This window comes from Anastrepha ludens, chromosome 4, assembly GCF_028408465.1.
Source record: "Anastrepha ludens isolate Willacy chromosome 4, idAnaLude1.1, whole genome shotgun sequence".
NCBI lineage: Eukaryota > Metazoa > Arthropoda > Insecta > Diptera > Tephritidae > Anastrepha > Anastrepha ludens.
Window position 1 is genome coordinate 47,956,482 of NC_071500.1, and position 279,439 is coordinate 48,235,920.

Here is a 279,439-nt window from a genome sequence, read left to right on the forward strand (position 1 = left end):
TTTGCACCAACAAACCAGCGCCAAAAAGTAGGCAGTGTTATTTCTCACTAGAAATTAGCAACCACAAGGAAAAACTCAAGAAAAATAGCCTAAGGTGTATATAAGATGTATGTAAGGTATACTAGCTCTCTCTCTCCTTTTCCTCTACGTTATATCTTTTTTCTCTCTCGCGGAACGAAAATGCCCAAAACGTTGCACAGCCTTGAAATTTTACTCTCCATTCTCGTTTGTCCATCGACGCCTTACAGGTTTTACTTCAAAAATATAAAAAATAACTTAAAAATCTTCCAAAAAAACATAAAAAGTGTGAATCTCGCTGAACTTTATTATAAAATCAGTCATATTAGACGTAGTTTGTCTGCATTGTCAGCATTCGCAAAATAGGGATATCTGGCATTATTGCGATTGTTAGTCACTTAAACACCGGGAGTTCCATATTTAATATTTTTTTCAGTAGAACAGTGCAAGGAAATAACCAAACGTAAATTAAAAAGAAATTTCAGTCATTTTTTATTGAATAAAAGTCCAAATTATAAACTTGGGTAGACAGCGAGAACAAAGCGCAATTCAAGTCAAAAATTTAATTATTACACATCATGGAAACCGCAAAACTGTTCAGGAAATCGCAGAAATAGTGGATAGACCCCATCTGACTGTATACGACGTAATAAAAAGTTTGAAAGAAACAAAATCCGTGGAAAATAAGAGGAAATCGGCACAACCAAACCCGTTTTCGGATGCAGATGAACTGTGGATAGTGCAACGAATTAAGAAAAATCCAAATTTGAGCGCTCTTAAGTTCCCAACAGAAGTCGCCTAACATCTTAATATTAACTGCAACCCCGAAAGTTTACCTATAGTGTTGCGAAAGAATAATTATAATGGAAGAGTTGCACGAAAAACCTTTCATCAACGAGATTAACCGACATAAGAGAATAAAATTCGCAAAGCGTCAAGGGGATATAGATTTCGAGTTCTGGAAGCACGTTTTATTTGCAGATGAAAGCAAGATTAAGGTATTTAAGTCAGATGAACAATCATATATGTGGAGAAGGCCTAATGAAGAGCTGCTGAAAAAAATCTTACGTCCGATAGTTGGACATGGGGGTAGGTCGGTAATGGTAAGGGATTGTATGTCCACTGCTGGTACTAGAAATTTTTGCCTCATTAACGATATTATAGACCACCAACAATATCTAACAATTATGAAAGAAAATTTGGTCCAAAGTGCTGAAAAGATAAGAATTCTTGACGATTTCCAATACTATCAAGATAACGATCCCAAGCATAAGGCGCTCGATGTCCACCTATGGCTTCTGTACAAATGACCTAAAGTACTTGAAACACCTCCATAATCTCCAGACATCAATTGAACATCTGTGGGCTAATTTGGAAAACGAACTAAAAAATCTTGTTATTAGAAAAAAGAAAGGCCTAGAAGATGTTATAAAAAAAGATTAGGAGAAAATATATCTTTAAACATGCAAGAAGCTGGTCGAATCCATTCCAAGATGACTGAATGTTGTGAGAAAAAATAAAGCTTGTCGACTAAATATTAATTATATTGTTTTTTCTCAAATATTATTTGCCTAATTCTAAGCGGCCGCCATAGCCGAATGAGTTGGTGCGTGACTACCACTCAGAATTCGCAGAGAGAACGCAGGTTCGAATCTCGGTAAAACACCAAAATTAAGAAACAGCATTTTTCTAATAGCGGTCGCCCTTTGGCAATCAATGGCAAACCTCCGAGTGTATTTCTGCCATGAAAAAAACTCCTCATAAAAAATATCTGCCGTTCGGAGTCGGCTTGAAGCTGTAGGTCCCTCCATTTGTGGAACAACATCAAGACGCACGCCACAAATAGGAGGAAGAGCTCGGCCAAACACCCAAAAATTATTTAAGTGTCAATTATACGAGTATATATCCAATAAAAGTATAATGATGCCGTATGCGTTGAATTTGAGATATGTTATATACGGGTATTCACAAGTTTTTTTTTTATTTTCGACTCTGTTTTGTTGCAAAAATACATAGATTTCGAGTTTCTAATAGGACTATGAATAAGTTCGTTTTTTTTCGAAATTTGAAACTTTATTGACGTAAAATGGTTACAAATTTAATATTCAAAATATTGTCCATCGCTTACTACTACTTTTTCCCATCTTTCTGGCAATTCACGGATTCCCTTTGTGAAAAATTCGGTCGGTTTTGCCGCAATCCACGAATCGATCCATTTTTTGACTTCATCGTAATTACGGAAGTGCTGGTCAGCCAGGCCATGTTGCATCGATCGGAAGAGATAGTAACCGGATGGCGCAAGGTCTGGACTATACGGCGGGTGGGGTAGGACATCCCATTTGAGCGTTTCTAAGTATGTTTTGACCACTTGTGCAACATGTGGCCGAGCATTGTCATGTTGCAAAATAACTTTGTCGTGTCTATCGGCGTATTGCGGCCGTTTTTCTCGCAGTGCTCGGCTCAAACGCATCAATTGTCGTCGGTAGACATCCCCCGTAATCGTTTCATTCGGTTTCAGTAGCTCATAATACACAACACCCAGCTGGTCCCACCAGATACACAGCATAACCTTCAGGCCATGAATATTCTGCGCCGACGTCGATGTTGAAGCATGGCCAGGGTATCCATACGTTGCCCGACGTTTTGGATTGTCGTAATGGACCCACTTTTCATCGCCAGTCACAATTCGATGCAAAAAACCCTTTCTTTTGTGCCGTTGAAGCAGTTGTTCGCATGCCATAAAACGGCGTTCAACGTCTCTTGGCTTCAATTCATACGGCACCCAATGGCCTACCTTTCGGATCATTCCCATGGCTTTTAAACGTTTGGAAATGGTTGATTGATCAACTCCCAAAGTTTTTGCAACCTCTTCTTGCGTTTGAGCCGGATCTTGATCGAGCAATTCCTCCAATTCGGTATCCATGAACTTTGGCGGCGCACCCTCGCGTTCTTCGTCTTCCAAGCCAAAATCACCACTTTTAAAGCGTGCAAACCACTTCTGGCACGTTCGCTCAGATAGAGCATGCTCACCATAAACTTCCACCAAGATACGATGACTTTCGGCTGCTTTTTTCTTCATATTAAAATAATGAAGAAGAATTCCCCGCAAAAACACATTATTTGGCACGAAATTCGACATTTTCAAGTGTGGTAAAAATATTGTTGTTTACGCTTCAAATAAAAAACTTATACTGACGTTTGTGCCTTACGACAGTAGCTCTCCAATGAATGTTTGGAAATGTGGATCGATGGAATAATAATCAAGTTACGCCATCTGTTGTAAAACCGCACGAACTTATAAATAGACCTATTATTTTTTTTTCTTTTGACACTAAAAGTTATATAAAAATTAAATAATTAAAAGTGTATGGTAAACAGTAGATTGCTGTGTAACTACTATCAGAAAATTTTTCAAGCTCGACAACACGATTCTTTATTAACCCTGTTTTAAGCCCATTTTTCCCCCTTTGCTTTGGCTTTAAGGTTTTCCAAATTTTAGTAAACTAGGTAGCGCAAAATTAATCACCCAATTTTTTTTAATAACGTTTTGACTAAATAAAAACATTTGAGTGATAGCTGCAGCAGTTTCGTTCACAACTGTTAAATATGATTAAATTGTCTAATAGTGTGATTAATTTTGCGCCACCTAGTGTTATGTTTTTATGGTATCATAAAGGATTACGACGCAAGATATGAAACCTCTCACCTCTCGTAGTCAATATCCCCTTTTCGCCTTCAAGTGGTGATACTGTTAACCGAATGCGCAGATCGAGTAACCAGTTTCCCCGAAAACTGGAAACCTCGATGGCAGCACTAGGATCTAAAGAACGGTGGTGAGCCCCCCGAAAGGAACTGGTCATTAGGTTGACGCTCTAATTTCAGTTTAAAAAATAATTGTCATGAACCCTAAACAGCCTCGGATAGGAAACAACAATCAACGATATCGACCCTCGCAACGTTTAAAAGATCAATCAATGACAGAATACGGGCAGCCAACAAAGCATATAATGCTAATCTAAAATTGCTCAGATCTAAAATATTATCACGTGAGAAAAAATTAAGAATGTATAAAGCACTGAAAGCTAACGAGACAAAAGCAGCTAATGCGCTTTGAAAGAAGAGTGGTCCGAAAAATCTATGGTCCGCTTGGACTGGTAGATGGCACTTATCGCATTAGGCACAATGCCGAACTGGAAGGCATAGTTAAGAAAGAAACCATAATAAGATTTATTCAGTCTCAACGACTTAGATGGCTGGGGCATGTGGCTAGAATGCCACAATTGGAGAAAGAAAAAGGGGACGCTCGAAGAAAAGGTTGCTAGAAGATGTGGAAGCTGATCTTAGGAAAATGCGGGTGCAATGTTGGAAGGAAGTGGCTGTAAATCAAGATCGATAGCAAGAAGCTGTAAAGGAAGTAATGGTTCAGCAAGGACGCTAAGAGGAAGAAGTGTTAAGTTTACTCTAGAAGTGTCTTGGCAAGGCACCACGTCCATTTGTTTGGCTGTAATAAAAAGTTATATATAAAAAGTTTGATAAATGACGATATACACTTTGCACGAAATAATATTTTTTTAAATGAATTTCTAATTTAGCGATTGCCGAATACTTTTTCATTTACGGATTCATAATTTTTGTTAAAATTAATAAACAAATTTTATTTTTCGAAACATTTTGCTGAATTGTGAAAAAAAGTTAACAGTTCTTTTAAAAATAACTTTGCTCAACTATTTACAAAAAAGGTATTTTTTACCACGCCTTGTACGAAAATTTACATATGTATGTGTGACTACCGTTATCATACGGTTCATTAAAGAAAAACAAGAAGAAACCTGCGGGTGAGCCTGTAAACATGCGAAGTTGCTTTCAGGCAACGTTAGCGTCGAATGGGTTAAACTGTATGTATGTCATTAGAAAGAAAATTTAGCAAGAAGAAAATTTAAGTGGGGATTTTCGCTTAAAAGAGTTTTTTGGTCACTGCGGATTTAAGTGGCAATTTTAATCAACTTTTAATTAGACATAATTTTTAATCTTTTTAATCAGCCAGAACTTTGAATTCACTGTCTAAATAAAAAAATAATAAAAAGTAAAATCCAATCGCTTCTTATGAAAAATCATATGTACTTATTTTTTGTGTATATGAGTTTGCTAGCATCTCTTTGATTATCCATTTCTCGGCAACTCAGCAATTAGGCTAAGTGGTAGAAAAATATGTGCATGTACGCAATCCGTTGCTTATTAAGAAATAACTCGAAATTTCAAATTCGCTCTCCAACATGTGTACTTTCCCAGAAGGCATTTTAATTAAATTTACAATGGCAAATAATAAATCACAACCAAAATCACTTACCTCGAAGTGTCCGGTCAGTATGAGGCCTGCTTGTGCTAAATATAAAGTTGATGCAGAATCGAAGACCAACTCCTGTGGTTCTCGTACCACCGATGTTGTTTTATTCAATTCGCAATCGTAGTAGAAGAGCACCTTGTCGCCGAGTACCTGAAAAGAAAGTGTTGTCCACTCCTTACCCCTATATGGCAATTGGTAGCTGACTAATTTCCGGCTGATGGAGTTTTGATCCGATTGGGTGTAGAGCAGTGAAACATTCCAGACATTTTTAATCACTGGCGATAGATGTAAGCCCAATTGTACGACAGTGTCCAGAGGATTGACTACACTAAAGAGGTAGCCACCTTTGGGACTATTTGGAAGAAATTTGACAAGTATCGCAAATTCGTAGAGTTTTTCCGGCAGTAAGACTCGATATGATGATTTAACATCTGATGTGGAGAAAAATTTATACGAGGGAAAGCCATCATCGGCCTCCTCATATTCGATACCTTGCGATTGTACGCTGATCATGTCCGTCAGTGAGAACTCGCCGAAGGCATCTGCGGAGAGAGATGTGAGCAGTTACAAACAACAATAGTTACTGATTCATAAAAAGGATATTGTAGTAAAACATTTTAAAATTGTTAAAAAATAATCACTGTGTCAAAAAACTTCAAAAACATTCCACTTGAGGAAGGCAAAAAGTACAAAGTTAACATTTTATTGCAAACAAATTGAATGAAGTGCCTCGTACTATGTTGCAGTTACTAAAAAATTTGCCAGAATAAAACCTTTGCAAGTGTAACAAATTTGCGCAAAAAGTTAGCATTTTCATTGAACGAACAATCGATTGATCAATTTTGAAATAACAATTATTTGTACAGCATGTGTTTTAAGCCATTTATATTATTTTTTTATTTTTTATTAATTAAGTGCTTTTGTTGCTTCGTGCAAAATGTGCATTGATTGCAATATACTTTGTGCAAACAAAATGAAGCGCCTAAAATTATGCAGCACGTTATATTTGTGGCAATTATACCATTGTCGATTTCCACAGCGGTGGCGAACTATATTAGCCCATGAAAGAAATATGCGAAATTTTTAACTGATTTTGTACACATTTGAATCATTAAAAGTATTAAGTTGCGTGATTTTCTTGATAAATGATATGAAAAACAAGCAAAAAAAAAAACACAACAATATAAGTAATATTATAATTTTTCAGATGCGGGTCTTCAGAGAGTGTATCATTACAAATCCAAGTGTTATAAAAACTTTACAAGACTACTCTATGCTAAAACGACAAAATAGCTGAACTTTTTTGCGACAATAATACGACTCTAGGAATAATAAAACAAGACGAAATCTCCTACTTCTGTAGTTTCATACTGCTTTAGGGCTCTTGTGAATCGAATAACCAGTTGTCTCGTACATAAACGGATTCACTTGCCAGTACTTTCGTCTATTTCACCCAAACGTTCATAATCGACCAATTGTTTGCATTTGGATATCTAAATATATTCGGCTTTTCAATTAAGTATTTTACTTTGAATATTCTTTGTATTTTATTTTTATGGGCTCATTCTGAGCTATAATTTGCTTGATAAAAGCGGTTTTTTGAAATTGAAGAGTTGTATCTTCACAGTTATCTGTTGAAGAATATTATAAGCAACCGTTCTAAGTACATACGTTCTGGTGGCAGAATTTGGTTGTAAAATATGTCTCTTAACATGCCCCATCACATAAATTGGACGGACTTCAAGCCAAAAATGACCAACAAAGCAGTAAGCTAACATACCTGGTTAGTTGGCTCAGTCGAATTCCCTTTACGATTTGTAATATCTGCTTGATTTAAAAAGAAGTTTAACATCTTTCAATATTTGAATACTGAAGTTTCTTCGATTGCATGCTTAATTGGAGATGAAAAATGTATGAGTACTCGGCTATCAACATATTCGATTGGTCGATTAGTAGCAAGAGCTCTATAAACTCAATGTTGCTTTGCTTATGGAGTTTAATCTTTTGTACATTCGTATATTGATTTAATGTGTGATATGCTGATATTTAATAAGAATTAAAATTAAAAAAAATTCTTCAATGAACTCTAAACTTTCGATGTCGTAGTAAAAAATTGGGTAGTAGCAATATTTCAAAATTAACCCTTCCCTTCTAAGCCCACTTTGACATGTAAAAAATCTTTTTTTGATATTGGAGTGTCAGGTGAATTCGTCAATATCATGGTGAAAAGAACTTACAAATGGTGGCCAAGATCAGACCCACGACAGTCGATTCTACGTAACCGGAACGACCCGGATTTATATCCGGCTAAGGACTATCACTTAAGCAGCATTCGCCGTATATGTATGGGGAATGTTTATGCTGCTACAATAAGAACATCAGACCGTTAACCGGTTCTCAATGAATTTGAAAGAATCAGCTGATTGGCTAATGCCATCGGGGCCATGGCAGCGATTTGCTTGCAAAAAAAGTAAGATTGTGCTATGTCAAAAAAATAACACAGCGATTACTTCGTTGCCGTGCGTTACGTGCGAAATCAAAAATAATTCGACTTCCGAGTACCCGGTGACGTGATACCTAATTTTTGTTGGTTTGAAAGTCGAAAAGTTTGTTGAAAACTGTGTTGATACCATTTTTATTTGAAACCATTTTCCAATCACAATAAACTGAAATAAAATAATAATTTAACATAAAACACCAAAGTTATAGGAGAACAACGCAAAAACAGCGTTGACAAAAGTCAGCATACAGTGCAAAAATATCTTACTTTAGCGTAATTATTTACTAGTGTGAGATTTCCTTCATCATGCTTTTATTATTTATTTGGTACGTCGATAGCATCAATAACTTTTTGAAACCAGCTTAACATCTTTTTCTCAGCTCTGCAGACGTTACACTGTTCGAAGCTTTTATTATGCGCCCTTTGAGTAGAGCAGGACTAGAAGCCTGATTTTCTCTAATTTTGCATTCCAAAACTCTCCATAAATATTCATATTTTTAAATCTTGCGCTTTGGGGTGATGTGTTTAAGTGGCTTAGTGTACAAAGAAGATCCAGTCCTCAACAATGTGAACCGTGTGCTTTGGACTATTATCCGGTTGAAGGATCCAGGCTGCTCCAAACCGCAAATTATCCACCGAAGGTTTGAAAAGCAACAGCTCCCCAAACCAAGATGGTGCCGCGAGCATGGTTGATAGTTGATACTAATTTTTTCGGATTGAGTGCAGTATTTGTTTTCCTCCAAATGTTTGCCCATCCATCGATGCCAATTAAACTTTTTGCCAAAATTCCATCCCATTATCTTTATGTGCTTGCGAACTCCAAGCATAATTGGCAGTTTTTTGCAGAAATTATACTTTTTTTGCGTTTTTGATGTTTTTTGAGTTCTTTGAATTGCTTTCACATTTGCTTGCTACATTTTTGGCTAATTTCGAAGCAATAACTTTTGGATTTTGAACTCAAAACGTTTGTGTGAATCAAACGGATTTCTCGGCGAGATAGTTTTCTCGTTGGGATACTGCACGGCTTATCTTCGCTAATTGACCGACATCTTAAAACTGTTTTTGAAATATCACCATACGACATTTTTTCGTATGCTGTATAACCAAATTACAACTGATATTTCTTTTCGCGGTGCCATTTTTGATGCTTACGTGATCAAATCAATATTAGTAAAGCAGCAAACATAGTAAAAGGAAAGAAAAATAAAAACCTACGGAATTTACCTGATCACAACACGGCATGCCAGTGTACATTCTTGGAACTTTATTCGGTATGTAAACTTTTGACCACGCTGGTTTTGGCTTCTTGCCTCATACCTTTTTGATTCTATGTTAAACAATAGGTTTTTTCAGTTTATTGTGATAAGAAAGAGGTTTCAAATAAAACTGTATCAAAAAAGTGTTTAATAAACTCCTTGGACTTTCAAACCAACGAAAATACGAGTTTATGTAGACTTTTGACTGTATACAAAAATCGTGTATTGTGCACTTTGATGTGCTAGGAAAAATATAACAATTGTTGCGCAAAAAAAAGTAAAAAAAAGTGCTTTAAAACAAGTATAGTATAAATAAATAAAAATATTTACAATTATTTGTATGTATAAATTTTACAACGAAAATAATTATTTTAATTATTGTTTTAATAAATACTAGAAATAATTATAAATTTAAGTTCAAACTAAAAATCGTTGAATAATTGTCATTTCTGTACAAAAAAAACCAAATACCCTATAAGATAATAAATAATGACTATGAAAACAAAGTGTATCATAAAATGATATACAGTTAGTAACATAAATAAGTATACAGAAGCCTGATTTATGGAATTGTTGGACGCTAATGCTTTCCTTAATATGCAATCAAAATATTTTACACATGGTAATTGTATACTGGGATAAGCTTTCATATGCGCCTTAATTTAGCTGTAAATTTTAGGTACCGTTATCCACGCTTTGCTTTGTCTTTGATGCCAGCCAAATTAATGTCACAAAAGTAAGTATACAGCAAACGATTGTTCAGTTAGCATAACATTTATTTTTACGCATTGATTAAAAAAGTGAAAACTATTAAAAGGAAATAATTAAAGTGAGTATAAAAATGTATGGAGAAAAGTTAACGCGGAATTGGATCCAAGCAATATGACCGGCACTGTGAAGCATGTAGGGGCTCTGTGAGGGTTCAGGATGTATGGCTGCAAACAGGGTTGGAAACTTGGTATTTATCGAAAATATTATGGACCGATATGGGTATTTAAATATTTTGAAAAATAATTTAAAAGGTAGCACTACGAAATTAGGCCTTGGAGGAACGTTTATCTTCCAACAGGATAATGACCCGAAGCACACATCCAACATTGTACGAGAGTTTCTGTTATACAATGTGCGGAAACAGCTGAAAACACCGCCACAGTCCCCGGACAGCAACCCAATCGAACATTTATGGGAACATTTAAAGCGGCAAAAACGTAAACATCCGATTAGAAATAAGGAACTACTGAAAAACGTCCTTCAGGAGGAATGGAATAAAATACCACCAGCTGTAACTGAAAACTTGGTGAAATCAATGCCATCACGACTTAAAGCGATTGTAAAGTCTAATAGTTAAGCTACCAAATACTAGGATTTGATTTTAATTATGTTTTTGATTTCACAAATTAATAATATGATGAACTGTATACTTACTTTTGAGACATGCATTTTTATAAAGTTTAATATAAAAAGCTATAATTTTGTTCCTTTTTAAAATTTTGTCATTATTTGGATTAAATATGATTTTTGTATTTCATTCATGTAAATAAAACACAATTTTGTTATAACGTAGGTTGTTTGAAGGAATCGATGGGGGGAAAATTGAAAACGTGTCCGGTATATGCTTACTTCTGTTACTAACTGTATACCACATTCAATTTTTATTCTTAATTTTTTATTTTACCATGATTAGTATCCCACGTCATATTTAAAAAATGTCCAAAACCGTTCGCTCAACTTACCCTTAATAGATTGACCCTGCAGCCCATCAAAACATAAAACTGCCGGTAATAGTCCAACGCAAAGAAATATCACAAGAGAGGGTAACATTTTGCGTCCGCTACTGTTGCTCGCTTGCCGATAGTGTTCGTTACTGTTTTTATTGTTCTTGTAAATGTTGCAGCTGCAAAAAGGGTGAATTGAAAATAAAATTTTGTTATTGTCATAAATTGTACCAGCACAAAAATTTATATAAAAGTGGCAATAAAAAGGGCATTTCATACAACTACGCATACACATACATATGTATGTATGTGCGTTATTCATATTGCTTGCATGATATGTGTAAAAAAAGCCCTCTGTGGTAGCACTAAATCTTCCGCTTATACTTGCATATGAACATAGCTACATATAAAAAGCTCTCAAACATGCATGGATTGATTGCCACAAACGAAAATGCTGAAGAAAAAAATAAAATGCAAGCTTGTGTGTTGCATATATAACCCAGTAGAGAAGATATGAACGAAAGAAAGAGACTTCTGGTTCGGAAAAGCAACGAACCCAGGAGCTTCTGAGTGTAGGCACTACGTCTGTAAAAACTGTTGCTTATTATTATTCAGTTACTGAAGCCAAGTCACCATGGCGGTTACACGTGATAAGACTATAAAAGATTTGAGGTTATAGTTTTCTCTCGCGAAGGTGACACGAATTGGCCAACAAATTCACACAGCTTAACTCCACAAAGCTTATTCATGGGGTTTTTTAAGACACAATCGGCCGATGATCTAAACATCAACATAAGTCAGGACATTGCTTAGATACAACCGGATTTATGCAGCAGGTTAATTTAATCGTGAAGCCATGTTCTGGATAGTAGTAGGCTAAACTCTTACTACGGTTAAACTTCTATTCACATGCCCCATGTAACCCACTCACCTAACACTCCTCTCCCTCTGAGCCCAGGCTGTTGAAGCACCACGTTTTCTGGGCCTAGTTAGACGATGACGATCGGTGACTAGACCACACTGGCAGTGTTTAGTAAACTGCTAATACAACAAAAACAACAAGCGCCAAGCCACCACGGAGGATATATGTCATATTTTAAAAATTACATAAATATTACGTTTCAACATCGAACCATCCTAATTGGGAGCCCCATATACGAGGTATGTTCAAAAAATAGGATAGGTAGGTAGGTAAAGGGGTTGCCAATTGACACTATTGAGCTAGGGCTGCTGTAGGCCCATTGACATACCACCAGTGCTGTCCCCTCTCCTCACTCAACACTGTCCTCATTGAAGCAACCTGTGACTTTATATAACAATTCTTGTTAGTTTTAAATCTGCTACTTTCCGCCAAATTATTTCAACCACTTTTTCCTGTAATATTGAACCTTCTTCTATTCAGAGCCAGGCCCAGGTGCATACCTGCATAAAAAGTGTTCTATAGTAACTTCTTCTCCAATGTCGTTACAGCTTCTGCAGTAGTCGTTATAGGTTGCTCGCAGTCTGCTGGTATACCTGCCTGTAAGACAGTGCCCTTTTAGAACCCCAAAAAGATTCCCCACGTCCTTCCAGTCGGTTTGTACGGCCCATGTTCCATTTTGGCGACGCCATCTTTCTTATTGCACATATCAGGGGCTGAGTCCATAGCACGTTGGCAGATTTTGTGGTGAGTTTGTTTATTAGTAGCATATACAGAAGTTGCTAGAGGTATAGGTATGTTCGGTTTATCTTTATCGAAAAGTAAGGTCAATTTATTTTTCTCGTAAAACATTTATTTATTCATCTATACCTATTTTGTCCCCTTCAAAGTAATCCCCCTCGACTTTTGCCAACGCCTTTTCTATTTCTCGGATCACCTCTGGCCAGAAGGCGCTTTGGTTAAACCTGAACTCTTCCCACTTTTTCGCCACAATTGTAGCAAATTTCCATCGCTTCATAGGTATTTTCTGTTACGGAAAAAAATAAAAAAATTACAAGAGACCAAATTCGATGAGTACGCTGGTTGAGGCAAGATTATGGTATTATTTGTGACCAAAAAAAATTCTGATTTTTCGATCGATAGAACACTAGCCAGTCTAATGTTTAGCTCTATCAAAAGCAAACGGCAAAAGCACGGAATTTTTTTCACATGGGAAAATATTATTTTTTATGCCTTCTTTGGTAAGTAAATTGATGGATTATTAAAACTTGTTTTTACTTTAATTTAGTATAATTATTTTGTGGTGTTTGAATGAAACATTTTTACAATCACTTTCCTTTGCAAATCCCTAGTATACAAAACCCGTTCAATTTTAGCTTAATTGCAAGCGGACAATAATCTTACTCATATTTTTTATTGTGTCTTAGAGGAAATATTTTTGCATGCACTGTTTGCGCAAGTAATGAGATACCAGTCATAATAATAAGCAACAAAACCAACAACATTTGTATTAGGCAGCAAGAGAATGAAACTGTTGCAAAATTATAAACGTGATTTGGGGACTATTTTAAAATATTCTTTATTTGCTATCCCGAGTTATGTGTGGTATTTCCATTCCTTCAAAAACTGCCAAGATCCTGTTCGACATTGAATTAAATAACTTTTGCTAAGTAGTTGCGTGCTAAAGGAGTTCCATTATTGTTTTTTTCTCCACCAAGATCTACCTCAAGAAGATGAAGTCATGAATGCATTTAGGCTAAATAAAATGGATCGCTGGAAAGAAAAACGTCATGCCAGCCTATTATTGCGACAAGCTCAGTACACCTCGGAGAGCACTGACTACATCGTCGACGGTAACATTCAATAGGATTTCTGCCACTCTCTTTCCATCTGAGGAGGAATGGAGTAATGAATTCTCACTAAACAACCTCGACGCTTCAGTCTATACAGATGGCTCTAAAATGGATGGTGGTGATAGAGCAGGTATATATTCTCACAGACTTACTAGTTGAAAAATATATACTTCTTTCTAATGCCTTCAGTATCTTTCAGGCCGAAGTACTGGTAATTGCGGAAACCTGTAGGTTACTAATTGCAGAGTTTTCCTTTAAGGGCAATATCGCTATTCTTTCGGATAGCCACGCTGCAATCCCGGTACTGGGTTCGGCTACAACAACCTCTAAAAAGGTGTAACAAAGTAGGAATAGACTTACCACCTTGACTGAAAACCATAAAGTTACCTTAACCAGGGTCCCGGGACAGCGGAATATTGAAGGTAATAAAAAAGCAGATTAACTGGCAAGAGGTGGATCTGCCATGAATAGCGTTCTTGCAGTACCAGTATTCACACCATTAGGTGCAGTCAAGAGTACAATTTCCCTAAAATACCTCCGAACCGCAGATTGTAGATGGAAAGATCAGACGAAATGCAAAATTAGCAAAACGTTATGGTCCACATACAACCTCAAGCCATCGTCGACATTGATAAACATGAAACGACGGTACGGCGGAGACTCACGGTAGCCATAACTGGCTTTTGATCTGTTGGGGAACAAGCAGCCAAAATGGGTATCCCCCACATCACACACTGTCAAAGTTGTACATCCAGAGAAAAAAGAAACAATCTTCCATTCCCTCTTTGAATGCCCTGCCCTATGGAAAGACAGAATGTTAACAACTGTCTGGCTTAGTCGTTATTAACCTAATAAGGTTTTTAAACCCCACAGACTGGATATAACGCCCCGATGTAAATAACAGTTAAACAAGTTGGTAGCGAGGATGTGGCAACAAAATGCTGCAGAAGCGCTAGTAGGATTCTGTATAAATCACCACTTTGAGCAACCAACAGTTCGAACTAATGCAGCCTACACATTGGCCATGATATTGAGATCTAGAGAATGACGGCCAAACCGCATTATCTTGGTGAAATACAAGATTTTCGCCAGAATGCACATAGAAAAATGGCATCAATATATACGAAAGTAACCTTACGTGCTCTTCGGAATTCATACATGTTGATGGGAAGTGGATATAGATCTTTCCAAGTATACTCTTAGCTCCTTACATCGTCAGCGATCCACCAGTAGAGTTTATTTTTGAAAAATATATTAGCTCTGAAACAAATACAACACGAAAAACTGCAGGATCCCTTAAATTTTGAGCAGAATTCTGGCTAAATCTCTCTCGAAAATGAGCGTTCAACACAAGTTGCAGGTTTGAAGCTATTCATGATGGAGATAATAATAAGGTGGTGACAAACGTGGTATCGCTACTTTGCTCTGAACAAGTTTGACAGAATCGTTGTGGGTGTGACGTAGCACTTGTGAAATTTATTCCTGTGTAAGTTCTTCTTGTTCTTACATTTTCGTTCGCATTTTCACAACTCTCTCATGCAACTACACCAATATGACGACAAGCTCTCTCTGATGGGCGCAATCTTATTTCTATCATTCTTGGATGCTAGGTAAGGTTTGCTAGCGAAAACCGGCGTGGTTCTCTTTCTAAGAAGAGCTTGCTGATGCGATAAGATTTCACATTCATCATTTCTGTAGTAAGCACTCAGTCCACGCTTTAAGCTTACCATTTCATAAGTCATTTTAGAGATCCAGCGACCTGCCGGCAAAAAGAGAGATAAACCAAATGCAAATTCATGCGCACTTACAGACGGGAATGAGGTTGGTTAAACTTAGTTAATGGGTTGACTCGATTAACCTTTAGAAGTTCTTTGTAAACCCCAGAACAGCTTACATACAAGGCAATCACAAATACATTTATATATCAGAAGCCAAATTTTCTAATTTTAAGAGAGCAATACATTTTTAGACTTAGTTTTCCAACATTTTTATTTTTACGCATTCATATTTCAGGCATAAGAAGGACGATATGTAAAGGGAAATTGTAAGAATACTTTCTTAGCATTTAAGAAACTTGTCTTGCCATTGAGAATAGATTCTGTGGAACTAAGAACAATTTTTGTCCATGAAACTGTTAAACAGTCTTAATCATTGCATTTGATAAATCTAGTAAAGAAGCAATAAAAAAAAATAAAAATTATTTCAATAAACCAAAACGAAAAACAATTTTTAGCTCTTGTTAAAATACTTTCTGGGCAAACTGTATATGCAAATGACAAATATCGAACTTTGAGTGGTTATAAATTCATGAGAAGCGCTCCAGTAAAATTCCCTGCAAGGATATACCACACATAGTTATATATATATACTCATATATATGCAGCTGAATTAGTGCTGGTGTAAACTTGTAGCAGAAGCGCAATTAATTGCCCATAACGCTCGTAGCATACAAAGTATAAAACCACAATTGAGTATAGCAGGCACACGCTAGAATATGCAGCACCCCATCACCGGCTGTAACAATAATAGCAACAACAACAACAAGTACTCCCGCTTGTGAAACCCCAAAATGCATAGGCGCATATTCTATGTGTGTTTACTCACACATGCATACATACGAGTATAGAGTGTAAATTTCCGACTCAGTCAATTGCCCACACAAACACCCAGCCCATTCGTCCTTTTGTCGCTTGCTGCCGCGTCAAGTAACTAAACCCATTTAGTCGTTTCGGATTTGGAGAATACATTCTGTCTATCGCTCACTACCAAATGTACCAGAATGTGGTATGCTAGTCAATGGTAGTTGACTATCCGTTTGTGGTGTTACAAATTGACTTCAGCGTTTTGGTACCCCAAAAATATGTAGTATACGAGTATGGGTGTGTATTGAAGTGTATTTCGTGTTTGTTATTGTTGGTTGGTTGGTTGGCTGGCAGTTGGTGGTCGATGGTCGGTCAGTTGGTTGTTATTTGAAACTACCCGCATTGTACATAGCTCAAGTCGCAGACAATTTATGCCAGACAAGTGCAAGTGTGTGTACTTGTGTTACAACAAAAACTATCAGTAATTACAAGAGAAACACTCATTCACATTGATTTGTTGCATTCGAAACCACAACTATGACCAACACCAAATGGGTTTTCCGACATCTACTTGAATTTCATCTGAAGCTCTCAAGGGGGGTGAAGAGCAGTCATAAGTTAAGAATATCAATTCACTTTGCAAAAATTCAATATAAATACACTTATGTGCTTAGAAGGACAAAAATTGATATATGATGCCCAATGTAAGTATTGAAAAAGTACAAATATGCAACTGCAATTAGACGCACGCTCGTCGGAGGACTTCTCTCTGGCTTTGTACTTAACTGAACTGCTTTGCATACTTTTTTCAATGAGTAAATTTTCTTTCATTTGCTTGTGCACAACATACACATAATATTTAAGGTTAAATCAACCGAAGTCAACACGCTGTGTATACTCTACACAAATGTGTCACAATAAACAACTAAATAATAAAAAAAATTATTATTAGATTTGAATTTATTTTATTATTATTATCTACTAAGAATGCATTGTCGACCGGGTACGTTGCGATTTAACTATGCGAACATCCTACTGTATTTGGAAATAACTACGGCACAAACGAACTGTGAAGCAGACTTTGAGGCTTCATATTAAACTTCACTACACTCGACGGAGCAGCGGTGTCACGAAGCTTTGGAGTGAAAAGTTGATAGCCTATATCTTCCGAGATTTTATTATCAGTAATTCAACTACTCTTTCAGTTACTTATTTAAAGCCTTAAAGCTTTATTATGGTTTTTGCCTTTATTTTTTGATGACGAATGCTATTTTCAAATTTCGAAATTTTAAAAACTATAGGGAAGATGGGATGGTGGTTGTTAAATTGCATCAAACTACAGTTCACAATTTTGTATTTATACTCGCGCCACAAACACCCTTTATGACGCCATTGAATGCTAACAAATTAAAAAAAAGTTCAAGGTTCTAGTAGCTAAACATTTCGCAAATTAAGAATCTGTGAGGTAGTAATTATGAGTAGTAAAGACCTCTCTCGACGAACAAAACTAACACTCCACAAGCCTCTCATCATGCCCGTCCTAATGTATGGCGCAGAAACGTTTGAGATAAAGAGCGGAAGATTTTTGGATCTTTGCACGTTGGCAGGCGATGGAATGATGAGCTGTATGAGCTTTACGACAATGGTTGAATTCTCATCAGACAGAGCTTTGCCGGGCTTTGCAAGTATATCGATGGTTTTACTATACCTATATCGATGCCAAAGAAAACTAATAATTTGACTCTGCAAATGAAATCACTCTAATAGAAGTAATACAACTGGACGGTCAAGCTAGATATATGTATAAGGGTCATGAAAACTGTATCGAATGCGAATTGCTCTTTGTAACGCATGGCGCAGAGAGTAGAAAGTATAAAGGCAAAGTTCATAAAAGGCGAGAACGAAAATGTATAGACGAAGACTACAAGATACTGACCAAAGAGCCACTTTCGAGATTGAGAACGCCATTTGAATAGAAAGAACTGATTTTCTCAGATAAGTGGCAAGGTATTAACTGAATGGTGTATAGTGATTTTTCTATTTTAACTATAGTGATAACACAGGCCAACAACCAAAAAACTTTTTCGATAATTTTAACTAAGGTTTTAAGTTTTTTTATGCTGAAAACGAATATGACCTTGAAAATGCTCCAGCACGTCAAGATTTTTGGCAATTTGAGGTTAAAAAGTCAAAAAATACAGATTTTGGCCATTTTTTTAATTTTTTTTTGGGCAAGGTGAAGTTTCTTTTTAATTTTCCACAACGGCATCGCAAAGTACTAGTCCTCAGCTTTAAAATCCATTTTTTTAAATATTTTTACGATTAATATAAAAAAAGTTATTCTATTTTGAATTGGAGACTTTTAGATATGCAAATTCAACCTTTCTAACTCTCTAACCCTGTAAGGGCGAATTCAAAATAGTATAACTTTTTTTATATTAATCGCAAAAATATTTAAAAAAAATGGATTTTAAAGCTGAAGACTAGTACTTTGCGATGCCGTTGTGGAAAATTAAAAAGAAACTTTACCTTGCCCAAAAAAAAAATTTTAAAAATGGCCAAAATCTGCATTTTTTGACTTTTTAACCTCAAATTGCCAAAAATCCTGACGTGCTGGAGCATTTTCAAGGTCATATTCGTTGTCAGCATAAAAAACCATCAAGAAACACCCATAGCCGTTTTAAAAGCTGTAAAAAAGCGAGATTTTGTTGGCCTGTGTAATTAAAAGACAGTCCCAGAGGCAATTTAGAAGAAAAACCAGTATAGTTTCTAATATGCACACTTTTTTATGTCAAATTATGTCTCGGGTGATGATGCGTCTCCTTACCTTTCATCTGAGATATCTTCATTTCCAAATTTTGGCAATTTGCACATCTACTCTGTTGACACTTCCAAGGCGATGCTTTCTCTCCCAGCCTCGTCACATACAGATGCTGAAGGTATTTAAGTTATTTTTCTCAATAATCGTCTAGCGTTGGCAATTCCTCTTGAGATTATACATTTTTATTCTTTTTGTATTAAATTTTTAACAAATGTTTATCTACGAGCACTTTCTCCAATGAATGGAAATTTACTAATATATTATCACACTTTTTTAAAAGCGGGAGAAAAAACGATTTTTGTTATTATGGCCGATACCTAATCAGAATATTCTGGCCAAACTCCGTCAGTAACGACGCACTATGGAGGTTGACGAACGAGAAACCCATTCTTTGGCAAATTAAATGCAGAAAGTGGCGATGGATAGGTCACACACTGAGAAAACCACCAGATAGCATCACGAGGATGGCACTTGACTGGAACCCGCAAGGGAGCAGTCCACCAAAAAACACTTGGAGAAGGTTGATGCTGCGCGAAATAGCAGATGCCGACATCTCATGGGACGGTACAAAAACAACAGCACAGAACCATGTAAAATGGAAAAGTCTTGACGAGGTCCTATGCTCCCGAGAGGAGTGAACAAAGAATAAAAAAATCTAAGCTATCAAACATCGCTAAACTATTTGAATGAATTGTAAAGTACAAAATTTATTTTGCGGCTAAATGTTTAATTAACCCAAAGGAACATGGTTTTGTAACTGGCCGCTCTACAGCTACTAATCTTGTATTTTTAGTGAATTCCGTACAGCATCGTTTTCCAAAGGACTTCACGTTGATTGCATTTACACTGACTTCTCTAAGGCATTTGCAAACTGTCACGCGGGATTCTAGTTAAGACGCTAGATTCTAGCAAAAAGTTGGCTTGCTTGGGCTTTCACTCCAACTTTCTGCAATAGCTTAGATCAAGTTTGACGGACAGACGATGCGTAGTAAAATCGATGGTGTTTTATAGAAGTACTTTGTTGCTATTTCAGGTGTCCCCCATCTAAGGACCCGTTCTTTTTGTCGTTTTTATCAATAAAAAAGCAAATGTTTCATCTTTTCCAATTTTTTTACTCTTCGCGGATGATTTACAAATTTTCCCTTAAGTTAAGGACTCAGTGCTCAGAAGCTTCAACCCGACTTGGGCAATCTTCTTCAATGCTGTTAGGGGTCGCGCCTGTCTTTGAATATTAAAAAAAATTCCGAGGCGTCAGTTCATTTCTAACACATACCAACCAATAATGTACGACAAAGCGTAACAGAGTTTGAGGATCTTGGAGTTATAGTCGATGCGAATTTTTGCTGTAGTGGTCACATTAATTTTATTTTTTCAAAATCGTTCTCGATTCTAGGCTTCATTTGAAGCAATGCATCTGAATTTACTGATTTGTATACATGAAACTGCTATTTACGGCTCTTATTCGTTCTTATTTAGAGACGCTGTTATCATCTAGAGACCTTACCTCCAACTTTCAATAAATTTAGTTGAGCGCGTTAAAAAAATATTTCTCGTGAAAGTATTACATTCCCTACGATTTGAGGCTCCTCTCCCATCCTATAATTCTTGGCTTAAGCTTATAAATGTAAAATCTCTAGAAAAGAGAAGGGCAGTTCTTTCACTTTATTTTCAGTGTTGTTAATGGCATAGTCGACTGTAAAGATCTTCTAGAGCAGATAAGCTTTAATGCCCCACAAAGAATTATTCGCAATTTTTACCCTTTTTATGGGGACAACTTCAAAACTTAATTTAGGAGTAATGCAACTGTTTCTCGCGCACTTCGGGACTATAATTCGTTAACTAAATCCAGGCTCCATGATTCGCTTTCTATAGATATAATTTTGTAAAAAAATTAATACTAAGTTTGTACTGATTGCTAATATTTTAGTTGCCCAATTTGGCTTGTTTTTCTCTATATTTTTGCCCAGTCTGTAACTAACTAACTTGTACTGAAGATTATTAAAATACTTAAATATATAAATCGGTAGGATATATGGAGGGGTGTAAAAAGTATTGTTTATTTGTTGTATGCGCCAGTGAGGCATATTCAAGTTAATGTTAAAACTGCAAATTGTTTTCTTCTTTCAGTGCATTTTGCATTCTACAATCTTGCATAGAATATCAATAAAGGCAATTTCATTATCAATATGTGTATGTACATTTATATTACAGATATATGTATAGCTATTGTGGTCACTTAAATCTGAGTGAAACAACCGTTAACACAATGTTGTCTCTTTGTATATATTTAATCCATTGAAGCCACAAACTATGTTGAATTGTGGGAAAGGTAATATTAACAAAAGGATTCAAAGAGCGAAAAGTTAAGCCATCCAGACGATGAACTGTAACTTGCTGGTGTAAAGAAGCAATTTGTATGACTGTATACATATATGCGTTTGTGTATATGTGCAAAAGCTAATATTAATCGCATTACAACACGAATGGGAGCATCAGCATCATAATGGTTTGAAATTATGATACTGTACAAGGTGGCGCGAAATCGGTCACTCTTATCATTTGTGGACAACATCAAAATGCACGCCACAAATAGGAGGAGGAGCTCGGGCGAATACCTAAAAAAGATGCACTCGCCAAATATATTTCTATAGTAGCCGGAAGATTTATAATTTTTGCAAATGACGTGTCAATCACATTTGACACTGGTGAAGTAGACAGCTGCAGTATACAAAACAGACAAGCAGTGAAGCGCATAAATGTCAACATAAAGATTTTCGTCACTCAAATGCATTTTTGTTTCTTTATTTCAAAAAAACGTATTCTAGAAAATAAATTCTATGATTTATTTCGACCCACCTTGTATAATCTTAGACGAAGGTTAAAGATTTAACAATTTCCGGTAAATGCATTTGGTATTGCATACCGAATGTAATAAAGTATTATAATAAAATAAGTGTCGATAATATTATATTATGGTTATACTTGAGCTGGATTGTGACTTAAAATTACTCTGGTATGCCTTCCCGGTCATTGAAATATAGAGGGCAATGAGATAGCAGATAAGCTAGAGGCGGTTGGAGTTGCTACCCCATTCAACACAATAAAAACATCCATTACTTCACACCACTATGATTTAGACGAAAGAAGGTGGCAGCAATTAACTACATGCACTACAACAAGAAAAGCATGGCCGTCGTACAAAATCCAAAGGATGAATTATCTATTAGGATGCTTTCGCCCAAGCATCTCACGTAACACTGCAACCCTTATAGGTCACTGAACGGTAGGAAATCGTGCAGCCAGGCTTAACCTTTCTCTCAATCCCATCTGCAGAAGCTGTCAGGAATGTTTAGGTCTAGCTTGAGCAAGACTTCGTACTTTCGGTAAGTCTTTCCTATAGCAAATTGATGAATTCTCAGACATAAGGATACAAAGTTAACTTTTGTTTGTTATATTGGATTTTCTGAAATGGAAAATAAAATAACAGCAAAAAGTCATCACACGTGATCAGTGGTAGTAAAACGGCGCTAGTTGCTAATTAAGACTATTTCAGTAGAACAACTTCAACAACAACCACAACAACAACAATAGAGTAGGATGAACATAGGAGCAATTATTGCCAGGGAGCGATTTGGACCTATTGTTCAAGTAATGAAAATTAGCTAAAAATCAATCTTGAACTGTAAGGTTGACCAATAAAAATAATTCGGATTAAGATTTTTCTGCTTATTTATTGTGAATGGAAGGAGATCATCCACTATGAGTTACGCGCATTGCGCGATACTTAATTCCGATCTCTCCAGTCAACAACTGACCATAATTGGCAAATGTGAAGAAGGTGGAAGCAATTAACTACATACACTACAAAAAAAAACATAGCCATCAGCACAACACCAGATCACACATATTTCTAACGAAATGCCAAAGCACTGAGATCGTGGATAGGAGGTTGTATCACATACTCTGTATAATCGAGGCCTGACACCAAGCGTTAAACCTCTTTCAGAGCATTTGATAGCTTGTGTCATTGGTAAAATACTGTCTTCAAGAGAACAATATGGACGAGCACTTCAGTAATGGCGGAATAGTGAAATTCCCTTCGAAATAGACATGAATTATCAAACTAAACAGCGCCGTAGTTTATCTTGGTTATATTGGCCTGACAATGTTAATCATCATCGAAATAAATTGAAAAAATGGTCAACATTTCTTCCTTGACATCAAATTAATTTAATTAATCTAACTTTCAATAAATTGCAATACAATAAATTTTATTTAAATTCATTACAGCTGACACTTCTTTAATACATCGAAAAACGTTTTGCATCACACTTCGGACCACACGCACGACAAGTGTGTAGCCAATCAGTGCGGCCACCTCTGATGGACTGGCATGCGAAATTTCCATTTTGATGCTAATGACAATGACGTTGATGTGATGTGCGGTTTAGGGCATCAATACATGCACTTCCGCGCACCACACGCTTCACAGAACTCCATATACTAACACATACATATGGAAGGCCTCACATGATATTTTTATCCAAACGAGCTGATCCAAATTCTCGGCAACCACTTTGATGCGCTTGTCACCTACTGCTTTTGTTGTTGTACTTATTTTGCTATTTAAGTATGTATCTAGGTATGTACATATGTATCCTTATGTCACATGTATTGAAGTTTATTTACTGCCACCATTTATGCCAAGCGATGTAATTGTTCAAAAGTGGTTTGCGCAACTACAATTAAACCAACATACTCGTTCATATCTGCATACGTGTGTATGTACGCATGTTCATATGTTACCACATATGTATGTATATGCACGCATGATATTAGCTCCTAGTGTTTTTGTTTAGCTGGTATGGCCATTGTTGTTGGATATAATCCCAGATGAGCTGCCACATTTCTACTCTTCGCATGAGTTTCTGTGTGTTATGATTTGGCTTATGGCTTCAAACTTTCATACGTATGTAAGTATGTGTATAACTGCGTCTACTTCACATAGATGCTAATCCTTTCCTTTGTGCATTTCCCCGCGTTTGTTGGCGATTTGATTCTAAATTTTTACTGGGTTTGTGCTCAGCCTAGTCATTGCGGGGCGGCAAATTAGCAAATATAGATTTGGTAGTGTAAATGTTTGGAATTGTGTACTAAAATATCTTAATGAGATCTGCCTAATTGAAAATGTCAGTAGCGAATATTGATTGTTCCAAGCAACAATAAAATTTAATGCTAGGAGTGCCGAAATTTTGCTAAAATTTCAATACCAAAATACACACACATTGTCTGTGAATAATTGACAAACCAGCTTAAATTGACTTGGCATTTTCTACTTATTAACCTTCCTTCACCCGGATCTAAGGCAATAGCGCTTACAGCCACACAAAGTAGGCGGAACCGAAGATTGTAGTCTACAATCATTATTTTATAAAACTGCGTTTAATTTGGGAACAAATCCAATTACCAATTATAAGAATAAAAATTATGTGGAAATATACACGATTACCTATATACCAAAGCACATTACTATTGAGGTCATTTCTGATTAATTCAGTTATTCGACATGATGTCCAAAACGTAACCGTTTACGAAATATTCGATATTAAAGATTATTTAAAAAATATATTCTTGCTCGTACGAGTACATCTACTTTTTGCTAAATTTTAGTTCTAGGTTCCGATTTGTTCTGTTATTAATTAATAAAAATCATAAATAAGATTTAAACCAAATCTGACAGTTAAATATGGCTGCGTCATAAAGTTTAAATTTTTAAGTTTTAAATTTATTTTTCTCTAAAGGTTAGAGATTTCTAAATCGGTACGATCTGCACATATAGCGATGATAACTACATGTCTCTTCATTTCTAGATAGATATTGCAATCACTCGCTTTCTACACGTAAGTGTTTGGCACAAAATTAATCATCCTATCGGAAGACTTAACATTTTTGGGAATGGTGTCGTACGTCAATCATATTTGACTCTTATGAAGTAGACAGCTGCAGTATACAAACAGACAAGCAATGGAGCTCGTAAAGGTCAAAATCAAAATTTATATCACTCAAAGCAGTTTAAAATCTCCTACTAGTTTCGATTTAGAATTTTCTATTACATTACAGGGTCCAGGGCGTCAGCTGTCTGTTATTTGAATAAATCACAGTCCAGAGTAATGTTTACAAGTGCGTGGACGCATTTTGTCGCGAGCAAACGCGAAAAAAGAAAATCTGTAATGGATTTACAGCGGAATAGTATGTTTGCAATATATTTGGCTGGAAAATCACAACCAGCGATTGTTCGTGAGCTCGAGCACCCAAAAGTAAATAAAGTTTTTGTTTATCGCATCATTATGTGTGGCAATGATACTGGTATCTAGCATCACGAAACGTCATGGAGGTAGTCATCAAAAGACTGCAGCGTCACGTGAAATGGTTCAAAAAGTGAAGAAGGGACTTGAGCGAAATCCCTGACGAAAATGCCAATCAAATGACGAAAGCACTGAAAATAGCTGATCATAGGATCCACTGCGTACTGAAAAATGATCTAAAAGTCAAGTCATATAAGATCCAAAAGGCGCATGATCTCACACCCAAGCAGGAACAAGTCAGACTTGAGAGAGTGAATTTTCGAACACTGTGTTTTCTGACGTCAAGGTAAATGCGAAATATTATCGGGAAAGTATTCTGCAGGTTGCTTTGAAGCCGTGGGCAGACAAAAATTCCAGTGGTAGACCAAGGTCGTTTCAACAGGACTTGGCACCGTCTTACAAAGCTTGAGTGAACGAAGAATGGCGAAAAAACAACATTCCGAACTTCGAAGCGCCCACACACCGGCTCTCTAATTCACCAGACGCGAATCCGATGGTTTATTCTCAAGGCAAAAGGTAGACATATCTAGCAAAAATAAACTCAGTCTTAATTTTGTATTATTTTTACACATTTTTTACTTTGAATTGAATAAAACTAATTTTCCAAATTAAATTTATGGCATTTTTAATTGGGTACACTGCAGATGCCGGACCCTGTATATCCAAAATTATTGTGGTTGATCCCAATGATTATTACACCTCCGCTTTAACTAAACTAGCCGCAAGAGTCAATGCCGTCTACTTGCAAACGCGATGACCTACAAAATAACTGAGTAAATGTTTCAAAATGTATTGGTCCTAGTACAAAGGAGTTAGATGTGCAATAATCTGTTCCTTATATCTTAGTTTTAGGAATCATATAGAAAAGCCTGCAGTTAAACCAAGTACAAATTATGTTAGAAAATAATCTAATATCAAAAATTTAATGTCAAGTTGGCATAAATAATTTGATCTTAACATAGAAGGGCAGACATAACACAAAAGTTCGCGAACGGACTGGCAACAAAAATCGAGCGGTTGAGATAATAAATCAAAATATGAAACAAACTTTCGAAATATTGGGAAACTATTTTACTAATGACACTCTAAGGAAAACAGCAGTTGAAGAGTGGCACAAACGCTTCAGAGGAGATCGTGAGTTCAATGAGGATGACGAACGTAGTGGCAGGTCGTCGACATGAAAAAATGATAAAAACATCCTTAAAGTGAAAGAAAACTTGATCAATAACCGCAACATTAGGTTAATAAGGACTATTATTTTGTCATTATGAGACGTTTACGTGAAGCAATTTGACAAAAAAAGAAAATATTTATGGGAAAATCATTGTCCATAAATTTTTGAACAAGATCGAAAGAAATACTATCCAACAGCCATCGAATTCACTTGATATTGCCCCCAGAGTTTCTTTTTTCTGTTTGATTTAGTCAAAAGGCTATTACTTAGAACGCGTTTTAACAACCGAAAGGACAGGATCCAGAGGTTGCGCTAGCTAGATCATCTCGCCCAAATGAATGCAAACGCTTCGGTTCTGAAAGTATTCGATTCGATACCAGCTGATGGTAGCAGATGATGAGGAAGGCGTTAGAAAGAATAGGTGGAGAGGGACTTATCATTACTTGATGTGTCCAACTGGCGACGGTTAGCACGAGAGTCGTTTCTCTCTCGTTTGCTTTGTTAAACTCGGTCAAAATCGCTTAGGCAATAAAGCAAATAATTTACTAAAATATGAGTAACAATCGGATGGACGATGTTACTATAAAATTTTATTTTGCCTTAAGAGCACAGAGGAAAATAACTGACATGAATAAATATTGCAGAAGATCTCAAGATTTTGCACTAAGAAGAATCTCAACCTAAGACAGAATCTCAAATAATTTAAACTTTTTGCAACTTACCCCACTAACTTTAGCACCTTTAAAGATAGTACGATACGTAAAATTTATTTAGGTAAAGCCGACAACCATCGTGCTCGCTGATTATTAGTCGAAACGGAGCATATAAGTATGCATGTATTACTTTTTGTGTCACAGCTTTCTTTTCTCAAACTGTAATACTCTGACCACGTGATATTTTCTAACCTCTATGTACAAAAAGTCGGGTGAGAGTTGTTTAGTTGATTTTTGATTACCTGTGCACACGAGTTTGCCCAAATATTTAGTTGCAGTTAATAGTTATAAAAAATAGTTTGTTATATTCAATTTACAATTTTTCGGAATGTTGTATTTTTCATGTTCTGCTCTCATAAGAAGTACGAAGCATTTTCACAGGTAGTATGACAATATTTTCGTAATGTCAACATAGGTGACATTTTTTTCGAGAAAAGAAATTACTGTTACTTATTTGCTGGCGAGTTTGGTTGAGCGTGGCATACAGTCCGAAATCTCGAGCAACGGAAGCATCCTAATTGTCAATATATTTCTAAATTCCATTTTTGTTACAAAAAAGTTGATCAGAAAACATCTTTCGTACAAAGACAGAATAAACCTTTGGTGTCTTATATTTATTTGTAATACATCATATTGAAAAATTAAATGTACGACAGTAGTTTTATCATCTTGGAAGGCTTACGTGGCTATTTCTACCAAGCACTGAAGTCATCTTGGTACATTTACTGAATAAATAATCGATGAGTGGAGTACTTCATCATCCTTGTCTCGGAAATTGCGTAAGCGAGAAGTGACCCTGGCGATGGATGCAGGCAATTGCGAGCATTAACATTAAAGCGGCTTATTCTAAATTAACGCTTATCTACTTATTTTGATAATTTTGGGAATTACTGCTTTGTAAAACTTTTTTTCAATAAAAACTACGGTGATTTCATTTTACAAATATTTAAATTTAAAGAGATTTAAAATAGCAAAATTAAAAAAACAAATCCAGCTCCCTTTACACAAGCACACCCGTAGTGTTTGACTAAAAAGCAAATTTGTGTAGAATGTAATAAATCCTATTTTAATTGGACTGATTGACATCATCAGATTATGTCATGGAAACAAATATTTTGACAAGTGCCAGTTAAAACAATGAAAATATTTACCACATTACTCATTTTGAATTGGAAGTTCAATACGAGTATTTGTTGGCAGGAAATTATAAATGCATGACAAATGACTTTAAATATTTATTAGCTCGAATTTTAATTAACCAAAATAATATTGTCACCTATAACACAAAACAGTGTGTAGGGTTTTCGCATAGGTACGGCGGATCGCTGTTAACACGTTGTGGCGGCCATGTTGGTTTGGCGGAATACATATGTAAGAATAAAAAATCAATATGATAGAATTGTATACGGCAGCCCTAAAGTGCAACCAGTTTGGCGGCAAGCAGATAAAATAAAAACTGAAAGCCATTAAAAATAAAGGCATTAAATAAGAAAATACACAAAAGGGCATTCACCGTAGTAATACTGTAATTGTGCATGATAGAGTAGAAGTAGGCCCACTGCATATTTGAAACAACAAAATATTATTTCTATTAGCTTAAAACTATAGTATTTTAGCAGCCGGCCGATGCTACGGCTACTGACTTGCCAGTCAATTTCGATTATTTCTGTGGTTTTATCGCTATGTTTGACATTATCGACAATTTCTTTAAATCGACGAAACCAAAAATGCACGTAATTAATATAGCTGTCACACTTTCAGCAGCCTGGCTTGCATTTTCGTCTTAATCAAAGAAAAATTGTAAAATATACCGAATTTTCTCAATATTGGCTTCCATTGTTAACACCCCGTAACTCATAACTGAATGGAACGACAAAAAGCAGCAAAATAATTTTTTAGTGCAAAATTTCACCTTGACAACGAGCATAAACTTTAAATTGTTTGATCAATACTTTACGAGATATCGATCACTAGAGCCATCTACCCAGAAACTAATGGGTTTCTTTTTCTCCAAACTAATATTTTCTCGTATACACCTCTAAACTTTCACAAGGAAAAAACTGTTTTTCTTTTGAAATAATAGATCCAAAACAATATCAAATGCGTGACAAAGATTTCAAGAGAAGCTTTGCCTAAAATCCTTTCAAAGATGCATCCGACAGTCCGTTTGTTGAAATACTTCTTATGCTACATTAATACGATCAAAGCGTTTTCAGTCTAACACTTCCTCTAACAACCTGCTGTCGTCGAAGGACAAGGTAGAAGGCAGGGAGTGAAAATGTTTCTAGCGAGCAGACGTTTTACGAACATTTTTTTCTATTTTTCATATTGTAGCAGAATACTTACTTTTAACTTTCATTCAATTTTTAATACTTTCAGGTCCATAATATAACATAAAATATCCGAAACTTTAAGTACAGTAACTGCTTGAACTCCATTGGACTCACTTCAACACCATTATTAATGCAAAAAGTTACATTTTGGCGTAAAATTTAAAGCTAAATATCAAGCATGCATGTGTATTATATGTATATATTTATATATATACACATGGGTATGTAAATTAGTCGATTGGCATTTCCCATTCCACAACTCGTTTGAAGGGATGATTGAATCCGCTCCTGTGTCTTTGCTTCATTATCATCTTGTAATAACCATTACACTTAGCCGCACTTAGAGCAGTAAAGCTATATAGTCCAGTCATTTAAGCTTAAATTAGGTAAGAATTCGGAATTCGGGATATCCAGCTGTAAGTCTGTAATGTCATGAAAAACGCGATAAAACGCGCACAAATGTAAATACTTACATATCAACTCTGTCGTCAGCCACTTGCGGATATCAACTTTTCCACTTAACAGAAAAAGTTATAAAGGTACAAATAAAGACTTTCGTCACTCAAAATATATATGTATATATTTTTTTTGCATTTAGTAAACAAGTTATTCAAATCAAAATTGATTGATTATTTTAACTTAAACTTTATTCAATTATAATTTAATTAATTTATTAAATTGGAATCATAAAGTCACTTTAATAGAAATTAATTTCAGTATTTTTAGAATTAAATTCACATTTATTATCAAACAATATAATAAACTTTCAATCAGAAACAATTAGCCAATTTAAAACAAAGAAATACTTTCGCTATGGCGATGATGAATTCAAAACGTCTAAGTTAGGTTCAAGCGTTTGACTACTAAGGGACACACTCAGTCGCATAGGTCATTGGGATGAGTTGGATTGGTCAATAATGTTTACTTTGCATGCAATATTTACTAGCTACTCAAAAAATTATTTATTTATACAAACAAAGCCATCTATTTTAGAAATATTTTCATTCAAATTATTTTACCACAATTTCTTGCTTCAATAAATTGTATGCTCTTTTAACATACATACGTACACAATTGAAGTTAAACATAATATTTTAATAATGTACAAACACAATTACGCGCATGCATCCAGCAGTTTTTCTTCATCTAACAGTTTGAACATTGAATATTTCTTTGATCTTCGACACGCGCAAATATGTTTGCAAATGTTTAAGTGATAGCAGAAGCTACAGCTAAATATCATTTCATTCGATTCATTTGGTTTATAAAACATACATACATAATATGTATTAGATATGTACATATATGAGGTGGCTAAACAATGTGGAAAACTTTATTGTAATATAATAACTTTAAGTAGTAATAATACATGAACAATTTTACATTGATAGGATTTTAAAAAGTAAGAATTTTTTCGTAATGTTATATAGCAGGAAACAAGAACTACTTTATGTTTTTGGAAGATCTGTTTTTTTTTATTCAAAATAAACCTAATTCAGCCACTTTAATTAGAACCTTTTGTATAGTTTTTACTTTACTGAAGATATGAAGGTCACAAGGTACCAAATCGAGCGCAGAAGGAAAGTGGTTATTAATTTAATTACCATATAATCCGGCGTTTAGTCAAAAAGTCCGCGTATATTCGAATTTCGATTTTTTGCGGCGATATGTTGGTACTCATGTCTCTCACTCATGCCGACGAGTTCGCCCATTTTGAATGTTCAGTTAATTGTTGACAGCTGTTTTGCTTGCACGTGCTTCGGCTTGTCTTCTTTGTGGAAGAATAACAATTGGCTCTTGCATCACGATAACGCCCCTGCTCACACATCGTTGCTTGTGCGCGACTTTTTGGCCAAAAACAACACACTAATGATGCCACAGCCACCGTATTCCTCAGATCCGGCCCCCTGTGACTTTTTCTTGTTACTCAGTTTCGATTCAGAGGCCCATGAAAGGACGACGCTACGCTACGACTGATGAGATAAAGACGCCATCGAAGGAAGAGCTGAACAAGATAAAAAATAATTTTTTGAAATGCTTCGAAGATTGGAAAAAACGTTGGCACAAGTGCATAATATCTTACTTTGAAGGATTACTTTGAAGCAAAGAAATAGCGAATAAAAGAAGCCTAATATTCCAGTTTTGGTTCGCCGTTAACCAATTTGCGCGAAAAAATGGCGGACAATATTTTCAATAGCCAATTTGTGTTTTGTTCGGTCACAGGGTTACATATTGAATTTTTAGAAATACTCAATTTCAAAAAGATTACTTTTTAATCGTGCATACCACTCATGAACTCCGGTAAAAAAAATCATGATATCATCATATCCATTCGGAGGTTGGAACCCCGGATATGAAGCACCAAATGACAAAACATAGTTTTCTCTTCCAGCGGTCATCCCTTGACAAATAATTGCAACCCTTCCGAGTGTATATTCAAGCCACTCCATTTGTAGGGAAACATCAAGACGCACGTCACAAGTAGGAGAAAGAGCTCGGTCAAACACCCAACAAAGAGTGCAAGCGCCAATTATTTTTATTATTATCGTCATCTCTGTAAACTTACATTGTCAACTGATATGTTTCGATAAAAAATTGTATCAAGCTTTGCATTGGATGAACCGATAATATAAACGAAGAACCACACGTCAAATCCCTTTTGTGTCAGCTGTTTTGTTATTTAGAATTTTATTCATTAAAACTGATTTTACGGATATATGAAAAAACACGAACTAGTAATGATTTTAAATTCATAAGATCCGTACTAGTTCGAAATAAGTGAATTTTGTTGCAAAATGCATAAAAGCAATTTTATCTACATGCGTGAATACTTACTTATTTGTATAGAGATATTGTGAGTGGCTTCTAAATTTGAAGGGCAAGTGCGATCATAAATTGCCACTGTCAGCATATAAATTAAAACTCATTAAACTGAGCAATTAACACTTCCGATAGTGTAAAGAAAAACAGAAAAACTAAGAAGACAACCCCGAGAAAATTATTACTCCAACTGTTACTGTCGTAAAGTTGATATTTCGAAATGATAAAAATAGTCGCTGACTTTAAATGGTCAGATACCAAAGAAAATGAAAAATAAGAAAATCGCTACCAGTCATTACCAACTGATGTGGTGACACTTATGTAGTGAATACAACACCACACCAATAATAATGCAAGACAAAACAACTACAAAAAAGTTGGCGTAGAAAATTTGAAGAAGTTGCAAGTACTGCAAGTCGTACATTAGCATATGACCGCGAACCACTATTGATGTCACATTTGAAAGCTATGTGGCTTCCACGTACATACACATATCCATCTGCATGTAAGTAAGTGTATGCACTCGTGGTCGCCTGTCTTTCATGGCATCTGCTCATAGTTTGTCAGTTTCAATTTTTCCGCAGTCTAGTTAGCGGCACACAGTGTGACGTCCCCACATAAACGGCGGTCAAAAATAGTCAACATGCTCCGATTTTAGTAAAACTTCGCATAAGATCTACTTTGACTTATAAAAGAAGGAAAATGTTATATAGTAAAAAAATGAATTAATTAAGCAGTTGACAACCTCCATGGTAACCATAAAATGCCGCATATCTCGTAACCTATTGCCTTACAATTAATTCTTCATGAATAGTACGACACAATTAAATTTTGCGCATATCTATGTATGCAATCACCATAAAAAAACTTAAATATTCTAGAAATTTCAAAAAATCGATTTTTGGTTTTTTCGATATTTCGAATGTATAGACTCTTAAGAATATACTGTGAAATTTTCACGCGGAAATTTCCAATATTATAGCTTTTACAGCCCATTAACTAGGTAGAGATCTGCCCGCGCGCTCCTGTTCCTCATACTTTAAACTCATTAACTGGAAACGACTTTTTCGGAGTGGTGTAGTCAGAAAAAAAAAACTATTCAACCGAATCGTCTGAAATTTTAAAATGTTGTTCAAAACATCAATGGCTATCGCCCGTACTAAAATCATATTAGTATTTCAATTATTTCGTATTTTTTTTGACTAAAAAACTGAAAAAAATACCCGATTTTTAGAGTGTCAGATTCAAAACCGCGTCATTTTGTATTTTTTTTTTTCTTTATCCTAGTACGGAACATAGCTACAGTCATACTGATTAATAATTTTTTTGGTTTTTGTGTGTCAGATAAATAGAAGAGCCAAAGTGGACAACACCGTCCAGATCCAATTTTTCGGGAGGGTCAAACGAAAAATGTGTACCAAGATCGGGCTAGATAGGAATAGGGCGAACTTGTCTAGCGATGCTCATCCGTTGCCTAACAAAATTTTGCATTGCTGGAAAGAGTCCGAGATGGAATTTCTGACGGGCAGATTAAGAAGTTGGAATACCCAACAAAAACAATTTATTAGTCACAGGGATTATCCAAAATTAATATATGGATTAACATACATTCACTCAAACCTTGATTGATACAGCTACAATTTTTTGTGACGTTGCGGCAGAAAGGTTTTTCGAGCACTACAATAAAATAAGAGGACAGTGCTTTGTGTCTTATGTTGAGAAAGTAAATAAAGCAAAATAAATAAGATGTTTCTCCATTTTCACAAAATATTGTGAAATTTAGAACCCTTTACAAAAGAAAACGTATCTGTATCAAACAAGGTGTGAGTGACTGTAGGCTTTTCAAGAATGGGAAAAATATTGTATCTTTTTTTGTGGGCGACTTATTGTTCATAAGTTGTCAAAAAATTTGTCAAATGTACCGAATTTGGGTTCAAATACAACAATTAAGTTGAAAATACTAAATTACTATTACTATTTAATTTTTGTATGGTTTTGCTTATAACAATTATTTATCAAACTACCAGCTTTTGGATTTAGGATATTCATCTTTCTAAAAGTGAAAAAAATCATAGCAAATCGGGGAAACATAGTAACTCGGTAAGTGGGTTATATACGACTAGATGCCAATCACAACCATTGCCAATATATATAATATAAACATATATATATATATATACATATACATGTATGTATATATATGCATGGGACAAATTTTCGGGAATGGCTAAGTTAAAAATAAAAATAAATAATTATCGACCTTTTTTAAATTTTTTACTATCTTTTCAGAAAAGCCCTTTTTCCCCCCCTTACTTCCAAATTGCATCAATGGATTAAATAGCATCCGAAATCATTTGCCAAACTTTACAGAGCCTTTTATTAGTGAATCATAATATCGTGGCATTTGCTCATCGATTCGTCAACTAAAATGACACAAAATGTGCAGTGTGTGATAGACAGAAACAAAATAAAATGCAAAAGTGTTACTTGAAACTGTATATTTGGTGATGCATAATGAACTAATTAAACATATTTAATAAAATTTTGAGATTTTCCTAATATCCTTTTCCTTTCAATCCACATAAAAAACTTTTCCACGGCACCACTCTTGTGTTTACTAATTATGACCGCATTCGCCACACTGTGTTGCGCTTTGTCGACTTGACACACTCCGGATCGTTATTTGCATTGAATATGCGCACATACAACCATATATACCATTGTATTTGTTGTTTAAGAAGTTTATGTCACTTTCTGACTTTTCCATTTCAATGTGAATTACAAGTTAAACACTAATTAATTCGTATTAATATAGTTTCTAATCGTTTTGTTTTTGTGTCAGTATGTTGATAAAATATGCGTTTATACCTACAGTCAATGTCAAAAGAAAGTGTACAAACTTGGAATGTATTAATATTAGCTTTATTCAAAGTGGGTGATACAAAGAAACATATTACATTTTTTTAATTCATATTTAATACTATTCGAGTTTATACAAAAACATAAACAAAATTATTACAACGAAAAAAGTTATGAACGAAAAATCTTATATACTTCATAGTTTAGGCGTCAAATGAAAGCGTACAGAAGAGCAGGATGCATATTCAGTATTTTGTATGCTTTCCATTTCCCTTTATCACTGCTTGCAAACGTCGTGGCATAGAATTAACAAGGTTTGCAGTCACTTCTGGTGCAATTTTCTGCCATTCTTCAGAAATCGCGGCTTTGAGCATATCCTTATTAGTAATGGTTTTTTTCGGATTTGTCTGTCTAGATGCTCCCACAGATGCTCAATGGGGTTGAGATCCGGTGACTGGGGAGGGTGATCTAATTGCTTGAGTACGTGATATAGCATCCATTCTTTGACAACTTTCGCAGTGTGCTTAGGGTCGTTGTCTTGTTGAAATATCCAAGACCGACCCAAGCTCAATTTTTCGACACTAGGGCGCAGGTTATTCTTCAATATGTTGAGATAGTCTATTTTATTCATAGTGCTTTCTATGAATGTCAAATTACCTACCCCGCCAGCGGCCATACACCCCCACACCATCACCGAGCCACCCCCATGCTTCACAGTGGATACTACATTACCTTCTGCAAGTGCCGTATTTCTGGTTCGCCAAATTTTTGTTGCTTTTTTCTTGCCGAACACCTCAAATTTGCTTTCGTCGCTAAATAGTACGTTATTCCAAAATGAAACGCCGTTATACTGGTACTTTTTAGCAAAGTTTAATCGCTTTATTTGATTGGTTTTCGAGATAAGAGGTTTTTTCCGCGGAACTCGACCATAGTGACCGTTCGCATACAATGCTCGACGAATTGTGCTAGCACTAACCGGCTTTCCAGACGTTTGTGAAATATTTTTGGAGAATTTTATAGCACTTTCTGACGGATTTATTTTCACACTTCTCACAACCGACCTTATTTCAGCAACATTTAGTCGCCTTGGTCTGCCGGATTTTGGACGATTTTCCAGCTTACCATACTTTTGTTTCTTGTCAATAATTTTTTTTACAGTATTATAGCTTCTGTTAATAATACCACCGATTTCGCGCAAGGTTTTGCCTTCCTTGTGATATTTTATCACAATCTCCCGAATATCCAAAGACGTTTGTTTTTTCATTGCGATTTTTTTTTTCAAAGCAACTACCGATTGCGACTAAGCAAAGACTTTAAATGAATCGTATACGATGACTCTCACAATAGACGGAACTATGTAACGGTTCCTTTCCAAGTCCGTTATCTGGCAAACACGTGGTCGATGATTTGTACACTTTCTTTTGGCACCTAATATATGAAGTATTTTCGATTTTTAGTTCACAACTTTTTTTGTTGTAAGAATTTTGTTTTTGTTTTTCCATAAATTCTTATGGTATGAAATATCATTTCAAAAAAATATAAAATGTTTTTTAAAATTACCCAGCATACGTATAAAGAAAGCCCTTATTATTACAGTTCATGTTTGTACACTTTCTTTTGACATTGACTGTATGTATGTAAGTATGTACAAGTGTGCGTCCACAGATGCTGCCGCTTTTAGTGCTTCTTCGCGCGGTTTTCGTGTTTGGTAACTTTAATTGTAACTGACGCGCATAACTAAATATTTAATGAACTTTTCGATATAATGTTATTTACGAAACAAATTCTGTTGTGAAATCCCTAAACGGCGTGTGTGTGTGCGTGTACGTATGACTTTCATTAATTGCCATTATAATAAACTTGTCACCTAATTATAAATTTGTGAAAATTTCAAAAACAAACGTTTGGAGTATTAAGAGATTTAAGAATTACATGGTAAATGTCTTGTGGTGGCATTTTAATGCGTTTTATATCTCCGTTATGAGTGTATTCTTGGCCAAATTAGATGCAACTTATTATATCGTTTAGTGATGAAGCCCGCTGCATTAGAAAACTCCGATGGATGTCTAATGTCCAGGATAGAGTTAGAAGAGCGACAAGAGCACTCTACCCTTCCAAAAGATTAATCGGATTAAATCGGGGTATTTCCCTTTTTATTGTACACTGGCGGCCTCGGTAGCCTAGCGTAAGTGCACTAGCCTGCCATTCCAGAGATTGTGGGTTCGAATCCAACGTAAAGCACGGTCCTCACACTTCTCCAAATTTACCTACTTTCCCTGTTTCCAAAAAAACAAAAAAACAAAAAAAGACATCATTCCCCCGCACAATAGTCAGCGCATTATTTGCACTGCGGCTGCTAAAACAAACAAAGAAAAACACACGGTTACACATTGCTTCAGTGGCGCCAGCAAGAGTAAGCGTGCAACCAAGGTAATAGCGCAGACACACAAAATTTAGCGAAGTCCTCAATCATCTGTGCGATGCTTCTGGCAGAAAAATGTGAAACACAGATGGCGCTCCAAGCAGTAAGAAGGCGTTGTTCCTAAGCAACGATAGGTGAGCACTCCCACTACTTAGGACTGGTAGCGGCCGGCTAATCATCTACCCTGTCAAAAATAAAATAGAAACTTAACGAAACCAACTCAATACAAGTCTTGTCGAGGCCCTGTGCTCCCGAGTGGAGTGAACAAGGAAAAAAACACAAAAAAATTGTACACTTGCTTTAGACTGCGATAGTACTAATAGCAAATTCTAACCTACGGTATACTAGTATGACGTCCGGCTTTAGATAAGAAATATATTCAAAAAGACTATGGAACATGCTGAAAGAATGGTCAGTCTTGGCATCTGCGAGGCCCTTAGGACTACCGGGGCACTAAATATTTTGCACAACCTATTGCCTTTAGGGCAATTTGGCAAATATAATTGCTTCCAAGTGAGCTCTCTGATTAAAGGAAATCAATATATCAATCCTAAAGAAGGAACTCGTCAATTGTAGAGAAATCCTCCTCAGTTAGTACTAACCTTAAAAAGACAGCTGTTAAAATATCATATTCTATTCATTACTTCGAGAGTTGTTGTGCTAAGAGGGACGCTACTTTTGTTACAACAAAAACAACAGATCAAAAAGAATTTCGTGTTTCAAGCAATGGTTTGATAAGTGTTATGGGGGCTCCGCTCTATCAGAAACAATAATAAAATGATGGTTTTCGTAGAGACATCGATGATGCACAACGTAGTGGACGTCCAAATGAGGTGGTAACACCAGAAACTCACAAAATCGTTTTGAATGATCGAAAAGTGAAGTTGCGTGAGTTAACTGGCATCATAAAGATATCAAAAGAACGTGGCATGAGCATTTAACTATGAAAAAGCTCTGTTAAAAGTGGAGGCCGCGTTTGCTCACTGTCGACCAAAAACAAGAACGTGTTAATGATTCTGAGCAGTATGTGGCCATGTTTAAACATAAAAAAACAGAATTTTTGCATTGATATCTGACAGTGGATGAAACCTCTCGATATCTCTCTCCTTCAATTGATGTGGCACTCAGTTACCTGCTGTCTGGACCATTCCCATCGCGCGCAAACGTTTACCGACGGTTGATCTGTCAACATTCAACTCTTTGGACATATTACCAATAGTTCGACATGCGTCTCCATCCAATAATTGATGTAGTTGAGTATCTTCGAATTTCGAATCAGTGCCTCTTCGCGATTCTTTATAAGGTAATAATGCAGCATGACTTCCCGCAAATGCTGGAACGAACGTATACATTTTTGACGTCAGATAAAAAAGGATTTGTATGCTTCAAACGAATGTCAGCTACTGCGATCGAGACCTCACATATACACAACAACAACACAAATCACCAGTATACCAAGTAGGTATTACCAACAAAAAAATAGTATCAGCAGCGACACTTATTTTACGAAGGTGGAAACGTATTCCCAATATATTCTCCATTTCCCTTAAAATAGAGCTTACATCATTTCTAAAAAGGTTCCTGGGCGGCAGGGTCGCTTTTTCTTTTCATACGAATTTAAACGAATTATCATATGTATGTACAAATGTAATAGCAACGACGATTTATCACTTGAAATTTTCGAAGAACGGTAAATATATGTAAACTTTTGTCATACCGTTCTTTGTTGTTTTGTTCATAAGCAAGCAAGTTGTTATAAAGCAAGTGAAATAGTTTGGTTTTTGTAAATTTATGAATAAATATGAATTCCGAAAACAACTACATCAACATTTTTTCAATTATTGTACCCCTCCTGGGAAATAATGCAATATGCTGCTGTATGTAGATTTTAGTGCTTCACTGTATCTAGCTATTTCGTAATCTTAACATTAACAAGAAGTCGAAAAAGGTCATGAGACTAACGCACTTTCACATAGAGTGAAATAATAGAAGGTGATGGAAAATTTTGTTTTTAAATAGCTTTTTAACTAAATATAAAACATGATTTTGAGTGTTGGAAATATGAATTTTGAACTTTACGCGCTTCATCGCTGGCCTATTGGCTTAGTGCTGCTGTCTAATTTCGTAGTGCCAATATGATTGGCGTACTGCGGCATTTGCAACAATTATAAAACTTATATATGTATAGTTTGCATATTTTGTACATATAATAAATTTAGATGTATGGCTTTGCGTTCCAAAATTCAAATTTAAGTAAATATGCGTTTGATTTTCCCTAGCAGGCTTCCAATAATTCGAGTGCAATTGTATTTTAATTTAGAGGTACATAAATACATATATATAATATTTGAGAAGCTCATTCATTCATAATAACTTTGTGAACAGGAAGAAATTTGCAAACCAATATTCCGTTCTAAAACCATTTATTTGCATAACCAAATGGCAACACTCAAACAAGCAAAAATGTGCATTTGAATGCAGCTAGTGAATAATTGATTAACGTTAAGTCAGCATTGAACTGATTTGCATTACAACAAACCATAGCACAGCGTTGTTTTTCTTATTGTTAATATTGCAGCAACAATAATTTTCAATATCGACAGAGAAATAATATTATTGGTATTGTTGTTGTTGCTGTCACATCATACGAACGATAGCAGACAACAAATTGCACTTGCATTCATTTGACCGATGCACAGACGCCACAGGCAGGTAAAAATTCAAAGAATGAATAAAAATATCAGTAGTGAAATTCACTCAAACTCACATACGAAATAATAATGAAGCGCTGCTGAGTGACCACAGAAAACTTTATATGCAACAGGTAGCTTCGGTTGAGGTACCCAAACTGCAAGCAAACTAACGGAGTTCAACAATAAAATGCATTACTTATGTCTGGTAAAAAGCTTATAGGCATTGATTATGTTTGCTTACAATTGGAATAAAAAGTTTAGAAATTAATTCAAACATGGAAAATGACATAGTCATAAATTTAGCTCAAAAATGTGACGGGCACCTTACGAGTTTTTTTTTAACTCAATGGAAAAATACGTTTTTCAACACCTGATCAAAATTATTTAAGGTTTTTTTTTTAATTAGCTTAATAACTCATTTCGTTTAAGTCCATTTAAGGTTTCGAATTTGACTTCAATGGGTTATAAATGCCAGATGCGTGAATATGTTTTAACTCGTCAATAATATGGTTTCGACGTAATGTTTATCTATTGCCGAATATGCCTAAATGCCATTCGATAGTGCGCGGGTTCGAAACACTAGACATGAAAAACCAAATGAAAGAATACGTGTTTTTAATAGCGGCAGGCAGTGGCACCACCACAAATAGGAGGACTAACTCGAGCAAACAACCAATAAAGAGTGTAAGCTGCAATTATATTTAAGTATACCTTCTGCTCAAATAGGAACGAGACGTTAACAATAAAACGGTCCGCGGATGACATATGGCAAAAATAAATTTTTTGTTGGATGGAAGGACTGTTATAAGCTTACATGGCAAATTTCAGCGTGATATGTCACATAGTTTGTTTTTTGTGCTACTGTAAACAAGTCAATCTCGAGTGTGTTCTTCGAATTCTCTTTTATGACTTCAATTGTCTCAAAATGTTTTCCACGGAGCGGCAACTTGAGCTTGGGAAACAGGAAAAAGTCACATAGAGCCATATCAGGCGAATACGGTGCTTGCGGAACAATATTAACATTATTTTTGTTCAAATAATCGCGAACAAGACGTGATGTGTGAGCTGGTGCATTATCGTGATGCAAGAACCATGACTTGTTGTCCCACAATTCCTTCCTTTTAAGTCGAATGTTCTCGCGCAAACGCTTTAAAACTTCTAAATAATATTCAGCGTTAACCGATTTTGCGACTTGTGCGATTTTCAAGCACAATTTCCTTTACTTTTCCGATGTTTTCGTCGTTGCTGGACGACGTTCATAAGGCAAGTTTTCAACCGATGTACGGCCCTCTTTGAACGATTTGTATCACTGGAAAACACATGCACGCGATAGAGCAGAGTCCCCATAGGTTGTCTGCAACATTTTTAAGGCGTCTGAAGCCGAAATAAAATAATAACAAAATGGAATAACAAAATTTCAAACAAATTCTTTGTTCAACTTGAATTTCCATCGTTAAATTCGAAGAACACACTCGAGCTTGACTTGTTTACAGTAGCACAGAAAACAAACTATGTGACATATCACGCTGAAATTTGCCATGTAAGCTTATAACAGTCCTTCCATCCAACAAAAAATTTATTTTTGCCATATGTTATCCGCGGACCGTTTTATTGTTAACGTCTCGTTCCTATTTGTCATGTAAGCTGAATTTTGCCATGTAAGCTTATAACAGTCCTACCAAAAAACTAAAAAATTATTTTTGCCATTTGTCATCCGCGGACCGTTTTATTGATAACGTCTCGTTCATATTTGAGCAGAAGGTATAATCATATCAGCAGACAAGCGCTGGACTGGAACCCGCAAGAGCAGCACAGAAGAGGCAGACCTAGGAGCTCTTGGCGACGCTGCATTGAAGAGGAATACAAAGCCGTAGACAAAACAATGACCGGGCAACAAGTGAAAAATATATCCGGGAATCGGCCAAAACGGAAAAATTTTACTTTGGCTCTATGCTCTGCAACGAAGACGAAGGAATAATGATGATGATTTACTGAAAAATTATTACTAAATTAAGAATCTTAATAAAAGCCGATTTAGGCAAAGAAAAGGTCAGATGATATGAATTTGATAATACATTAAATTTCCTCGGGTTACCTCGCTATTTGCAGAGAAATTCAAAAGGCACTAATAGACTTACAATGTGGAAAATTGTATTATTATCATATCTATGCTAGAAATCAGCATCGCCAAAGAGAATATGGGTAATATCAACATAACTAAGAGGGTCCATAGGGATATTCCACAGGGAGGAGGATTATCTCCACTTCTGTGGTTACGTGGGATTAGCAAAATCTTAATAAAACTTAATGGAGGTGGGTTAGAAATGGAGGCGTATGCTGATGATGATCTCAAGAGCAATAGAATTGGTGTTCTCGCTGAACAACTTGGAGACTACAGTCTATACAGATGGCTCCGAAATGGATAGTATACATATATTCCCATAGACAGGTATACATCTATTCCCATAGACTTGAAATTGAAAAACCTGTACGTCTTTCTAATGCTTGCATTGCCGTTCAGGCGGAAGTGCTGGCAATTGGGGAAGATTTTAAGTTACTAATCGTACATTTTTCTTGAAAGAACAATATCGCTTTTCTTTAGGATAGCCAAGCTGCAATCCAAGTGCTGGATTCGACTACAACCACCTCTAAACTAGTGAAACGAAGAAGCAACAACCTTACCACCTTGAATAAAAACCATAATGTTACCTTAAGGGCACCCGGTTGTCTAGAAATTAAAAAAAAAATCAATTTTTAGTTTTTTCGATATTTCGAAAGTTTAGACTCCTAAGAATGTACTGTGAAATTCTCATACGGAAATTTCCCATTAACTAGGTAGAGACCCGCCTGCGCACTCCTGTTCCTCAAACTTTAAACTCATTTATCTGGAAGCGGCTTTTTCGGCCTGGTGTTGTCAAAAAAAAAAACTATTCAACCGAATCGTCTGAAATTTTGAAATGTTGTTCAAAACATCAATGACTATTGCCCTTACTAGAATCATATTATTATTTCAATTATTTCGTATTTTTTTATTAAAAAACTGGAAAAAATACCCGATATTTAGAGTGTCTAATTCAAACCCGCGCCATTTTGTAAAATGTTTGATAGTTTTTTTTTGTTATTCTAGTACGGGACATACATAGCTACAGTCATACTGATTAATAATTTTTTTGGTTTTTGTGTTTCAGATAAATAGAAGAGCCAAAATGGATAACACCGATCCAATTTTTCGGGAGGGCCAACTTCAGCGTTATTTTTAAATTTATTAAAATTAAAAAAAATGTTTTTAATTTTTGTATGTAAAAGAAGTTAAACAAAAGGCCTAAAAAATTTAAGTATAGTTTTTCATTTGTTATTGTAAAAAAATCCTGAAAATACCCTAAATTTTCTAGCTCTAGACCACCGGGAAACCTTAATTTGGGTCCCAGGGACATCGGAACGTTGAAGGTAACGAAGAAACAGATGAACTGGCAAAAGGGGATCTGCCATGAACAAAGCTCTTGCTGAATCGGTATTCACACCACCCAACCAAACCTGTGACCATAAGAGCAGCAACATTAGTACAAAGTGACACCAAACTAATCATCAATTTTATTTTTTGAATAACTTTTTTACCAAATAAAAAGAAATGATTTTGAGTAATATTTAGAAATCTTCAGTTTGACTTTTGCGCGCTTCATTTTTAACTGTCTAATTCATAAGTATCAAAATGCTACGACGTAATCTGGTAATTTGGTGCCTCCCAATATAAATAGAAACTGAAAAGATGGAAATTCAGAGATATTATGGCCTTAATTTTTAGTAAGTATTTGGCCTACTCGTCTTGTGGAGTATGAGTTGGAGGCATAATTTGTGTGCATCTGCCCCACCTCTGCTACGATATATGTATAGCTTTTATGAAAGATTGGTTGAATAATCATTATTTGTATGAACAGATAACGTTTCAGAAACAAATCTTCCCGTAACTAAATAAAACTTTATGAATATTTCGCTGACTTCAACTTATCTCGTGCGAACGCGCCTATTTCATCGCCATCCGAATTCTGCAAGGTAAACTTTATTTCATGAAAGTTTTAGAAGAGTTTACTATTTTATAGATATATTCTAGTATTAGGGATATGTTATTTTGAAACGACAAAATTAAAGATCGAATAATCGATGACTTTATAGTGATTTTGTTTTATCAACTTTTAAGTTGAGGTTCGATGCAGAAATCGAAGAAGATAAATGGAGAATTGTAGTTCGATATTTCTTAAATAATTTAATATTCATTTAAATAGTAGTGTTCACATTTAGCCCCATATATGCTAGCCCTATATAGTAGTTATTTGCATCAGTTTTTAATATTATAGATGTAGTTTTTTTATTCAAAGTTCTGAAGTTTGATTTTAATAAATTATTGATGGTTTAAAAGAATACTTCTTTCCTTATAAGATTTTAAGGCAATAATGGCGTATTTTGTTATAAAAGAGGCAAAAAAGACAATGAGGACATTTTCATTATCATAAAAATTTCTTGCATACATTTATATACTGCCTTGAATAACTAACTCACTAACAATATCTTTGTTTCTTATTTAAATGTAATAGTTTTTGTATGAAAATATAACACTAGTTTACGAATTTTCACTTTCGAAAATGGTCCTCGACCAAAACGCGTTTTTTAGACTAATTTGAGGTCGCTGAAACCAAAAATTATTATTTTTTTTTTTTTTTTTTTCAAAGAACGGTTTCCGATATATTCCCAAAAAACCTGTTTTTTGGGCAATAGTGCAGTTATTACCTGCAATCTCGAAAACAGTGCGCGCCATTTCTTTGAAGTGCATAAATTTCGAAAGGCACACATATAATCTACATGACAATATATAATTCGTGTCAATGGAAGTCGTAGTTTTCGCAAAACAGCTGTTGAAAGTAAAAAAAAGGCATTTTTGACTTTTTTATATTACTAAATCATCAAGGTTATTGACTTTTTTCTGGAACAAAAACTTTACAAATTTTCATAAAATTTTCAAACTTTTTAATCCGAATTTTCAGAAAAATTTCGGGTATGCAGTTTTATAGCTAATTGAACTTTATTATAATAAACTGCAAGTTTAAGTGGCTAATCGCGTTGGTTTTTGACAATTTTCTTTTTTTGTTTGCTAAGTTGGTGTTGGATGTTTAATTCCATACAAAAAAACAGTGTCGGACATTTGTTATATGGTGCGAACAAATCTACTCGTCTTCGGCGGCCCATATAGTTTTGGGTGATCCTTTTCGCTCAGATACCTCTTATACAAAATGAGTCAATGTAAAAACTGTTAGCATATTGGAAAATCTGAGTTGGTAAAAAGAATTTCTAGTCCATAACTATTGATATTTCTACAATTTCCAAAGAGTTTCGAAGCAACAACCTTCAAACAGCTGAAGGATATCTTTTCTTTGAGATAATAATTTTAAAATATATAATACATAAATATTTCTGCATTCTTTTACATGCATACATATGTATCCACAAACATACAAAGAAGACGCCAAGCCAAACAACTGCCAAATGACAGGCAAACTCAGTCAGACAATATGTTGTCAGTCGTAACCAATATTCAACGCACACATACCTACGTTTACTCGTACTTCTATCTTTCGCTTGTACAAACACACCCATTACATAGCGACAACAACAATAACTCCACTAGTCTTTTTGTTGATGATCTTTGATGTTTTGTCACTTCATTGCTCAACACGATTTGTTGTTATTGCTATTGTTGTCGCCGTTGTCACATTGACTTCATTATTCAATTGTGTCAATTATTAATGGTTTTGACTTCTCGGTTTACGCATATTTCTTGTGCTTCACATTTGCTTTGACTGTTCGGACTTCATTAAACAATTCATTTTTATTGCTTTTTTGTGGCTGCCTTTTTCTTGCCACATTTATTGGTATTTCCATTAACCAAACGCTTGTCAAATAATGGAAATTTATGGTAAGTGTTATTGCAGTAAATTTAAATTTAAATTTATTTCTGCACTTTATTTGACATATTGCCAATGCCGCATTTAAAGCCAGTTTGGGATGTTTGGTAAGATCAATAGACGAAGATGGATAGCACATACATATAATATAAGTACTTACATATAAATGAGTACTTATAGGGTTAGGGGATGTCAGAGGCCCGAAAAAATGATGATATTCAATAATAATTTGTTGCTAGTTAATAGCTTTATTTTACAAAAATAAAAACATAGCATTAATACATCATGCTGCGACTTGACTTTAGCAAAATTAAAAAAAAAAATTAATAATTGTAAAAGTTATCGCTGTTTGTGTGTAGCCCTTTTCTCCAGAAGTCCCCTGCGGTGATCATCATAAGTCCTTAGAGATTTATCTAAAATCAATCGGACAGAAACTAGTTTTATTAATAGATAATCTTGCGCCGGATCGAAGCTTTTTTTTAAATTAACGGCCTCAGGAAATATTATTCAGATTTTCGAAAAAAAAACCGAAAATTTATTGTATAAAACAAATCGAGGTTTTTAAAAAAAAAACCTTCGATCAAGCACGAGTTTTTTATGTTTTCGAAAGCAGTATAAATTGTATTGAAATATACCAAGCGGTTTTTAAGTTACAGTGATTACCAGTTCAAAAAACCTTGTTTTGAGAAAAACGCATTTGAAGTTTTCCTATCGATTTATCTAGAGTTATACCAATTAGTTAATTACTTACACTGTGTCATTATTCCTGGGCCATATAATAGTTCTTCACCTGTCGTAACAGCTTCCAAAATATCGATTTGCTGTACGTAGCATTCTACCTTCTCGAGTGTTATCGCTAACTCGCTTGTCTACCACTTTCATACGTCGGTTGCTTGCAGCTGCTGCTAGCTACTTGCACTCGAATGCTTCGAAAAGTCTTTGTCGGATTCACTTCAAACTTTCACACAATAACTTTAATATATTATACTTTAAGAAAATGCAAAAAATCCATTTTTTTAATTCTGGCTACCCTTAACCCCTTATAAAAAAATTAATTGGTAGTTTTTTATACGTTTTTGAAATCCTGAAGCTAAGACGGGCTAAGGATTAATAGTTATAAGCTAGAAGAGAAGAGGGGTATTGTCAATAAGCAGGGGAATTGGAGGTTTCTCCTCCCACTGGAGAAAAATAAGCTTCCATTCGAAGTGAGTTTGTATTAAATGTATGGTTATCTTGAGCATCTAGTGGAATCAGAAGAGTTTCATCTATGAACTCTGAACTCTTTAAACCATCTAAAACCATCACTGGCGATCGTTTCCTACTGCAGCTAGTACGTTCGAATCGAGCTCTAAAAAAAGTATTGGAATGGGACGGTAGACATAACAAACTTATTTTGCTACATTAAACGACAGGCCACTCGTTGCTAAATTGATCCAGATATACAAAAGCATTTAGAGGGACTGAATTGGGAAATCTTGCCCCACCCACCGTATTACCCAGACATTGCACCTTCAAACTACCATTTGTTCTGATCAATGGAGGCAGCTCTTATTGGAGAGCGGTTCACTTCTTACGAGCGCATCGCAAACTGGCTCAATGAATAGATCAAGTCGAAAGGACTCGAATTTTTCGTCAGAGGAAAAATGGAGTAAAGTTGTAGCTTCCCATGGCACATACTTCACAAAATAGCATATATTATTTAATTGTTTGAATGATTCGAAACTTTGGCTTAGAAAGGACGGAAACTTACTCCCATACCATAGTATACATCGCGTACGATTGTGATCTTAGCACTCCTGCAAGTGGACAAGCTCTTGTGACTATTTTATCTGTTAGTTTATTCAGTCAATTTCCATATAATGATTTATTTATTTAATGGTCACCTGGCTATTCGATTATTGGGTTCTTAGATTATAAGGACACTATTTCTTTGAGATATTTTTTTCTGTTTTATTTCGCAAATAATAAGCACGATCGCAATATGCAGATAAGGTGCAAAAATATCTTTCAGTAACATTTGGATTTAAATAAATAATTCAAATAATTTGTATTCAAATAGATACTTCCACAAGGCTTCCTTGCTATCGTCAATCGTGTAGTGCAACTATAATACTGCTTTAACGAACACACCGAGAGTTTTGATAAATTTAATTCCGAATGAACTTTCACTACACTCCAAAGCTGCATGTCAAATAATAAAAAATGCGAAATAAGTAAATAAATAGATTTCAACAGCAATTGCTGCAGGAACACTTAACCACTGCAATGGCTGTTGTCACGGCAATTGTAGTAGTCAATGTAGTCAATTTTAGCTGCCATTCGATAAGAATGCACTGATAACACCAACGCCAATGAAGTCTACAGCAGTAACAGATTCACCTACACGAACTGGCACATACCTATGTATGTATAGGAGAGAACGAAAAATGAAAACATAAAAACGAAAGGAAATACCAAATGCAGTACAAATAGAAGAGCACAATGATTGCTGCAGCATTGTGAAAGGAGCAAAGTGAGGACAACATTTTGAAGAGTCCATAAGAATGTGCAGCAGTGCGGCAAAATTTAAGACGGCAATCTGATGCTGAGCACAGCTGAGATGCTGGGGCGTTCACCGGACCAACTGTAAGTGCTACTGCCACAGTCGACTGCCGCAATACCAGTTCCACTTCACTGCTTACTCACTCATCTTAGTCCAACGTGATTGTGGGTGATTTTGCCGTTTTTTTTTTTAACTTCCTTGCCACTTGCACTCTGAAGCAGTGGCTTTGGTATAAATGCATGGCATAGCAAACCAATTGACTAACTTATTGCTTGCTAGACAAGCATACAGACAGTAAAATCAGCAGACAGAGCTTCGGAGGAGAAAGAAAAACTTTCGGGCAGTTCAATGCTCAGGGCATGATTCAAAAATCGAAAGCACTCAAGCCGTTGATGTTAAGAAAGAAAAAAAAATGATACACCCACACAAGCACACAGATGCTGCAATTTCTTTTTCTGCTGACAGATCTGTTGCTACCGTTGGTTAAATAAAGCTTTTAGCTGATACAGATGTTGACTATGTGAATGATGATATCAATTTCTGTAAATATTTCATGCTTGTTGCATCTGCCACATGACCGGTCAGGCGAGAAGGAGGCGTTGGCAAAAAAATGTATAGCCGCTTTTACGCATACATACATATGGGACATAATAATTGTTATACCCGCGCGCATTTGTGCAAAAGGGTATTCTAATTTTGTTCAAATAACGGTTGTATGTAGCCGCATAGGGGAATCGATATAAATAGATATTAGCATAGGTATAAGTACTATGTACAATATTATAAATGTTCAGAATGGCGAGAAAAGTCGTGAAATATCAAAATGAAGAAAAAGTTTTTTCTAATAACGGACGCCCCTCGGTAAGCAATGTCAAGCCTCCTAGAGCATTTCTGTCCCAAAAGAAATCCTCATAAAAAATATTTGCCGTTCGAAACAGGTTTAAAACTGTAGCTCCCTCCATTTTTAGAACAACATCAAGACGCACGCCACAAATAGGAGAAGGAGCTCGGTATAACACCCAGAAAGGGTGTGAGCGACAATTATATATAAATATAATATTTAAATTTAACTAAAATGGTGCCGCAGTAGCCGAGAGCGTTGGTGGGTGACTACCATTCGGTAGTGCCTCAGCTCGAAACAACGGGCAAGAAACACCAAATGGTGAAAAGAAAAATTCTAACAGTGGTCTTCCCTCGGCAGGCAATGGCAAGCCTCCGAGTGTACTTCTGCTATGAAAAACCTTCTCATAAAAGTAATCTGCTCTTCGGAGGCAAGATAGAACCGTAGGTGCCTTCATTTATGAAAAAGCATCAAGGTCCATACCCAAAATGGGATGACCAACTCCGTCAAAAAGCCAACAATATTCCCTTTATCAATTTGTCAGGTTCTGTCCGGACTGAATTCAGCACTTCCTTACTTATTTTACGTATTCATTTTCGACTTTAACTTGAACAATATTTTCTGGCTCAATCATACATATTCGTACACTAACTGAGCTCCCTTCATTGCCTGTCATTCCAATACCACGCTTTGCCTCTCTACTCTGCATTCCCCATATCAAGTTCAATTTTGCATTGTCGTTGCATTGGCATTTTTTTTTTCACAGGCTAGTCATGACCTTCTCCGGCTGATTGCTGCTTTTAGTGGAAGTTAGTCTACTAGGTATCCTATGAGACTACGCAGCAGAGTGAATTGGTGCAGCATCAAATCAAACTGAATGGTGAAAAGGTAAAGTTTGCAGCAAGTGTATTGCACATGAGAAATCTAATTTGATGCTAAATTGCAGATGCCACTAAGAGATTTGTTATAGTGGGTATTTGGGAAACTCCTAATAGACAACTCGATTTTTGTTGCAAATATTTTCAGTAATTTCCTAACAAAAGCGTACAGCATCCGCTACTTATAAGGCAAACATGAAATTGTTCGTTTTTGGTCTTCCGCATTTGATTTCCTCAGTTCGTTTCTCTATTAGAAGTCTGTGCTTTAATTTATTTTGATCAACCTCCACAGATGCAGTTGAGTGCATGCAAGTATGTAATGCCTGTATGATATGTGGTATATTGCTTAATCAAAGAAAATTTGTGAAATTTTTTAAGAACTTAAACCTAAATAATAATAGTCCCAGGTTAATTTTTATCATTTTCAGGTTTTTTTTCTTTTTTTTTTGTGTAAAAATATAACAACCATTGTTGGCTTAATTAAATATATTTTAATTTCCTTTCTTCATGTGAATGAATTTAATTCTCACAGGCAAATTAAACTATGGTTTGGAGAACTATGGATTAGAATTGGATGATCTAATAAACGCTCAAATTCATTTGCACTTAATTCCGTTTTATTTAAGTCATATCTAAAAATTTCAAACCGACGGATATTTCGGTTGGAAACATTAAATTTGATTCCCTTAAGTCGATACGAACAGTGAATTCTCCCCCAATGTTCAATAAGAGTGAGATAGCCAAGAAAATTGTTCTGTCACATAAAGTTGATAATTTAATCACTCGACAACGTGAATTTTAAGATGGTATTGGCGACACAACTGTGGATTTGTAACATGCAACTTTTCATTTTTAGAAATTTTAAAGATTTTCAAGTGCGTTTATCGGACGCTTACTCAGTGCCTAAGCAAAGGCAAATAGACATGGCACTTTCTTCGGGTCCATTTCTTTCTGTGCATACGACCAAAGTGGAATTTTAAGCTTAACATCAAGAAATGATGATCGATATATTAAAAACAATATTCGGTTAGATATTAATATTCAGAGTTTTCCAAACTGTAAAAGAAATGAACTCCAGACATACATAAACTTCAGTAAATATTTTCCAACCCGAAAACATAGTTTCTGACCTAATAAAAGTATGTAACTTACAGCGTATCAAGTTTTTGTCAACAAGAATCGACCGGTCGGTACAGCCTCCACTTTGATCGGTCACGAAAAATAAAAAAACGATATTCTACGCAACGGTGAACGCCGTAGGCGAATGCATTGGTACGTGACTACAAAACAGTATTAACCGGATTCCAAGCTCTGGGTATGAAACATCAAATTATAAAAAAGTTTTTCTAATAGCGGTCGCCTCTCGGTCGGCAATAGCAAACCTCCGAGTGCATTTCATTGCAAGAAAATACTTGTTCTTAAAACTATCTGCCGTTCATGGGCGGCATAAAACTGTAGGTGGCTCCATTTGAGGATAAATATCGAGATGCGCACCACAAATGGTATAAGCGCCAATTATATTATATCTTTACAAATATATAAGGAAATGGAAAATGGCAATTCTAAGGCTTTTTCTCAATTTTTCTAAATATCGAAACAAATTGATGCTAAATACATCATAATCATAAATTTCTTTTGTCCCGAATGAAGCTCAGGGCCTCCTTGGGGTATAAGGGAATTTTGGGGTAAACGTAAATTTAAGCCCACGAGGAATACAGTCTGCAAGTGGTACCCACACAAATGTGGAAAGCCCACCTGCTACCGATTTAGAGGTGCAGAATTTGTATTTATATGGAAAAGGTTCTACAAGTGATGCTAAATACACCTTAGTATAATTTGGGCCATACTCTAAGTTGATTATTTTAGCATTTGATGCAACTACGAGGTGCGTTTTTCTTGCATCGCGAATTTTGAATTTTCGCAGGATACGTATATTCGAATTTCGATTTTTTTGTGGCGATATGTTGGTACACATGTCTCTCTTTTATGCCAACAAGGTCGGCCATTTTCAATGTTCAGTTAATTGTTGACAGTTGCTTTGCTTGCACGTGTTACGGCTCGTCCTCGATTTTTACCTATTCAAAAAAATGGATCAAAGAACTGGTATCAAATTTTGTGTGAAAAACGAAATTAAGTTCACAGATGCATACCGAATGTTGTTTGTGTCATACGGAGAAGCTACTTTAGATGAAAGCAACGTTTATCGGTGGTACAAAATGTTCTCAGAAGGTCGAGAAGATATGAACGACCAAAAGCGTGCCTGTGCCTGATGCCCGAGTACTTCAACAACAGACGAAAAAATTGATGATGTGAAGAAAATGGCATTGGGAAATCGTCCAATCACCGTTAGAGAAGCTGCTGAGGACCTAAACATATCGATTGGCTCGTGCTATTCGATTTTTTTCAATGATTTGGACATAAGACGGGTCGCCGCAAAATTCGTACCAAAACTGCTCAATTTCGATCAAAAGCAGCATCGCATGAACATTGCTAATGAGATGTTGGACTCTGTTCACGACGACCCAAATTTGCTCCACTGGTGACGAATCGTGGGTTTATGGTTATGACGTGGGTCAATGGAAGCTGCCACGCGAACCAAGACTGAAAAAAGTGCGCCAAGTTCGGTCGAATGTAAAAGTTTTGCTTACCGTTTTCTTCGATTACAGGGGCGTTGTGCATCATGAGTTCTTGCCACTGGGTAAAACGGTCAATAAGGAATATTACCGCAAGTTATGCGCCACTTGCGTAATCTGCCAGAAACCCCGGATTTGTGGAAGAACAAAAATTGGCTCTTGCATCACGATAACGCCCCTGCTCACACATCGTTGCTTGTGACTTTTTGGCTAAAAACCACACACTAATGATGCCACAGCCACCGTATTCCCTAGATCTGGCCCTGTGACTTGTTCTTGTTCCCGAAACTGAAAAGGCCCATGAAAGGACGACGCTACGCTACGATTGACGAGAAAAAAAATGATTTTTTGAAGTGCTTCAAAGATTGGAAAAAACATTCGCACAAGTACATAATATATCGTCCCCTTAGTATAACAATAGCCTATGTGCTCATAGGCTCTTATTTTTTTATTGAATTTTTGGATTCTCCATCGTCGATTTTATATGTGGTCAAAATTTTGTCAAATTTTAGTTCCACAAAGTGGGTCAAAACGTCAGTCAAAAAATAATAAATATTTACAGACATAACGAGATTTGAGTGAGAGCTACTTTCGACAAAAAGTTTGAAATTATTTTCTCAAAACATCAAAAAATTTATAGGCTATTTTAATACTAAGGGGACGATATCATGGGGATTACTTTGAAGGGGACAAAATAAATATTAATGAATAAATAAATAATAAATAATTTTTCTCAAATCATATCATTATAGGTTCAATAACCACATTACATAGAAGCAAAACTCCTTTTCAATTGACTAAAACATTCCCTACATTTCCCGCACATATTTATAACTAAGAATATATATGTAAATATGTATGCATACATTCTCACATGTGAAGGCGAGTGTGTTTTCTATGTCAGAATTGTTTGACAAATTTGAAATCATTTGAATGCACTAACCCAGCCAAACCAAGCCAAGTGGATTACGAAAATATTTACCATGCAAATATAAATTTAGCTTAACATAAAAGCGCAAGAGGCATAAGTTAGAATACAGAGATAAACAAAATGTCCAAAATAATAAGTTGACAAAATAATAAAAGTAATCAAAAATATTTACGCAATGTCAATATGCAATAAACAAACATACGTAAATAAATAAAGGGTGATCCAGAGAGAAAATGTTTTTTTTTCCAAAAAGCATCAAAAACAAAATAACTAAATTTATTAGGGGATAAGTAATACAGCTTTGTTATAAACTATCAAATACCAGGTAAACATTGCCCGAAACATATTGGTCTTACTCAGAACGAGACAACTGTGCTATTTGTCGAAGCACAGCACATAAAATGGTTAGGTCACGTTACCAGTTTGACTGCTGAGTGTACCGCGAAGAAATGCGTGACAAGGAAGCTAATGGGCGGGAACGGCAAACAAGATCAACAGATCAAGGAACTGATGGATAGACGCAGTGGAAAACTATCTCAAAGATTTTGGAATTGGTAACTACGAAGCAAAAGCTCAAGATCGACCGCATTGGAGGAACATTGTGAAAGTAGATTAAACGTACCCCACGTTGTAACGCTTTAGAATTCGTTAAAGCTTTCAATTGTTGGAAAAAAATGTTTACGCGGCTTACATAGACTTATTACACCCTATAAGATTACATGTCTCTAATATAAAATAATATGAAAGCCATGTTCATCTTCAAGCGTACACATTATTTTATCTAAGATGATAATCTATATAATAACCTTTTCTGCAACGATAAAGTATCACGTAAAATAAAGTAAAAATAAGTCAGTTTTTAAAACTCTTTTCTTTGTTTATTTCATTTCGAAAACTACCGAACTTCGGTTTGGGTCTTGTTCGACCACAAAAGCTCAGCAAAAAAAGATCGAATTTCGGTCGAAAAATTCTTAATTTTATTCCTTCAGAAAAAATTCAAAACAGCCTTTGACATAATTTACTTGATAGCATTCGGAAGTGCACAGGTTCGAAAGCTCTCTAGCAGGCAATGGCCAACCTCTGATTGAATCTCTTCCATGAAAAAGCTCTTCATAAAAAACCATCTGCCGCTCGGAGGTGGCATAAAAGTGTAAGTCCCACCATTTGTGGAAAAAATCAAGAGGAGTAACACTATTAAGAGGAGGAGCTTGGCCAAACACCCAGAAAGACTAGTAAGCCCCAATTAATATATATATATTATATAATGATTTACTATATACATAAAAATATGGAAACAAAATTTCATTAAATAACGAATTGGACACTTATGCATATCTGCTGCCAAGAGATTGTAACATTTTTGAATACTGGAGGTAATAAATATAAAATTAAAAGAAAAAGCATAGATCAGCTAGGCACTAGAGATTTCCGTAGCTTTATATAAAATAAAGAATTTTCAGAATCGGTTTAGTAGTTCCAGAGATTACCCGGACAAGCAAAACTTCATCTTTGTAGATAGCAAACATATTTGACCCGTTCAGCGCACAAATCGCTGAACTCCACTTTTTGAAAAATCTTAAATTTAAGTATCAAAGCTCTTAGTATAACCATAGCTTTCTGAATTATAAAGATTAACTCCACAAAGCGACAAAATTTGTGTGGGCATTGAATAATAACTACTTATAATATAATATATTTCGTTCCAACAAAGCAAAAACTCGAAAAACATGCTAGAGTTTTGCATATATTTTTTTTTTTTTTTTGAGTCGATTTGACTCAAATATTAATGAACGGCGGACTTTTGGGCCAGCTGGAGACTACCGGTCTGAAAAAGTTTGGTTCTGAACACTGCTTGCCTTTTAGCAACGTCTTATCAAAATTAAAGTACAAGAAAGTATATTAGTCAATCAGAGTCTAATTCCATTAAAAAATGTTTGGATGATTGGTGCAATATAATCGAAAGATTATTACATGAAAATAGGTAAAAGAAATCTGATGACTGACAATTGTTTTTTTACAAAACCTTTAGAAATCTCAAACTCAATAATTAAAACAAATCGAACAGCCTCTGATGAAAAAGACATTACTTATAAAGGGTGATCAGATTGGAGGTAATTTCCGGTTTTTTGACAAATGACGCCAATGTAACAGTGAATGACGACTGCGCCATGATACATGACTTTTTTATGCCGGAAATTGAAGCCGGTTTGGAGGCGGTATTTTTATGCACGCATTCGAAAGGGCCGAAATTATCTTCCGCCGTGGCTGCAAAAGTAATAAAAAATCAAAAAAGTGAATAGTTGTGATAGGAAATGGAAAATACTGAATAAAGTAAGCAAATTTATTTTTCATTTTGATTTAAAATTGTAACTCTCTGTCATATGGGTCCATTTGACTCCGTTACATTCCGGAAACAAATTAACCCTCCATTGGATACCTTTTTTTCGTCCTATTAGAGAATGTTTTTTAAAAGGATATATCGATTGAAAATTATACTTTAGGAAGCTACCTGAAAGCTCAAGTCGTCAGCTGTAATAGAAATAAGGTAAATTCACGTCGAAAAAGTCTGGATAGTCCAGGGTGCCTAACAGAGGGTTAAATAATATATTATATTATGAGTTTTTTCACTTTATTTCAAACTGTGTTTTATTGTGTTTTTCAACTATGCAACTTTTTCTAGGTAACTGTAGTCTAAAAAAAATCAACCATTTTGAAGTTAAGCTCAGAAAAGAACGAACGCGAACAAAATTGTACCGGAACTCAGAAACGGCCAAACGGGGTTATAACAAGAATTTTGGCATCTTGTTGAAACCAAAGATCATTTATAGTTAATAGTCTTTGCTTTGTAATCTAAATGGTGTCCCGATAATATTTTCGAATGATGGTAATACTACAAAATGTGCAAAAAACTGCCAGTTTCTCCAAATTCGTTAACTTCTCGGCAATAACTCGTAGGTTTTCTGATTCTCAAATGCAGCCTTTTTTAACTTAACCTTTGAGCCAATTATTTCCTGCCAATGTCGACATTCACTGTGAATTACTGAAAGGTTGAGCCTGAGAAGCGGTAACAAAGTAGAAAATTTGAAATATTTTTGTAAAATATTCATTGGGCTGGTGCCTAAATATATTGAGTTGTTGAGATTGCAGACGTGTAGATGTTTTCGGATTTAACTGCATCCTATGAGCCAGCGTAGTAGTAGTGCATTGGTTTGCACCGTACAAGGACCGGGATTGGGTCTGTAGACTACTGGCCAAAAATTACAAAGCTGGGTTTTCTCGACAGCCGGTTTTATGTTACTGGAACGACCCGACCGGAAGTCCTACCACGAGCTGTCACTTCAGTAGCACACCCCAAAAATGTATGGGATATGTTTCGTGATGTTACAACAACAAAATTCCTTTTGTTAGGTGTTTAGCCAAGCTTATCCTCATACGTATGATGTGCGTTTTGACTTTGTTTTCAGTTTTAGGTCGACTCCGAACGGGAGATATTTTTTGTGAGAAGCTTTTTCAATACAGAGGTTTGCTATTGTCTGACCGCTGTTTGGAAAAATCTTTTTCTTCATTTTGGTATTTCATGCACGAAGATTCGAAACTTAGTACACCGCATGATACGGCGGCTACCTAAACTGACGTACAAGAAATACAGGAGGTAAAAAAATTTTAAGTTTAAGCGATTCTCTTCCTTCAACGAAAATAGGCGTCTGACTCAGGGTTAAGATAATGCAGAAGATGAATTTGACAATATCAGTTGTTAAGCTGGCGTCATTTTAAAAGTCCGTTTATATTTTTTGTGTTAAGAAAAAACAATTTTCCTTCTATTTCCTATTCTATTATATTGCAATTTGCAATGTTCACATTAATATGACCGAATTTTTGATTATAAAGGGTTTTTCAATAAGGGCGGGTAGATGTTGAAATGGCACAAAAATGGCGTTTGCTCTGTGGCACGTAGCGCCGTCCTGCTGGAACCACATGTCGTCTAGGTCCATATGGTTCAATATGGGCCATAAGAAATTGGAAGGGCCACCACGTCTACCGAAAAATGGGCGCAATGCACAACTGAATAATAAACAAAAGATTTGACAGATGTCACCAAAACAAAATGGCTGCCACAGGGCGCCAAAATCGACCCGCGCCAATTGAAAAACCCTTTAGTTTTGTCTAAAAAACGTGTATTGTGTTTTTTGACACTTTCTCACCTCTCTCCCTCGTAGTACCATCGAAATTACGTGACGGTCATCTATTGCCAAAGTTCCACTTCAATATGCCTAATCTTGTTTTTTTTTTTTTTTTTCAATACTAACCCAGTCAAAATTTTGAACAGAAAAACTGTGAAAGTTAAAAAACAAATGATTCAAAAATATACATTTGTATTTGGACCACCCATTACATAGCCAAACAAAACAACTCATGCACATACAAAAAAAACAGCAAACAGTAAAAATGCAAATCATTTTCACTATATTTGGTGCGCAAAGCAAAAGGAATGTAAAATAATCAAAATAAAAACGATTACAAGGCGGCAAAGTGGAAAAGAAAATCGCAAGGCAAGTTTACAACAACGAATAATGTTCCAATATGGAAAACAAAACGGAAGAAAAAAACACTGTCTAGAAATTGCAAAAATAAAATAAATTACCCACAGCAAAAACCAAATTTACTTTAGGCAAATAAAATTTTATAACAAATCGGCTCTACATAATATAGCTTAGGGGCAATGCACTCTGACATGGGATGCTGTCGATTGGCTTGTGATTGTTGTTAGTGTCGCCAGGCGTGCGAATGTGATGCAAATGTGTGCCACTGTGTCGTGCGACGTTGCCAAGCTGGAGTAGCTAAATTTATTTTACGCATTCAAGGGATTAGGAACGCCGTGGAGAAGTATGTATTTATGTGTATGTGAGCGGGCGTGCGCTGCAAAGTAGCAGGCCGAAAACGAAATTGAGTTGTATAACAACAACAATGTACACATTTATAACAATTTGTTTTGAAAACTCAATGCCAAATGTCTTGTAGTTGTAAGTATGTGGGAATTTATATATATATATATACTTATAACAAAATATATATGTATATGTACATATGTATGCATACTCTCAACTAACTACCGCTAAGCTAAGTACTTGACATTTAACCCCACCCCCGCTGTAACTCCACCGTTTGCATTATCGTTCGTTCATTTGCATTTTGCCACTTTTTTACGCCACTTTATTCCAACAATTTACGTGATACACTCACACATATACATATATACGTAAGTATATGCACGATGTAGCATGAAAATGGTTGCACGCATTTGAGAAATATTTGGGAAAATAAATAGGCGGTTACGAGTGCCTGAAAGCATTCACCATATCAGCGAACTGGTGGGATTGTGGAATTAGGCAAATCCACCAGACTATTTGTTTGAAGTTTTTTAGTTTTACATTTATACATTTATACATACATATGCATGCGTAGCTAAATCACAGAGAATAATACGAATGGCACCAAATTGAATTGAATGGATTTTAATGTTAAATCAACAAGTCCTGCAAACGACAAATTTGAATATATATCCCGTTTTCCTAATGGCGGCCTGCAAATTCTTATTGCATGTAAATATCTCTTATTAAAGGAAAATGAATTTCAATTGCAATACTAAGAAGTAGAAGATTTGTCCGGACTTGTATGGAGTATTCAAATAGCTGTTGTAAGTGTCGAATGGTTGTATGTCGGAAACTTAAATATAATATAAACAAGGTGCCGCAAAATTAGTCATCCTATCGGAAGATTTGTAATTTTGCTAATTTTTTGCGGTACGTCAATCATATTTGAAACTTGTGACCAATCATTTGAAGTAGTCAGCTGCAGTATACAGACAGACGAACAATGGTGCACGTAAAGATCAAAATAAAGATTTTCATCACTCAAGGTCAAATACTCATTTTTTATAGATATTTTTTAGGAAGTTTTTTTATAAGGCAATAAAATGCGATCGTTTTGATTTTACAGTATGTTATTATTGACATCAAATATTATACAAACAAAAACAATTTTTTTTTTTTTACATATTTTTTTGTAGTAGGTTGGCACCAAGGTAAGCGTCTTAAAAAAATGATAGGCCGCTTGTCAACAGGATTTTGGCTCTTTAGGACATCTGGAACGAAAAAGTTAAACTGATTATTACTCTTTAGGCAGATGCTTCTGGAAGATACTACAATGGGAAATTTTTTTGAAAAATAACAAATTGGCGGACTTTTGAAAAACAGGTACTTACTTTTATTTTACAAAAAAATTATGCAAAAGCAATATCTTTAATAAGGACGTCAAGTTGTAAAACTGATTAGCTTTTATTGAACAAAATTTAATGAATTTTTACACAACATTAACAGCCTCCACGATTTGAATCCGGAAACGATTGCTGGCCCCAATCAAATGCTCCTTATTCATATTGACCATAACGGTATTAATTGGAACCTTTAAAGAGAAAATGGCATTATGAGTAAGCATCCTCATTGATTTCACTCTCAACTGAGGGCCATACTTAGTAATTCAAGGAATTAAGGTCTGGGGAGTAAAGCTGCTCTCAACTAAGTGCCATACTTAGTAATTCAAGGAATTAAGGTCTGGGGAGTAAAGCTGCAATTAGTGGTGCCGTACCATAGCAATAACCGTAACCGTAGCAAGCAACTTGGGCATCACTGTAAACAATTATAGGTGCCGTACCATAACGCCGTAACCACAACCGTAGCCGTATGTACCTGTTGAGTTTTGGTTTTACCACGTAACCGTAAGCAGCTGTGAAATACTTGAAATGTGTTTTGTTATTTACGATAAAAATTTGAGTATTAGAAATGAACAATGAATAATTAATTGACTTGGTGGAAAATTGTTCATGTTTTAATGCAAATGTTGTCTCTAATTCTACTTCAATATCTGTTTATGGCTACGGCATGACTAATTGCCAGTTGCTGTAATGTTGCGGTTATGGTTACGCCTATGGCATTATGGCTACAGTGCCACTAATTACAGCTTTAGGTGGTCATAAACTTGGTCATGAAAATTTTTAGACATTCAATCTTGTGTTACCATCGCTTTATGTGAAGGATTCGAGTCTTGCTGAAAGAGTTAGCCGCGTAGACTATGAATCCAGGTTTTCATTACTGTTTCTTTAACCTCTTTTCTATATGCAGCAGAATTTACTTGAAATTCTTGGTTAAAAAAGTGTAGTGGCGTGACATGTCCTTTGTTGATCACAACATCAAAAGCCATAACAGGGCTGGAAACTTCGTGTGTATGACAACAGGAACCTCTGTAGGATTCGAACGCACATATAATGATAAGAAATTAGCACTTATCCACAAACTCGAATATATTTTAGATGGACAAGTACACGAGCATGACGGCTTGACGTAGCCAACTCGTGTTTGAAGACAGGAGTTTGCCGGCGATGCGCCAATACGCTAATATGTATAACACATGCGACGCACCAAACGTCACAGCAAGGCATGGAGCACACATTTTTCGTCTTTCCCCTTCAAATGAAACAATTCTTTTTGCAGCCTCACAGTGCTTGGCCAAATCATAGGTCCCTCACTCAGTACATCTCTCTATTCACCGATGATTTTCAAGTCCATATCTAGATATCTAGGTGTCACATAAATATTCAAAAAGACTGACGGTATGCATCCGTTAACCAATTTTCCGCTTATTCAACCGAGTCTTTAATTGAATACACATACATATATTGAATACATACACAAGACTTCATCAAACAAACAGTTGACTCATCTGCGAATGGGCATCCACACTTCACGATCATGATTTTGAATTAGTAAAGGGCTTTGTTTATTTAAGAACCAGCATCAACACCAATAATAATGTTAGCCTTGAAATCCAACGGAGAATCTACCTTGCCAACAAGAGTAGTACCTACCTTGGACTAAGTAGTAGTAAAGATTGGAGTTTTCAGTGACAGTCAGGCTGCTCTGAAGGCCCTGGAGATCGCGAAGCAAACCTCAAAGATTGTTCAAGAATGTAAGAAGAAGCTTAATTCTGTCGCAAGACAAAACAGGCTTGTACTTATATGGGTTCCAGGACACTCCGGAGTTCAAGGAAATAAAACTGCCGATGAATTGGTCAAGGGCCAGAGCCAATAATGGGAATCAGTTCCGCAGGTATCATGAATTGGATTAGTGATTATGTAGGCAATCTATATTAAGAGCGATGGTCCGGTCTAGAACGCTGCAGAACTGCAAAGTGTTTTGTGACAAGTCCGAACAGAAAACTGTCAAACTTTCTACTAAAACTTGGAAGGAAAGACGTTCGGTTGATGGTCGGTATCATAACAGGACACAACCCATGGGGTCAGCATATGACCACCATTGGAATCATTGAGGACCCAATCTGCCTGTCGTGCTTGGAGGAGGCGGATAGCACTGAGAACTTTCTCAGTGAGTGTTCTGCCTTTGCTAGAGCACGTCTACGAATTTTGGGTTCCGATGTCGTGAGAATGAGTAATATTCGTTCCCTTAAACTGGAGGATATTTACAGATTTGCTAAAGAATCTGGAAAATTCTCACAGGACTAACTATCTCTATCTCTATCTCTTTCTTTGATACTTTTCTCCTTCCCATCTTGACTATCTCCCCCTTTCGACAGCTTTAAATACAATGGGCTTTTTAGCCTGAGTCTTTAAGGAGGCACCAAATCTCGTGGTACTCCTTGGCTCGACCTTTTCAAATTTCAATTTCAGTAGTAAAGATCTCTCTCTCTCTCTCAGTTTCACTTTATTAGACGCTCATCATTACCTTCCTACCGTAAGTTTGGACGATGACAATATCCTATGAAGCGCCCCTTAGAGTGTTTGAAAGACAAATTCTGCGAAAGATTTGTGGACCTTTGCACGCTGGCGATGGCGAGTATCTCAGGCGATGGAAGAATGAAATGTATAAGCCTTACGGTAGTATAGACTCGTTCAAATGGATACAAGCGCTCCGGCTCGTAGGCACCACCCCGAGGTAACAGAAGAAGATGAAGGCCTCCTTAGCGTTGGAAACATCAGGTGGAGAAGGACTTGGCTTCACTTGGTGTGTCCCACTGGCTCCGGCCAGCACAAGAGAGAAACGGCTGGCGCGCTTTATTAAACTCGGCCAAAATCGCTTAAGCAGTTATGGCGCCAATCAAGAAGAAGAAAAATATGCTTCAAATATAACCTACTAATTTTGTTAGACAGTTTGAATGAAAATATTTTTTCTAGGGAATCACTTGAAAATGCGTAATCGAGTGATTCAACTGGCTTACCAAAGAAAACGTATCAATAGCATTAACTCAATAGTAATTACACAGAAAGCGAAATATAAATAGGCGCAATATGTGTGGCCAGTAAAATATATATTTTATTCCAACTCTTATCGTCATGAATACGTAATATTTATATAAAATGCAAAACAAATTGAATTGCTGACACAGATTTGCAAAGAATTGAGGTTAAAGCAAAATGATTCATTTACAAAATGTTAAAGTACTGAGGCTGAATGCAGCTAATTAGCATTTCAATCAGAAGCAAATTGACAAAATAAAAATCAGCAGTTAACTTCTAAGTGAATAACAAAAAGTTTTCCAACTACATTTGTGTATGGAAACATGTACACCTAGATTATGCACGTACAATAGACAAGGTGGCGCAAATTTATCATCAAATTATATTTTTGAATAAATTTGAACTAATTAAAAACAAAATTATTTTGAGTGATGGAAAATTTTATTTTAACTTTTAAGCGTTGCTTATATGTTTGTTTGATGCAGCTGTCTAATTCACCAGAGTCATTTATGAATGATGTACAACGACATTTGAAAAAAATACAAATCTTTCGATGGGATGATTAATTTTGCGCCACCTGGTATATTGGCATACGTCATTTAAAAATATCTATATAAGTAATAGAAACTATATATAAACCGCAGCTTAATCATTTTTTATTTTACATAAGTTTCACAAAATAAAGTACCTTTAATATTTCTTCAGGAATTGTTATTATATTTGCATGATTTTTAATTGCATCGCACCAACACTGAAAATAAATCACTATTCATTTGTAGGTATGCAGCTCCAACGCATTTAACGGAACTCTCGACGAAAATAAGAAATTAATGTCTGCATTATTAAATCATTCCACTTTTATGATTTTCAAATATGAAATATAATACTTCAACGCGATTGCACAGTAAAAGAATTGCACCACTAACAACAACAATAAAATGAGATAATTACGCATTAATTTCAAGAATTTTATTGCTGGCGCTCGGCCCTTGAAAACGCAAAGGTTTCAACAATTTTTTGTTGCTGTAGTTGTAATACTTATAGTATGCACTTCAAATTTTATGTACTACACCGCAACTACATATATAAGTTGCAACAAGTGCGCCTACACTAAGCGAAATACCTATGTGGGAATATATATAAACAATTTTTTTTTGTAATAAAATAATCAGAGGTTCAATCTTTCTTCCTTTCTGCATAAGGGTAGAAAGCAAACGTCAAAACGTGCAAAAATTTATTAATTTTCAAAGGCGTAAAAGGAAATAGATATATGGGGCAAAAATAATATTAAAGGATAAATTATTAGGTTTAGCCGGTCTGCTTTGATATTTTAAATTAGAATCTTCACTCAAAATTTACTGTATTCTTCTCTTCGTAACATTGAGAGAAGGTTCGAAACTAATTTGGTTAACGCTGATGTTTTTATTGATAGCCAACCATTTTATCTTTCTCTTATGCTGCTGATGAAGTTCATCAGATTTCTGATATCAAGGCCTGCTACATCAGCAGGCGTAGGAAGGAAGTGAGAACCAATATCTTAAATCTTAAGCCCGCGAGCATTCTTAGATTATCCTTGAAAAGGGTATTGAGTTTTTAAACCTCTTTCGCCTTTTCGTAATCCCATAGTTTGGTGCTAGCTAACCTCTTTTAGCCTTAACTCTTACTCCTTAGTCATATATGTCAGCGCCTATGACTTCTCGTGCCTTCGAGCCATCTATATATGTACATATGTACCAGTGCAGAGCACATTCGTGTACTTCAGTTAACATTTTTGTCCAGTTCCTTTTAAATATTTGATATTTGAAATTTATTAATACAGTTTATTTTTCCAAATTTAATTAAGCCTAGTTCTATGAAGATAATGTTTTCTGATTTTTATTAACTTTTATAAAAGCAACATTTCACTGCAATGCCAATACAAAAAAATTTAAGAAAACTTCTACTTACTACCATTTCACCTTAAGTAACGCTGTCATCGCAGCTTACTTTTACGTGACTCTACTCTATTTTATTACTTACTCAAAGCTTACATTTTACAAGAACCAATTAACCCAAGAAGAGAAGGATGCCTATTGATCATTTTAATCGTTCTGTCCATCAGAGAGAGTGGAGGAACTGAGGATAGTAGTTAATTTATTTGCGCCTAATGGCTCGTGAGATTTGATAGCGCAACCCAATGTCACCACAGCAAATTATTTTTTATTAAATTTAATGAACCTTGTGACTCAGGGACTGTTATGATTATTTATTTTATAAGAAGAACTTACTTACTTACAGAAGACATCTGTTGAAGTTTAAAAACGAGGTCGAAGACTACTTATATTTAGTCAAACGATCCTGAAAAAAAACCCAATTTAACAACCTTTTGCCTATGCCTCGCTTCCACCTAACAGTATACTTTCTGGCCCGGCCATTTGATTTACTTTAAAAAAAGAAACACCGCAATTTGTATTTCCTATTGAACTTAAGTTGAATTATATTTAAGAAAAAAATTAATTATTTGTGCCGAACCAGACCTGACAGAAAGATAAAAAACCTTCGATGGACCAATCAACGACTGCCAACGCATCAAATACGCATAAAACGTAGACAGCGATAGCGAGTGCATTATCATCATACATGTATGCACATCTGTATGTATGTCTGTTGAAAAACGCTGGGCAGTCGATGCCGCTGAGTTGTATCAGTGAGTAAATAATAATTACTTTACTTACGCAATGATTTATTAGACATACGGCAGCGCTAATCGGGATTGCCGAGCAGGTTAATTCTGATTAGAATTGTAGTGTGACAGATTATTGTTACGCGAATTAGAGAATAGCTGACTTGCTTATTGGATAGTTTTTCAGTAAAAGATGGACCGGGTATTAGTAGCCCTGCTACTAAGCAACAATTATTTATTTAAAAAAAACCCCGAAAACAATTAATATACAATAATTTCGAACTAGTGAGTGCAAACTAGCATTTCATCCAGTATTTCTTGTTCTCCTCCTTAAAAGTGTCATTATGTGTCATTCACATTAGCTATTAACTGTCATTTTCTGGCAATGTTGCCTTCAAAAATTCCCCAATCCGCTTAAATTATGAGAGCTATGTATAGTTGTCAATCCACATTAGCTCCTTAATTTCGATTAACGCCACCGTCAGTCTTCGCTATAGCAGACCTCAATGACAAAAAGTGAATGTGCTCGCCGATTAAGTCAAATGTTTATAACTCTGAAACAACAACATACATTCTATAAAAAAAATACGGGAATTGTTCCATAAAACGCAAAATAGTTGTTTAATCATCAAAATTTATTTTGTCGTCTTCAAAATAGACCCCATTCGAAGCAATACACATATGCCAACATTAGTACAGTCATCAAAGAACCTTTTAAACGCTTTGAAGAGATCTTCTTCAGCTCCTTCAGCGAATTCTCCTTAATGGCCTCCATCGACTCTGCTATTTTCGTTTTTATACAAGAAACGCTAGAAACTCAGACGTCACGCCTGCGTCATTTTATCAGAATACACGAATCAAGTTTATCAATGCTTTTTAAATCAATCAGATCAATGAATAACCCAAGGCGATTTCATTAAAGGTGGTGGCACTAGGCCAACATGTAAAGGAGAATACAAATAAGTGATTTATTAAATTTAATTTGATTATTTAAAATAAATTGCTCGCTTTCTCATTCATTTATTTATTTAAAGAAAGGCTTTTGAATATAAATTTATTACACTTACTTTATATTACTTACATTACATTGAATTCGCTACAAAACTGCATAATCGAAAAATTCTTCACAACCTACAAAATCCCTTCACATATTTATGTATACATATATGATAAATATGTAAAATACGTAAATATTTATGCATTATCTGAAAATATTTTATTGTTATAAAAGGGAAAAAAACTCAAAAATATGCACACATATCCATGCTGTAGATATAAGGGTGGGCTGCTCCATTTAGCCGCTCTTGTGACATCGTAATTCTTAAATATGTTTTGAGCCCGCAAAGTAATAAAAGGAATTATTCATTCTCGCAAGTTATTGTGAGAAGAGTTGGTTAATAAATTAGTTTTATTCGGTAGTGTAGCTTTTCTGCATAGTTCAATGACTTGAAAACTGTTTTCGGTTATTCCTCGGACTTCATATACAAAAGATTTAATTTCATTTGAACTTCGTCAAAATCTCCTTCTTCAAATTCATAATTAGCACAAAGAAAAATATTCAAATAATTGTTTGTTATTTTAATCCCTCAAACGCATGGTTAAATCAATTTAACTAAATTAAAGTTCGCTAAGGAGCATATTTAAAGGCTTGGGATCATATATTCTGACGAGTTTTAATCCAACATACTTCCGGTGCTAAGTCTATGTCTTAAGTTTGCCTGAAGAAGAATGCAAATCTTAATAAAGAGACTCTTAGAGCCACTTGAAATTATGAAGGGGGTACACATAGTAAGGCGTTTTTCAATAGGTGCGCTTCAACTTTTTTCCGATAGGGAGGGCGAACGACGCAATATTTTTTATTTTTCGCTTGTCATTTGTAAACTTCATTAGTATACATTTCATCATGGAACGCTACACACTTGAGCAACGATTGCAAATCGTGCAAATTTTTTATGAAAATAATCGCTCTGTTGCTGCTACTTTAAGAGCATTACGGCCATTTTACGGTCCATTTAACAAGTCGTCCCGTTTTGGGGTTATGTGATGTCATTGGTCTACAGTAACAAGCCGGCGACGATTTATGAACTCAGAGCCAATATTGAACGCGAAATTGCTGGAATTTTGGCCGATTTATGCAAAAGAGTGATCGAAAATTGGGTTCAACGATTGGACTTCGTAAAACGTGCACGCGGTGATCATGCAAAAGAAATCGAATTTCATACTTAAATATATATGTTCAAACTCGATAATAAAAAAAAAATTAGTTAAAAAAGTCAAACCATTTGTGTTTTATTCAAGAAAAAAAGTTTAAGCGCTCTTACTGAAAAACGCTTATAATGGTTTAGGGTTGTATGCCTGCAGCCGGTTTAGGAAAAGTAATTTGGGGAATATATGAAAGTGAGTCAGTATACAATTGCAACTTTTAGATTTATATTATCAAAAACTATATTATCACTCCAGCAGCCAAACTATCACACAAAATACTGGAATCTTAACCGCAGCACTGCCCACTTGGTTGTGCGGATGCATACTCTACCAACTTTCCAAGCTCCAGCTAATGGGCTCAATCAATACTAGCCCGAAATAAACGGATCTTTGAAGACTAAGGATTAAGGACTAAGGCCAAGGACTAGCGGCCGCCAACTAATTAGCCGAAGCCTGCATTCGCATTAGAGCTGATTTTTTTTTTTTGTTCGATGAATCATATAGCAGATTTCCAGCCAAGTACCCCACATACCACGATCGGCACACACGCAGAAAAGCTAGGGTTGACATTTACATCATACATCAAGAGGCTCTCGCTGACTGTAGATATGTATATGCTTGCTGGAGGCCTCCGATGATGGTATCAAAACGGTGCTTTAGTGCTACTTGGGGAGCGCCAGAGTACTACTTCAACCATTTCACCTACCTGCCTACAGCATTGCAATATTTGACCAACCAATTCACTCGAACATCTCTCATTGACCAATTTCTATCTGCTTCCGAGTTTGAAATCTTTCAAATCATTCAAAAAAAAGAAGATTTAAAGCTGTGAAAGGTAAGGCGAAGAAATTCTGAAGCACCTAATTAAAGAAATCTGCAAGCACTCCATAGAACAAGGGAAAATTCGCATGGTAGAAGTAGAGGAAAATATGTTGGAAGATAAATGTTCACATACATTATCAAATTATAGTATTTTAAGGTGTCAATTTTGTTATGTAATAGCTTCATCTCGTAAACGCATACAACTGCAGAACAATGCGTCGGCCGACACAACTGGATTTTCATTGCCTTTTTTATTATTGTACCCTCGATGAAACTACATATCAATTCAAAATGTTACCTCTAGAGATGGAGAAGCATTCATGTTAGCTTGTTGCAAAGCAAACAGATAACGGTATTCATGATTAAAATTAAAAAAATGTATAATTTTTATTCATTGGGTTAACGAAGAAATATTAAAAAAATATATCAAATGCTTTACATTAAAAATCTTCAAACTTTTTTATGATTTTAATTTGTCGACGGCTTGAGATGCATATACCGATCAGAAATAATTTGCTCAGTAGGATGCTGGGATGCATAAATATGGTTTAGCTGCCTGTTTGTCAGGTATCATAAACGAAGCCTTCCAAAACGAGAGAGAATCGCATTTCTCTGACTAATTTAGATTTTCCAAATGCTGTTTCGCTAATATAACAACATCCTATTTAACTTTTGTAATAATCTTGTTTCAAAGACAAGAAGAATATATTGCCTGCGAAGTTTCGGTTCGGGTGGCGTCGGAGAGGTATACTAAGAAAACATTGATAGTCGCTACCAACCATCGATGTTTGCGGAAAATGTAAAAAGATCAACGCATCGATACTTCGGTAGTGCCATCCATGTGTTTTCTACCTCTTGTTACCTCAAATCGTAAAAGTCAGCAAGCTATCTTTTGACGGCTTTGCTATTTTGTTGGAAAAAACGCCAATTTAGTGAGATGTTATACAAATTGAACGGAGGTCAGACTACTACAAGTCGATTGACAAATATGAAGATATATTTTAAATTAACTTATTTTGCCCTTAAATTCGTTGTTTCTTCTCACTTATTCGCATTGCAAATCGGCGGCTCAAGCATTCTCGCAAACAACATTAATCAATTCTCAGTTGACTTTAGTGCCAAGGTACAAAAGTAAAATTATTTGTAACCACACGTATCGCCAGGTCCGTGGCGACGCCTCGAACCAACATTAGCTGCCCGTTGAAAACAAATTGCAGCACGTTATGAAAAATACACTTTTATGTATTTACAAAGACAGCCAATAGTTCAGACGTTCAGTAAGCAAGACTGGCTTTCATTGCCTGCCAGCCACATTAATCATTGCGCTTAAGCTGCTGCATATGCAACGCATATGGGTGCTGGGCGCGCAAATTCAATATTTTCAAAACCTCAAAATGTGCTAAGAAATGACAGCAAAACAAAGCAGGCAACATTCAAGCAAATACGAAAAACTTCAACGGCATTCAACCATTCAGGCTGTTACATAGTTTTGCTAGTTTTGCATCGAGTTTTGTTTTTTGTTTTGTTCATCCGCAGTTTGTCCGTGTGACTGCACAAGTGTGTATATTTATTGCAAGCATGCACGACTGACAGCCGGGCAGGTTCGAGCGTCGCATGGTCGCCTGAGCTTACGGGCCGGCTGATTGGCGTTCATTTGCTGTAATTAGTCGAGCGAACGCGCGCAAATGTGCACTTTACATGCTTGCGGTGCCCACAACAGTGTGCGACACATTTGTGGCACGCATGCGAACGTGCAGCAAAGTGCGTATCTACAAACTCATTCATATCTGTAGGCAGTCACCAGCAAATGCATGCCAGATACGTGTCTTTGCCAACGCCATCGCCGTCGTCGCCGTCACTGCTGACGAATTTTGCGCATGCGTGCACAAATTTTGAATATTACGCCGCGAAATGTTCGTCTTGTTGTTTGTCTGTCCGCTTGCACATTAATTGAAATTGTATGCAAAGCTATGTATTTTTCCATATGAATTTAATTGCACGAATTCGCGAATTCCTTTCTTTACTCAGTAGTATTTGCGATTAATTCGTCTAAAATTTAATGCTTATCGATAGATACTACACACACACACCCTAATGAAATATTATTCCTTGTGTCATGCGTCACTTATTGGATAAAATATTTATACTAGTTTTTGGTATGATGCAACTTTTCGAGTTTTCTAACGTTTGCATAGGTATGTATGTATAATCAGGTCAAACGAGTGTCTAAATTTTTGTTTTTTAAGGAAATTTATGACACAGCTGTAATAAATTTTGTAGCTTTAATCCTAAGCCGTACATAAGTATGTGCGTATGTGTAATACATAAATGCTTAAAATATTAAAATGCCTTAAATTACTGAAACAGCAAAGGCACAAAATTTCGAGATTTTCCCGATGCATTTATGAGCGTCCACAATTTGAGTAAGCCGACAAGATAGGCTTGTTCAATTGGGCAATTTAACTCTCGTCTCGCACCAGTGGATTGGCCGCCAAGATCATGTGATATCACACCTTTGGAGTTTTATTTGTGGGGGTATGTAAAGTCTAAATGCCTTGTGGATAAACCAGCTTCGATTGAGGCATTGGAAGCCAACATTACTAAAGTTATTCATGAGATACCGACCGAAGTCCTCCAGCAAGTCATCAAAACTTGTGCTTACGGATGGCTGAATTACGGCGCAATTGCGACCAAAATTTTAAAAGGATTATCTTCAAAAAGTAAATGTCATGAATGCTTCCACAAAAAAATAATAAAGATTAAATCGTCCTCAAATAAGTGCTCGCCGCTCACCATTGAGTCTATGTATTTTTGTAATGTAATGTCGAAAAAAAAATTTAGCCCGAGCTTTCGTGATTTAAAGAACACTATATAAAAATAATGTTTTTACCTAGTAATATGATTTCAGTTTTCCAGCCTCTAGATCAAGGAGTGATTCCAAGTTTTTAAATTTATTATTGAAACCTTTGAGTTAAGCATATCTTAGTAAGCTTAGAGACTAGCTCGACTAAAAACTATAAAGGTCTGGGAGGCAATATATCGTATCTCGTAAAAAAGGTCTAGGCGAAGATTCAAGCGGAGAAAAGTTCCTAAAATGCAGGGTTTACCTAGATATGTCAACTGGATTCGAGCCCGAAGATGGCTTGCCATTAGCAACGCGTTATTTGATTTATCAAAAACCCTTGGGGAATCTAATTCAAATTCTGATATTATAACAATGTATAACAATAGAAAATAATACATGGAACGAAAAATAGAAATCTGAAACTATCAATATAGGGCACCATCGATTTTGTGGGTAAGTTTTTGATTAACCATCGATTAACTATCGGACAGTAGATCTAGTAGATCGATAAATCATCGATAGTGCAAATAAGAATATATTTGTGGAAAGCAGTTTAGAGCACCACCCACCTATTTTTATTTAAAAATACGCCATCCGCATGTTTAGGTTTTAATCTGGATCTACTGTCCATTATTATAAGGCCAGCCTTACTGAACATTCACTCGGATTCCACTGGTGTGGACAATTTTTGTCTTGAGATTTTACAAAAAACGTCCAAACCTGAATACGAGATTTTTAATAGTAGATGAATATGAATTACATAATATCAAGCGTTCTAGCTTTTGAGAATCCCTTCTTCTTCTGAAATTCGCTGTGCTTCACTTCAATGCATTCATCGGAATCCTTTTCAAGAAATTTTTCCGTTTATGCTTATCTTTCGCTACTTTTTTGTTATTTATCCATTTTAAAAATAAGCCGAAATTATTGCTTAAAACCGATTTGCCGCGAACGATTGAAGCACAAATGGCACAGTTGCAATAGTTGTTATTAAATTTTCTAAGAGATGCCAATAAGCAAAATTATATGTATGTACCTGTAAAGAAATGTTTGAATTTCGTCAAAAAATAGGCTGAAAATAGAAATTGCCAAAATTTCACTGCAGTTTTTTTGGGTTCAGTTGGAGTGAATAACTGCAGATTTGATGGCTGAACGAAAACTGAGGAGCGTAAATTAGATACTAATGAATACTATAGATAGTCCTAAAAACTATCGATGGATGCGCGAAAGTCGAAAACCAGTATTATCGATAGTTTCAGACCTTTACCGAAAACGTAGATTTCGGGTTGGATTTTGTTACTGATAAAAACATGGGAACTATTGACAATAATATTGTAGTACTGGCGCTGAGAGTATTACCGAAGAGTCTATTGGAATTTTCTCAAACGAAACGGCTTTGAATGCAGTTTCAAGCTTAAATCAATTTTGCAGCAGCGACTTTACAGCTTTGTTAAATTTAAAAAAAATATGGAACACCAAAGCCAATCTGATATATTTAGTTTTTCATAATTTATTGACTGAAATGAAACATTTTTGTTTCTATTACTATTATTACTTTAAAATAAATATGCACCTTTGAAAAAGTACATACACGTTTTTGTTTGAATTATATACCTGTAATATTAATATATTTTAATCAAATAAGAAATATAATATTATACACAACTAATTAAAAAAATAAAAATTTCTAAAATAAGTTATAAAGTTGACTAACGGTGAGTGTCCGCCCAAGGGAGGCTTCACTGTATGTAAAATGTGGGTCGAAATAAGAAAAATGTGTTAATTAGTAACGAATTAGATAGCTTTGAAAGCGGAAGCTTCTTTCATTTACCAACCGCTTAATGTGCGATGCCAATAAATGACCACAAATAAAAACATTTAGAAGCAGCCGATTGCATTTTAATTAATTCAATGCTATGAAGTAAAGCGTACCCAATTTGATAATGTGGAAGGCAAATTTTAAATTGAGATATATGAGTACATAGATCAGAGGTCGGCAACCTGCGGCTTGGATGTAAAGCTGCTGCTCCTTAGTTCCGTACGCAAATATTATTTATTTCATCAATTAAAAAAAAACACATTTCAAAATCATTCTGATTCGATTAACAAGAATTACGCACCGATGCTATCTCTCAGCCTCTTGTCGTCGCTGACTGTAAAGAACTTAAACTCAAAATAAAGTGCGATGGCTTTACAAAGGTTTGAAATAAAAACATTCTTAAGTGAAAGAGGCATTAGTCACCCTGAATTGGAGAATAAGAAATAATTGAAAAAATTTTACTTTATCACAGTGATTATATGAGCAGAATCTAAAACTGCTAGGAAACGGACACCCAGCTCATGTTTTGGTAGAAGAAATGGTAGCTCTGAAGAAAAATTAATTTTTATTTGCAGACGATATTCAGAGCTTACTTAATTTTGCGATAAAACCAGTGCAACTGTTGACACGAATTACTTTAGCATTTGGAGTGCTGACTACCTTCGGATCAACATATTCGTGCGAGCAGCGTTCTCTTGCATGAATATAATGAAAAGTAAAGTAAGAAGCTAACTAACAAACTTTAGAGTCGTGTTTGAAACTTAAGTCATGAGCAAAATTTATCCAAACCTTTTAAAGCCATGCAAAGCCAACGCTCCAACTGATATTGTTTGCTCAATTATTTGTTACTGAAGTAAAAGTTAGTGTTGTTAGTAAAGTAAAAGTATTAGTTTGAAGGTACGGCATATGCAGATGACATAACCATAGTAGTGAAAGGCAAATACCTAAACACCGTGAGTGACACAATGAATAATACACTCGCAACTGTGCACGAATGGGCAACACAGACAGGTCTGGGGATAAATGCTGATAATATTGATAAGATACTTTTTACTAGAAAGCACAAGTTCCCCTATTGGCACTCCCAGAAGCTAAACGTCGTTGAACTGACTCCTAAAAACCTAAACTATGATGGAAGTACAATATATTAGAGAGGCCAGTAACACACTATATGCATGTGAAAAGAGTTACATGGGGTCTATCTCCTGCTATTATGTAAGTACTGGTGCTGCTCAGCTATACATAGTATGTTCTGGTGTAGTGGACTGTGCTAAAACTAACATATAAAAAAACCTTCCGAAAGTATGCAACGTCATGTTGCACTTTGCACCAAAGATGCATTGAGAACTACTCCCTCGACAGCGCTTGAAAGAATACTCAACCTGTCACCGATTGACCGGCGGAATGTCTGGCAGCTCAATCTACCGTAAGACTAAGCGCAACAGGCGAATTCATACGTGAAACATTCGGACATAGCTCAATAGGCATAAATTACAGAGTCAAGACAGACATATGCTCCAAAATGTAATTGGGTGAAGAAACTCCGAACAGCACTCGAATAAGAAGGAAGGAAAAGAGAAATTAAGTTTACCGATGGCTCGAAAATGTTGGTCGAAGTAGGAGCGGGGATCTATTGCGCAAAGCTAGGCATCAGAAGTCTTCGATGTAGGTAAGGCTGCGGAAATAAAATTCGCAAAGACATCAAGCAACTCCGAAATAAGTATATATGTTGACAGCCAAGCGGCGATAAAAGCTTTACGCATATATGAAATTTAATCTAAAAACGTTCTAAAAAGCAGGCAAGCTATAGAGAGATTAGCCGCAGGCAGACGGTTGCATATCTATTGGGTACCCGGACATTAGGGCATTGCAGGAAACGGAATTGCACAGGGTTGCCCATAATCGACGGACCCATCTGGCAAAGACGTTGCCTGCGGACAAGCCTCGTCGATTGTAATGGGCCCAAAGATTAAAACAAAAACACATGGGTCCGTCGAATATGGGCAACCCAGTAGATGAGATTGCCAAAAGCGTTGTTTACACACAATTCGAACAAGAAAACGACATACTGAAACCTTTAAATACGGACATGAAAATACCGATGGATAGGAGGTGAAATAATCCAGTCACTTGCAAAACCGCGAAAATCATGGATATACAGAGTGCAGATAAATACGTCCGATTCGTACTAGCTCTGTCTAGAAAAGAAAGCAGAACTATCGTAGATATGCTGACAGGTCACAATTTGCTAGCGGCACACGCATACAAGATGGGATTTACAAACAATGATAATTGCAGATTTTGGAATAAACTAGAAGAGAGGGAAACTGTAGAACAACTTCTATGTTCTTGCTCTGCATTAGCTAGAACCCGAATTAAATGTTTAAGAACTCTACAATATGAGAAGCTGGGATGTATCTCGGGATTAGAGCTTTAGAGTCTACGCAGACGCAGACGTATTACAAGTAAAGTAAAAGTAATTGTTTCATTCTTTTTTAATTTTTTAATACTAACTGTTAAAATGTTTTATGGTCGGTCTTTAGCTCCTGAACGATGCTACTAACATACCTATACCTTCGATTATTTCTGTGATTTTATCAATATTTTCGATATTATCTTTAACATTAAAAGTTTCTGAACAGAATCGGGGACCCCAAAATTGCATATAATTAGCTGTTCCATTATCCGCACCACTCACAATTTCAGCGAGTTGGCTTGCATTTTCGTCTTTATCAAAGAAAAACTGTAAAATGTACCGAATTTTCTCTTTGTTGACTTCCATTGTTAACAACCAGTGACTCACAACTGAATCGAACAAGAAAAAAAAAGTAGCAAAAGAATTTTTTTAATGTGAAATGTTATCTTGACAACGAGCATACACTTTAAATTGTTTGCTCGATATCTTACGAAATATCGATCACCACAGACATCTACCAGGAAAATAATGGATTTTTTGCAGACCTTTGAAATTTTGTAAATTATAAATTTTACTCTTCCGACTCAAAGGTCTGCCGACACGCGACATAGACAAATGTTTATTGTACCAATATATGATGTACTCTACCTACTCTCTACCTAAGGGACTTAAAAATTTGTCCGGTTTTGGGAGGTGTCCGGTTATGAGAAAAGTGTAAAAGAAAAGTTAATAATTTTTTATGGGAGGGCTGTTCGCGCAAGAGAAATAAATTTCAAAAAATTCTTAAGGAGTTGTGGTATGTACAGAAAATAATGTCCGCTTAAGAGAGGTGTCCATTAGGAGAGAGTACCCTATACACAAGCCGAAGTAGCTCAAATTCAAGCAACATACCGTAGGATTTATATACATACGTGAAGTGAAAGCCAAAAAAGCAACATTGCAAAACTTCTTCTATTTTGAGATGTGCATTTTTCCACAAGATATTCTTGTCTTTTCATTTTCAAGCATTTCACTTCAAACGTATTTATGCGGCAAAAAAGAAACATATCAACGACGAAATGCCACACAATAGTGGGCAGGAATCAAAATATGTCACAGTGATTTTGTGATTATACCGACCATGACATGCAGCTAAGTAGTAGCAAAAAATATTATTGTATGCATAACTTTTATGCATCCTATCTATGTATACGCGAAGGAACACACAAGGCAATTTATACATACCTACTGTACTGTACATACATGTTGATATTGCCACAGCACTGGTACAGACGTGTATTCTTAGCAAAACTTGACTTAAGCGAATAAAAAGCAACTCATTGAAAACTAGGACTAAAAGTAAGACAGTCCTCTATATATGTAAGTAGATGCATAGATGTACTTACATACACATCTGTGATGATATACTCGTACCATAGTAAAAAAGCTTAAGTCGACTTAAATTAAAAGTGAAATTATTTTCTTAACTTCTCTAACCGTTTGCATGTATATATATATGCATTTCTTATTTATTAGCGTTATTTCTTCTACAGATTTATACGGAAAATGTATGTTAAGATTGCATACTGGAACAAGCAAGCAAAAAAAAAATAAACAGAGGCGACTGACTATATATCCAAACTTTCGTTTCGACTTAAGCTGCTATGCCAAACAACCACATATACCTACTATATACCCGCACTTATGTATAAGTACAAATAAAAACCATAAATGGCTAGCGCCGGCGTATCGGTGCACCGCTAAGCTGTTGGGACGTTGCAGCAGTCGTATGCGACTGAAATAATAAAAACAAAACAAAAGCAATGTTTTTGTGACAAAAAATTGACTGCAGTGCTTCATGCCGCAAAACGGCGCTTGTAGCATACAGAAAAGGTAAGAGGAAATAGATTTTATTGAATTTTAATAGAAACAAGTAAGGAAGCGCTAGGTTCAGTCGGAACAGAAACTTATTATTAGTTACCTTAATATATTTGTATGGATGAATGCTCAGATGTACTACGTATGGAAGCAGGTATACCACAAAGAAGCGGTCTGGGCCACTTCTATACAAATGATATACTCTGTTCAAGTGATAATAGCTTGATTGCAACCTTTGCTGATGACAAAATTTTAATGACATATAACAAACACAAACAAGATGTCACAAGAAAACTACAACAGCTACTTAAATCAACGATGACTTCGTTCAATACATGGATAAAACTATACAGATAAAACTTCTTCTTCTTCTTAATTGGCGCTATAACCGCTTACGCGATTTTGGCCGAGTTTAACAAAGCGCGCCAGTCGTTTCTTTCTCGTGCTAACCGGCGCCAGTTGGACACCCCAAGTGAAACCAAGTCCTTCTCCACCTGATCTTTCCAACGCAGAGGAGGCCTTCCTCTTCCTCTGCTACCACCAGCTGGTACCGCATCGAATACTTTCAAGGCCGGAGCGTTTGTATCCATTCGGACGACATGACCCAGCCAAATATTGACTATAAATAATAAAGACATTAAATATGATACAAAACTCACCTGGAACGAGCATATGTATACTTCAAAAGAGAAATGAACTCAAAAACCGCTTCAGACAACTCTACTGGCCACTACGAAACGACTCGCGTCTTTCACTTTGTTATACAATAAATTGATAATCTACTATACAAAACTGGTAAACCTCCAATATAGCATCGAACTATAGGGAACAGCAAGCAAATCAAACCTTAAAAATAATGCAACGGCTACAATCAAAAATCTTAAGGACAATCACAAACGCAGTCTGGTACATAACCAATGACGGCATACATAGAGACCTCAAGAATGTCTCAAATTACTTTTTAAGAAGAACGGTCGCCAAACCAGTCGTGCATTGGCAGAAAAAACTAACTGCGGTCATAAAACGTTTCTCAATCACATTCATTCAGTGGGACTTATCGAAAAACTGGGAGCTTGGGTGGCACACGAGCTGATCGAAAAAAACAAAGAAAGTCGCCTTCAAATTGCTACTCAGCATCTCCCGGGCCATCGAGCAACTCGCGGTCATAAACAGCGCTTTTTGTACCGAATCGTCAATGGAAATGAGAAATGGTGCCTATACGTCAATACGAAGCAAAGAAAGTAGTGGGTGGCTCCAGGAGATGCGCGACTCCCTGGAAAACGCTCGAAAAAAATGCCACGGTCAACAAGAAGCCCAGCTAAACAGTATGAATGAGGCTATTCTACTGAAAAGGCCTGATAGATATGGTCAAACCATACCCCTTCACGGCAACGAGAGGCCCTATGTTGTAAAACTCATCAAAGCCTCAATTTAAGAGCTCAAATGGGAGGCCCTTCAGCATCCGCTGCATCCTCCGGACCTTGCCACGACTGACTACCATATTTTCTGCTCCCTGACAAACCATATGAACGGCTTTACCTTCGATAACAATGAGGTCTTTAACACTGACACAACAACTTTCTTTCGGACCAGGCGATTATTGGCGGAACGCCATCAACAATTTGGTAGAGAGGTGGGAAGAGGTCGTTAAAAGCAACGATTTTAGCTCTTGTGACACGTTGCATTGTTTTGATAAAGAAGCATTTTTTTCTTTTGGAAACTGGGTTTGTTTAACGTGATTTTTTTCTTTCAGCTGGCCTTATTGATACCCCAAAAATTGATTCCGACACCTTCTTGGCCGACTTCTGGACACGAACTCGTATCAGAACCAAAGAACCAGGGTCACACCGCTCTTTAGCCTCTTGTTTTAATTCACGATCATGGTGATAGACCCAAGTCTCCTCCATAGTCTTCATCACAAAATCCACTTTATCCTTTCGAAAATGCTTTAAATGTTGTAGAGAAAGTTGCACTCGAATGTGATTTCGTTCACAGCACACAGCTTCCTGAAACTCGATTCTTTAGTCAAGATATTGCTTACACTGCCCAATGAGATTCCTAGAGCTTCTACTAAATCTAGTCAATTCAGTCACTCGACAATTTTCCAATATGATGTCCCACATGTTTTCTAAGATTTCTGGTGCTGTTGCTGTTTTTGGACGACCTTGACGGGGATCGCATTCAAAGCTTGTACGACCACTCTTAAATTCAGAAACCCATCTTTCTACTATACTAATTGAAGGCGAAAATACTGATGGCCTTATACACTTTCAACATTCGTACATAAATTTCCTTAGCTTTTGAGCCTTCCACAAATAAAAATTCAATCACTGCACGTTACTTGATTTTTTCTATTTTAGAAAATACTATGACTCGGCGGTACTAAGTGAAATGAAATTTTACATACGTTCATATTGAGAATGTACTAACATAACAAAAAAAATTAGGTTCCCTTATCGAACAGCAAAGCTTAGTGAAAAAAAAACCTCAACAATGAATCAACACAGCAACTACTGCTTTTGTGTAAGGCTCATACGTTCAAAGCCATGTCGACGTAAAGGGTACACAAAACCATGCATATAGGTATGTGTGTTAGCTGTACTACGGATTCATGCAATGTTGCAACAGAGTACATTCTAGGAAGAAGTTCCCATATTCTACTGGGTATTAAGTGTATTATGTGTATGTCTGGCGTAATATGCGTGAGTTATCTTTGCCGCATTTTAGCGGTTGCACGAAACATGTTGCATGAATCATTCGGCACAGCAGCAAAAGCAACTGACAGTTTTTCACCAAAATAGCTGCTCTAATATTTTCAGCTTTATTAACGCTATCACTTGCCACTGTCAAAAATTCAGTTCAGCTTATTTTCGCTTATAATTATATGGTATGTATGTATGTGTGTGGCACAATATTCCAACCTCCCTTGTCGCCATAATTTACCTATATTAACACATGTACATGAACATGTGCGTGTGTTTAAGTTGGTGGTTTTGCCACTTCTATATTCGGGTGATGGCATCGCCGTTGCCACTCATTGTTTGTGCCACTTTACTAGCAGCATGAAAAATATAGAATTAAAAGTAAAATACATAAAGAAACTGTAATGCACATTATTTTTAAATGTAGTTGTTGCTGTTGTTGCTTTTGTACTAAATAATTTTCGCCCCTTATATGAATAGTGCACGACTTCCATCTACGTTGTCGCCTATCAGAGCCTTCATCATCGCTGTAATCACCGTACGCGCATCATCAACATCAACAACAACAGCAACTGCGTGAATAACATACAGCCAATATTGTAAAAACTCGTTCGTATACTCATAACTGCAAGTATCATTTCTTCAAGTGTTTCTCTGAGTCTAGTGAAGCAGACACTGCTCGTCTTCATCAACTACATACACATTTTCGCTCGAGCATACCACGTCCTGCATTACATGTACAGTAGCGAACAAAGAAATACCACACCTTAAAAATTCATAACTATTCGGGTTTATTTAAGAACAGTCGATTGTTTAACAAAATTTGTGATTGAAGTGGTTTTACGAGTATACAAATATTACCAACATAAAAATATATTTCGGAGGAGGATACATTTTTTGACATTTATTAGAAACCAAATTAGGTGATATGTGATATTTTTATTTCCCTCGAGGTTTTTACAAAAAAATGTTTTTAAAACTAAACGCGTAACCATAAAAATAGATTGAATTTTTTTCTTTTTTGGACTAAAGGTGGGGCAAAACATTTTGAATTCAAATTTTGTAGTTCACTCTTGCTTTTTATAACGGGTTTTATTCGTTCGGGCATGGAATTAATTATATATAAATAATTGGCACGTACACCCTTGAGCCGAGCTCCTCCTCCTACAATATTTGTGGTGTACGTCTTGATGTTGATCCACAAATGGAGGGACTTTCAGTTTCGAATGGTAGTCACACACCAACCCATCAGGCTACGGTGGCCGCTACAGCGATCGTAGAATTTATACCTAGATACCAATATAACATACGTCTTCAATTGGTTGGCCAAGCTCTGATAAAGTCTGTAGTATCTTCCTAGTTATCCGCAATTTTCATTATTCTTCTAAATTGACTGTCAAGCTGAGAAATTCGGTACTGAAGCAGGTCTGGAGTTAACCGAAATAATTTTTCCAAATGGAAAGGATTGTCCATATCGCGGAGCAAACGTCGATCTATTGTTTGAGGGATCACTTCCTCCTCTCCACGCAACAAATCGTAAGTCAAATATTCGAAAGACTTATTTTGGATTTCTTTCATAACTTTTCGATAATGTAATTTCACCTTTTCAATGAAAATTACCAACTCTTATTTTCTCGGCTGAGCTAATTGCATGAAAATTGTTGGCGTCTAGGTTGCGATAATCGATTCGTTAACCCAAACAGCTGATATTGTCTTATCGATTTTTGTTATGTAGCTGGTTCTTGTGCTTGATTAGCGCGATAACCGCTTAAGAGATTTTGACCGAGTTCAACAAAAGGTGCCAGTCCTTTCTTCCTTGTGCTAATATATACAATTGGCGGGTACACCCTTTCTGGCAGTTTGGTCGAGCTCCTGCTCCTATTTGTGGTGTTCCGCAAATGGAGGGACCTACAGTTTCAAGCCGAATCCGAACGGCAGATATTTTTATGAGGAGCTATTTCATGGCAGAAATACAACCGGAGGTTTGCCATTGCCTGCCTAGGGGCGACCGCTATTAGAAACCACTTTCTCTCTCCCCCTTCTGCCTGACGTTCCGTTAGTCCATGTTTTGTGCAATTTATCACTTTTGCCGCATTTTAGCTATAGTTTTTTCGTTTGGCTTCTAGGAGACGTCACCGTAAAGTTTGTCTGTTCGTTGGAATTGCATTTATTTGTTGAAATTCACTCTTATGCCTTCAGATGCTTTGAACTGGTCATTCTTAAGGCTGGTATTTTTCGTCCAGAACGAGCTTTGGGTTTTCATGATCCGGTATTCGCATATTTTGAAGAAAATTGTCGATAGTACATAGTTTCTGTTAAACTTATTTCTCACGAATTTTGTGTATATTTAAATTTAGGGATTGCAAAGCCTTATCAACTTCAGTTAATTTTGTATTTTTGAGGTTTCTAATTTTATCTACAGTGTGTATATGAAAATAACAAGAAGCGTTTAATTGTAGCTGCCTTTCAGCCTTTGCCGACCTACAGTTTTATGCTGCCTTTGAAGGACAGTTGGTTTTTTATAAGGAGCCTTTTCATACCAAAATTACACTCGAAAAGAGAACTAGGAAAACTTTTTCTATCATTTAGTGTTTCGTGCCCGGGGTTTCGAACTTGTGAACTTTTGAATGATAGTCACACACCAAGCCAGTCGGTTAATATAATTTGATTTGCTAATATTGCATGAACTTAAAGTCACTCCAACTAAGTGTCCTCTTTTTTTGTCCGTTACTGTACATATGTATGTATATACACATAAACTGTATTCACCCTCAACAGTCTTCTTTCTGTCTGTCGCTTAAGTCTTTCAGTCTACAGCACTGCACTTGACAAGCGACGTTGCGTTCCACTGGCCCACACATATACACACCCACAATTGTGCACTTACATACTTGCACACATATACATATACTTTTTCTGTGCTGCAACGCAATCATGTGCAACATGTTGCCGTTTAAATGAGTTCAACGAAATGCGCTTTTTTAAAGCATTTAATGCTTTTTTTGTTTTATTTCATTTCATTTTGCTTTTGCTTCGCTAATGTTGCACTGCCGAATGCTGCTGGCACGTTTGCTGTCTGCTACTTACTGTGCGAATGTTCTTTGCTGGGTTCCTGTGTTCTTTTGGTTTTGTTTTTGTTTTTTAGGTGACATCACAATGCGAAGGTGTGTCATGTTTGTTGAAGGCAACACTTTGTGCGTATTCTCATAACTTGTGCTTTTCGGTTTAATAATTTTGCATGCCATTTGACTGTTACGTGTTTTCACCTCATCTTATTTCGGTGGTTGCCGGTGAATTTGGCATAGCCGCCAATTTATGTCCTTTTATTTACTGTATTCTGTATTTAAGGTTCATTGAACGGTTTTTGAGCTTTTCAGTATTAATCAAGGTTATGGAGGGGATCATCGGTCATCGTTATTTGTGGCCATAACGAAGTTTTATTCAAAATTACAAAAAAGCAGGTTCGGTTCAGTGATGGTACGCAACGTATAATATTTTTAAAATTGTATCCATTTTCTTTTTAAACTTAACCGAATGATGAATTGAAATGGTGATTTCATTTGGCATTGAAGAGTCGGGTTCTGGAATATTTTACAATAGGACCCACAAAAACCAATTGCGAGTGCTATAAAACTCCACTCTTTACAATTATTTTTGTTATTTTTTATTAAACAAAATATTGGTTTTCAAATTCGTAAAGCACGAATTAAAAAAAATTTAGCACTGGCTAATCGAGTTAAATCAAGTAGAAAGTCTTGCAATAACATTGGACATTTCATCATTTCATACAAAGTAGCTACAATAATTATTGTAAGAAGACTCTGACTTAACACAGATAAAAGATGTTTTGCCTCAAATGCTGACTTATTTGAAAAACAAATTTTTGTAAACTGGCAAAATCACGGCAAACAAAATTTAATAATTTTTTCTGTGGCATCAGCTTCATCAGTTTTTTTTTATTATTTTTTATTTGCAGCTAACCAGTAGTAGAGAAAATACTCCTTTTCCATCACTTGCTTTGCTCCCACGGCTTGTAATTCGCTCTCTCATTCGTAATTCAAATCCCAATCACCCTTCGAATTACATAGAATGGGGGGAAAAACAGAAGGAAAAGAAACTAAAAGAAGTTCACCAAGTGGGTGAAGAAGGTGCCGAGATGATTGAATTTCATCGTCCAGAAAGCTTCTGCAGAAAGGACTTGAAGCAATCCCAAGTCTCTCCGCATAGACACCTAACAGGCAATGCCCGGTAAGGATACCTACCAAATTAGAGAGCTGCGGCTTTGCTAGCCTTAGAAGTTACCTCGAGCGCCTCCGATCTGCCCATGACCAGAAGTATCTCGCGACTTGAACGTTTGCGTACTAGTAAAGCGATCGCTGAGTTGAGACAAGGCCAGTCTTTTCAGGAGCAGACCACAGCTTCTCAAGAGGATCCCAATCCTCTCGTATTGCGATGAAGCCAGTCATCAGCCCTGAAGTTTCCATCTATGCCCCTGCGACCGAGAACCCAGATGAGTCTAATCTCGAAATATTCAGATGCAGTCGAGCGAGAAGTTAAGTATTCCCCGGCTAATTTCGATGTGCCCCAGGCCCCAATTGCCGCTTGGCTGTCGGAGTAGATATTTACAGCATTTATAGAAGTAAGCAACCGTTCCACTGCTTTCAGCGGCTATCTCCGCTTACATAATGCGCCATAGAAAATTTGAGAGCGAATTACCTCATTCGTAAGTAATTAAATTCCTTTGCGAATTACGAACAAATTGGGGTCTTCCTTAATTTGGGCCAACATCTCAAAAACCCCATGAATAGTGTTTTTGAATAAAAAATAACTTTTTACTGGAGCTTTTTTTATTCATATAGCTTTGCTCCAGAAATTTCTATCGTGGTTCCAATATATTGCTTTTTTGTCTTGTATATATATATAAAATTGGCATGTTCACCCTTTTTGGGTGTTCGGTCGAGCTCCTCCTCCTATTTGTGGTGTGCGTCTTGATGTTGTTCCACAAATGGAATTTCATATATAGTATTTCCTTTTTTTCTAGCTCGAAAAGTCTTTCCGAATGAGATCCAGATTTTCGAGATCGTGGTTTCCTCATCATTCTTCTGACAATAACAGGAGCAGGACAGCTTTGTTGACCTGAAGTAAAAGCCCAAAGTAAACTACGACGTGTTTACTAAGTAAGTTTTTCTCTGGCTTCTTAAATCAGTTCGGCTTCACATTCATAGCCTCCATCATCGGATATTGGAAAACCAATTTTAACAATGCGTTCCTCCATATCCGATAATGGTTTTGGATCTCGTGGTCCATTTACTATCTTTTTATTACAGGAAGTTAAAAAAAAATCCAAGTAAATAAATTTTTTTTTCATAGCCTAAATCGCACCATTATTTGAGTTTATTAGGTTAAGATACTTCTTAAGCTGAACTGAAGCAGAAACAGTAGAAATTCCCTTCAGCAGGACTAAGACGGAGTCTCACTATACGATCATTGTAAGTAGAAGATGAAAGGTCCTACCAACCTGTGCAATGCCCAGGGAGGCACAGCTTGATAATAATGCATAAAACATACCACACAACAACTTATGCCCTAGTTATGGAGAAGAAAACTCATATTCACTGGTTTACAATTGTTCGACATTGTCAAAAGCAAGATTACTGGTTTTCTGGTTTAAAGAAATTCTAAGCTTAGTTAAACACAACTAAGTAGCTCAAAGAAATATCGGCGCGCTTTGCTAAACTCTAACTGAAATCGCTTAAGCCTTTATCGTCCCAACCAAGAAGACGGAGAAGTCTGGTAAATCCAGCCACTCAAGCAATTGCAACAAAAACAACAATATCATGTATATATGTACATACATATGTACGCATAATTCTTACTTAAAATTTGCGAAATCCACGCTTCTTTGAAATAAGTTTTGAATTCATTATTACTTTTTTTTTCTACTTCAAAGAATTTTTATGAAAAAACACATACATAAATATTGTGAAAAGAAATTTTTACGGTCAATATAATTTTAAAATAAAAACAGAATCGCATTTGACATGAAAAGGTGAAAAATATTATCATTTCACCACTTCGTAAAACGAGAATTGACTTCCAGGTGCGTAAGGGCTCTTTGATATAACAAATGGTAAGCGTACTCTAATCAATCCATAAGAAGTTTGTTTACCATATAAGCCTTTCCTTTTCAAAACCGCTTATAAGATTTCATCGACAGTACCATATGAACTGAGTCCCGTCATCAATTACCTGCTTGGTCCTTATCAGTGTGGCATTAGACCTGGTAAATATGCCGCAGAACGGACTAAACCCTACAAGCTATGAAAATGTTTCTCATTAAAATTACACTGCCCTGAATCGGTTTTGCGAATAAGATGGGACCTAGTGATCCCGAAGGGAATTTTCGCGCTAAGCACGAATCCGAGTTCAAAAATTTTCCATCACGTCAGGTTTTCGAGAAAAAGGGGGTTGAAACCCCTAAAAATAGCGTATTTGGCCATTTTTCAAAAATTGTGGAGCAGAACCCTAACGTGCTACGATCTTCGTTATTGTCAGTAATTGAAGGTTGAACTTTGCTCTTTGAAATAAGCCCAACCCCAAATTGTTCGCATGCACCCTTAGAGTAGGGGGTGTACTTATGTCTACGGGGGTAGAGAAAAAAATGAACATAGGAACTTATCTACACCCAAGATAAGATATAATGAAAAGTGCAGTGTTCCTAAGGTATTTAGTGTCGCTGATTACACATCTGAAGTCAAACATTCCATTTAAAAAGAAATAAAAAAAATCGAATTCAAACCCCCCTACCCCCGTAGACATAAGTACACCCCCTACTCTAAGGGTGCATGCGAACATACGCTATTTTTAGGGGGTTCAACCCCCTTTTTCTCGAAAACCTGACGAGATGGAAAATTTTTGAACTCGGATTCGTGCTCAGCGCGAAAATTCCCTTCGGGAACACTAGGTCACATCTTATTCGCATCAGAAAAATTGAAATTTGCAGGGCAGTGTTATTGGAAAGCAACGCAGATATGTAGGGTAAATAATGTCTATAAGCACAACAAAAAGCGGAGGGATAATCGATCTGAATCAGTCAATATTGTGCGATATTACTTTTTCATTAATTTGTATGCCAACTGCTTAACATTAATCCAAAAGCTTATTTCCATGCCCATCCATTATAAAATTACATTGAAAATAGGCAAGCGAATCTGTACAGGGTGGTTCATATCTTTCTCTTTAAAAATTCAAAAACAATTAACTGAAAATACTTTTTTTGGTGCATTATTGATTTATTCGTAAGAGCAAGCTTTGGCATTATTTATAGGACACGTTTTCGTTTACGTGGCTCCATAAGCGGGCTTTGCACCAGGTAATCCTGTTAACATAGTTTTCCAAGGCCTTGAAGGGTTGAAACGTTAATGAATCCACTCGAAAAATTCCTAATGACATCAAAGCGCAACTCCGGGATGCCCAATTGACATCGCCGTGATGTCTCACAAAACGACTACCGATTTTGATGCGTAAAAGACTAATTGTGACATAAACTCTGTGGTAGGCGTTGAAAGCGAAAATCGTACAAATGCACGTCTTAAATTTCCGGCCACAAACGACCATTTATCATAACTATGTAACCTGCCATTTGAAAATAAAGAAGGCCGATATGAAAATGAGTTTCTTAAGGAAAAAAGGTCAAATTGATAAAGAGGATATTTAAAGATGTTAACTTCTTTTAAATAAACGCAATATTTTGGCTATAAAACACTGACTTTGGAAACAAGTCTGCAATATTTCCTCGCCTTGTTTAAGCTTAAATCGGTTCATTTCCTTCCGCGGAGTCATGCTACTGACTTCATGTCAAGATTCACAGCGGCCATTGTTCCACTGCAACTGTTAAAGTAGCATTTCTTCTTCTTCTTAATTGGCGCGATAACCGCTTACGCGATTCTGGTCGAGTTTAATAAAGCGCGCCAGTCGTTGAAGTCAAGTCCTTCTCCAACTGATCTCTCCAATGTAGAGGAGATCTTTCTTTTCCTCTCCTACCACTAGCTGGTACCGCATCGCATACTTTCAGAGCCGGAGCGTTTGTATCCATTCGGACAACATGACTCAGCCAGCGTAACCGCTGGATCTTTATTCGCTGCGCTATGACTATGTCATCGTAAAGCTCATACAGCTAATCGTTCCATCGCCTGCGATATTCGCCGTTGTCAACGTGCAAAGGTCCAAAAATCTTACGCAGAATCTTTCTCACAAGCACTCCAAGTGTCGCTTCATCGGATGTTGTCATCGTCCACGCTTCTGCTCCATACGTTAGGACGAATATGATGAGAGTTTTGTAGAGTGTTAGTTTTGTTCAGTTGCCTACTTCGTCCAAAGTAGCACTTGTTGGCAAGAGAGATTCTACATTAGAGTTCAAGGCTGATATTGTTATCGGTGTTTATGCTGGTTCCTAAATAAACAGTGACATGGGTGCCGATACGCAAGTGCGCCGACTGTTTGTTTGAAGACAGGAGGCACTTAGTTTTGTCCTCGTTCACCACCAAACCCATTCGCTTTGCCTCTTTATCCAGTTTGGAAAAGGCAGAACTAACAGCGCGGTTGTTAAGGCCGATAATGTCAATATCATCGGCATACGCCAATAATTGTACGCTCTTATAAAATATTGTGCCTGAGCGATTAAGTTCTGCGGCTCGTACGATGTTCTCCAACTTTAGGTTAGCGAGTCACCATGTATGAAACCTCGTTTGGTATCAAACGGCTCGGAGAGGTCCTTCCCAATTCTGACGGCGCTGCTGGTGCTAAGCAACGTCATTTTGCAAAGCCGTATTAATTTTGTGGGGATACCAAATTCAGACATCGCGGCATACAGATAATTCCTTTTCGTGCTGTCGAAAGCAGCTTTGATAGTCGACGAAAAGAATGTGAGTGTCGATTCTCCTCTCATGGGTATTTTCCAAGATTTGGCGTATTGTAAATATTGGGTCGATGGTAGACTTTCTAGGTCTAAGGCCACACTGATAAGGTCCAATCAGTTGGTTATGGTGGTCTTCAGCCGTTCACACAATACGCTAAAACCTTATGGGCAACATTTAGAAGACTAATCCCGCGGTAATTGGCCCAGATTGCAGAATCACCCTTCTTATGAATTGGGCAGAGCACACTTAAATTCCAATCGGCAGGCATGCTTTCATCCGACCATATTTTGCATAGAAGCTGATGCATGCACCTTACCAGCTCCTCGCCGTCATGTTTGAATAGTTTAGCCGCCAGCCCGTTGGCGCCCGCGGCTTTGTTGTTCTTTAGCCACGTTATCGCTATTCTCACCTTGTCATGGTCGGGAGCGGAACGACAATTCCGTCGTCAGCCATTGAGGTATCGGGATCTTCACATTCTCTATAACATGCGCATCTATCACTATTTAGCAGGCTCGAGAAGTGTTCCCTACATAAAATAACTTTTAATTTAATCAAAAAACCCCTATATGGACCACCCTGTGCGTACACCAACACACGCATGTACACATACAGTGGCGGATTTACACTAAGTGCCAACGGTGCCTGCGCACAGGGCGGCAGATTCTAGAAGGGCGGCAAAACTTGGAGAAGAAAATTGAAAAAAGAAAATATGTATACTCGAGGAGCGGCGGGTATTAGGGGCCACCTTAGGGAAAACGCTTATGGACAAAATAAGAAGCTCATCTCGAATTAATTTCTAACAAAGTTAATTTCTGAACGTTAATTATACGTTCCTAAAAAAAAGTGTTTTGGCCCACATTACCCGACAGTGTCGGAAATTGTGGGAAACCAAACCTTTTATTGAAAAACGTCATGGTTTTAATGTATAAAATAACATTTTTATTTAAATTACGTAAAATCTCTCGAATGCATTACTGTGTGATTCGAGTGACAAAAAGTGAGTGAGAATTAGTTTGTTCGCAATTCAATCTTCAGAAACCTTCGTGCACGCAGAAATAATCGTTATCTATGGTTATATAATACGTGGCCCACAATACCCGCCAGAGCGATTTTATTCATTGACTTCTCTAGGGCATAAAAATTGATTTTATTCGCAATAACAAAAATATTTCGAAGTTGGAGAGAGTCCGGTTAGCGCAAATGTGGCGCAGGAAAAAATTGATCACTCATTCGATTTTGTATATTAAATTGTTAAAAACCGACAGTCCTTCTAAAACAAGGTTAGAAAGCAGGTGCATACAGTAAAAGCATTCAAATGCTTTTTTATTAGCATATGTTCTTAATAATACATAGATAACCGTATTGATGTAACAAAATATTTTGTCTACTATCTTTGACTACTATGGCAAAATCATTCAAACTCCGATCTTATTCAAGGAAGATGTAAGTGAGAATGCTATAACGCGACAAGAAGCTAGAGTACTGATTATTCAACTAAAGACTTGAGATAACATTCATGCACATTCTTTGGCATTTTTTACTATCACGATTCCTCGCGGTTAGTAAAAGATTACAGAAAGTTGAAATCAACATTACTGATGTAGTTAATGACTATCGTGAACTAATAAAAGTAGTAGCAGATACACGAATGCAATTTGAAGTTTATGGAAAAGAAGCGTTGAACATGTCAGAGAGTCAAGAATATCAGACGACTGTTTCGAGAAAAAGAAGAAGAAAGTTACAAGCTGACGAATCAAGAGATGGGGAAGTTCAGTTGACAGGAAGCGATAATTTTCGAGAAATACCTTCAATATCATACTAGACAACGTTGATTCAGAATTGAGAAAGAGAACCCAAGCATATGAAAGATTATACGAGAAATTTTCAGTGATTACTGATTTTTGAGGTTTGAATTTCAAAGAGCTTCGTGAAAGATCGGAATATTTGAGATAAGCTTATACTTCAGACCTTGAGATTTCATTCACTGACGAAATGATTCACTTTCACGCGTACTGTTCTGAACGAAAAATAGAACGTAACTCGCCATCCGACCTTCTGAACCTTCTGCGGACGAACGAGTTAAACACTGAGTTTCCAAATGTGGAGATAGCATATCGAATAGTAGTCTGGTAACTTACACGTTTTTTAAGGGCATGTTTGGGACATTATTTGGAAGGGAAAATAAAATTCAATCGGTTTGATTTTCTGATATGTTATTAAAGGTATCAGAAGGTGTACAAAAAACTTTTTTTTTTTAATGTTTTGATACTATTTTTGTACACTGCAGCAAGCGGCAAAAAAAAGAGCTATAGTGGCTGGCCGGCGTGATTTCGTCACTTGTGGTCATCTGAAACAGAAAAACCAAATTGCTTATTAATCAGTATGTTTGTCGTTCTGGCCGGTAGTAAGATCAAATGATTTTGACAAAAAATAACATATTAACAATAACATACTAACAATTCTTACTTCGTAAGAAAATGGCTTTTTTTTTGAAGTGGAAATCGGACTAAAAAATGGAAAGTTAGGGACGAAATAAATTAAATTAAATCTAAATTTCAGCTCAATCCGTTAGATAGAAAATTTGTTTTCACGACGGCCATCCGGAAAAACGTTGTTTTGAGAAAAACGCGTTTAAAGTTTTAGCGGCTTAGCGCGCGCAAGTACGAGCCGCTCTCATGTAGGTGCTATAATTTCGTCAATATTTCGAATTTCGGTCTAAAATTTGTACAGTATATTACCAATATATCGCACTTTCAAAATATGTAAAAAACCGAAATTCGAAATTTTCAAAATAAGTTACCAGACTCCTACCTTAACACATTAGCGTCAACAAACTGCAGCGCAGAACGTTCATTTTCTGTTTATTGTGTAACGACTATTTTCTGTACTATAATACAAACACGCACACACAAATTTAAAAAATTAAGGCGGCATTCTTCATGGTGCACAGGGCGGCATTTTGTGTAAATCCGGCACTGCACACATAAATGCAGGTCTTGAAACGTAGTACGTTTTCGTTGGAGAAAAAAGTAATGCTTGCACAGTACTTAGTCTGGTGTAAGTGTAAGTACATAAATAAAATATTTCCCTTTCCACAAATTTGTAGAAGCATCCAAACAGATTTGCACGTACATACTCACATACACACATAGCACTCGCATTAATGAATAATGACAATTTCTGAGTGAATTCAAAATTGCTGGCTAAGCGCCAAGTTTACAGATTTGCAATTCATATTTGTCATAGTGAGCGCGTTGATGGCAATGCCTCCGGCCGGTGGTTGGCGTCTGCTGATGGTTGCCAAAAGTGGTTGCGGTAGTACATCAACGCAGCCAAAAAGTGCTAAGAGGTGAAAAAAGTTATTTAGAAAATATCTAATATATAATAGTTCGTTGAGGTGGCAGCGACTATACTGATTTGGCAGCGGACCATTGCGTAGGAGCAGAAGGAAAACAACTGCTAAATTAGAGTAAAAGTTCAACCGCCGCCGGAAAGAACAAAAAAAAAACATTTCAAATATGCGAATAAACTCTTACGATTTCTTGCGATGCCACATACAATCAGAAGATACTTAAATTATGGTATACGTAAACAAGAATTCGAAACATTCTATAAGTGAGAACTAAGTATTTATAACATTGCTGTGAAGCAGAGTATTACACACACTTATAAATCAATGTAGGCTTACGGAAAAATGCAAAGAAGGTGTTTCCATTATTAATGTTTTTTCTTTAAAAAATTGTATGTGCATAATTGCGCACCATTGAAAGTTTTTGGGAGGGATAAGAGATAATATACAACAAGTTGGTTAAATTATATCAATGAATAGAAGTCCATCTAATTTAATTTCCGGAGATTGTTTCCGCATCATCATCCAATCAGAAATAGTTGATATCAGGAAAATATATTTTTTATTAGATCATAAGCCTTCTGGAGTGCAATGGGATATAGTGGTACCCCTGGCTATACAGTTATAGTTATGCGAATATGCTCCATCCCGACTCTTGCGTCCACCTGATCCTTACCCCCTTCGCATCGTGAGCAATCTTTGTGTGAGATGCGGTAGCCAACCCGTGGAGACATAGGACACGAGAGAAAAAAGTGAAGCTTTTCGGTTTAAGAATTCATTAAGCTGGGCCTGTCTAAGAGCAAGCTGCTCACTATAAAAATATGTATAAGAAGTTTAAATCCCAAAGAGTGACGCTGTGGGTTGAACTTGGGACCCGCCACGTAAAACAATGAAAAATAAAACAAAGCCTCAGTTGAGACCCTGTTTCAAGAGCTGCTCCTGCTAAATAGATATGGCTGAGAAATACTCCCGATCTCACCAATCGTTGACGACGGTACTGTCGTACCGCGTCCCGACCATGACGAAGTGCGAATAGCAATAGTACATCCTTCTATTAAAATATAGCTGCATGAATGCTTGCCTATCGATCGGAATTTAAGTGTGCTCCTTGCCCAAACCATAAAAAAGTGATCCAGCAATCTTGTGAAACTAGCATTCTAACCATTCCTCATAAGGAATCGGTAGTACAAGCGCAGAAAGCTGAAGCCATCAACCAACTAATTGCACCTATTCAGTGAAACTTTAGACATGGAAAATTAACAATCAGCAGGGCCTAGAAAAACACTAGCGAAATAAACATCGACACTCACCATCTCTTTGTCGATTTTCGCCCTCCGTTGGACACCTTTTTTAATACCTTCGGCTGGGCACCCGGGTCTGGTATTTTCCGTTCCTCTTCGGTGATCCTTTTTAAAAGGAGGCGTCCTCGCTAGCTATAACAGAAATATGTTAAATGCTAGTCCAAAGACATTAAAGCCACTCTGCCCACGAAAGAAAAAAATCATCATTACTTTAAATGTTTGATTTGTGCATTGGACCTTTTTTGGCTCTCCGTGAAGTTGGGGCTATTCCACCGCAAAGACGCTTATTTGAATATAATAAATTAACATCTTATTTTGCTTTCCAATAAGTTTGGGTTTTTTCAGAGGCATTTAGTACTGACACACGATGAGCTTATTTTCTTTCATATTTCCTTTCTATTCCAAAATGAAATTTTCACATCACAGAATGGGAATATTTTTAGTTGAGCTTTAGTAGCACGAAAAACCATATTCATTTTCCTTTTTTTTTACTTGTACGACTGTATTGAAGAAGAAATCTATTGTTTGGCTTTTCAAAGCGTCACCAATTTGCTGAAGATATTTTCTCAATGTTTTGCGCGTAGTGGAAAATATTTCGCCTCAGTAGGCTTATGCTCGTGTGTACAAACGTCTGGAGTCGATCTGTGCTATTTTTAAAAATAGGGCAATCGTTGCATAAACAAAAACTGCTGCCGCATAAAGTTTAATGCACAAGTGCACTTTTTTGGGTGCATACATACACAGCTACGCAAGTACGTGTACGCATTTGCATGTGGGTGCTTGCACTACTGCAACAACAAACGTGAAATTGTCTAATATTTTCGAATACATTGATATCCGATATATTTGAAAATAGTGTCATTTCGATTGTGGTGAACCACTTATTTGGGGACTTGGGCAGTCAAGAGAAACGACAGTCCTCTCCTTTGGGTTATCCTAATGCGAGCAGAACAGTCTAAAGTTTTTCTCTGTAATCACCAACTTGATTTGCTTTGAATATTTAAAAAAATCTAGGCACTTGGGGCCATGATTTATGATGTACCAAAAACTAATTAGAGCCGCAGGAACGAAATTCATAGGCGGTTTAAGCACTCGACATATTCTGCCATAGCAGATTCTGCATGCAGATGAGTGATTCCATGTTAAAATATCCAAGCATTCTGTGCATGGTCTTGAATATTTCTGAAAAAATTGGTTAATTTGTAGGCTCAAGTATAAGCCAGAAGTATGAATTAGAAAAAAAGTTATTTTCAGATTTATTTCAAGATTTTTATAAACCTTTTTGTTTTTTTGGGATAAATGTACTATCAATAGAAATTTTGCTGGGAAACTGCTTTTTGGTCTTTAAGGAAAACACCCCTTCTCAGATTTTTCTTATTTTGTTTTTTCATTAAAAACTGAGACTATGCCCAATTTTCTCTGAAAGTTTCATAGCAGAATTCCTTTAGCTTTATGTTATGTTCAAATATGCACATTGAACCAACCAAACCTAGTGAAATTTTCCCCAAAAATATTAAACTTTAAAGTGCCAGCGTATTACAATCCTATTTCCCATCCCAAAAAATTGTTTGGAAAAAACACCTAAAACAGGTTTATGAGTAACTAATAACTGTTTTACCCAAGAATGGAAGCGTCCAATTTCCCACAAAACGTTTCGCTGAGTCCGAAAATCTGTACTTTTTTCTGTCGTTATGTTTCTCGCGAGCTCAACGAAAAAAACAAAGAAGATCACAATATGTGGTTGGTGGACTAGGAGGGCATGGTTGCCAAGGAAATGCTCGAAAAGAATGCCATGGTGATCAAGGAGCTCTTCATTGTCCATTCAAGTGAAAATACCTGATCGACATGGTCTAACCATACTCCTTCACGAAATGACAGGTCCCATGTTGCACAAGTAATCAAAGTCGCACTTCAAGAGTTGGAATGGGAGTTCCCTCAGCATCCGTCGTATTCTCGGACCATACACCGACCTATTACCTTCTTTTCCCTAACTTTTCCTGTCAAACCTTCGATAACAAAGAGGTTCTTAAAACCTGGATCCACAACTTCTTAGACACCAGACCAGGTGATTTTTAGGGGAACGGCATCAACAAATTGGTCGAGAGGTGGGAAGAGGTTTTAAACAGCAATGGGGAATATATAAATAATTAACTTATTGAAATAATTATTGTTTTTTGTTTAAATAAAAGTATTCGGTAAAAACGCTACGAACTGGCGGCGACGATGAATTATTAAGAGAGGCGTGAACAAATATGGTGACTGAACGCACTGATTAGCATTTTACGCCGTTGGTGTTGATATTTGGTTGATAATCTGTGTGTTAGGTCAAAATTTTCCTTATTTGCAATGCTAGAACTGAGTATGGCGTAGTGGAAACACTCTGTGAAATTTGTTAAATAAATACAGATTTTGAAATGATTGTATTATATATCCCTACAGTTCGTAAAAACTGGTAGTGCTTACGTAGTTTGCGGAATAATATGTTAAAGTATGGAAGGTAACTAATTATATGTCAATGTCATATAAAAAACGTCAAATGCTCTTATCTCTCATGCACTAATGTACCAAACAATACGCCCGGCATTCTGTATCGATGCCAAAGTACGTATTCATCACACAGCTTGGCAAAATGACTAATGAAAGCCACTGCTTCAGTATTCTTCCCCTCACCTTAGTCATGCAGCAAATTCCAATGAATCCTTAAATGTTCTCCAACTAGACAACAACACTCTTTGGCAGCACTTGAATGCCAATAATGGCTGCCGCGTTTCGGCACTACATCCATTGTGAGTGAAACAAAAAAAATGTTCCAGCCAAAACGCATCTAATTTTGGCTGTCACTTCAACCATGGAAAAGAAGATAAAAGCGCAGCAACGATAGGAAAGTTCCGAAATCAATGTAAACAACAAAAAGCCGCTAACCACTTTAAATGTTAATTTCGCTTTACGCTAAGCTAAAGTAGAAGCGTATGCAGGTTTATTTGGAATGTACGAGTATGTGTGCGTGTGCGTGCGTATGTATGCACATACTTATGTCGTGCGTACGATAGTGATCTGCCACTGCAATTATACATTACTTAGTTCCATTCAAGGCATCGTTTGTTGAATTTTCCGCCGACAAAAGAGACACAATCATTTGAATGCTAATCGCTGCCGGTTTTACATCGAAAATAAAGAAATTCTGTTACAGCGAGATTATATAGATACGAGTAGAAGAAGTTAAGAAGACTTTAAAGTATATACAGCGATTACAAAGAACAGCCAAATGTCTGCACTGGAAAGATGAGATTCGAACGAAATTACAAATCTCTTAAAGGTGATATACATATTTTTACAATTAAATACTTCATTTCTAACAACCAAAAAAACAAAAAAAAAAGCAGACAGCGGAAAATAGTAGTGTTTTATCGCCAGACTTATGATGCAATGACTACATAGTAAAAAGAAAATTTGCCCTAGTTTCTATGATGAAAAAAATAAATTTCGTAAAAGTAAACTAGGACTAAACTCGCCTTGAAATGGTGCAGTTAGATTAGATGCCCAGGTAGATTTTAGTATAATTTTATTCGAGCTGTCTGTTAATTTTTGCGATTAAGACAATCTCATAGACAATGAGAGTTAAAGCTTGTAACGTCACATGGATGGATGAAAATTTAGTCCGATCTCAATAATATGTATTTATGTCGGATCTAGAGGAGATGGAGAGCAAGTTAAGTTAAAGTCAAGTATTATTAAGTCATATAACGGGAAAATGGATGCGACACCGCTCGCTTTCTAAAATTTCGGTTTATCAATATTACTAAATTTGAGTAACTTTGCTTAAGAGGGCCAGCTCCTGCAGAAAACGAGTCTTGCAATCATTTTTTGGGAAAAACTAAACTAAGGTAATAAATACTTAAAATAAATTACATATTAATATTGATGCTTGTAAAGTAAGTCTCTTAAAGTAAGTATCCGATTACAACGATTTCTTTGTCAAGAAAATTCAGAATTAGAATTCTTGAATTGTCGAGCAAACCAAACGATAGAGTTTACCCAAACTGACACTGTGTCATACTTGCTTAGCTTTTGAATATACCGAATTTTAATTTAAAAAATTCTTAAAAATTTTGCCTTCAACTAATACGTCAATAATTCTTTACTAATTATAACACAACGGGAATGTATTATGGTAAAATACTTTTTACATATTTTTAACGCCGACCATATATCTTTTTATCTCACATTAAAACTTCAGTAGAAATGTTTGTCCTGGCTTAAATTTGCCAAAGCAGTGATGCCGACCACGTCATGGTACGCTAAAAGGCACAATAAAACGAAAATGGTTCGCCACATGCTTTTAAGGCAATTTTCTGACATCCACAACTCCTAAATATTTTAAGGTCTGTTCTGAAAAGTAGTTGTTGCATTTATTTACTACCACAGAGGTAGAATGTGAATACTGAAAAAAATTTACAATTGATTAATAATTTTGAGATTTATGAGATGAATTTTCAAAGAGATTTTTCAAAGTGATATATCTGTGGAGCTCGTTTTTGTAATTGAATATTTTAAGGTTAAAATATACTTAAAGAATATACTTTTTTGGTTCCAAATTTTTGTGAACAAATTTGATTTAATTTTCATAAATAAATTGGACTATGCTCAGTAATACTTGAAGCTTTCAAAACGAGGTTCCCACAATTCTTCGAGGTATTTTATGTACGTCAAGCCAGTAAAATATAAAGTGTATCTGATAGAGCGCTGAGACCTCCATTGGATTGTTTTTGAGAGTGAATCTGTAGAAGATTTTTGGAACCTTGCAGTTGGCAGGCGATGGGATAATGAGCTGTATGAGCTTTACGGCGACATAGATACAGAGGCGGCATGCTGCGAATAAAGATCCGGAGACTCTATTGGCTAGGTCATGTCATTCGAATGGATACAAACGTTCCGGCTGTGAGATATTCGCTGCGTTACCAGCTGGAAGGAAAAAACTGTCTCTTTTGTGTTGGAAAGTTTCGGTGGAGAAGAACTTGTCTTCAATTGGTATGTTAAACTCGGCTAAAACTGCTTAAGCGGTTATCGCGCCAATCAAGAAGAATAATAGAAGTTATGGTTGGGTTTGCATACTAGTTATAACATATTTATGCCTGGGTTTGCCATTGTATTGCCGTCTTAGTGCTTGAACCCCTTAAATTAAAATACCTACAATTAAAATAAATTCAATCGACATCATAGGCAGAGAGAGTTCAAGCATGTAACATCAGATGGACAGACGGAAATTTAGTCCTAACCTATGAAGAGAGTTCGACTATCACATCATGAGTTGGGGAACCGTATTTGTATGTAAGTATGCACGAGTCATTAATTCATTATTCATTCATTGCTTAAAATGCAACAAATATTTCAGCTGGAATTATTGTAGATACAAATGCATATATATGATATATGTGCATATCTATCACTGGAGTGAAATTTAATATTTTTTTCTACTATTAATTTGAACTTCTGAATAAGCTTTCAAAATTGTAAAAATTTGCTTTAGTGTTTACTAAGCCTTCACTCAAAGGAACTAACAATGAAATCGTACTATGCAGTTATGATTGTAATAAACCAACAATCCAAAGGTTATTTGATTTTTGAAAGGCAAAATAGCCTAACACAAACTTAAGCCAATATTAACACATTTTTAATGAAAGATACCCATTTTACTCAGGTATACAGTGTGCAGGTATACAGTGAGCTAAAAAAGTATGCATTTAAGTATAATGATATTTTCCACTTTTTCATATTTCCAGCCACACATTTTTTCATGGCATTGCAGCCACTACCAACAATGAAGAAATTAATTACTGATTTCTAATCAGTTTGGTTTAATAGTTTACGATGGGTCATAACTTCGTGAACACTTTTATAACTTGCACGATACTGTGTTGTTGGGCGCATTATGACAGCAACATAAGCTTTCAGCCTAGCATAGGTTTCATGTTGGGTAACTCAACTTTCAAAACATGTTTTGTTTTAATATGAAAACTATTTGAATGAAACAACATTAAAAACAACACCACAATATATGCAAGAAAGCATTTAATTCATATATAGAAGAGGTATCGCATTCAGTAATAGGCTCTTGAGACCAAAAATCAATGTGAGGAATCGCATATTTTTTATACATATGTACATGCATACATACATAAATACATATGAGTATATAGCCCGGTCGGTTAATGCTGGTCAGGAAAACTAAATCAGTAAGCCATATGGTGCGCCTAGACACAACGGGCTTGCACTTGACACAACTGGCAGAAACTTGAACGATGACGACAACTGATGAAAGAGCACTGGGAGCGTTCGAGACAAAAATTCTCCGAAAAATCTTTAGTGCCCTTCGCATAGCTGCGAATGAGTTCCGTATCCGATGGAACAGCGAACTATAAGAACTATACCGAGATGTGGATGTAGTGAAGGAGCTTTTTCTTGGCACAAATACAGTCGGAGGTTTGCCATAGTCTGAAAACACTTTTTCTTCATTTCTTCAAATGGTAGTCACGCACCAACCCATTCGGCTACGGCGGCCGCAAAATAGTATATCAATCAAGTTGTCATCAGACGACTATGAAGGTCAATTCATTTTGCGGATAAATAGCCCCAAATATAAAACTTAATTGGATGCTTAACAGTTCGATTGCAGTTGAAGTTGTCGATTATCCTCAGTACACCATGACCGACGTATGCAATTATTCGCCCAAAAGCAAGATTCGTCTGTGAATCTTACGTTTGCCCAATTATGTTCTGAATTTGCCTTTGTCCATGCAAGTCTTTTTTCAATTTACTCCGAGATTTGCGGTATTCAGCACGTATACGTCCTCGCATCATGCCTTTGCATACATTAACACTATTTTTCCTTAAAGCTGCTTCAACTTCACGCGACGATAAATTCGGAATTGTCTCGAAAAAATTAATGTTCTCTTGATCTTGGTTTGGAGGGAATTTTTGACCTCGTTCAGGTAAGTCGTCAACGGTCTTAACTTCGGTTTACCGTTGCACTCATTTATTTATGAACGTTTTCGACGTCTAAATTTTTCACAAAACTAACAAATGGCACAATTGCCCCATCATTCCCTATTCAGAAACGAAGGTTCGTTTCGTGTCAGAGTCCTATCGTTCGCCTATTTGTATACCGCAATTCGAAAATAAAAATCAGACTGAAATAGTTGAGGCTATAACGTAAGAAAATGGCATTCCCTCTGATGAATAATAGACAAAACAACGAAGAGTAATGTCAAATTCAAACAACAGTAATTTTACTATAGCCAACAATGCCATGACCTACACCAAGAGCCACAAACATCTACACTATCAACAATAACATCCATAGGCCTAAAAACGCGAATAATGGAAACAAGAAAACGCCTTTGTAAAGAAACGTTTATATTTATAAAGAAATAAGTATATAAATTACGCAGACCAACACTGCCAAATATCCAAAACTTAGCTTAAAAAAGAAAAAGTCTTCGAAAATAATACTGTTTTTGTTATAGTAACTACGTAAATATATGACAAATGCTGAATCGAACTCCCATCCTGCTATAACGTAAGCGTTGGCGAACAAAGAAGGGAATGTCAGTGGTTAACTAAATCGTCTGGAGACGATTCGTTCGTCTGACCATTCATTCGCAATGGAGAATGAGGCTGTTTAAAATTTTCCAGTCACGGTTCCATTAGACAGACTCTATGTTGCTGATAAATCTTCAAAAACAAAACATTTTATCGCTCTACACGATAATCGGCTCTTTCGATTGAAAAAAAATACACTGACAAGTCAACTCGACATGGCTTATAAACAAATAAAGAATTAATATGATCACTGTAAAAACCTATAAAGAAAAGATTTTTGGGGGATGTTGAAGTGCTAAATAGAGTCACAAGTGTACCAATTTATCATTAAAGGAGCAGAAAATAATTATTTTAAAAATCGCTAAAGGCTATTACTAATTTTTGTCAAAAAAGGATCCAATTAAATTTAATATAAAAAGTAACTAATTATTTAACAAGTACCTGTTATGAAAATCTTAAATTTTTTTCTGAAGTATGGAAACTTATATGTTTTAAACTGTCTAAATATAATTTATAAGATTTATATAAACCTCAATTAAAAATTGAACCTTCACTAACACAAATTTTATCAATTGCTTTTTAGTTAAAACTTTTGGGTCTTAGTGTACTTAATTGCCACAATAATTAAAGAGGTGTAAATTCAATGATTTTGGTTACTCACCAAATAGCTGAGCTGGCGAAAATTACTCTATCCATATTGAAGTTGAAGTTGCTGTTTTTATTTGGACTACTCTCGTTGTTTTTTCTTGTATTTACTTTATAGTTTTGTTTGCTGTTAAGTGGCTCCACAGAGGCTGTTAGTCAGGCAGCGTTTTAGCTGGCAATCTGGCTAATTGGCATCAAAGCGATATCAATTGCACAATTGTAAATTGCTGCTGGTATATATTGTTGTTGTTTTATTATCCAAGTTGTTGTTTTAACAGTACTCAGTATATGCTAATGTAAATTGTTTGCAACCAAGTGTTGCTGGTTGGCTGTTTGTTTTAATTCACTTAGTAATTTATTTCCACTGATCGCTTTTCTACTTTTTTGTTGGTTTTGTATGAATTTGGTTGCAATTTAAAACTTTGAAATTTCCAGAATTTATAAATTAAAGCTCGGGCACAAACACGACAACTGAAATTAATTATTTTATTGTAGATAAATTTAATCCTTTTTTATTTCGCCGTTTTGCATCTAAATTGATTAATCACTCACAATAAGCATCAGTTGTGGATTATGCGATAGTGCGATAATTTTAAATTGAATTTTCACAACTTTATTTTTACTTAAGCTTTGATTAGGATAAATTTTATGGTTTCTGTTTCTGCATTAAATTAACTATTGTGAAATTTCATAGACCTTTGGAAAAGCGCAATTGCTGACGGTTGTAATTATCGAAGTGGAATATGGAGTGCAACTATAATAGATATTGAACTTTGTTTGGGGTTTCAGAAAAGGGGAAATACTTATACAAGTAGTTTATAAGTGTATGTGTAAGTGCGTGCGGCTACTTTTCTCAACTGAACTTCATTTTATTTAGTTATGTATATAAGTAGAAATTTGAAATTAAAAATGTCAAAGAAAAAATAATGAAAAAATTCCGTAATCAAAGAATGCGAAAACAAGACCTTAAAAGTTGTATGCCGAAATCTTAAAATATCAAAAAACTGCGTAACCATAGAGAACTAATGTTAGTCGATTCGACCATCACAGTTTATATTTCGCAGCATAGTTTTTCTCTCACTTTGCCGATCACTTTCAAATTTCGTGTCATCTCAGTTGCCGATGTTATCTTGTTGTACGAGTATATGTTGTAAGATATGCTGAATCCATGGGATTAGGTCTAATTGTGGGATGTGACGCAAATTCACAGAACACACTCTGGGGTAGCACAAAATGTAACTTCAGGGGGCATGAACTCATGGACTTCATTCTGTCATCTCGCTTGGTCATACAGAACGTTGGCACCAGTCCGACTTTTGTGACTAGTAGAAGGCAGGAAGTGATTGGTATGTTATTATCTAACTATAAAATATGAGATCATATCACTGGTTTGAAAGTACTCGATAAAGATTCCCTATCGGACCATAGTTATATAGAGTTCAGGAAGTAAGCACTGGCCACAGTCAGATATACCACCAGTTGTCAGAGCGGTGCACACTGTTCTCGATGACAGAGATCAATGGTTAAGTTCAGAGAACCTATTAACGGGATAACAGCACACTTTCTACGCCGATGGATCCAAAACCAGTGATGGAAGCGGATCTGGATGGTACTTAGACGAAGACACTAAGTACTCCTATGCCACAGGACAGATGGCCACGGTATTTCTTACGGAAGTGTATGCCATCTTGAATGTGGCGTACTGGCTAATTGAGAAAAAGTGGCGGGGCAACAGTATTGGAATTTGTAGTGGCAGTCAAGCTGCACTGAAAGCCATTGCTAACTCACGCTGCTCTTCGAAATTAGTCGGTGAATGTAAGACAAAACTGAACAGTGTTGCAAAACACAACAAAATTAATCTTATTTGGGTGCCTGGACATTGTGCTATTGTAGGGAACGAGTTAGCTAATAAATTGGCAAATGAAGACTCTGCAAGTATGCCACTAGGCCCTGAGCACTTTCTAGGTGTCAATTCCGCATCGATTCCATTATGGATTGAGGACTTCATGAGGTCTACCCACAGAGGTCGTTAGTCTGGTTGAACTCGTGCAGAGTTGACAAGTGCTTTGTGAAAAAACCAAACAGGAAAACAGCGATCTTTCTCCGACAACTCAGCAGGAAGGACCTGAGAGTACTGGTGGGTGTAATCACAGGGAACAACATCTGTGGTCAGCATATGGCTATCATGGGGGTCGTGGACAGCCTGATATGCCTATCCTGTCTTGAAGATGACGACACTGCAAAGCATTTTCTCTGTAGCTGTCCTGCATTTTCCAGAATCAGACTTAGGATATTGGCTTGCGATATACTGTGTATGGACTAAATTCATACTCTTCCTCTTCTGGATCTCTTAAAGTTCATCAATGAATCCAAGAGATTTGTGGAAGAGCGACGTCAAACTAATTTATCCGTTTTTACCATCCACCTTTTATCTTTCCTATCTCTATTCCTTCTACTGATATCTATCCGGGTGTAGTACAATGGTCTACTGACTGAGTGCTTGGACTTGTCCAGCCCCCCACAAATCGAATCTAATCTAATCTAATCTAACGAGTATATGTGAAAATATCATTGCATTACCTCGTATTAGTCGATTCAATCTGCTTTTTAGCAACTTTTTCTCTCGGCTTAAGGCCAGTGCTAACTTCACAGCCTTGATTACCGTGAAAAGTTGCTAGCAACATTGGTTGTCATATGAGAAGCTGCTCAAATTTATGAACACCACCCCAGAGCTATTGGCAAATTTTGATAAGAAAAGTGTTTTTAAACAAATTAAAACACTTTTTTATTGACAACAAAAGTATAAAGAAGATTTACTTACACTCTTTGCGAGGACGTTTGGCTTAAAAATACCATGTCTTTGGACTCTTCGAACTCACGCACTTCACTCGCAAACGAACTGTCAGTTCTCGCTGAATTTTAATAAAAATATATTAAAAGAAGAACCGAAAAATTCTATGGTAAGTATAGTAAATAACAAATTAGCATTGGCACTCCTGGGTTAAACTTCTTTTAATCCTAAAAGAGAGTCACTTACATTCATTGCTCTTCCAAAAAAAGGACCAGCTGCACATAACATACTGGATGTACTGAAATATCAACTTGTTTCTTTTTTCGACGTCTTAAACTTTTTCCGGCTTTCTACTATTTTTCGTCTAAAAATGTTTTCGGCATAGGAGGCTTTTAAAATTTCGAAGAGCTTTGCGAAACATTAAAACTATGACAAAGTCCATCCAAGATTGAGGTTTTGTTGATCCTTTTTTTTTTTGGAGTCGTTAAATCCAAATCTTTAGTTCTTTTCTGCAGGCCAAACATAAAATAAGATGAATTATGTGAGCATCTTATCCGAGGGAAAATGTACCTGCAAATGGGCAGAATTGTGATTTATTCACCACAACAATCTACCGAATTACACATCTCATATTATGCGAGACTATTTAACCGGCCACCGTAGCTGAATGGGTTGGTGCGTGACTACCATTCGGAATTCAGGACGTAGGTTCAAATGTCGGTGAAAGACCAAAAATGAAATACAATTTTTTTCTAATAGCGGCCGCCCTTCGGCAGGCAATAGTAAACCTCCAAGTGTATTTCGGCCATAAAAAGCTCTTCATAAAAACTATTTGCCGTTCGGAGTCGGAACAACATCAAGACGCGCGCCAAAAATAGGAGCAGGAGATCGGCCAAACCCGGAGCAGAAGTGTCCGCGCCTATTATTTTTCCAGTTCCTGTCACCAGTTTCTTATTTCACTAGTTCACCATTTTGAGACGATTGAGGCGATATTCTCTTTATTATAATAATTCGCAGTCGGCAAAATCGGCTTCAGAAAAATATTTGGAAGATTAAAAGAAGTATTGGATTACTTTGAAAATAAGGCAATGGTACTAAAGGATTACCCATAGTGCGACGCAGAAAAAAAATTGTTTTTCAAAAGCATTTCATGCAAAACTTTTAATTTTTCAACGTAAAAATTATTTTTTATGCGAAGCAATAAATATCAGGAATAGATCACCCAAAACAGATAAGAACAAAAAAATGTGCTAATATAACATTTGGACCAGTATTTAATCTACAAATATAAATCCTTTACAAAATGACTGCTTTTAAATATCAGAAAACAAACAGAAGCAATCACTTTTGATGCAAATGTGAGACTTTGTTAATACGTGAAATATATTTTCATTTAATTCCTAAAATTATGTTTAGAAAATTATTTGAAAACTTTGGCATTTATTGGTTTAGCTTTTTCTGAGAACTACTTTTTTATAGCTTTAAGCGAAAGGCGTTAAAACTTTCAAATATATGTGTCACTTCAAGAACATTTTTCATATTGATGTAGCAACTATACAACTAGAGTGGTGCTGATTTCATGTACAACTTTTTATTAATACATTCAATACACAACTCTCTTCTACTCATTGGGATTATTCCACTGTTCAAAACAGATAAATATTATACTTTCAGTTATTTCAGAACTCGTGCCGCTTTCTCTCATATACCTATAAAAATATGTGTAGATACAAACGTAAATTAAAAAGCAATATGAATATTGAAAATTTAGACTGCATGAACTTTTGGATACCACAAAAAATAAAAAATAAAACCTCTATCAAATACCAGTCGATTCAAGTCTGACTTGAACTAATACAATATTTGCAAAATTACATATTTCGCAGTTTACTCGCATGTAAAGCTATATTCAACTTCCCAACTTGTCACATAATTTTTGGTACTACGCTTAAATCGCTTTAAATTTAAAGTAGAGCCTTAAATCAGCTTCCAATAAATAAGAACTGATTTTAGCATTAAATTGTCATCGCAAACCGCAAATTTAATATCCGCCTAGTTGCCGCTTATCACAACCATACCATATGCCGAAAATTTCCAGCTCAACCCTTTTTTTAAATAATTGCTATGCGCCGCGAAACAGCCAAAATGGATTATACGTCACGACAAAGACTCAAATATCTAGCGGTAAATACACGAAACGCGCCGCTGGTATAACAAATAGCACAAACATGTCCGCCTAATTCAAAGCATACCCTTACTATCACTGATAGAGTTACCCATAAGCCCCACATGTCCTGCCCACTATTACACAGATGCTGCTTTACATACCGACTGTTTTAGCCTATAAAGTTGTCTCACTTTTCTTTTGATTTATATAGCATTAGGCCTATAGCTCATTAATCATTTTTTTGCAATGCTTATGTGTTCGTATAACCGCAAATAAGAATAGTAAATGTGCACACGCGTACATATTTATATAAGAGTACGAGAAGAACCTCTCGCGCATATCCACTACTAGTACGAGGGTTGTGTTCTATATTTTGTACCCTCGCAAAATTACAGGATATGAGCTGTAATTCGTTATTTTTATCCAAAAATTCCATATTTTTTAGCATACAGTTACATAAATTTTCCAAGTACAAGCTTATTTGTTCTTTTTTCAGGCGGTTGAAAAACACATCTCGTCTAAATGATGGAAGTAACTCGTGAAAATTTTCGTGCCATGATTTATAACAAATTTCGACGTGAATTATCGAGACAGAAGTGCATTGAGCAACTTACTTTGTCATCATTTGGTCACTGTGAACCACTGGCACAACGAGTGGCAACGTGACGTTTGATCCTTCCAGGATGAATTTCGCGAAGACCGTCCAAGAACAGTTCGTCCCCTTAGTATAACAATAGCCTATGTGCTCATAGGCTATTATTTTTTTATTGAATTTTTGGATTCTCCATCGTCGATTTTATATGTGGTCAAAATTTTGTCAAATTCTAGTTCCACAAAGTGGGTCAAAACGTCAGTCAAAAAATAATAAATATTTACAGACATAACGAGATTTGAGTGAGAACTACTTTCGACAAAAAGTTTGAAATTCATTTTCTCAAAACATCAAAAAATTTATAGGCTATTTTAATACTAAGGGGACGAGTTGTTGTGCTAGAAACAATCGATGATGTGCATCAACTGAGAGCGCACGATCGACAAGTGACATATCGCGAGATAAAGACATCCTTAGGTATTAGTGGGACGAGCACACATTCTATATTGCATACTTTTGGTCGTCAAAAAGATTTGTTTTCGTTGGATATTGCAAAATTTGACAATTTGCCAAAAAAGGGTCCGACTGTATGTGGACTGGTAGAAAAATGTTGAAGAAATTCAGCCGCCTACGACATCACATGACGTGATGAATCTTGTGTTTAAGTCGGAAAACAGCTATCGACAGTATGGATGTTCCAAGACAAACTTCATCTAACAAAAGTTCTTCGCGGTATAAGCGCTTCAAAGCAAATAGACGCCTATTTTCGCGGAAAATCTGGTCATGTCGCAACTGTATCACTAAAGAAATTTTGAACATTCAATTCTGCGTGGTACACAATCATTTGTTTGCCAGAAACTTGCGGTAATTCTCCTAAAAGTGAGCTTTTGGGCATTCAAAAGATTGACCAGATAACAGATTTGGCACCTAATGGTTTCTGTTTGTACAGGACATTAAAAGTTAAATGTGAAGTAAACGTTTTTTAATGCCTGAAGAAGCTATTGCACCCTTGGTTTGGAGGTATCCACTTCTCAGTGGCAAAAGTGCTTTGAAAATTTGTTTTAAGTGAATGCAGAAATACATTGACTTCCAAGGAGAATATTTTGAAAAACCATAATATCATTTCCATTTTCATTTTCTGTATGAGGCGCAAAATATAAAAGGCAATCCTCGTAGGTAGCTCACAGCGTGTAGTTTCACTTGCCCGCACACACTCACACACCGTTTAGCCCAACACATTCTACCAACCTCATATACATGAACGTTGCATATGTTTTGGCGTTTAGGCGTTTGCCTCGGCAATATTTTTCAAAGCCACTTTACACTTAAATACTTGTAGAAATGATTTAGGCTAAAATGTTGAGTGGTATGTGTACCAACAAATTACTTTTCTAGTATTGTCGTAAACTCCAGTGGATATACAAATCCATGTACAGCAAAGCTTCTTCTATCATACCTTTGGTTGCAATTCACTTTTAGAAGTTATCTGCTTTTTAACAGCTTTCAATGAATTTCAACTTATTCACTTATATTTTCAATTTCTTTCCAGCCAAATGGTTATCCGACACAATAGCACTTGCTCGTAGTTCTTGTTGCTTGTTGTTGTTGCTTGTTGCTTGTGTGGCTGAAAATAAATTAGAAACGATTTTCGATTGAATATTTTATTGGTAAATATTGATTTCATTGATTTGATATACAATTTTGAAGCAACATAACATAAATATGTGCATACTGCTTTCATGTGTGTTAAAATTGAAAATAAATAAATAAATTTAAAATGATAAATTTTGCAATATATCCTAAAAGAAAATATATTTGCTTTAATAGTGAGTGGTGATATAAATCTAGTCGTCCATGGACTTGAATGTAGTGTGCAGCAAGCCTAAAGAAATGTGATTTTAATTGGTGACAAACAAATTTGTTTTCTCACATTAAAATAAGTCATAAATTTAAGGATATTTTTATCTGAAATAAGAAGTAATTTTCAGTTACTTTAACTGTATCTACAAATTTGAGTTACATCTATGGAAAATTCATTTATTTTTTAATTTTCTATTATTTTTATTTATGTCAAACATGCATCCATGGGCTATTTTTACAATGGGTGATCTTAAGAATAGATTCCAAATTCTATTTAAATCCTAGATTACAAAATTAGCAACACAATTACAATTACATTAGGAATAAAAAAGCAGTAGTAGTACCTAAAAATTTGAAGTGGTAAAATGTATTAAAGAAAAGATGAAAAAAGTACTCAAAGTGCATACAAAGTGGAGTACATTCGCAATATTCGGCAAAGCAATTCATTTCTGAAGCGCAAGTTCTCTTTGTTACATTTAATTTATTGCTTTAATTATTCCATAAACGAACAGAGAGCTCAAAGTATTGACGTGCAGTCACCAAACAACCGTATTTCAATGGGACTACGCTTAGCGAACTGCAAGATTTTGAAAGCATAAGTCGATCTTTCAAATATCTGGTTTCTCGAGTAATAATGATCTTCTGAAGCAACACTTAATATAAGCCTTAGGTAAATCTTCAAAAGATTTCGATGCAGTTTATTTCGCAAAAACAGAAATGTGGCCATAACGTTTTTTCCTTTTATTTTTTTTAGTTGGTTCAACTAGCACGTATAGCGCTGAGACAATATTAAGTAAGTCCATTGTAGTGCACTTAGGTTCCCTTTTTAATTTTCTTTAAATCTTCCCGACCTCCGAAGAAATCTGATCTTGGAGGTGCCAAGGAGCCAAGATGGTGGCTTCTTAACACATCAGTGCCAAAGACCTCAAGCCTGATTCGAGCGAAGGCCAGACAGAAGGATAGAAAGTGGTCCGCCGCACATAGGAGTATTTTCATTATCTACGCGGCCAAAAGTCAATATAACAAACTTAAAGAAATGATACGACATTCGACTATCTGAGGCAGGGGACATTCCAACGAACAATAGGCCGCCGTCCCCACCCCTATCCCGTTACGCGTTACCTGGCAACCTTAGTCGGTACTTGATCATCGAACAGGCAGCTTGTGTCAGTTATCGGCGATTTTTAGAAAACGTTACCATTGTGAGCTAAACTGCAGTTTCCTGTGTTAACCTGGTTAAAAAAAGCAATGGATTCAAATACTTCAGGTATGTAGCAATCCAAATGTAATTTAAATAATAGAATTTGATTCTGTTTAATATATTTTTAGTTATCGAGAAATAATGTCTAAAATTAGTTGATTTTTTTAAAGAATTTTCTCTTCAAAGATGTATTTGTTTAAGTATCGGGGTAGATCCGGCTTTTTTCGACATTCATGTTAAAAATATGCATTCTTAAGTATCAAATGATAATTGAATTAGCCGCGGAATAGCGCGGATACACTAATGCCGAGAACATTTATCTTGTAAAGTCAAAATTATTGAAATATTAATTTATGTTTAAAATTTATTTTAGGTTCAGCGGGTACCTCTGGAGTGAGAATAGTGACTCGTAAATCACTCTTCGATAAGATGAAGAATGAAAATTTACGTAATTTTGAAGAAAAGTTGGGTTTTTTAAGAGACCACCTTTTCACTCAAGACGACCTTTCTGAAAGTCAGTTAAATAAACTGAAACACAATTTTGCGCATCTTAAATCAGAACTGAAGCAAAGGTGGATTAAAGCGCACAAAAAAGAAGAGGTTTTCTTAAAAAACAACCATCTTTGGCTGGAAGGTACTTTCGAAATTCCAGTCACAACTACAAATCGTCAAGGTCGCCCTCGCAAATCATTTGGTGAATCTAGCGAAAGGAGCAAAAGGAGGAAAACCGAAGATATTCGCTCCATTGTAGAAGATGGTGTTTTAATTCACGCAGCACAAGTTGAATTAAGAAAATCTGGAAAACGTGATGCTTCCCGCGTACTCCAAGATATAACAAGCTCCCCGACTCGTGCAACGAAGTACAAAAAAGCTTTCGATACCTCTAAGTGTGGAGTATCATCGCGTCTAACCCCTATGGAAGCTTTAAAAATGTTTATAGATGCAGATTTAACACGAGGACGATATGAAATCATAAGAAAGACAAACAAGAAGTTTTTTCCCTGTTATAGCTTAATTCAAGAAGCCAAAAAGAAATGTTATCCTCCTCCAGAAACGACCACGGTAACGAGTACCTGCGCGGAAACCCAACTGCAACCATTAATTGATATTACTGTCAAGCGTTTATCAGAATTCTTAGAAGAAGTCTTATTGAGAATAAACAAATAAGAGCGGAACACTTTGAAATTGTTATGTAAATGGGGCTGCGACGGATCCCAACAAGCCCAATACAAACAAAAACTAGACGATGAGATTGACTCTGATGCAAATATTTTTCAAAGCTGCTTTGTACCTGTGCGATTAATTTGCGGCACGGACAAACAAAAGGTGTTATGGGAAAATCCAACACCTTCATCTGCCCGATTTTGTCGTCCAATAAGATTTCGCTTCGTAAAAGAGACAACTGATATTACAAACGAAGAGATCAATTATGTTAAAAATTCCATTGGTAATTTGGTTGCGACTGAGGTGGATATTGACGGAGAAAAGTTTTTAGTGTATTCCCAATTTGTAATGACAATGGTCGATGGAAAGGTATGCAACGCAGCTACTGGCACAACATCCACAAGTCGTTGCTACATTTGTGGGAAAGTTTCCAAAGAATTCAACAATTTACAAGATAAAAGGAGAATTTCAAAGGATGCTACTGAATTCGGTCTTTCCATTTTACATGCGAGAATACGATTTTTTGAAAGCATTCTACATCTATCGTATAAATTGCCCGCGAAGAAGTACCGGCAGAGAAAATCAGCGGAAGAAAAAGAAATGGAGTTGAATAAGAAAGTCGAAATACAGACCAGGTTTCGCAATGAAACTGGCTTATTGGTTGACATGCCGAAAGCAAACTTCGGAAACACAAATGACGGCAACACCAGCAGGAGATTTTTTGAAGATCCAAAACTATCCTCAGATATTACAGGAATAGATTACGAGTTAATATATAGATTAAAAGTGATTTTGGAAACGATTTCGAGCGGATACGATATAAATTTAGAAAAATATGAAAAATATGCAGAAGAAACTGCTTGCTTATACGTGCAACTTTACCCGTGGCACCCAATGACACCCACACTTCACAAAGTACTTGTGCACGGATCAGATATGATAAAAAATGCATTGTTACCCATAGGGCAACTATCTGAAGAAGCAGCAGAAGCGCGCAATAAGCATTTTAGGTCATACAGACAGGATTACTCAAGAAAATTTTCTAGAGAGTCCTGTAACAGAGACATTTTCAATAGGCTTCTTTTAAGCTCAGATCCCTATTTTAGTGCCTCAAGGGTAATACAGAAAAATAAGAAGTCTTCTTTTCTTCCTGAAACATTGGATATGCTTGTATCTGCATCACCAAACCCAGCAGACACACTTCAATCCGAAAGTCACGATGAGATTAATTTATGTATTGATTGATTGAATAATTAGTAAAATTGTAAACATGTTTTTTTTTTTTTCCTTTTTTTTTATGGAAGTTGAAAGAAAATACATTATTTATACCGTTCACATTACGCTTGTATTATTCCCATCCTTAGCAACTCAAAACCCCAAACAAATGTTTTTGGCCAGCTAGATTAACTAAATACCCCTATGTGCGCCGTCTCATCCTCCTCTCCACATGCTGGGCAGAGTGCACTGTCTGATATGCCTACCTTTTCCATGTACTTCGCCTATAGAAGGTAAGCCCTCATCAGCCCAACCAGCTGCCTACAGTCCCTTCTACTTAATGACAGGAGGATTTGCGACATCGGTCGGATATGGCAGGTAACATCAGTTTTGTCCATCTGCAGCTTCTCTCAGCCTGCCAAGCTCACTTGTGGTTTGAAGTAACCGGTTTGCTAACCGTGGCTTTAACGGCTGCAGAAAAGAGTGACAGCACGGGCACCGGGTGAAAGAATTTCGCTCAGAGCGCATCCTAGCTAAAGCATAAGAGGTCTCCTTACCCCCCATATCCACGTGTCCCGGGATCCATGTTAGCATCAGGATATTATGTCTACGAGCCATTTAGTCTGCGGCGTGCTTCTACTGGGCAGTCGCATTGAACATCTGCTGTTGTTTCTACCACACCAATTTGTTTTGTGGGGCAAGTAAAGTTTGCAATGTCCTGTTAATAGGTGTAGTTTTGTGTAATTTCAGCAGAGTTTTAAGATAGGGTCTACCGTTATATGTTCTAGATCAATGAGTCTTTTTGATTGCTGCATGCCGCCGTTTGGGTTCTCCAGTACTCTATTATTCCTCGCTGTTCCCTCTCACCTAGAAAGGCAATTTTGAAGCTGTTATTTATCCGCAGAAAGAAGAGAGTGTTTGCACCATTTTTCACAAAAGTGTTCGCAAATTCATTCCCTTCGTGCCCGTCATGTGCCGGTACCCACATCAGAGTAACAAAGTCTCTTGATGCTCGAGTATCGAGAATTTTAAATGTCAGCAGACTCACAATTGCCTACCAAAGAGTGACCGTTATTTTAAAAACTATATATATTCTATAATTTCACGTTTCATGTTCATAAGGAGCTTTCAACTACGACCCACCGAATGATAATCACCCATAAGCTAACACAACCACGGCGGCTACTGTTAACTAAGCACCATGAAAGCCTAATGACTTACCGGCACTGAAAGGTGTCAATGTATTTTTAAGCGGTGTGTGATAAACACGCATGCCAACAAACGGAGTAGAAGCACAAAAGAAGCTCGCAAATAAAGTGTAATCGTAAACAAATTTTTCATAACCACGTTCCACACAAAACGGTGCAAAGAAAATCACAAAATTACATTGATATCTTTCGCCAACGCTGTTTTGTTTTTATGGACAAAAGTCGATTGATTGGTAGTCGATCTTTAGCTATAAAAATGGTGCCAGAAAGAATACCGCACATAATTTTTTACAAAGTAATCCTTTGATTTGTAACGAAAAAAGTAGAGCCAGGGACTTACACTCGTAGTATATTTTTTCGAGATGGATTAAAAATCTTCTTAAAGAGAAAGAAGGCTTTATCAAAAAATGTGTAACAAATTGCCCGATAATCATCATAAAGGCGTAATTTAGAGTACAGAGAGCACAATAATTATGATGAAAAGATTTTACGGGTGAGCCCTTTAACAAACCGTTATTCGGCTTTGAGAAAATTTGACAGAACCAGCTGATGGGCTGACGTCATTTGGGGCGTACTTACAAAACAATTAAAATTGTTTTGGTGATATTGTAATGTTGGTAAATCATCCAATGACACTTCGTCGCCGTCTGAACAACGATTGATTACACGAGTCACGAGTGTGTGAATATGTGTGAAATGATTGTGCGGATTTCGGCTGACGATAAGATTGTGTTAGTGATATTCGAAAAAAAACCAACTTAGTCTTCGCTCATGTTACTTCGTTACCATGTGATCAAGGACTGATTGGACGATTGTGTGAATACATGTGAAATGATCGTGCAGAATTCGGTGTGTGACGTGCCAAACAAAGTTCTCCTCACAATTTTCTCTTTCACCATAGTTAAAGAGCAAGCCTTGAAATCTATCATGTTTGGCAACAATGTCTAAATTATGGGTTTTGGAATTATTTGATACTCATCTCCACCTGGAACCTATCACTTTTAACGAAAGCACCAGCACTTAAGTTTTTATGCCAACATTTTTTTTTAGCCGATTTGTACCCGCTCATTTCACGCTTATGCTCTTCTAATAAGTCGTTGTTCAGACGGCTACGAAATAATATCAGCGGCGGCTGAGTTGACTTTTTCTTATATCACCAACACAATCTCAGTTTTTTCGTGCCCATTTAAGGTTAGCAAATCAGCTGAATTCTTCAAAATCGCCAAGAGCCGGTTCACACTTTCTGAATTCTATTGATTTTTGGAAAATTCTGCTTTGACACCTCTAGGGGTCGTTACGATAACACGGACTCGATTGTCTTGGGAACAATCGTTGACGTTTTATTGATCGTATAGCAACTACATATATGTAGACCACCTTCCCAAAAAGTCTAACTTCGTGAAATTATAGCTTTGCGACGGATAATTGGCATTCCCAAGACAAAACGGCTGATTATTGCACCAAAGAGAGATTTTAGGTTCTGTTAAATTTTCGTTATCCTGCTGAATACCGTACTAGATTATATTTTCAACTTCAATATCTTTTCAAATTGCGGCTATGTAGGAGTAGCAATTTGATATATTCGTATAAGTTTATAACTATCGAGATGAAAGTACCTCTCACCAGTTAAGGTGATTTTTCGACTCAGAACCGTTTCGTTGTCGAAATGTAGGACGGCTTCTCCTCAATTTTTGTTTGAATTTGAAGATCTTCGGAAAATACTAAGCTGATAGTTTGTTGGGAAACCCGAAATTCGTAGATAGAGTCGAAATCTTTCGGTTGCAGCAGCTAGTTTTACGAATGCATACAGTTTCGGGGGGAAAAACCGGAATACGAAGAGAATTTATGTTCTAAAAAAAAAGGTAAGAAAAAAAAAATAATTCTATCTTTTGGTAAAACAAAACTCATCTCTGCACTGCTTTTACTTTGCGATTCATCACAATTATAGGTAATTTATAGTGTCCCAAAAAATTGGTCCTTAAATGAAACTATGCAACAGCGCTTATGTAGTATATTTACAAATGCATTCCAAATATTATCCTCATTCCCCTCTTACTCAAGTTAAGTCTTAAGATACGAACGAACTACATGGAAATTCGCGCAAGTCCAATAGAGCTTCTACTGTCAAGAAACATAGATGCTGTAAATGAGTTCAAGCCGAATATGATGGAAAAGTCTTGAAATTGTGTTCAAGCCGACTTTAATTAATTGTGTCGTTAAAAACTTCATAGATCATGCACCCTAACTTTCTTTGGCTCTTTGGTGAAACTTTACGTAGCGAAATTTGCAATTAACGCTCAAGTAAAGTTGTACTATCAGCGCTAAGAAATTTTGAGGATGGCACAGCTTTGGAGTGCGCATAAGAAGCTAGACCTTGACATATTCTATTTAGCGTGAAATGCACCAAATATGCCTTAATACGCCACCAGCAATATTTTCATATACTTATGTAAGTTTCTACTTTGTGTATGTCTGAAGCAGAAAAAAATAAAAACTATCATTACAAACTCCTAAAGTACTAACGAGGTTGTCAACATTGAATCACAATGGGATGTTGAACGGAAAGAATTAAAAAAGAGCTGGAATTGAGCAGTACCATGCGAAGGAAATTCAAGACATATAAAAGTAGGTGATGATGAGTTTTAAAAAGAGAAAAGTGCAATGTGGTATAAGTACATGAAAAGAAAGGATTTCTTAAGGAATCAATTATCTGTGTGTGTCATACAATTAAGTTAAAGAAGAAGACACTTCAGCACATTTCAAATATTATCAAACAAGTACCGAAGAGAGAAAATTTCCACACCTTAATGCATGCGCTCTTAGTCTGATACTTGTCAGAAAAAACAGAAAGGAAAACTGTGCGAATGTCAAAAAGCAAGGAAATTCATTATATACATACAGATGCAAGTAAAGGGTGTTTGAAACAACGCGCCTAGATAAAACATATAAAAACTAAGATTATTTAAAGATCTTATTCAAAATATGGTCATTCGCAATTATATGTGAAAACTGGCACCATTTAAATGTCCACCATGAGCGCATCGGCAGGTCAAATTCGCCAGACAGTTGGTTTATGAATACCTAATTGTTGGGAACGTCGAGATATAGATGTTGAAGGTTGATCAGATACACTTTGCGCTACAGCAGCCATATTATTTTTGATCTGACTGCCACTTTTCTATCCACCTTTCTATTTTTCCACCAACCTTTGAACTATCGACTCATGCGGACGATCATTTCCACCAAAACATCACGAATTTTGAGATATGTTGTTTAATTTCATTTTTAGAATAAATTTATATAATTTTAACACGTTGTTCTATCTTACAAAAGTGTACATCTGTCTGCTTGACAAATGCCAAAGATGACATAAAAAATACAAAAATGATACCAACTAAGAATTGCTCACTACTGACATCGAGCCGTCACTTTTTAAAGGCCCTTATATGCATAAGTACATATATACGGCTGGAGACTAAAAAATCAGACGCACATCAGTATACTTTTTTCTTCACTGACAAATTTCTCATTCTTTCCGTTTGCTTTACACATATCTTAGATCCGAACGTTTTATGTATAAGTATATGGCCACTCAACTAAGTGACTGTCATATTAAGGAGGATATTGTCAACTGTTTCCTGCTTAGCTACCTGAACATAAACGTTGGAATACTTACGGTGTGTATACCTACTCGCATGTGCTGGCACAGGTATGTACATATGTGCTGATATACTTATATGTACTTGAATAGCACTCAACTGATTAGCGCGTGTGTCCTATCTATAAAAGCAAAGGAAGCATCACTAAGTAAGCCATTGAGAAAGTTTTCAAAACTTCCGTTATTGATTATAGGCCACAAAGGAATGTTTGTGTGAAAAGGTAGGTATTGAGGTAAAACTACGATCTCTATGGCTACTATGAATTTGAATATAAAGTTAGTAGAATCCGATCTCTGTTTTTTATAAAGCGCAAAAACTGAAATGATCAACATTTTCGCATGTTTTGTGAATAATTTTTATGGCGATTAATATTTATGAATAATTTTGACGCATGTCTTACCCCCGTTTTAGCACAACCAAGTAGAGCTATTAATAATATAAATGCCGAAAATTGGTGCAAATCGTTACAAGCTTATACTTCAGCGTAGTTACGCAAAGTTCTCAACATATCAAGATATATTGCTGGATTATTTTCAAAACGAATAATGAATAACTAACTCCTCAACGGTAGACAGTTTTTTTACTAGAAGCTGGGTTAAAGCACCACACAACAACAAATCTATATTTCTTCGAGTTCAATCTTCACTCTTTTCGACAATTCAGTTTTTAAGGATTGAAGTGAGCGACAAACACTAAGAGCCATCCATCATTTGGTATTTATTCTTTTAATAATTTGGTAAGATATTGTGGACAACATCAAAACTATCAAGTCGCGGTAGAATCAAGAAATTTATAGATTTTGTTTATTTACTCAGATTTGGTTCACACTGGGAATATATCGTAACTAAATACATTAATGAAAAGTTTTTAAAAAGTGTAAACAGTAGATGACGACTCCGGCAATACATATAACTATTTCTAGAAATCAAATTTGTAGTCCAATTCGGGTTATATTCATATATAAAAATATATATATATATATACATATTCATACATTTTTAGTCGATTTTAAGAACACTCATATTACATATAAAGGGTGATCAATTTAGAGGCATCGGATTTTAAATTAAAATAAAAGAATGAAAATGGATAGCCTTTATTATTTTTGTATGGAACCATTCAAGACATTTATTTTTAAAGATAATCCCTTTCAAATATTGGCCGCAACTGCTTCGGCATTCGGTCATCCATAAACACCAATTTTGAATGCCTCGCTGGTAGACTTCGATCGGTATCTCGTGAATAACTTTAGTAATGTTGGCTTCATATGCCTCAATCGAAGCTGGTTTATCTACAAAACATTTAAATTTTACATAGCCACTTAAGTAAAAACCCAAAGGTGTCTCGAATGATATCACACGCTTTCGGTGGTCAATCCACTGGTCCGAGACGAGAGATAAATTGTCCACCGGAATGACAGCAAACGGCGCAGTAAATCCATTGTTTTACAGGATGTATGGCACGTAGTGTCGTCTTGTTGTAACCAAATGTTGTGGAGATCACGAGATTCAATTTTCGGCATTAAACAGTCGTTTGTCATGCCGTAATAGCGTTCACCATTCACTGTTACATTGGTATCAGCCTCGCCTTTTAAGAAATATGGAGCAATGATTCCTACAGCCCATAGACCACATCAGACGATTGTTTTCAAAGGATGTAATGGCTCTTCTTGAATGGCTTCGGGTTGTTCTTCAGCCCAAATACGGCAATTTTGCTTATTGTCGCAGTCATTAAGTCAAAAATGGGCCTCATCGATGAACTCCTTAAGTTGGCCTGAGCGCGCGATGAACACTTTTCACAGAGCGTAGATTTTCGTAAACCTTGATGAGGCATAAGTCTTTCCAAGGAGAAATTCCGATGAATACTGAAAAAAAAAATTATGTATTTAGTTTGAAAAAAACCCTATTAGAAAAAGTACCCCCAACCTGATCACCTTTTATATATAATTGACACTGAACCTCTTTTTTTTATATTTGGTCGAGCTCCTCCCATTTTTGCTTTTGTCTACCGAGGAGCGAGTGCCATAGAAAAAACTGTTCTATTGGTGTTTCCAGTTCGGGGTTTTAAATATGTGCCCTTCGAAATAGTGATTACACACTAACCTATGCGACTGCCACCCAAATTTTGAAAAGTAGCCGGTTCAAATTCGTTTCGTCACTTAAATATCGAACGCGTATGTTTTTTTTTCGTTTTTTACTTCGAGTTTTAGGGGTGACTGCTACGTTTGGGAAACTATTAGTACACTTTTCTTCAAATTTTCGTTTGCGTTTTCGTAATAAATAAATAAGAAAAAACATCTTGTAATGGTAACGGTAAGTTCTTCTTTCTTCCCACGCAATCATTGGGAAAGTAGTGACCCACGTGCTGCGATAAAGAGTGCACTTGATTTTGTCTTCTATTTTGTCGGACGTAGCGTCTAATTTGCTTTTAATAACTAGGAATAAATCAAGTGTTTATTAGCATAAATTATTTACATTTTCTTTACTGAGTTGGAAGATCTCAGCAGAGTAGAAATCAGGGATCTCCTAAGTTTTTATTAGTTCACATTGCGTATAGGAATATTAGTTCAAGTTCCACTTGCGGCCTCAACCTAACCTAACATTCATCTTTTTGTGTAATAATTGATAGATTTGTGTAAAGTCAAAGACAAAGTGTGTACAATTTGAAATGGCAGATCCTTTTGAAGCACATAAAATCTACCAATGCTCAACCGTACTTTCTGTATGTTTTCGCACTGCCCTCAACACATCCTGATAATTCTAATATTGTATATATATATTATATAATTGGCGCGTACACCCGTTTTGGGTATTTGGCCGAGCTCCTCCTCCTATTTGTGGCGTGCGTCTTGATGTTGTTACACAAATGGAGGAACCTACAGTTTCAAGCCGACTCCGAATGGCAGATACTTTTTTATGAGGAGCTTTTTCATGGCAGAAATACACTCGGAGGTTTGCCATTGACTGCCGAGGGGCGACCGCTATTAGAAAAATGTTTTTCTTAATTTTGGTGTTTCACCGAGATTCGAACCAACGTTCTCTCTGTGAATTCCGAATGGTAGTCACGCACCAACCCATTCGGCTACGGCGGCCGCCGATTGATTCTGGAATTTAAGCGGCATATGACTGAGAAAGCCGTTACTATTTTGTGAAGAAAAAAAATCATAATGCTTTTGCCTGCAATGTGAACTAAAACAATCATAAGCTGCACACGCTGATGGTAGCAATTCGCGTTTTTTAAGTTTCATATTCTTCGACTGAAGTCTAAGAATAAGTAGAAAAGGAGAAATGAAAAGCAGTGAGTGGAAGGATAAGTAAGTTAATAAGCAGGATAGGTAATAGAAGTAACGAGAAAAGTAAGTGCATAGATATAGAAATAAAGTGAGCGAACTTAAATTATAGGCGAAAGAGGTAAGGGTAAGTATAAAAAATGTGTATATATGTAGATATTTATACATATATGCTGGTATGCTAATTAATTTAATAATTTCATTTATTCAGTAATTTGCTAAAACTTAATTATAACAGCAAAATGTACAGCATCTGGCTCGTTAATTTTCTATGTTCATAGCAAAATTTCATTGTCAGCAACCCCGACCTTATATATTTGCTATTGAAATCAATTACGCAATGCAATGTTCGCAGTATTTTACGAGTATGCACGTTGACTTTTCTGTTATCTTTATTCCTAATCACTAGCCACAGCTACCCTCTCATAAGTATTCCCATAGTAGCTGTTGAGGTTTTATTAATGTGGCCCAAGCCTTTTAGCAAATGGACGTATTAACTACCCGAAACTGTTTATTTTCTTTGGTCAGGTGCGACCAAAGCTCTCCACAAAGCGCTCGCACCAAAAAAAACAAAGGAACGACCAACAAAGTACACCAAAGGAGCACATTTTTGCCATTCGTAAAATGACCTTTTCCCATGGGACCATGCCAAACATGCATACAGCAACTACGCACGATCCCACAAATGACTACTTAGCTTCTTAGACCTTGCGTCGCACAATTACGCAGTAAGTGCATATGTTTTCTATGCGTGTGTTTTTTCGTATGTTATGGCCTCTTGTGTTTGCCTACGTGCCACATACATAAATACATACATATATGTAAACATAAATATGAGACAGCATGTGTCTTGCTTCTGGCAAGCAATCAAATGTAAGTGGAAGTTGCCGCCGGCTGCTATGACTTTTAGCTGGTCCTGCTTAAAAGTTTAGTGCGTAAATTTGAGCGATGTATTGTATTATGATGCCTTTGGCTATCACTTCTACTTCAGTTTCAACAGCATCCCCAGCATAATGAACGTCAACTAGTGTTGCAGCGCGGCTTATTTTTCACGCTAAATTGTCAACTTCATTTACTTACTAGCCGAGAGGGTTTATTTTTCCGACACATTTGCGACTATTAGTCTCATCTCTGCAATACCGCAAAATATCTGCAAAACATACCATACCTTTTCATCTTTTTAGTTGCCTTTTGCAATACACTCATGCATACTTATGTATGCACATCCAAATGTATATGCAGCCATGTTTCCTGAATAACTTAAGATAAGGTGATAAGCAAAAAGTCATATACATGTACTTTACATATACATATATAACTTCCACACAAGCAAACACTTGAAGACTCAAGGATGTACTGTCAGCTTCAAAAGAAAGTGCACGCTATGCGAGTATATTGACAAGTTTTGACTACATCTTTATTAATTGTTTGATTTGAATTTTTTTTATAAAAATATAGTTAATTTCAGGTAACCCAAAAATCACATTGATTTTCGACAATTTTTATTTCTAATGGTGTTGACTGTTTTCCTCTAATAATAAAAAAAATCGCATGCGATAAATGAAGAAAATGCATAAAACCGCCAGCAAAATAAAATAAAAACTCAAAAATCAATGCGAATTTTGACTCATTTGAAACTTGCACTTTATTTATTATACAAAATTTCAGTGGACCTAAATTTTTCTAAAAATTCCAATTAAAAAGGTTAAGAATTTTAGGAAAATTTGTCGATTTTTTATATAATATAAAAAATATATTTTATACAAAGTTTGAAACTCTGTATTATATGTTTGCGTTGTACAGAGTTTGATTGAAAAGTAATGAGCCTTCCCGCGCGGAGCGTCTGCCAAGCGATCAACCGAATCGGCTGGTGGGGGAAAATGATCGTTGGACCTTCCCCTTCCACTAGAAACCGGTCCCAGTTCGCTGGCAATAGCGGTGCAGTCAACATCGCTCCGCGCATGAAAGCTATTTTAAAAGTGTGTTAAAAGCTAAACAAAACGAGTATTGAAACCATTGGGCTACTCAAGGAGGCTTACAGGGACCAATCTCTGTCCAGTGCCCAGGTAAAACGGTGGCACAAGTCGTTCAAGGAAGGCCGGGAGGACGTCGAAGACGAACAGCGATCTGGAAGGCCTTCGACGACGCAAACAGACCGCCTTCCTCTGCACCTCTGCATTGGCCAAGATGGGGGTTTCGGTGCTTCCCCACCCTCCCTACAGCCCAGACCCGCCCCTTCCGGACTTCTTCTTGTTCCCGCGCCTGAACAGAAAGCTGACAGGGGAGGGGTTTCGACTCCATCGAGGTGATCCAAAAAACTGTGAATTGAACGCAATTCCGGCGGATGAGTTTAAAAAATGTTTCCTGCAGTGGAAGGACTGTTACGAACGGTGTATTGACGCCCAAGGGTCCTATTTTGAAGAATATTAGTTGTATAAACCAAAAGGTTTAATAAAACTGCTTAAAAAAATAAGGCTCATTACTTTTCAATCAAACTCTGTAGTATGAACTACTTATGTTTTTATAAAAAATAACTGAAATTAAAAAATAAACAAATAAATAGTCAAAATTTGTTAATATAATATGTGGTGTACATTTTCTTTGGACGCTTACTGTGTGTGCATGCGCGTACATCATCCACATTACAACATGTAAGCGCTCTTGGTACTGTTATTGGCATTTCACCGTAAAGTTACATATGAACTTGCCTCACAGCAAAGAAAAATGATTATCCTCATCGTCTTCTGACATTATTGGAATTATAGTGAATTTAATAATTTTTTTTGCATTTTTCTTGCTTTTTCATTATTTTTTTACTTCTTTGTTGGCTTCCAGAAACACCGCTACTTAGCTTCGCTTGTTAACGTTGTTTTTATATGGTATGCCATATAGAGATTGTAAGAGAGAGGGTTTGCGCCTGCCTGCCATTGTGTTGGCGCCGGGTTTTATGCTCTTTATGGAGGTGCTTCTAACTTAATTCTAATAGTGATCACATATTGGCAGATAATGGCAAAAATTGTAGAAAATTCCTGTTTCTCATAAAAATTGCTAGCTTTTAATTTTGCTAATGTATAAAACCAGTTTCCATAGCCTTTTTAGATGATTATCCTAATAAATATCCATTAAAAACAAAATTTTGAGCATTTTGCCGCCACCTATTGTTTTAATTTAATGGGTTTAATGTCATGTGCAAATTGGAGGAGATGCTTGGCTAAACATCTAACAAAGAATACAGTGAAACGTGGTTAAATGAACTTTGGTAAAATTAAAAATTTCTATAAAAAAAAATGTTTGCAGAGACCGCTGAAAGCACCTCCTCATTGCATTTCCAGTGCTTGTTGCTCACTTAGTTCCGTTTTCAGAAAGGAGAGTAATGGGAATATTACTGCTGTGCTCAATCTCGGCAAGCAAATACCTCCCCGAGATAATTGGCTCTCTCATTACCTTCTATTTCTTTATGTCCTAGTATCCAGTAAATTGTGAACTGCCCGTTTCCGGTTTTGGATCTGCATTGTTGAACACATTTCGAGTTAGTTCAAGGAGTCATAATTGCTTTAATAACCGCTTGACTATCAAACAAAATATTTGTCCGAGTATTAACAGGGGTTACTTCCAAAGCCAATTGAGCTGCTTTTGTTGCGGGTTGTTGATAACAAAATTCACAAATTTTTGGTTGAAAGTGAAATCATCTAAATTTATTGCTCAAATTAAAAGAAGTGGTAAATGTACTTTTATAAATTATTTTACTTCATGAATTAATGCAAAAAAAATATTTTTTCATTATTATTTTTTTATGGTATGCTGGGTGGAAGGCAATAGGCGTAGTTTGACTTGAAGAGGAAACCTGGACTTTCAGAGAAAAACGTAAAAGTATTGCGTAAAGCACTTCCGCCGTATACTAGGACATGTTCAATGATAAATTTCAATTTTGCTTTCATATTAATATTTTTCCAAAAAATGTGTTATCCTTTTCCGAACACAAACGCTTCTGGGCGCTTAAGCCTCCTGCCATACTCTTGGTACGTCATTGCTTCTGCCGACAGACATTTTGTAACGCTCATTATTTACCACCATAAGTTCAGTCGATGTGAATTGAAGGTTTGGTTGATTTGATTGAAGAAATTAGCAAAATATTATAATATTATACAAATGTATGTATGTATGTTCGGCCGCCGTAACCGAATGGGTTGGTGCGTGATTACCATTCGGAATTCACCGAGAGGTCGTTAGTTCGAATCTCGGTGAAGGCAAAATTAATAAAAACATTTTTCTAATAGCGGTCGCCCCTCGGCAGGCAATGGCAAACCTCCGAGTGTATTTCTGCCATGAAAAAGCTCCTCATAAAAATATCTGCCGTTCGGAGTCGGCTTGAAACTGTAGGTCCCTCCATTTGTGGAACAACATCAAGACGCACACCACAAATAGGAGGAGGAGCTCGGCCAAACACCTAACAGAAGTGTACGCGCCAATTATTTATTTATTATTATGTAAGTGTACAATTATTGACTATTTGCAGAATCTTTGGTACCTTTATACTCGCACACCCTCATGTACGGTTGCATGTAACAGTATAACGGAATCGATATAGATGGTAGAAATACATATACAAGGGGAACAGACTAGAGGTACTTTTTCCAATTGTTGTTGTCGTATGTAACAGTAAAAACTAATCGAGATAGATGCATATAAAGGTTGATCAGATTGGAGGGTTCTTTAGAGGGTTCCCAATAGGGTTTCTTTGATAAAACAAGCGTGACATAATTTTTCTTCAGTATTCATTGGCATTTCATCATGGAAAGACTCCACAATGTTTACAAATCCTCTGTGAAAAGCGATCTTCGCGCGCTGAGGGCAACTTAAGATGTTCATCGATAAGGCCCATTTTTGACTTCATGACTGCCTCCATAAGCAGAATTGCCGTATTTGGCCCGAAGCCATTCAAGAAATGGCATTACATCGATTAAAAAGAACCGTTTGGTGCGGCTTATGGGCTGGAGGAATCTTGGGTCTATATTCCCTCAAAGACGAGGCTGGTGCCAATGTAACAGTAAATGGCAAACGCTATGGTGCTATGATAAACGACTTTTTGATGCCGGAAATTTAAGCTCATGATTTCCACAACATTTTGCTCCAACAAAACGGCGCTACTTGCCATACAGCTCGTGAAACAATGAATTTACTACATCGTTGCTTCGGTGAGCAATTTATCTCTCGCCTCGGACAAGAGGATCGTGTAATATCACACCTTTGGACTTTGATTTGTGGGGGTATGTAAAGTCTCGTAATTTTGTGAATAAATCAAGTAAAAATTACTAAAGTTATTCACGAGATACCGACCGTCCAAACAAAATCCTCCAGCGAGTCATTCAAAATTGGTGTTAATGGATGGCTGAGTTACAGCGCAATTGCAGCCAACATTTGAAAGGGATTATTTTTAAAAAATTAATGTCTTGCATGGTTCCAGACAAAAATAATAAAGAATGCCCAATCGACTTGAATTTTCATTGCTCTATTTCAATTTGCATTGGTCACCCCTTATGTATATACCAAAATGTTCAGAATGCGTAGTGGAGTTGTCTTAGCCATGTCTATCCGTCCGTACCCGCAATAGCTCGAGGAAAAATTAATATATCTAAATGAAATTTGGTACACATATTACACTTTGTCCAAGGCAGTCTGGTATTGAAAGTGGACGAAACCGATAATTAATCCCGCTCACCTCCCACATAATGTTAACTTTTACAAAAGAAGCGAAATTTCTGCCATTTGATACAAATGAACAGAAATTCGATGAAAGAAAATTATGGGAAAATGTTCAAAAATGGATGGTATCATGCCCATTTATGGATAAATGCTTGCATCTCGATAACGATCTGAAGAAACTCGTCCCAACTTGAAATAAATATTGCTCCCCACTACATTTAAACTCGAGTTAAATATCATTTATATTAAGCCACGCCTTGATGATAAGACCACGCCCTCTTTTTGCAAGCTTTGATTCTCATTATTTGAGTTTGTTTGATTCCGATTCAAAAAATTAGCTGCCGGCCCAAATTAATTTCTACTAAAACGTGCGCAGGTATATTAAGTTCGGTCCGTACCGAATTTAGCCTTACTTAACCCTTTACCACTTATGAGCTCTTCTATGGTACCGCAGTTTTGATTCAATTTTATTTCCAAATTAAGTACTATAAAGTATTTCAAACTATTTTAGTCCATAAAATATATATTTGGCAATAATAAAACGCGCCGGCGGTAGTAGCCGAATGGGTTGGTGCGTGGCTACCATTCGGAATTTAGAGAGAACGTAGATTCGAACCTCGGTAAAAGACCAAAATAAAGAAAAAGTGTTTTCTAATAGCGGCTGCCCCTCGGCCAGCTATGGCAAATGTATTATCGCCATCACAAAGCTACTCATAAAAAACAAAAAACCAAATATCTGCCGCTCGGTGTCGACTTGAAACTGTAGGTATCTCCATTTGCTGAACAACAACCACAAGACGCACCACACAAAGGCGGAGGAGCTCGCCCAACAGGGTGTACGTGCCACTTATATATATGTAAATATATATATATATATATATAATAAAAAGCAAAAAAAATTGTCTATGATTTTGTGACAGTTCGAAATAGCTTCAATTGTATGCAAGTGTGTGAAAAGACCGAATTGAAGAGCGAGTGATTTTTTTTTTTCAAACACAATAACAGAGTAAAATGCAAGTTATTTTTGACATAAAAAAATATTTTCATGCAGTCGATATACTCATCTTTTTCGGCGGATAATATTAGGTGCGCAACTAAGTTCCGGCTGTTTGTCAATTCGATTCTAACATGACCTAAACGTCACACACCAAGCTTAGACATATGGTAAACAAACTGCTTCGACACACTAGTGATTTTCTTTTGGTGTCGTATACTTTTGGTTTTGTGAAAATATCTGATTTTGTGCCGAATAATCGTAACTTACGGGAAGTGTTGATTTTCTCTTTCATTCGAAAAAAACGGCGACTGAACCGCATCGAGAGCTACAAAAAGTTTACGGAGATGCTACTTTAAGTTAAACAACGTGCCGATATTGGTTCCGTCGCTTCAAAAACAGTGATTTTAACGTTGACAACCGTCCGCGTGAAGGAAGGCCAAAAACCTTCGAAGGCATTGCTCGATGAGGATCCGTGTCAAACGCAAGAAGAGCTTGCTTCAGTATTAGGAGTTACCCGTCAATCCATTTCCAAGCGATTGCATGCTTTGGGAATAATTCAAAAACAAGGGACTAAGGTTTCTTATGAGTTAAAACGAAGGGATGTTGAACGTCTGTGAACAACTGCTCCAGCGGCAAAAAAGGAAGGCTTTTCTTCATCGCATCGTGACGGGTGATGAAAAATGGATTCATTACAACAATCCAAAGAAAAGAAAGTCATGGGGACTGCTCGGTCATGCTTCTACGTCGTCTCCTCTGCCGAATATTCTCGCTGCGAAGGCTATGCTATGTATTTGGCGGGACCAAGTTGGTGTTGCTGGGGATCGGTATCGATTTCAATTTATGCGATTGAGCCTAGCACTACGCGAGAAGCGGCCGCAATACGCGGAGAGGCATGAACAAGTAATTCTACAGCATGACACATTGCCAAACTTGGAAATACTGAAATGGGAAATCCTACCCCACCCGCCATATTCTCCAGATATTGCGCCGTCCGATTATCACCCGTTCCGATCGATGGCACATGGTCTAGCTCGCCAGCAGTTTCATTCGTATGAAGACATCAAAAAAAGGCTTGATCCGTGGATAGCCTCAAAAGATGAACAGTTTTACCGCGACGGTATATGCGATCTACCAGAAAGATGGGAAACAGTAGTTCCCAGCGATGGGCAATACTTTAACCATTTTTTTCAGAATAAAGTTGTATTTTCATCAAAAAAACAGCGAGAACTTAATTACGCACCTAATAATTAATGAGTTAATTGTAATTTTTAATTTTGCTTATTTTACCTTTTTATTTTAAGACGTGGGAAATGCAACCAATTACATTTTTTTAATATACCAAACGCATTCATGCACTCCATTCTATGGGAAATATTTCTGTTGTTATTGCTTTCATATTCCAATATTGATCAGTGAAGCCATAAGAACTCAGCTGTAAAAGTTCACTTGAGTACATTTACCCAGTTATGAAAAGTGACCACTTTCCTAGACCTGCATATAAAAAATATATTATATTTCCACAAGCACTTAAGTATATGCATGCATACATACATACGTACGTATGTGAATAATTATGGAATCAGCGTGCATATGTAAATGCATAAGTTATAAGTAAGTGCGTAAGTGGCAGACAATAAAAATGTAACAAGTAGTTCATTGTCATACTGGCGTCAGCCAAAACACAAAAACCTAAATAGGAACAAAAACAGAGAACAGGCGATCAAATGTGGGTAACATTTATATACGTATGTGATGTGCATGTGCATACAAATAAACATTAATAAGTATAAATGACTTAATTGAAATCATAAGTCGCCGGCCGGTCATTGAAAATATGGCCGATTAAAACCAGAGATTACAACTGTAAATAATAAATACATACATACAAATTGTATTGCTTAATGAAGTTGTGAAAATAATACAATGTTTTTTTTTTAAAGTTGACATATGAAGGCACACATACCCACATGTGTATGCATGTGTATAGGCATGCATTTAAATATATGAGAGCACACTAATTATAAGTGAAGAGTGTTGTAACTTGACAACGATGCATCTACATATTTGCATATATGCACATACACATAAAATATTTATTTATATTGCATGTAAAAGTCGATTTACATACGCACACGCACAGTTCTACATTGCACTGTAAACACTGATAAGGCACTGGCCGGCAAGTGTAGTAAGTAGTTGCTATAAATCTCATTGTTGTTCCCCCTTTTTTTTGTTATGCCCGCATGCACTTGTACACACAAGTGTATTATCATTTTATTTACCGGTTATATGTAACAGCATAAAGGGATCAGGATAGATATACACACAGTTGGCCGGAAAATAATAGGAGTGCCGCCATGAGAAATATGCAATATTAAATTTTTAATAAAATAGGCCGTTTATTTTAAATTTTTTTCTCACCAAATAAATTATAAAAGTTGCATTTATCTTGCCGCAGTTAGCATATTTCAATCAAACGTAAACAAAAATTTAAATTTCAATTCAATTAAATCAAATTGCTAATTAATTGCTCTTTACAGTCCACCCAGACACCAACTGAAATCTGAGGACTATTTATTGTATTTGACCCTTTTAAATAGTTTAATAGTTAAATAGTCAAGGTCGCTTTTTAATTGGTGGCAGCTTTAACACGAAGCACACAGCATGGGGCTCAAGGCTCATTACGACCAAAGGACGAGAATTGTATGAAGCTATGCATGGTGAAGGCTGTAATTCAATTGCAACTGCGTAACCGACTTTCTGGCCATAGGAGACAAAGAAAATACGGGATTTAATTGACTTTTTCGTCTACAAAGATATTCAGACAGCCCATTTGTTTGTTAGTAAAGGTTGTGACATTTAAATTCAATCATTTTCTGTCTGGGCTCCCAGCTAAAGCACCGAGTATTGTTTGTGAAAAGCTACTAAGGTTTTCAATAGACCAATTCAGCACAGCGCTAAAAATTGAAGAGAGAAACTGGGCTAAAACAAGCGAGCTAAAACGAGCGAATATATTTACTGAGCAATTAGCAAAAACTTTCAGTTTTAATGAAGGCACTGACGAAGTAAAATCTATTAGAAACTGCTCTGAGTATGGTGAATATATTTATTATTACTTTAGTTATAACAGAAGAAGATCGTAAGGATATAAATAAAATGAAGCTTAAAAAGTATCCTGGATCTGATTTAATTACAGCTGCAGTGCTTCGTAATCTGTCAAATAGTTCCATTATCTATTTGACCAGTTTATATAATATTATATAACAAGCTAGCCTAAGCTGTAGATACGAATCTATTTATTGATAATTCACCGAAGTTGCCACGATGCCTAAGCTTGGTAAATCACCCAAGGAAGTATGATCTTGCAAGCCAATATCCCTATTATCAGTAATGTCAAAGCTGTTTGAAAAAATACGTCTAAAACGTCTCGAATAAAAAATAAAAAAATAATTGGCGAGAACTCTTCTTCTAGGTACTTGGCCGAGCTCCTTTTCCTATTTGGGGTGTGCGTCTTGGTGTTGTTCCACAAATGGAGACACCTACAGTTTTAGTAGACTCCGAACTGCAGATATTTGTTTTTAAAGCAACTCTTCTATGGCATAAATACATTCGGAGGTACGCCATTGCCTGCCGAAGAGCAACCGCTATTAGAAAAAAAAAACTGTTTCTATAATTTTGTGTAAAACAAATCTATATTCGTCTCTAAATATAAACGCAGACCTTCAACAGGGAAGCATTTTGGGTCGTCTGCTACATCTCTAATACGCCCACAACCTACCATTGGGAAATCAGCAACTAACTGCAACATTTACAGATGATTCTGCCATACTTGAAGTAAGCAAGAAGTAGCTGTTAACCTTATTGTTAAATGGGCTACAAAATGGAGAATAAAGCTAAACAACCACATATGAGTATAGAGTTTTCCCTAAAAAATGTGCGGGTAATCCCCTACATCGGCGAGGCGAAAGACCTCGGTGCGAATCTGCGCTGGAAAGATCATGTCAAGAAAATCGGCGTAGATCTTGACTTAAAATTAAAAAAGTTATCTCATTGGAGGGAGCAAACACTAAGACCGGTTTGGATTTACGGTACACAATTTTAAGGTATACAATTTACAATTTCAAAATTACATTACCTTCATCCAACGTATGCAAAACAAAATCCACAGATTGCAATAAAATATTCGAAATGGCGAAGTAAATTTTAAAGTAATCAGCGTGGAGAAGAAATTTCGAAAAGAGGCTCCTTGAAGTTAAATCATTAACAAAAATTAGTATTAAGAGTAGCCTACACAGCTATGATAAGACCTATTATCACCTATGCATCTCTGGTATGGATGAGTAGACGAGAGAAAGTAGGATTTAGGAGGACCTTATCCAGACTACAACTGTGGCAATCTGTTGCCTCGGGGCTTTTCCGATTACTTCAGGCCTAGCTTTAGATGCTCTGGTCTACCACCACTTGATATTTTCATCCAAGGAGAGACCTTGAAGGCCATCTGCAGGTTGAAAACAACGCGAATTGGTACGACACTTGTTTGGCATTGGACAACAGGAAAGAAATGGACTTCGATCCATGCCCCTTGATTCCGGCTCTGGTGTCTACGTGGAATCTAACGAGACAAAACTACACTTTGCTCTTGGAACTTACGCATCTGTGTTTTAAGTGAAGGTGCAAAAGGAGCAGTTCAAACAGCAACGAACTTTGGTTTGGAAAGCAGGTGGAGAGGCAGATCTGTATGTGTTCGCAGCGACTGTAAAGCTGCGCTCATGGCCTTAGACTGCCCTCCAACCACTTCAAGGGTAGTTGAGTCCTGTAAATCCGGGCTGAACTATGTCGGTAGACAAAATAGCCTGATGCTAACATGGGTCCCGGGACACGTGGGTATCGCGGGTAACGAGACTTCTGACTCCTTAGCTAAGATGGGATCTGAGGCCAACTTCTTTGGCCCAGAGCCCGTTTTGCCACTCCCTTCTGCGGCCATCAGAACCATGGTTAGCAAATAGGTAACCTCTCACTGCCGATTCGGTCTATAAGTCTAGACATAAAGAAAATCAATTTTTTCTTAATAACCGTCTCAAATAATTTTAAAAATAGGTCTATAGTTTGCGATGCCATTTCTATTCCCAATTTTAAAAATTGGAGTTGTATGAGTAATTTTTCAATCCTATAGATATAGTCCAACAGAGAGATTCTTATTAATTATTTTAACTGGGCTTTTAATAGAGCTGATTAGGAAAAGCATTGCTCCAGTCCTAAGATTACTTGACAAGTTGTCACACCATATTCACTTAAGACTCAATTTTGAAAGCCATCCTTCAATTAAGATGTCCAAGCAAATTATTTACAGTAACTCATTGCTCGATACTTCCAATTGATGTGTGGAATAAGAAAAATATTAATTAAAAAATAGGTCATTTCAAATTTCACATTCTGTGACACAAAAACAAAGTGTCTGTTCTTACACTTTTATTAGAAAAAAATAGTTTTCCATAGACATAGATTTTAATTCACAATGCGCCCATAAAATATGGTAATAATTATTATGAAGCCGAAAATTTAATTATGTATATATTTTTGTTGCGAAATATCTGGTTGTTATCAACATGTTGCGTGATGCTGCCTGGCATTGTTTTGCCTAAACATCATAATTAAAGAAATAATAATAAAAACTCGGCGAGAGTAAAAAAGTTTACGAGCGCATAAATTTAAAAGCCCGCATACACATCTGTACATACACGCATATAAATACACACACCAGCCATAGTGACAAGCAGACGCACTTACGCACCGGCAAACGTTTTGGAGAACTGAAACCCCGCGCATATGCCTTGAAAATGCCAATTTTTTGTTGATTTGAATCTGAAATAAGCAAGGAAGTGCTGTATTCGGGCTGGACCGAAATTTATATGCCTACGCACATTTCAATAAAATTTTTTCTGGGATGGCTGTTATTTATTTATATATTCATTTGAAACACTTAACCTCAAGTTATTTATTTAATTAATTCGAATAATTTGAGCTTTACGGGCTCTATTGATTTTGTATTTGTATACTGCAGCTGCCCAGTTCGCAGGTGTCAAATATGATTGACCTTCGACGCCAGTTGCAAAAAGTATAGATCTTCCGCTGGGGTGATTAATTTTGCGCCACATTATATTCATATATAGTGCTGAGGGGTCCATAATGATCGAATCATACCATTGGTTTTGCCAACTGCACAATAAATGTGGTTCGTTGACAGAGTTCTGTTGAAAATTACTCCTAGGCTCTTTGTAGGGTCAACAAATTTTATAACAGAATTGTTTAGTTTGTTATTTCATTTTGTTCTTAAAGTTTTCAAAGTCTCTGATAAGGTTACTAATACACAAAAGGACAACTAACATGCAATTTGACATCATCGGCTTAAATATGAATATTATTTGGGAACACTCTAAGTTATTGGTCAATATTGATACGGGAATAAGTTTCCTCGTAAAAGAGGTGTCGCTGCTGATATTGTTTTTGTGTTCGCTCTAGCAATATACTGGTGATTTGAAGGTGTATATGTGAGGTCTCGATCGCAGTAGTTGGCATTCATTTGAAGCGTAAAGATAATTTTTTATCTGACGTCAAAAATGTATACGTTCGTTCCGAAAAAACAGCATTTGCGGGAAGTCATGCTGCATTATTACCTTTTAAAGAAAAGGGATGCTGGAACGTGTCGTATGTTGATCCATACTTCCAGTAATCAAATACAAATTGTAAAGAATGACTCCGACGCTTTCAAAGTGGCAATTTCGATGTGCTAAAGATCGCGAAGTGGCACCAAAAAATCCAATTATTGGATGAAGACGAATGACGAACCCTTGATGGTATGTCTAAAGAGTTGGATGTTGACAGATCAACCGTCGGTAAACGTTTGAACGCGATGAGAATGGGCTAGAGATATCGAGAGACGTTAAAAAATGGATCCAATCGGTCCAGAAATATTTAGAGGGACTGAATTAGGAAATCTGGCCCCACTCGCTGTATTCCCCAGACATTGCACCTTCAAACTGCCATCAGTTCCGATCAGCCCTTATTGGAGAGCGGTTCACTTGATCTAAAACTGGCTCAATGAATAGATCAAGTCAAAAGAACTCGAGTTTTTCGTCAGAGGAATCCGTATGCTGCCTGAAAGATGGAGTAAAGTTGTAGTTTCCAATGGCACATACTTCACATAATATCATGTATTATTAAGTTGTTTAAATAATTCATATCATTAGCTAAGAAAGGACGGAAACTTATTCCCATACCCAATAGCGGAATAAATTGTTACTGTCACGTACGATCGCTGAGGTATAAGTTTATTCAATTCAAAGCTGGCTCTAAAAACTTTATTAAATTTCTAATTTTCAAGCCGAGTGACCCGTGCTCGAGTAGTGTCTGGAGTGGTCCAGAAGCATAATGAGATTGTTGTTTTAGGTAATTATAATACCCTTGTGCACAAGTGCGCGTGGGTATAAACAGTGAAAAGTAATAAAACAAAACTAAATTTGCCGTTGATATGTATTATCAAATATTTCCGGCATTGGTTTTTCTATCCAGACCCCATAGCCGCCACGTTGTGTGCCCTCAACAACAGTGGCTAAAAATACAAGCAATATATGTAGCTGCTGTGTGTTTTTTTGTTTGTTTGTGGATACGACGCACGATTTGTCGAAGAAAATATATTGTTTTTACTTTTTTTTTTTGTGAAAAATTTGTGTTGGAAGGAGCTATTTTGAGCAAGCAGTTCGTAATTAAAAGTGAAAATCGCATTGAAAAAAATAAATAAATTTTATAACTAAAACAACAAGCAACTGAAAGTGAAACTATATAGCATACATTCGTACATACATTTGCTCGTTAACAGATGCATATTGCAAAGTTCATAGAAAATTTATGTCTAATATTTGTTGTACATGTGGAAATTTCACGGCATAATGGATGGTATTACAAAGCTACAATTGTGTTTCACGTTCACTGCTCCCAAGAAGAGTTGCCGCATGCTTTCTCATTGATGATAAACAGATGAAAGGGAAAATGCGTTCAATTCATTCAAATTCATTTTAAGTTTTATTGCAGCTGTCGGGGTAGTCATTAGTTGGAAATTATTTGATTGTTTAAATATATTCTCATTGATGCTTATTATTTCATTCGCCTAACAATATTAATGAATTTCACAACAGCCGACGGCAGCCAGAACGTGCTTTCCCACTAAGAGTTAAGAATCGAGCACCACTTTTAAATAAATGGCGCATTATTTTTGAAACTCTGAGTTGGGTTCACGATTCTTTGAAGAAAGGATTGGCAGAAAAACGGCAGTGCTTTGTCTCATGGTGTTACACGGGTTAAAAACTACTAACTTCTTCTTCTTCATATATGTTTACTATAGGCTCTCCTGGTGTTCTTTACTCTTTAACATATTAACTTAATAACTTTTTGATACAAACAAACACATAAGCTTATAATCATTATATAGTAGTAGTAGTCATCATCATCATTGTTTCCTCGAACCTCTAGGGGACATAGGGCACCAGCAGCACCTAGGGGCCATCTCGTCCGATAACTGGATACCGCCTTCACCTGCTTCCAGCTTAACTCGAGTTAAGCCGTCTCACGATCCACTGTTCCGGATCTAGAAATTCCCTTGGCTTGCCAGGCACTCTTCCTCCCGCTGCGAGTGGGTTCCATTCCCAAGTGGATGTGACCAATCCACTTCCATTTCTTTCTTCTTCACAGTATTTTTGGCCAGTAAATTCGGAATATAATCCTTAGACTGCAGTTGACAAAAACTTGTAAGCGACTAGTTTTTGCGGTGATGATTTTCCAGCTAAAGTTGCTGTACAGCAGTACCGACAGCACATCCGACTTGGAGAGCGAAACTAACTTTTAAACTGGAACTCTGGTTGTTGTTTCGCCATACAGAGTAGTAGTACATAGTATCACAGTTCAATATATCATTGCATATTAGCGGCATATGTAGTTAATGTTAAATTTCTTTTGCAGTTAATAACCAGCTTTCCGCCCACCTTTTGGGAGGGCGGCCTGAACGCGGTCTTCCGACTGGTAGTCCGTCGCCAACAATTAGTCGACAGTCGAAGCAACATCGTCGGCATTTGCTTGGCTTCTTATGTCCTGATAATTACTGAAATTAATTTCAGAATTAAGACGCACGGACTAATGGAGAATAGTCAATATAGGTAAACTATGTTCGATAAGTATAAGTTTTAGCGGTTGTCCACTATAGGGCATACTCAAGCTCAAATCCCATTATGTAAACTTTGTAAACTTTTCAAAAGTTTTAGAAGTCCCTGATTTCCACAGTAGTGAGATCTTCCAACTCGTTAGCAAATTGTCTACCTAAAGTCTGGATAGAGCAGGTAAGTGGCACATTTAGGCAGCTCCTACATAAGCTCTAGGCATTTCTGCCTATTAAACAGTGGGCAGTGTGCTAATTCAATAAATATTTTGGTTTAGCAGAGATTCTGTACTGTTTGGTATTGAGAGCCGGCCACAATTGTTAAGAGATTCTGGTGATGAATTCGTTATGCTATCGTTCATTCGCTGCTCTTATAATTTTTTCAGAAATAAGTAGCTTACAGGTCTGTAAGGTATGCCTATGTCATTTTCTGTGTACTCATCAGTCAACTTGGCGTAAGGTCTCACTAGTTTATCGGTCCTAGCTCCGCTCGGTGTTACAATGGCCAGGAACTCATGTTTGGGATGAAATGACTCAGCCTACTGGTTAAGAAAGGCTACTTTAGAAGTTATCGACTGCTTTGTGAGGGATTTTATCGCCGCCTAGCTATCACACTTTAGATATCATCTGTAGGTATCGCATCACACTGTGCTATTGTCACGATTTTTATTATTGTCATCAGTTCAGCCTGGAAAAGCACAGTAGTAGTCGAGGAGCCGAAAACTAAAGTAGGTCCCCAGATGTTTGAAATATACACCTCCGCCCACCTTAACCATCTGTGTATACATGGATGAACTCGCCCTGTCTTGCAATATGCAGTTCCCACTCTTCTCTTAAGGGTAGTGTCGTTAACATTATAATGTCAATTGTAGGAGTGAGAGCATATTACACTATTTGGAGGAGCTGCGAAATACCAGTTAGGATTAGTGTCAGTCTTGCTGCCAAGCTGCTTGCATCATCCTTTGCCTGCAAACCTACTAGCAGGAGGTTTTGTGCCACATACAATGATTTCGATGGCGTTGTTCGCATTACACCGATTATGAGAAAAGATGCGAATCTTTGAGCATTGTTAACCCTTTTAATGTTCACACCCTTCTCCATGGCGTACCACCACATTACAATACCATAGTAGAGAATTGACCTAATTACCGCCGTGTAGAGGTAATATATTATTCTAGGTTCCGTCCTCCATTTTTCCCTAATTAACCTTCTTCAGTAGTACAACGCTATCATTGCTTTGCGTAGGCTATCTGCAACTGTGAGTCTCCAATTTAGCCTCCTAACCAGCACGAGACCTTAGTCTGCTCCTTTACTCTAGGGGTTTTTTCACCTAGAGATATTTGTTGAAGAGCAGGGTTATATATGTGTTATTGTTTTTGTGTTGATAATATTCATAAAGTTATGTAAATACCAAAAATATTGTTTGGAAATACGAAATATATAATATTATCATAATGCTGATCACAAAAACTGTAATTTTTATTAAGTTATTTTGCAAGGAAAGATGTTAACTGGTAAGTATTTGCAGAATTATCGAAATTTTTTTATTGCCTGAATCTTATTCAGATTTGATAGATATTCTACTTATTTTGGTATTTACCATTAAATTTTTGGTTATATTATAGACTTACATATTTATATTTTCCTTTTCTTCTTTTTTTATATTTAGCAAATACGACCCAAAAAAAAACTAAAACTGCAGTGGCAGCTGACATTTAACGCCAGTTGAGTAGATAATAAAAAATATGAGCTGCATCAGCGTTTATCTTATGCGTGTATTTATTACCAATACAGATTTATTACAATTCATGTTTTATAGCCACACTGAGTCGACATTTTAGGCCTATGTGTGCCGCAATGTGAGAACATGACATATTTTTTACAAATAAACTAAAAACAAAACCGCTTAGCTAACGAACATAGGGGAAGTTGAAGGTCAAAGCTTGGGAACGCAAGGCGATGCAGCGACAGTTCTAGTACAGCAGAAGCAGCAGTGAAGTTGGGCGGTTTGTGACCAACCGACGATAAGCACAGACTTTAGAGTGAAACACTCACTGCAATATCGCTCAGAAGACAAGACGGTAATGGGTTAATATAACACGATAATATACGAACTTTTCCAACTACCTATTGACACAGTGGGAGTAATTGGGACTATCGACGGCGTATAGGCTTAATATGCCTGCAGGAGAGGGGCCTGCAGGAGAGGGCCCTGGACGCAGGTATTTGTTATGACATAAACGCGATCCTTTGGCGGCACCTTTCAGATGTTTCTGACATTTTGATGAAACCTCTTCAAAACAAAAACACAAACAGAAAAAAGGTCAAAGCTTTAATTTAATAATAGTTTCTGTGTTATTCACGAAACAAAGGAGCTATTAACAACCCTTGCATTACTGTAAATACAAAAATAAATAGCTACTCCCCAGCTGTAGCAATAAAAAAGTTAATTAAAATTGAAACGTTTTTTTTTGTTTAATTGCGAGGGGAAAGCACTCTAATTTCAATTAAACTGAACCCCATGAAAATATCATTCATCGTTTGGCCATAAAATGTCAATCAATTAAAAGAGAGGTTGTTGTTGTAATCTACTAATATTTTATTATTTCATTCCCGATGACAGCTTTTAAGCTGCATTCGTTTTTCCCACTCCGATTTTGATATTTTTTTTATATACCTCCCACGATCAACCAATTAGCGCCATCACATTTGAAATCCATTCTCTCCAGTGGGACATAATGAACTTTACTAGCTAATGCTGCGCACAAACAATGCGATTGAGAGCCACAAGCTGTAGTGCATACAATTAAGCTCTGATTGAAGATTTATGCGACAGGTGGCATTAACCAGTTTTAGTTGATTGCGGCTGAGTTTAAAGCAAACATTTTTTAATATACTTCGAATATGCTCGCATTTAAGCAAGTTTTACGTATATGTAAATCTCATAAATTTTCGAGCACAAAACCGGCTTTGCTTCAATAAAGGTGACAGCTGGAAAATGATGAGTGATTGTCATAAATATGTAAATTTTTTTTACTGCAAGCAAATTTACGGTACATATACTAATGAACGATAAAATTTGTAACTGTGTATCAGTCATACTAGAATTACAGCTATGTTGCTATAACTCCAGGCCATGGCGGCTACTGTTCCACGCGTCAAGAAACTAAATTGTGAATTTATTACGTGGTTACCGATGGTGGTGTTAGTATTATGCACAGTGTTCTAATGCTGTATAGAATAAAGTATGTTAAAATAGGCTAGTAATATGCAAACACATATTAGAGACAAGTAAGATTATTAAGATGTATTACAAAGACTTTAATTTATTAACAACAGATACCAGGAAATGTAATTCCTCTTCGTTTATACTTGAGAAATGCAGAGTTTCACTTTACGTGCCCGGAAAATATATTTTCAGTCTTTCCCTCGCTAAAAGTATAAACCTTTATCCAAACTCGCCAGCTTTCTGAAAATGTAGTGAAAGAAATAATTTATCGGTATCAACATGGCTTTGTCTGTGGGCATTCTACGGTTACCAACCTGGCTGAATTCTCCTAGTATTTCATCATTTAAAACTAGTCATCAAGTATGTTGAAGCTTAAAAATTTATATTTCCGTTCAATATACTTTTTTGTTTAAAGTCCTAACTCTCTAACCAAACGGCATATGTCGAAATTCTTGATATCAAATCACACGCCACGTCTGGCGTATCTCTGAGTAGCATTCTTTTTCCGTTATCATTCGTGCTTAAATTTCTGCTCTATGCAAATGAGATTTGGATATTTTGAGCAGAATTACGTGTATCTCGGATATTTCCTTATTACAAAGCGATTTGAACAGTCTGCGCGAATAGAGTAACAGAAACAAATTGCCGCTGATATGAGAAAATGCTTCCACATGACTTTCACTAAAGCTTTAAGCTCATCTTTCCGCGGTAAATGAATTTTCGTATCTGGGTGCTTTGTTTGGCCGAGGATTCTCCTCCCTTATTCGCACTAGTTTTATTATACCTAAGTGGTCTCCGAGGTTATGCGCGAAACTTTAAAGATCCTTGCACTTAGAAAACACTTTATAAGTCTCTACTGAGGTGAGAGTTGAATTAGCCCTCAGTAATTTGGAATCAATTCCATACTGTTAACTCCCAAAGGATTGAAAAAGTTCGACGATTTGCTCTGCGTTTCTTCATTTCAACGAGCCACGTCCGTCTCATAGGGCTCGTTCTATGTTAACAAATGTAAAACTACTAATAATATAAGTACACGCATTAATGTTTATCTAATGGCATTGTCTGTGGTATCACTGATTCTTCAGATCGTCTGAAGCAGATAAGCTTCAATATTCCCCAAAGAGTTTTGCGTTTTTACTTTCCGTTGCATGTAAAAATATCCTTAAATTAAGCATCTATCTATGATTAAGCATCTATTACTCTTAAAGAAATTAATAGAATATTTTTAAGTAGTCCTGATCTTAATTTTACTCTTCCTAGATCTCTATTTATATCTAAATCTGCGATTAGTGGCGTTTTACCTTAGCCATAATTATAAACACTGCAATCAGCTGTTCTGATCACACATATGGGCATCACTGCAAACCATTAAAGATGCCGCACCATAACGCCGTAACCATAACCGTAGCCGTATGTATCTATTCAATTTTGGTTTGTCCCCGAAACCGTAAGCAGCTGCGAAATACTTGAAACTTGTTTTGATATTTGCGATAAAAATTTGAATATTATTGTAGAAATGAACCAGGAAAAATTCATTGACTTAGTGACAAGAAGTGGAAAATTATCCGTGCTTTTATTGCAAAATGTAAATGTTGTCATTAGTTTTACTTCAATATCAGTTGTCTATGGTTGCGACATGACTAATCGACAAATGCTGTAATGGTGAGGCTACGGCTATCGTTACGACTATGACGTTATGTCTACGGCATCTCTAAATTCTAATCCGATTACTTTTAAGTCTTATCGTTAGATATTACATTTAAGTAATTTTGTGCCTCTAGTCTGTAAGATTTTGTAAACATAGACTTAATAAATGAAATGAAATGAAATCACATCAGAAATTGTTGTACCAAAGAACCAGCAAAATAGCTCGAAAAGTTCGCGCTATGAAAAGCAAAAGATGGTTTTTTTCTCATATTCTATATATTCTTCTTTATGCCTAGCACAGATATCAGATATTTCATAATGTTTACATGAGCTCATATCATCAACCAAAACTGTGTGTAAAGGACTTCACAAAATGCAGAAATAAATGACTTCAATGAATTTTTTCACTCGTAATTATTTTTTTGTTTTCAAAAATAAATTATAATCTGATCGAATATGACGAGAAATTTATAGAAATGATGCTTTTGTAAGGTAACCAACACAGCATGACTCTTGTGAAAGGACGCATTAACGTGCAAGAGGACATCTCAAGGACGATTTTCTCATTCTTCTTTTCTAACTGGCATATTTTAGTTTTTCTAGAAGTTTTCTTTAAGTTCATTCTCTCATACTACAACCTTTCTTTGGTCCTTTATAGTTAACCAACAACAAATGTATCTCAAATAAACAAGCCATCAGCCTATCAGCCGCTTCTGACAACTTGAAGATCTAACGCATTTTTAATGCAGGTTTAATGGCATTGCGTAGATTATTGGTTGACTCAAACTTTATAGTTCTGAAGACAAGATTCAACGCAATAATAACGCGGTATATATATGTATGTATGTATTTATTCCGGTTTTCGCTGTATAGAAATCTCGGCAACCAACTCGCGCCGATTTCAAACATGCAAAGATGATAATAGACTACGAGTATTATGTTAAAAACGGATGGAAATCTTGGTGCACATTAACTTTTTTCCACTTTTCCTACTTTTCCAACAAAATTTGATAACCTAATCAGCCAACCTGAACACTAATAGTTTCCAATAGCATATTTATCTTATTTAAATAGACTCTGTCGCTCATTAAACAGTTGTTTCCTCAGCAAGAGCTTCCGTAAGCAGACTACATCTTTTCCGTAATAACACATAGTGTTTTTTCATGCAAAGTTAGGAATCTTATAATGGAACGAAACTCAATTTACCCCTTAGTTAATATTTTCCTTCTCGTTTATTTGTTCATTCGTACATAACGGTAGTATTTATAATTGTATTGAGTGACCAAGTAATGTTAAAAGAAAATACCACTTCTTCTTACGAAATCTTCTATTCCGAAAACTTTTTGACCTCGCCTAGTATAAACAAAAACAGCTAACGAGTTGTGACGTCACTCGACCTCTAAAGCTTCGTTTTTCGGTTGATACAAACATGCTTTTCTATAAAATATAGCCTTGCACGAACTTTTAGTTTTCTACTGGTAAAGAATTATACAGAGAGCTTTGCTTTATGTTTATACAAAAGGGTTTTTACGACAAAAGTATTTAAATTGTGCTAAATATTTACTTCTTTGATTATGTAAGCGATGAAGCATAAGCACAAATGGAAGAGCACAACTTAGCATACTATAAATATTTGTGAATGAATTTCACGTATTTACCAAAATACCTCAGCAGAGAAAAATCTTATCGCTTCTTTCGTAAGACATTTAATTGTTCAATATATATTTATATATTCGTGATCAATTTAATAATGTTCTCGCACGCCGGTAAATAGCTATCAAAACATGTATAATTCAAATAAGACTTTTATTGGACCCTCCGATTTTGGCCATCACAAGTAAAGAAATAATTAAATTTCTATTATAATAATAATCCGCAAATTTTAATTTGGCCTCCGATTTCCAAATTCATACAAACTGTCGCAGTTTAAGCTTTTCCAACCTCGGTAATCTTCTTCTAGGTAGTTAAAACGACATTTTAAGGTCTAGACTAAATATCAGACCTCTTCTCTTCGCTACTTCTCTGATCGCTTTCTGTCTGCTCGGCTCACTTAACGTAAAATTTGTATGTGAAAGCAACAACAAAGTTATCAAGAAAGATTCGCCGCTAGCAAGTATGGTTATACCTCATAAAACTTGTATAACTCGCTATCTTACAAACAAATGTTATTTTAGGCAGCTCTACATATTCCAGCGCTGCCAAAATATGTTCATTTATACCAGTTGCTTCATCTATTCGCCACTTACTAACGCTTGAAGAGGGATATCACACAAAGTGAAGTCCAAAATAAACAAGACCGAGCTGAAATAGAAGAGACAGGGGCTTTGTTCTGTTAACTTCAAGTTTATTTATTCAAACTAGTCCCCTCTGGCATACATACACTGCTTTGCACGATCTAAAAACTTTTCGAAAAAGTGTTTGACCCGAATATTTTTCAGGATGTCGGTACAAAACTTTTGGAAGGCCAAAACGTTTTCCTTTCATGGCCAAATGCAATTTTCGGAATAAGTAGAAGTCATAGGGAGCCATGTCAGGCGAATACGGTAGGTGATTGATAGTTAAAATGCGATTTCTTGTCAAAAAATCAGTCACAAGGGTGGATCGATGAGATGGTGCATTATCATGCAATAAGCGTCAGCTTCCTTCTTCGCAGTATTCAGAGCGAATTCGATGAATGCGATGCAATAAACGTTTTAAATCGCCAAGATAGAAAATTGCATTGGGATCGTAAAAACAAATGAGTACGGCTTGATCTTTGACTTCTCCAAGCGCGATTTTTTGGGTGGTGGCTCGTCTGGAGCCTCCCATTCGCTTAGTTTCAGGTTCATGTGAGAAACACCACGTTTCATCATCAGTTAGACTGTTGGAAAGGAAGTTTTCGTTTTTTCCCGCCTCTTTAATGAGATTTTTCGAATGTTGAATCCTGAGCAATTTTTAGTCCTCAGTCAACTTGTGCGGAATGAAACGTGCACACACTTACACAAAACGGATGGCTTAGATTAAATTTCTCCGCATCACGATCGTTTGTGGCGTATACGCCATGTGTGACTTTCATTTTATAATATTATAATTTGTTTGCTCTTTCTGTTCGTTTCTATATACTCAAATTCCTAATATGTATTTTGGAGAAAACTGACGATTTCAATATCACAGAAAAAATCGCTTGCATGAAGTCGCCTATGAATGAAACAAAATAACAAATAAATGCCTGTTTTCGTCTCGTATTTCACTGAACATTTAGTACCTTTGTTTCCTATGAAAAAAACAGCACATATATCAAACACTTTTCATTAGTTATTCGCAGTACTGCTTCTTTTCGTATTATTTCTTTAAGGCATTGCTGATTGATATGACCTAATCGCTTATGCAACAATTTATTTTCTTCAGGAATTCATAAATTTGTATGTGTCGTACGTAGAAAACTGCTCGTAACTACAGCACTTTGCGTCAGTCACATTATCTTTAGATTAATTTAATATCGACTCTATGTCTGAAAATCCAACAAGTTATATTTTGCTTCTGCCTATTTACCTGATATTACCTGCTGTGTATTTTACCTGCCTGAGAATGCCAAACTGTGTTAACATTTCTATTCAGTGAAGTTTGGTAAGTCATCAACCAACAAATTGTGGAAATTTATTTGGAAAAAAAAGAATCATCGGTCCTTATTTCTTTCGAGATAAGGAAAGAGCTGATGAGCGCTATCGAGCTATGCTGGCCGATATCATATCAAAAATTAAATGCCAATTATGTACCAGATTATAATGAAAAAAAAAATCATTCCAACAATATTTCTGTTTCGTATTATCATTTTAGGTTCTAAAGCTCTCAGTTTGCAAATGTATATGATATATTAATTATTTACTTTCGAGAAGGAATCTACCTGGTCCTGCCTAGGTAGAGTAACCCTACAAATTCAAATCACATGTAATATGCCCCTATGAGCTAAAACCCAGGCGTTGTGAGTTTGCTCAATTTAACTATCTTCTGTAGAGATTAGCGAAAGTCCATCACAAGTCTAGGAGTAAATGTGAATATACTAAGAGCTGTTTTAGCAACGCCAAATTTCATTAAAAGATTTTTTTCAGTATTGCTCGATTAGAATTCTGAGACAATCGAATGTATATTATCTCAGGTGGACCAAACCGAATTTATATTATCTCAGGTACTGTAAATTCGTCAAAAAGGTAAATAAGTTATTATACGTAATTACAATCACAACAACTAGCGCTAACGGTTTTTTCTCAATGAAAAAAACATGCTTTATAAGTAACTTATTCAGCTTTACAAGAACTAATCTCTTAATATGATTTGTGGACCTATGCGGCTAACGCAGATAGCCAATTAAGATTGGGTAATCATCCTTATGGATTCCATTCTCCAGCCAGTGCATCAATCGAAAATACAGCTGCTTGTTAATTAGTAGCCTTCTCTTCCAGTGGCTCACAGCTTATTTCAAGGAAACTGGAGGAAAGATTTTGTATAAATTATATTTAATATTTATTGTTTTAATAATTTAGATTTTTAATTGCCATAAAAACTTAAATAAACATTCAATCAAGTACTTTTTTAAATTATGAATGACGTCAAAGTCACTTAAATTTAACAAATATATTTACAACAAGAACAAAATACAGCGTAAATCAACTTCACAGCTTATTTCGTGTGTTTAGGTAGACTTCATAATTGATATGAATTTTATGAAGATTTTTACTATTTAATATGATATTTTGTAGGATATACTTTTCTTTATACTGAGATTGCATAGAGCATACGAGTTTTTTTTATACATTCGAGAGTTATTTCCTTCCACTCTTCTAGTAAAGTCTTTTTGAAGCCCTGGCGGTTGCTTGTGTTTCAAGAACATATAAACAGTTCCTGTTCCGTTATCTTGAAAGAATCGAAATCTATCCCAAACACACAATTTTTGAGTACGTTCCAATAAATTTAAGTAAGTAGATTTATCCATAGTTTCCTCTATAAGGCTATGTTTCCGACCACTGCTCATGACCTAAAACCCCAAGCCGTAATATGATATCCTCCGGGTTTTACAGAGTTCCACAGGTTCTTCTTCTATGTTAGGTTACTGCTGTCGGAATCAAAAAGATTAAATTTGCTTTCATGAACAAAACTAACGCCATTCCAAAAGATTTCGCTCTCATCAACATGACTTTCAACAAACTGTTATCTGGCTTTTATTTTTCGCGCACAAACAAATAGTTAGTTCCGAACTGTTCGTCCATGAAAATTGGCATTACGAAGAATTCTTCTTATGGTTTCCGGAAAACAAAACCGCTAGAGCACTTGTTCTTCTTAATTCTAGAATATTCATGAATCGTCAGCCTCTGTAGAAATTTTGTTTAGGGCCTCGTGACTTGGGTCAACTCTTCTATTTTCTACGAATAAAAATAAAAGTTTTTTCTTAACATTTTTACCGAAGATATACAATTTTTTTCTAAAAGAATTTTTTATATATATTCTAAAAAAAATTAGAAGGAAATATAATTTTTTCTAAATTTTTTTTTCAAAATTTTTAAATCTCAAAACTATTTTGTTTGTTAATTTTTTCAATTTAATTCTTATTATACTCAATTTTACGAAGAAGTACAATTTTTTCCAACAAGAATTTTTTTTATTTCTTCTAAAATATTTTAACGAAGAATACAATTTTTTTTCAAAAATATTTTTTCTCAAAATAATTATTTTTTTAATTTTTCCAATATACTTCTTATTTTACGCAAACTTATAATGAACCAATTTTCAAATAATTTTCGACAATGTCCAAAATACTTAAATTACACAAATTGACTGTTTGCTCAAAAGCAATTAATAACTAATTTAAAAATTGCCAACAGTCTCCTTTCTAAAAGCATACAAAAACTTAAAACTGCTAGAAACTTAAAGGAGTTAAATATGCGCCCACGCCATTTTTTTAAGAATAAGTTGAGAATTTGAGGGAATGGGAAAATTTTCAAACACAAGTTCGTGCACTATGCGACCATATCTACCAACTCTCCTAGGTTTCTTCTCTTAACTTTATTGAACACAAGCAGTTTTAGGCTCATCACACTGTGCGTAACTACCTTCATAAATGCAAATGAGCCAACGCATATGAGCGCGTATTTCATAGTTCGACAATATAGTCATACACTTCGAAATATATGAGGCGATCAACGCTGCTGTTATCTGCCAGATAAGATCGGCATTCATACAAAAGAGTTGGTATAGATTACAGGCATACACGAGGCATACACATGCAGTGGAGGCAAATCCAAGTACTCTCATGCATACAAAGCAGACAGCGAGTGATTTGTGCTATTATTGTGTATATCGTCGACAAGCATCGGCAAGTCAGTAGCTGTGGAATATTTGTATCTACAAACATATGTACATATACTACATACATATATGATTGGTGTGAAGGAGGCGTTATTTCAATGTATTGCTGGTGGCGCTTAGCGGCTGATGAGTTTGTTGTAGTTTTGCCATTTTTGAATTTTCAATTAATTTTATTAGCCAGTCGACCGGTTTGTTTTTTGTGAGCTGCATAAATTAAATTGCAAACCGCTTAATTCATCTAAAGTTTGCTCAATTCAATGCAGCTGCATGGATGGCTGCGTATGCGCATGTACCAGTAGACTGCATGCAAGTGTATGTACTTATACAAGTACATATATACTTATATTATTGTACGTGTCATGAAATTGAGTTGTTATCATGCCTTAATCACTATGCGACTGTCAGTGTGACGGTTAAAAAAATTTATACAGCCCAAACACAAATATTCTCGCTAATTTATTTTTGCTTGAGAAGAAAATGCTGCAATCTTACTCACCTGCGGAGAAAAATTTTCCCGAAAAAATTTGGAGTAGAAAATTCGAACCTCACAGCAATTTATATCTACCTAGACGAATTTTTATTCAGAACCTTATGGAATGGAGCCTTACCAGTGACTGGTATAAAAATATAAACTGCACAAAGATCCATATAACAGACTTTCTACAAAAAACCAAAAGAAGACACAAGATCGACTGGGCATTATAAAATTCGAATGTCTTCGGTTAGGACACACGAAAATTACACAAGAAAATAACTCACGGCCATCTTATGAATAACACAAAACCCCATACAATGTATTTGCAACACAGATATCATAGTCACAGTTACTCATCTTCTCTTAAACTGCCCACTGCCTGCCACCTGTAGAGAACAAATATTTACTAACGCAAGCCCAATTTCACTTCTCTCAGTCCTTTCTATTGAATCTATAGAATCAATAACTCTAATAACTGAATTCTTTAAAATAACCAATCTTTATCATAGGATCTAAAATAATATTTATCTAAATTTTAGAATAGAAATATTATATGTATGAAATTATCGAGCTGAAGGCCTAGCTGCTATAGCTCCTAACACAAAATAGCTTACAAGATTTATGTTGGAAGCTAATTTTATATAAATACAATAAATAAATAAATGTTAGGTGGGTTCGTTAAGGCAATGACAATATTTGCATGAATTTTGTTTTTGGAAGTTGGTGGTTTGAGTGTCAAAATGTCAATCAGAATGTAAATAAGCAAGCAAGGCGACAGCCAAGAAACAGCGCACTTTGAAATTGAAATTACCAAATTAAATGAGCTGCTACTACGAACTCACCTTGTGTAGATTCGCCTTGATATCTGCATTTTAGACAGTTCTAAGGTGTGTGAATTATTTAAATACTTATTTCGTTTCAAATAAAGTTGAAAAAAAGGAAGGGGAAAATAAAATCCAAATTACTACAAAATGCATAGTATAATTTATATTATTTTTTGATCCATCATCAGTTTAAGCGATGTGTGGTTTACTTGCTGTTTATGTCCAGAAAGATATTTGGTATATAGTGGGGCGGGTATTTTGCTTGCGGTAGCTTCGAATGCCCTTACCAAATTCGGATTCGCTAAGTAGCAACGGAATTTACCATAAACTTTCCGAGTAGGTTTAGCAAAAAGATTAATTTTCCTGACCAGGAAAAGCGCTTGATGTAGCACCGAAAGTTTCTTTGGGAGGCGTTTTCGATCGATAGCATTGAAAAAATTAGTGTAGACGTTGCTATTGCATCAGTAATAGGTTTTATGTATGAGCCCAACTATCATGTAGTAGACACGTTCAGTTGTGCTCGGAAGTCCAGATTCAGCTAAAATGTTGCGGATTGGAGTGAAGGCAAATGCAAGTAAACGTTCCGGTATTGCAGCGTGATTTAGAACAAGAAGATGTTTCAGGTTGCTTTTGGCACAGGCGTCACTTGGAGTATTTGAGAAAAGGATTCTGTGGAAGCTCTTTGGAAGGCGAATATCGCAGACTATGATGCTGGCTGGGTCATGTCGTCCAAATGAATACCAATGCTCCGGCTTTAAAATGATTCGATGCGTTACCAGCTCGTGGCAGCAGAAGAAGAGACAAGCCTCTTTTGGCTTAGAAAGATCAGGTAGAGAAGGAATTCACTTGGTGTGTCCAGCTAGCGCCGGTTATCAAGACAAAAAAATCTACTGGTGTGCTTTGTTAAGCTACTTCACACAGCTGCAGGTCAGTTGTTGAGATCGATGGCCAGTCGATGTTCCAGGACTATGTCGTGGACGGTGCACTGTTTGGGCACAACAGCGTCTTTGGAAATAAGTTTCCAATATTTTCCTATGCTTTTCAAACATAAAACGTAAATAAAATTCATTACGTTCTGTCAAAATTACCAGTGCAGAAAGATTAAAAAAAATTTTCGATAACTAGCTTTAAATCCACCTAACAAAAATCTTTATAAATAGGAGTGATAGCTACTTCGCATGCCAATATTTCTCTGCTCAAAATGGCACGCCAAGCCTAAAAGTAGCCGGGCACTTCGTAAATTAAATAGTATATTTATGTAATATACTAACATATGTATGTTTGTATGTATGTATTTGTATTTGGTTTACGCATTTCCACTTGAATAAAATTTTAATAAAATGACATATTACACATAGATATGCGTTTAATTTTCAAAACACGACATAACTCGCAAAATTGAAAAAACAGAATGTTTTGACATGCAAATTAGTAGTAGTAATAAAAAACGTTTGTAAACTCAATTTTAGATGACAATATTTTCGCATGAATATTGGAAAAACATGACAGCCCAACAGGTACCTCTGTAAATATTCCCAAAAGCGTACACGCCTACGACCCACGCTCATTCAACTATTAGGAGTTTCAAAATAAAATCAATAAAGTAATTCATTGGCCATAGCGATGGTACAGCATTGAACTTGTGGCCCACATCAAAGTGTCAATTCATTGCAGCTGCGTCAGTGCAACACAATAAAATGTGCGACCAATAACATCAGCGCCAGCAACAATGACGACAAAACTAATATATTTTCACATTTTAATGGAAATTTAATGCACTCATCACAAACACTTGCACAAATCAATAGATATACAAACACATCTGTGATATACAAGCACATGAATGTTTTCCGAAGAGTATAGATATACATACATGCACGTATGTGCTCGTACTAGGCATACTCATACATAGGTATATAAAAAGACTATGAAAAAGCGTGCGCGCCTTCAATTGAGCAAGAGGAAAACCCAAAACCGCGCTAGACAAGCAGCCATCAGCAGCATGGTAAGCAGCGAGCGAATCGTATGCATAGCATGAATCAATTAAAAGCGATTGCAAATAAATTGTGATAAAACGATGTAAAGCGCGATGGCCAGACGCGCATGCGCCACACGCATTGCATTCTAAATTAGATGACGAATGGTAAATGGAGGAATATACATAGATGTGCGATATGTTCCAACTTAATAAATAATTAGCAAAAGAAACTATTCATAATGTTACAATATAATGGAAAAACTCTTATGTAGAATATAGGTACGCGCTCCAACACGTGGTACAAGAGTTGGATGGCTGTTTAGTATACACGTTCCAATACGGTATACAACGTGTTAGCCAAATTTATTGTTTTTATATTCGTGGTGCTGAACATTTCGTAGAAAGCAGGAATTAAGTGAAATTTGTTCAACAATATTAATTGAAGACAATTTATTTGATGAGTAAAACGAGATAATAAGAGACGAGAGCTTGGGCAAAGAGTGGTTTTTAGAACGAGATGAGTTTTCTGATCAAAAACTTTTGAAAAAATCAAAACAAGCAACACAGCCGATTACAAAAATTGCATCGCAATGTATTTAGTGTTATCATGCTAAAATTCGTGAAAATGAAAAAAGGTTCAAAAGCATTAAACTATCGGCGAGCGAAACCTTAACAGTAAAAATTTAGATCTCTGTGGTCTCTCTATTCTTCCATCTTTTAAAAGACAAGCTTTGTTTGAAGTAAATATTATCTACATATATATATAAAGCGTGTTTTAGTAAGAGCGCTTCAACTTTTTTTTTGAATAAAACACAAACGGTTTGACTTTTTTAACTAATTTTTTTTTATTATCGAGTTTAAACATATACATTTAAGTATAATATTCGATTTCTTTTGCATGACCACCGCGTGCACGTTTTACGAAGTCCAATCGTTGAACCCAATTTTCGACCACTCTTTTGCATAAATCGGCCGAAATTCCAGCAATTTCGCGTTATATTGGCTCTGAGCTCACAAATCGTGGCCGGCTTGTTACTGTAGACCAATGACTTCACATAACCCCAAAGAAAATAGTCTAGAGGCGTCAAATCACACGAGCGCGGCGGCCATTCGACCGGTCCATTTCTGGAAATAATTCGCTCATCGAACTTACTCTTCAACAAATCAATTGTAGCGTGCGCTGTGTGGCTTGTGGCCCCGTCCTGTTGAAACCACATGTCGTCTAAGCCCATACCATTCAATTGCGGCCAAAAATAATCGTTTATCATGTCGCGGTATCGATTTCCATTCACAGTAACGTGGCGATCGTTCTCGTCAACGAAAAAATATGGGCCAAGTACGCCGCCGGCATGTAAACCGCACCAAAAAGTGATTTTTTCGAGATGCAAATAAAAAATATTGCGTCGTTCGCCCTCCCTATCGGAAAAAAGTTGAGGCACACCTATTGAAAAACGCCTTATTTATAATTGGGTGTTTGGCCGAGCTCCTCCTACAATTTGTGGTGTGCGTCTTGATGTTGTTCCACAAATGGAGTGACCTACAATTTCAAGCCGACTCCGCTTTTTCATGGCAGAAATATACTCGGAGGTTTGCCATTGCCTGCCGAGAAGTGACAGCTATTTTAAAAAACCTTTTCTTTATTTTGGTGTTTCACCGAGATTCGATTCTCTCTGAATTCCGAATGGTAGTCACGTACCAACCCGATAGTAAATTTAAATCACACAAATAATCGAAGTTGACCGTCATGCTAGTAGTCGTAGCCTCACGCAGAAGCTAAAGATTAACCATAAAACAATTTTAAACCATTTACGCAAAACATTAACGCAAAACTAAAGAATTTTTTCCCCCAATCTTATATTGATCACTTGGTTCTTGGAAATATCCAGCTTACTTGCATTTGCGCACTGTTGCTGCTCGCTCACTATTTATGTAGAAGCCAATAAATATTAAGCCATACCCAGAATTAAAAAAAATCAAATAAAACTCTGAAGTAGTAATATTCCTCTGTTAGTAAGCGTACATATGATATGTGATATGAAGTTAAGTGTTATTTAGCGCTATATTCCAAATTAAAGACACACAAAAAAACACATAAAAAACAAATCGGTAAAAAATAGTCAGAGCGTCAATATGTCATGTATGGAATTGTTTAACATAAAATGTGAAAGGCTTCAGAACCTATAAAAAACAAATTTCTGAGTTGTATTCAACCATACGCATTTTTTCTTTGTTTTTTTTTTTTTCTTGGGACAACTAGCAAGTGCAGCACTCAGACATTAATTAAGTCCATTGTACTACATACACTTGGATTCCCTTATAATTTTCTTTAAATCTACCCGATCTCCGAAGAAATCTGAGTAGATCTTGTGGTGCCAGTCAGAGGTCTCGTTAGACGCGATACCCACGTGTCCCGGGACCCACGTTAGCATCATGCTGGCAGTTTAGTCTGGATTTACAGGACTCGAATACCCCTGATGTGGTTGCGGGACTATCTAATGCCATAAGCGCAGCTTGGCTGTCGCTGCAGACACATATAGATCTGCCTCTTCATCGGTTTTGCAGTTTTGTCCTGCTGGATTCCACGTAGCACCAGAGACGGAGCCATGCTCGATCCTGGAGCCATACGCATAATCTGCACAGTATATTTTGTTGCTTATATAATATTTTCAAAGCGGCATCGTCAAAACTCACAAAAAATGCAACAAATGGGAATAGTAATATAGTAGAGCAGCAGAAGCGAGAGCAAAAAAAAATTTCCATCCAGAAACGGTTAGAAGAGAACTAAAGGAAGCAACTTTAAATGGCAGAATACCCCGTAATAAAGCTTTCGTAAGGGTAAGAAATAGAAGTAAGAGATTGCAGTTTGGGCGTGACCATCTAAATAAGACCCCAGCATTTTGGACAACTCTACATTTTGCGTATGAGGTAAAAATAAACTTATTTGGACCAGACCTTTTATATGAAACGAGGCCAATACGGAGATCAAACCACAAAGTTTACGAGCTTCTATAAAGCACAGGGGTTGCAACGTTATGAATTGGACATCATCAAATGGAGTTGGAAATTGGAGCTTTGTCGAAGAATCAATGAACAAATATGTTAATTTAAAACTTCAGCAAAGAAATGTAGTTCAAATCGCTAGAAAATAACATTACATTGAAGATGACTTTCGCCTTATCAAGATTACGAGCCCAAGCACAAGTCACAAACATGATTAATATATTAAATAATATTATAAATGCCGCCACATTGTTGGAACTCGTGCAAAATTTGTGGTCGGTTTTGAAGGCAAATATAAGAAACTGTGATATCCATAACATATCTGATCATAATAAGGCGATACTGGAAGAGTGGAATCAAATTAGTCCAGCGTTCACAAAAAAAGTTATTGACTCCACACCAAGTAGACTTCAAGCTATAATTGAGCTATAATTGATTATAAAGGATACACAACAAAGTACTAAATACCTTAAAATATTAAAAATTAGAAATAAATAGTTGCTCTTTTTTAAGTTCTCCGTACGTTTTTGTTTCTTTTTTTTTTGTTGAATGAATGAAATGAATGAACACTTTTTTTGTATTTGGTATTGAAAAATGAAGCAAACAAAATAAATAAAATATCTGCATACTCTCTTATTCCATTTCCGTAAAATATTATGAAATATAAAACACTTTACAAAATAATCGTCGTCATCATGTAGTGCTTACAGCTCAGGGTCAGCTTTAGCTTCGTCCACAATCCTCTTGCAATCTGCACGGTACGTATCAATATACAGGGTGGGACATATAGCGTTTGCTTTTTGAAACACCTATTTTTTAAAATGGTAACACAAATGACAATGTGTTCATAATTTACTTAAAGGTTTGACATTTACGAAATGGGACGCTATACCCTTGAACAAAATTGGGAAATATTGAAAACCTATTTCCAAAGTGGTGAGTCTTCTTCTTCTTCCGCGGTTACAGTAAATGGCGAGCGTTGCAGTGACATGCTCTACGAGTTTTTGTTTCCAAAAATTGAAGAGGATGACATGGACGACATTTGGTTTCAACAGGACGGTGCAACTTGTCAAACTGCCAAAGTTACACTCGAACTTTTGGCTACCGTTTTTGAAAACCGAATAATCAGCCGAAATTCCGATATCAATTGGCCGCCTTGGAGCTGTGATTTAAGCCCGTTGGACTATTTTTTGTGGGGAGCCGTTAAGGATAAATGTTATGCGAACCATCCAGAGACAATTGATGTTTTAAAACACGAAATTGAAGTTGCCATTCATGAAATTGGAGCCCAAACAATCGAAAATGTGCTTAAAAATTAGATTGATCGAATGGCCTACTGTAAAGCTAGTCGTGGCAGTCATTTGAAAGATATTATTTTTATTCATAAATGACAATGTTCAATCTTTAAAATAAAAAAAAAATTTTGAAAAAATATTAATTAATTTTTTTTTTTTACATGGCCCACCCTGTAGTAGACTTCCAGTTCCTAACTCGTAGCTTTTTCAGGTCGGCTATGACTTAGTCAAGACAGGTTGGCCTTGAACGTCCTCGGGCTCGGGTCGGTAGGGAGTTTGTTGTTAAAAAGAATTTTTCCATGCGCACATTGTGTCCTAACCATTGAAGCCTTTGTGATTTAATGTGTTAAGCGACATATTTTCCCAGGCATAAGCTCAGCATATTCGGTACGTTCCATCCTTGCAGCGCATGGGAGCAAACATCCTTCGCAGCACTTTTCGCTCGAACACTCTTAAGCTTCTTTCGCGTTTGTTTGGCATTGTCCAGCATGCGCAGCCAAACGACAGCACCGGCAGTATTATTGATTGGTAGAGGCGTGTTAGCAGTTTAGAATTCAGCAATTTTTTGTGGGCGTAATTTGCTTTGTTTGCTACCAATATTCTTTTTTAATAACACTCCCAAATATTTAAAGTGTTGCACTACCTCAAAGGTAAATGACCCGATTTCGATGTTTTCGGGATTTCGGGATTTCGTCTCTCTTTGCTGCGCGAGATCTTTAGATATTTAGTTTTGCCTTCGCCTTCATTTATTCTAAAGTCTACTGCTTTTTCACGACTTCCAATGGTGCACAAGGTTTCAAAGAGATACCTTTTGTGCCTTGCCACTATTGCGATTTCGTCCGCATACGCGATTGCTATTTCTGTGCGACTAAGAAGATATCTAAACTTGACTCTATTTCTTAGCACATAGTGAAGAAGTAGATTAAAGACAGGTGTCGAAAGCGAATCGCCTTGAATCTGTATCAAATATTTAAGGTGTGATTGAGTGGATATAAAATTTCATAGTCGACAAACGCAGGCACGATATCGTCTTTTCTGCGTAAAAAAAATTTAACAAAGCTGGTTGTACAATCTGCATATACACATTCCAACTCACCGCAAACGTCACTCACCAAAAATTCATGCACCATTGGACCAACATGAAAATCGATTGTACAACCTTACTATACATGGTAAAACCGTTCATCCAACATGCTCATGTTGATACAACGGTTGGAGCGTGCATAGTTGGAGCTTTGCATTATGTATTTGTTTGGACCTACATATGCACACATATAAATACATATGTACATATTTTATGTAAAAACATATATGAATTTAGTTAGTAAACATTAGAAACGACTAATGTTTTGAAATAAAAGTGTTGTGTAAAAGAATTCCGGAAACATGTTAGAATATTGCACTCAATGGAACAAAGAAAAACAGGCTGGATGTCAGCAGCAAGAACCGACAACATGTTGCAAACATTTAAATTTTTACACAACAGCACAACGAAATGTCAAAAATGTGTATGTTTTCTTGATGTATAAACAAAAGAAAATTTCAAAGTTACTACAGCAACAACTTTCGCTTAATAAACATTACACGACATAATAAATAAATAATAAAAAAACAATGAACAATAATGCGCTGCTGTAGTGTTGCAAGTGACATTTGCTGTTGAGAAAAAGAGTTAGAATTAATGTTGCACAGTGTAGCACGGGATGTGGGCAATTTCTGAAACATTTATAGGAAAGTGTAAAAAAAAACCTAAACTAGCGTAAAAGCATCGCGACTCGGCACTTAGCGAATTTTACAATACGATCGTATAATCACAACTAAGCATTTTTTTTTCGAAATGTAATAGGACATGTTTTCTAACACTGCTACAGGCACTATATGATGAAGCGTGATGAACGGGCTACCAAAAAAATGGAATAACTTTAAAAATAAGTAAAATTAGTTCATTACCTCATTACTTTTGCATGGCGTTGAAGACTCTCTGTAGTACAATCAGAATCATCCAATTTGAGTCAAATATGCACAGTTTTGGCCTTCTACGTTGGTAAGTTCTTGCCATTTTGAAAATCCATGATGCCCCTTTCATAAGAACGGTCGTTCCTGTCGACAAAAAACTGACAGACAACATTCGCGATTGACAGGCGCAGGTATTAATCAATTGAACGCATAAGATCTTGCCAACTAAGCGTCCGAAGTTACTGTAAAGTCATTATCGTTTGGTCTAATGGACCATAATTCCCGTTATAGAGGCCAAAGTTGGTCATCGTTGGATCGTTTATAGTATAACTCTATGGAGAATATTCCTTTGATAAAGAAAATTGAAGATTTAAGAAGTCGGCCTAGTTAGACTACCTCCCATAAGCAAGTAAGAATTGCTCAAGTTCGGACGAGACTCGTGCACAGCCTACTGGCGAACTACTACCTATTAATCATCGGTACCCACCAACCACATTACCCCATGCAGATGTCTCCATATTATGCATACCGTAAATACCAGCGCACACTTATTACAGGGTATTATAACCACCATCTACCCGTTCTGGCAAGCTAGAGCCAGTATGCATCACCTGCTGGTGTCCTGCGCAGAACTCGCTTCTCAAAGGCATCACCACTTGACAGCAAGGATCCTGTTCTATTTTTAAAAGACACCACAGAAGACATTATTAACAAAAATATACAGAAAAATATACATTTCCAAAGGATACCGACCTACTTCGTCGTATCTGCTGCTAGTGCTGCGTTTGTTTCAGTTTACTTCATAATTTATTATCAACTAAGTTTTGTAAATTAAAAAAATACCAGTCTAACGGTTAGACGCGATAGAAGTGAAACCTTCCGTAAAACAAACTGAGAGAGAATGAGACGAAAGCAGCATTAGGAGCGGGATAATTATAGGTTCATTATAATATTGCTATAAAGTTCATATTTTATTTTTTTCATTTTATTATTCATCCTCATCCTCAATGTTTTCAATTTCAACAAATAAATGATACGAGTGGCTTATGATAGCTAAAATATGATACAAATGCTTTTGTTTCGATGTTGTCAACATATCTTTGAAATACCGCATCAATTGTTGTTTTTGATCGTGTTGTCGATTCAGTGCGATTGTTACACATTTTTAAATTGAATGTTGTATTGAGAAAGTCAATTAAAGGAACCGCTGTGTACAATGCAAAATTTACGTTAAAATCGCCACTTAAAATCATTGGAACTTTATCGTAATCTTTTCTAAGTATCCGCGATAATTCTGGTGTATACTTTATTAAATTTTCGTGAATGAATTCCGTGATGCTATTTATTGATTGATTCGGTGAAATATAAATTGCCCCAATTAAAATTGTTTTTCCATTGCTCTATCTGGTTTCGCATGCACATATTTCTCACCCTTTAGAGAGCTGAACAGACAGTGATTCTAGTTGCTGTGCATTCAGATCTATCTGTGGAGTTACAATACGAGCACCGTCATTTTGATTGTGGTATATTGCAACACCGCCTGCAATTGCGGTAAATATTTAAAAATTAAAATATTTACGAATATAAAAATACGGACGCAATATAGCACACGCGGTTGCTATTATGAGCGTCGTAACGCGTATATTACGCAGACGTACTAACATACACACAAACATTCGTAGGACGCTTGGTCTAAGCAAGTATTAGGTAGTGTAGTATAGGTATACATAATGCCTTCTCGCTCACCGTGGCTCCGTAATACGCATGCGCGCACACATACGTACTAGCATACATACAAACATACATACGTATGACGCTTGAACTAAACACCAAAGCAAGTAATAGGCAGTGTAGTATACATACTACAATACTCACTATACTAATGTGGCTCAGCAGTACGCAGCCACACACAAATACGTATATCAACATATAACGCTTCGTAGTGTCGCTTTTTCGTTTCATCGAATCTCAAATCACTCCCAACGATTCTAAAGAAGTTTTCACTTCAAAAATAAAAGTAAATAAAGTGGATTTGTGGCAAATGCTACTTTATTAAACAAAAAATCTTTGTGAACATGCACAACGATGACTACACGAAATTCTATTACATTTATAATTTTCAGCCAAACAGTTGTCAGTTTTAATTTCGGAGAGCAGCTGACCAGCAGCTCATCAAAACTCGACAAAATTCACATGTAGGCTGGAAAATTAGTAATACTCCCTTCTCGTATGATTAAGAAGAGTTTGCATTTTTAACCACAGACTAGACGGTTATGAGACACTATGATCTGCCCACTGGGAAAAAAGCTTAGCGATAAAGGAAAGAAGTGGGAATGGCAAGAAAATGTTGCAAGTACAGCGTTTAGCTGTCAACAACATTCAACAAAGCGCATAATTTGTTGAAATGTTTTGTTTGAAATGCTGGTTAGTATGTACGGCATGAGAAAGTATACCAGTGATAAAAAACCCAAAAACAGAATTAAATAAATTAATTCATTTTGCTTTTCAGTTTTAAATACAGTATGGAAACAGTTTAATAGCTAGAAAATATGTGCCACAATGTTAGACGGCCGACATGTTTCACCACTCGTAAATATAAATGCTAAATTTTTGAAGCGTACGAAGCATTAAAGCCATCAAGGCATAAATATACATATTTCAAGAGACTTCCTAAATAATTCTTGGAACGTTCAAGCCTTGCCATATATGTAAGTATGTAAAAAAGGCGATATAAAGCCATTTGAATTCCCTTTAAGGTAGAAAACCATTTATTATTTTATTGCTACTTTAACGCTTTATTCCTATCGAAATATGTACGTTAGTTGGTGTTAACAATTTATTTATTACAAACGAAGCATTTAAACGGATATAAACATTTAAATCGTACTTGGTAAGAAATATATGTATGTATGCATGTAGAAGAACCAGCAATGAAAAGAACGTATTGACTTTCAAGCCATTTACAGTTTCAATGAACATTTTTTACCGACTTCCCAAAATGCAAGAGAAATTGAATGCATGTTTTATTGTTGTATTCGATTACTGCCTGTTACGTTTCATCTATGTATGTATGTATATCCACATGTATGTATGTATGTATGAGCCTTTATTACATCGTACTCAATTCCACAGCCCGCCCAATAAGTAAATGAATGCAATCATCCCCGGTATGGAATTAAGTTAAAAGATTAATGCACTTAAGAATATTTTAAAAATAAACGCGGAATGGCCAAGCCTACAAGTGCGAATTGCAATAAAAGCAAAATGTATGTATGTATGTGTAGAGCACAAAAGTGAAGTTTGCAACAATTGTTCATAAAAGGAAGTAAGTGATATTTTTGGAGCGCCGTTATTTTTTTAATTTTTTATTTTTATTTTAATATATTTTGTAGCTGTGAAATTTTTTTTATGCGTTTATTTATTTTTTTCCACTTCATCTTACAAAAGTATTTTTTAAAAATCAGTTTTTTTATGTTTACAAAATTTTTATATCAGTACACTTAAAACAAATAAAAATAAAAAAAATATTAAACCTTCGCTGATGATTAACGCCTGCTAATTTTTTTTGTGTATATAAATAAAATTACAATAAAAAAATAATCTCTATACGTATTTGCAATTTCTTACTTTAAGCTAAAATTAAAAACAGATGCTTTTACGTTACGCTTCTGTGCCTTCCAGATGACTCACTCACGGTAGTGCCGCTTGTGAGTCAGTGTGGGTGTAACGCTTATGAGGAAAGGTTATCCCCGAAGGAAATTAGAAAGCAGTAATATCCGCGATGAAGTTCAAGTTACTTTTTCATCATTTTCGCGATAAAAAATACTGTCTGGTTGTACGCATATAATAACTTTTTGTGATTCAAACACGTCTCTTCAGTGTCTTTATCAAAACTAGAACTTCTTTATTTCTTAAAATAGTAACAAAGGTAAATTAACGGTAATACACATATTTATTAAACTTAGGCTAGGTTCTCTTAATCATATTTGTAAATTAGTACTCATTTTATTTAAAACAACTTCAATCTTTCTCTCTCTCTTTTCAATGCATAATTAGGTTTATATACTTATGTATATATATATATATAATATATGTGGCTATATACATATGTATTCATGTAGTTAGTATACGTATGTGACTATATACATTCCGTCAAAATAATATCGAGAATTACACATATGTCTACATTTTTTTTGCTGGAATGTTGGTACAACTCTCCCTCTATAGTGTCGCAGAGTTTGAGCACGATCTGTCAATTAGCTTTTTTTGGCATTTAATTATATCAGTAACAGCAGGAGTGTTCTGCGATTTTCACCATAGATAAAAAATATTGAAGAAAGAATTTGTTTTAAATTTTGTGTTTTGAAAGGGAATCGTTGTGCCGAATCGTTGAAAATGTTGCAGAAAGACTATGGTGAGTACCCTTTATCAAAAACAGGGACTTACGGGTGGTATAGGGCTTTTGCAGAGGACCGAGAAGTCGTGGACGCTTTGCCCCGATCTGGTATGAAAACGTCGACAAAGTGAAGGAAATTGGGCTCGAAAACCATCATTTAAGTTTGAGGGAGGTAGCCCGTGACCTTAACGTATCTCCCAAATCAGTTCTCATCATTTTACACAATCAATTGGGCATGAGACGCGTGGCTGCTCGACACGTTCGAAGGGAATTTAATTTCTTTCAAAAATTCATCGGAAGAAGGTGGCTGAAGATATGCTTGACCAAATGAACTCGGATCCAACGCTTATCCAGCGCATCATAACAGGTGATGAGACGTGGGTATACTTGTTTGACATGCAAACCAGTCAACAGGCGGCTGAAACCCAATAAAACTACATTAGCCGAAACCCAAAAAAGCATGTCAAAGTCGCTCAAAATAAAAAGTCCTGCTACTCGTTTTCTTTGATTGGCATGCTGTCGTGAACTCGGAATTCATTCAAAATGATTCTACGGTAAATAAAGAATATTATTTGGAAGTTATGCGACTTTTGAGAGAGAATGTGTGTAGAAAACGGCAAGAAAACTCATGGATCTTGCACCATGATAACGCACCGTCTCACAATGCTCACATTGGGAACACTTTTTTGACCAAAAACTCGACAAATATCATCGAAGAAGCACCGTATTCACCGGATTTAGCCTCCTCTGACTTTTTCCTTTTCCCAAACTTAAATTGCCACTCAGAGAACGTAGGTTCGAATCTCGGTGAAACACCAAAATTAAGAAAAACATTTTTCTAATAGCGGTCGCCCCCCGGCAGGCAATGGCAAACCTCCGAGTGTATTTCTGCCATGAAAAAGCTACTCATAAAATATCTGCCGTTCAGAGTCGGCTTGAAACTGTAGGTCCCTCCATTTGTGTGGAACAACATCAAGACGCACATACGTAAATACGCACGCAAATACAGCAAAAAAGTCGTTTTCTTAGCAAAAGAGTATCTCTTAACAAAAACCTAATAAATTAAATTGTGCATATCCATTTATTTAAAAAAAAAAACGCACATTTGAAAGACAATTTGTCACGCATACAAAGTTTTTTAACTAATTCAATAAAAATTTAATATTTTATTTGCTTTAAAGGGGCATTTTAGTGCGTTTTATATATCAAAGCTAGGCAACACTGCAGTAGCGAGAAAGAGAGAGATATGTAACTGTTGGAAGGAGAAGAACATCAACAATAACCGCAACGGCGGGTAATGTGATCAGATGTTAAAACAAAATTAAAGCTTAATAAAACTAAGGGAATTATTGAACTAATATTCAGTGCTAAAATGTATATTTTACAAAATTATAAGCATCACATTTTGGAACACATTGGAACAAGCTAGAAAATTGTCATGAAGAAAGATCTAAAACTCCGAGAATAATAACAAAAAGGAATGCTAAATCAAGTTACGAATGGTAATCTGGCCATACTGATCACCAATTGTGCTAATATGACGTCACTCATTGTTAAATTCGCTGAGAACCAAGTAACAGTACCACGATAGGCGCCATCTGATTATTCTTTCGATTGTAAAACCCGAAGAGAAAATCGTCAACTTCGCCGAACACACGCAACCGATTGCAAATTGTTGGTAAAATTGTTTATTAATTTCCGATCGGTTTGCCAACTGCGCCACACACGTGTCAATTTGTTGAAATTTCAACCGCTTTTTCGATTTCTTTTCCGTTTGTAGCCTTCATTATAAAATAAGCTGGTTTATAAAATAAGCTTTAGTGTGGTTAGCAATGGCAATGGGCAACCAACACAAATAATATTAGAAACAAAAGGAAAGAACAAAGACACATCTGTAGCCACAACTGAACACAAACCAATATCTGTCAGATGACTCTCATCTAGCACGAAAATCATGGTTTTTTGTTTTACCAATGCTAATCGATAACCGCAGCAACCACATCAACCCAGCAACTGCTTAAACTTTTCTACAATGAATATAATGACAAGGAAACAAATCCTTTGCGGCTGGCGTATTTTACAAACACATTTGCATATGAACTGCAATAAATTCGTTGTAGGAAAACGAACCGGTAAATGATGATTATTTGAAAAATTAAAATTGTCTGTATTTTCTTATTTCACTCATAGTTGACTACAAACACACATATTTAAGTAAAAAAAGTTGTCATAATAGGAAAAGACTCTCTTTCTTATAAATATTTAATGCCTTTGCAGTGGTATTCATCTTCATAAAGATGTTTTTTCCAACATATGCGTACAAACAAACATACATATACATATACGTACGAGTACGCAATACTTTTTTAAACAGCTGGCATCGCATCAGGGACATGGCATACATAAATTCCGGGCGCATAATGTCATTTTATTGTCATTGCCAACCTTGTCTCCTCGGCGCAGAGCAGCACTCATACCCATGGCAGCAGTCATGCAAATTCGAGTATGTGCAAAAATATTTTTATAAATAGCTATAAGCCTATATACAGTATATAAATATTGTAAGATATGTAAAGGGTGTTTTTAAAAGCTTGAGAACTTAAAATGATAACGCAAAAGAAAATGAGTTGCGACGCAAACGATGTTCATTTGGCTTCTATTTTGGCAAGAGCTGTATTTTATAGGCACGTAAGCCAAGTTACCTACGTAAAGTTTTCCGCGTAATCGAAAACAAGGCGAACGAGTTGAGAAATACGAAGAATTGACATTTCAGATATAACAAATATATTTTTTTCCACAATTTGGAAGTGTTATTCTTTCGTTAAATGACTCATGATGACCAAACCTTAATGAACAAAAAAGTCAACATGGTTTGCCATTTTCAGCTGTCAAACCATAGTTATCGATACCGATAGTACCAACTCATGCAGCTGAATAAACACCCGATATTTGCGATACTTTCCATATTTTTACTGTCTAGCTCGATGTTTTTCATTCAGCAGTAAGTGACTATTTTCACATTGTTTGCTTTCAGTGCCTGTCAACAGTGATTTAAATACTTGGCATTCATCTTTTTGCACGTTCTGCATATATATAAGTATGTATGTGTACATAACAATTAAGTGGACAATGACATGCAATGCTTTTGAAAAAGAAAAGATGCCAACCAATTCAAGGTCGCCATAGGATTAGCAATACATAGCAAAACCACTTCTCTATTACATATAAATATTTATATATTTTTCCGCTTAGTATCAACAATGAAATTAACACCATCAGGATTATCATATTTAAATTAATTATGCACCGATTTGTTCAATAGCTTTTGTCTTTTTTGAAAGTAGCGTCTGAATTTCACGCTTGAAAGAGTGGTCCCCATTGGTAAAAAAACGTAACCAGCGTGACCATATTTTTGTACCTCAAAGAACATTTTAAAAATGCTCGATAAATTGATAATAACTACTACTAAAGCCCTGGTGTATCTGACGCGTCGTTAAACATGTGGACGATCTGGTGTTATCAGGCGGCCGCCGTAGCCGAATGGGTTGGTGCGTGCTTACCATTCGGAATTCACAGAGAGGTCGTTTGTTCGAATCTCGGTGAAAGCACAATTAATAAAAATATTTTTCTAATAGCGGTCGCCCCTCGACAGGCAATGGCAAACCTCCGAGTGTATTTCTGCCATGAAAAAGCTGCTCATAAAAATATCTGCCGTTCGGAATCGGCTTGAAACTGTAGGTCCCTCCATTTGTGGAACATCATCAAGACACACACCACAAATAGGAGGAGGAGCTCGGCCAAACACCTAACAGAAGTGTACGCGCCAATTATGTATGTATGTATGATCTGGTGTTATCTCAATGGAACACTACTTTTACATACTTCTTATTTAATCTAGTTCATTATCGAACCAGGGACAGTAGCTCAAAGTAGATAATTCCAAAGCAAAACTTTGGTGGCTTATCACGCAATGACAACGATCTCTTTCGGCTGTTGTTCTCGTATGTGGTTCTGTTGAGAGAATTTAAATTAAAACCAAATTATACGAACGTTGGCAAAATCGCTGCAGCGGCACGTCCGTTCACGAAAAAGTCAAAGAAAAAAAGAGAGAGAAAATGAGGGTGCGCAAAATATGGTAAGAAGCAAAATGTCAAAGTAACGGGGTTGCCATATTAGCATTTTATTGACCAGCTTTGCATTCAGTCGTAACAGATTCGTTTTTTTATGGCCAGTTACCATCGCACACTATTGCCTTCTACTCCGAATGAATTCGCTGGTTCCGTGCCCTGCTTTGCAAGTTCATCTGCCATGCAATTTCTTCTATTTTTTCATGGACTGCGCCTCAGGTGAAGTGAAGTCTATTACATTAAGCCATCACTAATTATAGTATGGCTATCGCTAAAGATACATACCTATGCATAAAAAAATAATATATCTTCCTCCGAAGTTTGTGTTTCAAGATTGTGTCCATTCTCCCTGGTCACAGAAACTAAAGTCTTGTAGGCACTGCAGTCAATTGGTAATCGAAAATGCAGTCTTAGTGAAAAGTCATCACATAATTAGCTGAGTATCATCAAGGTTACGTACTAATGCTCACTCCAGCGGAGTCAACGCAACTTAAAATCAATGCAGTTACATTTACTAAGAACTGGTTTTTAACACTAGCTTTTCAGATACTTTTTTTTGAATTGAAGCTGCAGAATTGTAGTCACTAGTCTTTCAAGTTATTCATAACTGGTAAGTCATGGTTGAATACGATGGTTGCTTTCATACATTTGGCACCCAATAATGAAAATACAGCAAAATAATAAAGAAAATGGCTTTATTGTGTTTCAATATATTATCATTAGAAGTCAACATATTATATGTACTTCTGCATTCGCTTAAGCCAATTTTCAAAGCACTTCTGCCACTCAGAAGAGGGTACCTCAAAAACGAGCTGTATAAAGGCTTCAAAAGACTCTTTAGGCGTAGAAAAACGTCGAAAGTGAAAGATTATTCTTCATCGGTTGGTTTTCCTTAACACTTCTGGTTGTGTACCACAGAGAATTGACTGTTTTAAGTTTATTTAGTGGTACATTTGCGACATGACTAGATTTTCCAAAAAACAGGTGACCATTTGCTTTGAGGTGCTTCTTCCACAAATAATTTTTGTTGGATTAAGCTCTCCTTGAAAGACCTACACTGTTTTGTTTTCGGCTCAAATGCGTATATCCAATATACGTCACCTGTTTCGAACTTCGAACCACCGTCAAAACAAATCTTCTTGACGACCAAATGCTTATGCAACATTGAAAGCGATGTATCACTTGACAATCATGCATTATCAATTGGCGCGCAGCAACAATTGTTTCTTGAATAACAGCCGTATTTGGACAGCATTCACGAAATTCATCCTGCAAGAAGCAACGGTCATGTGGGAACTCTTTGTACCAGTAATTCGCAGTAGCTCAATATAATGTTTCAATGCCAAAAGTCGAAAAAAGTAGATCAATGCACTCCTGCATGAAATGTTTATAAGTTAATTCCATCTTTGTTGACAGAAAGCGTTCCACGCGAGTAGTATGTAATAGTGAAGCAAGCGAAAAAATACGTTCCACCTTTTCTATGCTTTTTTAATGCTTGAATATCGCTTCAGTATAGAATTGGTGTAGATTTACCAACCAAATATAAAATAGAAACTCTTCCTCTACTGATGAAGAAGTGTTCATATTCTAATGCACGAGATCATCGTAAAAATAAATTTGAAACTTATTTATGGATTTAGAAATTTGTAATATTAGCTATCGTTTTTACTATTGAAAGAGAAGTTGAAAGATTTATGACTGCTATTCGCGCATGGTGTAATGCTTCTGATAGAGCAAATAGTTTGGTCGCGTTCTTCTGATAAAATGTTTTTCCTAAATCGTTTATTTCCTTTACTTTGGCTGTATTAAACACTGATCTGTTGTCGACGTAATTCAAGTAATTTTTAACTCAATACGCTCAACAAAAATAATATTAGAACAAAATTTTATTGAAGGCTTCCAATATCTAGAAGTCTGTTACAAAATTAAAGCACTACACGAGCTATAAAGTAGGGCGTATGATACTTAATAGATTATTAGATCATAACAGGTGGCGCTAAAGTAATCCTCCTATCAGAAAATGCTATAAATTTTGCGATAGGCCCTTAATGTCAGTTCTGTTTTGACATTTGTGTAGTAAACACATGCGAAATACACGTTAATAAACAATGTTACGCTAAACTGCTCCAGAACGCGGAATATTGCCGACTATTTATTTGACCAATAATCGGTCGGTGACTTTGGCACAACGGGAATTTCGTCGCAGATTTCCTCGTCGTCCAACGCCTACTGGTGAAACACTGCGACGTTTAGCCGCTCGCCTCGAAGAGACTGGCACAACACGAGATGCTGCCAGGCGTGGCAGACCCCGGAGTAGCCGTTCTGCAGAGAATATTGCTGCTGTAGCCGAGGATGTCATGGAAGCGCCGACGTGCCACGCAAATGGGTATCAGTCGACGGTCTTTACAGCGAATTTTGGTACAAGATTTGAAGATGTTTCCTCAAGCCATCCTTAATCACCACCAAGAGGAAGATGATTTTTCATCAAAAATAATCATGAGTGATGAGGCCCATTTCCATCTTAGCGGGTACGTAAATAAGCAAAATTTACGCTTCTGGGGCACTGAAAATCCGCGTGTAACCCACGAAGCGCCATTACCCCCGCTCAAAGTCACTGTATGGTGTGCTGTTTTCGCTGGAGGAGTCATCGGAGCGCTACAGAGCAATGATCAACGAGTTCTTTTTGCCGCAACTTGATGAATTGGGATTGGAAAACATGTGGTTCCAACAGGACGGTGCAACGGCACACACTGCACGTGCCACAACCGATATCCTGAAGGGCACCTAATTTCCTGTTTTGGCGATTTGCACTGGCCAGCAAGATCGTCTGATTTGACCGCTCCAGACTTCTTTTTGTGGGGCTTTTTGAAGTCGCGGGTTTATGTCAACAACCCTCAGACTCTTGCAGCTCTTTAAGACAATGTCCGTCAAGAATGTGAAGACCTATCGCCGGAAGTTTTGGCCAAAGTGATGCAAAATGCCATAAAAAGAGCTCAAATGGCAATCAACTGTGGCGGCGGCCATTTACATGACATCATATTCTCGACTTGATGTAAAAGAAATTAAAAGACCAAATAAAAATAATCCACAAGAAGAATCAAAGTTTTTCTTTTTTTTTTAAATTACAGCCAAAAAACATCGCAAGGTTACTTTTGCGCCACCTTGTACATGTTCTGCAAAAATGCATCAACTAGAAAGTGTCTAGTTTATAGAAAGGAAAAAATGGAATTAAAATTGACTAAAATTAACTAAAATATATAATATTATTATAAGTTTGGCCATAAAACAATTAAATGAAGCAATACATTAAATTTCGAATTAATGCACTTTCTAATCTGCCGCGGGCCTTATCTAAGTACTTTTGGGTGTTTGTGATTTGTTTTTTACTTTCAGAGTGGATATTTTTTTTTTTTTTGTAAAAGAAGAATTATTTTATGAAGTTGGAAGTCTGTATATGAAAGGAAGATGTTCAACATCATATGGGATTAAAACTATAAAAAATCAACACGATTTTTGAGCAACTTCAAACCTGCATTTTATTGTAATAAAATTTAATGTGCTATAAAACTGTATGCCCAGAAGGTTTTTGAAGGTTTAGATTAAAAATTTTAATGTTTTAATGATAATTTTTTAAATTCACAAATTTTTTTTTTTAATTTTTTACAAAGTTTGGAACTTTGATTTATGTAAAACGGGTGATAAGCTTGAAAGTGACGACAGATAAGTACTTACTTATATACATACGTATTAGTAATTCAAAACTAAATTCAAAAGTAAAATTAGTCACTGTAATTAATAGTTCACTATCAGCATACTAATTTCTGTAAGTTTCGCGCAGTACAAACACCAACTTAAGCATGCATACAGCAGTTGAAAAATATTTAAGAACGATTATTATTATTACATCCATTCTCCTTTAAAAACTTAAAGATTCAACAAAAGTTTTCCAATATTTCTATTTCGGATAGTCCCTCGTCAATTCATGAATGGTCTGCCTCTTCTTCTCGATCTTTGCAGGTTCCAAGTCAAGGCGGCATTCGGTATTTCCTCATAAGACTTTCGCAGAATATGCCTTGTCCATCCATACTCTCTTTTCCTTATTTCACTTCTGATGCTATTTTGGTGTGTAATTCTCCAGATCTCCTCGTTTGTTATAACTCTTGGCCACCATATCTTAAGTATATTACGCAGACAACTGCTATACAACGTCTATTGACGTTATGAAATGTCGACAAGGTTCAAAAAGAATGGATTCCCATGTTGTCTTGGGCTTTTCAAATAACTGATCCCAATTTGTGATATCTGCGTACTGAGTGCTTTTTTTACGTCGTTTCAGAGATATTCTATTGAATTTAAGTCGGCACTCGAAAATGCCCAATCCAGAGCAGTGAACGAATTGTATTCGAAACCCCCTTTTTGCAACACGAGAAGTCTGCTTCAGATCATTGCCTTATTGGGATTTCCAAATCACCGGTAAATTTTCTTCCGCCTAAGGCAGCATTACATATATGTTATTTTGAAATACCTGCACTTACTGACCGCATCCCTATTACCTTCAATACGATGAATTGGAACGACACCGTTCCTCGAAAAGCAGCCCCACACCATTATTGAGCTTTCCTTGTACTTTATTATTGGTTAGATGAACTTGGGGTCGAATGCACGTTTTGGCCAGCCCACGTACTTCCTACTGTATCTGAACTAGCTATTTTTATTTTGGTTTCATCGCTGAATAAAATATAAGGCAACTTATTTTGAGGCCAGGAATAATGATTGCTTGCTGAGGTACAATTTTTCCCTTTCGAATCGTTTCAACTAAAGTAAAATATTGTAGAAATATTCCAGATACTTAATTTTTTTCTTACTTACCAGTTACAATGTAAAACTGAAAACGATTCAGAAAATGAAGGAACGAACAATTGAATTGAACGAAACCCCAATCGCTCCTAAGTAGGTAGGTGAGGTAGGTGAAATGGTTGAAGTACCACCCCGTTCTTAAGTATATTCCTCACAAAAATATCACTGTTCCTGCATTCTCAAGAGAAATATGTACATAAATGAACGCATTTAAATGAATATAATCCAAGAAAATACATACATATATTCGAGCGCAAAAAGTACCGTTAAGGCAGCATACTAGTTGCGTATATGGCTTGCATCGCTCTTAAGTATTTTTCAACGGCTGTACACACATACATTTGTATATGTATGCATATGTTTTTTACTTACATATGTATGTAGACGTGCTTGCATCTATCAGAACTTGTCCTTATATATAATAAAACAAAAAAACAAAAACAATAATTGCATCACCATATTCGAATTGCGTAAATATGATGCAAAATAATCAATTTCATTTTCATTTAATTGACTTTCATTCATGTACTTTATATTTTCATACACTCATACATACATATGTACATATATATGTAAACGCATAAAAATAATAATTGTTGCATGTTCAATTTCATGGTATTAAAATAAAAAGATTATTGACAACTGTTAATAAAGTATTACAAGTCGCAAATCATTTATTTTAAACACGGTATCAGCACAGTATACACAGCTGAGTGCTCATTTTCCAGCGTTAACCCATAACTTCCCATTGTCTCATTGAAGGTGCACTTACATTTTATATAAAAAAGTTCAATTTTAAAAAGTCTGGGTAAACGGTAAAATTTTTTCTAAGTCGTCTTTACCTCTGAAACAGAATGGATAATTGATAAGAGATGAAGCGGGAAAGAGATTGGAGTCTTTAGTGATAATCAGGCTGCGCTAAAAGCTTTGGACAACGCAAAGCAAATCTCAAAGATTGCTCAAGAATGTAAAAAGAAGCTTAATTCTGTTGCAAGACAGAATAAGCATATACTTATATGGGTTCCAGGACACTACGGGGTTCAAGGGAATGAAACGGCCGATGAATTGCCAACTGTAGATCAGCGGTTCCCCCACAGTGACCAGAACCAATAATCGGAATCAGTTTTGCAGGAATCAAGAAGTGGATCAGCGATTATATATGCATAAAAAGCGATCGTCCCATCTAGAGCGCTGTAGAACTGCAAAGTGTTCTGTGACAAGCTCAAAGAGAAAACTTTCGCACTTTCTCCTGAAACTTCGAAGGAAAGACGTTCGGTTGATAGTCGGTATTATTACAGGACACAATCCATGGGGTAAACATATGACCAAATCATTGGAATCATTGAGCACCCGTTTGCCTGCCTTGCTTAGAGGAAGTGGATGTCACTGAGTATTTTCTCTATGAGTGTACCGCATTTGCTAAATCAAGGCTACGAATTTTAAGTTCCGATGTCATGAGAACGAGTAAAATTCGTTCTCTCAAATTGGAGGATATTTTTTGATTTATCAAAGAATCTGGAAAATTCTTACAGATCTAACTACCTCTATTCCTCTATTCTATCTCATCTTTTTCCTTCTGTTACTTCTCTCATTTCCTCCTTGACTATCTTTCCAGAGCTCTAAATACAATTGGGTTTTTAGCCTGAGTGTTTTAGGAGTTACCAAATCTCTCGGTGCTTCTTGGCTCGACCTTTCAAATTTCAATTTCAGACGTCTTTATAATATAGTTAATCAAGTAGTGGTTGACAGTGGTGGTGCTCACTTTTTTAGGAATGTATTGTAGTTTTTCATAAATCTTTGAGTTTTGAGAATTTCAAACAACATGAGTTCCAGAGAAGCCCAAGTGATGACTTTCACTGGTAAACAGCCATTTTGGCGCAAGTGTCTAGGAATGATATCTTGAGTAATTTGGGTGTGCTGAATCAGAAAATCATGTCCATTTTGCCCCGTCAGGTCAAACTTTTTAGATATTACGAAAAAATCGTTTTTGCACTTTCTGCATAAGCATTATTTTCAACAATTTTTTCGCAAATTTTCTTAATGACAAAAATTCCCAAAATTCAGTTTTAAAAAAACTCATAAAAATGTAACGCGTATTTTTTGTCCAATTTCATAACTACTTTATTAATGTATTTAACGAAAGCAACAATTATATCAAAATTTGGGAAAATATGGGTTAACATAAGGCATTCGCATAGCCATGAGTCCTCTTTACGGTCTATTTCAGCAAACTCGTCGCGTCATATAGATACATATTATATATATTGATGCAATGAGATCTTTAATGTATGCCCTCTTTTTTACATAGAAGTATAACAATATAATAAATTCCTAGCAAAGGCAAACCCTGAATTTGCAGTTTTTCGGTTTGAGAGAATTTTCCACTGCATGTGTGATGGAAATCGTGTTTAAACTGGAATTCGTTTGTTTCATTATTGTGTATCTAATACTCAGGTTGTGCAAATTGTTATTTTTATTGTTGTTTTTCAATTTTGCTAGTCAAACAACTAATAGGACTCTTCTATACGGCACTTATCTGCTCGGTTTCTCTCGGTATCGGCATGTGAAAGTAACATCAATATCTATATTTTACAAAAAAACGTAATTTTAGGCAGCTCCATTCCATCGCTGCGAAGATATGTTTATTTAGACCAGTTGCTTCATCTATTCGCCACTTACTAACGTTAGGCAAAAAGAAGAGGCCTGATACCAAATGCGACCCTTCGCTATTATTTTATCTTAATCACGTGATTTTTATACCCTCACGCACTTGTTCTCAAGGATATTATAATTTTGTTCTATGTACATTCTGTCAAAAAAGCACCGAAAACTGTTCAATAAAACGCAAAATAATTGTTTAATCATCAAAATTTATTTTGTCGCCTTCAAATTAAGCTCTATTCGAAGCAATACACATATGCCAACGATTACTCTAGTCAACAAAGCGCCTTTTAAACGCCTTTGAAGAGATTTTCTTCAGCTCTTTCAGCGAATTCTCCTTAATGGCCTCAGTCGACTCAAAGCGGCGTCCGCGGAGTGTCAATTTAAGTTTTGGGAAAAGGAAAAAGTTACAGGCGGCTAATTCCGGTGATTACGGTGGTTGTTTGATGATATTTTTCGAGTTTTTCGTCAAAAAAGTGTTCTCAATGTGAGCGCTGTGAGACGTCGCGTTAACATGGTGCAAGATCCATGAGTTTTCTTTCCGTTCTAGGGCCGTTTCCTACACACATTCTCTCTCAAAAGTCGCATAACTTCCAAATAATATTCTTTATTTACCGTAGAGCCATTTTGAATGAATTCCGTGCACAACACCATGATAATCTAAGAAAACGAGTGGCATGACTTTCACTTTTGACCGACTTTGACGTTTTTTTTGGGTTTCAGTTCATGTGGATAACGCCATTCAGCCGCCTGTTGAGTGGTTTGCACTTCTCATCACCTGTTATGATGCGATGATGCGCTGGACAGACGTTGGGTCCGAATTCACTTGCTCAGGCATGTCTTCAGGCACCTTCTACCGATAAATTTTTTGAAAGAATTTCAACTCTCTTGGAAGGAGTCGAGCAGCCACGCGCCTCATGCCCAATTGATGGTGTAAAATGTTGCGAATTGGTTCGTGAGACATGCTAAGGTCACGACATACCTCTCTCCAACTTAAATGATGATTCTCCAGTGCCATTCCTTTGACTTTGTCGACGTTTTCACCAGATCGGGGCAAATTTTCCACGACACAAAATTTAAGACGTATTCTTTGTTTGATATTTCCATCCATGCGATTCTGGCAGAACCTGCGGTTGACACTAAAATGATAAAACGTTTTTTCTAATAGCGGTCGTCCCTCTGCAGGTAAAGCTCCGAACGTATTTCTGCTTGAAAAGTTCCTCTTAGAAAACCATTTGCCATTCGGAGTCGGCTTAAAATTGTAGGTCCATCCATTTGTGGAACAACATCAAGACGCACACCCCAAATAGGAGGAGGAGCTCAGCAAAATGCCTAACAGAATTATTTATTTATTTTTTATTGAAAAGGCGCGAAATCGGTCAATAAGCACACCCACCTCTCTTATAGCGTTAGTTTTCAAAAAAGCAAAAGAAATGTGATACCTTTTCTATAAAATAAGCTCAATTACGCAAATTTGGTAAGAATGATAAACTCAAAAAAGAAATACGGTGAAAGAAAAATTAAAAAAATGGGGGTGCTGCGCTTGGTCCGGACCAAATGTAACCTTTCTTTAGTTGCTATTGTAAATTATGTTTTAAAAAAGTGTAAATAAATACATATGTATGTTTTGATTGAAAATTGGAAAAGCTAAAATGGGCAAGGGAGGCATTTTTAAATAATTGAAACAATGAAATTCTCCCTGGAACTGATTGTACTAGCTTAATGGCTATGCATATATATGTTGTATATGTATGTATGTATGTGCCTCTATGTTAATATAAATTCATATATGTATTTACTCAAAGTATGCGAGTGCTTTTGATACATTTCCCATTTCATGCATTTTAAAATGCAAACAATAAATTTCTGTTATCAAGACTTCCGTTTTCATACGTCACCGTGAAGGGGCTTCCGCGCAACTCACAATTTTATCTGCTAACCATAGCGAATCACACAACCGCAGTCAACATGTTTAACGCTATAGAAATATTTACAAACCTAGGCACACATACGTATGTACATACATTCATTGAAACAAACAAATATGCATATGAGTTGTAAATAAAATAAATTACATGAAAGCAACAAGCACCAAACAACAGTCATTCATCATTTGAAAGCGCACTTAAATCGGATTATTTACATCCACACTTACAAATGTATATCTACTCGAGAGATTGTAGATATATATTACATGTGTAAACATACCTATATACATCCATGCATACATATATTCAAATGTGTTTAAATGCTTGCATGATCAAATGAGTCATGAGCCCAAGAAACCAATACCACTAATTGTTGGTTGTAATAGGCTAAGGCTATGCATCTCACCACTTTTATCTTGTGCACCCTTGGCCTCAGCCAGCGTTACTAACCTAGTCAATTTAGGTGCTAACCAAGAATACATGAGTACCACTTACGAGCAGCAGTGGCATACATATACATATACATCCATGCATATGTACGTATGTATATATAGAAAATGGGACGTCTCAACAAAAGGAATACAAAGTCAAGAAAATTTTTGGGCACTAGGAGCATTTGTGTATACATATGTATGTTCTATAGATCTAGCGAGGCGGAAAGTTAGTGAATTGACAGTGAAAGTGTAAGAAAAAGACTTTCCTGTAAACATTCCTATGATATTGCACGCGCCCATTTAAGAAAAGTATTAAAATTAGCCATACGTATACGAGTATAACTAAACAAACACCACTACAAATTTTTAAATAAATGATTAGCAGTGGCGTGTGTGCAAACATACACATACGAACTTCTTGTTTGGTTATGAATGGCTACGGTTAACCAAAAATTTCTGAAGAGACATAAATAATAGAAATTAAAGAATGCCTAAGCTGCTAAGAAACAGGGTGATTCATTTAACGTTTGCGATTTAATTTAACTCGTGTACATAAGAAATCTCCGAAATTTTTTTAATTAATACTTTCTATTGGAAATAGCAAAGCTTGCCATTAAACAGGGAACATAATTTCATTCAATTGACACACACGTTTGACTTCACAGGCGCCCATTCTGTCACCCCAATTTTTCCGTATATTTTCGGGAGTTCTGGTACTTGCAAACCTCAACTATTAATTTATCTCTGGATGATTAACGTCACATTTCGCAGCTTCTAGGCAGTGGCGTAACTAGGGTATGGCAAGCAGGGCACGTGCCATGAGCACCACTCTATGGGGGACGCAAAGTGACACCTCAACTTAGTATATTCAATGTATATTCAATCGCGATTTTGAACTTCAGTTTTAAATAAAGATACAGGAAGTCAGGATAGTCGACTCTGTAATCTGTAAATTCGCCAGCGAGAGAAACTGAAACGTACACTGTCTGCGCCCCTCTACGCTGTGTAAAGTCAAAGTCGGTTTAGCTGATGACTCCCGGTGACTCGAACAGCGTGGAGAGGCACGAGCGCGACGGAGAAAGCAGTATGTGCGATCGAGAGAAAACACCGAGGTGGGAAGTGAAGGGCCGCCCCCCCTTCTGGACATTTTACGTCTTTGCGTGCAACTAACTTGCAACGTCACGGCACTTGTGGTGTAAACAAAACCTTCGCTCAGTGTTTTTCATCCCCTCTATCTCAATGCAGTGAAATATTGTTGAATAGTTTGATTGTTTGTCACATAAAATAAAAAAATTGTGTAAGCAGCCAACATTTCGGTAAGTATTCTTTTTTATCGAAGAATATATTTTTATTTGTTATGTGATATCCATGATCAATAATTTTCGAAATTCATTATCGAAATTGCATTCCTATACATAGGAGATCGATCATTGAAATTTTAATAAATATGACTTAATTACTTTCTTACATTATATGCAGCTCTAGCAAACGCTCGTTGATATTTTTGCGGACGAATTTGTTAGTATAATTTTATAATTATGTAATGAAATCTATTACATATAAATTAGTTGTCATTTTCTCTTCCGAAACCACTTAACCGATTTCGATGAAATTTGTTTTTAATGTGTAATTTGGACCAATCATTTAGACTTAGTTTTTCATTTTTTTATTGGTAAATCCTTTTTTTTTCATTGTTTAGTTTTTTGCGAGAGATCCTTCAGCAAGTTAAAACTTGTACGAGGGGTGCCTTTTATATCTCGGGATTAGAGAACAAAAACAAATTTTAATCACCGAAAATCACTTTATCGTTTTTCAAAATATTCTCCATGAAGATCTATACACTCTTGCATGCGTTTGAACCAATTGTCGAAGCACTTTTGCCACTCTGAATGAGGTACCTCCAAAACATGCATTCTGAATGCCGCAACCGCTTCTTCAGGTGTCGAAAAACGTTGACCTCTCAGTTTCTTTTTTACGTACGGGAATAAAAAGAAGTCATTCGGTGCCAAGTCAGGATTATACGGCGCATGACCCATTAATTCGATGTTTTGGGTGCTCAAAAATGCAGTTGTTTGAGCCGATGTGTGAGAGCTCGCATTGTCCTGGTGAAGAGTGATCCGTCTTTGACGATTGGTTTTCCTAATTTCTTGGAAGACAACTGTCAAACAAATGGTTGTATACCACTCAGAATTTACTGTTCTGCGTTGTTCTAGTGGTACGGTTGCGACATGTCCAGTTTTTCCGAAAAAACAGGCGACCATTTGCTTGGAAGTGCTTCGTGCGCGAACAACTTTTGTTGGATTTATCTCATCTTGAAACACCTATACAGTCGACTGCTGTTTACTTCCGGGCTCATAAGCATAAATCCATGATTCATCACCTGTCACGATGTCATAGACGTGTTTCGAAGCCCCGCGATCGTATTTTTTGAGCATTTCCTTCGACCTTTTTTTGAGCGAACGAATTTTTTTGACAGTCAAATGTTTATGCAATATTGAATGTGTGCTGGTCCCACTAATGCCTAAGATTTTCTCAATTTCACGATAGATCACAAGACGATCTTGCAATATCAGTTCGCGCGCAGCATCAATGGTTTTCGGAACAACAACTGATTTTGGACGACCTTCACGAAATTCGTCTTGGAGTGAACTACGACCACGATTGAATTCACCATACCATCGATAAACACGGGTTCTTAATGAAGCTTCATCGCCAAAAAATGAACTAAGTTCATCCATGCAATGTTGCTGAGTTAATCCACGTCGAAAGTTGTAAAAAATAATCGCACGAAAATGTTTACGATTTAATTCCATTTTTGGACCGAGATGAATCTTTTAAGTTACTGTAAACAACAGAAATAGCGCTGGTATTTCAAAACGTTCTAAGTACGTAAAAGCCAAAAAATGTCAAACTTTGCGATACAGCTGTCAGTTGCCAGATTGCAACACGCCTCCGCTCCTCAACTGTGCAATGCAATCTTTGAAATAAATTCATAATAATTATTACTTATTAAATGAACTACCTAATTCGCTTAATTATTTATTTACAATATTATTTATTTTATTATTAATATTTATTATTTTATTTAAATTTTTTTATTATTTAAAATGGAAGAGTTATCCACAAAGTACATATTTTATTGGCCACACACAATTACACTTTATGAAAGTAATCGCATCCGTGCAACCAATAACGCAACTTAATGTAACGGTCCTTTTACATTCACAACGAAGCACTGGTGCCATTTGTCGATAGATAAAGACAGCGTACCTGTTGTAATGACCATTTGTGTACATAGGAAATAGATAGTAGCATTCGGTTCGCAAAAAAAATATAAATTTCTAAACCATTCTAAGTCATTCGATGACGGAAAACAGCAAAAATTATATAGTAATTATTCCGATGGGGCGGCCGCCGTAGCCGAATGGGTTGGTGCGTGATTACCATTCGGAATTCACAGAGAGGTCGTTGGTTCGAATCTCGGTGAAAGCAAAATCAATAAAAAATGTTTCTAATAGCAGTCGCCCCTCGGCAGGCAATGGCAAACCTCCGAGTGTATTTCTGCCATGAAAAAGCTCCTCATAAAAATATCTGCCGTTCGGAGTCGGCTTGAAACTGTAGGTCCCTCCATTTGTGGAACAACATCAAGACGCACACCACAAATAGGAGGAGGAGCTCGGCCAAACACCTAACAGAAGTGTACGCGCCAATTATTTATTTTTTTTTTATTCCGATGGGGTGATGAATTTTGCGCCACCTTGTATATATATGTATGGCGTAGTTATTAACTAATCAAAAATAAAATGATTAAAAATGGGTATGGGCCATACATATATGAACGTAATGCAGCGAACTCGACTTTGTATGTACAAAAGACTATTATTATTTTTCTTTACTTTAACATTCTTTTTTTTTTTATTTTATGAATCTGTATGAAATCACATACTCATTACCTCACTCATCCTTAATTTGTCATAATCCTGTAGATTATTTAATGAGAAATTTTACTTAGAGTTGGCAAAAGTTAATACTCCTTCTCCTACCCCCTTCTGTAGCAGTTGACCGCATAAAAATAAGAATAAAATCTATCTATCTACATACTATACATACAAGTGCACGCACAATAATAAAAATATTGTGAATACGAAGAGAATATGCTAATTGTGCTCTGACCCGTTATGAGATGCATATAATCGCACAGAGTAAAGTATACAGAAGCTTGGAAGCTTAAATGGAAAAGGTGGTAAAAGTGCGGAAAATTAATTTAATTTTTACTGAATTCAAACAATATTGCCGGTTAGTATTGCCTCAGTAATGCGACAAAATGAGGATTTTTTAATTCACATTGTAATTGACTAATTGTAAAAGACTAGTGAACTAAAACGATTTTAGAGTTGTGTCGGTCTACCGCACAGTATCAGGGCCAGCTGTTCAAGTGATAAGCGGTTCAATACCGACAGATTTACTAGCCTTTCAGAGGAAAAAGTTGTGGGCAAAAACAAGTTTATTAACCGTCAGCATGCGAAATAAAGAACTATACGATAAGGCTATTGCAAGGCTGCTGGAGAAACGAAACACGAGCAGATAGACGGCCAGGCTATTAAAAAAAGTTACTTCATGGTATAGCAGCAGTTTCGGTGAAGTCAATATTTCCAGAAATATCTTTTCAAAATGGGGATTTGCGAACATGCATATTCGGCGATGCAGCCGAAGATGACGCAGAAAACACATTTTTCCATGTTATGCGTGTATGCATACAAAATCGTCTAACGTTGGAGAGTGCAGTCGGTCACATAACGACAGAAAATGTAATTGACAAGATGCTAAGCAGCGAGGAAACGTGGGTAATCATTAGTGATTTCGAGGAAAAAGTTCTCTGGTTGAAAAATCGAAGTCTAGACGCAGACGCGCAAGCGTACACCTTGTAATGAGGACGATGGACCGCCACTCTGAAGTAATGCAAAAGCGCTTCCAGGGTGGGCGACGGTTCCAAATGACGGGGAGTTTTTTAGTCTTCGGACATACCATTGCTTGGACGGCAGCTTTGATGATGCATTAGGCATTTTAAATCTCCTCATCGGCAAACAAAATTTGCTGTCATGTTATAGTAAACTAAGGTGTATTTCAAAAGTGACACCTAAAAGTCAGTAGTAAATAATTCTTAGAGGGCACCTTTTTTATATCATCTTTGACATTTTTCAAGTAGACAGAGGTACAATTTTACATTGTAGAACAACGCGTGAAAATTATTGAAACTTATTATGAAAATGGTCGATCTTTCACAACAACTTGTCGCAAAAGTCGTGATATTTTTATTGGAAATTTCCATCCGAATGGGTCGACAATTCAATGGAAAATTTGAGGAGGAGGATAGACTGGAAATCCAAGGACTGTTGAAAATATTGCTGCTGTAGTGTTGCTGAACAACCTTTAACATCGATATCTCGACATTCTTAACATTTACGAGTCATGAATAGATGGGCATTGACTATAAATTAGGTAATTTTTCACAAATAACTGTTAAGAGACGTTTTTCAAATAAAAATAATATACATTTTTACATCCTTTATTTATTAACGCCTATAGGCGCGTCTTACGAAAGACCCTTTATAATCATGGATAACTAGATGCGAAGCTCTACCATTGGATAAGTCCAAAATAAACAAGACTGGCGTCATAAAAATGTGTTTGATGGCGTCATCTTTTTAATGAGTTAGTGCGTGGAAAGTTGCATCTCTAGCTTACTTCCAATGAAAGCTTGGAGACATTCGGTTCAGTGGAAGCGAAGTTATAGTGTCTGAAGTGTCAGTATGTGTGTGTCATCTTTACAAAAATGAGTTTCAAACAAAGAGCTAATATCAAATTTTGTTTTAAAATCGGTAAAAAGGTTATGGCAATGATTGTCTATCTCGTGCCAGAGCTCATGAGTGGTTTTCACGTTTCTGAGATGGTTATGAGGACATAAATGACTATGAACAATCAGTATCGTCGGTAATCATCGAAAACTCCATCGAAATTGTTCTTTAATTTATCAAAACTGAACCGAAGTCATCGTTGAAATTCATGGCATCGGAGTTGAATATCTCCAAAACATCGATTTATGGCACTTTAACTGATCATTTGGGCTTACAAAAGTTTTGTCCACGTTTCATTCCGCACAAGTTAACTGAGGATGAAAAATTGCTCAGAATTCAACATTCGAAAGATCTCATTAAAGAGGAGAAACCACCAAAATAACAACGCGTTCGGAAAAGTCAAAAATCATGTCAATGCTTATTTGTTTTTACGATTCCAAGGGAATTGTCCGCATGAAGCTCGTGCCAATGGGCCAAACCGTCAATGCAATTTTCTATCTTGGCGTTTTGAAGCGTTTGTTGCATCGATTTCGCCGGATTCGCCCTGAATACCGCGAAGGAGGAAGCTGGCGCTTATTGCATGATAATGCACCATCTCATCGATCTACTCTTGTGATTGATTTTTTGAGAAAGAACATCCTGAAGGGCATTCCAGTCAATGACCTGAAACACTCTTTCGAAAAGTTTTTAGATCGCGCAAAGGGCCTCTTGTTCAGCCTACGTATACAACGTTATGCCAAGTAAATGAGAGCATGCAATTTTTGTATAATATATGTTTTCGCTCCCAGTTTCATTGACCTCGATAAATACACCCAATAAATCCGATTTTAACTCTTAGCCTCCTGCTAGCCCTCGGCCAAATAATTATTTTAAAAGATTCTCATTTATGGTAAATATATCATTCATAATTAGGCAGGACCTGACAACTTTACAGCATACTGCGTATATAGTTTTAAGGATGATACGCCAAATAAATTTATGTAAAAAATTAATATCAAAAATGTCTTGAAGACTTATTGAATTAAAAAGAAATCAATCATATGGTAGCACGGTTTTCTCCCTGCTCTTAATTTATGTAATTTACGTAACTTAATAACCCAAAATCAACAGCTCTCTAAGTTTCGTAAGACTGAAGTAATCATTTAAAAATGTTTCCCATTTCGTAGGTTGCTCTTAAATTGACGAAGTTACGTTAAAGTCTAGAGTAAGTGCATAAAAAGTCACGAATGTTTATTTTCGGTAAGCAATCGGAGGAGAAAAACATTTTTCTAATAGCGGTCGCCCCTCGGCAGGCAATGACATACCTCCGAGTGTGTTTCTGCCATGAAAAAGCTCCTCATAAAAATATCTGCCATTCGGAATCGGCTCGAAAAGGTAGGTCCCTCCATTTGTGGAACAACATCAAGACGCACACTACAAATAGGAGGAGGAGCTTGGCCAAACACCCAAAAAGGGTGTACGCGCCAACTATATATATATACTAGCAAACCCGGCCCCCTTCGCTGGGCACACTAAAATAGAAAGATATGGTTTAGAACAGAAACTATATGATTTTCATATTATTTATTTCTTTATTCTTTATTCAAGCGCTTTGTCATAAACAATATTTTTGGTTTTTCTATTTGTTTTTGAGTAAATATAAAATCTATATTAATTGAAAATCAGAAAAAAAGAAGATTGTTTTTAAATTTCAAATCAACGCATATGAATAAAACATCGTCTTTTTTCCTGATCATCCATGAATTTTTCGTTTCAATTTATATGTTTTATTAAGCATTGGAGCTTTTTTAACCATTATCCATTTATATTTTTCAAAAAAAAAAACGAAAAAAAATTTTTTTCCACGAACACATAATTTCATTCGGATTTCACATTAAATTCTCAAATTTCGTAAGAAATTAATCACTGTTCCAAAATCCCTTCCAAAAAAATTCACAAACAATTTTTACATGTTGCACTTACGTTTTTTCCTTATGGCATCCAAATCAGAAATAATGATTGACACATTGTAACTCACACTGTCAATTTGACAGTTCAGTTCCGCCCCAAGCGTTAAAAAAGTAAGCGACATTATGGCTGGTTCAAAAGAACGCTGTACCCGTTGCCAGTGCTCCGAATTACAACCAAACTTTACGAAACCCATTTTCAATACTCACTTAACAATGTGCGTAAGCTTGGTTTAATTCGGTGCAAAGACACGGCGGGTCCACGTTTTGGCATATATTTCGAGACCCTAGTCATCAATAGGTATGAAAATTACCCCGTATTAAAGCAGTTATCAACAGCTTTCATTTGATACCCATATTGTACATACACAACCAAAGGTTACCCGGGTCCACGTTTTGACCTATATCTCGAGAAACCAGTCACGGAGCGGCATGAAAAATACTCTGTACTAAAGCATTCACCAACAGCTTTCATTTGATACCCATATTGTACATACACGTCCGAAGGTTACCCGGATCCACGTTTTGACCTATATCTCGAGACCCTATATACCAATAGGTATTCAAACTATACGGAAATCATCTTCAATACCTACTTAACAATGTGTGTAAGTTTGGTTTAATTCGGTTCAAAGACACGGCGGGTCCACGTTTTGGCATATATTTCGAGACCCTAGTCATCAATAGGTATGAAAATTACCCCGTATTAAAGCACTTATCAACAGCTTTCATTTGATATCCATATTGTACAAACACATTCTAGGGTCCACGTTTTGGTCTCTATCTCGAGACCCTAGTCACGGAGCGGATGGAAATACTCTGAACTAAAGCATTCACCAACAGCTTCCATTTGATACCCATATTGTACATACACATCCGAAGGTTACCCGGGTCCACGTTTTGACCTATATCTCGAAACCCTATCTACCAATAGGTATCCAAACTATACGGAAACCATCTTCAATACCTCCTTAACAATGTGTGTAAGTTTGGTTTAATTCGGTGCAAAGACACGGCGGGTCCACGTTTTGGCATATATTTCCAGACCCTAGTCATCAATAGGTATGAAAATTACCCCGTATTAAAGCACTTATCAACAGCTTTCATTTGATACCCATATTGTACATACACAACAAAAGGTTACCCGGGTCCACGTTTTGACCTATATCTCGAGACCCCAGTCACGGAGCGGCATGAAAAATACTTGCACTAAAGCATTCACCAACAGCTTCAATTTAATATCCATATTGTACAAACACATTCTAGGGTCCACGTTTTGGTCTCTATCTCGAGACCCTAGTCACGGAGCGGCATGAAAAATACTCTGGACTAAAGCATTCACCAACAGCTTCCATTTGATACCCATATTGTACATACACATCCGAAGGTTACCCGGGTCCACGTTTTGACCTATATCTCGAGCCCTATTTCCAAAATAAAATATAATACACGTTACTCGTGGATGATGTAGCTTTCGAATGGTGAAAGAATTTTTAAAATCGGTCCAGTAGTTTTTGAGCCTATTCATTACAAACGAACAAAGTTTTCCTCTTTATAATATTAGTACAGATATATCGGAGGAGCAAAGCTGATATTTTGAAGTATAATTGACTCGTAAGTCCATCAGAAATTCTCCCATCTTCAGGGATGGTAGTGCTAATCGATCTAATTTCAATAGCATAATTTGAGTTTTTCTTGCAAATAAATAGAAATTTTTAAGCCCAGTACCATAAAGCTTAGAAATGAAATTCACTCTCGTCAGAGCAAGAAATGACGCGAAAGTCTTAGAAGGCAAGTGGAAACAAAGATGTTTATCAACATCGAAATTCACTGCATTATGACACCGCTATACTAGCACTCTTACTGACTGTTTGGCCGACAGCGTCATTGCTGGAAACATTATTGTCGATATAAGGTTACTCTCCCCTGTCAAATGGAAAAATAACTTACAGCAAGCCCTTATATAAGGAAATCATAACGAAGTGCACAGCAACTCTACAAAACTAGAAAAGTACATAGAAGGAAGCGCAAAAATATAACATCATCTTCCGCTCGAGAAGAAGTTAAGAACAGCTGTGTAAGTCCGCTGAAGCGCTAGATTCCAATATAAGCTTGATTATTATGCAGATGCTATGCAAACGATAGCGCTAACTCTGATAAAAAATAGCCCACTATAGAAATAGCAAGAACAGTAGGTGGTAGGGGCCGCTTACATAGCAATTTCTAGATACAAGTGATTGTGTAGGTACGATTAATTAATCCACATAGTTGACAATTTTTTCTTTGCAAATTGTGACGCTGAACTTGAGACACTTCATTTGAAGTGGCAGTGACATTTAAAGCATGAAGTGGCAAAAAGTTGAGTAAACGATTGCGTGTCACTTTACTTGTGCTTTTGTATAATTTGGATGACTTGATTACTGAACATGCATACGAGGTGTGTTCAAAAAGTATAGCGAACTTTGTGTTTTTCCAAAAAACTTGTGCCAACGTTTTTTGCAATCTTCGAAGCACTTCAAAAAATCATTTTTTTTTTGTCTTGTTCAGCTCCTTCTTCGATGCCGGCTTTATCTCGTCAATCGTAGCGTAGCGTCGTTCTTTCATGGGGATCTTCAGTTTTGGGAATTAGAAAAAGTCACAGGGGGCCAGTGTGTTGTTTTTGGCCAAAAAGTCGCGCATAAGCAACGATGTGTGAGCAGGGGCGTTATCGTGATGCAAGAGGCAATTTTTGTTCTTCCACAAATCTGGGCGTTTCTGGCGGATTGTTTCGCGCAAATTGCGCAAAACTTGCAGGTAATATTCCTTATTGACCGTTTTAACCTGTGGCAAGAACTCACGATGCACAACGCCCCTGCAATCGAAGAAAACGGCAGGCAAAGCTTTTACCGAATTTGGTGTGCTTCTTTCGGTCTCGGTTCGTGCGGCAGCTTCCATTGAGATGATTGAGCTTTGGTTTCCACGTCATGGGTAGTTGCGGACCGAGTCCAACATCTCATCAGTAATGTTCATGCGATGCTGCTTTTGGTCGAAAATGAGCAGTTTTGGTACGAATTTTGCGAGGACCCGTCTCATGCACAAATCATTGAAAAAATCGAATGGCACGAGCCAATCGATATGTCTAGGTACTCAGCAGCTTCTCTAACGGTGATTCGACGATTGGTCAATACCATTTTCTTCACTTCATCGATTTTTTGGTCTGTTGTTGAAGTGCTCGGGCGTGGGGCAGGCTTCTCGTCGTTCACATCTTTTCGGGCTTCTGAGAACATTTTGTACCTCCGATAAACGTTGCTTTGGTCCAAAGTAGCTTCTCCGTTCAAAATGGCCGAACTCGTCGGCATGAGTGAGAGACATGAGTACCAACATATCGCCACAAAAAAATCGAAATTCGAATATACGTAACCTGCGAAAGTTCCAAATTCGCGATACTTTTTGAACACACCTTTCACATACCTATTTATATACCTATACTATATGTGCAGGCCCCTTGCTGTGCTGGCTCCCATGGTTAATATTAAAATTTACATCAAACTCAAGTGCGTAAATAATGAATCAACAATCAAAGTTAAATTATCAAAATGAATTTTCCTTAGTTATCGACTAATACCGGAGATTAAAGAAAATATGTACATATTTTAGCAAAAGGAATTGAGAGGGCACAAAAAACCATTAGGTCGAAGTGCAAACCTCATTCATTCATTGAAGAGGAATTGATGAAGCATTCCAATAATGCATGAAATTGCTTTTCAAAGCCACATAGTACAATTTCCAAACTTAACTTTTAATAGCTGTTCGACAAATTCATCAAGAAATCAGAAGTTTGTGCAAATAACGGCTATTTATAGCATGCTAATAAAATTTTCGCAAATATAACTTATAGCTTATTTGTTTAGAAGCGTATTGTAGGACTATATTAAACAACTTCGATAAACCTTGATGAACAAGCTGAATCTAGAGTCCGAAAAAATAAGGATACTTTGTGATTTTTTTCGGGAAAATTCTAGAAGAAATGTATATTACAACAAGTAAGAAAGTGCTAAAATCGAAAACGTTAAGAAAACTTCAAATAAATTCATAAATTCAAAATTAGGCCACCAGAATACACCACCGAACAAATATCTAAAATGAAGTCGCAATACCGATAGATGATGACGAAAAGTTGAACAAAAAATAAAAAGTTTTAAATGACGCAAGTCATGTTTCTCTCAGCAAATCCCACATGCATAGAAATGGTCGATTTTATTCAACTGACTCTTCAAAATGTGAATTTAATTCAAGTTCAAGCACAAATTTGAAACAAAAGTTATGTTCTATAACGCAATATCCGGAGAAAGAACTTCGAAGCCTTGCTTCAAGCCAAGCTGTCTTGCAGCACACAAAGAAATATGCCAGAAGGAATGTTTTCAGCAAAATTTGGATGCCTTTCCTTAAGTAGTATCATTCTGATGGCAACTGTGTATTCTGACATAAGGAAGCGTTATGCCGTTTTGCCTGGGTTAGAGAGTGCTGGCTGATCTGTAAAAAGATCTCACTTAGGCATCTAAGGTCCATTGTGTTACCAGTAATATTATTAATATTAGTAATATTACTATGAATTTGGAGTCGAATTATTATTTTATGTAATTCGTAATGCACCTTTTAGCGAGTTTTCACAAGCTGTTCAGCAATCCCTCTTGCCAGCAATATCCTTCAAGGATGAAAAATATGTTGATCCTAAGAACATTTGTCGAGGTCTACAAAGAGCAGAGCAGTGGCAAAGAAAAATTACCCCTCGTATTCGCTTAGTTGCAAGTGTTAAACATTTCGCTCTGGACTAATCCCATTTAGGATGCGTGATGTGGGGTGAGGCAGTGACGTACTCCAACCAACCGTCAGTACTCCAACCAATATTTTCCAGCCTTTTCTAGTGATTGATTAATTAAAGTTTGTATTAGTTTTCATATTCCAAGTCCTTAGCATAATTTTGGCACTTTTATACGAGGTTGAGTGTTCTCATATCGATTACGTTTCCAAAGCTAGTTCCTCACTTAGTTCCGTTTTCAGAAAAGAGAGAGTTAGGTACATTTCTGACGTTATGCCGATAAAATGCAGTAGTTTTTAAATAATAGAAAATTTAATTTTGTACCAAAAAACGGAAAATCAAAACTTGCCCCAAAGTTATACAGTAGGTTGATGGTATGCAAAAACAAGTGGAGAGCTAAAAATTGTGAAGAGCTCAAGACAATAATCTGCGCATATACTTATACTTACATCTTTTATTGGGTGTTGGGCCAAGCTCTTTCTCCTATTTGTGGTGTACATCTTGATATTTTACCACAAATGAAGGAATCTTCAGATTTTTGCCACCTTCAAACGTCAGATGGTTTTTTATGAGGACATTTTTCATGGCAGAAACACACTCAGAGGTTTGCCTGCTGAGGGGGACAACTATTAGAAGAAACTTTTTTCTATCATTTGGTATTCCATTTCCTTTAAAATGTTCGATTCAGTTCGGCCTTAACTTCTTGTGCTGGAAGACATTTCTTACATTCTCATTTTCTTGTTTGTTTTTACTTGGGGAAATCCCTCCCTCTGTTTTGCCTGCAAAGGTGTTTATCTAAAGAAGCCCTTCTGTCTGTGGGGTATTCAGGAATATTAGATTTTGTTTTTAATTTCTTCTGCAAGGTCCAGGCCAGATTTTGAAAATGAATATTTCTTCGAATTTGGAATTTGTTTTGCTTGTCAAAATAAACAACATGCATTTTTACAATTAATTCAGCAGGCGCGCATTGCACGTCATTACCGGTCTAGAGCAGATAGCCAGTCCAGCGTAAAAAAATGTGCTTCTTTTTTTAAATTGAGCATCACGACTGCAAAATATTGTGACTGTTTTAATTCAGAAACATTTTTGAACAGATTGGCTAACGAATTTTCAATATCAAAATTTTATTAAGTTAATTTTTTAGAAATTTTAAGAAATTATGTCATGATTTGTATTCATAATTTTAAAATAAATAAGTCTACGTTTATGCCTTTATATGTATATATATTTTAGTTTGGGAAAAAATAAATCTATTGTATTATTTGTGCGTAAAATTTTTGCTCAAATGTTTTATGGTCGATCTTTAGCTTCTGAGCGATTATGATTTTTTGTATGTATGTTTTATCGACATTTTTGAAATTATCGACATTTTATGTAACATCAAAAGTGCCTGAACGGAATCGACAAAGCAAAAAGTGTCCAGTTACAGTAACGGCACGACAAATACCATTCACAATTTCAGCGGCCTAGCTTGCATTTTCGCCTTTATCAAAGAAAAACTGTAAAATGTACCGAATTTTCTCTTTGTTGACTTCCATTGTTAACACTTTGTAATTCTCAACTGAATACAACAAACAAAAAACAGCATAATAATTATTTTAGTGCGAAATGTGACCTTGACAAGGAGCATGAACTTTACGCGTTATCGATCACTACAGCCGCCTGCAGAGAAAATTTCGTTTTCCCCAAACTAATATAAAATATATGTATAAATACATATATTTATTATTATATCTATATGCATATATGTATCTATATTTATGTACATTATATTATAATATACCTTCTGCTCAAATATGAACGAGGCGTTATCAATAAAACGGTCCGCGGATGACATATGGCAAAAATAAATTTTTTGGTAGGACTGTTATCGCGCAAACGCTTTAAAACGTCTAAATAATATTCAGCGTTAACCGATTTTGCGATTTGTGCGATTTTCAAGCACAATTTCCTTTACTTTTCCGATGTTTTCGTCGTTTACTGATGTTGCTGGACGACGTTCATGAGGCAAGTTTTCAACCGATGTACGGTCCTCTTTGAACGATTTGTACCACTGGAAAACACGTGCACGCGATAGAGCAGAGTCCCCATAGGTTGTCTGCAACATTTTTAAGGCGTTTGAAGCCGAAATTTTGTTGGAATAACAAAATGTCAAACAAATTCTTTGTTCAACTTGAATTTCCATCGTTAAATTCGAAAAACACACTCGAGCTTGACTTGTTTACAGTAGAACAGAAAACAAACTATGCGACATATCACGCTGAAATTTGCCATGTAAGCTTATAACAGTCCTACCAAAAAACAAAAAATTTATTTTTGCCATATGTCATCCGCGGACCGTTTTATTGATAACGTCTCGTTCATAATGAGCAGAAGGTATATATGCGTATATACACTTAGTTCATTTGCATTTAAATACTATTTACCTTTGCGTCTTTTCAGTTTTTAGTGCATTATTTCATGTGTTGCACTAATCACCTAACATATCGCTCGCGATGTGTCAGTTGTGGTTGTTGTTATCGTGTTTCCCACTTTTTATAGTTTCGTTTTCTGCTGCTTTTCGGCTGTAATTACTTTTTATTTTTTAAATTTACTTTACTGTATTTTTATATTTTGTGTAGAATTTCGTGCTATATTTTCACTTTAAATATATATTTAATTTAGTTACTTATTTTAAATTTACTGTTGCAATATTTCACACTTAGTTTTCAGTGTCTAAGCAAAACCATTGATATTTGACTTGGCTCAACAACAAACTTTGATTTTCAATATTCACTTTTACGAAAGGTTACTTTATATTTTATTATATCTATTCATTTACATGTTTTATTACTTTTTTCCATTACCCATATTAAACTCGATCTCTTAAAGCAATAAAATCAAATATATGCCTAAATGGGTCGTTAACTTGCGAGCTCAAATGACTGTCAAAATTTCTATATGTGAGTGTATATGGTATGCGGTTTACACAAGTTATATAAGTTTAAGCGACAATTTCAGCGCGTAAATTTAAGCGAAGACAGAAAGCAACCCCGTCCAATAAAATCACATAAATATTTCTAGAGGTACGTTCATATACGAGTATGTAACAAAGTGTCTGAACGTTTAAATTTCAGCATTTCGTAAACTTTGATGTTTAGATGAATACTCTTATTATGCTCAGTTAAAGACAGTTACATTTTCCAGAAGAAGAGGAGCGATTGTTTTAGTGGATATACAACACGACGCAGTAGACGACGATCGCTGTAAGCGCGAAGGCATTTTGAACCCTACTTCACCCACCAAGCAAAAACAAAAAACATAAAAAAATATAGAGTGAAGTGTGCAATGATTATTGTATAATAAAACTTCTTTCCTATAAATGGATCAATGTATTTCTAAAAAATATTTTACGAGGTAAATATCATCAAAACCAAAATTAAAGAAAAATGAATATGAAGCGCGCATGCAAAATATGCCAGTAACCGCTTAAGTTCATACTAAAAATCACGAGTTTGTGCTGTGTAGAAGACACTGATCACATGAGGCTAATATGTAGTGATTCAAAAAGAATTTAGTATTTTTAATGTTACTTTGAAAGTAAAAGCAATATGAGCGTACACTCTGTCTGAAGGATAATGGAACCACAGAGCATATCTGGGGCAACTGTAATAACCTGGCATCGCAAGCAAATGGATCCGAATGAAATCAAGAATGCTCCTGTTACAGATACTCTGAAATTAGTACGCAATGTGCAAATTTTACTGAAAGAGGCAGGAAACATCTATCTAAAATAACACCTGTTGTAAAATATTTAAAGTAGCAGGACTACGAGGGTCGTTCAATAAGTACCCGTATTTGATGACAGAGCATCATAGTATCTTAAGCTACCATCTATCAAACGACGGCAAAAATCTGTTTTTGATGAGGAACGACCAGGTTACCGAGGAAATCATACGAAAGATACACGACATGTTTCTCACTAATCGACGAACGGAAGTGCTCCAAGTAATTAATATTTTACATGATAAGTTGGCTATGAAATATTTGTCGGCCCAATATGTGCCGCGATTGCTCACAAGCAACAACAAGCGGATGCGGTTGTTAACTTCGAAGAAGTGTTTGGAGCAATTACAGCGAGATCCAAAGGAATTTTTGAATCGAGTTGCCACCATTGATGAGACCTGGATTCATCATTCCACACCAGAACCTTAGAAACAATCAAAACAATGGATTTTTCCCGGTGAATCTGTTCCGAAAAAGGCGAAGACAGTCATATCGGACGGAAAGTACATGGCGACGAACGGCGTCGTCCTCATGGATTTTTTTGCGACTGAGTAGTTCAAACGAGGAAGTCACCGCCAAGACAGAGCCGTGTTTTGGAGAGTTCAACAAATCCTATTTGTTTGGAAGGGTTAAAAAAATACCCGAACGTTGGGAGAAGTGTATCTTTCTAAAAGGGGACTATGTTGAAAAATACATTTTTTTTTCGAAAAAATGGTGTCTTCATTTCTAACAAGGGTACTTATTGAACCCCCCTCGTAGTATTAACTACTTCTGAAACATGTAGTTAAACACAAATGATTTTTCAGATAAAAGTGCCGGTACACTATAGATACAAAATTATTATAATTATTAGGGGCAATATTAAACAGTTGTTCATGGCAACGTTATCGACATTTTCTAAAAGAAATTGCTGAATTTTAATAAGTCATATATTTTTTAGGTCGGGAATCAATTGAATTTTGAGATATTACCGTATGTACACGTTGGCTCTGATCGATCATGGTTCGTACTTAGTAACTCCGAAAGCAAATTTTTTAAATTATAATATAATATTATAATGGAAATCTCTTAACAGGAATAGTGACTAGGCTTCCAGTTCTTAAAAAGTGACAGCCTGCTTTCAACAGCCACACTTTCAACATATTTTCTGCTCTTCATAATGAAGCTTTTACGTTTTCACCCTTTTTTGGTGTTTTAGAAGCTTCCACATTTGCATTTTCATTTGCACTCTCCGAATTCCGAAGTTTCGAAATTTTTAATTTTATGCATCGAAGTCAAATTCAAAATGCAAGTGGAACAATGGCAAAGGCACCTTTCATAATATATTTATGTGCATTTTTATGGAATGAACAAACTGAAGTACACAAACTTATTCTCACACTATGAGTGGATGTATGCGTTAAGAGTTTGAGAGTGTTAAGAGTGTTAAAAAATAATGTAAAATATTTAGGGAGCTGATAGTAGCGCTAACAGAAGCAAACAATTTTGATGAACGAGGGTTCGTAAAATAACGATTTTGGAGAAATGGCAAGTAATTCTTTTCTAGAACATTTATTTCAGTTCACTTTTTTATTTAATATACGTTCGCATACAAACAAGCAAACAAAGTTACATAAAACATTTGCATTTTCAAGCAGGCGCGACATCTTTGACCTCTCTTTCTAATGCCTCCTCAGTGGCTTCGATTTATTGGCATTATTGATTAATTCGTAGCTGCAGTTTTTCAAGGCTACTCACAGGATTGCCAGCATGTCTAGAGCACCTAGGAATGGTAGTCACGCACCAAACCATTAAAATGTTTAAAGAAAAACATGTCTGTTGTGTAGACTCCGCTAGATTGTAATTTTTTTCGGTCCAAACAAGCGTATCATGAATTGAGAATATTGATACTTAAACTCTTTACTGACACTCCATTACGTGTGGGGGCCAGCCTCATTAGCGACCTCTTGCCTACATTTGTGGTTTGTATCTTGATGTAGTACCACAAATGGAGAGACCCACAGTTTTAAACCGACCCCGCACAGCAAATGGTTTTTTATGAGGAGGTGTTCAGGGCAGAAATGCACTCGGAGGTTCGCCATTGCATACCGAGCAGCGACCGCTATTAGAAAAACTTCTTCTATCATTTGGTGTTTCGTGCTACGCTCACTTCCGAATGGTAGTCACGCACCAATCCATTCGTCTACGACGACACCTCTCATAAGTATGTAAATATTGGCAAGATGCCGGTATTGAATTTAATTTCTTGCTCCCCCACTCCGCCACAAAACCCCACTTAAACTTAAAACTCTTATTAATGGTTGGTGCATGTAATGGTTCCTAAGCATCCCTCTGTGCAAATTTGACAAGTGATAATTTTCTTCAACTTCAACACAAATAATTTTCCAAAAAATCAGTCAACTATGATACGAATATAGCAGGAAAGAAGAAGTAATAGAACCATGCAAGTAGTAAAGGAGCTAAAAAAAGAAATTCTAGCCATGTTTCCAAAATCGCAATACATGTTTGTGAAGGCTGTTTTGCTTCTTTTCATCCACGCTATTACCTCTTTAAATATTTTACACTCTTCTACGACATTCTATATATGTTTCGATGCAGCTCGCCTATCCAATTGCGTTAATTTTTGCAATTCAGCTGGTGTCAACAACAAAGCTGGTAGTATGAGTTGGCGGCTGTGAAATAATAACTCATCGGAAAAGGTTACCCATAGTCATGTGCCCAGGTATATACTCTGAGGCAGATGTATGGTATTTTATAGAATTATACATACAATACTTTTTTCATGATGGTGCACTACGTCTTGTACACTGTTATATATTCCAATATTATGCAATGAAGGATGTTTAAAAAGGTATACCGCGTCTCAAACTGAGAGCGTAAGATCTGCTAGATAAGTCGTTTTGGATGAAATGTATATTTTTTATTTATTTTATTCTCCTGTTTTCCATTAGTTGCTCCCATACAAACGTTTTGCATATATCTTTGCATATGTCCTAAAAGTCATAAATGCTGAAAATTCCTTATGGGAACTAACAGCACAACCACAACAACACTTGCAAACTCAACCGAATGGAGCATAGAAAACTTTGTGGTAGAAAAAGCTATTAAAATTAGTGAAAAGTTACTGCACTTCAGCTTTAATTTAATGAAATATTTTATAAAACTACAAAAATGCGTAGGACCAGCACCAATACACCAATAGTATCTTTGTAATTGATGGGCTGTAGAAGCTGTAATATTTGCAATTTCTGCATGAAAATTTCACAGTATGTTCTTAAGATACTATACTTTAGAAATATCGAAATTTCTAGAACCCCGGGTCTCCTGAAGAAAAGTGAGTCTATTCATTCTATATTGCTAGGCTTTGAAGTTTGCTTATATTTATTTATGTCATAAGTCCAGAAATACCACGACTACGGAACTTGGTGCGCAAAAGATATATTATAGCATAGCCTGTCTGTCATAGTGCTCCATCCTACTTGGATGATCTTTGGATCCAATTTAATTTACGGCTTCTGTAGCGCTCACCGAAAAATTTGCCAATGATTCCACCGCTACAAAATCCCAACAATATTTGCAATGTTTCCCAATGTTATTAATTTCGTTCTGCGGAAATTTGATAGTAACTTTTCGGTAAGACTTCAAGCGGGAAAAGGCTGTCTCTGCCAAAATTGTAAATCTTTAAAAAAATAAACCACTGTATAGACCACCCGGTATATATGTATATCATCACTTTTTGATCTTTCTAAAGGAAGGCGGCCGCTGTAGCCGAATGATGTGGTGCGTGACTACCATTCGAACGTAGGTTCGTGAAACACTAAAATGAAGAAAAAATTGTTTCTAATAGCGGTCGCCTCTCGGCATGCAATAGCAAACCTCCATGCGTATTTCTGCCATGAAAGAGCTCCTCATAAAAATAATATCTGCCGTACGTAGTCGGCTTGAAACTGTAGGTCCCCCCATTTGTGAAATAACAAGCAAACAAGAAGGGTGTACGCGCCAAATATTAATATATATTTATATGTATATATATGGTAGAATGCGGAATAATTGTGAACATTTATTTTTATTATTTTAATGATTTTTTTTGTTATAATATAATAGTTGCACTTTTATTGGAGTTTTTATGTGTATTTGGGAATTTAGGGTCATTAAAAAGTTCATTATTTTCTCGTTCTATAATTATATCCACCGGTGTAGTATTTCGTATTTATTGATAGCATACTGAGAAACAGAGGGTGCCCGTTTTACCGCGATAGCAATTTTTCTCAAGTTTTTATTTTCCTAAATTGAAGTTTTTATGTGCTGATTTTTTAAAAAATTTTAACATCAGCTGAAAAGGGTGCACAAAAATTTCATGTTCACTATATCTTTGTTATCAGCAAATTTTAGAACATAACGGTACTTATTAGAGCGTTTATGTATTAAATAGACGATAAATTGGAATTGGAACCTTTAAAAATTTTATGCACGAAATATTTCATATTTTTTTGCACTTTTAACTTTCACTTTAATTTTGAAAATTAATATAAGCTATGAAGTGGGACATTTACATTAAACACTTTTCAAATTTCCACTTTCCAGATGATTATTTCAATTGATCGAACACACTAAACTATTTGTTTTTCACTAATTTGTGTAGACACTAAAATTAGTTCTTCATTTCTTGTTTACTTTAGATGAAAATTTATTCATTAAATCTTACTACCTATTTTATAACGAAAAATATTTATTTGATTATAATTAATAATTCACACATGTTTCGTATTATCGTTCAACTCATCTTCACCCACCTTCGAAAAATCACTAAAATCTAAGAAAAACGTCAACGAACCGAAATTCGCGCGCCTTTTTATCAGTGATGAAATTTCTTTCACTGCTACACTATTTCGTTTTATTTTAAACTTTTTATTATTTTTGATTTCAATATGCAAATCACTGTTGTTGGAATCTTTGCTTCTTTTTCATCTCTTCTTATTTTGACTGCTTCGAATGCCGACCGATGCCAAAGCCAAACGAAAATGACGATTACGAGGGAAACGCACGTTTATATTGCGTTCGCAAACGAATCGAATATAATCACACTTACTACTCCGCTTCAATGCCGCCTCTGTGCGCGTCAAACGACAGACTGAAGCAGGCCGTACACGGTCACAACGATGATACCCCAAAGCAAAACACACAAGCACAAATCAGCTGCCAACAGACCGTCGCAACAGCAGCTGCAGCAGCGCATAACAACGGCAGTGGCGTCAACAACAAGGCATCGAAAAGCTTAAAGCAACCAGCCAACCGGCCACAAAGCGAGGAAGCCCCCAACAAAAAGTGTAAAAACAACGAACAGTCGAGACAGAGCAAAAGGCGCAAAGTCAAGCAGGCAGCAAAAACATACAGTTTGTGACTAAACCCAGAAGCTAACAGACAAGAAACAGCATGTGTGGCGTAGCAGTCAGCAGCGAATCTCTGCGGAGCTTATGGAGCCAAGGTGGTGGGTGTAGTCAACCTGTACCTGTGAGTTATAGTGAGCTAAAGTCGGCACGGTATTGAAGCAAAGTACTTGTAGCAGCCGAGCTTTTAACACTATCTACATACGTACTTATAATATGTCTGTGTATGTAACTGAGTTTGCTTGTGAGGGCGATGACGTTGGTGACTGAGACTGGAGCTGAGACTGAGACCGAGACTGAATGGAAGCTAACTTTGTGACGACATATCCATGCCGGCATTCAACTTTATTTTATAGGCAGAGAATTTCTGACAACAGAATTGAGCAAAATACTTACAGCAAAATACTCAAAGGGCAAAAGTAAAAACAAAAAAATAAAAAGAACACCAAAAGAGCCGAGCAAAATGTTTTCCTTTTAAACCATTTAATTGCCCCAGCTAGCCGGTACACCTAAGTGAGAGTGACTGCTGGGCTTATTGAGCAGCCTGTTGGTTGGCTATTTACATTTGCGAATTTGTGTATGTATGTATATTTGTATTTGCTATTCGCAGTTACTGAGCTGTGGGCTTTGGCAGTAACCGCCAAGTGCCGTTTCGCATGTGCTATACTTGCATGTACGAGTACTGTATAAAAATGAGTACGTTTGTGTGTATGCATTTCATTTTTTCGCACACCAACAAACTCGACTATACCGCAAAAACAATTACAGAAAATATCGTCCTTCCTTGGCTTATTAAAAATTGTGGCAGGCGCGCAGCATCGTTTGGAATATTCTACGCTACCACGTCATAAGCAAAATTGGAGCCACTTGAAGTGGGCATAATAAATGTATATCGTAATGTTTAACCCAAAGCTTCGAGGGGATATTTTGCACTTTCACGTGAATCCAGCATTGAATTTCATTCGAGGGAAAATTCCATTATTTCATTTGTCTCATTGAATTTCCTTACTGCTGTTTACCCTAAGATCTTTCTATATAGTTGGGACGTTGTAGAGAATACAAAAGGTGGCACCTTCGGAAAGCTGATCAATAACACAAACAAATTCTATTGCATAACCAGTAAAAATCATCAGAGGAAGTATTTACATCAAGTAATTACTTACAAAAAGTCTTAGCTGCTGTGTTACGAAAATTTCTTTCAACGAGCTAGAAGTAAAATTTCTAATGTAAGCGAGGTATTACTCTATAAAAATCCATCTCAATTGGTAATTTATTGTTTCGCATCCGAACGAGAGATTGGCGACCTCTATTAGGAGGAAGAAGAACCAAGTTATGATTAGGACACAAATTTGGCTTAAATGCCACGGCCTGGAGCACGCCAAACATAAGACTGAAGTCATGCTTATGACACAAGGTCACATGCCACTCGAGGTCAGCATGCAAATAGGCGTCATGTCCTTAGTACCCCAAATAGTAGTGAAATACTTAGGTATTCAACTTGACTGCAGGTTTCGTTTCCGAGTCCAGATACGACATTCCGCTATCAAAGCAGTAAAGGTCACAGGAATTCTAAGTAAGTTTATGGCAAAGATCGGTGGGCCAACACAGAGCAAAATAGATCTAATCATGGTGGTCACAAACTCAATTCCCCTGTACAACAGCGAAGTATGTGAAATTATGCTAAACTGCAAAGCCAAGCGGAAAGCTATGGAGGCTGTGCAACGAATTGCCTCAGCCTACCGCACTTCCTCTGGCGCTGCAGTCCTGCTGATCTGAAGAAACACGTCATCACTAGCGTCGCGGAACGGAGATGACAAAACATGCTGCTGTAGCAAAGCCGATGTGCCACTGAACCGAGTGGCAGGTAGACGGCGAAACTTATTCTATCAATAGGCACATGGGTCCAAAGGAACTTCGGGGAAGTTAATTACTTCTTAACTCAGTTCCTCTCGGGCCACGGATACTTCCGGAGATACTTATGAAGTGCAAAGCAATGACGCTGAACACTCGTTTTTTAATTGTGACAGATGACTCGCGGAAAGAGATGCTCTTAGGAAGCAGATTGGTGAGCAACATAATCAGCAAAATACTCGAACGCGAGGACAGTTTGAACATATATAAAGAGATACATCGAGAACGTACTACGAAAAAAAGATAGACCTTGGCGCAATGTAACAACTCGAAACCGCACAGATAGAGACAGAAGAAGCTGCCTACAAAAACGGTGGATCCTGACGTGGGTCAATAGAAATGAATCCTCATGGATACCGTTCTGGGCCCTATCGAAGTAATGCAAAAATTAGTTCCGGGAAGGGTGTTTCCCCAGAAGGAGAGGGGGTAGTTTTAGTGCCAACCCCACTCGATGCAGTAGACGACGGTCGCTGTAAGTACGAAGGCATTTGAACCCTAACTCCCCCACAAAAAAAAACACAAATAATCAAATTTTCTATAATTGAATATTAACATTACTTAGTTACTTTTTTATTTCTTTCAGGCAGACTTGGCCAAACTAAGTCATGGAGCGATACTCAGTTGAACAACGCGTAAAAGTGATTTAAACGTTTTATGTAAGGAAAAAGTGTCTTTCGCGCATTACAAGATTAGCGGACAACAAACTGAAAATTCATAGAGCATTCAAGAAAAAACTAGCCACCCACAACAAGTCACTTCTTTGCGTGATTTTTGAACTGACGCACAGTGCGGCCGATTCCCAAAAAGCTGGCCAAAAGTGGAAAAAAAAAGTTTCTAGATAGAGTTTTTTTGTCTTTGGGTTGGCTACAGTAATGCCTTGAGTAGTGAAAACCGTTCATAGCAACGTCCTGTACCCTACATACAGAGGATACGTATTTTCAGTCGTAACGTGGCCTTCGTTTGAGCATCGTATTACTGTCGATGAATAGTGAAAGTTGTACACATTTGAAAGATTTTGTAATGGAGTAAATTGAACAAAACCAAATGGAATCATCTTCGGAAGGTTAGTAAAATACGAGAAATCTTTAGTACATATCAATACCTCGACACAAAATTTTTACCTGCAGCAATACGTAGATACATATTTTGCAATTTTTTTTATAAAATTTGAGTTTTCAAACTGTATAGTAATACAACGCCGTCATATGCTGCTTTGAAACCTATTAAAGGTTACTCAAAAAAGTAATGGTTACTGAATAAAACAAGATTCAGCTGCTACCACTTGCTACCTTGCGACCCCGAAAACATATAAATTTACATGCATCTTGATTATGTTCTTGAATATACGCTATTTCAAGTGAGGGGGTGGCCAATAAGGGTGGAAGGGGGTGGATTTTCAAAATTTTAAGATCAAATTCGTAATCAGCAACCCGACAACCCCCAAGTAAAAAATTTTGAATCAATTACTTAACTTTTTGAGTTTTGGCCAGCTTTTCGGGAATCGGCCGCACTGTGTGACGGAGTCATTGAGCCGTACTTCCCCGATTGCGGGGAACAGTGAACGTTATCATGACATAATAAACTTTAGATGGCATGGGCTTGGCAATATATGGTTTCAACAGGGCAGGACACTTGCCATACAGCGCATGAATTTATGACGCTATTGCAAATGAAGTCCCCGAACGCATTCTCTCACGAAGCAACGCGATCAAATAGCCGCCAAGATATTGCCGTCATTACATTTCTTTCTCTGGGACTTCATTAAAGTTATGTTCTATGCCAATAAGCCCGAATTACTTCCAGAGCTGAAGAACGAAATTTTATGAGTTATAAATGAAACATATACAAGCCAGATTGTGCTAAAAGCTCATGGGAAATTTTGTTATTCGCATCCGGTGTTACCAGGAGAGTCGTGGTGGGCATTTAACGGATATCAGTCTGTATGACAAATTTTAATGTGTTTTATTTATAAGCGAAAGCCGGGAGTCTTATTGAAATAGCCAGAATAAAAGCAAAAACAAATGTTCTTATGCACTAAATCGAATAAAGATCGATCCGATAACTTTCGAACTCAACGCAGAGACTTCGCTTGATATCTGCCTGATATATGTAGATGAATTGTTTCAATTTCCTTGTCGGCTTATTTTCACGCACTATAATTCAAGCAAATAACCAAAATTAATAAATTATTATTACACATTTAGTCACAGTGACAGGCGCCCACTGCTACCACGTTTGTCATAGAATACATTTTTACCGAAAATAAAAGCAAAGAAATATTTTACATATTTTTTTTTATTTTTTTTATCACAGGTAAAATTGTTATTAGTAAAAACAGCGAAAGGGTCCCTCGTATTCATATTACCAGCCTCTGCGTACGTGCAGAATAAAAACAATGAGATGTACTGGATGCTTTATTCCATTTTTGAAGTTTAATTTAACTTTTATTTCATTACTTTTTGATTCATGCAATACGAAGAGGAGAGTTTCATAGTAGACCCGCTTTTATCTACCATTTCATTATTTTGTTCTTATTTATTTATTCACATTATACATATTTTATTAATATTACAAAATACTATTTTTAATACTAAAAACAAAAGAACATTATTAATATATTACAAAAAAAAGCAACTATCAGCAGAAGCTATGGCCCTAACTTATACCTAAAGGACTTATTAAAAAATACCTTTACCATTTTTAAATTTGCCGTATATTGTTATTTATAATATAATATAAAGGATTAAAATTAAAATATTTTATTTTAATTTTTTCTTATATCATTTAATTTCACTTCGTTTCAATTTACTTACCTCTAATTACAGCAACAGTCTTATCCTACACTACCAGTCATTTCATTCTTATTAATTCCCAACATTTTTATACGGTCAAGGGTTAAGAGAATACGCATTTTTACAAACATCTTCGCCATCAATTTATTTTACAATCTCTTTTACATCGCACCGTACGCTGTCTCACTACTACACCATGACTTTCGCCTCCTTTAACGTTACTTCCTGTTAACAAACGGAAGTTGGCAACAAGCAGAGAATCTGCACAGCATTCACGTCGCTTTAAGGGCGATTATGAACGGCATATCAACAATTCGCTCGTTTATACAATCTTGCCTCATTTCAATATTCATGCCATCCTTCGTCACTTGCCATGCATTCAATCGTTTTGGCGACATCACCAACCGCCATAATAGCAACAGCATCCGCAAATTCATAAACGAACATCAACGTAGTAAGCGTCAGCGTAAACTTCAGCGTTAACGTCAGCGTCAGCGTCAGCTCCACTGTTGTTACCAACGCCAACGTCGTCCATTGTACGGCTTGGTCCATTGCTTTGACTATTTATGATACTGACCGAATGAAATGAGGCATTAGCTTCGACCGGCATTTTTACTAAACAACAACAATGACCATAATATCATCAACCATGGCCAATAACCACCACACAAACAGAGGCAACAATACCGACTATGAGTTGTAAAGTAGTTGAACAATGACTGCTCTCCACTGCTGCTCATCATTCTCTATGGTAGCCCTTAGCTGTCTGGTAATGTTGCGTTTGTCGGCAAACGTATTCACCCGCAAGGATGCGCCACCGTTTGTTGTGGTATTGTTGTGCGCCTGACAACGCACTGCGAGTGGTGGGCCAGTGCGTGGGTAGTTACCACGTTGTACAGAATTCATTATCCATTATCATTCTTGTGGAGTTACTAGACTTTCTTTTTATGACATTCGTTACTACATAGTAAATTTTCTTGTGACTTTAGCTTTGTTAGCAATGTTTTTATTTTTTTTTTGGTTTTTCGTGATTTAATTTTTTTAATTCAAATTTTTTACAATAAATTTTGTGTTTTCTTGGACAAATTCATGTCTGTTTCTTACTTTTCACACATTTTATCGCATATTGTCTTATTTTAGCAAAGATCAGAAATTTGATAATTTGCAATTTACTGAATTTCGAAATTTCGTAATTCTACTAAATGGTTGTATTTTATATTACTTTAAATTATATATAAAACAACTTCTCCCTGCGATATGGTAATAAGAATAATAAATATTTGTAAGGTGATTAGACTAAGTTTAACGTTCAAATTGTCCTAAAAATTCAGACATCTATAATAGAATTACATCTCTTCGTAAACTACTCTCATAGGTACGCCATTATTTGCCCAAGCGCGACTTCTATGAGAAAAAAGCAATTTAAGTCCGCTGTGAGGCCAGCTGAATCGGTAGCTGACTCAGAATGTTTTCTTGTATGACACCTCAGGCAAATGGAAATTTCTTTCCTTTTGTCTTCTTGGTCAAAAAATGTTCTTATAGATTCAAAACAAGAAATCAAATTCAACAATTTCGGAACTTTCAAAGTAAAATTTGGGCATGTAAAGCTATGAACCAAGTTTTCAATTTCATGTATGTATTTACGTATAGACAACATAAAGAATAAAACTAAGTAAATGCAAGTTTAAAAAATGAGAAAGATTATACTTTGATTTTATATTAAATTTTGAAATGACCGCCAAGGAAGGTAATGTTGTGTGTTTGGTGGGATTAATAAGAAGTTTCTACCGTCTGACCAAGTGATTGACTCTGATTTCTACTATGAGTGATTGAAGAAGCTACAATAGGCAATTAAATTAAAGAGACCAAAATTGAGCAAGCACTTTCGGCGAAATGACTGACTCCATATACTACAGATCTTATGATCGCAAGCAATCATTTGTTTTCTCACTCAGCAAAACTTTTCGAATGGTATAAAGTTGCGTCCGCTGCGCTCATAAATCTCAAGATCTCTACCTTGAAGATTTTACCTGCAAATAGCAAAAAAAGGGGGAAAAGCCATCATTTTTGCGTAAAATTTTTGCGCAAATGGTTTAAAATTGTTTTCTGGTCGGTCGTGCGGCTCAACTTCGAATATTTCAATTAATTTATATTCATTTCATATTTTTATCGACATTTTCTTTAACATCAAAAATGCCTAAATAAAATCGAAGAAACCAAAATTGCACGTTATAATATATTTCAGTATCGACATCGGAATGAGATTATCGTCACAATTTCAGCGGCCTGACTTCATTTGCGCATTTACCAAAGAAAAACTGTAAAATGTACTGTATTTTCTCTTTGCTGACTACCATTGTTAACACCATGCAACTCACAATTGAACTAGCAAAAAGGGGGCGTCCATAAATTACGTGAGATGTTTAAGGGGGGGAGGGGGTCGAGTAAAATCTCATCTAATCTTACGTTGGAGAGAGGGGGGGTCTCGGCAAATATCACGCAATTTTTTTTCTGATTGAAACAAAAAAATTGTACATGCTTAAGATTTAATCTCAAGCGTAATCGTAGTATGATTAAGATCATTCACTAATTCGTTCGAAAGAAAATAATTTCATTCATACTTCGACGTTATACATTACTACTGTCAAACCACCATATTTGTTTTATACCAAATAGCTCAATTTAATCTGAATTTGCGGTACAGTGTAGCCCGTCGGTTGTTTTCGCGCCACTATGAGCCGAACGCCCTATCACTCAGGTTGACGTTTGACAATTCCGGACTTTAAAGAACATGACGGAAAATCATTTGCTCCATTCCTAATACGCGTACCGATTGAACCGCTGAATGCCTTCATCAGCACGCCTATTGATCTCTATTGCCCAAGTATACGTGATGATTTAGAGAAAATATGCTGCAGTACATGCGGTATTTACTTCGGATCTATCACAAGAGCTGCAGAGCACAGGGGAGCAGCTCACATTGCACCAGCTAAGCAAGCGCGTATGTTCCGCAAAGTGCGACCCTCACGGATTGTCACAAGACGAGCTAATGAGTTACTGTGCGCAAGCGTCAACGGCTTAGAGTGGCTAGATTAGAACGAAGTTGAAGGAGCACATGATTTTACTGAAAATCATATGGACATGTTGGTCCCAATAGTATCTTTTGAAACCGCGCATGATTCTCCATGGACTGAATTAGAGTAGATATTCTTTTTTTAATCGCAGTAGTTACGATTTAAGTCTTCTATTGTTAAATTTTTATTACACTTATAACTCTCAGCAATATTGATTACTAGTCTTAACTAGTCGTAAATAAAAGCACGAGGCAAATTTTTTTTCTTTTTACAATAACAATCCAACGCGCTTACATAAGAAACCCACATTTTGAAAAATCTCACGTGAGATTGGGGGATGGGGGAGGGGGTTGAATAAAATCTCACGACATCTCACCAGGGGGGGAGGGAGGGTCAGAAAATTGAAAAAAACACCTCACGTAATTTATGGACGCCCCCAAAGCAGCAACAACAATTTTTTTAGTGTAAGATGCCACCTTGTTAACGAGCATAAACTTTACATTCTTTGGTCAATGCTTTACGAGATACCGGTAAATATATGTACCGAGAAAATAATGATTTTTTTTTTTTAACAAAATAATATTTGCATATTTGGTTTAATAAAGCTCATGCGAAAACCAAGAAAAAGCTAAATTGCAGACATAACGGCAAATGATCACTAAATATTTAGTTTTTGTAACCAAAAAGCAGTATTAATCAAAACGTTCTTTGAAATTTTCCCTCGCTTCACTCAATACCTTATTTTCACAAACATTATACATACATATATACGTACTCTAGTTGGAAAATAACCTTTACACAATCACATATAGTATGTACATGTATACAAACACACATTTGCATATATTTTTGATGTTTAAATATCGAAAAGAAATAAATTTTTTTCTTTACAATCTTGCATGCCCGAATTGAACCGGCCCTGTGCGAGCATTCATACAAGTTGCTGTGCGTAAAAGTTTGCAAACGGTGAGAGTGAAAATACAATGTGCCAATAAAAACAAACACGCAGCAGTAAAAGCAAAAACAAACACCAACAATAACAATAATCAGCTGAGAGTGCACACAATGCCGTCAACTTCTAACGCTTCCAACGCAAACCGATGAAGCTCAACGACTCTGTTGGCGCCAACGACTCTGCCGACCACTGCGTTGCAAAACAAACGCCAGCATTAAATCTTATTGTTTGTATGTAAAGGTCTGAAACAGGCACTTCATTGATTAGATTTTCAGTTATCGCCGGAGATTTACGCGACAAAAAGGAAGATATGTTAGAAGGATGAGCTGAATAGCTAAGTAACTATGTATGTGGGGATGAATGGATAGTAATCTAAGCATACTCGTCTATGCCTGTATAATATATACCTATATGAATATGTAAGCAACAAAAACTCAGCACAAACAGTTAAATTTCTGCATTAATGGTAAGCGATGTGGAGCCGAATATCTCCATTCAGCGTCGGAAATTGTGGTATTGGCAACGAGCCACTATTGCATGTTGCATGTATTAGTCGCTATTTGATTTTATCTCTATTGCCTGCCTGCTATTGTAAATTTTGCCTTGACTTTCCGCGTATTGACAAGCGGCTAGATTTGGCAGATCTGCTCTCTATGATCGAGTGGTTTTTTAAGAGCTTGAGAACTTAAAATGATAATACTAAACAGAAATATCGTTGAGCGACTCTTCCCAAGCGATCCCCACGCTACCAGCTCGGGTTCGAAACACCGGATACAAAACATCAAAATGATAGAAAAAGTGTTTCTAATAGTGGTGGTCCCTCGGCAGGCAATGACAAACCTCCGATAGTATTTCTGGCATAAAAAAGCTCCTCATAAAAAACCATTTGCCGTGCGGTGCGGCTTGAATCTGTAGGTCCCTCTATTTGTGGATAATATCACCAGCGAGCTATCCCGCTAAACAACTAACTGCTGTCTTTATATGGAGACCGCATCATCTTTGCCATATTAATGGACTTGAGCGAACGCTCTCAGATCCCTTAATTTCGTTGGTCTGATTTCTTCGTATGATGCATGATGTGACGTAATCAATTTTAGGTGTTTAAATAAATTTTTTCTTTTTAAGTAATCTTTCACTTCGCTTTATCTTTGACTGTTCCCTTCTTGTAGATCACATTTACTTTTACATTCTACAAAAAACCTACCGAGTAATGATTTATTATTTCTGGAACGTGCTAAAATGGTTTATGCTCCGATACATAGAACATTGAATGAGTTTAAAAAAATATCAAATCCTTTGGCTTTTCATTTTTCATCTTCTAACCAAACTTTCATATCGACACTTAATGAATTATATAGACAAAAATGAACTATTTTTGCAAAGTTTTTTTGTTGTAGTCAGTTAGAAATCACATATTTCTTGATTTATCAATAATAATAAGTAAATAAAAGACTACATATTAGATCAGTCCATAAGTTCGTGCGTTTTTTAAAGGTGGTTTTAAAGTGAATAAAAAATATGTTTAAAGTATTTATTAATCAATAATATATTTTCCTTCATTATTTACAATGTCTTTTCAATTCTCTGCTCGAAAAATTGTTTGTCCTTGGAGCCAAAATACGCTTCGATATCCCTTTTTATAGCTTCTTTTGAGGAGTGGTTCTTGTTACTCATATGGGATTGAAGTCCACGGTAAAGGTGATAATCACGAGGTGCAATATCCGGAGAGTATGGTAGATAGGGCATTAGTTCCCATCCGAGCTCGTTCAGCTTGCCTAATGTTTGCCTGGCGATATGAGGTCTTGCGTTTTCGTGGTGAAACAAAACTTCGCGTCTATTCACTAAAGACGGTCGATTTTTTAAAGTGCCTCATTCAGGTTTGATAGCTGATGGGAATAATAATCAGCAGTTCTTCTTAGGGTGAAGGCCATCTCTATGGGTCGGTTCTGGTGTTTCATCTTTATCTAACCATTGGCGTTTGCGAACAGGATTATTGTAAAGGACCCATTTTTCATCACCAGTAACGATACGGTTCAAAAAACTTTAATTTTCAAGCCGTTGTAGCAGCTGAGAACACACATTCACTCTCTGCTGAAGATTGGCGCCGGAAAGTCTATGCGGAACCCATTTTCCCAGCTTTGAAACCTTTCCCAACTGAACCAGGTGCCTGTGAACTGTTCCGTGCGATGAATTTAACCTCTGAGCTATCATATCGACTGTCAAATTTGGCTGAGCTTCCACCAGTTCGAGCAAGGCGTCGGAGTTAAAGGACGACCAGCGCGTGGGACATCCTCCGCGTCGCAGTTACCACTTCGGAATTTTGAAAACCACTTTTACGCAGTCCTTACACTCTCGGTATCCTCTCCGTGAAGAGTTTTTATTTCTGCAGCAGCAGTTATTGCATTTTTACTACTTTTATAAAAAAAATACAAAATATGAATCGAAGATTCCATTTTATTTTTTAGCAACACGTGCTTCTATTCGCGATTAAAATCACTTGTTGAGTGCACAATATATCAAAGAAAATATAAATAGTTCCGTTGTATTCCGCGAATGATTTTTTGTATGCAAAAATCGTGCAAAAGTGTAATTATGGGTAAAATACGCACGAACTTATGGACTGACCTGATATTAATAATATCTTCACAAAACTGTTTGATGAACAGCAAGAATGCCAGTCGGTATCAAAGCTTGAAAGGTGAACTAACAAAATTCCTTGAAACATATTTCTCGACAGCAATAAATTGATCCCCAAAACTGTTTTGCTGCATAAAGGAAAAAACCTATAATCTATACCTCAAATAATCCAGTGTTCTACATCTTATCACATTCGGTCTACATTTCACGTTTTGCTAATTGGCACTATTTAAGGTAGCACTGCAGTACTGTTAAAATAGTTGTACAACTTATTTATGTATTAGGTGTGCAACTAAGTTCTCGCTGTTTTTGTTTTTTGATGAAAATATCATACAACTTTATTCTGAGAAAATGAGTACAGTGAATCATTGAAAGTATTGCCCATCGCTGTTTTCTACTTTTCCCCATCTTTCTGGTAGATCTCGTATACCGTAGCCGTAAAACTGTTCATCTTTGCATGCCTCTCCGCGTATTTCGGCCGCTTCTCGCGCAGTGCTCGGCTCAATCGCATCAATTGAAGTCGATACCGTTCCCCAATGATGGTTTCGCTTGATTTTCACAGTTCATAATAAATAACACCAACTTGGCCTCACCAAATACATAACATAACCTTCGCAGCGTAAATATTCGGCCGAAGCGACGGCGGCAGTCCGCATGACTTTCTTTTCTTTGGATTACTTTAATGAATCCATCACCCGTCACGATGGTTTTAATTCATAAGGAACCCAAGTCCCCTGTTTCTGAATCATTCCCAAAGCATTCCCAGTGCTGATATCAGTAAAAATTCCTGCTTCAGCAAATTTATATTCTTATTGTCCAGCCTTGGCTAGAAAGCTCACAGTCAACACGCAAATTTTACATGAATTATTTCTTGTTTATTTAAAATTTATATTTCAATTTATTCATACACTTATGGCCTCTTCTTTTATAAATGGTCAAAAGAACAAAGCTTCGTGAGAATAACTGTCATAGCTACTATTCAACCCCTTTTTAAGTATACTCACGCCGAAAATTTATGAAAAAAAATTCTTTAAAAATTGTTGTATGTAAAGAATTTTATAGACATCCTATCCTCCACTACCCCAACTTAAATCATTTCCTTTCTTTTCGATGTTGCACACAAATCTGTATTCCCTGCAAATTTGCGTGAAAGTGGCAATAATGTTGGGGGAAATAATAATCTGAAACTATGTATGCTGGTTACTTAAACTTTTTATTACAAACATTTTTGTGTTACTTGCCCATTCGTGCACATGAAAGCTCGCTTTGATTGTCTTTAAAAAAATCCGAAAGGTAAAAATTTGAGTGGAGTTATTTTTCAAACTCAATATTTGTAATGTTGCATTTTGTGCACCTTTTGTACATATTTTTGGTCTAGGATCTTTGAAGTAAGGAATTTTGTAATCCCAAAAGTTCAGTTTATCTCCGTGCCTTACTGATAAACAGCCTAACTCACAGGTCGTGCTTATTGTCAACTGTAAGAATTTAGTAATAAGTGGTACGGGATTAATTTGGCTAAGAGTACAACGTAAAATAGTTACTACTGTTGCTACTGCATGTGTTTATTGCGTAAATGCGTTGCAGTTACCCAAGCCGGTTAGTTTTTTGTTGTACTCCACTGCATTTGTGCCATTGTTCTGCTCCACGGATGCTGCAGTGATTTCTTTGTTTATGGAGAAGTTTCTTTGTTTTGTTTTCGTCCCATTTGTTTGCGTAATATTGCTTCAGTAGTGTGACAGTATTGTTTTACAGTTTCTGCAATTTATGTTTTCCGGCAACATACCTATACCATAGATGGACATTGCCACCAACAATAATAATGATTCGCTTACTGATGTTGAAGCTGTTATTAATAGTATTTGCGTTCATTTATAACCTTCCTCCTCAACGCACGCCAATCACTTTTGGTCATTGTCATTATTTTTGATTCGATTTCCCACTTCTAGTTTTTATTCCTGCAATTTTCCGTCCTGTTCAGCGCATACGTGTTTGACTCGTCTGCCGTCCTTTCATACTCATGATACATACATGTAAATCAAGGGTGACCAGGTAGAAATAATATTATACTGTAATACTTATATTTCAGCAGCTGTCAAAGCTACCAATAAATCTCAATCCAGCTCTTAAAATAAATAATAAGGATGTCGATTCCCTTATGCCGACCGTAAGAAAATTATTACAAATTGTAATAGAAACTATTTCGGTTTAGTTGTAAATACTCATACGCAACGTGAATTTGTTATATTTTCGAACGAGGCCAATATGTGGCTGAGCAGCTCGGCAAATCAGCAAGTAAATGCAACATTTTCGGATGCCATTGCCATACTTGCAGTCGATAACACTATAGAAAATGCAACGAATAACAGCAGTATTGATGTATAGTGTTTTCACTAAAAACCGCTACTTACAAGTCAATCTTCATCGATGCATCGGTAATCCCACGCATCGACGAGGCTAAATTCCTGGGTTACGCTGGAAAGCTCACATCAAGAAAAAACGAGAAGAGCTCGACTTGGAATTAAATAATTGGTAAGCGCTTAAGGTTATCAATCCGCAACAAATTACTTATTTACCAACAAACACTAAAACCGGTTTGATTTGCAGTTATAATTCAAAAGTAATATACATCACCACCAAGCAATGTCTCCAAAAGGTCCATACGCGCGTCACCTATAAAAGGTCCTTGATGATCTTGACATATCAAGTGTGACTGAGGTAGCGAAGCAATTTGCCGTAGCTCACAAATAGCAATTAAAAAATCATGTCAACGATGTAGCATTCAGCTTACTTCGGCTTAAATCTTCCCAAAGACGATTAAAACGCACAACGGTCTTAAAAAAAGTTAAATTATCAAATGAAAATTGCTTGTTACTATCCCTTTATATTCCATATACTAGTTCAATTGTACAACGCTTCTAAATGCATAAGAATCGGTAATAAAAAATCAAATTTGCGTACACAAAGGCTAACTGTTTGGTACGTTTTGTAGCATGAAGTATCATTGACCCTTATTTCTTTCGAAATGAGGAAAAAGTGACTGTAACTGTCAAAACTCCTCGGTATAGAGCGATGTTAACAGACTTTCTGTATCCAGAGTATGACGACATCGTTATATCGAGCTTTGGTTCCAACAATGCGGCGCTACATGGCATACAAGCGATACAATGTACGTATTAGTGAAGGAGAAAATGTAAGATAGAATAATCTTATGGCTTCACGACGGTCTGCGGCCGTCGAATGAGTTGGTACGAAACTCTAGCCATGAAACAGCAAATGAAAGTAAAAGAATTTTCTATTTGCGGTCGCCGCTGCTCAGACAATCCCAAACCTCCTCTTCATAAAGAACTTTCCGCTGTTCGAAGGCGGCATAAAACTGTAGGTGGAAAATCATCAAAATGTGCACGAGCCACCAACGCTGAAACGGTTTTTACAGTAAGATTTATTTATTTCTATTATGGGATTTTCTACTCCACACATAATTCAACTTAAAAATAGGTCAGAACCAATTTCATATATCTTCGTTAAATTTATTTTCCCATCGTTCTCACCTTAAACGTGCCACAATAATAATTGGCATCGAAGATATTAAAAGCACAAAAGTATTAACGACGGCCACCGCAGCTGAATGGCTTGGAGCGTAACTACCATTCGGAAGCCCACAGATTCGAATCTCCATGAATGAAACAGCAAAGTGATAGAAAAAGTATTTTTCTGATAGCGATCGCTCCTCAGCAGGCAATGCCACACCGCGAAGTTTATTTTTGCTGAAAACTGTAGATTCCTCCATTTGTGGAAGAACATCAAGACGCACACCACAAATATGAGGAGGCGCTCGGAAAACCGCCAAATAAAGGATGTAAAAGCCAATTATGTATATTTATATATATATAGGTATATATATGTACGGGTATACCATATTAACGGCTTTAAAGCTCTTTCAAAAGCAACACAAAGCCTTCAACACCACGTCCACATACATATCAATGCACTTACATATATACGAGTACAAAGTGCGTTGCTTGCCCACAGGAACAGGCCAAGTTCAATCACAAGTAGGCAAGTGCCATAAATGGTGATTGAAATTTCGCATTTCCCTCCACTGCAATGCATTCCCTCCGAATTAAGCAATTTTTTCGTACTGGCCTTACTCGGTCTCATTTGCCCTTATTTACGGCCAGTATATCGAGCGAATTCCCCATAATTGAGCTACTTGCATGTGCAACACGTGCTGTTAGCCATCGTTGGCCAAATGCATTTACACTGAAGCCCATATACATATGTATATACTTTCAATAGTATCGGAGTATCAATCCTTTTTTTGTTTTATTAAGGGATTTTTTTTTTATTTTTATACATTCAATTGTGTTTTAAATTCGCTAGTAATCTTTTTTTTCATTATTATTTCACGCATGCGTGTATTGAATGGAATCCTTTGGGATTACATCCACTTTGAATGCAATCACGACTTTTGACTGTAATCGTATGTACATAAGCTTCTGTATTTTCAATGGAATATGCTTATATATATATACAGTTAGGTCCACTATACGAATATCAACTCATCTTCTTTTTCCTAGCTTTTGTCCCGTTTTGCTTGTGGTCAGCTCAGCTTGGCTGCTACGAATGAATCGGTTTGGTGTTTTGTCCAACGTTGTGATACACGTTGACCAGCTCAGTATTTTCTTTTCTGCTGTTTGATGTTTTCATTCGTGGAGCTTTTCTAGAGTCTGGCATTCGGCTCGAAACCTTGGTGTACTCCCACTTTTACAACAAACTTATCACTTTTGCCAGCTGCTACCCTAACTTTTGTAGCTACGTTTTCATACATGCCCTGTATTATTGTACTTTCACGCAGTATTCTGGTACTTTCTATGTCCTGTATTATTGTACTTTGACGTAGTATTCTGGTACTTTCTATGTCTTGAAGGTCTGCCATATTCGATTTTTTTCCTCCTATACTTCTCTTCGCCGCCTATGGTGCTCCGGATGGCGAACTGGACGGAATAGGGGAAGTAGTAAATCAGCTCGACGAACTACGAAACAGACTTAGGTGAGCATCCTTTAACAGAGAAATGTTAAGGGTAGCTCAGATTAACATTCGCCACGCTAGTTTAGCGACCGATAACCTCTGGGAGGAAGACATAGATATATGCCTGATCCAAGAACCCTGGGCTCGGCAGTCTAAGATAATGGACCTAGGGCTTGTATCCTCGTTAGGGATACTATTAATGCCTCTCATTTCAGCTCAACAGACGTAAAAGTAGTCCGTGTAGAAGCATCTAGTGGCTGTTGCTATTATTTGGTTTCTGCATACATGGCCCACGAAAATGCCTCCTGAGGAAATGGGGTGTTTGGTGGACTTACCTTCATTTAATAAAGAGGCCATCCTCATCGGGTGCGGCACCAATGCGAGATATACCATTTGGGGAAGCAGCGAGATAAATGATCGAGGTGAGTCTCTTTTTGATTCATTATTAGCCGTAATCTCCTTATTTGGAACAAGGGCAACACCCCCACGTTTGTATTTCCAGCATCGGAAACATCAAACGGTTGGGAGGAGGTTCTTGATATCACTCTTTCGACTACTTCGGCTACCATTAGGGTTAATAATTGGAAGGTTTCTCAGAGAAATTCCTTTTCGCATAACAGGTTGCTCCTTCTCGAAATCAATTTCGCACGGGAAATCATATCTGCCCACAGGAACCCTAAAAGAACAAAGACAAGTTGCTTGATATGGAGTTGGACCCATAATGAGAATAAATAGCAATTTGTATAAGTTTGCTTATCATGATATTCTCAAAAATACGATGAAGGCATATTTCTTCGAGTTCATGGTACTAAACTGGTTATTCATACACGATATCGACTTTCATCATACAGCAAAAGTGGCGAAAAATTGCTTTTCCACAAAGAAAAAATTGAAGTTCTCGATCAGCCATCACATCCTTAACGACATTGTGAATCTGTGGAACGATGTTAAGGTTAAAGTTGTGCAAAAAAATATAAAAGTGGCAATGGCAAGAAGTACAGGAAGCGTGGAATATACATGCAATAAAGTGCAAAAAGCAATCAGAAAAAAAACTAAAAGCTACCAAACTGACTATTCCACAAATTATATTTATATCCACCTTATTGAATGTGCGGCCTTATGAGAATACGTCATACCATAAATATCATTTGTGCTGACAGCAACCTCTTGAATGCGCTCTGCTACCAGGTTTTAGGGCTTTAATTTAAACGAATAATAAACTTAATAAAGAAATATGGTTTGGTAAAGTCAGTACATTTAATGAATGAAATATTAAGTTGGGTTAAGTTAAAGTATCCATATCCAAGAAAAAGGACTCTCAGTGACAATATTCCAGTTAAGACTGTACCGCAATAGCAGTAGAATTTGGTTGTCCGAGTCAAGTTGTCGAATTTAAGTGCACCAGACAAACTAAAGATGACTGGAGACGTCGTACTTTCACTAGAGGGACAGTGGAAAAAATAGCGTTCATCGGTTTTGATTCTTACGTTTTACGATTACACATTCCAGTGCCTTGGATCTCCTTTTTCCGGTGACCAGTAATAGTCACTATCATATTACTTAGAAATGGTCACCTCAAGATGCATATGTGAAGTTGAATCTCCTGCTACCGATCATAGGTACCGATCTGAACACGGTGGAGAAAATGCATAAGGCGTGGCCAATATCAGACCGTTAGTCGGCTCTCAGTGAATTTGAACTGTCAGCTGATTTGCTGAGGTAGCAGGAGATATGACAGCAGTTTGTTTACGACAAAACTCTGATTGTGTGGGTAATATAAGAACAAATTAACGCAGCTATTAGTCATATCACTTCGAAGCCTCCGGACCAACGACTGATTGGAAAAGTCTCATATAAACCCAAGCCAAATAAATTATGGACTGCCGTCATGCGATTACAAAGGAACAGTGAATATCAATACTTTCAAGCCTAATTTTATCCATTTTTATAACGAAACCAAAGGCGGTGTCTGTGCGATGTAGACACTTGTCGTCCTCGTCTAACTCATCTAACTATAGACCCAGAGAGAGTGCTTTTTCGACAGGTTGTGTCCAGTGGAAAAAGTGTGTTATGGGAATAGGGTTGATAGGACATGTGAACACGGGATGGATTCGGAATTGGTAGGAGTTTAATCTGCTACAAGATCCAGAACGCAATTGGACCAAAGTTACGTGGGTCTAGCGAAGCAGCTGAAGCTCTTCGTCTGCAATAGCCGGCGATTGGACTGCGATAACGACATTCGGGGATCGGTAATTTAGGAAGATGGTAAGGGTCTCCCGATGAATGTCATTTAGGATTTGCTCGTATACTGTCCGATTCAGTAGTTGTAATTGCATTTTGTCCTGTATCTCGTCAGTGTAGTTAAACAGATGTTTCCTGACGTTCCTGAGAGGTGGCTCAGGCTCAAGCAAATATCTGCAGGGGTGACACCATCGACAGCACGCAAGAGAAAATTGCTTGCTGAGCATTTTGTTGTACTCCTTAACATGAAGCATTGATGCCTCATTGTGTAGGTGTTGCAGGGGGACATTAGGAGACGTCCCGTGGCTACCCTGCTAGCAGTATTTTGACAAATGTGTAGCTTTATCCACTGCGAATCACTGGTTCCAGACTACCAAACAGGCACAGCGTTATTTATAACCGGCGCTCAATCGCTTTAAATGTCGCCAGCAACATTTCGTTGTCTTTGCCAGAAGTACTACTGACAAGCGATTTGTAGACTTTATTGTGGTTTTGGACCTTAGTAGCAATTGTGGTAGTATGCGCAGAAAAGGAGAGCAAACTATCAAAGGTAACGCTCAAATTTTTGGTGTTATTTACTGTTGGTATTGGTGTGTCATTGACTTTTTCCTTTGTCTCAAGTTTGACCTCCTTCGACCAGGTGGTAAAATGGGTCGCCGTGGATTTAGTGATTTCCTCGCAGTGAAAGAGCGAGAAAATCTGGTGAGATAATCACTGACCTTTTGCCTTGAACTCTTTATCAATGATGTTGGTTCCTATTTTAAACACTCCAAAATTCTACACTATGCAGTTGATCTGAACACTATAAGAACATGTCATATGTTTCTTCACTGCAAATTGTATTAAATAATGTAAACAATAAACTCGCGTTCAATATTAAAAAAAAAAATTAATATGGCAGTCTCAAAATCTCATAATCAGATCCCTTCAAATTATTTATTGTTAAATTTCGAGTTTTCTATAATTATGCAATTTTTGGATTCGAAAGTCTTAAATATTTTAGTTTTTACTTTCATTTACCATGTGAATTGTGTAATGCCTGAAGCCTGCTCAAAAATCTTACTCCAAGCTCTAAAATTTCCCATTCATATGAATTTCCTTGTTAATGAACTCTTCACTCGCTGGCTCACCATGTCATAAGTGGCGCTAAATCATTATTTAGTAAGTAATTAGGAAAATACAAAAGTTAATTGCCATGGAAAGATTGCGTTCGAAGTTGCCTGCCTTAGATATCTTTTCATCTCATCAAACCGAACTGCTTGACTTAGACAAAGACCTCCGTATCGTCACTAGTGCGCGACAAAAATCATAAAAAGTTGTTAAATCCATATAAAGTCTACAACTTAATTATTATTTTTGATGTAATATACAAATAGCTAAAACAAATCAATTTAAAAATCAAAAAAGAAAAAAATTTGCTTTTGCCGCCTAAAGTAAAAAATATTATTGTACAAATTTTAATAATAAAATTGTACGAATTTTTCTTTGAACAACATGTTGGTATGTATTTATTTCATAAGTTCAATAGACGTGAATATAAATTTTCTAGCCCAATGCTTCAGACAAACTAAGCCACTAACAGCAGACATTAGACAGTAGCAGGAAATACTAATTTATTTTAGCATAAGTGACAGTGGGTGTAGCAATATTGCACAATTGTAATAAAAATAAGAGACTATGTGCATTTTGATAGCCGCATTAGACGGAAAATAGCAATTTTATGCTCAAATGTACCTCCGAGCAGGCGTTAAAAAAGGATTTAGTAGGTCTATGCCATGTCAACGGTTCATGACCAGGGTCAATATCACCTTGTGTAATCAAGTACTTGCATATTACCTCCTGGCCATAAACTTCATATTCAAGCACATTTTTGCAAACTTATCTTGTGCACAAACACATATATAAAAATGTATATACATACGAGGGTGGATTGATAAGTCTTTAGAATTGCGACATCTATCGGTCATTAATTTACTGAATTATTGTGATGGTTAAAAGTGAACTGTCAAAAGCGAGCTGTCAAAATTTCATAACATATGGTCAAACGGTACTGTTTTGAGAATTATTTTTGCAAAACACTATTGTATTTTTATTAAAACTGGAAAAAAGTGAACTTCGTGCTGTTATAAAGTACTTTCATTTGAAAGGTTTAAACCAGAAACAAATCATTGAGGAGTTGCAGACAGTATTAGGGGAACATGCACCCTCAAATGCAACAGTTTACAATTGGGTAAACGAGTTTAAACGTGGTCGGATAAGCACCAAAGATGAGCCACGCTCTGGGAGGCCAAAAGAGGTAACGACTCCAGAAACGGTGAAAAAAGTGTACAAAATTGTCACACAAGATCGAAGAATTAAATTGAGAGAGATTGCTGACATTGTGAACATTAGTTATGAACGTGTGCATACGAGTAACATAATACATTATGAATTGGGTATGAAAAAGCTTTCAGCAAGATGGGTGCCGCGTTTACTACCTCCTCTGCAAAAAATGAACCAAATGTCGACTTCAAAAGTTGGCTTAGACATGTTTAACAGAAGTCCATCGGAATTTTTGCGTCGTTTCATAACGATGGATGAAACGTGGATCCACCACTATACACCAGAGTCTAAAGAACAGTCCAAACAATGGGTAGAACGTGGCTCAAGTGCTCCAAAGAAGGCAAAGGTCTTTGCATCAGCTGGTAAGGTTAAGCATCTATTTTTTGGGATGCACAAGGTATAATTTTCATAGATTATCTAGAAAAGGGTAAAACCATCACAGCTAAATATATTCATCTTTGTTGGATACATTGGACCAAAATATTAAGCAAAAACGGCCACATTTGAAGAAGACGAAAATCCTCTTTCATCATGATAACGCTCCTTCACATTCATCATGGAAAACGCAGGAAAAAATAAATGAGTTAGGCTATGAATTGCTCCCTCATCCGCCATATTCGCCAGATTTAGCTTCCAGTGACTTTTTCCTTTTTCCAAATATGAAAAATGGCTCGGCAGAAAAAGATTTGTGTCAAATAGTGAAGTTATAGCCGAAACAAATGCTTATTTTGAAGGTTTTGAAAAAACTTATTTTAGAGAAGGAATAAATATGTTAAAAAAGCGTTGGAAAAAATGTATTGACTTAAAAGGAGATTATGTTGAAAAATAAATCAATTTTTTGTTAAAAAACCAATGTCTAGTTTTTCTTTCTAAAGACTTATCAATCCACCCTCGTATGCATGCACATTCATGCCGGTATGTCCATATGCACATTACTCATGCAGGATTATGGCGGATAAGCGCAAAGGCCCGAACTTTTTGTGGCAATAAATTCGTAGACTACAAAGCAGACTATACTCTGGGACTACACAGACACCTATGTATGTATTTATACACAGGCGTATCTACATATAAGTCTCTATGTGGGTAAGTAAGTTAATATTTTTAGGACATTCAATGGCATGAAGCGTCGTTTAGCCGACACTTGGGTGTTGCAAATATCGGTATTTTTATTATAAGATGATGGAAGTTTCATATTGTTACGCTTTCCTCATAAAATAACAGCACAATTCTGCAAAGTTAGCGACTACATGCACTGAATTTTACAGTATGCAGTTGCCGGCTAAATTTGTAAGCCATTCGTAGCATTTTCGCACACTAATCTCTCTTCTCAACTTATTCTCAAACGGTTTTTTGCAAACAATTGGCCGCCTGGCTAAGCTCGAAAATCCGCTGCAGACAAATAACATGTTCTTGCCACCAGTCACAATACATAGTTCAGCAGTAATTGTTGGCAGTCGGTTTTACGATGTGGCATGTTACCAGTTTCCTACTTTTATTGTCTAGTACTTTTGGATTAGTTTAGTTTTATTTAGAGCTTGGCTCTGCTCTACACTGCTGCCCTGCAGGAAAAATCTAAAACATTTCATTTCAGTGGAAATAAAGAAAACTTTTTCAGTTGCCATTAGAAAATCGAGTCATTAAGTATCCGACTATTAGAACAGAAGTTGCTGACATTTCGCCATTAAACAGACAAAAAAACTCCTACTATTAACACATGAGTTGACAAGTTCAAGGCCTAACACATAGACGGCACTAGTTTTATTGCATCCACCTATTACAGTTAGTTAGACAGCTGTTAAAATTTCATGATATTCTATTCAATAGTTCGTGAGTTATTGTGCTAAGAGTGACACTACTTTGTTCTTTTCCAAACCTTGGAACAAAAAGAATTAGGTGTTTTAATTTTACACTGCTTCTTGATGGGGGAAAAAACTGTTCGAATGAAGCAATGGCTTGAAATGTGTTGTGGGGACTCCACAACTATTAAATGATGCTTTGCGGACTTTAAACGTGGTCGTAGGGACGTGAGACGCCGGTGATGCACAAAAAATCCACAAAATCGTTTTGAATGATCGAAAAGTTAAGTTGTGTGAGTTAGCTGACATCGTAAAGATATCAAAAGAATGTGTTGGCTTTATATTGTATGAGCATTTGATTTTGAGAAAGCTCTCTTCAAAGTGGATGCCGCATTTGTTTAATTTCTAGACAACGCACCGTATCACAAGTCGATCAAAATAATAACAAAACTGGAATAAACTGGATAAATGGAACTTCAAATTGCTCCCACATCCAACGTATTCGCCACATTTGGATCCCAGCGACTACTGGGTGCTCGCAGACCTGAAAAATGCTCGCCGGTAAGAAATTTCGCTCAAATGAATAGGTTGTCACTGAAATTGAGGCCTATTTTGAGGCAAAAGATAAAACGTCCAACAAAAGTAGTATTAAAATGTTAGAGCGATAGGAAATATATGTTGTTCCCGACACGAAATATATGTTATTCTCAAAACAATGCGCGAATAGCTTTCACATAGTCCAAACAGAGGCATTATGAGTGCTCAGACGCCAGACGACCTATTCGCAGAATTGAGATCACTACGCCAAAAGCGGTCTGTTAAATCCACGGCATGGTATGACAAGATCGGTGAGCTATCACATCTGCATACCAGTGATTTCAGCTTTGCATAAATATTTGGATAGCAAAAAATCTACAAGAAACGGAATCATTCAAAAACTTGATTCACTATCCGAACGGGTTTTTTTCTTTAATTTTTAAACCGTTGATGAATCATAGATACCCCACAATACTTCAGAGACCAAGTAACAATCCAAGTTGTAAACTTTTAGTGGTAAATCGAAGCCAAAAAAGGCTTCACCAATAACAATCGCTTTTTGAGACGGGTATGTGATTCACATCGACTACCTTGGTAAAGACGAAATCTCTAGGTATATGTCTGCCATGAAAAAGATCCTCATAAAAACTCTATCTCTTATTGGGAGGCGGCGTAAAATTGTAGGCTCCTCCATTTATGGAAAAGACGCACACCGCAAATAGGAGATAGGAACTCGCCTATGTATCGAAGAAAAGGGGTAAGCGCCAATTATTTATACAAATAGGAGGCAAGGTTTGACTATTGTTTTTTGGGTTTAATTTTTTTATGAAAACAATTTACATGGCGTGTTTGCTATAAGTCTCGGAGGGGCGCCCGCTAAAGAAAAATCTTTTGAATGTTAATGTCAGCATTCTAAGTCATCGAGTCACCAAGAAAGTGGTTTTAGAACGAATTATTATGCTATCACTTACGTAAGCCTCAATATATTTTTTTATAGATGGGATACCATCTCAACTTTCGCGTTTTATTTATTGTGTTTTATTTTATTTTAAAATTTTTTTAATTGGTAACCCTATTCAAAAGTTTACTTCTAAGACGAATCTATTAAAGGTGGTGTTGGTAAATCACCTGATTTGTTATTTTTTTTTCGCTGTGTCCATGTGGCTGTCAGCACAGAATAAAACAAGACGGATTAATTTTTTGTTTTCTACTTTTCCAATACTTTGTCGTGACAATCAAACGTACACAACATTGTTGTTGGTCTAGTGCCACCACTTTTAATAAATGCGCCTTGTTTACTTCATTGCATCATGCCCCTAAATAAAGCCGTCTCAAATATTTTTCAAGCCGATAGCCCCTACTGCTAAAGGGATTTTCAAAAGTCCCCCATTTTGTTATTTTTCAAACAAATGCTTCCATTGTAGCACCTGCCAGAATGGCAAGCCTACAGAATTGTAATCAGTTTAACTTTTTCGTTTCAAATGTCCTTAAGAGCCAAAATCCTGTTCACAAGCCACCTATCTTTTTTTTAAGACGCTTACTTTGGTGCCCCCCACTACAAAAAAAATATGTCAATAAAAAAAATTGTTTTTGTATACTTTTGATGTCAATAATAACATATCATAAAATCAAAACGATCGCATTTTACTTTCTTAAAAACATTCCTAAAAAATGTCTTTAAAAAAAGAGTATTTGGCCAGACTACCTTAATTGTTTATATGATCGTTTATATTTCATGAAAATAAATGAATATTTTACGTTTACTAAAAATTATTAGCCACTATATTAAAACTATTTCTGCATTTTAGCTATTTATATACAAAAATATTGTAATAAAAAGTATTTCAAAAGACACGCCTAGATGGTGTTTTAAAATAAAACATGTTCAAATTTAAATTCTTTCCGGCTTCACTACTCCTATGCAAAATACGGATTTTAACAATTATACGAGTATATGCAAGCAGTCAATTCCAGAATACCAAATTGTTGAGAACGTCGAGGTATCGATGCTGAAGAATGTTTAGCAATACTTTGCGCTACAGCAGCAATATTTTCAACAGAACATCCAATTCTTGGTTTGCCTGTCTTTATTCTATCCTCATCTTAAAATGCTTTCACCAACCTTTGAGTTGTCGACTCACTCGGGCGATTACTTCCACCAAAAAAAATCACGAATTTTGCGATATGTTGTTCTTAAAGGTCGACCATTTACATAATACCACAAGTGCCAATAATTTTAACGGGTGTATCGTGTAAGTATCCGTAGTATATATCCTATGTATATCTGTCTACCTGACAAATGTCAAAGAAGGCATGAAAAGGGTCACTAGGCGTCACTTTTCGAAGACCCTCTTTATTGAAAAAATTTTAAATGTTTGCTTTGTTCAATATTGAAAACCCATCCGATAGTATTAGTTTGCAACTATATTCAAATGTATCTATAATAATGTATTGCATTAACCAAGACCTTCTTAAGACCTCACTTTAAAAGTAGTCTTACTAAAACTCGTATTGAATTCAAATTCAATTGTTTTCTAACATTTTCCTCTTTCGATTCAGTGAAACTTAGTATCAAAAAAATAATTCGCCTTCCTGGAATGTTGCTGCTGAATGAATAAAATCATTCTGTAGTATTATTTCAATAAAAACGAGTTAGTCTGGTAGTGAAAGCCTAGGAATTGATGAATTACAGGGGCTTCATTGCAGAACAAAATCATCAGCTACTTCCATAATAAGTAAGGAAGTGCTAATTGCTGTCCGAACCGAACTTCATCTATTTCCTTTTTCCTCTTTTTAAGTCATTTTGCTTTATTTATTGTATAACAAAGTTATCACTCACATTTCTTTTTCGAAAATATGGTTACATGAGAGGTTAGCCTGGTTATTACCCGATCTCGCGCATTTACAATACTAAACTGCCTTGGTCAAAGCGTAATATGTGTACGAAGTTTCATGGAAAGTGTGTATGTCAAGACCAGTTAGAGTTCGGTAGCATTCCCTGCAAGGAGTGAATATACTCATACATACATACAAACATAAATGTAGGTATGCAAATTTGTTAATTTTGTGTCCTATCCCATCCAATGTGCAAAAGTATTGTATTTTGTAGCTGTTAATTTGTTGTTTACTTACTGATAAAAAATTCAGACTTTATTCGTTGTTTGCTGGTGTTATGGTTAAGAACAACTTCATTGCCGCAATTCAAATAAACACAAACGTGAAAAGTGGAACGCCATATGTAAGTGTCAGTGTTTTTATTAAACGGGTCCGATAGTGGAATAATAGCTTTGTCAGTGTAATTGAGTTGAACAATAGCAGTACCTACACATCCTGCCGGAAATTCGAATGAAAGGAATTTGGTGAGCGGCTTGTGCAGAAGTGTGAAAATGTTTTTTAGTAGAGTCCAATAGTAGATAGAAGATACCAGCTTTAGCTGATATAGAAATATTTCTTATTCTATATTAGTTTAATATTAACGAAAAGGAGTTGCCGATATGCCGCGATGTCTGAATTTAGTATCCCCGTAAAACTAATACGGCTATGCAAAAAAGTATTGAGCAACGCCGTTAGAATTGGGAAGGACCCCGCCGAGCCGTTTGATACCAAATGAATTTTAGACAGGGTGACTCGCTGTCGTGTGAGTTCTTTAAGCTGATGTTGGAAAAGATCGTGCGCGACACAGAACTTAATCGATCAGGCACAGATTCTTATACAAGGTGAGCCATATAGCGTTTGCTTTTTGAACCACCTATTTTTTTGAGAATGGTAACACAAATGACATGTCAAATGTGTTCATAATTTACTTAAAGGTTTGACATTTACGAAATAAGACGCTATACGCTTGAACAAAATTGGGAAATATTGAAAACCTATTTCCAAAGTGGTGAGCCTTCTTCTTCTTCCGCAAACAATCGAAAATGTGCTTAAAAATTGAGTTGATCGAATGGCCTACTGTAAAGCCAGTCGTGGCAGTCATTTGGCCGATATTATTTTTCATTCATAAATGACAATATTCAATCTTCAAAATAAAAAAAAAGTTTGAAAAAATATTGATTCGTTTTTTTTATAGCCGATTCAGCCTTGGAGTGTTTGAAAGAAAAATTGTGCAGAAGATTTTTGAACCTTTGCACGTTAGCCGTGGACAATGAGCTGTATGAGCTTTACGATAACATAGACATAGCGCAGCGAATAAAGATCCAGCGGCTCCGTTGACTGAGTCATGTAGTCCGAATGGAAACAAACGCTCCGACCCTGAAAATATTCGATATGGTAGCAGAGGAAGAGAAGGTGTGTCATCAATCATAATCAAGAAGAAGAATAATTTAATATTAACAGTGTTTCCCATTGTTTTCCCATCTAACCAATATAGTGAAATTTACTGATCAAGTCCATAAACTTTACTAGCTTAAAATTATCTTTCAAATCCTTTCCTTTTCTCAATTTTCTGCCAAACCTAAACCGACTATTTTGAAAACAATGACAATTTAGATCTAATATTTTCGAGGCTGCCAGTTTTTGTGACGAGTTTTCATCATTTTAGGGAATTTTAATTTTTTACTTTCTTTCGAGAAAGCTGCGACTGAGACTGTAATTTGTGAATGAACCTTTCATGAGTGATATGAGTACTTTAAGAGAGGCGATTTTGAATTCCTTCATAGGTGTGATATCTTGTGAACTATTAAAACCAACTGAAACCATCATAATTAACCAACCAAGATTAACATTAATCCGGTCAAGAGCTGTTACATTTCCAACCCCCAAAAATTTGGCGGGATGTTTATGCTGGAAACAAAAAAAAAGCAATGAAGGGAAAACGGACACAGTATCAAGAGAGACACGACAAAGGTCATAATAATGCTCACCCTCATACCACAAAAGCTGTGACGACTTACTTGGAAGCCCTGAAATGGGAGGCCACATCTCACCCGCCATACTCTCCTATTGATGCTTCTTATGACTATTATTTGTTATTATGTCTGGCTAATCAGAATTCATACTCGAGAATAAGAGGGAGTCAGAGAGAGTGCACTATTGGCGTGTATCGAGATTATGTTTAGTTAGTAACATCACCAGGAAGAACACAAAAAAAGTTTAAGCTAGATCAGTATATTTCTTTGTGTTTCGCATTCGTTTGAATCGAGGAAGTCAAGTGATTTTCAAGTGTGATTTCAAGTGATTTTCCAATTCGTTTCAAGTATCCCCTATTCTCCATATCCTCTGATTACATTTTGTTTCCCAATTTGAAGAAATAGCTGGCGAGAAAAAAAATTTTTTCAAGCGAGGAGATGGTTGCACAAACGAATGGCTATTTTTCAAACTTCAATCAAATCCTATCATTGGGAAGGGATCAACAAACTATATTAGAATAGCGTTGGACGAAGTGTATGAGCCTAAAAAGGTGTTATATCGAAAAATAAAAAGGTTTACCCCAAAAAATTAAGTACCTTTTATTTTTTCACGGACTTTTCAAACGACCTGAGCATTTTATGTGATGATTTTCTTAATTTTTTTATTGCATTTGATTTTTATTCATCCCTTCCAACTATGGGCTATTAAATTTTTATATTCTCTTATAAAGGGCAGACACACATGTGTATGTATGTACATTCAAAATTAATATCACGAACAAATTTAAAATTGAGTTTTTATGTTTACATTTAGACACTTTGTTTTTACATTATATTTGCCCGGCAAACTTCAAAACGTTGAGAATTGAGAGAATGGTTCTTCCCGAATATGATTAGGGCTGCAAAGAAAAATTGGTAACATTCAGTTATGCGTGTGAATTGACACATGTCAAACTCCATGAAAAAAACGATTAGGAGTTACTGTAAAATATCCCATAAATGCGTGTATATGAATGTATTTAAAGACGCTCAAAATACTCGTAACGCAATCTTACTTTATTATTATTCATGAGATATGCAAAGAACATTAACCACAGATGAGCTGAAGGCCTACTGCCTGGCTGACTGGTGGCGACAATAAAGACTCACAAGTGCTTCCGCTAAAGAAGCACGTGCCAAAAGGCTGACGGAAAGGGGAGAAACGCTAACCTAAGCGTAATAAATACTCAAAGGTGAAAATAAAAAAAGGGGACCAACGAGTTTGTACTTACTTTGAAACAAGGGGAGCAAGTCAATAAAGCTGAAAACGACCGGGTGACATACAAACCTATTCCGTAAAATACATACACATAAGTATGTATATACCGAATAAGTAAAGCGAGTAAGCGATCAACGCATACATATAAACATAAACACATGCCATTTATGTACGTATGTATGCATATATAAATATATGTATTAATGTGCATGTGTAGTAGGCGTTGCTAGCAAAACTTAAATTGCTACCGGCACCTGAGGCTATAAGACCCACTGTCACACAAGGAGGACAAACCGTGAAGCTGTCAGGCAAGCACGCACGAGTACCAAATTTGCATTTCCATTTACGCGACAAATGCGTCGTTGAATGCGGCATACAACAACATACTTCCAACAGAGAGCACCAACCACACTTTTATGAAGCTGCACCATCAGTCAAAATTCAAAGAGGCTGACTTCATTCGCTTCTGAAGACCAGCAGGCTTTCACACCTACAGTAGACCGGTGTACGGTGGCGCGCAAATAACTCGCATTTTTTCTTACTCACAAAACATATATCGAATTTTTAAAGACACGCACATAGTTATCGTTAACAAGATAAGCGATATGAGCAGTGCGATTGTCGCCACCTGACAGCTGCTTAATTTCGACTTCAGCTACGTTGATTGGGGAGTTGAAATGCTACAGCCGCGGATGGGTGAATGGTACTCGTATGAGGCGATGGACTACTGCGTAAATAAGTCGTAGTTGGAACTAAATAAATAAACAGTAAAGTACAATTAAAGTAATTTTTTATAACAACCTGTTTTACCGTCAACTTCTTCAAAACGTTGGTAGTTATTTTTGAGTTTAAATTTAAATGTCATAAAATTAATGAGGTGCCTGGCGTTTTTTCTCAGCAAGTAGAAGTCTGCTCGTGGTCATTCGGTTGATTCAAAATCTTTAATTAAAAATAATAACTAATTAAGAATTTCGCAATTTTTGTTACAACTCAGACTAATGTTTATTCCTTTCTTCTTCAAACCAAAGGCGCTTGGCTATTTTTTATCCACTGACAAGTGTAGGAAAATGTTAACTACATATATTAAGTAAAGAGCTTTTCCAAGGTAAACAAGTCGATAGTTCTGGCCAAACCTTTAGATGTGTTTGATTATTCGGGATTTGTCTAATATTACAATACTAGAAAGGCTAAGTTTTTCTGGATTAAACTGGAATGTTCTTCTGAATGCTTCTTTTTTGCTTTTTCTCTATTTCCTAACTCGGAGAGGTCTAAGAGCCATCCAGCTAAATGGTATGCTAGCGACCATTACTCACTCCTTGGTAGGCAATGTCAAACCTCCAAATGCATTTTTGCCATAATACAAACTTATCATAAAAAATAATTCACCATTCAGAGCAGGCATACAACAATAAGTACTCAGATTAGAGAAAAAGCTCAGCCAAAAACCTTACATAGCGAATTCGCACCAACGAGCGTTCATAGTTTAAAGAGTAGATGAATACCTTTCGATCTAATTGGAATCAACAGGACATAAAAGAAGAGTTTAGCATGTTTTGGTTTTCTTCCACCATACGTAGAATCCTATAATAAAAATCAAAGCGAATCGGAAAGTATGACGGTTTAATGGGCCTGCAACTTAAGCCTTACCAGAAAATAAATGGAGCAGAATTGATTCCAATGACTGTCTGCTAGAACCGATTTGAGCAATTAAATTCCCTCTTGAAATGCCTGGAATGAGCTGTGCAGCTGTTTCTTGCATCCGTCGGCTGCCGTAGTCAAATGGTTTTGTGCGTAACTTTTGAGCATATCCCGGGCTCGAAACTCACTGGTGCACGAAACACCAAATGATAGAACAAGTTTGTTTTTTGTAGCGATGCCACGCGATAGGCAATGGCAAGCCTCTAAATGTGTTTTTTTCATTAAAAAGCTCTTCATAAAGAAGAAGCCTTTCTGATCCGGCATAAAACTATAACAACATTAAGACGAAATCCACAAATTGGAGGAGGAGCTCGGTCCAACACCCAACAAAGGATATGTAATTTTATATTTATATTCGAACTGTGATATTTTGCTAATAAAGCTCATATGCAACTGCTCCATGCTCATCAGAAGAGTTTATAAGCCTTATTACAGTCTCCTTCCTCGAAAAAATTAAAGAAAAACATTGCGCCGAAAATTTTCAGACGAAAAGTAATGACCCCACGTAGTGGAAAAATATGTAAAAGCAGCTGAGTACTAAAACACGTATCTCATCATCGCGACTGTCAAATATTATTAAATCTGAATAGCAAAAAATAACTTACTCAGAAAAAATGTGAATGCATTTTCTGTTTGGCAGCGCGTTCCATCAATATTTCTGTCTTGTATTGACTCTCCAGTAACGATGGCTATTTATTTGGATCCTTGGGCTTTAGATAAAAGTCGATCTAGTTTTATGTGCCAGACATTCGCTCATCGACCAGACTTAATCCACAATGTCTTCGTTCATTGGTTGCCGACACCAGATTTCATCAAAGTTATCATATCTACGGTTTTCTTCCGCATGAATTTTCAAAAAAAATGCTTTAACAGCCTCCGGCTTTCAATTAACCAATTAACCTTCGCAAATACATTTATCAATAAAATTTTTGTTCGCGGTTATACCAATTTGAAGTGCGAAAAATTAAAGCATTCCTTAGGACTCTTTTTTTGTGCTCTACTAGTAAATTTATTTTCCAGCTTTTTTGAAATAAGTAATGAAATATGGTATTGTATATGTATACATATACTTGTATATATTTTTTTCGATAAAAAGAATAAAAGGACCCCACAAATACACATCGAAAACAAACATTTTTTTTGCAGAAATTTTTTAACACCTCCTGGAACAAGCAAAAAAAATAGTTATATTTTTATATGAGTTTTTCTAAAGACTTACAGCTACAGTTAAAGTTTCAAACCGATATAAATACATATGGTATGTGGTTGTTTTACAAATTAAGTTAAAAATAGTCAATAGTTCTTTACAAATATCATTCCTGTGATATTTTTACAGAATTTAAGAAAAAATAAATAAATAAACAATTTCTCCCTGTATCTAGCCTTTAGAAAAAATTACTTAGTGCATACTTATATGCATAACTACTTGCAAAAACACTTAAAAGTTAAGTGTCTTAGTTTTTCTATGACAAAACTTATTTTAATACCAAAAGAAACTATTGCTATCCTACTTCTTGTTTTTTCAAAAGAAATCTGAACAATTTTTCACATTTACTCAATTTAAATTTTCTAAAAAATCTATCTAAAAATCTATTCGGATGCAAACCACAAAAAAAAAAGATTATTTGCATTTGTGTCCAAAAGCATGCAATTGAAAATGTTGCTCGCCTATATATCATTACGGCTTTCAACCGGTCAATAGTGACCATTTAATGACAACTGCAAATTGAATTAGTGGTTGTCGATTGCGTTGGTTTTAATAGATTCCGCTTTGATAAATGACTTATGTGCATAGCATTTTTGTTGCTATTTAACCATTTATTTGCTACTAGTTTGTAAAATTAATTGCATCGATAATTATCCGTTTTTATACTATACTCATACCAATAAAATTTATTCGGAATCAAAGTTCCCACCAAGTCTTAATATTTCATATTATCAGTTTGTAAATTAAACAAAAATCGGCGCTTTTAAACTTCCTAAACTTTTGGTATATTCTTTTCTGGTTTTATCACTAATTAGGGATGTAAATTCGTGTATATGTTTGACAAGATCAAAGCAATATTTTGATCTAATTACGAACACGAAAAACCTAATGAAATGTCGTTAAAAAAAAAATCGTAAAAATTTTAATTGTTTAATCAAAAATGCTAATATTGGGAATAGTTCAGCAGCATGACCAGTTTTGAAGCAGTTGGCATTTTAGCAACTTACTTAGGCAGTATAGCGTAATTATAATAGAAGATTTGTACAAACAAAAATTGATACAATTAAAGTAAAATTGGCATGTCATGTGTTGTTTGAAATAATATTTAGAGCTTAAGCGCAGAGTATCAGAACTAAGACAAAACATTGACAATAGTTATGGGCAAATTTAACGCATGCTTAAAATAACTCTGGTATATAATATGTATAAAAGGTCTGCCTTGTGGTCAGACTTTTGATCTTTTGTCGTAAGCATTCCAAAGACGAACATAAAAACGGAGAACTGACGGGTCGGGACGTCTAGTGAATTGAATTCGTTCGGCAAGGTAATTGGGATCACTGGAGTTAATGGCCTTGGGAAACAGCATTAGGCATTTAACTCTAATAAATTATCAAATTTTAAACAAAATATTTTTAAGGCAAAAACTGATATGTGATCACGACCTTTTACACAATACAATACATACCTGGCGATGCTGTTGTAGAAGACATTCACTCAGACTATCACAATTGGCATACAATTCATATCCATATAAGAAGGTTGGTAACAGAAATGTTTGAGCTAAAAGCAGTCGTATTTTCATTGGAGTGAAGTGTTGAATAACCCATTATGAACGGAGCATACTATAGACATTGCCTATTACACTGTAAATGTGGCTATTCCACGATAGAGTTCTATTGAAAATTATTCCTAGATTTCTTGCAGTGTTAACAAATTTTACAACAGTATTGTACAATTTCACTTCACTGTAGTCTTCGAGTTTGAAAGCCTTGAGATTTAGCTGCATTTAAAAGTAACACATTGTCACGGGCCCACTTGCTGACGTGATCTAAATCGGTGTCGAGATTATTAATACAATTATTGGCGGATACAAAAGAGCAGATGACGTATAACTGGACATCATCTGCATATAGGTACATGAACGTCAAAATATTTTAACTCACTTTGTATATCATTGATGTACGAGTATTTATAACACAAACAACAGAGGGCCGAAAATCGTGCCTTGGAAAACACCTTTAGTTAGGGGAAATAGTTAGATATATTATTACCGATACAAACAGTTTGCGAGCGATCACTGAGGTATAATTTCATTTAATGTAATGCTGTCGCTGGAAAGTTAACCAAGCTAAGTTTCAAAACTAGAAGTTCGTGATTGACAGTATCGAAAGCTTCAGAATGATTCAGACGTGTTAATAAAGTCATGTGATTATTGTCAATATTGAGACTGATGTCATCCGATACCCTACATAGCGCCTTTATACAGCTTCAAGGATCCACGACTTCACGTTGAGGTACTGTTGCGTGTAGAGGGAACAAAAGATCTTGAGGTCGAAATGAAAATCTCATTTTTTCTAGTTTTTTTAATAATGAATTGAAAAATCTATACACATTTTGTTTGAATCGAGGTAATATAACTAGAATATCTTATTCTTTCGGTCTGATATAAAAGTTGAAATAAGTCTACACTGGCACAAATAACTTTTCAAGATACAAGTACATATGTATGTACATAATTTCCTAAACCTAATTTCCACTTTAGAACTCGTTGTATCAGCATTTCACAATGTCTAAATGTGGTGCTTCAATACCGAAATTTGAAATAAGTTGATCGTTTCTCGATAAGCCACGTCGAAAATTGTAATAAATCATTGCAAAAAAATGTTCATTAAGGGATCCTTTCCTGTGGTCTAAAATTTTCAAAAACTCGATTCTTTTTTATTCTTCGAAAGTATGGGCTTTTAGGGATATACCTATACTGTCAAATTTTTGGAAGGATATTCCTAGTATTTTCGATTCTACAGCCGTTTTAGCAGGTAGAGTCAGATTCGTCACGCTGAGGCATCAATGGTCGCATTTTAATGGTCAAAACTTTAAACTCAATAATCTTGAAACGACTTTTTTCCGCCCAAAACAAAACTATTCAACCGAATCGTCTGAAATTTGAATATGCTGTTCACAACATCAATGGCTGTCGCTCATTCTCGAACCATGTTATTATTTCAATTATTTCATATTTTTTTGATTAAAAAGCTGAAAAAAAAAATTTTTGGAGTGTCAAATTCAAAACCGCGCCATTTTGTCAATTTTTTTTGTATTCTAGTATAGGACATATAGCTACAGTCTTACTGATTAATTATTTTGTTTGGTTTTTGTGTTAAATAGAAGAGCCAAAACCGACTACACAGTCCAGGTCCAATTTTTGGTGAAGGTCAGCTGCAGCGCCATTTTTAAAGTTATTATATTAAAATTAAAAAACAAAAATGTTTTTTTTTTTAATTTTTTTATGTAAAAGATTAAAGTTATATAAAAAGCAATTTTGAAATATCGTTTTTCATTTTGTTTATTGTAAATCATATATCTGCCACTACACATAAACGGCGTGCAAATCCCGAATCACAACACCGCCAAATACTTAGGTATGACACTAGATACCAAGATTAGTTGGAATGCTCACGTTAAAAAGAAAAAAGAAGAGTTACATATCAGATTTAGAAATATGTACTGGCTTATGAGCAACCAATCAGCCTTATCCCTATACAATAAAATTCTTTTATATAAGTAGGAGCTTAAGCCAATTTAGACCTATGGGATCCAGCTATGGGGCTGCTCAAGCTCAACCAATATAAAATCCATACAAAGATTCCAAAATAAGGTACTACGATGCGCTGTTAATGCACCTTGGTACGTCCGCAACAGCAATTTCGAACGCGACCTTGGCATCGAATCAGTTGCCACTTCGATCAACATAACCGCTAAGTCTCATATGGAACGACTCCGCCACCATGTAAATAGCGAAGCCTCAGCCCTAATTGACCCCGATAAATGGAAAGAAAGACTGAAATGAAAAAAACCGCACCAACTCACGCAGTAGCACAATTCCCTGCAAGTCTAGTGCAGAGTATTTTTAAATTTAGTTGTTTTGTACAAAATTAAATCCAAATTGTTCGTTAGTTTATATTTTATTAACTAGTTACAATGTAAATAAAAAAAATCCTGAAAACCCCCTAACTTTTCGAGCCCTAGACCACCGGCCCATTTTTAGCCGAGATATATTTTTAAATCCACTGTAAACAAGATCAAAATGTTCTAAGTGCGTTTAAAGTAAAATACATCAAAACTTTCCAATGGAAACGTCAGATGGCGCTTGAGAAACTAGAAGTGCCTAAGTCTCGTAAGTGCATGTGGACACATATGTCACATTCTACCAGTTTTTATAATATCTTAACCCTCTAATGCCCACGCCTTAACTGTTGCAATACGAGTTCATACTTTTATTCGAGCTATTTTGCCACGAAAATTAGAAATCTTGGAACTTCCATTGATTGTTGGCAAAAAAGTTTTTTGTTTTTTTTGTTGATGGTGTCACGTCTCTTCTGCCATACAAACGACACGCTCGAATTTTTATAAGGAAGAAAATGCCAAGCACCGTCAAAACAAAACATTCTAAAATTCAACAGTATTTGGTAGTCACCTAAAAATTGCCCCTTTAATGGGATATAAGAAATTCCAAAAATTCTATTTTAAAAGTTGAAAGTTTTAATGAAATGTTGGAAAAACGTTGGACGTTACATGGTTTTTGTTGTAGTATGGACAATATTTTTATACAAAAATATTTGAGTACTTATAACGAGGGTGCAGCGTTACACAATTGCAACTAGTAAATATAAAACGACTTATTTAAGAAGAATTTTCCAATATTTTCGCTATTCGCTCTTCAAAAGGCCTGCTACCGTTGTGTGCTTTAAACGTCTTTGAGAAGAATTCAGCAGAAGAATGCTGAATGCTTTATCGTGGATATGCTTGTTTAATCGCTGTTCGTGAGCTGCAGCTATGGAAAATTGCTTCGTTACGTCAATCACAGTTTGTATACTGAGATCACGAGTCAAGCATGTGACGTAGTCCTATGAGTGCATTTACCCAGCTCAGCTTGCGAGGGTGCCATACAAAAATTCGTGGAAAGTACCCTTGAAATTGACCATTCTACAGTAAGGACCTAGTTCACGACCACAATTCCCCTTTTTCAAAAAAAGAGTTAGGAGAACAAAGATTTTCGGACGATAGTGAGATGAAGATGGCCGAAGAAAAGCTAAAGAATATTTTTTCAGTGATGCAAAAGTGTATTCCACTAAAGGAGAGTTATGCTGCAAACAGTGACCGACGTATCGTAGTCCCTTACCGCAGCCCCTAGAGAGCACAAAATTGAGCAAAACTCGCCCCGTAGAAAACAACTGCGTTCTTTTAGTTTACATATTTGCACAATACATTGTGTGCATATGTGTTTGGTTGTATCTACACAATGTTGCCATTGATATTTTTGCTTACACACTTTTTCACACATCCGCGTTATCAGTTACAATTTTTCATTGTTTCAGAAACCAAAACCAAAAACCAACAAACGCAAATAGTTCATTTATCTATAATTAACATTATTTAACAGTATTTTTAAGTTATTTTAATAAAAATTAAAATTTTTCCAAGTTTACCGTATTTTGTAAATGATTTCGTAATGTACTGTTTGGCAACACTGTGTGGTGAGAGAGCAATCAGCTGACACGGTTCTACGGGAATTTTCAAAAATCCTGCGATAAAATCTACGATACTACGATACGGAAGGGAAGTAATTTTTCATTTACATGGGGCTCTCATTAGTTTGCGTTTACGTCGGTGACTGTTTACAGCATTACATTGAACAATAAAAATACATAAATTAATACTTTCATTCATTAAGCTCCTTAGGCCTTGAATTTATCAAGCACCTTCCGTAGATACATAATATACATAAATGTATGTACTATAACATATATGCGCATTAGGCCGGGTCGATTTGTGGGGAGGCAAAAAAATCGCCCATTGCTTTGTGAAAATCATATTCTAGTGATCAATATAAAAAACTTTGCCGAAGGAACCATACCTCTAAAACGAATTCTGATGTCCCCCAATTTGGGTCGAACTTTTTAGTTTCTTTTCTCATGTAAAGGCCAAAAATGATGATATTTTGAAATGATTGTATGGGGAACCCCCCAGGGGAAGTCCAAGAGGGTGTGCCACTGGCATGGGTGGATCGGCCGTCCAAAGTTAGTGGGGGTAGGTCATACAATTGGACTCGATTGGAGCACTCTAAATAGATCAAAGTGGGATTTTTCGTTCGACCCAAATTGGGAGACATCAGAATTCGTTTTAGAGGTATGGTTCCTTCGGCAAAGTTTCTTATTTTGATCCCTAGAATACGATTTTTACAGAGCAATGAGCGATTTTTAAATCGACCCGCCCTAATGCGCATATAATTTCACAATATCATATCTTTTACTGTTAGGCAGCGTTCATAGTCTCTTAATTCCATTTATGCTACGCGTGAGTTGCCAATTATCAGTAAAAAACATTACAGCTACATACATAAGCTTATACATATATGGTAGTCATCAGAACTTGTATAAAGATGTTCGTACTTTCTTTGTTTTTTCACCATACAACCAGCAGCGAGTTGCCGTAGTCAGATTTCGCTTAAAATCCATGCATTTATCACTTATGTATCTCTTATTTCATATCTTCAGCAAGCATATTTGCCACGCGATTGACAGGCTTGCGGTCACAATGCCATTAACATAAAAGATGAAATATGAAATGAGATAAGCAAAAACAAAAAATACCAATGAAAACTCAGTTTTTGTATGAATCCATTTTTGTTAATAATAAGTCATGAAAGGGCACAAAACGAACCGCTTATGAAGATATTTATTGTATATACGGGCATACATACTGCTGATGCATTTATTTTTGCATTACGAATGTTCTCATTCGTATACCTTCTGTAAAATTAAACACGGGACTGAGTCTGTCAAATTGATTTTTTTATGAGCGCGCTCTATTGATGCGATGGCCACTAACAATCAAAGGGAAGAAACTGATACCCGATGGTAGTGATTACTATCTCAGAAAGCTTTATTAGCCCTAGAGCTCTCAATGAGAGTCTCAGAAATGGAGATTTTTTATTACAATAAATAAAACAAAAGTACTTTGAATATATGCGGAAGTACTTGGTACAGTTACTTATTAGACGGAACGTAAAGTTTTTTGGAATGGCAAAACCAGGTAACGGTATACTTTTAAAGTTAATTTAATTTGATGCATGCCCATATGAATCAAGAATTTCTGTCTGGTTTAAAGTTTGGTCAAATTTAAATGCGAATTAATTCAAGTATGCATATTTGTTTATTGCAGTATTACTGTAGCATCTACATACATACTTTCATTAAGGATAAATGTAGCAAAATTTAATTTTGTAAAAGCTTTAATGATACTTTCACCTTTTGTTATATAACTGTATTGTACTGACCCCTTTCCTGTGTTGTTGCGGTCACACAGTGTTTCATCATGATAATGGTAAATACTCAAAAGTGAGGCGGTCACTGTAGCCGTGTTTTGGTGCGAGACTATCATTCGGAATTCAGAGAGAACGTAGGTTCGAACACCAAAATTAAGAAAATGCTTTTTCTAATAGCGGCCGCCCTCGGCAGGCAAAAGCAAAGCTCCGAGTGTATTTCTGCCATGAAAAAGCTCTTCATAAAAAACTACAGCATGTTAAGGACACAATGCTTCCCACGCCTCTGGAAAGTTGCACAAATAACGACAATCCTCAAATCAGGTAAAAATGCATCAAAAGTGTTTGAAAAAATATTCTTTGCAAGATTAGACGAAATTCTGATAGAAAAAATATAATACCAAGCCATCAATTTGGATTTAGACGACAGCATTCAACTGTGCAACAAGTCCACAGAGTTATAAACAAAATACTAGATGATATGGATAATAAAAGGTTCTGCATAGCTGTCTACCTAGATATTGCAAAAGCTTTTGGCAGGGTGTGGCATAAAGGACTACTGCACAATCTAAGCGAAATATTACCACGGAATCACTTCACCATTCTCAAAATTTATCTGGAAATCCGACATTTTTTATAAAGTTTGAAGACGAATGCTCAAGCATGATGCAAATGACAGCAGGTGTGCCACAAGGTAGTGTCCTAGACGCTCTATTGTACCTGATATTTACAGCAGATATACCGATCCCAACAACAAAAAATTGCATGACAGCAACATTCGACAAAATAGAAAAAAAAAGCTACTGACATTCTTCAACAAACAATAAATGACACTGTATCATGGCTCGATAAATGAGGAATAGAAGTCAACAAAGATAAAACGGTACAAGTAATTTATATTGTACAAATAGAAAGCCTAAGAAACACAAACCAACAATAAAAAGCAATGAAATAAAAATCCATCCTAGTGCAAAGTACCTTGGCATAACTATAGATGAAGAACTAAATTGGAAACGACATATAGAAAACAAGCGAAATGAAATCAAAAACAAGTTCAGACAACTATGCTGGCTGTTGGCTAAAAATTCAAAACTAAGCCTCAACAATAAAGTAGTGATATGTAAATCTTTAATCTCACCCATTTGGAAATATGGGATAGAAATCTGGGGCATAGCAAAAAAATCCAATATCAAAATAATTCAAAGGACCGAATCTAAAATACTTCGAACAATAACAAAAGCAGGCTGGTATATACCAAACGACGTGATCCACAGCGACCTCAATATCGACACAATAGATGACACAATTAGAAAATACAGCATCAAGCATATACAACGACTAACAAATCATCAAAATGAACAAATGCGCAAACCACCACAATCGGAGAAATCGGGAAAACGAAGATTAAAACGATCAACTCCAACAGAACTCACAATTTAACAAAACAATAAAGAAAAAAAATTAATAATAATAATAATAGTTATAACACTTAGAAAATAATATAATGTAGCATAATCTGAAGCAAAATTGAATGTTTATCTAGCATTGGTTAGAGAACAAAGAATTCCAATACTACTTTAAAAATAATTACTTATTGTTTAAATTTAACAGATTGTAATTTAAAAAGGGAAATAAAAAAAAAATAAAAATAAAAAATTATCTGCCGTTCGGAGTCGGTTTGAAACTGAAAGTCCCTCCATTTGCGGAACAACATTAAGACGCATACCACAAATAGGAGGAGGAGCTCGGCCAAACACCCGAAAAGGGTGTACGCGCCAATTATATAAACATATGTATATATATTTCAAAAGTGACACCTAAGTGACAGTAGTGAATAATTCCTACACCATTACCTCTTTTATGTCTCCTTTGGCATTTGTCAAGCAGAGAGATATACAGTTTTACATGGTAGAAAATTATGAAAATTGTCGAATTTAAGAACAACATATCGCAAATTTCGTAATTTTTTTCGCAAGAAATAATCGCCCGAATGACTAGACAATTCAAAGGCTGGTGAACAAATTTAATTTGAGGATAGAAAAAACATCGGACGTTCTGTTGCGAATATTGCTGTTCTGTTGAGAGTACTGCATGGCTTGACTCCAGAATTCAGATAAACGACATTATTTTTCGAATATTTTAAACGATAGAACGAGGAAAAATCTTATATTCGCATTGAGGAAATTCATTGAAATTTGAAAATTCAAGTTCTCGGACCAAGCTTTAATTTCTGATAGTTTATTACTAAAGGGTACAATAAACCATGTACAAATTTATTGTAGATTCTTTCAGGTTTCCCTATTTTTATTCGGCATACGGCTCTTAACAAATATATGTGAAAAACGTTACCTTAATTTCCACCAAGAATACGTCTACTGGTAAAATCCGCCACACAGTCAATTCAGGAATGACTAATTGTTGAGAACGTCGAGGTATCGATGTTGAAGGTTGTTTAGCAACACTTTGCGCCAAAACAACAATATTCTCAACAGAACGTCCAGTTTTTAGTCTGCCAGTCTTTTTTCTATCCTCGCCTTAACCAGTTTCTTGAAATTTGTTCACCAACCTTTGAATTGTCGACTCATTCGGACAATTATATCCCTCGAAAAAATCGCTAACTTTGCGATATAAGCTTCAATAGTTTTAACGCGTTGTTCCGTCATGTAAAATTGTAATTTTGTCAACTGTCAAAGATGACATGAAAAATAAAAATGTACCGTTTTGGAATTATTCACTACTGACTTCTGGGCGTCACTTTACTTTATTCACAATTTTTGTTTTTAAGTGCATTTATTTGTTTATTTTTATTTAAATACTAGCTGTACCCGACGCGCTTTGCTACGCCAACAACTAAAATAAATTTAAGAAAAATAACTTTAAAGAAAAATGAGTACACAAATATTCAATTCATTCTAAGCCATTTTTTGATTTTGTTTATTTCGAAAAAATTGTGACACTACAAAGTTTAGTTTCAATTCGGTGTTTGTTGAAGTGCTGTGGGATACACAATATTTCTTGTTTTTCCATCTGGGGCGTAGACAAATAAATCAGAAAGTTTTCCGACACGTGAGCAAGCCACATAGAGCTGTCCATGTGAGAAGCATGGATTCTCCAAATTTAATCCACACACTTGTAACGATTGTCCTTGTGCTTTGTTAATAGTCATTGCGAAAGCGAATCGCACCGGGAACTGCAAACGTTTGAATTCGAATGGCATATCTGTCGGGATCATTGGGATACGTGGTAACAGTACGTCTTCACCTTTGAATTTTCCAGTCAAAATTGTTGCCTCGATAACATTGTTCATCATTTTCGTGACTGAGAGTCTGGTTTCAAAGTCGTGGTGGATTTATGTTTCCAAGAAGAATGATGGGTACGCCTATTTTCAATGTAAGAAAGTGTGGCGGCATGCCTGGCAAATCAAGCGATTTCAAGAATTCAGTTGGATAGTTGACAACCTCGTATTGATTCTCCATAGTATCGATGGACTTATTCCCAATTCGTTTAGATTGATGTTACCATCATTAACGATTGCGTCTCGTAAATGGATGTACTCTTCAGAACGCAACTGGGTTTGATTCAATCGAATATATAGGAGCCGTTCGGTTTCAATCTTCGCGTACATGTCGACGATATATTGATGGCAAGTTACATCTATGAGCATGTCATATTCGTTTCCTCTGTGTAAAAATACATGGTCATACTAATTTTTATGACAATCGGTTGAACGGGCAGAAGTTGCTACTCTGCAACGCCACCTGGTGGGGAGTGGCTTCAATAAACATATTGTACAAACCTTCCCCGTGGAAAAATACATATATATATCAATTTTTATAATAATCGGTCCAGTAGTTTTTGAGTTCATCGATGACATACAGACAAACATTCATTTTTATATATGTATAAGGATTTATATTTATGAACAACTGTCAACTAAGTATCCGCTGGCTCTAAATTAATGTTTATATATTCTATATACAGTGCCTCACAAAAGTATTCGGAAATATTTTTTCTCGGTTATAAAATATAAAAGAACTATTTTCACTTTTTATTTATTACTGATAAACTGATTCAATTATTTCATTGTGGTCTAAACTTTAGTTTAAATATGTAATAGCTTTTTTTTCAAGCAAAAGTATGCCTAAATAATGCATTAACTTAAAAAGTATATGAATTCATGTCACAAAAGTATTCGGAATATGCATACATATAATTCGTGGTATTTTTAACTAATACCTATTAGCTTATCATTTCATTTTAATAACTTCTCTTAATCTATTATGCATTGAGAAAACCAACTTCCCCGATCTCAAAGCCAATATCTCTGCCCATTCTTTGAGTATCGCTGCTTTAAGGCAGTCCCTTGACTTGATTTTGCGTTACTAAATGGTATGCTCTAAATTTGCCTACAAGTGATCGATTGGAATTAGATCCTGCGACTGAGGAGGTGTTTCCCAAACATTTGGGACTATGAATAAGTTCGTGCGGTTTTTTTCGAAATTTGAAACTTTATTGACGTAAAATGGTTACAAATTTAATATTCAAAATATTGTCCATCGCTTACTACTACTTTTTCCCATCTTTCTGGCAATTCACGGATTCCCTTTGTGAAAAATTCGGTCGGTTTTGCCGCAATCCACGAATCGATCCATTTTTTGACTTCATCGTAATTACGGAAGTGCTGGTCAGCCAGGCCATGTTGCATCGATCGGAAGAGATAGTAATCGGATGGCGCAAGGTCTGGACTATACGGCGGGTGGGGTAGGACATCCCATTTGAGCGTTTCTAAGTATGTTTTGACCACTTGTGCAACATGTGGCCGAGCATTGTCATGTTGCAAAATAACTTTGTCGTGTCTATCGGCGTATTGCGGCCGTTTTTCTCGCAGTGCTCGGCTCAAACGCATCAATTGTCGTCGGTAGACATCCCCCGTAATCGTTTCATTCGGTTTCAGTAGCTCATAATACACAACACCCAGCTGGTCCCACCAGATACACAGCATAACCTTCAGGCCATGAATATTCTGCGCCGACGTCGATGTTGAAGCATGGCCAGGGTATCCATACGTTGCCCGACGTTTTGGATTGTCGTAATGGACCCACTTTTCATCGCCAGTCACAATTCGATGCAAAAAACCCTTTCTTTTGTGCCGTTGAAGCAGTTGTTCGCATGCCATAAAACGGCGTTCAACGTCTCTTGGCTTCAATTCATACGGCACCCAATGGCCTACCTTTCGGATCATTCCCATGGCTTTTAAACGTTTGGAAATGGTTGATTGATCAACTCCCAAAGTTTTTGCAACCTCTTCTTGCGTTTGAGCCGGATCTTGATCGAGCAATTCCTCCAATTCGGTATCCATGAACTTTGGCGGCGCACCCTCGCGTTCTTCGTCTTCCAAGCCAAAATCACCACTTTTAAAGCGTGCAAACCACTTCTGGCACGTTCGCTCAGATAGAGCATGCTCACCATAAACTTCCACCAAGATACGATGACTTTCGGCTGCTTTTTTCTTCATATTAAAATAATGAAGAAGAATTCCCCGCAAAAACACATTATTTGGCACGAAATTCGACATTTTCAAGTGTGGTAAAAATATTGTTGTTTACGCTTCAAATAAAAAACTTATACTGACGTTTGTGCCTTACGACAGTAGCTCTCCAATGAATGTTTGGAAATGTGGATCGATGGAATAATAATCAAGTTACGCCATCTGTTGTAAAACCGCACGAACTTATTCATAGTCCTATAATAATAATAATGATATAACCAGAAAACGAAAGTTTATTAGCGCTAGCTCTCAAATTCTATATTAATATTTGAATATAAACCCGATGATCCATTTTATCACTGATAAATAGCATGTTACCGGCACCGTTTGCACTCATGCATCCCCACAACATTACATTGCCACCGCCTTGCTTATTGTCCGAGGTGTGTTCAAAAAGTATCGCGAATTTTTAATTTTCGCAGGTTACATACATATATTCGGATTTAAATTTTTTTGTGGCGATATGTTGGTAGTCATGTCTCTCACTCTTGACGACGAGTTCGGCCATTTTGGATGTTCAGTTAATTGTTGACAGCTGCTTTGCTTGCATGTGTTTCGGCTCGTCCTCGATGTTTACCTATTCGAAAAGATGGATCAAAGAACCTGTATCAAATTTTTTGTGAAAAACGAAATTAAGTGCGCGGATACATTCCGAATGTTGACTGTGTCATACGGAGAAGCTACTTTGGACCAAAGCAACGTTCATCGGTGTTACAAAATGTTTTCAGAAGACCGAGAAGATGGGAACGACGAAAAGCGTGCCGGCGTGCCGGACGCCCGAGCACTTCAACAACAGACGAAAAAATTGATGAATCAATGAACATTGCTAATGAGATGTTGGACTCTGTCCGCGACGAACCAAATTTGCTCCAGAGGGCCATAACTGGTGACGAAGCCTGGGTTTGAGTATGGTTTATGGAAACCAAAGCTCAATCATCTCAATGGAAGCTGCCGCACGAACCAAGACTGAAAAAAGCGCGCCAAGTTCGGTCGAATGTAAAAGTTTTGCTTACCGTTTTCTTTGATTGCATGGGCGATGTGCATCATGAGTTCTTGCCACAGGGTGAAATGGTCAATAAAGAATACTACCTGCAAGTTATGCGCAATTTGCACGAAGCAATCCGCCAGTAACGCCCAGATTTGTGGAAAAACAAAAATTGGCTCTGGCATCACGATAACGCCCCTCACACATCGTTGCTTGTGCGCGACGTTTTGGCCAAAAACAACACACTAATGATGCTACAGCCACCGTATTCCCCAAATCTGACCACCCCCCCCCCCCCCCCCCCCCCCCCCCCTGTGACTTTTTCTTGTTCCCGAAACTGAAGAGGCTCATGAAAGGGTGACGCTACGCCACGATTAAACAGATAAAGACGGCATCAAAGGTTTTCGTTTTTTTTTTTCATTTAAAAGCGGCTTAATGCGTGAAGTTCGTACAGTTTCATCACTGACGTTTATTCTGCTAAACTCAACGAGATTCCTACTAATTTCTTGGCAGAAGTGGGTGGCTCTCATTTTATTTTTCTAATCATAACGGCCTTATCGCGGGACTTAAATTTTTCAGGTCATCCTGATCACTGTGTTAAGTTTAACGAATTCTTCTGCAAAATGCTGGGGATGCTTGATATCTTTTTGTTGAGTTTGATATCTCTTTTAATGTTTTACCTTCATTCCGTAACTAATATAAAATATTAATTTTCTTTCCTCCAAAGTTATTTCCTTTGACCTTCTTCCTATATTTTAAACAGCTTCTCGTATTTTATTACACATTAAAGAAAAACTAATGAAATCATCGGATTTTACTAACAGAATGATTGTTAAATTCTGCCAACGACGTCGCACTTTTGTATGTGCCTTTGCAAAGCCTATTACGACTTTAAATCCCGAATTCTTATGTATGTTATATGATGTGAAATCAAGTAAGTCAATTCATGGTTCAGTTTTCAGGTTTACATTCTTTTTTTTTTTTAGATGCTGAATAATTTGTTTCAAGAGAAAGCTAAGTGTTTTTATGTGTTAAAAAATGAGTTTTTGGATGTAAACCAGAGATAAAATAATCTCTTTTTGGATTTTTTACTAGGAAAATTAGTTTTCGTTTTGTCAGGCACTGTTACATATGTTCATATTCCTACATATTGCAGACTCGTGTATACTTGCACTCGTATATGCATTTATGTATGCATGTATGATATTTTGACTTTTAAGTCGAAGCATATAATCCACCGTCAGTGGAAATATATATGTATGTAGCAGATAGTAAAAAATTTGTAGTCTCTTGGAAGTGAGCTGTGAAATATTTTAAGCTCATTGATTGTCAAAATGTAATATAAATACTTGTATAATAAAATACAACTTTTTCTCTCTGATTTCCTGCCGATACATATAGAGGATATATTTGTATTAATTTTTTATCTGCACTATAGTAAATTTTAATCAACTACCTCCCTTAGTGTGTACTGCCAAATAACCTTTGGTAAACATGTATGTATGTGTATATATGTATGTATGTATAGTATTAAAGATTCATATGCATACGTATATCTGTATATGCATTTTACGCACATTTTTATGTTAATACGAGAACGAAATAATATCAAAAACTGTTCCATTAATACAAAAAAGCAACATTTTCACATTTGAATTAAAAAAAAAAAATCTGAATTTAATACATTTTTTATATCTGATATCATTTTCAAACACCTGCAGAATTTCGCGTTATAATTTATGGTGGTTTTCACCTTCATTAATCGAAAACTTGCTCTGAATAGTAGCTCTGACCCAATTGTCATCAATGAACAAATAATTATTACGGTGTGTGGCTATATTGCTGCATATGCCTCTCATTGTGTTGTGTTATTTCAGAAAAATATTGCATACAATAGTGGTTTATTTTGCATTTGTGACATTTTCTAAATGATAAATTGCTATGTGTAAGTGGGGCGTTGATTGTGTGAATAAAGTAAATAATATAAATGTGCGTAAATTACAAATTATTTGACGTAATTTTCATACGATTTATAAAATAATAATATGCACATGCATACATACATATGTATGTACAAGATGGCGCAAAATTAATCATCATCAATTTGGTTTTTGAATAATTTTTTTACTAAATGCAAAAGTGGCTTTGAGTGATGGAAATTTTTATATTGGCCTTTGCGCGCTGCTTCGCTTGTCTGTTGGTAAGCTGCAGCTGTTGACTTCACAAGTGTCAAATTTGATTGCCGTACAACGCCATTTGCAAAAATTAGTAATCTTCCGATACAGTGATCAATTTTGTGGCTCCTTGTATATAAAGGGTGTTTCAAAAGTGACGCGTTAAATTACTAAAACTTATTATGGATTACGGATTATTATTATTATTAAAAACTAGGTTCGAAATTTTTTTCTTTGTAGAAATAATTGTCCAAATGAGTCGCCAGTTCAAGGGTTGGTAAAAAGTTTCAAAAAGCTGGTTCTGTCAAGGATAGAAAAAGGATTGGCAGACTAAAAACTGGATTCTAATTACATATGTGTATGTATGCCAGATTTTTTCTTTCAATAATCCTGATTACCTGATTAATTATAATCGCTTACTAATTATTAAAAAGTTCAAATAATTGTAATTAAGCACCAGACAGATTTTTAAATAAAAAAAATTCTGGGTAGCGGGTAGTTATGTGCGCTATAACAGAAGCGAAACTTTCAAGGCAGACAAAGAAAGAGGGAGAGACCCGAGAGAGAATGAGAGAGAGAGAGAGAGGGAGAGAGAAAGAATATATATCTAAATACAACAAACAAAACAAAATTTACAAAAAACGGAGAAGGGTCAACCGGTGTAGGTAAACGCCGGACACAAACCGTGGCAACAACGCGCACTACTACGAGCGTTTATCACCCGCACAAACGCAGCGATTCCAGGACCGCAGCAATGGCACATTTTACCGTAAGGCAATATCAATAAATCCGACCCCGGAATGGATAGCACTTTATAGTACGCACAAGCACTGGCCAGGAAACGGAAATAAGAGCCAAAAAGTAGGCACCAAAAAATTGGGACCAAAAAACGCCCCAAACAGTAGGCACCAAGGGAATATAACGCAAAAAAATAGGCACCTAATATATTTGCTACAAGTTTGCACCAACAAACAAGCGCCAAAAAGTAGGCAATGATATTTCTCATTAAATTAAAGTGTATCTAAGATATATAAAAGATATACCTCTCACTGTCCTTTTCCTCTGCGTTATATCTTTTTTCTCTCTCGCAGAATGAAAATGCCGAAAACGTTGCATGGCCTTGAAATTTTACTTTCCATTCACGCTCGTCCATCGACGCCTAGGAAGTTTCACTTCAAAAATAATACAATCAACAATCGTTGCAATTAATAATCAATATTTACTAGCTTTGGATGAGAGAAATCCTTGGACGCAAGGTCTTCATATGATCCTTAAGATAAAATGAAATTTGTTTTTCTTCAACTCGATTTTGCAGAAAATTGGCTTTCTATCACAGTCCAAAATATTATTTTTTTTATAATATAGTATCTTTAATTTTTTAATAAAAAAGTCTAATTCAGATTTTGATTTTCACTTGCCAAATACACATGCTTGTATTCACTTGTTGTTAGTGTTTAGAATGGTTTTAAGCCGTTTGTAACTTATAAACACTAGATACTTTGTGTTATTGGTGACATCAAATGACTTCCAGTGACGAGCTTATATTATGGTTGATAAATTGTGTCGGTTTTTATTATTTAAATTTGTATTATCAAAATAATTTTTTTTTACTTTACTACTGCAGTTGAAAAAACTGCATGTGCGCTTAAATTTTTGCGTGTTTGGCCGAGCTCCTCCTCCTATTTTTTGTGTGGCGTGTTGATGTTGTTCTATAAATGGAGTTTTATGGACTATAAACGGCAATTTTAGTATTTGGAATATTTTTGAAAATTTGTTACACTTTCTGTCGAAAAAAGTATGTATGTGCTCCTACATCGAGTGTGGCTAATAAGGATTTGTTCATTCCGTAGATCAGCTCAATATAAATTATTACTTTTACATGACAATATAAAATGATTCCACCATGAGTATTAAATAATTGATACTCGTACAAAAGTTTTGTTACTTTTACTAACATAAGTATTGAAATTGAAGTGTGGAAACAAACGTACTCGGTTTGCTTTTTTATCAGTACAAATTTTGTACATTTATTTAGGCCCTTGAATATGTTCGGTTCGGTTACAGTTCATCTTCAGTCGAACTTGACCATAGTTCGGTTTTCGGTTCGTTCTCTAACGTCGACTATCGTTGCAGCTCAATAAATTGCTCAAGCGTCGACTATCTAACCAAGAAATCGTGTTGTTTCGACGGGAGGTTCCAGAAGGAAAATGATATTAAATGGAAACGTTTGAAAAAGACATGTTACTAGGTGGTTAGTGTTGTGCGAGATTCACATGCCGAGCACATGTTTCTTGATTTTGCCTGGGTTGGTTCTAAATCCTTTTGAAAAATTTACAGATCAGGATTTGATAATATTCGAATGTAATGTTGGATCCAACATCATTTCCGAAAAGTGATGATACGATAATTTGTATGCAATCTGCTGGAATACACAACAGTGTCATCATATACTATACACTTCTTGGAAAGCAATGGCTAGTGCTGGGTGAGTACATTTTTTTTTTTAAAGACAAAGTTACTTATAAAAAGCCATCCATCATTCGGAGGCGGCACACTAATTGTATGTCCTTCCAGCTGCATAACAATACCTTTTTTCTGAGATGACACCCGTGAAGAGAAAACTCTCATGAATACTGCTTTACGACATAGCACCATGCGCGAATTGTGGCCTCACAGATACACCTACGTACTAAACACCTCTCAACTATCTACCACTCTCCCCGCGGAACTGCCAAAAAGGTATTACCACATGGGACTGGCTAGCTCAACGGCTCTCAATTATTATTGACGCCTGGGAAACTCGTCTTAGATCGTTATGAATCTGTGTTACATGCGTTAGGTGATAGTTTGTTCCTCGTGGTTCCTTTCTTACCATGTTGTAAGAATGGGTATAAGCTCATGCGTCCATCTGCCTTAGGTGACCTGTTTCACCAGTCCAGCCAGTGGGCGATGGAGCGACGCCTTTCTTCTTCAGCGATTTCTTTACCCATTGCTCTTTCGCCGAGTTCCGATAGCCTTATAAATATTCTTTGCATTTCTTTAGGCGGAATGTCAACTGCAGAACAATGCCTATAAAGACGCGTATGACAAATTCGAAAAGATTATCTTAAGCAAATTTCAACGTTGCATGCACCATACTCTTTATATGTACCTATATAATTATTTTTTTTACCCCAAAGTGAAGCATATGCCCAATACTCTAAAAATAAATACTATTGCGCCTCTTTTTTTATTTATCTATAATATATTTTTTCTCTGCTGAAAATTTTCACCCATGGCTCAGTAATTAAATAATTAATTCTGGTAATAAATATTTAACTGTCGTACTTCTCGAATTAACACTTAAGGCTGTTAATATTTCTATTTCTAATATGTACAGATTTTCTACCGCCTTTAACTTTAGTTTGTCTGCTATTGGCAATAAAATTCCTACAGTATGCCACCAGCAGCGTGCGAATGACTTTTTATTAGCAAAAAAACACGTTGTGTTAGTGGTGGGCGTTAATTTTTGGGTGCCTTAGTGTTGCGTTTTTTTTTTCAAGAATTTTAATGAAAATTCATTTGTTGTCAGGTTAGTAACTAATCGTTAGATATTTCTTATGTCTCTCAGCGGTTCAACAGTTAGTGGCATGCCACTTTTGCTTTATGCACAGTACATTCGATACGGGAAATATGCCATTTTGCAATAATGCAACATTTTGCGGTGGCATGCGCGACAGCCGATGTCGTAAACCCACGCATGCCCCAATGTCGTTGCTAAAATCGTTGTTACTTTTTCTTGGCAGTAATCGATTTTGAATTTTCTATAAATAACCAACCCAATTCGCATTGCATTTTCGACTCAACTTAGCAGGCGGGTGTGTCTGTGTCATTGTTTGCTTGAATAATACCTATGTACGAGTGTGTCTGTAGATATTGCCGTTAGCCGTTTGCCTGTTGCATGCTACGCCGTTGCACTGCGCTGAATTGTTGCGTTGCACTTGCATTGTTCTACGCCAAACTGAACGCAATTATAAGGCCGGCTTACTGTCGAAATGAAAATTAAATTTTTTTAGACAAAGCAAAATGAGAAAAACCAAATAAACTTCCAACAAAGGTGTGTAATTAATGCTTGGTGAGTTTTGATTGTTAGGCGTGAAGTTTATGAGGTTAAAACGCCAAATGTGGATTTGTAAGTGGTGCATAACTATAATTGAAGTCGGTTGAAGTTCATTTTAACTTTTATTTTGTTTTGCAGTAATTGACTTAATAAGATTTGAAAAGTGTTAAAGAAATCTGTCGGAAAACAATTCAATCTTTGCAATCATGCTAAAGGTGTACTTGTAAAGTTTTAGATATCGAAAGACCTCACTGATAGTCTTGCTTTGGCAACAGATTATCTTAAGCAACAATTGTTTTGTTATTATTGGCTTTGTATTGAACTCACGTTTTTTATCAGTTTTGTCACCAAGTGAATACCATGAAATATAAATGTACATGAAAATGTATGTATGTATGTACATAAGTAATTTTGTCCTAATCCATAGCACAACCAAAAAGTTATTAGGTAAAGGAATAGAAATTTTCTTATTTTATGAATAAGCCCTTTTATCTTCTACTATAAGCAGCATTGAATGCTTTCAGGGCTGGAATGGTTCATCCGGCAGCCTAATCAGACGATAAGCTAATTCTTAACTCACTGGACTTTATGGTCACACAGATTGTCGTTGCCCAAAGTAAATACAGCCTTTTTTCGCGAGAGGCGAGGTCCATTTTCTACGAGCGCGACGGCAGTTTCGGGCTGCAAGTGGCATTATTGTTTTTTTTTTTGGACCTTTGCACCTTGGTGAAGGCGAGTATCGCATTCGATGGAACGATGAGCTGTATGAGGACGACATAGAAAACCGCAGTGAATAAAGATCCAGCGGTTACACTGGCTCGGTCATGCCGTCCGAATGGATACAAATACTCCGGCTCTGAAAGTAGTCGATGCTGTACCAGCTGGTGGTAGGAGAAGAAGAGGAAAACCTCCTCTGTGTTGAAAAATCCAGGTGAAGGACTTTGCCTCACTTGGTGTTTCCAACTGGCGCCGGTTAGCTCGAAAAAGAAACGACTCTCGCGCTTTGTCAAGCTCGGCCAAATTGCTTAAGCGGTTATCGCGCCAATCAAGAAGAATGCATGCACCAATTTTGCTTAATCTCAATACTGTTTGAAATAAAGGTGTCTGTAAATATGAAAATATTTAAATCAGCTTCATTTTAGTAATTATTGCAATTTCGTTCAAATGTTCGGAATAAAATTATATAAGAATAGTAATAAATTTAAAACACTTGTACTTTCTTGAATGTGCCTTGATTCTATTCGTTTTAGAAAAGGTAAAATCGTTGCCAAAGGGCAAGTGGCGGAAAGAAAAAAATTGTTTCTTGTGTGGCAGGTGTGGTAGAAACCCAAATTAAAAATGAATATGTACTGCAAGTGGTAGAAGCTCGCACACGGGTTTTAAGTACATAACAAAATAGATTTAACTTCTCTCAATTTAAATTTTTTGACGCTCCTACACAGCTATTTTACACACGCCTGAATAGTGTTGGCTTGGTATTGTTTTGAAATCAAATAGTTGTTGTTATTCACAAAACTTTCAGTTAAGACTACCAACACACACCTTCGTAGCCCAATGGAAACATTTAACTTTATTATCCACGCCAGTTTGTAAACTTGAGTCCTCCACATGCCACAGGCTTATGGCATGGGCTGAAAACGCCTTCTACATACAACTTTATCGCTGAGAACGCTTGTCAGCTGTAGTGCAAGCGTTAAAAGCAAAAGTAATTAATTACGAATTTAATATGTGCACATGAAACAAGCTGCATGCAACACGAGCAACAATGATAACAACAACAAACAAAAAACACTAAAACACAGCCGCAAACATCATCGAAAACCCTGCCTGTCACTCGACTCATTCATCAGAAGAAGAAGTAGTAAAGCAGCTGAGTGGATTCTTCCATAGTATACGCTTTTGCAACAACCTTCATTTGCAATTTTAAATATGTATGCTGACATTTCATGCATTTAAGTGTCCCTGTAGGAACACCTTGAACCAGTGAAACCAATTTCATAACAGAGGCATAACATAAAACAAAAGAACTTAAATATAAAAACAATATTTCTAATGAAAACAAATTGAATCCGAAACACAATGCAGCATTTGGTTACATGGCAAAAAAAAACTATTTATATTAAGTAATTTAATTTTGGCTAGTCGATGGTTTTCAGTCGATTGCTTTCAACTTTTTTGGTATTCGATTTTAAAACAAGTGTAACCCGGCGAGGAAATTTTGTGTTCGATTCTAAAAATTCCACATTCAACGAAAGGCATAGCCAAAAAAGGCAAATTTTCCCCCCTGAGATGCTTAGTCAGAGATGTTGGTTGCTCTTTCGTCCTGTGCAAGGATCCTTTATAAAAGTTGATATCCATAAATCGAAAGAAAATTAAATTTTATGAAGCCGCCTTGAAGCTCAAGTCGTTAGCTACAATAGAAATATGTTTAATTTCGGGTGCCCAACGTAGGGTTAATATTAGAAAGCACGTGTCGCAGATAAAGATAAATACTATACATACGCGCAGCGTATTGTGCTCTGCAACAGGTTGAGGGCACTATTTTTTACAAAATTTCCACGTACAAAGAAGTGCTGTCACATTCAACCGCTCTTGTAACATCATACTTCTTCAATACACTCCCTTTAAGGACAAATACAATATCTTCCTTTTGTTTTTGTGCCACATTTCTTTCAGAGACGGTGAAAAAATTTTTTTTTTGGATTAATTAAATTTGATTCTGAGAAAACTGATTGCTAAAAGGACTGGTAGAAGAAGAAGTTTTGGTGGTAAACTGTCATGTGGTTTATTTACCATTATTTTTATGAATTTTAATGGCCATAATGATTTATTTATTTATTGGTTTATTTATTTATTTATATCAATAGTACAGAGTACGACTAAGGCTCGTACAACTAGAATGATTTTAACATGAAAGAAAGACAAGGCTTTGGTAGTAGGAAAAGAAAAGAATGATTACGAAAAGAAAAAACAAAAGTAGTAATTAGAGAATATAGAATGAAATTTATTGTCCTAATTCAATGCACCCAAATACTTTTAAAGTAATTATAGACTTGTGCCCTGTAGTTAAACCTGTTAAGTCCAGCCTTCACAGTGTCGGGTAATGAGTTCCACACTTTAACAGCGTTAATGAAAAATAATCTAGATGGTGCTAGGTAATTAAATGTTGGAACGATGAATTTGTTGTGTCTGCGAGACCTTACTGGTATCAACTTCTCTGTCAGGTAGGGAGGTGACTTGAATAATGTAGGTTAGGTTAGGTTAGGTTGTGATGGTTGCCCAGAGAGTGGGCCCACTTGGACGAAAAAGTTTGGTTCATCCTTTGTGATACCATTGCAAGAGGGGAAAAAGAGCCGAAGGAAAAGGACGATAGGACGAAATAGAAAGGGGTGAGGAGGGTTGAGTGTTTGTGGACTATGAACGGTGACTGGTCTGCGGTTATGTTAACCGCAGTATGCTACTGATGAAGCTCATCAGATTTTTGTTACCAAGACCCGCTATATCAGCAGGGGCAGAAAAGAAGTGAGAGCGGTATATACAGAGAGATTCGATAATGAGCTTCAACGCTTAGTTTTTCCGAAATACTCGTAGTAAGCCAGGTTGCGTGTATGAATTGAAATTTTACCCAAACAATTTTTTTAATACACACTAACGAATTTAATCCTCACATATTTTCCGTTGAATTTTGAGATTTGGGGCCTAAAAATAAAATTTTAAAACTTTGAACTCACTGCCCTAACTTTGAACCGTCGCCCCCTGAACTTTCTAATCACCGATACAAATACATATATTTTTTGTTTGTTTGTCTCCACTCTACACAAAAGTATTCGAAGAATGAAAAATAAAACTCAGTCGTTAACTTTCGAATCACCGATGCAAGTACATTTTTTTATCCCCTCTACCAGAACTCATTGGCGACAAATTGCTACTTATTTTGTGTTGTGCTGGTCCTTACATCCGTATCGTCGGCTTTTAACGGAGTAAGTTGCAGTTCGAGAGGTAAAAATTTCTTCTTCTGAATGATGATGAATGAAAATGTATTTCCCTACCGACTATTTCGAACATTGGTTTTTTCTGATAGATATAATATCCCATATTTAACACCGATTCGGAACTATCAAAAAAGACCTTCAGAGCGAACTAGTTCTCATCTATCAAATTTAGTACTAGTTCCAAATGTAAATATAATTAAGGGAAGGCACAGGAATCAGTCATAGTTAATAATTCCTTACAGGGAGTATACCATATACACGTGAGAACCTGTCAACGTCACTTAACCAGCGAAAAAGATTTGTCAGCCTCAAAACTGTGTAGTAGCTTGCAAGAATATTGCAAGTTTGTTAAACTAAAGGCCGCTAAGACCACTCCCTCATACACAAATTTACATATATAGGAATTAGGGTAGTTCGTTTTTCTTCAAAAGCACAATAATGTTTTGTTGCGTCAACTAAACAAATTACTAATTGTGAATCGTTTGTGCACGCAGGGCTATGGACCATAACTTTGGTATTTGGCAAAGCGTCATTCGCCCTTGCGGTTAGGAGCGCTTTTGAATATCCTATGCATATCCTTGTCACCTTGACAGCTGACGGAGATGGTCGCATAACCCTGCGAGAGCAAGCAAATGTAGATATATCCTTAAATTATATATAGTAATTTTTACGATTAATATGAGAATTGTAAAGTATTTTTTGCACGAAATTGAATATAGCTAAAAAACAAAAGGGACCAACAGTTTTAAGTCGACTCCGAACGGCAGACATTTTTTATGAGAATCTTTTTCATGGCAGAAATACGATCGGAACTTTGACTTTGCCTGGCGAGGGGCGACCGCTATTAGAAAATACGTTTTCTATCATTTTGGCGCTTCATGCACGGAGTGTGTGGCTTACTTTCGACTACAGTGGCCATCACAATTAGCGCATAAAATCAAAGAAACTTTCAAAGTGGTTATACATAAGTCTTTTGAATTAAAGAAAATTACTAAAAATGTATATTTTCAATTCAGATAATTCCCTGACTGGGCTGGAAAGAGTGTCGCTTATATCCGAAAGAACTGTATAAAAATTCGTATATCTAAGTATTTCGGTTTTAGACTTCAATTTAATTTTATAGAAGTACATTTCTTATTCCAATTACAGCCAATTGTAAAACAAAACAATTTCAGAACTAACTGTAAAAGTGGTCATAATGTAGTGGATCGTTCAAGCAAAGTTTTCTGATATTTTACAGAGCAAAATTTCTCTCACATTGATACGTATTCTTACCAGAGGTGACATGCATATACTTATGTACACGATTCCGACGTACCAAAATATGAGCTACCCTATGAAAGTTGGCAGGTTCATTAAACGACTTGTATGTTGCAACGAAATGTGAATATTTTAACACCAACACGAACTAAATGTCGTGTTTATTTCATGTATTTAGCTGGCGGTTAGAATTTAATGGCTAACAAAAACTGTGGATGCGACTTTGGTTAAATTAAATAAAAGATTCAAATAGCAGCCACAGGTAAGGCAGTATTAAATTCGGCACAGGTCGTACTCTATATACCCGCGCACATTTTATTAAACTTAGACAGCTGCAGTATACAAACAGACAAGCAATTGGGTGCGTAAAAGTCAAAATAAGGATTTCTATCACTCAAAATAATTCTTATTTAGTAAGAAAGTTATTCAAAAACCAAAAATATATGATTAATTTTGCGTCATATTGTGCATGTATGTATATGCCTATAGTTATTAAAATACCCTTGTGCACAAGTGCGGTGGGTATAGAATTCCTAGAAAAACTTGCAACATCAACAATACTGTATGGGGCAATTTTATTAATCGCATTATTGCCCACACGTATACATACACACACATACACATACTATTTACATAAAGCGCAGCCCACCAACACAATTTTTACTTAGCATCTATGTAAATATGTAAGTGCAATAGTAGGGATTGTCCATCCTCACCATCCCACTTTGATTAGTACTTGCGAATTCAGCAAAAGTGAGTGAATGTCAAAGTTTTGACAGTTTAAGCAAATTACCTTCATTAGGCAAATTATGTAAGATACGAAATATCTAAGTTACGAAGTACCACAAACTTACTCCTCGTTCTTGCACCCATACATTTTTATTGGTACGTACATAGTTATATGCAATAGGGAAGCTGTAAAGTAAAGTAAAGTTTTGCTTATTGCAATAAAACGTAAGTGCATCACCAATTATTTTGTATTTAATGCACAGTCACACATTTCCTCCGGTGTGTGCAGCACGGCCTTGGATTGTCTCACATCTGGGAACTGCCGCGTTTGGACTTTAATGTGGGTAGTAGATTCTAAGTGTGATCTTCATGGTGAACATTCTACTTTAAAAAGTAATTTCTAATAGCAGTCAAGAACAGTAACTGTAATACATCGGTCAACAAGTCCCAGGCCTGATCGCTAGATATATAATATATATATACAATTGGCGCGTACACCCTTTTTGGGTGTTTGGCCGAGCTCCTCCTCCTATTTGTGGTATGCGTCTTGATGTTGCTCCACAAATGGATAGATAGCGCCACTTAATAGCATATCGATATTGTCCTTTAATAGTGCTAACCTCTAAAGGTATACTGCCAAAATTTCAAGACATTCGGTTTATTATTTACCAAGTTACAGTGCTTTAAGCGACGCTACTTTTGCTATTTTTAAAAACAACGAATTCAAAGTGATTTCGTGTGTTGATTTATCATTGTTTTCTTACGAAAAAGAAATACCGTTGAAGCAAAGCAATGGCTCGATAAACGTTATCCCGACTCTGCTCCATCGGAAACAACCATCAAAGGATGGTATGCTGACTTTTTAAACATGGCCGTACAGACACCGATGATGCTAAACGTCCTGGTCGTCCAAATGAGGCAGTTACTCCAGAAATTATTGAAAAAACCCTCAAAATCATCATGGGAACTAGTAAAGTGAAGTTACAAGAGATAGCTGACATCCTGAAGATATCAAAAGGCTGTGCGTTCATTGTTTTGAACGAACATTTGGATATGAAAAGGCTGTTGTCGAAATGGGTGCTGCGTTTGCTCACGCCGGAACAAAAACAACAACGAATTGATGATTCAAATCGCAGTTTGGATATTATTAAGCGGGATAAGTCTGAGTTTTTGCGTCGATATGTGACAATGGGCCCACCACTACACACCAGAGTCGAAACGGCAGTCATCTGAGTGGACTGGACCCAATGAAAGACGTCCAAAGTGACCAAAGACGCAACGGTCAGCTGGAAAGGTTATGGCGTCGTTATTTTGGGATACCATGCGAATTTTCATTAATTATTTGGAGAAAGGCGAATCAAATACCTCTGATTATTACTGTGAATTATTGGAAAAATTGAAGGAGAAAATCGCAGAAAAATGGCCCCATATGAAGAAGAAAAAAATCGTCTTTCACCAACACAATTCACCGTGTCACAAATCGATGAAAACGGTGGTAAAATTGAACGAATTACATTTCGAATTGCTTTCCCACTCACCGTATAGTCCAGATCTGGCCCCAGCGACCACTGGCTGTTTTCATACCTAAAAAATGCTCCGGGAATGAAATTGCAATCAAATGAGGATGTTGTCGCTAAAACTGAAGCGTATTTTGAGGCCAAAGATAAATCGTTCTACAAAACAGGCATAGGAAAGCTACAAACTCGCTGGAATGACGTTGATGAATAAATAAGAATTTTAGAAAAAAAAAAGTTATTTTCTTATCCAGGCCCGGGACTTATTGACCGATGTGTAATATTGATCAAAAAAAGGTTCTCATTAGAAAATATTATCTGCCGTATGGAAGTAGCATAAAACTGTTGGGCTCTATAAGTATTTGTGGTACAACATCATAACGTAAGTTGAAATTGAAGGAAAAGCTTATACAAGTAAAAAATAACTTTATGTGACTGCTGCTATAGTCAGCGAATTTTTCATGTAACAAAATGTTCCTTACACAGCAGTTCCGCGTTAATGTTTCCTGGTGTCCTAAGGCAACATTTTTTTGGTGCCCTTGGAAAATTTCACATAAAAAATGTTTTAAACTGTATGGCTTTGTTTCATACGTTTAACTCAAATATTATAAATGAGTGCAAAATTTAATATATTAGTTTTGGGTGAAAAGAAATCCAATGTTCTTGCGTAAAAGTTTTACGCAAATGATTTAATTTGCCGAATTTTCTCTTTGTTGAATTCCATTCTTGATAACCTGTAACTCACAACTGATTGGAACAAACGAAAAACAGCAAGAAATTTTTTTAGTGTGAAAAATAAGTATAAACTTTAAATTGTCTGATCAATGCTTTACGGGATATCAATCACTACAACCATCTACCGCGAAAATAATGATTTCTTTTTCCCCAAACTAATATTTATTATATTTTGGTGAATATTGTTTATTTATAAACTAGCAACCCGCCCGGCTTTGCGCGGGTATAAAATATATACCCTATGTCAGTCACTGAAAAAATTATTAAAATCGATCCAGTAGTTTTGGCTTATTCATTACTGCCCGTAGCTCGCACGCGTTAAAGTTGGAATATCTAAATTCATACCCTACACTTTTACATATATACTTTTTGCATTTATTTATTTATGTATTTATTTCATTTTTACAACAATTAATATATTACAGAATGTCTTTAGCTTTCTTGTCATTAGACAATACAAACATGTTTTCTCTAGAGGTTAATCTTGAAAGAGCGACATACAGTTGGCCATGTGAAAAACATTCAACGCTCAAATCTAAGCCTGCAACGTTGAAGGTTTGACCCTGAGATTTATTAATGGAAATTGTAAGCGTATAAATTGGAATGGTAGATCCGATGGTATCAGAGGGATTCTGGGAATCAATACATCTTCTCCAGTACCACATTCTGTGAGTATTGTGCACTCTATTATGAAAGTTTTCAGTGATTTTACCAGCAAACGCGTGCCATTGCAAAGTTTATGTGGATTTAGGTTTCTTAATAAAATAACAGGACAACCTATTTTCAGCTCCATTTTATGAGGAGGGAGTCCAGACGGGTTCAAAGAATTTAGAAATTCTGTAGGAAAATGAACAGCTTCTTCCAAATCGAGAACAGTATCGACCGAGTAGTATATTTTCGTCGGCGCATCAATCTTCGAAATAATCAAGTTATTTACTTTATCTACTTGTTCGTTAGTTGGTGACAGAATAGCTCTTTCTTTAAACCAAGATATTGTCTTATAACTTATGTTATCAATGTCAGGATAGACATTGTTGACTAACTCTTGGATGTTGTCTATCAAAACACAAAGGTTTTCTAGGTTAATCCTTCCCTCACTTTGTGTTAATTCTCCATGGCCAACTTTTAGCAGCTTCTCTGGAAATAGCCTGTTCTCACGTGAAGATGACGAAACCCTCATATTAGTTGTAAGCTCTAATTTATTCACATGCGACCAAAGGTGGGATCTTTTTAGCGAAGCATTTATTTCGTCAGCACGTGTTCCTCGAGTCACAACTGGTAGGATTTGACGGAAATCTCCTGAGAACAGAATTGTACATCCACCCATAGGTGCATTTTTGTTGCGCAAATCGCGCATTGTCCTATCCAGTGCTTCCACAGACGTCTTGTTTGACATGGTAGCTTCGTCCCAGACTATTAATGAGCAGTCACGCATCAATTTTTCTGTATTGCTCTGTTTAGAAACACTACAGACGCTGTTATCATCATCGGTGGCGATTTTCAGCGGTAGCTTGAATGTAGAGTGTGCGGTTCGGCCTCCTTCCAAAAGAGTAGCGGCAATGCCGGATGACGCAACAGCTAACGCAATTTTTCCGGTAGATCTAAAAGCAGATTGATTAAAAATGTTTTTTCTGTGCCTCCTGTGCATCAAGGAAAAATAATTTCCCTTCATTGTTATCAATTGTTGATAGTAATGCAGTGAATCCTTTTTTCTGATCGATGTTTAATCGTGGCTCATCTTAAGCTATATTTTGTAAAAGTCTCGTTTGATCTGATGATGTTTCTCTTGTGTATTCGGCACTGTTAGTTAAATCAGAGTTAGTAGTATAAGCTGGCATCGGCAGCCCAAAATCCTTGATCGTTTTACCCGAAAGTAATTGCACTATTTTGTTTAATTCAAATAATTCTTCGTCAAATATGTTTTGGTCATATTGTACATCAACAGAGTTTAACTCTTGCCGTCGCCGAATCAGAATATTACTGGCCATATTTTCTTGAAATTTATTCCATAGACTAACAGAATCAGTTACTTGACAAAACACTACTATGACGGCAAATAAATATCTTAATAATGTAGCTGAACTACAAACAGCTGCTTCTGATAATGTATTTTCCCAGTGAGAATCGTCTTCCAAGAGCCCCATAGCTTTGCATGCTGCTTGATAAGTATTGTAAACAACACCTTGTAAAGTGCTTAGGTGAGCGAAGGATGTCGGGCCTTTTACAATATGAAGTAACATTCTCAGATAAAAGCATTCGCTGTTGTTGGGATGAATCACAATCGAGCGATTCGTAAATACATACATACATACGTCACCATACGATGTAATTCAACATTAATGAGGTGTGGTGAGATTATCGCTTAACGCCTGTTGCTTCATTCGGTTAACAGCGAACAAACACACAAACAGCTTTTTTTGGAAAAAGAGCTGCTTTTGTTTAAACAATTTTGGTTAAATAACAAATAAATCAATTATTTTTTTTGATGCAGGACGAAAGTAAATATTTCAAAGTTAAACTTCAAGAAAGTTTCATTTTATTTGGTTGATTCGTTTATGATTTATGGCCGTGAAAACAAAAAATTTATGTTTTTTTGCCACATTTTGGCCGATTGTCACGCCCCCTTTTTATATTTCTTCACATTACCAATCTATCTTTAAAAAAAAAACCGCATCAAAATCCGTTGCGTAGTTTTAAAGATTTCAGCATTCAAGGGGACATAGCGACAGAAAAAGCGACTTTGTTTTATAATATGTAGTGATATCCAATTTTAAATGATCTCCCCATCCCAGCAAACACATATCATGATCTTCGGATGAAGATCCGGCTTGACTCTCGGCTTTGGCGTATCTCCTGGAGCCACCCACTTTTTTCTTTGATTCATGTTGATGTATAGGTACCATTTCTCATCTCAAATGCTGAAAAGCAATTTGAAGCAGACTTTATTTTTTTTTCGTTGAGCTCGTAAGGCTAAATCCCATTGAATAAGTGTGATTGAGAATCTTTTTATGATCGCAGTTCATTTTTGCGCCAATTCACGACTGGTTTGATGACCGTTTTCCTTCAAAAGTGATTTGAGACGTTCTTCATCGAATTCAGAAGGCCTTCCGCTGCGGGACGTGTCATCGACGTCAAAGTTGCCATTTTGGAACTTTGCAAACCATTTCCGTGCTGCAGACTCGCCCATGACAACTTCTTCATACACGTCGCAAATGTCCCGGGCTGCTTCGGTAGCTTTTTGACCTCAATGAAAAGCAAAGAAAAGCAGGTGTCGAAAATATTAATTTTTGCCGCCTGGCTATTCCATTTCTAAGCCTCAAAACTAATAAAAATAACTCAAAAATACAATTAATATATTTTGGTAGAGCATAAAGTGTTCTATCGAATGAATACTTACCCTTTGCCAAACAGCAAACATATCGTCCCCTTAGTATTAAAAAAGCCTATAAATTTTTTGATGTTTTGAGAAAATGAATTTCAAACTTTTTGTCGAAAATAGCTCTCACTCAAATCTCGTTATGTCTGTAAATATTTATTATTTTTTCACTAACGTTTTGACCCTCTTTGTGGAACTAGAATTTGACAAAATTTTGACCACATATAAAATCGACGATGGAGAATCCAAAAATTCAATAAAAAAATAATAGCCTATGAGCACATAGGCTATTGTTATACTAAGGGGACGATATAATTGTAAAATAAAATAAAACGCTATTAACTTATTCCCCAACCCAATATTATTTCAAACTCGGCGAATATACATAACCTCCATGCTGATATTAATAGTTATGAAGGAATAAAGAAAAACAAAAACTGCTTAAGTGTTTCTCGATTTTCGCTTAATATTACAAAACATTTTAAACTCACGTATTCAAAAATAACTAACATCATTCCTACTTGTTATAACATGGGTGATGATATTCTCCAATCTGCTGAGGAAATCAAAGACGCTTTACATTTCTTAATCATATAGACTTTATTCTATCTAAAGCGTACTCTACTCTTGGTTTTATAAGAAGGAATAGTTTAAAATTCTCATGCTCTTAAGTTGGTCTTTACGTAATAAATATCCGTTCCATTAAAATAAACTGAGAACAAATTACGCCTGCAATGCTCCTATTGCTCGCTCTCTTCAGGAACACAATGAGATTCCGAATTCTATTGAAGCACTTACACGCTTTTTATTGAATGTTTGGCGGATCTCTTCTTCCTACTTGTGGAGTGTGTTTTGATGTTTTCCACAAATGGAGGAACCTACAGCGCCGCCTCCGAACGGCAGATTGTTTTTTATGAGGAAAATTTTCATGGTAGAAGGGGGCTTGCCATTGCCTCCCGAGGAGCCACTGCTATTAAAAAACTTGTTCCATCATTTGGTTTTTGATGCCCAAGGTTTCCCGCCTGTGCAGATTCAAATGTTAATCGATTACCAAAGCATTCAGTCCAGCGGTCGTTTGGTTAATCTTAGTTCACACGCGGATCATTTTTTCTAAGAAATACCAGAATACAGATTGCTCAAGAAAGCTGTTTCAATGGTTAAACTACTGTGAATGATACCCATAACATTCTCAGAACTGTTATTTCAAAAAATCATACTAATAGAGTTGTACTAAAAACGCTTAATAATCCCATTTTAGTACTATTATATAAAGTATATAAGTACAGACTCATGTGCACCCTTATGCTTTACTTTCATAGAACTTAAGGCTTTGAGTTGACACAGCAGAAGTTAAAAGCTGACCATATTATCCTCACCACGACACACATGGATCGGCTAAATGTTTAAGTTACCAAAAGGCGCACAAATTTAGCACCTACTACAGCTTCTCACGCATTTGCTACATCCAACTACCAGTAGGGGAGCTACTTTTTCGAACGCCAACTCTACCGAATGCGTGGCGGTGCAACGTGCCTTTAGCAGTGTAAAGGCAAAAGTGCAACTGTTCAAGTGTAAATCGAACGTGCCGAGGATGATTTATGTCTGAATGAATACATAAATACTTTAAGTAAAAGAGATGCGGTGGGCGCATGCTTATTTGTTTAGGAATTTATAAGTGGCTGTTAGGATCGACTACAGTGGCATTGAAATTGTTAAAACAGAAAAGTGCCTTGCTTGGCATTAAACATGCCGGATGCAATCAGGGCTAATGTATTTTGAATTTGCAACTATGAAGGATATACATGCATACACTAAAGGTGGAAAAATAAAGACGGTGCTATCAATATATCGGTCGTTTGCTTTTCCACAAAATACTATCGAAACTATCATACTTTAACTATGTAAATTGCTATTAGACATCAACAAAAAGTCTATCAAGGCATCGCTGTCTGAAATAATCGCAGTGTGGGGATTGAGGGAAAAAGTTATTTGTATTATCACCGATAATGCATCTTCATTGCTGAAGGCTTGTGATTCTCTGGAAAAGCGGCATCTGCCATCATTCAGTCAACTTAGCTGCTTTATGCTTAGCTGCTGATGATATAACTCAACAGTTATGTAGTTCAAAAAAAGTGAAATGAAAAAAAATATTTGATGCAGGTATTTAAAAGCACTGAAAAAACGAGTATTTCCCTTAGAGGAACAGGCCCTGCCCGGATATGTACAGAGGGCGCCATCTTTTATGTCGATATGTAAACGCTGAATAACTTTGTCATTTACGAACCGATCGACTTCAACATACATGTTTTCGAGATGTCAATTTAGTACTATTTCAACCATGGATCGCTTTACACCGAAAAAACGCGCTGAAATAGTGACGCTATACATCAAAAATAGTCGTTCTATTGTTCTATATTAACTCAACGCGCATATCGCAAAAAGAATCGCGGCAAACAGGCACCGTCTGACAATACTATTCGTCGTTTGGTGTTGAATTTCTTTGAGCACGGAATAGTAGGAGATCGTCAACATGCCGTTCATCAACGACAAGACGTTTCAATGAACTTGTTGAAGCAGTGATAGAGAGCGTTGCCCAGGAGCCAACACTGTCGTAGCGTCGTCCCGCTCAGCATTTTGGCATCAGTGAAACCACCACGCGGCGCATTTTATAGGATAATTTGAATTTGTTTCCGTATAAAGTGCAATTGATACAAAGAATATTGCCAACGACCATTCACGTCGCATGGAATACGACCAAACAGTCGCTTGAATGGTTCACACTGAACCCAATTTTTGGAAGCAAATTTTAATGACTGACGAGGCAAATTTTAATCTCTCTGGGAGCGTGAATAAACAAAATTGCTGCATTTGAGGAGTGAGAATCCACACGAGATCCATGAAACTGTTTGGGCCGGCATTTGCGCCAAAACCTTCCGAGAAAACGAAAAGGGTCGGTGGAAACCGATATCGATGCATGTTAGCTCAATATGTCTCCCGCAAATGGGTAAGAAAGGTTTAGACGATTACTGGATTCAACAAGACGGTGCGCCATGCCTCACTGTGGATGCAACAATTGAATTTCTGCAACGAAAATTTCTGGGGTGTCTAGTGTCGAAAAGAGGCGACATCGACTGGCCCCCATATCACCTGACTTAACCCCTCCGGACTTCTTTTTGTGGGGCTATCTGAAAAGTAACGTTTACGCCAACAAGCCGCAGACTATTGACCAGTTTAAGGCAAACATTCGTGCCGGAATCGGCGCTATAAAACCCGAAATAATGGACAAGGTGATGACAAACGCTGAAAAAAGATCGCAGTTTGTGATTGCTAATAAAAGTGGCCACTTGATTGATATTGATATATTAAATTGCAAATAACCAAACCAAATAAAAATACCTCACTTACACAAACTAGTTGTTTTTGTTTTTCAAAGTTATTCAATGTTTTCATACCGACATAAAATAGGGTACACCCTGTATAATATTGGATGAACGCTTCAAAAAAGAAGGCTTTAGAGCTGAAGAAAATGCTAGAAAGGATCGAAGGCGTTGGAACCCGAAATGTTAATAACTGCTTTTTTGAAGCCATCAGGTAATGAAAATATCGAAAACACAGAAATACAATCAACCAGTACTGAATCCAATCTTTTTTTTTACGGCAATGAGTAACCAACAAAAATAATGGAGCACCAACAGTGGAGGCAATCGTCACGAAAAATAGTATTTGGAGCAGCTCAACTGCAATTACAATTCTGATCCATTAATGTTTTGGGAGGTAACATAATGCAGACACGTTTACCGAATAGATTATTAAATCGTTGTTTTTTTAAATGGTTTACGGCTTGAACCATTACCATATTGCGCCAAGAAATACCCTTGCGTTCCAGCTTCAGACCGGGTTAATTATCAAAGATAGATGAACCAAAATTAAGGCAACAACGGTCGACAAGCTGATTTTTTTACAAAAAAATATTGTGCATCACAAACGCATGTAAAAAGTGAGTAGAGCGCAATAAAAGCCTTAATATGTTGATTTGAATTCGGTCAAGGGTATCGATATAACGATGGAGGATACGAATACTATTGCAAATATCGATAGTCACAACTATCGGTAGTTTTCCACCTCTAGCATACACATTCATGAATTTATGCACACGAAAGCTCTGGCAATGCTTTGTATTGAATTTTGTCCTTAGATGCCTTTTTGAGTCCCTATTTTATGTTTTGCTTTTGTATATACTCATTTATAGATATACTCATACAATAATATAATACATTTCTCTGCCAATTATTCAGATGCAACCTGATAAACCACGTCGTGTTATGGCTTGAATTTATGACGGCGGTTTTTGCAGCATCGAACTTACACACGAATGGTATACACTCGACCACTTCAAATGCAAGTCGTGATTTTAATGGCAATGCAATATCGATTGGATTCTACAATTATTGCAAAAGTGTTTAAATGTATGAAATATTCCTCTTATACCCGAGTCAATTTAGGAATACTTGTTCATCCGTCCGTGCGCTCGATAATACGCCCCCTCCCATACAACAGTAATTTTCAAATATATACTCAAATTAACCACAAATTATGAACCCAAGAAAAGAAATATGGTGCAGGTAAAATTTTGAAATATGACGGGCATCAGGTCCACGTTTGGGTAAATACATGTATCTTGTTAATGACTTTAATAAAACTCATCCGTGGTGCAGGTATTGCTCCCCACCTAACTTAGATCCGACACAAATATTACTCAGATCGGATAAAAGCCACGTCCACCCTTATTTGTTAAGACGAAATTCACGACCGTCTATGTGATGTTAAAAGCTAAAAATTATATTGACCCTCGTATATGCGACATTATTGCGAGAAAAGAAAACACAATTAGAAATGAAGAGCTTCAAAATGGTACAGGAAGATTTCGTTGTAAAAGATTTATTTTTCTTGTTGATATTTAATCTAATAAGTTTTATTTTCATTTTCTTTATTTATGGAATCTTTCTTGCATAAGAAACTAACATTAAGTTAACAAATCTTATGTGCCAGAGTATTATGTACCCTTGCCAGCGCTAAGAAACTAATTATTTGTTCAATGAGATGTACCTATGTATTTATATGTACATATACAAGTATAATTAAATCGGAAGTGATGTGATGGCGAAGTGAATGAATGAAGGCAGCCAGAAAGGACTGCTTTCCAGACTCCGATTCTGGGTAGCTGGGAGCCGGACAGACCTAATTCCCAGTCTCTCTTAATGCTTCCGTTGCCCCTAACGACGATTGTGTGCGTTTATTTTTTTTATTTTTGTTTTTTTTTATCTAATGGAATTGGATAGACGAGGTGTGTTCAAAAAGTATCGCGAATTTTGTGTTTTTTCAAAAATTATTTATTTATTCATTAATATCTATTTTGTCCCCTTCAAAGTAATCCTCACGCGATATTATGCACTTGTGCCAACTTTTTTTCCATTCTTCGAAGCACTTCAAAAAATCATTTTTTTACTTGTTCCTCCTACGATGCCGTCTTTATCTCGTCAATCGTAGAGTTTCGGGAAAAAGAAAAAGTCACAGAGGGTCAGATCTGGGGAATACGGTGTCTGTGGCATCATTAGTGTGTTGGTTTTGGCCAAAAAGTCGCGCACAAGCAACGATGTGTGAGCAGAGGCGTTTTCGTGATGCAAGAGAGAATTTTTGTTCTCCAACACATCCAGGCGTTTCTGGCGGATTGCTTCCCGCAAATTCCGCATAACTTGCAGGTAATATTCCTTACCCTGTGGCAAGAGCTCATGATGCACAATGATGATGATGCCCCTGCCATCGAAGAAAGCGGCAAGCAAAACTTTCGACCGAACTTTGCGCGCTTTTTTCGGTCTTGATTCGTGCGGCAGCTTCCATTGAGATGGTTGAGCTTTGGTTTCCACGTCATAACCATAAACACACGATTCGTTACCAGTTATGACCCTCTGGAGTAAATTTGGGTCGTAGCGGACAGAGGCCAACATCTCATTAGCAATGTTCATGCGATGGTGCTTTTGGTCGAAATTGAGCAGTACGAATTTTGCGAGGACCCGTCTCATGCTCAAATCATTGAAAAAGGTCGAATGGCTCGAGACAATCGATATGTCTAGGTCCTCAGCAAGTTCTCTAACGGTAATTCGGCGATTGGCCAATACCATTTTCTTCACTTCATCAATTTTTTCGTCTGTTGTTGAAGTGCTCGGGCGTCCGGCACGCCGGCACGCTTTTCGTCGTTCACATCTTCTCGGCCTTCTGAGAACATTTTGTATCACCGATAAACGTTGATTTGGTCCAAAGTAGCTTCTCCATATGACATAGTCAACATTCAGAATGCATCCGCGCACTTAATTTCGTTTTTTACACAAAATTTGATACAGGTTCTTTGATCCATCTTTTTGAATAGGTAAAAATCGAAGACGAGCCGAAACATGTGCAAGCCAAGCAGCTGTCAACAATTAACTGAGCATTCAAAATGGCCGAACTCGTCGGCATGAGTGAGAGACATGAGTACCAACATATCGCCACAAAAAAATCGAAATTCGAATATACGTAACCTGCGAAAATTCAAAATTCGCGATACTTTTTGAACACACCTCGTATATATGCCATGGAGCTCCCGTAATTATCCACAAGTCTTTAGAATGCACTCTCTGAAGTTGTTCGATATTTGAAGGCGTAGCAGTTCCCCACATTTCTTTACCATATGTCCATATTGGTTTCAGCATGGCTTTATATAGTAGCACTTTGTACTCTAGCGGTAATGCTGATTTCGAATTAAGCATCCAATATAGGTATTTCATTTTAAGCTTGATATTAGTCACTATCTTTTCAATATGATTTCGCCATGTGAGTCTTCTATCTAAGTGAATTTCAAGATATTTTATTTCATTTTTTTGTGATATATTCTGACAATTAATTGTAACTGCAGGGCAAGTTTCTTTCCTTAGACTGAAAATAATATGCACGAATTTGGTGTCATTAACCTTTATTTTCATGTTTTTTAAGCCATGATTCTATTGCATCTATATGCCTTTGTAGTAAGACGTTGCCACTTTTGGGTCTTTGAGAGGGCAAAGTATTGCAGTATCATCGGCAAATGTTGATGTCATTGTTTTCTCTCGTCGTTGGCATATCAAATGTATGTATATAATACGTATAAAATTGGACCTACTTGTAGAACACCGCCCTGTGGAACACCAGCCTCTATTCTACAATGCCGAGAGAAAAAGTATTTTTGCTTTACAACAAATTCTCTAGTAGTAGTAGTAGTTCTCAGTAGTTTTGCAGTAAGAGATGTGCTTTCTTAGGCAGTAATCTAGTAATTTTGTGATTTAGGCCGCGTTGGCATACCTTATCGAATGTTTGTGATAAGTCTAAGCACAGTGCAGTGCAGTACTGTTTTTTTTTTTTTGTCAAAGGACTTTCGTATAAAGGACACTATGCGATGAACTTGCTCAGTTGTACTATACTTTGCTCTAAATCCAAATTGATGTTGAGGCATAATAGTGTTTTCATGAATAAAGGGCATTATTTTCTGCAAGAGCAACTTTTCAAAAAGCTTCGAGAGTACAGACAATAGACTAATTGGCCAGTATGAGGATGCTTGGCTTAAATCTTTCACAGGTTTACCAATCATAGTAATTTGAGATAATTTCCAAGCATTCGGGTAGTAGGTAGTACGAGATATGGCGTTAAATATGTCGGTGATATGAAGAACGGCAATATTCGGAAGCTTTTTTAGCATATTTGGGGGGATTTTGTCGTAATATGGTGTTTTTTTAAGTTTAAGCTGATTAATAACTCAAAATATATTATTTCTTTTAAATCTTATTGGCTTTTTTGGTGGTTGCAATATGGCTAATGGTAGTTGCAGGAGATTGATTGGGAGTGAAGACAGATTGCAGATGCTCAGCAAATAAGCACCTCTTTTCAGAATTCGTACGTGACCAGTTACCATTCCGTAGTCTAATTGGTGATTCGTCCTGTACGTACTTTATATTTTTTGTTGTTTGTTCTAATAAGTTACGTTAGAAAATAGCATCACATTGGACACAAAAGTATTTAAAACAATTATGAATTAGTCCTTCAACAAAAAAAATATTTAATAAATAAAAAAAATAGTAGCTGAAACATGCATAAATCCTCTGAAAGACTGGTGGCTCCCACAACGCGTACCCATTAATATGCATCAACATTCACAATTTCCTCAAACCTTACTCTCTACCATTTATTCCAGCATGTCACCCATCTAAATAAGCACGAGTATATCTAATCCTGACATTCACTGCTACAAACTGTTCAAACACGCTTGCAAATTGTTAACCACATGCCCATTTACCGCTATTGCTTCGCTCATATGTAGCTCATCGAAGCTAATACAGGCTATGCATGTGTATATATGTAAGTACTATAGTATATATCCTTTACATTTCAACTTTGGCACTGAAGGCAGTGGAGGACAACTTTACACAAAGTGTCAAACTGGTATATCTCTTTCACAGTATACCGCGTACGCGTTTGGAGCACCGAAGCACCGAGCGCCGCGCCATTAAGCGCTTGATTGGTTTGTGGGCACCAAACGTCGAAACGACGGGCAAACTGAATCCGAGCAAAGGCAAAATTAATGACTTGAAAGGTACTAAATGGCGGTCATTGCGATGCTGTACTACCACAAATACTGCTTTCAAAAACCCTTCAGCAAACGCTTCTTCTTTTGCTAGCACTACTAGTTTGTGTTTGAATATTGGCAACAATCTGGAATTTATGGCAGTACACGAAATGGCCAATCTGCGAGTGTGGAAACAAATGAATCGCTTGCATCGCCAGCAGCAACGATTTTATCGATTTGCCTGGGCAGCGAGGACTTGGTCTCGCTATAATGTGAAGTCTGCATGTTGTCATAAACTTAATAGAGTTGTGTATGTCTACTTCTGATTGGAATTTATGAAAAGAAAGATTTTACATACATACGTACTTATATTTATATGTACATGTGAAACCGTCAAATTTGTTTGTTATTTGTAATTGATTACATAGGAGTATGTAGGTGTAATGAATATTTGTAATTGGTGCGAATAAGTAAGTGTTTGAGTCATTAATTAAACAATTACAATGGTGTCAAAAACGTTGTATTATTTATTCACTAACCACCAGCGCGTCACATACATATGTACTTATATGTATGTATATAAGTTTACATGCATAGCTAACAAAAAAGTACCCTGCCTTCAACTCAGCTACTTTTTATTGCACCTTAATCTAACTACTTCACAATTGGAGGTGGTTTATACTTGGATTATTTTAATGGAGCCAACTGACTGTTATAGCATAACATTGTCCGACTCTGTATGACTTTTCAACTGCAGCATTTCAGAGCATTTCTCTGAGCGTAACTTCCTCAACATATTTTAACATTTGTCCTATTTTATTTCCTTGTCTGATACAATTTATGTTCACGCAGGTGTTTGTCCCGCTTATGTATCAGTGCGATCCCGATCCAATCACACGTTTGGCGATTAGATTTCCCTCCATACAGAGCCTGCAAGCTCCATGGGGTATATTCTCAGGTTAGTAAGATAATAATTCAATCTACCTACAATAGCCTGTTAGAATTCCTGTGATGATTCTAAAATTATTATTATTTAATTTCTGTCAATATTTAAATAGGTTTAAGTTAAAGCTACCGATGATTGATTTCGATTGCGGTAGGCTTAGTATGTTCTTCTTCGTCTTTCCTCTGCATCCTGAATAGCAAGGGAAAATATACTCATTCCAAAGTCTCCAAATGGCTCTGGGTCCATAACTGGGGATATGACGTCCGTGTGGATAGGACGTTTATTTTTATAATTCTTAGCCCAGGGTGTTCATTTCATACGCAAAACAAAATAGCAAATATGTAAAAGAGTTCTGCAAATAAGAAATAAAAAACAAAAAACAGTTAAATTCTCTTTAAACAGGAATAAATAAAATATGTGAAAAGTAGCAAATTCACTGCACAAAATATGGCACGACATATTTTGATTTTGGGAAAATTCTGCATTACATTGAAGTTGACTTATAATTAGGCCATAAAAGTAAAAACAACGTCATTTTCGTTAGTCGACTACCGAATTTCTTATAGGGCATATTCAAAGTGCAATATTTCTTTGCTCCTATATAGGCATACGAATAAACTGAAACTGTTATTTAAATGGTGTAGAAATTTAATTGAACGATCAGAGGTGGACGGCGTCAGTCTACTGGGAAAACGTATATTGCTTCATATGTAGGCGTATAAAAACGTGTAGTTAATATTATTTCTATCACAGTCAATTAATTATTTCCGCTAAAAACCAGAAGAGCTGAAATAGCTGAAGATCTTTACCGACTTTCATCACGCGAGATTCGACGAAGATAAACACAAGTAAATTCCATCTGCAGACAAAACAAATATTTGTCGCCAGTAACTGTGAAAAGCTGTAGAAACTTAAGAGGCCGTCAAACATGGCATGGTGTTTCAGCAAAACTGTTAAATGTAATCATTTCAGAGACTAATTGCTTTCCGAAAGTACTCAAAAAGTAACTTGCTTACCAAAGTGTAGGGCAGATAGCCTCCGCGCGACGTCTCTGGGTAACGCCAAATTATCATTGGCTTGGACAGCGGCCTTAAACCGGAACGTTAACCGCCTTTGCTTCCCATTTTGCACTATCCCTATTTGTTTATACAAATTATTTGGATTTCGGATCTTTGGGCTGGTGGTTGCGGTATTCTGCTACATGTACACGTTGGAGTGAAATCTAACAGGAATAGCTAGTAGGTTAATGTCGTGACTGACCCGCTTGTCATAACTTGGCTGGCCTCGGAATACGTTCCAAAACCATCGCCATACGATTGGTGGTGTAGATGCAGTTGAGATGACTCCTGCCTTTACCTCCGGTATGGCTCAGAAAGCAAGCCGTATTAGGGCATGCGTCAACCCTCGTATGGATTTCCTTCCACGGCATAAATAAAGATGAGATCATTAAAAGGCAAGAAGAAGCCCACGACTAGTAGCGGGCTGAACAAATGTTTAGCAAACTCGCTATACAAGCAGACTCCATTGCCCGTGGGGTGGGAGGCGAAGGAAAAGTGATAGAGAGAAATCTGAACCTCCTCCTTGTTAAGACAGCGCAAGGACTCTCAAGCGGATTGTCTACACCGACGAGCGTTTGGCTACTATGAGCATGGCCAGAAATGCATTATTTAAGGAGATTTGGAAGGCACCGAATGCTCTACTCCGGAGGAGATGGAGGAACTACTCCGCTACTCTAACCGTAAACTGCCCACACTCAAGTAGAAGGTGGTTAAGGTGAATAAATTGAAATGCAGATACTCTCGGGCCTCTCGCCGAAACAAATCATCATGAATGATGAGAGAGGGTAGTCCGTAAGACCTAACAAACCGATGCTAGAGGTATGCCCTGTAAATCTAGTAGTGTGGGAAGGAGTTAGACGCTTGGCAGAGAAAGCTCCTGTGGTTATGGACTTAGAATTTGTCAAGTTAGAGGTTAACAGTGCTGGTGACGTACTTTCGTCGGTATGATCCGTCATCAACATGGAGATTCGGAGAGTGTGAGCGTTAACCTAGGGATACTTGAAAAGACTGTTGAAGATTATTACTCTTCCTCAAGAAAAGATTTAGTCCTGAATAAGGAGACCCAGCTGAGCAGTATTGTATTTCCGAAATCAGGACGAAAAGCCACAAACTAAGGGTGCCAGTAAATAAAGCGCCTCATCAGGAAGAGCTTGAAGCTTTTATTTTGCTTAATTTCAGCAATGAAAACATTGCAACTGCGAGCCTGGAAGAATCTGCCGGAAACCATTGGACGCAGCTGAATAAAAAACCAAAACAAGCCCTTAGTGATGACGAAATACCAGGTAACCCGCATAGTGATTTCATTAAAAATTATAAAAAATTGCTCGGGAAACACGATGAAATGTAAATGAGGATTCCTCAGAGAATTATGTACTCCGTTTTCACAGAGTATTTACGCCCTCGTAAGTTTATTTCAATATTTGTGCTGCACAATTTGGCAAAGAGCCATCGAGTTGATCATTTTTAGGACTTCATTTCTGGGAAATAGCCAAACTGTTTCCTTGCACTACATTTTCAGCATATTGACTCTATTCGGCGCCCTGCAACGATTGTCTTTCCCCGAAACTACAGCGCTAAAAGTCAAGCTATTGAAGCTATCCAACCCACTTTGACCACCACAACATTCCTACAGCTTATTTGTGTTCGTTTAAGAACTTGGAAAAGCATGTAGAAATTTGTATCAAAGAAAAAAGCACAATTTTTTTGTACTTGTGAAAAGTAGGAATTTAAAAGTTAATTCCAATCATACTAAATCCGAAATGGGTATGTTGTGATAATATCTGAAACTTTAGAAGTTCTCTAGCTCCATTTAATTTATTTATTTTATTTATTTGGTCGATAGTTTTACCTCCTGAAATATTTTAAATTATTTTTTTAACACCATGTATAAGTGTATATGTATACATGTGGGTACTTATATACATGTACTTTTTCTGAGTGGGGCTTTTCGCCGAGCTCCTCCTCCAAATTGTGCTATGCATGTTGATGCCATTCCCCAAATGGGGAGCCCAATAGTGCGTATTCCGCGCAGCAGATGATTTCTTTTATGACAGAAGTACACTCGGAGGTTTGTCATTACCTCGTGAAGGGTGACTGCTATTAGAAAAAACCTTTTCTATCCTTTGATATTTCATTTCCGCAATGTGTTTCAACCTGGGCACGTGCTTTGCCTAGCCCGCGGGCCCATCATTTTAAAGCTCTCACAGAGATTAGATCACACACACAGGGCAAAAGCTCTCAATGCACTCTGAACTATGAAAGTCTGTTTTCTAATATTCGCTTATAAGTTGATTCACTACTGTTGACAGCGAAAGTGCTAAAATTTATGCATACGATTGGAAGAAATATGAGTGGGAAGAAAAATTTGTATTTTCCGAAAACTATTTCGGTAACATAAAGTGTTTACTCTGTAAATTTAGAATAAAACGCGAAGAGTATTAGGCATTATCCTACTGGCTATGGCAGTTATGAAGCTGTAGCGGCTAGACAGCGAAAACGCCTAATTTGACGATTAAAAAAGCCTTTTTCTCATATGAGCAACATATTACTGATTCTTCGGGTGAAATAACAGGCGTAGAAAGGCCAGCTTTGTTGTGGCGCTTGCAAAACAATGCAGACCAAAACAATGCAGATGACGGAATTTTTTTAAAGAGTTGTATCAACACAATATTTTACATTCGAGATCATTGCAAAGCAGCAGAACAAAGATAGCAATTTCATTTTGACCTTTAAGAAAAATTACTTGTTTTTATGGAAAATATATTAATTTCATAATAACGCAAATGCAATCCATTTTTGTTTTGTGTGCACGAGTTCTTTATAAATAAAATTTGGTAACAACTGTAACAACTAATTAATAATATTTCCACTTACATATATATATTAAAGCGATAGATCTCGGGCTTTCGACTTAATCAACAGAATTAAAATAATTATATTTAGGGACGGTTTTTCATTGCTACTTTAACTATGCTTTCCACTTAAACTAAGTTTAAATATCCAATGTCCCAGGTTCACTTTAAAAATTCACCACAGTTAAACCAGCACAGAAAAACTACCCCTAAATTGGAGAAATTCCACCCCCCAAAAGTATATCAATCCTTCTTTAAATAAGTTTATTTGGCACAGAAGGACTATTTTCTCCACAAAATGTCCGTTTGAACTGCTTGAGCGACTGTATGCACTGCTTTAACGTCATCTAAGGTTTGAGTACCAGATTTCAGGACATTTTAGGCATTTTCGAACATTCCTGCACTCAGCAAGTTCCAAAAATATTCCCAAAACTTTAAGACATTTTTCATGCTAACAAATATCCCTTCTTCTTCTTAATTGGCGCGATAACCGCTTACGCGATTTTGGCCGAGATTAACAAAGCGCGCCAGTCGTTTCTCTCTCGTGCTAACCGGCGCCAATTGGACACACCAAGTGAAGCCAAGTCCTTCTCCACCTGATCTTTCCAACGCAGAGGAGGTCTTCCTCTGCTACCACCAGCTGGTACCGCATCGAATACTTTCAAAGCCGGAGCGTTTGTATCCATTCGGACGACATGACCCAGCCAACGAAGCCGCTGGATCTTTATTCGCTGCGCTATGTCTATGTCGTCGTAAAGCTCATACAGCTCATCGTTCCATCGTCTACGATATTCGCCGTTGCCAACGTGCAAAGGTCCAAAAATCTTACGCAGAATCTTTCTCTCGAACACTCCAAGCGTCGCTTCATCGGATGTTGTCATCGTCCAAGCTTCTGCGCCATACGTTAGGACGGGCATGATGAGAGTCTTGTAGAGTGTTAGTTTTGTTCGTCGAGAGAGGACTTTACTGCTCAATTGCCTACTTAGTCCAAAGTAGCACTTGTTGGCAAGAGAGATTCTACGTTGGATTTCAAGGCTGACATTGTTATCGGTGTTAATGCTGGTTCCTAAATACACGAAGTCTTTTACAACCTCAAAATTATAACTGTCAACAGTGACGTGGGTGCCGATACGCGAGTGCGCCGACTGTTTGTTTGAAGACAGGAGGTACTTCGTTTTGTCCTCGTTCACCACCAAACCCATTCGCTTTGCCTCTTTATCCAGTTTGGAGAAGGCAGAACTAACAGCGCGGTTGTTAAGGCCGATGATGTCAATATCATCGGCATACGCCAGCAATTGTACGCTCTTATAAAAAATTGTGCCTGAGCGATTAAGTTCTGCGGCTCGTACGATGCTCTCCAACATCAGGTTAAAGAAGTCACACGACAGCGAGTCACCCTGTCTGAAACCTCGTTTGGTATCAAACGGCTCGGAGAGGTCCTTCCCAATTCTGACGGCGCTGCTGGTGTTGAGCAACGTCATCTTACATAGCCGTATTAGTTTTGCGGGGATACCAAATTCAGACATCGCGGCATACAGGTAACTCCTTTCCGTACTGTCGAATGCAGCTTTGAAGTCGACGAAAAGATGGTGTGTGTCGATTCTCCTTTCATGGGTCTTTTCCAGGATTTGGCGTATTGAGAATATTTGGTCAATGGTGGACTTTCCAGGTCTGAAGCCACACTGATAAGGTCCAATCAGTTGGTTGACGGTGGGCTTCAGCCTTTCACACAATACGCTCGCTAGAACCTTATAGGCGATATTTAGAAGACTAATCCCGCGGTAATTGGCACAAATTGCAGGATCGCCCTTCTTATGGATTGGGCAGAGCACACTTAAATTCCAATCGGCAGGCATGCTTTCATCCGACCATATTTTGCATAGGAGCTGATGCATGCACCTTACCAGCTCCTCGCCGCCATGTTTGAATAGCTCAGCCGGCAGTCCGTCGGCGCCCGCGGCTTTGTTGTTTTTTAGCCGTGATATTGCTATTCTCACCTCGTCATGGTCGGGTAACGGAACGACAATTCCGTCGTCAACGATTGGGGTATCGGGATCTTCACATTCTCTATGACATGCGCAGCTGTCACCGTTTAACAGGTTCGAGAAGTGTTCCCTCCATAATTTAAGATTGCTCTGTACGTCAGTCACCAGATCGCCGTCTTTGTTCTTACAGGAAAACGCCCCGGTCTTGAAACCTTCTGTAAGCCGCCGAACTTTCTGGTAAAATTTTCGGGCGTTGTTCCTGTTGGCCAGCATCTCAAGCTCCTCGCACTCACGTATTTCGGCCTCTCGTTTCTTCTGTCGGATAATACGTCTCTCTTCCTTTTTCAGCTCTCTGTAGCGATCCCACATGGCTCGCGTTGCGCCCGATCGCAGCGTGGCTCTATAGGCGGCATCCTTTCTTTCTGCGGCAGCATGACATTCCTCGTCGTACCAATTGTTTTTTCGGGCTCGCCGGAATCCGATTTCTTCTTCGGCGGCGGTACGTAGTGAACGAGAAATGTTGCTCCATTGCTCGCGCATGCCGGTTTGTTGGGCAGTGCTCTCCGAGAGCAGGAGTGAGAGTCGAGTGGCGAATCTTCTGGCTGTCTGTTGTGATTGCAGCTTTTCGATGTCGAACATTCTTTGCGTAGGTAGATGTACGTTTTTTGCTGCACAGAGGCGGGTGCGCAGCTTGGCTGCAACAAGGTAATGATCCGAGTCGATGTTGGGCCCTCGGATCGTACGTACATCTAATACACTAGAAGCGTGTCTTCCATCTATCACAACATGATCGATCTGGTTTCGCGTTTTTCGATCAGGAGACAGCCAGGTAGCTTGGTGTATCTTTTTATGCTGGAATCTGGTGCTGCAGACTACCATGTTTCGGGCCCCGGCGAAGTCGATCAGCCTCTGTCCGTTACCGGATGTTTCGTTGTGCAGGCTGAATTTTCCGACTGTGGGACCAAAAATTCCCTCCTTGCCCACCCTGGCGTTGAAGTCGCCAAGCACGATTTTTATGTCGTGGCGGGGGCAGCGCTCATAGGAACGTTCCAAGCGCTCATAGAAGGAATCTTTGGTCGCATCGTCCTTCTCTTCCGTCGGGGCGTGAGCGCAAATTAGCGAGATGTTAAAAAATCGCGCTTTGATGCGGATTATTGCGAGACGCTCGTCCACCGGAGTGAACGACAGTACTTGGCGACGAAGTCTCTCTCCCACAACAAATCCGACACCGAATTTGCGCTCCTTTACATGGCAGCTGTAGTAGACGTCGCAAGGTCCTATGGTTTTCTTACCTTGCCCCGTCCATCGCATCTCTTGGATGGCAGTGATGTCAGCCTTTACTCTCACGAGGACATCAACCAGCCGGGCAGA

General features: G+C 36.5%; 2 protein-coding genes across 2 annotated transcripts; one reads left to right on the forward strand and one right to left on the reverse strand.

Moving 5' to 3' along the window:
- Nucleotides 1–5,209: 5,209 nt before the first annotated feature.
- Nucleotides 5,210–192,028, reverse strand: LOC128861819 (uncharacterized). Its single transcript, XM_054100194.1, has 5 exons — nt 191,833–192,028; nt 109,617–109,784; nt 102,627–103,081; nt 10,852–11,012; nt 5,210–5,904 (listed from the first exon to the last, which is right to left on the reverse strand). The coding sequence occupies exons 3-5, from the start codon at nt 102,659–102,661 to the stop codon at nt 5,210–5,212; spliced, it is 891 nt and encodes a 296-aa protein (XP_053956169.1). The 5' UTR covers nt 102,662–103,081; nt 109,617–109,784; nt 191,833–192,028.
- Nucleotides 111,002–112,388, forward strand: LOC128861820 (uncharacterized). Its single transcript, XM_054100195.1, has 2 exons — nt 111,002–111,287; nt 111,595–112,388. The coding sequence occupies exons 1-2, from the start codon at nt 111,269–111,271 to the stop codon at nt 112,386–112,388; spliced, it is 813 nt and encodes a 270-aa protein (XP_053956170.1). The 5' UTR covers nt 111,002–111,268.
- Nucleotides 192,029–279,439: the final 87,411 nt, after the last annotated feature.

What these genes read in the sequence shown, in the direction of transcription:
- LOC128861819 (XM_054100194.1), bottom strand. Translation starts at nt 102,661, where the DNA reads ATGGATAGAGTAATTTTCGCCAGCTCAGCTATTTG. An exon ending in TTCGCCAGCTCAGCTATTTG is followed by an intron (nt 11,013 to 102,626) that starts GTGAGTAACCAA and finishes CCCTTTTTGCAG; the next exon opens with CTGCAACATTTACAAGAACA. An exon ending in GCAGGGTCAATCTATTAAGG is followed by an intron (nt 5,905 to 10,851) that starts GTAAGTTGAGCG and finishes CTCTCTCCGCAG; the next exon opens with ATGCCTTCGGCGAGTTCTCA.